The sequence below is a fragment of the Numenius arquata genome, chromosome W (assembly GCF_964106895.1).
Source record: "Numenius arquata chromosome W, bNumArq3.hap1.1, whole genome shotgun sequence".
NCBI lineage: Eukaryota > Metazoa > Chordata > Aves > Charadriiformes > Scolopacidae > Numenius > Numenius arquata.
Window position 1 is genome coordinate 27599934 of NC_133615.1, and position 288358 is coordinate 27888291.

Here is a 288358-nt window from a genome sequence, read left to right on the forward strand (position 1 = left end):
GTGGGTATGTGCACGTTGGCGGTGTGTGAGGGGCGAGGCGCGCGGCGCGGGGATTGTAGGCGAGTACGTGACGTTGCGTCGCGGGGGAGCGGCCGCGCGCCCGTGCGTGGAGGAGGGGGAGGGAGCCAGCCAGCCAGCTAGCTTGCCTGCCTGCCTGCCTGCCTGTCTGTCACGTGACGGTGGTGGGTGCTGCTGTCGCCGCCGCCGCCGCCGCTGCTGCTGCTGCTGCTGCTTTGTGAGCACATTGGGCAGGTACCGGGGGGGAAGGGGAACCGGCGCCGTGGCCGCGGAAGGGGGAAGACGACGACGGATGCGCTTGTTGTCGCCGCTCCCCCCCCCGCCTGCCCCGCGCGCGTCTCCCCCCCCGCCTGCCCCGCGCGCGCGCGGCGGGTGGGGTGGTGAACCCGCGCGCCCGGGGAAGATTCGGTGCCCCTCCCCCGCCTAATGGTCTGGGAGCGGCCGTTGCTCCCTTAGCGGCCTGAGGCCCTATGATGGGGCTCGCTTTCCCGGTGGGAGCTTTTGTCCGGCGGCGGGTGTTTGCCAGAGCTGCCCCTCCCTGTCGGGCCTGTCTCCCCTTCCTAGCCGCAGGGGGAGGTGGCGGCGCGAATGGAGGCGGCTCTGCCCTACTTTTCCTGGCGACTGCCGGGGAGAAGCTTGTCCTGCCGTAGTTTGTGTCGTGTCCCCCCCTTCCCCTCAAGGGCGCGGGTAGGGGCCGCCGAGTAGGCCGCGCTTGTGGGCAGCTTCTGCCCTGCTGCAGCCCTGCTGCAGCCCGAGCTCGTGTGGGGAGGGGGAGCCGACCCGACTCGACCCCCGGTGGGTGCCAGGAGAGGTGGGTTAGCTTTCTGCTCTCTTCTGTTCTGGAGAGGGGGGGTCCTGCACACCATCCCGTCCTACAGAATTCACTGACAATAACATCTCGGCAGTAACAGTAGGTTACTTGAAGACATGATGACGAATGAACCGTTCTCTCTGTTAATCTTCTCTACCTAGTCCTTTCTCACCCCCGATTATGTGTGCTTGCTGCGAATTGGAAGTCAGGGCAGGGCTTTGCTATTGGACTGGCTTATGTTGCATTTAAAAACAAAAAAGAAAGCTCTTCTGTGTTTGCTAGTGTTGCTGAAGAAAATTACAGCAGGAAAGTGAACTGCAGAAGGGTTTCTTTCTGCAAGAAACTGGATGTAGAAAGGGACCTGGTGTACCTTTGAGCCTAACGGCAAGGATCTGAACTCTGTGATGTGAAATAGATTTAAAAATGTGCTGAAACGTCTGCAGTGCTGTTGAACGCTATCTGGGAGTTGCTCAGGGTGAACCTGGCTTGAAGGTTCTTTCTTGTAGGTGTGTTAACATCAGGAACATGGATGTGTAGAGTCCTCTTGGTTATGTTCAAAGGAACACACAGTCTTGTGGAACAGAAACTTTGGGTTTGGTGTGGACCTATGTAAGGGGAAGCTCAGAAGGGCCAGCTTGCTTCATCTCTACCTGCCAAGCAGCAATCAGTCCCTAGTCATCTCAATTTGAGTAAATGCTGAATGCTTATAATACAGCAGCAGTTCAAGGCGGTAGCCTCTGGGAAGGTGGTGGCTGGTGAAATGGAGGGGCTGTCCTGGTGTGAGAGCAGCTGGTTTTTTTCAAGAGAAATTGGAGCTAGATGTGAGTGCAGGGAAGGGACTGGGAGGATGGGCAGGCATGGAGGAGCAGTGCTTGCCATTGAAACAGAGCCCTTCACAACAAATGGCAGCAACTTGGCCTTTTTGAGGCTTTGCTTTTTTAATATTTACTAGGCCCTTTTAGCAATTCCCTTGGTTATATCCTGTTCTCTACCGGAATCTAGGCTTGGATTCCTACCTGACTGATTCAGTATTTATACCTGGGCCCAATCTCTGTGGTGTTTTGACCTAACTTGTTTAAAGAATTTATTTTAAACCTTACACTAGGGAACTTGAAAGCAAGCAAGGCTAAATCACTTAGCAGCATTAATGATGCTTGGGACTCTTGGTTACATGGAGAAACTAGATGAACTGGTGTAAACCAATTTTGATGCATGGTCTGGAAAATGACCCAGCTTTTGCATTTATAACCTCAACAATCTTGGTAACTTAAAGGAGGGAGGAGTGGGAATTGGGCAAGCTCTATTTTGCTTTGTTCTAGTTGCAGTTTTATCAGCATATTGATAAAAAAAGTGTTTATAGTAATAAAAACAAAGGCATGGAAATTCAGAAACTTAGACTGTTTAACTTGCAATTGTTTTGGCCAGTCCTCAAAAAAGCTCCTGGTGCCATGAGTTGCAAAAGGATTTGACCATTTGAGGGGACTTTGGAGTTACAGACTTGCCACTAAAACACAACAAAAAAATCTTGTCTGTTACCAGAAGCGCTTTTTTTAAAGTTCTTCCAATTTTTAAACTACCCTTATAGAACTTAAAAGCAGATTTTTGATTTTTTTTTTTTTATATTTCTTCCATGGACTTTTATGTGATGCTTTCCTCAGAATGCCATTTTTTGGTATGTTTTATATTTGTTGTTAGTATCCCCCTAGTGATACTGATCATAGCAGAATAGTATGCTGATTAATAGTGCTTGAGAAATGTATGTATCATAGAGTATTAATACTCTATTAATAATTAGTATTGATAGTGTCCCAGTTTGAAGTAAAACCGAACCAATTTTCTGTTCTGTAACTTTACATCCTAGCTAGGCCTCCTCTAACTCTCTGAAATTAACGGCATATTGTGGAGAAAACTGCTCGTTCTCAGAATGATAAGACCAATGTTTGTGCTCCATGCCAAGGAATGGTGTGCAGAGAGGCACTTGCTTATACTTATTGCTATAACAACCAAGGTCAGCCCATTTCGTTATTTGCCCCCTTAGAGGGTCCGAAACGGAAAAAACGTAGAGGGGTCACATCAGTGGGGAGGAGTGGACAGGACAGGTGACCCAAACCTGACCAACTGGGGTATTCCATCCCATCTGCCCCATGCTCAGTATAAAGGCTGAGGGATCAAAGGGTCAGCCCCTCTTCCTGCGATGGCTGATGTCCAGAGAGGACCCTGTCTGTTCATCTGCCTTTGATCCCAATCCGTGTGTTCCTGACTCTAGAGCTGGAATCCAATTCCCATCCGTCGCTGAGTCCAGTCTGGGACTTCCCCAGTGCCTGCCGGTGATGTGACTGTCATCCTGGGAGCTTGATACGGTTTTGTATATATTGTATCTATTTCATTATTTTCTTCTTTATTTTAATATTAATTCTTCATTAAAGTAGTTTAGTTCATTCTAAACTTGTAAATCTCCTTTATCTCTTTCTCCTCCTCTCTCCTCTTTTGGGGGGGGAGAAGGGGGGGGAAGGGCCATCTGTTTATTGGTGCCCAACGTGGGGCTTGACGACTGCCTGGCTGGGATTTACCAGCCAAGTTCAATTAGAGGGTTCTACCATCTAATTCCAGGCTACTGGCCCCGTTATCCCAGCATCGGAGCAGCCAGGTGAAAATGTGCTCACCTGCAAGTCAGCTGAAATCTTTTTGCATATCCCGCAGCTCACTCAGGGATAGGGATAGAGTGATTATCTCTGGTTCTGCCTCTTACTCCTGTTCTTGTGAGGGCCCTGGTTCATCATCATCCTTTAGTAAGCGGACTGATTTCTTGGTGTATTTCTTCTGTATAGGGTCATAGAATCATCTAGGTTGGAAAAGACCCTCGGGATCATCGAGTCCAACCATCTACCCTACTCTACAAAGTTCTTCCCTACACCATATCCCCCAACACTACACCTAAGTGACTCTTAAACTCATCCAAGGATGGTGACTCAACCACCTCCCTGGGCAGCCCGTTCCAGTGTCTGATCACTCTCACTGTGAAGAATTTCTTCCTAATGTCCAGTCTAAACCTACCCGTTGCAACTTGAATCCAGTCCCTCTTGTTCTATTGCTATTTGCTTGTGAGAAGAGACCAGCACCAACCTCCCTACAATGTCCTTTCAAGTAGTTGTAGAGAGTGATGAGGGCACCCCTCAGTCCCCTCTTCCTCAAACTAAACAGTACCAGCTCCCTCAATCGTTCTTCGTATGACTTATTCTCCAGGCCCTTCACCAGCTTCGTTGCCCTCCTCTGCACCCGCTCCAGCACCTCGATATCTCTCTTGTATTGAGACGCCCAAAACTGGACACAATACTCCAGGTGTGGCCTCACCAGTGCTGAGTACAGGGGGACAATCACCTCCCTACTTCTGCTGGTCACGCTATTTCTAATACAAGCCAGGATGCCATTGGCTTTCTTGGCCACCTGGGCACACTGCTGGCTCATATTCAGCCGCTTGTCAATTAGAACCGCCAGGTCCTTTTCTGCCAGGCAGCTTTCCAGCCACACTTCCCCAAGCCTGTACTGATGCATGGGGTTGTTGTGGCCCAAGTGCAGGACCTGGCACTTGGCCTTGTTGAAGCTCATACCGTTAACGTTGGCCCATCAATCCAATCTATCCAAGTCTCTCTGTAGAGCCTCCCTGTCCACATGCAGATCATCACTCCCGCTTAACTTGGTGTCATCTGCGAACTTACTGATGATACACTCTATGTCCTTATCAAGATCATCAATAAAGATGTTAAACAGAAATGGTCCCAACACTGAGCCCTGGGGAACACCACTTGTGACCGGCCGCCAGCTGGATTTAACTCCATTGAGCACCACTCTTTGGGACTGTCCAGACAGCCAGTGCTTGATCCAGCAGATCGTATGCTTGCCCAGGCCATGTGCAGCTAGTTTTTCCATGAGAATTCTATGGGGAACAGTGTCAAATGCTTTTCGAAAGTCTAGGTAGACAATATCCACAGCCTTTCCCTCGTCCAATAATCGGGTCATCTTGTCATAGAACGGGTTCGTCAGGCAGGACCTGCCTTTCATAAACCCATGCTGACTAGGCCTGATCCCCTGGTTGTCCATTATATGGTTTGTGATGGCACTCAAGATGATCTGCTCCATGACCTTCCCTGGTACTGAGGTCAGACTGACAGGTCTATAGTTTCCCGGATCCTCCTTTTTGCCTTTCTTGTAGATGGGTGTTACATTTGCCACCCTCCAGTCCATTGGGACCTCCCCAGTTAGCCATGACTTCAGGTAAATAATGGGAAGTGGCTTGGCGAGCATGTCTGCCAACTCTTTTAGCACTCTTGGGTGTAGCCCATCTGGTCCCATAGACTTGTGTGCATCCAAACAGCGTAGCAGGTCACTGATCTCTTCCTCTTTAATCATGATGCTCTCATTCTGCTTCCCCTCCCTGTCCCCTAGCTCATGAGGCTGGGTGTCCAGGGAACAGCTAGTTCCACTGCTAAAGACTGAGGCAAAGTAGGCGTTGAGCACCTCAGCCTTTTCCTCGTCCTTGGTGACTATGTTTCCCTCTGCATCCAATAAAGGAGGGAGATTTTCCCAATCCTCCTTTTGTTGTTAATGAATTTATAGAAACATTTTTTTATTATCCTTAACAGCTGCAGCTAGGTTGAGCTCTAGCTGCACTTTGGCTCTCCTAATTTTCTCCCTGCATAGCTTCACTACATCTTTATAGTGTTCATGAGAGACCTGCCCCCTCTTCCAAAGGTCATAGACTCTCCTTTTGTTCTTGAGATCCAGCCAAAGGTCCCTATTTAGCCAGGCCGGTCTCCTTCCCCGCCTACTTGTTTTTCGGCACACGGGGACAGCCTGCTCCTGTGCCTTCAAGACTTCTCTCTTGAAGTATGTCCAGCCTTCCTGGACTCCTATATCCTTCAGGGCATCCTCCCAAGGGATTTTGTCTAGCAGTCTTCTGAACAGGTCAAAGTTTGCCCTCCGGAAGTCTAAGGTGGCAGTTTTGGTAACCCTTCTCCTTGTTTCTCCAAGGATAGAGAACTCAATCATCTCATGATCACTGTGCCCTAGACGGCCTCCAACCTTTACTTCCCCCACAAGTTCTTCCCTGTTCACAAGGAGCAGGTCCAGGAGGGCACTTCCCCTGGTCGACTCACTTACCAGCTGTGTGAGGAAGAAGTTATCCTCCATACACTCTAGGAACCTCCGGGACTGTTCCCTGTCTGCCGTGTTGTATTCCCAGGAGATATCTGGGAAGTTGAACTCCCCCATGAGAACAAGGGCGGGTGATTGTGAGAGCTCTGCCAGTTGCTGATAGAATATTTCATCAACTTCTACATCCTGGTTTGGGGGGTCTGTAATAAACTCCCACCATGATGTCTGCCTTGTTGGCCTTCCCCTTGATTCTAACCCATAAACACTCAACACTGTCATTCCCATTATTAAGTTCTAGGCATTCAAATCCGTCTCTAACATAGAGGGCCACCCCACCACCTCTCCTTCCTTGTCTATCCCTTCTGAAGAGTTGGTAGCCATCGATTGCAGCACTCCAGTTGTGTAAGTCTTCCCACTACGTTTCTGTGATGGCAACTATATCATAGTTTTCCTGCTGAACAATGGCCTCCAGCTCCTCCTGTTTGTTGCCCAAACTGCATGCATTTGTGTAGATGCACTTTAGCTGGGCTAGTTTTCCTGCCACTTTTATGGGGGGCCAAGCCCCCATACCCCCCTGACCATGCTCAGACCCTTCTGTGGTTGCCAGTTTATCACTACCCCTGATGTCATCACCACATGGGTTACCATCCCCCACCTCTACTGAGACAACAGGCTGCAAGACCTTGCTAGCGCTTTTACCCACCAGCACTGGTAATCTGCTCCCAGGCTCCTCTTTAGTAATCCTGGTTTCATCCCCATCCCCCTTCAAACCTAGTTTAAAGCCCTTTCGATGAGCCCTTCTAATTCTTGCCCCAGTATTCTTCTTCCCCTTTGGGTAAGGCTTGCCCCACCTGTTGCCAGCAGGCCTGGTGTCCTGTAGATCATCCCACGATCAAAGAAACCAAAGGCCTGCGGGTTGTACCAGTCTCGGAGCCAGGAGTTAATCTGCTGGCTCTTCCTGTTTATCCCCTCATCAATTCCTGCAAGTGGTGGGATAGAGGAGAACGCAACTTGTGCTCCTGATCCCTTAACCAGCTGTCCCAGGGCCCTAAAGTCTCTCTTCAGTGCCCTTGGACTACTGGTAGCTACCTCATTGCTGCCTACTTGAAATACTAGTATTGCATAGTAATCATAGAATGGTTAGAGTTGGAAGGGACCTTAAAGGTCATCTGGTTCCAACCCCCCTGCCATGGGCAGGGACACCTCCACTAGAGCAGGTTGCTCAAAGCCCCATCCAGCCTGGTCTTGAACACTTCCAGGGATGGGGCATCCACAACTTCCCTGGGCAACCTGTTCCAGTGCTTCACCACCCTCACAGTAAAGAATTTCCTCCTAATATCTAATCTAAATCTCCCCTCTTCCAATTTAAAACCATTACCCCTTGTCCTGTCACTACATCTCCTGACAAATGTCCCTCTCCGGCTCTCCTGTAGACTCCCTTCAGATATTGGAAGGCTGCTATGAGGTCTCCCCGGAGCCTTCTCTTCTCCAGGCTGAACAACCCCAGCTCTCTCAGCCTGTCTTCATAGGGGAGGTGCTCCATCCCTCTGATCATCTTCGTGGCCCTCCGCTGGACCCATTCCAACAGGTCCATGTCCTTTCTGTGCTGAGGACTCCAGAGCTGGCCACAGTACTCCAGGTGGGGTCTCATGAGCGCAGAGTAGAGGGGTAGAATCACCTCCCTCGACCTGCTGGCCATGCTTCTCTTGATGCAGCCCAGGATGTGGTTGGCTTTCTGGGCTGCCAGTGCGCACTGGACCGAGGGCTGGACCAGGGTAGGGAGATTTTTCTGTATATCCTTAATTCTGAGCCCAGGGAGGCAGCTGTGGGATGCATCCGGTCTGCAAATGGGGCCTTCTGTTCCCTGCAGAAGGGAGTCACCCACCACAATTACCTTCCTTTTTTTTTTTGTTGCGGAAGTCCTAAGGCGTGGGGGTGGGTGGCATGCTCTGGGCAGCTCACTGCACAGATTTCACTGAATTTCACTGAATTTTTTTTAGAGTTGGAAGGGACCATATAGATCATCTAGTCCAACTCCCCTGCTGAAGCAGGATTGCTTAGAGATGTTTGTCTCCATCCTCATATGCCTGGTCCTTGATTTCCAAAGCCCCATACCTATTTTGTAAGTGCAACTGGGAAGGTGAGGGGGGCTGGGAGGGGTTTTGCTTACCCCTCCGAGGAGGGACCTGCCTCCATTCTCCATTGTCCCTTAAGTCCCTCTCTTCTGCCTGGTGACAGGCAGCTTATATGGGCATGGGTTGGATTTTTGGTTCACCTGCAGTGTCTGCTGCAGGGGTTGGAGTAGCCACAGCCTGTTGGTCTGGTTTCCTTCTCTTTCCCCTGAGGATGCTGCATAATATTGAGCAGTGTTTGGTAGATACTGGCCAGGGCCCAGCACAGTGTGGTGAGTTGTGCCTCTCTGGAATAGCCACCGCATTTTCTTTTCAAATATGCTGTCGCTTTATCAGGGTCTTGTGGTTGTTTGGGGGTGAAGTCCCAAACATTGGAGGTGAGAAGCTCTCTAGGTACTTGCCCATGTTCTCCTACATACCATGCCACCCATGGCTATCCAGCCTCAGGGCAGGTCTCTGGGCGGTAGTGTTAAATAGTTGTTTGACCCTAAACAAGACCTGGAACACATTCAGGAGATATAACAATAGGAACATGCTGGTTTGAGCTTCCTAAGGATATTCAAAATTCTTAAAAGCTGCCATACCAGGCCCGAAGGAGGCGAAAGAGCTGGGGAAAATATCCCCTCTGTTTCACCCATAGATTGAGTGTAATTATTAATAAATTCTGAGAGATGGTGCCAAGGTATGGGCAGGACAGCAAAACTACATGAACACTCCAACATAACCATCTGAACAGTGATGTTATCATATCATAAATTGATATTACACAGGACAGCAAAATGATAATCCTGATCTCTCTCTCTCAGACGTGATAAATAGTATCTGGGGGAGTATATAATCCATATAAGAATTTACATAACGCAGCCAGGAGAACAAACAAAGCAAGGTGGTGACCGGTGCCTATTCAACTAATACAAAAAAGGCACACAACAAATTGGTTTTAACAAGCTCTGGGTGGATGTGTCGTTATCTCAACCCTTTGAGACCCACCTTGGGTGCCACAAAGGACTGTTGTGGTTTAGCCTCAGCAAAGAACCATGCAGCAGCTGCTCTCTCCAGGTCCCTGCAGTCGTGGGGGGAGAATCGGAAGAAGGCGGCAAAACTCATGGGTTGGGACAAAGGCAATTTAACAGAACAGCAAAGGGAACAAGAAAACAATAACAGTACAAACATGATTACTGTACCACTGCTCGTTTACCAGACCAGACTGGGCATGGCAGCACGTGGTATGGAATAGTTGTGTCCCTGCCAGATCTTGGGGAGAATTAACCTTATCCTTGCTGGAACCAGGACATCTGTTATGACTGCAATTATAAAACTCCTTGCAACTTTATACCTGTAGTCCTGTTTTCATTGTTTATCATTTTATCTGTTGCTGGATTTCAAGTCCCAGTGACTTTTGTCCTACCTCATGTAATTGAAGATAGACATTTACTTGGGTTTCTTTTTGTGACTGAACAGAAAAGCTACAGCTTAAGAGTTGTCCCTAATGTGGGGCATTTTTGATAACAATTTTTCTGTTGTAGGACTTCATTTTTTACTTCACTTAATCACAGACTAGCTGAGGTTGGCAGGGGCCTCTGGAGGTCATCTTGTCTTCCCCTGTTCAAGCAGGGCCACCTGCAGCAGGTTGCCCAGGACCATGCCTGGACATCTCTTGATTAGCTCTGAGGGTGGAGACCCAACCACCTCACTGGCCAACCTGTGCCAGTGCTCAGTCACCTTCACAGTACAAAAACATTTCCTGATGTTCAAATGGAGCCTCATGTTTTTCTTTTTGTGCCTATTGCCTCTGGTCCTGCTGCTGGGCACCGATGAAAAGAGCATGGTTCTGTCTTTACACCTCCCTTCAGGTCCTTTCCCTAGGAGAGGACAGGGGGGAATGGAAGCAGGTACCTGCTTGGGGCAGCAGTAGAGGCCCCTCCAGACCTCCCCTGCCTTTCCAGGTGCCCATATGGAACAGATATGGGCCTCTGGAGATAGAGAATGAGGGAAATGAGGGTGCTGATAAAGCCCCAGCCAGGGAGTTGCTGAAGCAGCCACCTCCACGCATTTAGACTGCTTCTGTGAAGAGCAAGAGGAGGGCGATAGTTACAGGTGATTCCCTTCTGAGGGGAACTGAGGGTCCCATATGCCAGCTGGACACTTCCCACAGGGAGGTCTGCTGCCTCCCTGGGGCCCGTGTTAGGGATATAACCAGGAAGCTTCCTGGCCTGATATGGCCCTGAGATTATTACCCTCTTTTGATCTTACAGGTCGACAGTGATGAGTTAGAGAGAAGTCTGAGGGCAATGAAGAGAGATTTCAGGGCCTTGGGACGACTTGTCAAGGGTTCGGGAGCACAAATCGTGTTTTCCTCTGTCCCTCCAGTTTTGGGGACTGATGAATGGGTTAACAAGAAGACTACACAGAACAATGTCTGGCTCCAAAACTGGTACTACCAGCAGGGCTTTGGGTTCTCTGATCACAGTTTGATTTACAGGACACCGGGCCTGCTTGCAAAGGATGGGAAAACCCTATCCTGAAAGGGGAAAAGGGTACTAGGCCAGGAGTTAAAGCTCATGGGCAGAGCTTTAAACTGGAGGTGGAGGGGGAAGGTGATAAAACCAGGCCCACTGGTAATGAGCCTGGGGGTAAAGGGCCAAGGATGGGGATGAAATCGGGAGCCCAGCTCAAGTGCATCTATGCTAATGCACGTAGCATGGGCAACAAACAGGATGAGCTGGAAGCCATTGTGCAGCAGGACAGCTATGACGTAGTTGCCATCGCGGAAACGTGGTGGGATGACTGTCACGACTGGAATGCTGTGATGAAAGGCTATAAGCTCCTCAGAAGGGATAGGCAAGGAAGGAGAGGCGGGGGTGTGGCTCTGCACATTAGGGAGTGTTTTGACTGTATAGAGCTTGATTCCAGTGATGATGAAGTTGAGTGTTTATGGGTAAGGATGAAGGGGAAGGCTAACAAGGGGGATTTTGTGCTGGGAGTCTGCTATAGACCACTCAACCAGGACGAGGAGGCAGATGGAGTATTCTATAAGCGGCTGGCTGAAGTCTCGCAATCGCCAGCCCTTGTTCTGGTTGGGGACTTCAACCTACCGGACATCTGCTGGAAATATAACACAGCAGAGAGCAGGCAGGCTAGGAGGTTCCTTGAGTGTGTGGAAGATAACTTCCTGACACAACTGGTAGGTGAACCTACCAGGGGAGGTGCCTCGCTAGACCTACTGTTCACAGAGGACTAGTGGGAGATGTGGAGGTCGGAGGCTGTCTTGGGCTTAGCGATCATGAAATGCTCAAGTTTTCAGTTCTTAGTGAGGTAAGGAAGGGGGTTAGCAAAACCTCCACCTTGGACTTCCGGAGGGCAGACTTTGGCCTGTTCAGAACCCTGGTTGGGAGGGTCCCTTGGGAGATAATCCTGCAGGGCAAAGGGGTCCAGGAAGGCTGGACGCTCTTCAAGAAGGAAATCCTAAAGGCCCAGGAGCAGGCTGTCCCCATGCGTCGCAAGATTAAAGGGAGGGGAAAATGACCAGCCTGGTTGAACAAAGAGCTTTTGATGGGACTTAGGGAAAAAAGGAAGGTTTACCACCTTTGGAAGAGGGGACAGGGAACTCAGGAGGAGTACAGAGATCTCGTTAGGTTATACAGAGAGAAAATTAGGAAGGCAAAAGCCCAGCTGGAGCTCAACCTGGCCATTAATATAAGGGACAACAAAAAAAGTTTTTATAAATACGTCAAGAACAAAAAGAGAGTCAGGGAGAATCTCCATCCCTTACTGGATGCGGGGGGGAACATTGCGACCAAGGATGAGGAGAAGGCTGAGATACTTAATGCCTTCTTTGCCTCCGTCTTCAATAGTCGGACCAGCTACCCCCAGGGTGTACAGCCTCCTGAGCTGGAAGATAAGGATGGAGAGCAGAACAACCCCCCCATAATCCAGGAGGAAGTAGTTAATGATCTGCTTATGCACCTGGACATGCATAAGTCTATGGGGCCGGATGGGATTCACCCAAGGGTACTCGGGGAGCTGGCAGGAGAGCTCACCAAGCCTCTCTCCATCATCTATCAACAATCCTGGTCAACAGGGGAGGTACCAGATGACTGGAGGGTGGCCAATGTGACGCCCATCTACAAGAAGGGCCGGAAGGATGATCCGGGGAACTACAGGCCTGTCAGCCTGACCTTGGTACCGGGAAAGATCATGGAGAGGATCATCTTGAGTGAGCTCTCACGGCAAGTGCAGGGCAGCCAAGGGATCAGGGCCAGCCAGCATGGGTTTATGAAAGGGAGGTCCCACTTAACCAACCTGATCTCTTTCTATGACCATGTGACCCGCCTTCTGGATGCGGTGAAGGCTGTGGACGTTGTCTACCTGGACTTTGGTAAGGCCTTTGACGCCATCCCCCACAGCGTTCTCCTGGAGAAGCTTGAGGGTAGAAAGGCTTTGCAGAGGGATCTGGACAGGTTGGATCGATGGGACAAGGGCAGTGGTATGAGGTTCAACAAGGCCACGTGCCGGGTCCTGCAGTTGTGTCACAACCACCCCATGCATCGCTACAGGCTTGAGGAAGAGTGGCTGGAGAGCTGCCCAGCAGAAAAGGACCTGGGGGTGTTGGTGGACAGCCGGCTTAACATGAGCCAGCAGTGTGCCCAGGTGGCCAAGAAGGCCAACAGCATCCTGGCCTTTATCAGGAACAGCATGGTGAATAGGACTCGGGAGGTGATCGTCCCCCTGTACTCGGCCCTGGTGAGGCCCCACCTCGAGTACTGTGTCCAGTTCAGGGCCACTTGCTTCAAGAAGGACGTTGAAGTGCTGGAGCGTGTCCAGAGGAGAGCCACCAAGCTGGTGAGGGGTGTAGAGAACAAGTCATATGAAGAGAGGCTGAGAGAACTGGGCATGTTTAGTTTGGAGAAGAGGAGGCTGAGGGGAGACCTCATTGCCCTCTACAACTACCTGAAAGGAGGTTGTAGAGAGGTGGGTGTTGGCCTCTTCTCCCAAGGGAATAATGACAGGACCAGAGGAAATGGTCTGAAGTTGGGGCAGGGGAGGATTAGATTGGATATTAGGAAGAATTACTTTACTGAGAGAGTGGTCAGGCACTGGAACAGCCTGCCCAGGGAGGTGGTGGAGTCGCCATCCCTGGAGGTATTTAAGAAACGTGTAGACATGGCACTTCAGGGCATGCTCTAGTGGCCAAGATTGTAGGGGTTTTTTGTGTGTGTATGGTTGGACTCAGTGATCTCAGAGGTCCTTTCCAACCATGATGATTCTGTGATTTATGTGCATTGATGATACACTCTCCCCAAAGCTTTCTTCTTCTCTAGGTTAAACTACTTGACGTAGTCAAATCTGTATGTTCTTACACGTCTTTGAGAAGGAGGTCGATTAAGGATTGAAATTAGTGTAGGGGTGGTGTTAACAGTACTTCATGACTCTTGGTATGTGGAGAGGTGGGTGAGTTTGGGATATGTGTTTAGAGAAAGTTCTGTGAAAATGTAAGAAGATATATGTTTCAAATCCAAATAATTTCTGTGCTTGCAAATAAGGAGTAATTGGTTGTCTTGGCTCTAGCTGAATTGAAGACTATAATTCAGCAGCTCTGTGAGGGAAGAAACAGGTCAAACATTTGATTGTCTGATAGTGACAAAATCCTTTATGTGTTCTGTCTAAGAATTGTGTAGATTTTAAGTGATGGGTTAGTGTACATACAGCATTTAGGAGAGGTTAGGCTGAGTTCTTATTGTACTTCTGCATATTGAGCAGTTTATTTTATGAAGCTATGTGCATCAAAATTATTTTTAAAAGTACTTTTTAATGAGACCAAAGCCAAAACTGCAGAATTACATGATTCCTAGTAAATTGGAAGTGAACCGGAAGTGAACAGGATTTTTCCTGTTCTTGCATATCCGGCCCCCTTCCCCCAAATCCCCAGGACCCCCACAACTGTAGACGAAGGTTAAAATCAAGTTAGATGGTTAAAATTACTTCACAGTTAGGGATATTGAATATGAGAAGTGCTTGGACGACTCTGTTAGTACAGTCCTCTGAAATGAAACATCAGAGAGATTTAGTTTCTGCTAGAACACCTACCTCAAATATTTATATGACTTATCTCCCTTGCTGATTCTGCTGATTGCTAAGGAGTGCTTTTGAGTACTTCAGTCATGGGAGAGAGGGAAGTGAAAATATTTATATTAATTTATGAATTTATAATTTATATTTTAAAATAAATTTATAAAAATAATTATATTAATTTCTATTTCTTCCCAATAAACAAATCCATTAAAATAACTGATTAACAGAAGGCATCCTAAGCACTTCTCTAGTTATGAAATGACCTACCTATTATAAAATATGATAAAACATAGGGCAAGAAACCGCAGAACCATCCCTTTTCAGTTGATTTTAATATCTAAGCAAAAACTGAGCACTAAAACATGTTGAGTGACGCATCTTACCTTGCAGGCTGGAACAAGCAGGTTTTGAACATTGAGTCAGACTGTTAACTAAAACCTTTTCTACCTAGCAAAAAACAAGTAGCTTTTTGGGATTGGAGCCGAATGTAGGAGAGAACAAATGAAAGTTTAGCAACCGGAGTCAGCATCGTTTTCCTCACCAGGACTTGATTAAGGAGTGGTGGGTGGCCAGGAACTGGTTTTATGGTTGTAGGTCCCCTTTATTGACAGACCCTGATTGAAAAGCTGTCATGCAACTCTTCCTCCCCTTCTAATTGCTCCGCGGTATTGGAGAAAAGTTAGGATCAGTATTAGCATGTTCTTTTGATGGTATGTTCTCTTCTTGACTCAACAGACAGGTCTTAATGCAGTATGCAGAGGGAGAGGGACATAATGAGTTGCCTGTGGAGGAGCAGGAGGAGGATGTGGCTTGGGGATAGTTACAAGACAGGTTTGGGGTGGGGGAAAAGGGGGGGAAGAGTTTGGTATTCTTGATCAGTGATATGATGGGTTGCTACTTTGATTTGTTTGTTCGAATTATCTGGAGTCTGGCTCATAGCAGCAGAAATCAAGTCATTAATGCTGGAGAACCTTAGATGTGTCTTCACAAACAAACAAAATTTCTGCTTTGATGAACTGCACTGAAAGTGAGTAATGAAATAACACTGGGAACAATGGGCCCTGGTGGAATACTTGGGCCCTTTTGAGCATGGTGAATTATTTGACCCTGCAACTGTGTTTCAGTCTTTTGAACCAGTGTTGCTCTATTAGTGTGTAGCAGCTGGGGATTCAGTAATGTGTACTGGAAAGTTGCAAGATTGTTTTGCATCTTATTTCTCCTGGTATTTCTACAAATGCATTTTTGTTCTGCATTTATGGGTATGTGTAGTGCAGCATTGATGAGTTGCCTTTTTTCCCAGAAGTTTATATATGAACAGACATGCTGTGAAATACTTTACATTTTTTTTAAGATAAACTTTGTTCTTTTTTTAAGGGAGAAATGTTGAAGGGGAAGGGGATGAGCTATCACTTCTGGCACTCTAATGGTGGGGAAAGTTATCTCTGTTTAGAGATTCACTTCATCCTTCTGTTGAATAAAATGAGACCATTACCGCCTCTTGCATTTCCTGAAAAATCTCAACTTCAAACTTCTCAATTTCTCTGCTAGATGAAGTGACCTCACATAAGCATAGCTTAAACACTGTGCTAAACTTTTCTAAAATGTGTATCTGAACTCATTTTATTATAGTTAAAGCCTAAAAACATTCAGCTGAAGACAACATGTAAGAGACTGAAAATAGAGCCTTTACAGTAGGTTGGTGTCATAGTTTAGGGCCGGATCGGCCACTGAAATGGCACAGATCAGAATCAAAGGCAGATGAACAGAGTCCTCTTCAGATCCTGGCCATTGAAGGAAGAGGGCTGGACCCTTTGATCCCTCAGCTTCTATACTGAGCGTGGGGCAGATGGGATGGAATACCCCTGTTGGTCAGGTTTGGGTCACCTGTCCTGTCCACTCCTCCCCACAGGTGTGACCCCTCTACACTTTTCTGTTTCCAACCCTCTAAGGGGGCAAATAACGAAATGGGCTGCCCTTGGTTGTTATAGCAATAAGTATAAGCAAGGGCCTCCCTGCTCACCATTCCTTGGCATGGAGCACAAACATTGGGCTTATCATTCTGAGAACGAGCAGTTTTCTCCACAATATGCCGTTAATTTCAGAGAGTTAGAAGAGGCCTAGCTAAAAAGTAAAATTATTGAACAGAAAATTGGTTCTGTTCTACCTCAAACTAGGACAGTTGTTTTATCCAAATGTATGTTTGGGTATATTATGATTCTGTTGTATTTTATACTAGTATGATATCTATGGCTCTGTGTGGAGCTCTGCTTTCTTGAAATCTTAAAGACCAGTTTGGAAGAAGTGGTATGCTTAGCTCTTCCAGGACTTGTTGAAATACTGACCTACAGTATTGGTAAGTATTGTTTTTCAAGTTTTAGACATGGGAAAATGGAAGGACCAAAAGGGCAGTACCAACTTTTATGAGGCTTGTATGCTTTCAGAAAAACCCCCACTCCTAAACCCCTGCAGAACTGCAAATTTCAGTGTCCTGAAGATGTGATAGTGAGCAGCCTTTTAGCAGTTTACTTTCTGCTGACTAGAGCTTTGGGTGAATGCTGTCATCTTAACCATGTGTGTGTCTTGGACTTTTTGCTCTTATTGCATTTTTTTCTTTTACGATTTTTATTTTCACCTTATTCTAGTGAATCAGGTGGTTCTTATTAGTTTTCAAAAAGCCATGTTTTAGGCAGTGTACTCATTGAACTTGAAAAACAATCTTTTAAATTTAGAACATGTTTAAGTCGTCATACTGTTCTACATTTTAAACTTGCCTACGGTTGTTTTCTCAGTTTATTTACAGTGTCATCTTGGCTTTTACAGCAAGTGTGTTTAACGGTCCCCTGTTGTGCTAGAATTTTTACATAACATTCTGTAAATGACTGGAAATTATTATTGTGATTAAAAAGCTGTTACTTAAGTTTATAATGCAATTTCAAAAAAATTGTAATATTTTATCTTGGTTATTCCTTGCTCATCCATTACTCGATTTCTGTGTAGATACAGCTTTTTTGTTTGGTAGGAGAAAATTGATGTTTACAACACATCTGCTGAAATGCTTTTAAATGTTGTCATTGCCAAAGCATTTGTTCAGTGAAGTTTTTATAGGTGCAGTATGATCTCTAAAGCTGATACCTGTAATATTTTAATACTGTTGCTAGAATTGAACACTGTAGTTAGCAAAGCATGTATTCCAGACACAATCTCAGAATTCATATGTACTGAGGGTGAGGTGCTGCAATTAATATAAATAAGCTGTTTCAGAAACTAAGATGTGAAGAGTGCAAGTCCCTTTTTTTTTTTTCAAAATGAGTAACTTGATCTTGTAGCAGAGTGCTTGGTCTTTTAGATTGATGGTAAAACAGACAGGTGACTAATATCTTCTTGGGATATTTTAGAAATCAGGCTTTCTGCTTAGGCATTTTAATGTTGTGTTGCACAGTATATAAAGCTGGCATATGTCTCTAGAATTAGAGGCTGTTAGTTTAGTACAGCATAGTAATGAGTGACTGCAGAATATAAAAATATATTTAAAAGGAAATGTAAGCTTTAAGAAAATGAGTGAATAAATTTCTGTGAAAAGGAATTTCTTAATGGTCTATCAATAGGAAGGAAGTTTTGAAGCAAAACTTTATTTGCTAATTCAGATTTTGCACACTTAAAAAAAAATGATTCTTTGCATATTCTTCAATTTTATTTTAAGCTAGTCTGGCTTGGAAAGAAATGGTGGAGGAGAGTGAGAACAGAAAATGCATGGCAGCCAAAAAACATTTAAGTTAGTCCAGACTTGCAGAAAAAGGTAAAGATGGGGAGCTGAAACAGTGACTGTGGGTCTAGACGAAGCCTGAGGGTGGTTCCCCCCCACTTATGTTGGAGAGAAAATAAATACTGAATTAAATGCAATAAAAATTTGGGCAGTTTGACATCATGTGTGAGTAACTTGTCTCTTTGGTATCTTCTTTAAAAAGATTAAGAAACTAACTAGGAAGCGGGAGATAAATTTTGTTTTTTGTTTTTGCCTTTTTAATGTTAAACACACAAGAACAATCTAGATGACTTTGTGATGAATTGTGTGGAGAGCACTTTATTTACCTGCTCTGTTCTAGCGTGTTGTATGTTTGAAGTTGTAAAGATTGTTAATCCTTCATCTCTTTGGATAGTTCGGTATCGTTTTGGTGTAGATCGGATAGACCTGACCTTGTGGAAAATTCTAGGTCAACAGAACAAGAATAAGTGAATTTACACCTGACACCAAGTTGAGAAGTTGTGATCGTGAGAAAAATAACGCTCGAAATAAAGTAGGAAAACCTAGGGTAAAATCAGGTTCTATGACTGAAGCAGGTCAAAATGAGGTTTAGTATCAAAGGAAACTAATAATACCCACTTTGTTTAAAGCTAGAAAAAATGCTAACACTGGTTGTGACCATAGAAGGAGCAATCCAGAGTTGGCAGAGAAATAAAAATGGTCTCTTATGGCTTTCAGTTCTTGGTACTGTTTCTGTGGCTGTCTCTGAGCACCTGACAGAAGTTTGAGAAAGGACTCAGCTTCTCACAAGGTTTTACTTTGGAAAACTAAACTGAACCAAATGGCCGTGAGTTTTCATTGATTTTTTTTTTATACACAGTAAAAGCATAAGATTGTGAAGGAAGGAAACCTTTAATACTGCCTTAGAAACTGTTGTTTCTCCCTCCTGGAACTTCATATTCGGTCGTATATGTCACTGCAAAAAGTTAGGTTTTTATTTTGGTGGATTCTCCTCTTGCCTAAGATGAACCTTGAGAAAATATCTGGGGGAAAATTATAGAAAGACATTCCTAGAATATCTTGTTTTATGTAAGAGTTGTTTTTCTTTCAGCAAGACTCCTGTTTTTCTTTGGTTTTCTGAATACATGAGTGTATCACAAGCAGTGATCTGTACTGGTGGTCTTCCCTCAGTATCTAGTTCAAGGAGTAGGGCTCTCTGTACAGGTGCAGGAATGATACCTGAGCTCTCTTGGTGTTGATACCAAAACTCTGAAGCTAGAATCAAAAACCTGATATCACAAGGTTTTTTAGCACATTTTATAGATATAGCCTTACAGATTATTTAGTGCATTTGCTTTTATATCACTTGTTGCTTGTAATTTAACTGTTGCTTTTTGTTGCGAGTATTGTAATGTGATCCGATGAGTGTCACAAGTCTGAATTAATCCTCCCCTCCAAAACTTTTTTTTTATGGTGGCACTTTCTACTTTGTTCCTTGTTGTCAATTCTAGTGTGAATTAACTTAGATGCCTCTTTTTTTTATTTAATGCAGTTGAGTGTGTTTCTGCCAGTTTGAGGATGTCACAAATGTCTCCTCTCTTGCTCTGCTATTTTTAGTCCTGTTGCTTGTATTTGTTTCTATTCAAAGAATTCCTTTGGAAGCTGTTCCAGGAAAGTGCGATTTGGTGGCGCGGTGTCGCGACGGAGGGAAGACAGAGTCACTCAATATGAGTGATCAGCAAGCTTCGTTCATTGAATAGTACAGCTGTCTTTTATGCTTCATTATAATTAGCTAATACATATTCTGCAATACATCTTTCTGATTGGCCTGTCCTCCAAACTTCAACCCCGCCCTTAGTTCCTTCTTTACAGTTACTTTCATCCTCTTTTCCCATGCCTGAGCAGCTGCAATCTCCCTGTTATCATACAACAGTTACAGTCAAGGACAGGGTGTCCTTGCCAGCTCAGTAGTTACAGGAGCTCAGTCCGATGTTTCTCAAGTTCTTGCTCAGCCAGCTGGATCATGTCTACGTGACCCTTCTCAGCTAGCCAGTCTCCTACAATTCCCCCGTTTTTATTTTGGGCAAGTAATACCTTTTCGGTGACTTGTTCAACTTTCTTAACTACACATCCCAGTATTACACGTGCTGCTATCAAAATCAGTATAATGATACCAACCCAACGAAGACCTTCCTTAATTCCATAATTATTTGCGTGGTTACATTCGATTGCTTAACTGCCCAACAAGCAAGCTTCTTTATGTTAGCTAAAGCATGTGCGGTCCCAACAGCGGGGATGATAGAGGCGACTACGTTAGTTGCTGTCCCCCACAACTCCACATTGTCATTACAATCAGAACCTAGGGTAGAAAGAGATCGTCTATTTCTAGTATGATATCTGAGGGTATGTATATCTGGAGCAAACAGTGTTAGTTGGCCCAGATAGCAGGGGCCTAGCGTAACATTAAGGCTATTAATTATGCATGATGCAGTTTCAGACACCTTGTCTTGGTTAGTACAGTTGCCTGTAAAGAACCCTTTCATTACAGTGGCTAGATGCTCAGGGTCTCCTATAGGCGCGCCAAACAAACAGGTTTGAAAGGGATCAGTAGCCGAGGCGAGGGACAGACAAAAGGAGGTCTGCCCTGTTTGGTTGGCCCACGTGACCCACATGTTTTTAGTTGGTTGAACTTCGTGGAGGCTGACGGCAGTGACGCCGCCCGCGTTGCCGTGGGGTCCGTTGGCGAGGAGGCATAGTAGCAAAACGGCGACACAACTCCCCCCAATCCAGGGGACTGACCATCCACAGGCGGGGGACCTTAATGCCATCCCCGCACACTGTGGTCAAGATTTGTGATTGTTGTTGCCCAAGGATTCTGTTAACCTCCCTGGTGATCTTCCAGCGCACCCTTGCCATGGTCTTTTGCTCCTCGCTTTCATACAATCGTGCTCCTCGGAATTCTGCAAGTACCATTCCAGGTCAATTTGCTTTATTGGCACCCATATTGTGCTTGGCGGGGTGCCATCCACCTGTAGGATACGGCACCGACCCTTCCTGATCAGATCTGCTAGCGTGGCAATTTTTTCCTGTATTGTCTGCCGTGGTTGTAGCGGAGGGGCTATCCATTCCAATACGATAGTGGTGGACCCCTGCTTCTCCCCCGTTTTTTTTTTTTTTATTTTTTTGCTGAGTTAAGGCTGCCATAAGGTACTGCTCACCACATAAAACAGTCAAGTCAATGGGCAGACCTTCAACACGCCGATGCGTGGAACGTGTAGTTACCATAGAAGCTATTTGTTGCAGCGTTTGTCTTTGTTGCTCAGTAAGCTGCACTGGCGTTGCAGGATCCGTTCCGAGGCTTCCGCTTGTGGCTGGCCGGAGAGGAAGGGGTAGTGCGCTGCTGGGTAGGCAGCCGCTTTTTGTGTCGGCGCGGGGCGGCTTTTCCCGCTGGGTCGTCCGTTTCCCGATCCAGCTCGACGACAGGCAGCTTCGTTGTGAGTGTCTGATCGACAGTTCTTGCACCACACGGAGCTGGCATTGCAGTCCCGCCTCACGTGTCCAGCGACGCCGCAACGGAAGCACCGCAAACGAGGTGGGCCGCGGGCATTTGACCGCCCAGCGGAGGTTTGCAAAGGAGCAAGGGCTGCTAAAACCTGACTCTGCATAGCCTGCGCGTGTTCCTTTAAACTATTCCCTAGCTCCTTTACTGCCTCAACTAACATTGCCTGTGGCCCCACCGGTACCTGAGCCATTCTTTCTAGTCCTTCCTCGATGGTCCATGTCCCTGGCAATGTAGCCAAGATGTTACGCGTGGCCGGATTACTATTTTGTATAGCACACTGCTTTAGTATAGTGCCTTTGAGATAATCGGGCACCCCGGCCGCCTGTATGGCGTCTGCTACTCGATCGATAAACAAACCAAATGGCTCCTCTCTTCCTTGCTTAATACCCATATATGAAGGGATTCCTTTCTTTTTTTTCTTTTTTTTTTTTTCAGCTCAGTGTTGCAACAGGGCGTTAGCGACTGCCCGCCACGGCTTTATCAACTTTTTGGCTGATTTATTATCGCATATAACTTCGTCAAACAATTTATCCCCATATTTACGCTATTCCTCGTGTTCAAAAACCGTATCTGGATTATCAAAGCAACCTCTCGCTACTCCATACGCTGATAACCCAGGCAACTCCCTTTTACAATCTATACCCTGAACGCTCCGCTTTTCTAAAAAGCATTTGAGCAAATCATACGCCGCTTGTCTATTCATACCTTCGTTATCTATACCCTGAATGCTCCGCTTTTCTAAAAAGCATTTGAGCAAATCATACGCCGCTTGTCTGTTCATACCTTCGTTATCTATACCCTGAATGCTCCGCTTTTCTAAAAAGCATTTGAGCAAATCATACGCCGCTTGTCTATTCATACCTTCGTCAGCGCTGTTGCAGCCTTTGCAAGACCTCGGCAGCGCGTGGCCGGCGGGACCCTCTATAGGTGCTCCCGGGCGCAGGGATTAATCCCTTAATCCCTTTCGCCTCCTGCGCCGCTTTCAGGACCGGTACCCAGGCTCCGTCGACTCGTGGCTCGCAGGTTCAGCCCTCTCTAGGGTCCCTGTTTCGGGCACCATTTGTCGCGACGGAGGGAAGACAGGGTCACTCAATATGAGTGATCAGCAAGCTTCGTTTATTGAATAGTCAGCCGTCTTTTATGCTTCGTTATAATTAGCTAATACATATTCTGCAATACATCTTTCTGATTGGCCTGTCCTCCAAACTTCAACCCCGCCCTTAGTTCCTTCTTTACAGTTACTTTCATCCTCTTTTCCCATGCCTGAGCAGCTGCAATCTCCCTGTTATCATACAACAGTTACAGTCAAGGACAGGGTGTCCTTGCCAGCTCAGTAGTTACAGGAGCTCAGTCCGAAGTTTCTCAAGTTCTTGCTCAGCCAGCTGGATCATGTCTACGTAACCCTTCTCAGCTAGCCAGTCTCCCACAGCGCGGGAGGGAGACAGAGGGGACAGGGAGAGCACAAGTGCCCAGTGTGTTTGTGATCTGGCAGTGAGATGTCTGATGTTGAGTGTCAATTCCTATGTGCCACCTTGTTTACAAGAACCCTACTCAAAGCCAACTCACCCTTCTGGATATTGCCTTGGCTGTGTGGCTTCAAGCTTGTGTTAGCTATTTCTTTGTCATTTGGAGTACCTGGGTTTTAACTTGAATCTTCTTACTGCGTTTCTTTTTCTCTGTAAATAGCAATTAATTTTAGTGGCTGTTTAGATATGGAGCGTCACATTTCAGCTATTCGCTCTGATGTACATTTTTGTAGTTAAATAGCCAAAGCTGACAGTTCCCAGTACTTGTCTTTTTCCCTGCTCCTGTTACAATTCAGCCTCTTTTTTGTTCTGGTATCGGTTTAATCTGGATTAGTTTTCCTTATAAGTTTTTTTTAAGTGGTGGGTTTTTTTTGTTATTTAACAGCTTTTTTTTTTTTTTTTTTTTTTTTTTTTTTTTGCTGTTGCACTCATCTTGTGGGTACAGCTAGCTGTTGATTGTAATAGTAATGATTGATAGGGGGGTGGTCCACTGAAAGTTGGGTTTTTTGGTTTGGTGTTTTTTTTCTAACTTTTGTGTCTTAAGGTTGGTGCTATTGACAAACCACAAGCCTGAAGTGTCCTTGATGTATGCTAGTAGCTTGTGTTGTATGTACTGACTTAGCCCAAGCTTAAACTGTTTCAAAAGTGTCCTGCTGGCATTGTCACTAGAGGTGTGAGGAATAGTGGTTTTGAGGCAAGTTGGTCACAGTTAACATAGGAAGGTCATATGTCCTTTGCAGCTTCAGTGGTGTACTTCAGTCTTATTTGAGATGCTTTGGCTACTTAAATTTTTTTTTTTTCTTTGTGGTATTGATAGCTTAACCAGTGTGACCTGAGATCATATGTCCTTTCATGTATTCTTTGAACAGAAGATCTATAACTTGTTTAGTTTGTACTCTGCAACTGTTTCCTCACCTACATATGTGTGTGTGCCCTGAGCTCACCCGGGCTTCTAGCTGACCTCCAAGTTCATCTCAGACTGGAAAGCTGTGCAAATTATTACAGTCTGCAGAGGCTTTGTCGTGGTGGTGTGGGTTTTTTTGGTGTGTATTTGTTTGGGGTTTTTTTGTTGTTGTGGTTTTTTTTTTGTTTTTGGTTGTTGGGTTTTTTTTTTTTTTTTTCTGTGGAGGGAGCCATCTGAAGAACTTCCAAGTCACCTAGCCCTGTCTTCCTGGATGAGTCTGTCAGGATTTCCTCCTTTCCCCCTCAGAGGGGCTGCTGTGAGTTTTAATGAGCTGGTAGAGGGAGCAAGCCTTCTCAAGTTGGGGCTTTTGATAGGGAAAGGGTGGATGTGTAAGTGTATTATTCCTGTGAAAGTGAAATTCAAAGATCACCAGCAAAAGCATTGAATATTTAGTTGTGTGTACAAAATCATTAAATATTACTTTTGGTGGCTAAATTGCTTTAGGGTATCTGAGTCTCTAATGTCCAAAACTGTATGTAGACAGATACTTCTGTGGCTGGGGGGAAAGGACTGTATTCTAGATTACCATAAACTCTGTTAGTCAGGCTGTCCTAATGTTGGTTGATTATAGCTTCCTCTTGTTTGCATAGAAGCACCTCCAAATTTTTATTTGTATTCTTCACTGCAAGTTACTGAATGCTAACAGGTATCTAAGAGGCTGGGCATTAAGGAATGTTCCTCAGTAAAGGTGATACAAGTCTCTATTTTCCCACTGGTGATCAAAAGAATATATATGCCATGAGATAGTGATATATTCAAGGTCACACTGCTGACAGTGTCCCTTCCTGGGAGTTTTTTATTTTTTAAAATGCCTAGAAGGCATTTTCAATGTTGGGTTGTTTTGTGGTGTTTTTTTTTTTTTTTTTTTTTTTTTAGTTGCATGCAGAGGGCCTGACCAGGATCAAGTCTTGCTATACTGGATCACAGGAAAACAAAATGTGAAAACTTACATTTTACCTATGTCATAATGGTGCATGACTGCTAAAATGCAAGTTCCTCCTTTCCTCATAAACTTGATCCCCATCCCTTGTGTCAGATTCAGCAGTTGTATAGCCACATAGTTTTCCACTGAATAAGCTTATTCAACTGACTCACTGTTTTGTTTTAGAGGGTTTAGTTTGCTCTTGGGTCAGCTCACTGAATCGACTCCCTGTGCAGCTGTAGGATTGTTAGTCTTATTGAAGAGAAGTAGCAATATTATGTGGTTAAGGAGTAGGGGAGTAGGAATGCCATTTCTGGTGACAGCTTGCAGTTGCGTGGTATTAGATATGAGCTGAAACTTGATTTTAATGGAATAAACTGTTTGGGTTCTGCCTGCACTACGGATTGAACTTTGAATGAATATACAACCAGGTCTCAAATGGGAACTAAAACTCTTGTGGTTTTTGTTTTGTTTTTCTGTGTGTCTCGAACTCTGCTCAGCCATCCTCTACTTGTGTGTGACTTCAGGAAGGCTGTGTTAGTTCTGGCTGCAGAGGGTAATGATTTTCAACCCTGAAAAACCTGCTAGTTCATTTTTTTCCTCAACTGCAATAAAGCTTTCTTTTTGTGACATCCTAGTTAATGTTTTTTACAAGCCTCCTAGTTAATGCAGTGTATAATTCGGTCTGAGTATTTGTTGCAGGGGATGACTAGGCTGTAGTTCTGCTAGCTGCTGCTTTGTTGGAAGTTGTAGACACTGTAGTGCCCTTTCACTGGATGGATGCTCCTCAGGAAATTTAGGAGGGAAAACACCAAGGGATTTACCTTTTCTGTTTTTCTTTGTTGATAGTTCCATTTTTTTGGGGGGGGCAAACCCAGAGAAACAGGTATGAAGAGGGGATTTGCAATACTGATGGTTCTTCACCACTGAATGTAGCAGTGATGGAATAAATGGCGAATATACTGTGTATTGACTTGGCTAGTATTTTCTTTTATCTCCTTAGGCTAGAAAATAAGAGAGCAGAGGACTCAGAAATTGAGGTGTTCCGTTCCTCCCATAGCAAGAGGAAGTAGAATGTCTACATGGCTGTGCAAGCACTAGGAACCACCTCTGAGCCACTGTGGTCTCTGTATGCTTCTTAACCTGAGTTACTGGGTCAGTTGACAGTTCAAGACAGCATATGGTGTGGGCAGTGAAGGGAATAAATTATCTCTTTTACTTTGGTAGCTTTTAGAGAGGGTTCGCACGAGAAAGCCTTTTCTATGACAGAGGACAAGAAATGAGGTCCTTCCATCCAAGATGACAGAAATATGTATTTAATTCTTTCTTCAGGTCTTAGAATATCAGGACAGGCCAGAGCTTTGCTTAAAATATTCCTCAGCAGAGAAACATACTTCAAAAGTGAACTTGCTGTTGCCCCTTCCTCACAGGATCCCTATGATTGCTGCTTCTCAATGAGAATTCCTATTTTCTGTCTATTATATTTGTGTGGACCAGTGTAGCCACCTTTTTTTTTTTTTTTTTTTGGTCTAGTTCATCGCAACAACTGTGGTCTGGTCTGCATTATGGTCTAGTAAGATCCTCTAGTTCTGAGTGGTGCTTAGATAGACTATAACATGATAACATGCAGTTAGTCTAACTGTGTCTCCTGTGTCTCTGTTACTTAAAGTTTCATTACAGTCAATGGTAAGTGCTGGTAACTAGTGCATCTTGCAGGTCCTTGCAAACTGGAGCTTGTAATTACTTAGGACAGGGAGCAGGACTTTATTCTTTTTGCATGTGGAAGTCCAACCGTGTCGCGACGGAGGGAAGACAGGGCCACTCAATATGAGTGATCAGCAAGCTTCGTTTATTGATTCACACAGTGGCCTTTTATGTCCTAACATAATTAGCTCATACATATTACAAAAGTTAAGCTCATGATTGGTTAGTTCTTAGAAAGATCAACTCCGCCCTTGGTTCCTTCTTTACAGTTACTTTCATCCTCTTTTCCCATGCCTGAGCAGCTGCAACCTCCCTGTTATCATACAACAATTACAGTCAAGGACGAGGTGTCCTTACCAGCCCAGCAGTTACGGGGGCTGAATCTGATGTTTCTCAAGCTTTTGCTCGGCCAGCTGGATCATGTCTACGTGACCCTTCTCAGCTAGCCATTCTCCCACAATTCCCCCGTTTTTATTTTGAATGACATAGGCTTGGTTAAACATCCGTAACACAAGGGTTTTCATACAAGACAACATACAACTCACACAAAGCAACGCTATTAGTACAATGATTAAGACTAGCAATCCTGTCTGTAAAAGGTTTCTCAGCCATCCGGACAGACCCAACCAGTCTCCAAGAGCACCCCTATAAGGCACGTAGTAAATGGGGAGCGGGGTGTTGCTAGGCTTGCACAAAAGCTGGTCGTGTTGAGTGACCGAGCTAAAGTTATCCACACATTTTCTCGTGGGTTAAACATCTCGCTATATGGGATGGCTCTTATGCTTACAACTAAGGCAACTACTATAAAGCTTTCTATACCTAAATTAACCATTTTCTCTGTTTCAACTTCTAAGCAAATAGCATGCACATAATACCTAGGGGTTACAGACCCCACAGACTGTACAATTAATTTCTGTCTTTGCGACCTCGTGGTTCACACTCAGGCGCAGCGGTCTCAGTCCGTTGGTTTACGGTGATTAGTCGGGTCACCTTCAGCGGCGACTTCAGGGTGGTCGATGGCAGGCCTTACCCAATGGCTGGGAACCCAGATGGTACCTCATTAGATTTCAATCCCCTAGGGTTAACTCCGCATCCGAGTCCTAATCCCAAATTGTGATGACTGCATATGGGGCAAGCTTTGACAATGGCTCGGGCTTCCTCTATGGAGAGTTTGTAAGTCCGAGCTAGCCCTTTCACATTTTGGTGGAAGACAAAGTGAGCCTCTTGGGCTCGGCAGTGCGGTGCCAATGGAGGCTCTGTGGTGACCGTAACTAGGTGGTCGGCTCGAGCGTTGCCCTCTCCGAGGCCTTCTCCCCACTGGTGACTCCGGATGTGAATCACCGCGTACGGGTCATTTCTTTGCGTGATTGCGAGCTGCAAGCTGACTAGTAATTCTGTTAAGCGTCGATTCTTCAAGTCTCGCAGGCTCGCATCTTCAATGCGATTAACTATGCCTGCAACGTAGAGAGAGTCCGTGACTATATTTAGTGGGATATCTTTCCATCTGATGAATGCCCAGACCACTGCAAAAAGTTCCAGCGTTTGTAGAGAGTCCTGTGGCTGTGCCTGTAGAATTTGATGCTGCCATCCTTGCTCATCCTTCCAGGTTATGGCGGCAGTTCTGGAACGTCGGCCTGCATCGGTAAAGGCCGTGAGAGCCTGTGAGATAGGCTGGCTGGATCGCTTTGGCTTAACTATCCAGCTCATGTTCTCCATCCACGATAGGATGGGCGATGGTAGCGGCTTAATTATTAACGCCGCTCCATCATAGAGTAGTGCTGCTTGCAATTCTTCAGAATTCTGCAAGTACCACTCTAAATCAGTCTGCTTCATTGGCACCCATATCGTGTTTGGAGGGGTACCATCTATCTGTAGAATACGGCACCGGCCCTTCTTGACCAAGTCTGCCAGCGTGGCAATTTTTTCCTGTATTGTCCGCCTTGGTTGTAGTGGAGGGGCTATCCATTCCAATACGATAGTGGTGGACCCCTGCTTCTCCCCCGTTTTTATTTTTTGCTGAGTTAAGGCTGCCATAAGGTACTGCTCACCACATAAAACAGTCAAGTCAATGGGCAGACCTTCAACACGCCGATGCGTGGAACGTGTAGTTACCATAGAAGCTATTTGTTGCAGCGTTTGTCTTTGTTGCTCAGTAAGCTGCACTGGCGTTGCAGGATCCGTTCCTCGCAGTAGGGGGCGCAGTTGATTCAGTAGTTCATTGGGGATGCCTGTAATAGGTCGAAGCCATTGTAGATCACCTAGCAGTCGCTGATCATCATGAAGAGTCCGGATGTCCAGGTGCAGTGATAATTTTTGAGGCTGAATTGTCGTATCAGTGATGCGCCACCCGAGATACTTCCAGGGGCTTGATTCTTGCACCTTTTCGGGTGCTATTACCAGGCCTCTCTGCGTGAGCTGCTCTGCTAGCTCCTGCTTTTGTTGTGGAGAAAAGGGTGTCGGTTGAGCCAGCAAAATATCGTCCATATAATGATAGATTAGAGTACGGGCCCAGTTTTGTCGCAGTGGCTGCAGGGCGGCATCAACGTAGATTTGGCACAATGTGGGCAAATTTCACATTCCTTGCGGAAGGACTGTCCATTCAAAGCGTTGGTCCGGCCCCTCCCGATTAATCGCGGGAAGGGTAAAAGCAAATCTTTGTCTATCATCTTCATGCAAAGCAATAGTGAAAAAACAGTCTTTTAGATCCACAATAAGCAGGTGCCAGCCTTCCGGTATCATAGCTGGGTTGGGCAAACCAGGCTGTAATGCTCCCATGTCATACATTTGTTTATTTACAGCTCTCAAATCATGGAGCAGTCGATATTTCCCTGATTTCTTCTTAATAACAAAAATGGGAGTATTCCAAGGGCTTGTCGATAGCCTTAGGTGCCCTTGTTCGAATTGTTCTCGGACGAGTGTGTGCGCCTGTTCTAGACTTTCCCGTTTTAGTGGCCATTGCTCTACCCACACTGGTTCTGTTGTTCTCCAGCGAAGCGGGATCGGGAAAGTCCAAGCAATGGCCGCTCCTAAAAAGGGGGGTCCGAAGTAAGGACCATTCCCATTTGTGCAAGGATGTCACGCCCTATCAATGCATGTACCCCCTCAGGCAATGGGACAATAGAAACAGTACAATTCACTACCTTGTCCCCTATGGTCCATCGTAGAAGGGGTGATTTGCGAGCAAGGGTCAATCCTCCTACTCCCGCGACCGTGGCGCTGCTCGCGTAGGTCGGCCATTGAGCCGGCCACTTATGCGTGCTGATTATGGAAATGTCAGCGCCAGTGTCTAGAAGAGCAACAAGTGATATAGTTAGGTTGGCGTATTGCACAGCAACCGGGCGTTGTGGCCTTTGGCGCAAGCCGACAGTTAGTAAGGCCATTTGTCCTGTAGATCCAAAGGCTCCTTGCCCTCGTGGCTGCTCTTGCAGCGGTGGAAGGGCTCCCACAAGATGTGGTAGGGGAATTAATTGCGCCACCTTGGTGCCTTTAGCGATGAAGAGCGCTGGAAATAACGTGTGGGCCATGATCTGGATCTCACCGTGGTAATCCTTATCAATCAGTCCCACCAACACATTAAGTCCCAGCATGGTGGCTGATGAACGGCCTATAAGTAGTGCTCCGACAGCTTGTCCATTGATACAGATTGGTCCCTGTGTGCCGGTAGCAATGCTGACAGGCTTTGAGTCCAACAGGGTACAATCTACTGCTGTTGCCAGGTCCAAGCCGAGGCTTCCGCTTGTGGCTGGTCTGAGCTGAAGGGATTGAGTGCTGCCGGATATGCAGCCGCTTTTTGTGTCGGCGCGGGGCGGCTTTTCCCGCTGAATCGTCCGTTTCCCGGTTTAGAAGCGCGACATGCAGTCTCATTGTGGTTGTCCGACCGGCAGTTTCTGCACCATACTGAGCCGGCGTTGCAGTTCCGTCTGATGTGTCCAGCAGCGCCGCAACGGTAGCATCGTGGGCGAGGTGATCCAGTAGCATTTAATCGTTGAACGGAGGCTTGCAAAGGAGCAAGGGCTGCAAGAACTTGACTCTGCGTAGCCTGCGCGTGTTCCTTTAAACTATTCCCTAGTTCCTTTACTGCCTCAACTAACATTGCCTGTGGCCCTACCGGTACCTGAGCCATCCTTTCTAGTCCTTCCTCGATAGTCCATGTCCCTGGCAATGTAGCCAAGATGTTGCGTGTGGCCGGATTACTATTTTGTATAGCACACTGCTTTAGTATAGTGCCTCTGAGATAATCGGGCACCCCGGCCGCCTGTATGGCGTCTGCTACTCGATCTATAAATAGGCCAAATGGTTCCTCTCTTCCTTGCTTAATACCCATATATGAAGGGATTCCTTTTTTTTTTTTTTTTTTTTTTTCAGCTCGGTGTTGCAACAGGGCGTTAGCGACTGCCCGCCACGGCTTTATCAACTTTTTGGCTGATTTATTATCGCATATAACTTCGTCAAACAATTTATCCCCATATTTACGCCATTCCTCGTGTTCAAAAACCGTATCTGGATTATCAAAGCAACCTCTCGCTACTCCATACGCTGATAACCCAGGCAACTCCCTTTTACAATCTATACCCTGAACGCTCCGCTTTTCTAAAAAGCATTTGAGCAAATCATACGCCGCTTGTCTATTCATACCTTCGTTATCTATACCCTGAATGCTCCGCTTTTCTAAAAAGCATTTGAGCAAATCATACGCCGCTTGTCTATTCATACCTTCGTCAGCGCTGTTGCAGCCTTCCAGACTTCGGCGGCGCGTAGCCGGCAGGACACTCTCTATAGGTGCTCCAGGGCGCGGGGAACTTTTCCTTTAATCCCTTTCGCTCTTGGGCGCGGGGACCTTTTCCTTTAATCCCTTTCGCCTCCTGCGCTGCTTACAGGACCAGCACTGAGACTCCGTTGACCGTGGCTCGCAGGTTCAGCCCTCTGTAGGGTCCCTGTTCGGGCGCCATTTGTCGCGACGGAGGGAAGACAGGGACACTCAATATGAGTGATCAGCAAGCTTCGTTTATTGATTCACACAGTGGCCTTTTATGTCCTAACATAATTAGCTCATACATATTACAAAAGTTAAGCTCATGATTGGTTAGTTCTTAGAAAGATCAACTCCGCCCTTGGTTCCTTCTTTACAGTTACTTTCCTCCTCTTTTCCCATGCCTGAGCAGCTGCAACCTCCCTGTTATCATACAACAATTATAGTCAAGGACGAGGTGTCCTTGCCAGCCCAGTAGTTACGGGGGCTGAATCCGATGTTTCTCAAGCTTTTGCTCGGCCAGCTGGATCATGTCTACGTGACCCTTCTCAGCTAGCCATTCTCCCACACAACCGGCTGCTAAAATGGTGATGTTCTTGCAGAAAGGCAGCAAAAGATGAGAATTATGACTTTGTAGATATTGATGTCTGAAACATAAGGCCAAATCATCCAAATCTTCTAGGACATTCACTGCCTTTTGATTGTCCAGAATCACTCAGGAGTGTTGTCTTCTGACAGCAGCAGAGCTGGGTGGGTTTTGCTAACCAGTTTTTTAGCAGTGTGAAGATTGCCTTGGTTTTGTGGAAGATAAAGCCCTAGGTGGAAATCGGTTAGGCTTCTCTGATTTTAGTGCAGTTACCTTTTTTTTTTTTTTATTTAATACCAGTGAAAGTTGAATTTGCGGAAATTTAGATTCCTCCTTCAGAAATTTCTGTATGAATAAGGGCACTTGTTGCCTCTGAAGTTTGAATATTTATGTGAGAAATGCCAACTCACGCTTAGAATTTAAGAGAGAACAAAGTTGCCGAAGCAAAGATTAAAAAGTATAAAAAGGTTTATTAAAAACTGTATGAAACAACACTGAATCGGATGCATCTCAAAGCAGAGGCACACCTCATCTTTCAGTTTTTAGGTACTTATACTCCATCCCGGTCGCCTGGGTTTCTGTCTCTCTTCTCATTGGTTGAGAAGTTGGAGCTCACATTCTTCCCGACCGCCTTAACCTATTACAGGTTTAGTTCACACCTTTTCACCTTGTAAGGCATAAGCACGCCTACTCTAAGAAATCATTATCCTAAACACGCCTTTAATTAGTTGATTATGCTACAAGTTATTTCACAGTCTTTGCTGCCATCTACTGTCCATTGCTAGTAATTACAAGCACTCCTGTGGTCGTTTACTTCATCAGGTGGTCGTATCCTCCTCTTCATCGGTTGTCCTCTAGATGAACCTGGTCTACGTGGCAGTCTTCACAGCCCACTTGGCAGATCTATTGTCCAAGACTGGTTTCTTTAGCCTTAATGATACTCCCCTGTCCTTTGGGTTCCTGTGTTGAAGGTTACCTTCCAATCTGTTTTTCTTCACTTAGATAACGTTCTGCAAAACAAGGATCCCTTGACAGACCAAGGGCACTTCTGAAGATTAATTGGGTAAAATTTATTAGACTCTACTATCGCTAAGCCCCCCTTGTTAGTACATACATACTAACAAAAATATACCAATTAGCTGAAGCAAAATTTATGAGCCCATTTCTCACATTTATAAAGAAATGATGAAGGCAAGTCTGCTGGATGTTTATTGGATGTAGTTGGCAGATTTTGATTAAAGCTAGGATAATCACCAGTATATACAAAAATGTAAAACATATCTTTTAGGCAGAGACACTGGGATAAAGATAGATATTGTGAGATTAGAAGATTTTTTTAAAAAATAATGTTAATGATATTACTTAACTTTCATGATTGAAACTTGTTCTACTAGTGGAAAACATGCGCTGTTTAGTCCCCCTTCCACATCATGCTTTTGAGAGGGGCTCTGGATAGCCTTTGCCTAACTCCAGTCTTTTGAAGATGAGCACTTCTTTCTCTTCCAAAACAATGCTGTCTTTTCTTTTATTTGTAAGACCTATTTGTATATTTCTTTGTCTTCCCTTGTATAACATTTGCTTAGGAATACTAATCCTTGAAATCAACTTTTTTTTTTGCTGGTAGTGAGAAATTATTGATTTCTGTAGATCAGGATGTGTTCTTAGCTAATTATAGATTGACTTGGCAGAATAATAATTTCAACTAACAACTCAGTGGGTTTTAAGAAAGATGGGTAAGAGTATTCACTTGTTTATTCAGTACGCTTTGCTAACACATCTGGAAGTGTATATGTTAGTTTATATGTTTGTGCTGGTACTCTGGCCACTCCCAGCAATCCTCTTTTCTTGGTAAAACATGAAAGCATATAGATAGTATGATTTCTCTCTCCTGTGGTGTTCCACCAGTGTTGCAGGTTTATTCCTGGCCATCAATATTCTTCCTATTTACCATAAAAGACCATAAGATGAGACATTAATCCTCCCAAGATCCATAAGCTCAGGTTCAGTATTGTTGGCTTGGGGCAATACAGACATTGAGTAATCAACACTGCTCCTGAGGAACATCTGACTCTTGCAAACTCTTTTCCCCTTTCAAGCAGAAATCAAGTGCTGTTGTCTAAAGAATCTCACCACCTTTAGGGAAATACTTTGCATCAATGCTTTGCAGGCATGTTTTTTTATCCACTGTTTTTCCTCATGCTTATGTCACGCTACTGCCGTAGCAGTAAAATCTAGATTCATTGTACATGTACAGTAGTCATGCCATCATGAGGCAGTGTCCTGCAGCCTTTTCCCAGCCCTGTCATTGTGAGAAATCCTTGACTGAGTAGCTTTGTGATTAGAGTATAAAACAGCAATCATACTTTTAAGGTGTTCACAGAGATTTCTGCAGTGTTCTTTATCACAGCTCCTTGTCCAGAGAGTCAAGAAAATAACTTTCTTGAGACTGCCTCAGGAAAAGAATTGAAACTGCAAATGTTCTGTTCAGCTGATGGAAGTGAATATTTAACTTCAGAAGGATTCTTGAAAGTCAGGTGGTATTGCAGTGTGTGGTCTGTCCCTAGAAGTTCAGGAATAGATTTACTGCGTCTTGTGGGGCTTGCCACCCTGTCAAGTCAATTTGTATTCTATCTCTAGCTTTTCTGACTGCTTTGAGACTAAAAGGACTAGATTTCTTGCCAAAGGAAAGTTGAACAAAAGATCAAAGAAAGCATTATGATAGCTTTAAAAACCTGCTTTTTGTGTTGATATGCATTCAATTACTCTTTGATTCTTTTCCTTCTAAAATTCAAAGCAAAACCCCGACTAAACACGTTGAATAAGACTTAGGTAGGGTATGGAGGCTTTGGGAGGGAGTGGGATTTGGTCTGTTTAGTAAAGTTGGGTGTTGAGATACCAATACTTAGGTACTGCTTTTGAAAACTAGAATAATTGTTGCCATTCCATCACCAGTCTGATGATGGCTTATTATACAATACTATATCTGCTGTTGTAGTGTAGATCCTTGTGCTAAACTTGCTGTACAGACGGAAACACTAAAACAGACAAAACCTTGAGATTTGTGATGACTTTCTTCTTAAATGCCTCTGTTGCTTTCCATTTTTAAGTCTAGTTATTTGCTTTATGAGGAAGTGCTGAAATTTGAATTCCTTGGTGCTTGAGAAGCTAAAGATACTTGAAGTGAACAATTTTCTTAACTACTGATTAAGGGGTTTTTTTTGTTTGTTTTTAAAGTAGAAGTAAAGACAACCTTCCTCTGGAGGTACTAGATTACATCAGTAAAAAAAAGCTTTACAGCAGTCTTGTGCTGCCTTTTTTTATTGTCACAAAAGAAAGTATGACCACCTTCTTTACACAACAGTTTTGGGAAGTCCAGTCTTTCTTTAATGCTTTCTCCTCCTTTTCTGCTAGTGCTCTGAGGGTCTGTTTTGTTTAACATGTATCTATTTCTTCAATACTGGCTGCTTACTAGAGTTGCAATGTGTCTGCAAGGTCAAATATTAACTGCTGATGAGGGACTTCTGCACAGAGCCAGACTCTGACATGGAAACCAAAACATCTGCTTGTCAGAATTTTTTTTTGATCTTTATTAAACAGATTTTAATTAAGAGTTGTCTTCCAGTCTCAAATCTTCTTTCCTCGTTTGATCTGCAGTTAAAATTAAGTTCATCAGTTTGTGATATCCTACTCAATGCTATGACAGCAGCCTGCCAAGCAGACTTTAATATGAGGAATTAAAGAGAATAAGAAGCTGCTTTGCAAGCAAGGAAATGTTCTTGTTCAGCCCCATCTTGTTAATTAGTAATATCCCACTTAATGATCAAAATTGTAATCACTACGGTAAATCGAAGGCAGTGGCTAACTGCCTCCCTTCTGCCTGCTGCTTCAGTACTCTAAAGAGTAGGTGTGGTAGGGTGTGAAGCTTCAGCCTGGCATGGTGAAGGCATGCCAGTGCCAGGGAGGTGCAATGTTTCCCTTGTCAGTGTACTGTTGACAGTGGAGCAGGACCATTCAGCTGCTCCTTGTGCATGCTGGGGCTGGGCTGGTTGCTGTGTCTGGATGCTGTTTGTAGATAGCAGGAGCCAACTAATAATAAAATAGCTTTATTTTTAAAGCTCCCTTTATATCAAGCTGCCAATTGTGCTTTTAAGAAGACTGAATTGTGTCTGAAACGGATTATTACATGTCTGTGCTGGCTTGATAGGGAATATCAAACTGAGGGTGTGTTTCCATGCTTGTCTGAAGCAAGAGTAAGTCCATATTGCTGCCAGGAAGAGGCTCTCACCTTCACTGGTTTTCTGCTTTGGACCTGTTGCCAAATTGTTCTGTTCCTGGGCTCCACGGTCAGCAAGATGAGGATCTTTAAAGATCCCGTTATACTGTTCAGGTTGTTTGGCTCTGTTCCCACCAGCAGGCTGACCTTGCTGTGCCGCTTCATCCCCCAGGAGTGTTTCAAATGCTTGTGTGCCTGATTTTTTACTTAAAGTATCTTTTCATCCTGAAAAACAAACATGACTTAAGCAGCTGTGACACAGGCACTGTAAAATATTTGTTAGGAGAGGGAGAAAAGACACAATCCTCCTCAGGAACCATAGGTTGCCTGGCTATCCGAGGTGTAGGCTGTAGTTCGGTGTGTGTTTTACAAACAAATGGAAAACTCTTTGTTTTAATATGTGTGTACTGCCCTCATGTCCAAAACATGGATCGCAATATTTTGAGTAGCTTTGGTGAAATTAGAGAAAATACCATTGAAATGTATGTCAGAACTAGGTACCAGAATCTGTGTAAACATGATGCTAATTTAGAAATTATGAAGAAATTGAGACCCAGTGGAGTTATAATTTCTCAACATAACTTAAATCACAGTGGGCTAATTCCAGACAGTCATATTTGAAACTATTAGCTTGTCTTTCAGAGAGATTAGTGCTCTCTGTCATGTTCTCTGTTCAGGGTTTATTTTCATTGCTTATTGTGCTAGGATCAAATCATGATGAGCTGACTGATACTTAAAAAATCCCCAAACAAACCAACCAACCCACCACCAAACTCCCAACCCCACAACAGAAAAACAACCCAAGGTCATTATTAGTGTATATAAACTTAAGTTAGTTTTCCGACATTGGCAGTCCAGTCAGCAAGGCTTATACAGAAGATTTTAACACAAAGAACAAAAGTAATTTCTACTGCAAACTCAACTGAAGACTGTCCATAATGTGTTTAAAATATCAATGGACAACCACGACCAGGTAGTCAGCGATAAGAGTTGAACTTGCTGTTCAGAGCATCTCCATATTTACTTAATATTTTGCTTTCCATAGAACATATTGTCACGAGCTTGAATAACCTCTGTTCTGACTGTATCTGGCTTTTAGGGTGTCAAGCGCAGTGCTCTGAAGGCCTGTGTGTTCTGGGGCTTAGAAGATAACAAAGTTATATTACTTTAAGAGACTGGGAGACAGATTTGCTTTGGTGAATACATTCATAAAGCTGGAGAAACACAGTGTTCCAGTTCAGCTCATACTACAGTCAGTTCCTGGTAAAGGCAAGCCTTAGATTCATAGATTCATAGATTGGTCCAGGCTGGAAGGGACCTCCAAAGGTCATCTAGTCCGACCTCCCCACAGTCAGCAGGGACACCCCCTACTAGACCAGGTTGCCCAGGGCCTCGTCGAGCTTCACCTTGAATATCTCAAGGGAAGGGGCCTCAACCACCTCCCTGGGCAACCTGTTCCAGTGTTCCACCACCCTCATGGTAAAGAATTTTTTCCTAATATCCAATCTAAATCTCCCCTTCTCCAGCTTAAAACCATTGCCCCTCGTCCTGTCGCTGCAGGCCTTTGTAAACAGACCCTCCCCAGCCTTCCTGTAGGCCCCCCTCAGGTACTGGAAGGCTGCTATGAGGTCTCCCCGGAGCCTCCTCTTCTCCAAGCTAAACAACCCCAGCTCCCTCAGTCTGTCCTCATAGCCTTCTCTTGTAAAATGGAAATATACTTTCTTGTTAATGGAAATATACTTTCTCCTCAGACTTTATTGAATACTTTAACTAGCACATAAAGAAGTCCAATGTTGAGGTTCAATTTTGGCTAACAAAAATGTATTTCTGAAGTGAAGAAGAGGTTTAGATGATAATGGGGTTAATTGTCTTTTTTATTCTAGATGAGACTTCTGAGCATCATGAATCAATCAAACTGAAGCATGTCATTGCAACTTCAACTGTTGAGTACCCATTACTTGTGAATGCTAGTGAGAAGTTGGGTATTGAACACATCCTCATCCATGCAATCACAGCAGTTTACTCAGTTTTCATCTGAGCATTATTGTGTACTGAGCTTGGTGATAGCCAGTTTGCACCAAAGCTGCTGCCCGGACAAGTTGCGTGCTGAGGCACGTTCATACATTGGGGCTGCTTATTTGCATATCTCCTTCTGCTCAGGTGCACCACTTGCAGGTTGTCTTTAGTTCTCTAAATTTGCAGAGTTTACTTCCCAGTGCCATGGGGACAGAAATCAGGCTTTTGACTGTGACTGTTCTGACCAGTTGAGAGATCTGTTTCCAGTTATCATAGCTACTATAAACCATACTCATCAATTAATGGTGTTAGATGCTGTACAAACAAGGGGGGGAATAATAAATTTCTTGTTTCAAAGTAATTTTAATGGTAGAGGATGAATGAGAATGAAAGCTGACTGTCACAAACAGGATAGCAGTGATGTGCGTGTGTGTGATTTGAGTGTTCTTTTGGGTTTCTTTGTTGCCATACAGCAAAAGTATGTTTAAAGCAGGGTAATAGGTAGTTTTGTAAATAATTTCTTTAAGTATGAGGGAGAACATAAAACAAAAATATTGGCTATTTAAAGGCAAGGATCGTCATTTCTCTTATACATGAAAGGTGAGAAGCAGAATGGGCGTTGGCCATGACCTCCATATATGTACAGGAAAGCAGTTTAATGATAGGGAAGAAAGGAATGGCCTGGTTTGTGAATGTGATTTTTGTGTTAGCGTTCTGAGTAGGTATACGAGTGGTTAAATTCCAGGTATCAAAACAAGACAGCAGGTATTACAGAAATTTAGGAATGATACAGCTGGAGCTGGAATTTCAGCAGAGTAGCAGATAGAAAAGTTAAATAACTTGAAAAAGCTGTGAGATTTAGATGTCGTCTGGAAGTACAGATCTAGACAGATCCCAGTCAGCTGACAAAAATGCTTTTTATCCACGGCATTTCCCCCTTTATTGTAAAGACTGTGATAAATCCAATAATAGTGTATTAAAGCTGCTTTCTCAGGAGTCTCTGTATAGAGTTCGTGGTAAAGGCGGGAAGAGTTCAAGCTACTGCATTTGTATATTATCTGGATATTGAATCAGTACCCTGCCCTAACTCGTGCTCTTTTCTTCTTTTTTCTTTTTTTTTTTTCTCTTTCAGATTTTCTACTTTGTACATACATTATTTTGTATATACTGTATATGATGACTTCGGTGGGCAGTGAACGTACTCGGGGCACTCGGGACAAAATGCAAATTTCAACCACACAGCCAACACAACCACAGAAACAAGTTGTACAGGTACGTGCTACTATATAATCTTTGAGTTGAAAGTGAGCATGTAATGATATGTGTTTCTTTCCTAAGTCAGTAAAAACTGAGAAAAGACGGGGGGAAAATCATAGTCTATTTTGGAAGAGTATGTATGATATCTCACTTTAATTGCTCAGTAATCCAGCACAGCATTAAGTTGTTCCTGTATTCTTATCTCTGAAGGAGCTTTGTGTTCTTCAGCAACATTTCCCATCAGTGAGGAATTCTTTGCCTATGCCTGTGTCAGGATTTCTGTCCTGTGACCTCAGTGTCCTCAGATCTCAGCTCTTCTATATGCCAACCCTCACGATGCTAGAAGATTTTTGGTTGATAGAGGAATTTGGGTGGGTGGGAAAAGCTTCCTTAGATGCATGCTGCGTTCTACAACATGATTCAGCATATCTGCAAGTCACAAAATCCTAAACTTCTTGTGCAGTGTCTTCACAAAGTGAAATGAAGATGGTCGTCCACCAGCAGACTAAAATTACTTTGAATATCTGTGAGATTGAAATTAAGCTCTTACCCCATTGTCTTGATCCTCAGTAGCAGAGTAGTTAAGTTGTATGCTTGTCTGGATTACAGAGTGCAAAATGTCTCTGCTCCTGTCAACTCATTATTCTCTTGTCAGGTAATTCTCAAAATTGGACTCAATTCAAGAATTGCCTCAGTTCTCTGCTGGCAGAGTGTATCAATCTAGAGGTGCTCCCCTGGGAAATTATGTCTTACTGTTTTCTAGACTGATCTTTGGCATGGAGGGGCTCCTGTTCTGTTTTGTACAGTATTAAGGGCTTGAGCTCATATAATTATCTCCTTGCGTTGAAGCACTTTGCATAGTGGTGATTTGTGCTAATGTGTGTGTTTAGAAAGTGACTTTCAACAGATGAAGTTGGATTTCTTTTTGTTTTATAACAAGTAAGGATGCAGGAGTATAGTGAGCAGGTTGACAGAAGTGGTGGATTTCCCTTTTTTGATATTTGCGAGAGCAGTGGAGTACTCTGCCCAGTTTTCGGTTCCCTGGCACAAGACAGACATTGGCAGATGGGAGCAAGTCCATTGAAGAGCTGCAAAGATGGTTGAGAGGCTGGAGCACAGGATGAGTGGTGGCTGAGGGAGCTGGATTTGTTCAGCCCTAAGAAGGCAAGGCAAGGTCGTATCTTCTATTCAAATACCTCATGAAAGGGTATAGAAAAGGTGAAGCCAGACTTTTCTCAGAGAGACAATGGCACAAGTTGGAACACTGGAAATTCCAGCTGTTAAAAGGAAAAAAATTGTTTACCATGGTCATGGATTAGAGAGGTTGTGGGTTCTCTGTCTGGCCACAAGCAGCTCCTCTGATGGGACATGCTCTCAGTGGGAGGTTGCACTGAGTATCACTGGAGGACCTTTCCACAGATTTATGGGACTTTACTGCATCCATCCTTTTTAGTCTTTCAGCTTTTGGAGAAGTTGCCAGCATGGATTTATTGTCCAGAAACGTTACAGAAGCACCAAATATTTCATCAAGATCCTTTAGCAGTTTTCAGAGACCAGTATTTGCTTATAAAGAAAATAAGTGCAGCTGTTCACGGGCAAAATCTTGAGGCATGACTCTGTCTCTCTTTAAGCACTGATAAAACTAGAGAGTCAGGTTGTTGTTCGGAGAGTTGTGGAAGGTGATGTGAGCAGGAATCATCAGAGATGTGGTTAATTTAGAAATACCGTTGCCAGTTTGTTACAATAAAAGTCTCTCTGGAGTGGTAGATACTCAATAAGTAATAATTTCAAAGTGTAGGTTTCTGTGGTAAATTCTATTTTATTATTTGGTTGTCTTGTCTATGTGGTGACCTTTAATTGTGATTCAAACATGTTGAAATTGCTTCTGTTCCAGCTAAATTTTTAACTATAAAATGGGCATAGATGAGATGTTAATCCCTTCCCTGTAGCACCTCTGTGCTTGTTGTGTATGTTTTCTTTGAGAATCTGGAGAAAAAAATATAGTGATACTAGGAGAAACTTTTAAAAAATATATTGTTACCTTTTGTGGACTTTATTGGATGTTTGTGTTTTCCAGGCAACAGCAGAACAGATTCGCCTTGCTCAGATGATCTACGATAAGAATGATGCAGATTTTGAAGATAAAGTAAAACAAGTATGTTTCTTATAGTACAGAGTTTTTATGCCCTCCAAAGCTGGGTTACATTTTGGAGTTAGAGCATCTGTTTCTGATTTAGATGAAACCTTTTTCAGAAGGATGTAATTTTAACTAGGAAAAGGTGCTCTTATTGCACTGTAAAGTCTGTTTACAAGAAATTGTGTGGTAATATAGCTCTGGCTGTATAGTTACACTGGTGTATTTTCCTTTGTAGACAAGCCTTTAAGCCAAAACTCATCTGTGCTGATGTCTCTTCCAGACTGTATCTCTCTAGTATGGTCCTGATGCTTAATGATCATCAGAATAAGGAGTTCATTCAGCTTGTCCACATGTACATGCACATGGGAAAAATATGTCACCTGTGTAAACTGAGTTTCCTAATATCTTGGCTGTTTTTCAGGAAAAGTAAAAATCTAATCATAGCTTAAAGGTGAATTGAAGTGTTATTTAAAAAAAAAATAATCTGACCTCCCAGATCTGTGTATGCATTAAAATGATAGAATTACACTGTGAAAATGAAATCTTACACCATTTCCTCTACCATGCTGAGTTTCAGGTGTAGATGCTCGAGCTTCCATTACCAAATTATAGCTGAGACCATTAATTCAAGCAGTACTGAGAATCTGAGTCCCTGTTCTGCTCTGGGTATCGGTAATTTTGTCCTAGTGAACACATCACAGCTCACAAAGAACCTAGGAGTAAACCCAGAAGGAGAGAAGAATTAGCGTGAATGCATTCATGCAGCAGAGGAGCAGATTTCTTGATTATTTTTTTTCCCCTTTGTAAAACCTCCTCTGAAGCATTATTAAGTGCTTTTTGTTGTTGTTGTTATAAACTTGTTCTGTTGCTGTGCCAGAAGTAAAGTCTTGTACTTTCTGAAGCCAAAGGACCTTCAACAGTATTAGTGCCTGTAGCTCTGCTGGTGGGAAGGATAAGAATTAAGTTCTGCTAGGAAATCTCCAATATTTTATATTGTGCATGTTTCTAGCTCATGTAGGTTTTTTTCTTTTGGTGAAGTTGCTGGATGTCCTATGACAAACTGATTATTTCCATCCCACGCTCCTCAGGATGTGCACCGCAGCTCCACGGAGCATAATTCAGTACTAGGTCTCCTTAAGCAGCCATTGCTTATGCCTTTTGTGTGGCCTTATGCTGAAGTGGATCAAGGGAGCTGATATGGCTGAAAAATAACCTTTTTCTTAGTCTGGATGTTTTTCCAGATGGATCTGTTCTCTGCCATGGCTTACCTTATGTCTGTTCTCACGCAGTGGGATAAAGAGGGGGATGTTTGGTGGGGAGGGAGAGAAGACAATACCGGAGCTATCCTGGTCTTTTATATCTTTACCCTCTTATACTGCTGTCTCTGGGGTTGACAACATTTGCTGCAAGCGTAAAGTTAAAGGAAAAAAACAAACAAACGTGCAAAAGAGTGCTTTCTTGATTACTGTTTGTGTTTCATCCTGTCTCTTATCTGAATCCCAAGCAGATCTGTAAAATGCAGATACCTTTACTTAGGATTTTAGTTTGCTCTGACACAGTAGCTATGTGCTTTCTTGGAATCTGTGGTGGTACTAATTCTTTTTTTCCTATGATGATAATTTGGATATTTTAATATGTCTGACTCTTACTGCCAGCTTATGGAAGTAACAGGGAAAAACCAGGATGAGTGCATAGTGGCACTACATGATTGTAACGGGGATGTGAACAGATCAATCAACATACTGCTGGAAGGAAGTTCAGACACGGTAAGGTTTTACTTTTGTATTAAACAGCTCTTTGTTTGCTGTGCCTTTCTACTTCTTAGGAGTGATTGGGAAAGTCATATTTCGGAAGCTTTCAATTTCCATGTCTCTATTCAAATTCTTTTGAAGGAAATGTAGACTGGGGCAGCTTCTCTACTGCATGCATACCTTAGAGTAGGCTGAACCTTGAAAATACTGTGGCTGTTCATCTGGTCTCTTGCAGAGTCCTCTGGCTTTCATTTACATGCAGCAATTTTTAACTCTGCAGCAGAACTCAGTGGTCTGTCAGGGACAGGCCTATTTTTTGCTGCAATGTTTGTAGTTACTCTGTAGCACCTCCACAACCCTAAGACCTGAGTCTAAGTGTTTGCCACAAAGGGCAATCTTTGTAAACCTAAAGGGTGGGCAGATATTTTAAGTCATGCAAAGCAATTTTTTATCCCAAGAGATATCAGGAAAATATGTCTTGCTGTGGTTGAAGTTTTTGCTGGAGGGGCTTCTTACAGTTTGTCCGAGGCAGTAAACTAGATTCCATGTCATCTAAATTGGGAAAGAAACCTGGACTTCCTTTCTTAATGCTGAACATTCAGTGTTTCCTGTGATTTGTCAGGATGTGTAGTCTGGCTTATTGTTAATGAGGAAATTTACACCCCCTCCCCCCAAATCTAGGATACATACCATTCTGACTGAGGGGACTTTCTTTTCTATCCCCTTTTCACTTATAAGAGTTGAGATCATCTAAAATACAGAAGTATATAATATGAGCGAGCTGGTAAGTTGGGAGTAGAAGAGAACATCTCACATTGATTAAATCCGTCTTGGTAATGTGCTGGTTTTGTGTTCTCTTGTACTTCTCATATTTGCCATTTTCTAGTTGAAAATAGTTTTCTGGTTGATAGAATGTTAAATGCGTTCTTACTTTAGCAAATTGTTTAAGCAATCATGACATGGAAGCAGCTTTCTGAACTCATTTATCAATTAGAAGCAATATATCCATGTTCTGCTCTTTTGACAAGTCCTTCTGAACCCACTGCTCTCTGTAGATAAAATGCAACTCAAACAAATACAGAGAACTTAAAGGGCTCAAGGAGGATGGGGGTCCTCATCAGTGTGAAGAAATTTATTCTTCTTTATGGAGGCGTGTGGGCCTCAAACTTGAAGGGTTTGCTCAAACGTAGTTTTGTACTTCTAATCTGTGTTGTCTGTGCTTCACTTAAGTTGGTTTATGGCAGTGTAGTCTTCTATACTGGAGATGAAATTGAACAGTGATTTCAACCTTCTTTCTTACCTATACCATATCAAAAATAAGAGAGTAACCATTCTCTTAGTGCTTATTCTCAAAGGAGATACTGAAACATTGAGTTTATACTTGTAAACTGCTTTGTTACCTGCTTTCTCAATAGCATTAGTTTTCTCAATTCTAGGCAGCTTGGACTAGCTGGTCATTGCCTACCTCGTGAGGGCTTTTAAGTTGCTGTTGTCTGAATTGAGAAGAGATAGGACAGGATAAAAGTACTGATAGCAAACCATTTTTGTTTGATGCAGGTGCCTGTCAGAGGTCATGGATTTAGTGCTTCACAGTTGATGGCACCTTATTTGCATATGCAAATTTCCCACTTAAATACCTTACCTAGACTATAAGATCCTAGAGATGGGGATGTATATATAAACCTATCTGTAATCTTAATGGTTTGCAAGTAATACCTTTCTTCTTTGCTTTGCAACTATGGCTCAACAGACTAAACATGCAATTGCATAATATATGAGTTGCTGTGCTATTCTTAGAAAGTATTTTAGTCATTTTATTTTTAACTCCTACAGAGCAGATACGATCCCTGAATTTATTTTAAAGATGGAGTTTAATATTAAAGCTGAAGCCTGATGTTTGGACCTTGGTCCCTTGTCTTGTTTATACATAGTTTTTCCTGTATTTTGCTGTGTGTGATGAGCTGTAGCTGTTAAGAGTGGATGGTCTGGCTTATCATGGCCCCAGTGTTCCCAAGTTGTTGTTCTGTCATTCTGTCTCTTGGTACTTGAATTCTAATACATCTGCATAATGGTTTTTCTCTCCCCCCCACCCCCTTAGGTCATGTACTTATTCTCAGCAGTCTCTTGTTCAATGATGCTTATAAGCGTTTTTTTCATTTCCTTGGGAGAAGAAGATGGCTCTGTATATGCTCCCTTGCTAGATTTATGGAGGTAGTTGAGAGGGAAACTGTTGCTTGCTTTGCAGATTTTCTGCGTTGTGGTCGTATCTAGGCTTCCTTGAACTAATAAAAGTCCACTATAGCCAGAAATATTTGGGATTCTCACATTCCATAAGAAAATCCAACTTCTAAAACTTGTTTCTTTCTCATCTCTTCTCAAAAATACAGCCTGTGTTTCCATTTGTATCTGTGTAGTTTGTAAGGTATTACATATGTGATGTTATGCAATAACCTGTTTTTTTTTCCATGAACTGGAGGGATGTGAGTTTGAAGTATGCATTGAGAGCTGTCTTTTCCTTTTGGACTTTTGTATCTAATTCTGTTCTATCCTAATAGACATCTTGGGAGACTGTAGGGGGAAAGAAGAAAAGCCTTGGAAAGGAAAGTTCAGAAAACAAAGAGAACAGAGAAAAACGAGGGGACAGAGAAGTGAGTCATGGACGGGGAAGTTCCAACAGATGGGGAAGAGGAGGCAGCCGTGGCCGAGAGTGTACGTATAGGGGTTCATTTTTAAAGATTGAGACATTTTTCTTGCAGCTGAAACTGGCTGAGTTGAGAACGAATGTTCAATGGAGTAAAGTCTGTCTGAGCTATAGCTCAGCGCTGAAGGGATTGTAACTTATTTGTGCTACAGGTATGCTTGATCTGTCTACATGACTTGGTTTTGGGATGGTCTGCTTATTCAGAGACACTCAATTTAAATTTCTGCCCTTTTTTGATTAATTGATCTTGTACAAATTGCTGTTCTTTATGTAGGTTTTAGAATTGAGTCTTTGTAAGACTGCTTGAGAGCAAGTATGTTGCTGCACAGCTGATATACTTTTTTGTTTCTTTTAATGAAAAAAATTATTCAGCTTTGACTCCATCTCCTTTTATGAGTGGGAGAACCTGAAGATGTTCTCATCTTCTCATAAGGAGAATGAAAAGACTGGGATCATTATTAATCTCTAGCATATATTACATAAGCCAACCAAAGGTGAGTTTCTACAACAGAGAAAATTCTTTGATAATTGAAACATTTAAAAATTTGCTACAGTTTGTACAGGTACAATAATACATTGTACAAAAGCAAACTGATGTTTCCAAGTTAGGTAGCACCACATTAGATCACCGTTGGATACATGTTGCTTTTTTCTTTATCAGCAGTATCAAAGCTGTATACATTGCCTGTAAGGGCCATACACAACACTGATAGATGAGCAGAGAAACCAGAATAAAAAAAATGTTTAGCTTTTCACTTAAAAGCAGGAAAAATATTTACAATATTACCCAACTCTTCTAATTCATTATTGGAATGTATTCAAATATTGCTAGTGCAGACGTGAATCTTCGTAGAAAAGAGTAACGTCAAGTTAGGGAAAAATACTAATAAAACTTGCAGCTATGCTTAGAACAAATTGAAATTGGATCCATCAAAATTAAAGTGAGAGGCAAATTTTTTGCCAGAGCCAAATGCTGCTTGTCTCTTTTTGTAAAGTTACAAGATTTGTAACTTTAGCCACGGATTTACAAGTTACAAGATTTGTAACTCCATTGCCACGGAGACCAGCTTCAGGGCAGGTAAGACTGCGCTGGGGGAGGGATCTGCAGCAAAAAAGGCCGATGAGAAGCTCTTTTTGGGGCTTTTTGAAGCCGGGACAAGCCCTCTGCTTGTGCTGGGGCTGTCAGCTGGTGGGAGGTGCTGCTGAGGGAGCCTGGGTGGAGCCACCACCACCCCCGGTTGATCCAGCCACCGGGTTATAAGAAGCCTCGGGGAGGCAGGGACTAGTCCCTGCCCACAGAGCGAGCACCTGGTGTTTGTGTGTGTGCCTCAGCCGGCCGTAGTCTGTACGGCAGGGTGCTGGGCCTCTACCAGTGTACAAGGTAAGTTCAATCCCTCTAAGTGGCCGGAGGACTAGGGGGCCCATCCCAACTGACCCTGGAGTCGCAAGGTGTCAGTTGCTTGTAGAGATCCAGCCATGGTTGCTACCCGGTCAAAGGCTGTTGTTAGAAAAGCTGTGGGCACCCAGACAGAGGCCTCACGCAAACATGTGGGCGTCCAGGCCTCTGGGTGCAGAGAGTGCCGGAGCCTGGCACTTGCAATGGAGGGTAGGGGAGACAACACCTGTATCAGATGTGAACAGGTGAATGATCTGCTCAGCCTGGTGGCCGAGCTGAAGGATGAAGTGGAGAGGTTGAGGAGTATCAGGGAGTGTGAGAGAGAGATTGACTGGTGGGCTCACTCCCTGAGAGTAAGGGAACAGGAACAGGTTGAGGCCCTGAATAAACCAGAGAACCCCCTCCCCTCTTGTCACCAAGCAATAGGAGGAGATCTCAGAGAAGGGGGGGAATGGAAACAGGTCCCTGCTCGGGAGAGCAGGTGAATCCCCTCCCGGCCCCTCCCACCTTCCCAGTTACCCTTGCAGAACAGGTAGGGAGTCCTGCAGGAGGAACTGGCTGTTGGAGAGGAGGATGGTGCACCCAGGCTGGAGAAGTCAGATAGAACAAGTCACCATAGACCTGGCATCACTACTAGCTCCAAAAGGAAAAGCAGAGGGGTCATTGTTGTGGGTGACCCTCTACTGAGGGGGGCAGAGGGACCAATATGCTGCCCTGACCCACTTCACAGGGAAGTCTGCTGCCTCCCTGGGGCCACGGGTTAGGGATGTGTTGGACAAACTTCCTGCCCTGGTAAACCCCTCTGATTATTACCCCCTGTTAGTATTTCAGGTGGGAAGTGATGAAGTGGGTAGAAGGAGGCCAAAATCAATTAAAAGAGATTTTAAAGCCTTGGGACAGCTGCTTAAGGGATCAGGAACGCAAGTTGTGTTCTCCTTTATCCCTTCAGTGGCAACCATGAATGAGGAAATTAATAGGGAGAGGCAACAGGTCAACTCGTGGCTCTGGGACTGGTGTTATAGGCAGGGCTTTGGGTTTTTTGAGCATAGGCAGCTATACGAGACACCTGGCCTGCTGGGGGCAGGTGGGATGCACCTGTCCCAGAGGGGGAAAAGAATTTTGGGGCAGGAGTTAGCAGGGCTCATTGGTAGGGCTTTAAACTAGATATGAGGGGGGAAGGGGAACTAACTGGGCCTGTCAGGATTAAACCCAAGGGAAGCATGCCAAGGCTTGAAGGATGCTGGGTTAGTGAGGACCCTCGTTCTACCATTTCATTTGAGAAAAGGGATAGACGTTTAGAAATTTCTGCTTGCGAACAATGGGAAAACCCTATCCCGAAAGGGGAAAAGAGTACTAGGCCAGGAGTTAACAAAGCTCATGGGCAGAGCTTTAAACTGGAGGTGGAGGGGGAAGGTGATAAAACCAGGCCCACTGGTAATGAGCCTGGGGGTAAAGGGCCAAGGATGGGGATGAAATCGGGAGCCCAGCTCAAGTGCATCTATGCTAATGCACGTAGCATGGGCAACAAACAGGATGAGCTGGAAGCCATTGTGCAGCAGGACAGCTATGACGTAGATGCCATCGCGGAAACGTGGTGGGATGACTGTCACGACTGGAATGCTGTGATGAAAGGCTATAAGCTCCTCAGAAGGGATAGGCAAGGAAGGAGAGGCGGGGGTGTGGCTCTGCACATTAGGGAGTGTTTTGACTGTATAGAGCTTGATTCCAGTGATGATGAAGTTGAGTGTTTATGGGTAAGGATGAAGGGGAAGGCTAACAAGGGGGATTTTGTGCTGGGAGTCTGCTATAGACCACTCAACCAGGACGAGGAGGCAGATGGAGTATTCTATAAGCGGCTGGCTGAAGTCTCGCAATCGCCAGCCCTTGTTCTGGTTGGGGACTTCAACCTACCGGACATCTGCTGGAAATATAACACAGCAGAGAGCAGGCAGGCTAGGAGGTTCCTTGAGTGTGTGGAAGATAACTTCCTGACACAACTGGTAGGTGAACCTACCAGGGGAGGTGCCTCGCTAGACCTACTGTTCACAGAGGACTAGTGGGAGATGTGGAGGTCGGAGGCTGTCTTGGGCTTAGCGATCATGAAATGCTCAAGTTTTCAGTTCTTAGTGAGGTAAGGAAGGGGGTTAGCAAAACCTCCACCTTGGACTTCCGGAGGGTGGACTTTGGCCTGTTCAGAACCCTGGTTGGGAGGGTCCCTTGGGAGATAGTCCTGAAGGGCAAAGGGGTCCAGGAAGGCTGGACGTTCTTCAAGAAGGAAATCCTAAAGGCCCAGGAGCAGGCTGTCCCCATGCGTCGCAAGATTAAAGGGAGGGGAAAATGACCAGCCTGGTTGAACAAAGAGCTTTTGATGGGACTTAGGGAAAAAAGGAAGGTTTACCACCTTTGGAAGAGGGGACAGGGAACTCAGGAGGAGTACAGAGATCTCGTTAGGTTATACAGAGAGAAAATTAGGAAGGCAAAAGCCCAGCTGGAGCTCAACCTGGCCATTAATATAAGGGACAACAAAAAAAGTTTTTATAAATACGTCAAGAACAAAAAGAGAGTCAGGGAGAATCTCCATCCCTTACTGGATGCGGGGGGGAACATTGCGACCAAGGATGAGGAGAAGGCTGAGATACTTAATGCCTTCTTTGCCTCCGTCTTCAATAGTCGGACCAGCTACCTGTCAGCCTGGCCTTGGTACCGGGAAAGATCATGGAGAGGATCATCTTGAGTGAGCTCTCACAGCAAGTGCAGGGCAGCCGAGGGATCAGGGCCAGCCAGCATGGGTTTATGAAAGGGAGGTCCTGCTTAACCAACCTGATCTCTTTCTATGACCATGTGACCCGCCTTCTGGATGCAGTGAAGGCTGTGGACGTTGTCTACCTGGACTTTGGTAAGGCCTTTGACGCCATCCCCCACAGCGTTCTCCTGGAGAAGCTGGCGAATCATGGCATAGACAAGTGTACTCTTCACTGGGTAAAAAAACTGGCTGGAATGCCGTGCCCAGAGAGTTGTGATTAATGGGGTGAAATCTTGTTGGCGGCCGGTCACCAGTGGTGTCCCTCAGGGCTCAGTTTTGGGGCCAGTCTTGTTTAATATCTTTATTGATGATCTGGATGATGGGATTGAGTGCACCCTCAGTAAGTTTGCAGATGACACCAAACTAGGTGGGAGTGTTGATCTGCTTGAGGGTAGAAAGGCTTTGCAGAGGGATCTGGACAGGCTGGATCAATGGGCCGAGGGCAATGGTATAAGGTTCAACAAGGCCAAGTGCCGGGTCCTGCATTTCAGTCACAACAACCCCAGGCAACGCTACAGGCTTGGGGAAGAGTGGCTGGAAAGCTGCCCAGCAGAAAAGGACCTGGGGGTGTTGGTGGACAGCCGGCTTAACATGAGCCAGCAGTGTGCCCAGGTGGCCAAGAAGGCCAACGGCATCCTGGCCTGTATCAGGAATAGCGTGGCCAGCAGGAGTAGGGAAGTGATGGTGCCTCTGTACTCGGCGCTGGTGAGGCCTCACCTTGAGTGCTGTGTTCGGTTCTGGGCCCCTCACTACAGGAAGGACATTGAGGTGCTGGAGCGTGTCCAGAGGAGAGCCACCAAGCTGGTGAGGGGTCTAGAGAACAAGTCATATGAGGAGAGGCTGAGGGAACTGGGCATGTTTAGTTTGGAGAAGAGGAGGCTGAAGGGGGACCTCATTGCCCTCTACAACTACCTGAAAGGAGGTTGTAGAGAGGTGGGTGTTGGCCTCTTCTCCCAAGGGAATAATGACAGGACCAGAGGAAATGGTCTGAAGTTGGGGCAGGGGAGGATTAGATTGGATATTAGGAAGAATTACTTTACTGAGAGAGTGGTCAGGCACTGGAACAGCCTGCCCAGGGAGGTGGTGGAGTCACCATCCCTGGAGGTATTTAACGTGTAGACATGGCACTTCAGGGCATGCTCTAGTGCCCGAGATTGTTGGATTGTGTCTGTTTGTGGGTGGGTGTGGTGTGTGGTTGTGGGTGTTTGTTTTGGTGTGTTTTGGTGTTTGTTTTTTTTTTTGTGGTTGGACTCAATGATCTCAAAGGTCCCATCCGACCAAAAATATTCTGTGATTCTGTATACATCTGTAAAAATATTCTGTGATTCTGTATACATCTGTAAAAATATTCTGTGGTTCTGTAAACTGGAATTAAAGATTTTTCAGATGGTTACCAATTCTTGATATTTTCTTCCTAGCTTCCCAGTCTCCAAGCGTTAATAATTTTGCTGTTGCCATTAGGAAAAGTTGTGCAGTACAAAATCTGAGCAGTGTTTTATGTGGCCAGTCTTTTCTTTTTTTTTTTCTTCAAGGAGCCAACCATCTTTCAGAGTACCTCCTCAGGAGTTTTCTGCAAAATAGTTAAGTTGCAGTGTTTTTCTAATTTTTTTCGAATGCCTCACCTTCACCCAGTTGTCATCCCTATGATTTAAATACAGAAGAGAGTTCTAAGTTTTCGTGGTTGTACAGGGATGTGGTATGGGCAGACAGGAGAAGAGTTGTTCTTGGTTATCCCTTATTCTTGCACTGTTGCCACCCAGTGTGTTATCAAGGAAGGTATGAGGCAGCTTTATTTCCTACCTCATTAAAGAGGTGAGGCTATAATTAATTTAGTAGTTAATTTAGTAGTGTAGGCTGCAAAACACCACTTCTTCCCCCCCCCCAAAAAAAAAAACCCAAACCAGAAGTGTCTGCTGAGGGACGTTTTCCTCTTATTAGATATTTTGCTTCCTAATTGTCCAGTGCAAAGTAAACATAACTTGCTTGTAGTTAGGCTGTCAAAGAAGAGGGGTGACTGAGATCTGTTGACCAGCCCACTTAAAAAATCTTGCCTTTTCTTTTGGGATTCAGATTAAGCAGATGTCTATATTGTTGCATGTATGAGTCTCTAAAGCTTCTCTTAAGCTGTCCTCTCTCCACAGTTAGAGCTGAAGAGAATGGAGTGGACAACAATCAAGGAGAGAAGCCTTCAGACCATGGGAAACGTAGCCGTGGGAGAGGTGAGATGGTGGCATTGGTGTGGAACTGGCAGTGATTTCATGTCCTGAAATGGAACTCTCCCATTTCTTTCTTTAAACACTTCTTTTTAAGCATCTGTTGGTTATCCTTTGATTCCATAAGCACTTTGGCCACCTTTAATTTAGGTACATCCCCCTCCCTTACCCATTGTCATATCTTGGTCTCAAAAACTTAAAAGAATTGACACAAATCACCTTTATGGTAATTTCCTGTGTAGCAGGCTGGTGTGCTCTGGCTATGGAGAGCTGTTTTCATAGATCGACTCATGCCAGCCTCCTGTGAGTAGGAGTGCACTGTGCTGCTCAGAATGTACCTTGTCAGCAGGAGAGTACAAGATTCCATCTGTAGGGCTCTCAGGGAGGTATTTGATGTGTACTTGTGCTGTTTCTTTGGGGTGGATCCGGTTGTCAGGCTTGCCTTCTGGTTTTGGTACCCAATCAGAGAAAGTACAAGCCACCTTAGAGGCTTTTTGGTAAGAGAAGGAATTTGGCACGGAAGAGTTGATGAAGAGAACTGTGGAAAAAGAATACTGCAGAGTCTTAGGTATAACTCTGGTCCTATTCTGTAGAAGAGATAGGAAAGATGTTGGAAATGGATTTGATGTAGAATCAAGGGATGTGTAGTTGGTTTGGATTTTCATGGGTTGGAGTACAAAGAGGCTTGTTTTTTCTTAGAGCAGGAGGAATGAAAATGAGTAACCTAGATACAGCGCAGATTGCGTGGGGAGGTGGATAATAAATGAGTTAAATTGATAAAGTGCACAGCAGAGCTAACGTACTTCAGTAATGTCTGACTTGTGAAAAATTCTGCCTTCAAACAATTCTCTTCTCTTTGGAATATCCAGTAATTTGGATTGGAATATCCAGCATTCAAAGACAGGCACATCCAACTTCATTGTCTCAATATCTGCATCTTGAAGGAGTGGAAAGATGCAAAGCACATGTAGCTTCCAGAGGGTTTTGAGAATGTTCAGGTACAGGTTGTGCCTGTGAATCAGCAAAAACCAAATGGTTTGTGCAGAGAGGTAGCTTTGCAGAGGAGGATGTGGTATAGTTCACAGCTACAGTTTTTGGTATGTTAGCACTGTAAGGAATGCAAGTCTTTCAATTTGTTGTTTTATAAAATAATCCTTTATACTCAAATTATAAATACAAAGGTAGGATTTTTTTAAATTGTTGGGTGAAACTTAAAGGTTAATTTCAAATGCAGTCTATTTTTTGCTTTGTAACCTTATGAACAATACACTGCTTTTGTTGTCAACACTGTAGCTCTCTAGATGAATATCATGTCTTAAGTCAAAGCGCTTAATCATCAAATCAAACTGACATATCTGACTGAAGAAATAGGAACAGCTTCAACCAATTTCTGTTCATTGGCTTAGTGTACATAGTATTACTGTATCTCTCTACCAAATATTTTAGACTGTACATTCATGTGAGCAAAGTATCTTAATGAAGTGTTCTCAACTCGTCTGTGATAAACCCGTTGAACAACTTCAGGATAATTGTATTACAAGTGTGTGTATTCTGTGGCAGAAAATACCTAATTTAATTTTATAATGCAAGCCCCTGAAACCTGCAGGGAGTTGTATAAAGCTGTGTAATTCATTTCTCAGTATTTCAGGATGCATGACCTTCTTTCTTTGGATATTAGAAATAAAAAAAAAAAGCTTCCTGCCATTTCATTCAGTAGTCTTTCTGTTACACAAAGTAGTTGAATAAGGGATAAAGTACTTCAGTTGAAAGTAAATAGATTGCTGTTAATCACCACAGAACCCTTTTTTAGAAATGTTTCACGCACTGTATGTGTGTAGGAATCTAGGCATTGGATAAAAAAAAGGGTCAGCTAATATCTAAGAAATGCACTGTCTTGCTATTTTAAGATACCTTCTCAGGTTGGAGTTATCTTACTGGTTGCTTTCTAGGGGAAGATTTGCTGGGCCATTGTATTACTGCTTCGCTGTAGAACAACCTAATTTTAAGAAATGTTATGCACTGAAAATAGCAGAAATGGAATTGTCACTGGGGTGATAATGTGCTGTTTACTGATACTGAGTATTTCAGCCTTGGTGCTGTAGGCACTAGCTTCGTTTTCCAGTAGATCTTCTGTTAATGAATCTGTGACATTCCTTGCAACTTTATAGGGTAGTAGGTTGCTGGTATGCAGGAGATGAGGGATTTGAAGTAGATACATGTTATTGACTGATTAACAGAAAGCAAAAAAAGCATCCACATCCTAGCTGAAATTGCTCTGCCCTTAATATTTGCTTGCTAAACTGAGGGGGTAAACTTTGGAAAGGAGTCAAGGAATTTCCTTTTTTTAAGATGGCCTTCCCATCTGTCTGTCTTCTCAGAACTGAAATTCTTGAATGAGCTTAATTTAGATGTAAAATATACTATAATGGTGATGGATAGTAATTGCATTAAAGTGGTTATATTTGTGTCAGTATTGCAAGGATTTGTAACTGGAATGGAATCTCGTGAAGGAATTATGGAGGAAGATGTTTATGTCTTTAGAATTGTCAGCTCTAGAAATGTTTCCTCATTTGTGTTCTAATCAGCTGCAGTGTTATATACAAATTGACAAACTTTACAGGCACAATTTTTTTTATGCTGCTATTTTGTACTGTTCTCAGATCTTCAATTTTAAGTGCAGGTCTGGTTCTCCCACTGTCATCCACTCTGTGTTGAAAAGGATGTGGGTAGAGCTAGAAAAGGCTTTTGAAGGTACTGGGAAGACTGCATTTACAGGGTGTGAGGAACAAGCAGACTAGGACTTCTCCACCTGCAAAACAGAGGGCTGAGTGGGTGTATGGTAGAAATCTGTAAAATTTCTGTGGGGAAATCAATTGATCACTCCAAGCAATTATGCAAATGAGGGAATAGCAATTATGCAAATGAGGGAATATTAAATGAAATCGAGTGGGCTACAGGTTCAAAATGAACTTATGGAGGTGGTTTTTCATACATGTAGTTAATCTGAGAAACTCCTTTCAATAAGATGATGTGGGTGCTGAAAACATATGCACAGTGAGACTTGACAATTTCATCCTACAAAAAGAACCACAGCAAGAAAAGGAAAAACCATTGAGGGTTTTGATGTATGTAAATTATCTTTGGCTGAAGAAGTCTGAGCCACAAATAGTTGAAAACCAGGAGAGTGTCCAAAGAAACTCCACTGTGGTTTCAGTTCTTGTATTCTTCCCTAGATATCTAATTGACAATAGCTGGTAATAGGATAGCAGGTAGATGAACTTTTGAACTTGATTCAGCATAGAAATTGTTACAGATTCACGTGTAGCAATTCTCCTGATTTGCAAAGTGAAAATGGATTTGTTGCTTTTGCTTCTGTTCCATGATTCCCTTCCTCTTCACAGAATCACAGAATGGTAGGGTTTGGAAGGGTGTCGTTGTTGTTGAGACGGACAAACGACACGGACAGCAGTCTTCAGAAGTTCAAGCAGTAACAGTCTACCTTTATTAGCACACGTATTTTCTTATATATTCTTTCTTAACACATGTGTTCTTTTACTATTGGTTACATATTGTCATAACAATATATCATTGGTTGTCTTTTGCAAAACATCAAAACTACTCCTTATCTTGTCAGTCTCCAGCTGGTACCTAAAAGTTGTTTTACTTCTCAGGATGTTTTCTACTCCCTTCTTTCTCAAGGATATACTTTAATCTCTGCAAGGTCAACTCCTGACTCCATTCCCACAATCAAGGGTTCCACGGACCCGCCGCAGTCCCCCACAATTCCCCCTTTTTGTATTTGTGCCAAAAAGATCGCCCTCATCGTCCACTGCAGGGCCCTTTGCAGCAAGGAGATGACACATGGCAACATTAATAGCACAACTACAACAATCAGTAAAATAACTAATCCCATTCTTACTACTGACAACCATCCCGACAGTCCCCATCCACTAAACAATCTGTTCAACCAATCCCATCCATTGTCAACTTGCAGCTTTTGTACTCCTTCCTTTAACAACTGTATGCTTTTATGAATTGATTCAGACAAGTTCATGCAACACATTCCATCAATATCCTCACATCCATGTCCTTGAGCTAATAACAAAAAATCTATCGCCGCTCTATTTTGTAGCGTAGCATGCCTAACTGACTCTACATCTAATAGTAAGTTGCTTAATGCCGCAGAGGTTGCATTTGTTTGCTTTGCTAGCCAGCATCCTAACTTGTTCAAGGTACTTAACGCTTTGGCAGCAGCTGCTCCTGGTACAAACATGGAGGCTGCCCATATTTCACCCTTATTCCAAAAAGTGACTTGGTCATCACAGTCTTCATTGTAAGCATGGAGGCTCCTCTTAGCTTTTTTATAATAGCGATGTTGGTAAATCATGGACGCATTAGGAGTTAACAATGTTAAGCGTCCCAAACTGCATGGTCCTCCTTTCATGTGAGAAGGTATGGCTCCCCAGGCTCGATCTCCACATATCAGGAATATCCCCGGGGGTAGAGCCAAAGGGACATTTGAGGATCGAGAAATATTTGGGGAGGTAAAGTTACACCATACACTTGAATTTCTGTAAATTGACATACTTGAATTTACCACCCATGCCAAGGATTGATTCTTTCCTGTATAATTGAAATACAGACAATAGTCCATTTTTATAGATCCCAAAAGTTCGAGCTCTTGAGGTTCCAAAGGCACTTTAGGCAAATAAGGCACCCACGCGTCCCATGTATTAACCAACGACTCGTTCTGAAAAGTTGCCCGTGCTTCATGTGGTACCGGCCACTTGTCCACTGGAACACCAACGAGGCATGTAGTAAACGGATTCTCTGGCGATGCAGTGGCCAGACATATGGAATCTTGGCCAGTCATGTTGGCTAGAGTGATCCATACGTTGGTCCTTGTCTGCGTTGGCATCCAAAATGCGTTGACTATGGCACACATCATGAGGAAGATAACACAGGCTTCACATTCTGTGCAGGCATCCATTGCAGCCCGTGATCTGTGGAAACACAAGCATAACCTCTTCCCCAGGTTAATAGATCATACGGACCCATCCATTGACCCGTACGTAGATCCCGCACTAACACCTTTGCCCCTGGACCCACCCCCTCCTGAGTTACCAGGGAATTGAAATGGCGAAGGATGGGTGGTGTTGGGGTCGGAGAATCATCAGAAACCTGTAAAAAATTTAAAACATATGTAGCTTTAGCCAATCGTGCATCAGGTGGTTCACCCAGCATTCCCCCTTTTTGTTTTTGGAGGAAGCGCTTGAGTGTACCGTGGGCTCGTTCTACAATGCTTTGTCCTGTGGGAGAATGGGGAATTCCAGTAACATGGGATATCCCCCAAAACCGCAAAAATAATGTGACTTTCTGAGACACGTAAGCCGGGCCATTGTCTGTCTTAACTTGTTGGGGAACACCTAAAATGGAAAATGCACGTTGCCAATGGCGGATGACATCACGTGCAGATTCCCCAGTATGAGCAGTGGCAACAAGAGCTGATGAAAAAGTATCTATAGAGACATGCACGTATTTCAAACGCCCAAATTCGGGTACGTGCGTAACATCGGTCTGCCAGATCTGCAAGGCACAGAGGCCACGAGGGTTGGTGCCATAGTAAATGGGGACACGATGGCCCTGACAATCAGGGCATGCAGCAACAATGGCACGCGCCTCAGAATTGGAAATATGAAATTGGCGTTTCAGGGCCCGATAGCCCTGATGGTAAAAGCGATGTGAAGCTATTGCCTGTTGTTTAATATCGGGAACAGGTCCTAATGCCACTGCGGACACCAAAGCATCTGCTTTTGCATTTCCTTCCACTATAAAACCCGGTAACGTAGTGTGACTTCTAATATGCATGACATAATATTCATAGTGACGTTTCTGAATTTCTAACCATAATAGCTTCAGAACCCCAAACAGCGTTTCATTAGACACATGCCCTAACACAGCTTTATCCAATCGTTGTACCAGTCCAGCCACATAAGCAGAATCCGTTATGATGTTTACTGGGCCAGGGAAGTTTTGAAACACCATGGCCATCGCCCTAAGTTCAACCACTTGTGGTGAGCCTTCTTGATGTTCGATTTTATGCTGCCATTGTGGTCCGTCTTTCCAAACGATGGCCGCTTTTCCTGTTTTCCCTGATCCATCCGTAAATACCGTGGGTCCCTCTACTGGATCCAATTGACTCAATTGTTTCTGACCAAATCTCACCTGACTTCCTAGTTTGACCAATGGATGTGAGGGCAAATGATAACTCATTTGCCCTGTATAGTTCATCATGGCTGCTTGTAAGGCAGAGCTGTTGGCCAGGCACCATTCAAAATAATCACTCTGCACTGGGAGTATAATTTTTTCCGGGTCTCTCGCCATTAATTCCATACAGCGTGTCCTGATTTTTATAATTACTTGAGCCACCAGCTCAAAAAGGCCAGGGGCTGTCTTTTTTGTTTTATTTGGCAAGAAAACCCACTCCAAAACATGTAGAGAATCATCCCACTTCTCATGCCATTGTGCAATCATGGCAAAGGGTACCAACTGATCAATCAAAATGATTGCCTGGACAGGCACTGTCAGTTCAATTCTCCATACGTGTTTGCTACTAATTGCTCGCTCAATGTCTGCAATTGCTTTTTGTGCACCTACCGTCAAGGTGCGTGGGGCAGAAATATCTGTGTCTCCTTGCAGTAGTTCAAATAACGGTTGCAATTTAGAAGAAGGAATCCCTACGTAGGGTCGAATCCAATTAATCATCCCTGCTAATTTTTGCACGTCATTTAATGTTTTCACTTCCACTTGCAATTGTATGGGTTGTGGCATCACCATTTGAGTTAAGACTTTCATACCTAAATAGAGCCATGGTTGCTGCCGCTGCACCTTTTCAGGCGCAACAATCAGTCCATATTGGCACAGAGATTCCCGTGTTTTGTTCTCCATCTCAATTAACTCCTGTGGAGTTGCTGCAGCTAACAGAATGTCATCCATATAATGATAGCAATAACCTGATGGGAACAAAGCACGTACTGGACTCAATGCCTTTGCCACGAACCACTGGCAAATTGTGGGTGAGTTTTTCATACCTTGTGGTAACACCTTCCAATGATATCTTTTTGCAGGTTCCATATTGTTTACGGATGGTACAGTAAAGGCAAATTTCTCCATATCTTGATCTGCTAAAAGAATCGTAAAGAAACAATCTTTCAAGTCCATTACAACAATTTCCCATTGCATCGGAATCATGGTGGGAGAGGGTAATCCAGGTTGTAAAGCTCTGATGGTTGCCATAACCTCATTAATCTTCCTCAGATCATGTAACAATCTCCATTTTCCAGATTTTTTCTTTATAACAAACACAGGGGTATTCCAAGGGCTGTGTGAGACCTCTATGTGTCCTGCAGCTAGCTGTTCTGCTACAAGAGACTGCAGGGCAGTGAGTTTTTCTTGACTGAGGGGCCACTGATCGACCCACACCGGTCTTTCAGTCCCACACCATCTTAATGCCAGAGTGGGTCGAGAAATGCCCTGCAATACAGTGACCCCTACTGAAAATCCGTTGTTATCCGTACTCCCCATTGTCCTAAACAATCCCTTCCCCACAAATTTAATGGGGCCGAGGTCACATAAGGTCTCACCGTAGCTCTTTGACCTTCAGAATTAACAATCGTAATCGGTTTGGCTGATATTAAGCTATTTGCAACTCCTCCAAGTCCTGCCACCCCCAAGGTGTTTGAGGCCAAAGGCCAAGTATTCGGCCATTCGCGCAGTGAGATGATAGTCACATCCGCCCCTGTATCGAGTAACCCAGTCAGTTTCACCTGATCGGGGGTAACGCTGTTCATCATGAGTGTACAGATCATTTGCGGCCGTTTCTCCGACACTGTCTGAGTCCAGAAAACAAGTGGTTTTCCTGTTGATCCAAATCCGCCGTCACCGCGAACAGCCTGTTCAGTCCTGGGGACACAACTCATAAATGGCACAAGTTGAGCTAAGCGTGTTCCTTTTTCTATTGTTACCGGTGGGGTTGCTGTAGATACCATAGCACAAATTTGTCCTGTAAAATCGGCGTCAATAACTCCCACATGCACCATGAGTCCTTGTAGGGTGGTACTTGATCTTCCTATTAGTAAAGCACTCAGTCCCCTACCAATTGGCCCCCAGGCATCTAAGGGCACTTTGTGCACCCCTTGAGTCGTTATAGTCACTGTGTGGGCGGTGGATACATCCATCCCGGCTGATCCACTGGTTTTCCCTGATAGCTTGTCACAGAGGGTTGCGTCTGCACTGACCCTAGAAATGGGTTGCCAGGATTGTAGGGCATTTGCGAATGGGGCATTTGTGTCTGCATGCGCCCCTTCGCGCTCTTCTTGCTGTTTCCCGGCTGTAATGGTTGGCCATTAAGGTGATATTTAGAGTGACATTGCTTAGCAACATGTCCAACCCTTCCACACCTATAGCAATTCATTTCTGCTGTGTCCCCCGCCGTATTGACTTTTCCCGAGCCAGTTCCTCCCGTTTTTTTCTTGGGGCATTCAGCTTTTACATGACCTGTTTGACCACAGCCATAGCATTTTTGGCCCTGCACTCGCATGGCTGCCATTGCGGCAGCGAGTGCAGTCATTTTATGCTCCACAGATCCAACCTTGGCACAAGCAGTAATCATTGCCTCTAAGGTTGGGTCTCCTGGTAATGCCTCAATTATTTTTTGACAGTCCGCATTGTCGCGAGCCAATTGTTTCACTAACATTTCACGGAGGCGCGCATCAAACACTTGACGTTCAACAGCAGCTTGTAACTTTTCAACAAAGGAGAGAAATGGCTCTCGAGTGCCTTGTTTAATGGTGGTATATTTTTGTTTTGGTTCTGCCAATTCTGCAGTGCGAATTATCGCCTCGATGCCTATATTTTTTACTTGTTCAAGCACCAAGGGGGGCCACTGCGCTTGATGCTGTGGGTTATTGAATTGCCCAGCACCCATTAAAACATCAGCACCATTGCCATAGCGAGGATCACCCTGTGGAAACTGCAGATTCGCTACGGCCTGCGCCTCAGCCCTTTGCTGCCAAATATTTCGAAACACTGCAAGCTGCACAGGTTGAAAAATGATCTGAGCAATATGAGTAATATCATAAGGGGTCATAGCTTCCATTGACAATAATCGTATCAGTTGCATTACTGCAGGGGAGTTGGGGCCATACTGGGCGGTGGCCTTTTGTAAATCCTGAATCACCTTCCAGGAATAAGTAGCATGCTCATGAGGCTCCCCTGCAGCTGGGTCATGATACACCACGGGAAATGCTGCAGGCCCAGCAGTCTCAACATTCAAAGGGTCATCAGTGGTGAGGGGAACGGATATATTCTCTGATAAATCCCAGTCGCCCAACTCCATAGCTTTAGCTTTGACCTTTTTCCAGAATCGCACAGGATTTCGCGGTCTAACCGTAATCGAGGCGGGAGGTAAATCCCAAGTACGAGGGTATTTTGGTCTACACTCTGGCCCCCCTTGTTCGGAACGTTTTACTGGCGCAGGGGTGTGCAAAGGGGGACCCGGATTCTCAGGGACTACCTCCTCAAGCTCATTTTGCCCTGTCATAGGATCATCCTCATCAGCATTAACGTCCGAATCCTCTGGCAGAGGTGGATACAAAAAGGGGTTAAGCGATGGCCGCGCCCTTTGTTCTTCCGCAATCGGCACTGGCGGAGCAGAGGGTTGCACACACTCTCCTGACTTAGATACAGGGAGTCCCTCCTGCGGCCACACATATCCCCAATCTGCCGCTTGTTTATGCGAGTCTCTTGCCGCTTCTATCTGTTCTCGGGGCAGCACATACTTATACTTTTTTCCTTCAGAAAGCCGCGGGCCCCCCCCCCCATCAGCACCCCCCCCCGTCTTCTTTCTTGGTAACAGGGGGTTTTAGGACCGGGGGTTTTGGGACCGCAGATGGCTCCGCCCCTCCTTTTAAGTCCGGCCTGAAAGGATCAGGCGACTCATTTTTTCCCACCGTCTCCGCCTGCTCCCTTTCAAAGTCTCTAGTAGCAAGCGCCACGTTGTTAGTAGTTCAGTAGTTCAGTCGCTTCTTTGGAGCCTCTCGTAGCACCATCAAACAATTTATCACCCAAGTCCTTCCATTGTGATACACTAAACGCTGTGACAGTGGTAACTTCAATGCCTTGTCTTTTGCCCCAGAGCAACATTTTCCGTAAAGTCAACTCGGGGAGGTCCACGCCTCGCCGTTTCAAAAGCAACTGCCACATAGAGAGTATGATACCCTCTTCTTTGGACAAGTTCCCTCCCATGTTCCCAGTAGCTCACCTCTCCAGGCGTCTTATTCACGATCCGGATCAATCAGCAGCTCTCCCCGCCGCTCTCAGCTATACTGGGCTCCGTCTCCACGGCTATCTCCAGCCGTCTTTTTTCCTGTGCAGAATCACGTCGGGGTCACCAGATGTCGTTGTTGTTGAGACGGACAAACGACACGGACAGCAGTCTTCAGAAGTTCAAGCAGTAACAGTCTACCTTTATTAGCACACGTATTTTCTTATATATTCTTTCTTAACACATGTGTTCTTTTACTATTGGTTACATATTGTCATAACAATATATCATTGGTTGTCTTTTGCAAAACATCAAAACTACTCCTTATCTTGTCAGTCTCCAGCTGGTACCTAAAAGTTGTTTTACTTCTCAGGATGTTTTCTACTCCCTTCTTTCTCAAGGATATACTTTAATCTCTGCAAGGTCAACTCCTGACTCCATTCCCACAATCAAGGGTTCCACGGACCCACCGCAGTCCCTCACAGAAGGGACCTTCAGAGATCATCTAGTCCAACCTCCCTGCCAAAGCAGGTTCACCTAGAGCAGGTTGCACAGGAATGCATCCAGACGGATTTTGAATATCTCCAGAGAAGGAGACTCCACAGCCTCTCCTGGAAGCCTGTTCCAGTGCTCTGGCACCCTCAAAGTAAAGAAGTTTTTCCTTATGTTGAGATGGAATTTCCTGTTTTCCAGTTCGCACCTGTTGCCCCTTGTCCTGTTGCCAGGCACCACTGAAAAGAGCCTAACCCCATCCTCTTGACACCTGCCCTTTAGATATTTATAAGCATTGATGAGGTCCCCTCTCAGTCTTCTCCAGGCTAAACAGACCCAGGTCTCTCAGCCTTTCCTCATAGGAGAGGTGCTCCATTCCCTTGATCGTCTTTGTAGCCCTCTGTTGGACTCTCTCCAGCAGTTGCCTGTCCTTCTTGAACTGGGGGGCCCAGAACTGGACAAAGTACTCCAGATGTGGCCCCACCAGGGCAGAGTAGAGAGGCAGGATGACCTCCCTCGACCTGCTGGCCACACTCTTCCTGATGCACCCCAGGATGCCATTGGCCTTCTTGGCCACAAGGGCACATTGCTGGCTCATGGTCAACTTGTTGTCCACCAGGACTCCCAAGTCTCTCTCTGCAGAGCTGCTTTCCAGTAAGTCAACCCCTAACCTGTACTAGTGTGTGGGGTTATTCCTCCCTAGGTGCAGGACCTTACGCTTACCCTTGTTGAACTTCATTAGGTTCCTCACTGCCCAACTCTCTAGTCTGTCCAGGTCTTGCTGAATGGCAGAAAACTTGCTGAGGGTACACTCTGTCCCCTTATCTAGTACTCTTCTTTTTTTCCAGAGCAATGTGAGCATGCCATAAATGTGGATACTGACAGATTTTTTTTCTAGCAAAACAGGAATAAAAATGAAAGTGAAAACCATTATGTTTTAATTTTGAACTTCAACGGCATAAGAAGGAGTCTTTCAAACTTTCGGCTTTTCTGTTGGCTGTATAAGAAAGCAAAGCAGCTTACCCTTTTTGTAAATATTTGACTGCAGTCCAGCTTGTATTTTTGACTTTTTTTTAAATGTTTTTGAGGTAAGTAGTATGCTATCCTTGGGAAAAAAAAAAAAAGAGGTTCTGTAACCAGAATTGCGTGTCTAAACATTTTCTTGTTTTAAAAGCTTAGCATAATTGGCACAGGATATATTTTGGATTTCCTTCAGCAGAACTAGTAAGGAGGTTGGTTTTTCTAAAACATGAATGTAGAGCAGACCTGCTGGACATCAAAATCTGAAGTCCATTTAGTTTTGTTGTAGTTGGTTCTGTATAGTTTAGGAAGCTGTGTGTGTCATGTAATTTTTTTTTCCTTGAGATTAACCAGAATTTATCTTTAACATGTTTTTATTTTTTAAACATAACTTTAGAGTTGAAAGTTTTCTGCATGTGCTTCTAAAAATGGTTACTAGAGTACATGCAGTATATTAAACTGATCCAATGCTTATAGCTTTCTGATGACTAATAAGACAAAAGTGATTTGAATTATTAAATATCACTTCAGTGTTTGTTTTGGTAGTACGGAATACCTACAATACAAACTTTCTATACTAAGCCTCTGTCATCTCGACATTTGCTGAGAAGATGGCTGGCTCTGCATTTCCAGAGCAGAGACCAGGGCTGTTCAGTTACTGCGTAGTCAGGTAAGCACAAATCTAGGATGTTGCCTGCCCTTCCAGTATGCACTTCCTTTTTCTTTCAGCTGTTCTTGGGCCTGTTTATTAACCATAAAGTGTCTTAATCTAATTTAAACCTGTCAGTGTGAAAATATGAGTTTTGAAAAAAAAGCACCTGTGTTGCTCTGGAAGGATTTAGGTCTGCAAGCTCAGCAAACTGTTTTTTCTACGGAATAGGCTATTAAGTTAATGGGCTAGTCCCACCCGAATTTTAGTACTACACACTTTTCTCATGTTTTCACGTAGCGTGCGTTTGTTTTGGGGGAAGAAACATTGGGAATGAGATGAATGATTCTTCCCATGCATGGACAGCACCAGAGTGAAGACTTGATTGTGTGATTATGAGTGTTTTGAACTCCCAGTGGGTCTTAGTGGAAACAGAAAATCTCACCACCTGTCTGGATATGTGTTGACTTCTCTAGAATTCATTCCAAAAAAAAAAAAAAAAGGTAAATTGATGTTGTGGTTTAGGCCAAATTGGCCTAAAGAGATTTATGAGTTCAGAAGGAACTAAACTACTTCAATGTAATATTAATAATAAAATTTCAAAGGAAATAATGAAATAGATACAATATATACAAAAACATATCAAGCTCCCAGGATGGGAACTGGATTCCAGCTCTGGAGTCAGGAACATGCAGATGAACAGACAGGGACCTCCTAGGATGTTGGCTATTGAAGAAAAAGAGCTGACCCTTTGATCCCTCAGCTTTTATACTGAGCACGGGGCAGATGGGATGGAATACCCCTGTTGGTCAGGTTTGGGTCACCTGTCCTGTCCGCTCCTCCCTGCAGGTGGGACCCCTCTACGCTTTTCCAATTCCAACCCTTCAACGGGGCAAATAACAAAATTAGCTGACCTTTGTTGTTATAATTAAAAGTATAAGGAAGAGCCTCTCTGCATACCGTTCCTTGGCATGAAGTACAAACATTGGTCTTATCACTGAGAACAGTTTTCTCCACAGTATGCTGTTAGTTTCAGAGAGTTAGAAGAGGCCTAGCTGAGAAGTAAAATTACTGAACAGAAAGTTCTGTTTTACTTCGAACCAGGACAATTGAATAAGTGATGGCTAATGTGAACCTAGTCAACAGAGGGAGATGTGCTGGAGAGCAGGAAAAGACACCTCAACAATAGACAGTTGAACAGAGTTACAATGTTAAACAAAACCATGTTTTAAATAGTACATCATTTAAAATGATGTTGGATAAGGGGTAGTAGCAGGAATGTTGATCAGAATCAACTTTAAAGATAGTTCTCCAGTCATAGAATCCTAGAATTGTCTGGGTTGGAAGGGACCTTTAAGATCATCTAGTCCAACCATCAACCTAACTCTGATAAAAACCATCACTAAACCATATCTCAAAGCACTATGCCTACCCGTCTTTTAAATACCTCCAGGGATGGTCCCTCAACCACTTCCCTGGGCAGCCCATTCCAATGCTTAATAACCCTTTCAGTGTAAAAATTTTTCCTAATATCCAACCTGAACCTCCCCTGGCACAACTTGAGACCATTTCCTCTTGTCCTATCGCCTGTGACTTGGGAGAAGAGACCGACCCCCACCTTGCTACAACCTCCTTTCAGGTAGTTGTAGAGAGCAATAAGGTCTCCCCTCAGCCTCCTTTTCTCTAGGCTGAACAACCCCAGCTCCCTCAGCCTCTCCTCATAAGACTTATTCTCCAGACCCCTCACCAGCTTCGTTGCCCTTCTCTGGACCCGCTTCAGCACCTCAGTGTCTTTTTTGTGGTAAGGGGCCCAAAGCTAGACACAGTACTCGAGGTGGGGCCTCACCAGTGCCGAGTACAGGGGGACGATCACCTCTCGAGTCCTACTCACCACGCTGTTCCTGATACAGGCCAGGATGCTGTTGGCCTTCTTGGCCACCTGGGCACACTGCTGGCTCACATTCAGTCAACAGTCAACCAATACCCCCAGGTCCTTTTCTGCCAGGCAGCTCCAGCCACTCTGCCCCAAGCCTGTAGCATTGCATGGGGTAAGTGCAGGACCCAGCACTTGGCCTTGTTGAACCTCATCCCATTGGCCTCAGCCCATCGATCCAGCCTGTCCAGATCCCTCTGCAAAGCCTTTCTACCCTCCAGCAGGTCGACACTCCCACCCAACTTGGTGTCATCTGCAAACTTACTGAGGGTGCACTCAATCCCCTTGTCCAGATCATTGATAAAGATATTAAAGAGAACGGGTCCCAGTACCGAGCCCTGGGGGACACCACTCAATGACTGGCCGCCAACTGGATTTAACTCCATTCACCACCACTCCCGGGGCCCGGCCCTCCAGCCAGTTTTTAACCCAGCAGAGAGTACTCCCATCCAAGCCAGTTTCTCCAGGAGGATACTATGGGAGACTGTGTCAAAGGCCTTACTGAAGTCCAAGTAAACAACATCCACAGCCTTTCCCTCATCCACCAAGCAGGTCACTTTGTCATAGGAGGAGATCAAGTCCGTCAAGCAGTACCTGCCTTTCATGAACCTGTGCTGGCTGGGCCTGATCGCCTGGGCGTCCTTCATGCGCTGCATAATGGCACTCAGGATGATCTGTTCCATGACCTTCCCAGGCACCGAGGTCAGACTGACAGGCCTGTAGTTCCCCGGATCATCCTTCCGACCCTTCTTGTGGATGGGCGTCACATTTGCTATCTTCCAGTCAGCTGGGACCTCCCCAGTTTGCCAGGTCTGCTGGTAAATTGTGGGAGACTGGCTAGCTGAGAAGGGTTACGTAGACATGATCCAGCTGGCTGAGCAAGAACTTGAGAAACTTCGGACTGAGCTCCTGTAACTACTGAGCTGGCAAGGACACCCTGTCCTTGACTGTAACTGTTGTATGATAACAGGGAGATTGCAGCTGCTCAGGCATGGGAAAAGAGGATGAAAGTAACTGTAAAGAAGGAACTAAGGGCGGGGTTGAAGTTTGGAGGACAGGCCAATCAGAAAGATGTATTGCAGAATATGTATTAGCTAATTATAACGAAGCATAAAAGACGGCTGACTATTCAATAAACGAAGCTTGCTGATCACTCATATTGAGTGACCCTGTCTTCCCTCCGTCGCGACAAATGGTGCCCGAAACAGGGACCCTAGAGAGGGCTGAACCTGCGAGCCACGAGTCGACGGAGCCTGGGTACCGGTCCTGAAAGCGGCGCAGGAGGCGAAAGGGATTAAGGGATTAATCCCTGCGCCCGGGAGCACCTATAGAGGGTCCCGCCGGCCACGCGCTGCCGAGGTCTTGCAAAGGCTGCAACAGCGCTGACGAAGGTATGAATAGACAAGCGGCGTATGATTTGCTCAAATGCTTTTTAGAAAAGCGGAGCATTCAGGGTATAGATAACGAAGGTATGAACAGACAAGCGGCGTATGATTTGCTCAAATGCTTTTTAGAAAAGCGGAGCATTCAGGGTATAGATAACGAAGGTATGAATAGACAAGCGGCGTATGATTTGCTCAAATGCTTTTTAGAAAAGCGGAGCGTTCAGGGTATAGATTGTAAAAGGGAGTTGCCTGGGTTATCAGCGTATGGAGTAGCGAGAGGTTGCTTTGATAATCCAGATACGGTTTTTGAACACGAGGAATAGCGTAAATATGGGGATAAATTGTTTGACGAAGTTATATGCGATAATAAATCAGCCAAAAAGTTGATAAAGCCGTGGCGGGCAGTCGCTAACGCCCTGTTGCAACACTGAGCTGAAAAAAAAAAAAAGAAAAAAAAGAAAGGAATCCCTTCATATATGGGTATTAAGCAAGGAAGAGAGGAGCCATTTGGTTTGTTTATCGATCGAGTAGCAGACGCCATACAGGCGGCCGGGGTGCCCGATTATCTCAAAGGCACTATACTAAAGCAGTGTGCTATACAAAATAGTAATCCGGCCACGCGTAACATCTTGGCTACATTGCCAGGGACATGGACCATCGAGGAAGGACTAGAAAGGATGGCTCAGGTACCGGTGAGGCCACAGGCAATGTTAGTTGAGGCAGTAAAGGAGCTAGGGAATAGTTTAAAGGAACACGCGCAGGCTATGCAGAGTCAGGTTTTAGCAGCCCTTGCTCCTTTGCAAACCTCTGCTGGGCGGTCAAATGCCCGCGGCCCACCTCGTTTGCGGTGCTTCCGTTGCGGCGTCGCCGGACACGTGAGGCGGGACTGCAATGCCAGCTCCGTGTGGTGCAAGAACTGTCGACCAGACACTCACAACGAAGCTGCCTGTCGTCGAGCTGGATCGGGAAACGGACGACCCAGCGGGAAAAGCCGCCCCGCGCCGACACAAAAAGCGTCTGCCTACCCAGCAGCGCACTACCCCTTCCTCTCCGGCCAGCCACAAGCGGAAGCCTCGGACTGGACCTGGCAACAGCAGTAGATTGCACCCTACTGGACTCAAAACCTGTCAGAATTGCTACCGGCACACAGGGACCAATCTGTATTAATGGACAAGCGGTCGGAGCGCTACTTATAGGGCGTTCATCTGCCACTATGCTGGGACTTAATGTTTTGGTGGGACTGATTGATAAGGACTCTTACGGAGAGATTCAAATTATGGCTCAGACACTGTTCCCACCACTTTTCGTAGCTAAAGGCGCTAAGGTGGCACAGTTGATTCCCCTGCCACATCTTGCAGGGGCCCTTCAACCGCTGCAGGAGCAACCTCGAGGGCAAGGTGGTTTTGGATCTACGGGACAAATGGCCTTGCTAACTATCGGCCTGCGCCAACGGCCACGACGATCGGTTACGGTGCAGTACGGCGACCAAACCATCTCACTTGTCGCACTTTTGGATACTGGTGCCGATGTTTCTATAATCGGTACACGGAAATGGCCGGCTCAATGGCCAACATACCCGACCAATGCCACAGTTGCGGGAGTAGGGGGATTGACTCTTGCTCGCAAGTCACCCCTTTTGCGATGGACTAACAGGACAATGGGTGGGTCCTGCAGAGGTGGTTTACGTAGGACGTGGTTATCACGGATCATCCTTCCGACCCTTCTTGTGGATGGGCGTCACATTTGCTATCTTCCAGTCAGCTGGGACCTCCCCAGTTTGCCAGGTCTGCTGGTAAATGATGGAAAGTGGCTCAATGAGCACTTCCACCAGCTCCCTCAGTACCCTCAGGTGGATCCCATCTGGCCCCATAGACTTGTTTGTATCCAGGTGTTGGAGCAGGTCCCTCACCACCTCCCTTTGGGTTACGGGGGCTTCATTCTGCTCCCCGCCCCTATCTGCTAGCTCAGGGGTCTGGGTACTCGGGGAACAACCATCTCTACTACTAAAGACTGAGGCAATGAAGGCATTAAGTACCTCAGCCTTCTCCTCATCCTTTGTCTCTGTTACCTCTGACATCCAATAAAGGATGGAGTTTCTCCCGAGTCCTCCTCTTGTTACTAATATATTTATAGAAATTCCTTTTATTGTTCTTAACATCCAAGGCCAGGTTAAGTTCTAGTTGGGCTTTGGCCTTTCTAATCTTTTCCCTACGTAGCCTTACAACACCTTTGTAATCTTCCTGAGTGGCCTGCCCCTTTTTCCAAAGGCCATAAACTCTCCTTTTTTCCCTGAGTTGTGACCGTATCTCTTTCTTCAGCCAGGCTGGTCTTTTCCTCCCGACAGCTCGTTTCACAGCACACAGGGACAGCCTGCTCCTGCGCTTTTAAGACTTCCTCTTTGAAAAACGTCCAGCCTTCCTGGACTCCTTTGCCCTTCAGGGCTGCCTCCCAAGGGACTCCGTCAACCAGGCTCTTGAAAAGACCAAAGTCTGCCCTCCGGAAGTCCATGGTGGCAGTCCTGCTGGCTCCCCTCCTTGCCTCCCTGAGAATCGAGAACTCTATCGTTTCATGGTCTCTGTGCCCAAGACAGCCGTCACAGCCCCCACAAGTCCTTCTCTATTTACAAGCAGCAGATCCAGCAGGGCTCCCTCACCAGCTGTCAGGAAGTTATCCCCAACACACTCCAGGAACCTCCTAGACTGTTCCCTCTCAGCTGTATTGTGTGCCCAGCTGATATCTGGTAGGTTGAAGTCTCCCACCAGGACAAGGGCAAGCGATCTTGAGACCTCTCCCAGCTGCTTATAGAACATTTCATCTATCTCTACATTCTGGTTGGGCGGTCTATAACAGACTCCCACCACGATATCAGCCTTGTTGGCCCTCTCCCTGATTCTTACCCATAAGCACTCAACCCTACTCTTACCCTCAAGTCTTGACATTCGTAACTCTCCCTAACATACAGGGCCACCTCTCCTCCTCTCCTTCCTCGCCTGTCCCTTCTGAAGAGTTTGTAGCCATCTAATGCAGCACTCCAGTCGTGCGAGTCATCCCACCACGTTTCTGTGATGGCGACTACATCATAGCTTTCCTGCTGCACAATGGCTTCCAGCTCCTCCTGTTTGTTGCCCATGCTGCGTGCACTAGTGTAAAAGCACTTCACAGCTGGGCTACCGGTCCCACCACCTTTTTGGTGTCGGAAGGCCTAACTTCTACCTGACCGTTCCCAGGCACAGCCATAGTTCCTAATCCATCGATGACCCTTGCGTCTCTGCTGATGGATTCCCCCCCTTCCCCCTTCAAACTTAGTTTAAAGACTGTTTGATGAGCCCTGCCAACTCCTGTGCAAAGACCCTCTTCCCCTTTTGAGACAGGTGTACCCCATCTGTCTCCAGTAGGCCTGGTGTCATGTAAACCTTCCTGTGCTCAAAAAACCCAAAGTTGTGCCTCTGACACCAGGCTCGGAGCCAGGTATTGATCTGCTGGCTCTTCTTGTTACTTTCCTTGTCCTTCCCTGCGACTGGGATGACAGAGGAGAACACTACCTGCGCTCCTGACCCCTTGACCAGTTGTCCCAAGGCCCGGAAGTCTCTTTTGATCACCCTTGGGTTTCTTGTTAACAGCTCGTCTCTGCCTGCCTGAAAAATGAGTAAAGGGTAATAATCCGAGGGGCTTACCAGGGAGGGAAGTTTTCTTTTTATGTCTTTAACCTGGGCCCCAGGGATGCAGCAGACCTCCCTGAGAAGTGGGTCGGGTCTGCATATTGGGCCTCCTGCTCCCTTCTGGATGGAGTCGCCTACAACAACGACCCATCTTTTCTTCTGGACTGAGAATGTTTTGATGCTGGGTTTAGCCCTGGCGACACCTCCGTAGACATTGAATTATGCTCCTTCTTGTGATTGGGTTCCCTTTGCAAAACCTCATATCTGTTTTTTAAGGGTACCTGGGGAGGTGAGGGAGTTACTGGGGAGACACGCCTGCTTCGTTGGGCAGGAACTTGTTCCCACAGCCCCCCTATCCTCTAAGTTACCTTGTTCAGCCAGGCAGAGAGAGGACATGGAGTTCTCTGTAGCAGGGGCTCTGTCTGCCTGCTTGGTTTCTGTTATGGGAGGCAGGGTGCAACTCTGGCAGTCTTTCTCCCTCTCACATTCCCTGATTGTCCTCAACTTACCTCCTCCCTGAGCTCCATCACTAATCAGAGGAACTCTTCTACCTGGGCACATCTCCCACAGGTGTGCCCACCAATGCCATCTGACACCAGCATAAGAGCAGGGCACACCCCGCAGCCCTATGTCTGAGTGGCAGCATGTTCCCACTGGAGCTCCATCTGGGAAGCTGCATCAGAACTGGTGCATGCAGAGCACACAGACACCATGGTCCTCTTCTGTGTGGATACCATCGCTATTCTGTGGCTAAGTTGGCAGTCTTTCGGCACTCTCCTGTGCAGACTCCCTTGTGGTGCTCCCAGGTGACACCCACCTGCTATTTGCTTGCTCCGCATGCAGCGACCGGGCTGAGCTCTGGCACATCGTTTAAATCTGCCAGGGGTGACAGCTCCGCCCCCAGAAGCTGCCAGGTACCGGCCCAGTCTTGCCACTTCTCCCGGCTTCAAAAAGCCTCAAAAAATGAGCCCCTTGCCAGCTCTCCTGGCCGCGATTGCCTTGCCCAGTGCGGACTTACCTGCACTGGAGCTGGACTCTTCAACTTTAGGGAACTCTGTAGCCTGCGCGTTCAACCTCAGTAATTGTTGGGTGTGCAGACAACCACTTGGTCTGGAGAGCTGGCCGTGGACCTCAGTCCCTGTTTCCCCTAAATGGCTAGTGAGCCATTACAGCGAAGTCAAAGACGACACCTATTGGGAAAAGGAAAGCTCACCATCTCCTTGGCTAGTACAATATCCAGTCAAAGGCCAATATTGTCTGAACCGCACTCAACCAGGTGGTACTTTTGTAGGGATCAGCACTTGTAATTTGACCTTCACATATGGGAACCATATGCCTCTTAGTAATCTTGCTGTGGTACACAGAGCACAATATAGCCTTGCTGCCAAAGGCCCTCGATGGACTTGGGTGAATGAATCAGGGCAGGTGAGGCAATTTCCCGACTTCTGGTCTCCAGTACATATGACCGCTCACAGAGGAGAACAAGGGCGAGAAGCAAATATAATTTGTGATTGGAGGAATAACACAGATGCTTGGTATTGCCATGCTATATATAGACCCCACTGTCATAATCCATGGCAGAATTTGACACTCCTCACCCCTTTAGGGATGAGCAATTCAATCTATTTTCAGGTGCCCTACACTCCCACTGGTTTGTTTGAAAACAGCACCAGAGCACTAAAAGGCCACTATTGGATCTGCAGACACCATGCATACAAAATGCTACCAGCAAATCGGACAGGAACATGTTACGTTGGAGTAATTCACCCATTGTTTTTCCTCCTTCCTGAAAGTGGTGGTAAAGATCTAAGTGTTAAACTGTATGATGACCTTACACAGAATAAGCGATCTATTGACACCAGTCTGACATGTGGAAGTGGTCAAAAATGGGGAAAAGATGACTGGTCTCCCCAACAAATCATCGAACATTACGGGCCAGCCACCTGGAACCCTAATGAGTTAATTAGTGGTGCTCGAGAACCCATTTACAACCTAAACCACATAATTCGCCTTCAAGCTGTTTTAGAAATCATTACTAATGAAACTGCTTGCGCCCTAGATCTGTTGGCAGACCAGGCCACAGAAATGCGAACCGCAATTTTGCAACACCGCATGGTTCTCAACTACCTGGTAGCTGAAGAAGGAGGTGTCTCTGGTAAACTGAATGACTCAAATTGTTGCTTAAAAATTGACGATAATGGCCAAGTTGTCAAACAAATAACCTCTGGAATAAGAAAGTTAGCCCACATCCCTGTTCAAACCTGGAAAGACTGGGAAACTGATCCCTTTTCCTGGCTTCCAGGAGGTCCATGAGTCAAACGAATCTTGTTCTACTTGCTGTGTGGAATTGTGATGCTTTTCTTCTTACCATGTATAATTCCACGTTTAATACAATTAATTCAAAGTGCAGTACAAAATATGCAATTTGTATCCACCATCTCCCCTAATGGTGTGAAGTATGTACGGGCCATCCGAGAACCTGTTTCTGTGCCTGTAAATATTGTGTGATTGTGTAAATTGTCCAGACACTGTTTGCTCTGAGTGATAAGACCTATATTTATAATTTATGCCAAGGAATGGTATGTAGAGAGGCTCATGCTTATACTTATTGCTATAGCAACTGAGGTCAGCTAATTTCATTTTTTGCCCCGTTGGAGGGTTGGAAGCGGAAAAGTGTAGAGGGGTCACACCTGTGGGGAGGAGTGGACAGGACAGGTGACCCCAACCTGACCAACAGGGGTATTCCATCCCATCTGCCCCACACTCAGTATAAAAGCTGAGGGATCAAAGGGTCCAGACCTCTTTCTTCAGTGGCCAGCATCCGAGAGGGATTGTCTTTTCATGTGCATTTGATACCAGTGCGTGCATTCCTGAATCCAGCTCCTGTCCAGTTGAGAACTTTCCCAGTGCCTGCTGGTGACGTGATTGTCATTCTGGGAGCTTGATACAGTTTTGTATATATTATATATTTTTCATTATTTTATTTTTATTAAAGTAGTTTATTTTTTCTAAACTCCTAAGCCTCTCTCTCTCTCTCCCTCCTCTCCTTGGAGAGAGAGGTGGCGGAGAGCATCTCTTTTTCATTTTGGTGGCCAGTCTGGCCCAAACCACAACAGATTTATTGGTGCCCATTGTGCAGCTTGGGCGGGGCTCAACCAGGGCTCTGATGGATTGCCTGAATAGTTAGAATTCCAGCTTGCTCAGAAATTAAAACAGACAGCTCGCATCATGTTGTTCTTAAGCAAAATGTTAAGACCTTTTGTTCCGGATCTGGATTCAGGAATGCACGGATTGGGATCAAAGGCAGATGAATAGAGTCCTCTTTGGATGCCAGCCATTGAAGAATGAGGGCTGACCCTTTGGGAGCAAACAGTGTCTGGACAATATGCTGTTAATTTCAGACAGTTCAGTTAGTTAGAAGAGGCTTAGCTGCAAAGTAAAATAACTGAACAGAATACTGGCTCTGTTTTACATCAAACCAGGATAGCTGCGAGCGCACATTGCCGACTCATGTTGAGCTTGGTGTTCTCAGCAAACTTTCTGAAGGTGCACTCAATCCCACTGTCCGTGCCACTGACAAAGATGTTAAATAGCACCAGTCCCAGTACTGATCCCTGAGGAATGCCACTCGTCACTGGTTTCCATTTGGACATTGAGCCGTTGACTGCAACCCTTTGAGTGCAGCCATTCGGCCAGTTCTTTATGCCCTGAGTGGTCCATCCATCAAATCCATCTCTCTCTAAATTAGAGACCAGGATGTCATGCAGTACAGTGTCAAACACTTTGCATAAGTCCAGGTAGATGACGTCTGTTGCTCTCGCCTTATCCACCAATGCTGTAACACTGTCATAGAAGGCCACCATATTTGTCAGGCATGACTTGCCCGTGGTGAAGCTGTGTTGGCTGTCACCAATCACCTCCTTATTTTCCACGTGCCTTAGCATAGTTTCCAGGAGGATCTGCTGCATAATCTTGCCAGGCACAGAGGTAATACTGACCGGCTTGTAGTTCCCCAAGTATTCCTTTTTTCCCCTTTTTGAAAATGGGGGTTATGTTTCCCCTTTTCCAGTCAATTGGAACTTTACCAGACTGACACGACTTCTCAAATATGATGGAAAGCGGCTTGGTAGCTTCATTCGCCAGCTCCCTCAGGACCTGTGGATGGATTTCATCAGTTCCCATGGACTTATGTACCTCCAGGCTCCTCAGATGGTCTTGAACCTTGGCTTCTACAGTGGGTGGTTCCTCATTCTCCTAGCCACTCTTTGCCTTCTGCAACTTGGGCAGTGTGGCTAGATCCCTTGCTGGTGAAGACCGAGGCAAAAAAGTTGTTGAGTGCCTCAGCCTTCTCCATATCCTGGGTGACCAGGTCTCTTCTTTCCTTCTGGAGACGGCCCATATCTTCCTTTGTCTTCCTTTTATCGCTGACATACAACAAGTTTTTCTTGTTGTCCTTGATGTCCCTGTCCATATTTAATTCTGTCTGGGCTTTAGTTCCTAGTTCCTGGCTGCTTGGACAGTTTTTCTGTATTCTTCTAAGGCTACCTGTCCTTGCTTCCACCCTCTGTAGGCCTCCTTTTTGCTTTTGAGCTTGAACAAGGAGCTCCTTGTTCATCCTTGTAGGCCTTTCTGGCCTTTTTCCCTGACTTCCTCTTTGTTGGGATATACTGCTCCTGAACTTGGAGGAGGTGATCCTTGAATACTAACCAGCTTCCTTGGGCCCCTCTCCCCTCCAATGCTTTATCCCATGGAACCCTACCAAGCAGATCCCTGTAGAGTCCAAAGTCTGCTCTCCTGAAGTCCAGGATAGTGAGCTTGCTGCACACCTTCCTCGCTGTCCTAAGAATCTTGAACTTTATGCTAAGGTTATTCTTTCAGGCTTTTGCACTTGGGAGGCTGGGGAGACTTACCTCCTCTTCTGAAAATCTGTTTGTACTTTTATAGTAGCTATTCCAGCTAATTTTTCTGTGCTTAATGTCCACCTCACTCGAAAGTATTTCTGCTTGACTGGTTCTGTGATTTGCAGCTCCCAATTGGTCTTATAGTTGAGCTTGTCAAAAAACTGTTGATCTCTCTTCTGTGCATAATTAGTAAATGGTGTTTAATGCTGTGTTGATAGCTGTAGGAAGTAAATTTATTACCTAGATGGCCCCTACAGTGTCCCCAAGTAAACTTGTTTAGCTGATTCTACTCTTAAAAAAAAAATAAAAATTATTTACTGGGCAGAACGATAATTCAGAGTGCACTGACTTCTGAGCATCTGAGAGCTGCAACCGCGTTATGCCACAAATCAGTTTCCCAGATTGGGCATTTTAGGTGGGTGGAGGAGAGAAGAGCAGTAGAATAGATGGACTGATCAAGGAGGTTCAGAGTCCGAGTTATAATCAATTGGGTACAGCAGGGTCTGGGGCACTGTTGTTTATGGCAGAGCAAAGAGCACAGCTTCACATGTGGGCTCGATGAAGAGAGGTAGGGATTGCTGAGTTGCAGCTGTTTTACCTCTTTCCTAACCTCTGTCTGTCCTCTCTCCAACCGATTGTGAAAAGAGAGCAGAGGGGAAAATGTAGAGATAGTAGGCCTGGCCTAGCATCAGAGTTCAGTGCTTCTGTGTTCCTGGATGGGAATCCTTCCTCTGCAGGTTTCTATGGTTCCTCTGTAGCTAGCAGTTGTCATCTTGTATAGGATATGGGTAAAGTCTTTCATAAAAATGTGGGTAAAGCTATCCTGCTGTTTTGATGTTTCTAAGAAGCCCTTGAAAATGTAGGTAGTAGATATTTTAGAGGTCCAGAAATGTCTTTTAAAACTTGAACAGTGAACTAGGGCAAGGATGAGTGGTGAGGGGAGGAAAAGCAAAGTCATTAAAATGGGAACTTCCTAAAGTGGTTTTACCATGTCCTGGAGCTACTGTTCTTACTCAGTTTAGGTGGTCCCCTGAAAATAAGGGGTAATTTTGATCCAAATTTGAGCAGCCTATCATGGGTAATTTTGATGTTTGGACAACCAGTGTATCGGTGACACAGGATTATAACTTTTGTGCTCTGGTAAACTTGTAGTTGCTTGGTTACTTATAATTACCACATAATTTTGTCGTTAAAATAAACATCACTTTGTTTTCAGTCTGCAGCTCTTGACCTCCTCCTGTTCTTGTGTCGGAGTGGGAGACGGACCCGGAGTAACGATGAGTCTCAATATGAGTATGGTCGTTCTCCCTTTATTCAAGTTCACACAGAGTATATAAAGACAGACAAGCAGAGCACGCGCTAGCGACAGCTATACGATTGGCTTACAGTCTCTGTTCACGCGCCTAGAGCGCTCACACAATTAGTGCAGACCTCTTGCCCACGCGCAGCAGATGTTTCTCTATCTCCTGGAGGCAGTACCACTTATCACTTACTTATCATGTAGCTACTTCTTCATACTTCTGTTTCTCAAGGACAGTTCACAGCCTCCTCCGGGCTCTCATCCCTATCAAAGACTGGGTTGCTCATTGTAATCAAGTCATGCCCTTTTTCACTCAGCCATTCCTCCACAATTCCCCCTTTTTGTTTTTGAGCAATCCAGGCTTGGTTTACTACTTTTAACATAGCTCTCTTAATACAACTAAGCACTAAACATAAGCACAGACCTATAATCACAAGAGTTATTATAATACGCAAGCCTTCAACAAGCAAGCCTACTAACCATTGTGGCATATTCCCAAACAAGTTAGTCAGCCACCCATCTAAAAACCCATGGTTTTGATGAATTTTGTTTGCATGCTCTTTTAACCACTGCAACTGTTTATGAATTGATTCGCTGTGATCGGACAAATTCATACAGCACATGCCTTCAAAATCCTCGCAACCATGACCTTGAGCTAATAGCAAAAAGTCAATTGCCGCTCTATTCTGCAAAATTGCATGGCGTAAGCTATTTTGATCTCCTAACAGAGTTTCTATTACCTCAGTGGTGACTTTAGCTTGTTTTTCAGCCCAACAAGCTAACCGTCCTATCTCCTTCAAAGCTCTGCCTGCTGCTGCCCCAGGTACAAACAGGGATAAAAACACTCTCTCAGTGGGATTGAGTAAGGTAACTTCATCATTGCAATTTGGTGGGAGACCCGTGACCGCCCGTTTCGTACGTGCGGCGTTTTCTCCCTTGGTCACATTTTTCCACCAGTTTTGATTTGGGGCTAACAACGTTAATTTGCCAAGATAACATGGACCACCTATTGCATTTTTCGGAATTCCCTGCCATGCCCTGTCACCACATATCAAAAACATGTTTGGCGGCAAGGCTTTTGGGGTGCCATTGTTCCAAATTTGCTGTTCCCCTTTTGTTCCAACCCCAAGGGCTCCCAGTCCTTGTTTTGATGTGTCATTTGTGCCACAAAATGCACCTTTATATCTATAGTCATAGTAGTTTGCTTTCGGAGTGACGTTTGTCCACCCCGTCCAATTAAATGATCGATAATAATTTACGCCAGTAAAGGCAGGTCCTCCAAAAAATATGCAGGTTTGAGTCCAGTTCTGGGAGGCATTTCCAATTCTCATTGATCCTAACAGTTCTAATTCTTGAGGGTCCCAAGGCAGCGTAACATTCAGGCTATTAAGGAGCGTGGCACTACAATTACTAACACTCTGAGAATTAATACAGTTCTGCTTACTATACTTGCTAAAGTCTTCTACCTTAAAACCAGGTACTCCTATCAAACATGTCCGAAAAGGCTCTGTAGCAGAGGCAAGCGATAGACAAAAGGCTTGTTGTCCTGTCTTATTCACCCAGGTGACCCACATGTTTTCCCTAGGTTCAATCTTGTGGAGGGTCATTACCGCCGGGATCAATATCCCCAGGGTCAGGATCTTGAACATCTTGGTTGTCAGGTGGATCATGTCGAGTCAGAGCAGGTTTTACAGCTCGACTGGGCACCCACACTGGACCGCAATCTGTGGAGACACACATATAACCTCGACCATTAAATATAACAGGAACAGGCCCCATCCAAATTCCAGAGACTGGATCTCTATACATCACTTTGAGTTGCGGGAGTATTGTTGTACTATTGAACTTAAGGTTTTGATGGTGAATCATCACTGGCGGTTCCTCTCGATCACCCATGAGACAGAGAAAGTTCAACGTAAAGAGCACACGATGTAGCCTTTGCTGAGCATCTGTCTCTACTCCCTTTTGTTTACCTAGATAGTCCTTCAATACTTGATGAGTGCGTTCCACTAATCCTTGTCCCGTAGGCGAATGTGGGATCCCTGTCGTGTGATCGACCCCCCATCTTAGCAAGAACTTTCTAACCTTTTGACTAACATAAGCAGGCCCATTATCAGTTTTAATGCATTCAGGCACTCCTAATACAGCAAAGCAAGCAAGCGTTTACATACATGATGTGCCTTTTCTCCGGGCAATGCGGTTGCCCAGATCATTTTTGAAAATGTATCAATGGTCACATGTACATACTTCAAGCGACCAAACTCTGGGATATGTGTGACATCCATCTGCCACAACTCTAACGCTTTTAATCCTTTTGGGTTCACTCCTAACCCTATTCCTGGGCCATGGCTCCCACATTTCGGGCAGGCTTGGATAATGCCTCAAGCCTCATTTTCTGTTAAATTAAATTGTCTTTTTAGCCCTTTTGCATTTTGGTGAAAATTCTCATGACTCTGCCTAGCTTGTTGAAATTTATCCATAGGAGGCACATGACACACTGGAGTAACCAGGCTGTCAGCAAGTTGATTGCCCTGGCCTAGTCCAAGGTCTAGCTGATGACTACGAATATGGATAACACAACAGGCAGCTGTTCTTTGGTCAAGTATAGATCGCAACCGAATAAATAAACTCCCCAGCCTAGGATTAGCTGTCTCTCTAAGTAGAGCGTCTTCCAGGCGTGGCACTATTCCAGCCACATATAATGAGTCTGTTACTACATTCAAGGGAGTGCTTAGCCAATTGTTCAAGGCCCAAACTACTGCGGTTAGTTCCAATGTTTGAAGGGAATCTCGAGGTTGTCCCTCTATGATATGCTGACACCATTGACCCTTTTCCTGCCAAACACAGGCTGCACGCCGCAAGCGTTTGCCTGCATCTGTATACACAGTGATACCATCTGACAATGGGTCTTTCCGTACCTTGGGTCTTTCTAGCCACTGATTTCTTTTTAGAACTTGCCATAATTTCCCTTGTGGCTGTTGTGAATGCACTCTCCCACTGTAGCCTAACAAGGCTTCTTGCATGGCAGCGTCATTACGCAGCCACCATTCTAAATCTACAGCGTTAACAGGTATGCTAATATCCCCTGGTTCTTTACCACTGATTTCTATGATTCGTGATCTTCCTTTTCGTATCAATTCACCTACTGCTTCAGTTCGCGTTTGAATGCTCGTTTTTGGTTGTACACTTAAGAATACCCATTCTAAGACATTGAACACATTCTCTTTTGTTACCTTCCCTTCGCATTTGTCAGTGGCATCACCAAAGAAGGAGAAGGGAGTAGCAAGTTCCCCCTTTTTGTTTTGCCATTGACAAATGACTGCATATGGTGAATCTTTCCCATTACATATTATCAGAGACACTGGCAACATTAAAATGCGTCGAGATGACCACGTCGATTGCAGTTTTTGTGCAATTTGTTGTAGCGCTGCTTGCTGCATTGCCGTCAGAGTAATGCCGTCGGCTGGATGATTGCTTCTCAATAATTCTGTTAAGGGTACAATGTCGGTATTGGAAATGCCAACACAGTTCCGCACCCATTGAATGTCTCCAAGCAGGGTTTGGACATCAGTCAGTGTGCGCAATTGAGTTGCGAGCTCGGTTTTTTGCGGTCGAATCTTGGAGTCTATGATGGACCGTGGTGCTTTGTTTTTGAGCTTCAGTCCTTTCTACTCTCAATAACATTTCTTCAACGCCTGCTCCTTTTGGTAGACTGGCTAGAATTTGTTTGGTGGTCTTATTGGCATTGTCAAAAGCCAATACTTTGAACATCTGTTGTTTGCCGCTGTCATCTAAATCAGGGTGATTCATGATTGCTTCCCACAGTCGGTCAACAAAGTTACTATATTTTTCTGTAGTTCCTTGCATCATGGTACCAAATGACGGAATAGTAGATCCTGGGAGGCCGAGAAACGCCTCTAGGGCAAGTTGCGCCGATCGCTGTAATAGGTTTGCTGGAAACGTCAATTGTACTTCCAAGTCACTAAATTTTCCGTGCCCTGTGAACATCTCTGCCGTGACTCCACGGAGGGGGTCTCCCTCCCCTTGTCTTCGAGCTGCTTCATTCATAGCTCGTTGTTGCCAGGAGGATTCCCACAACAAATATTGAGTTGGAGTAAGCAACAGTCTCATTAGGTTACGACAATCATATGGACACATCAGATCAGCAGAAAAAATCCAGCTGACAATTTGTCGGGTAGCCTCAGATTTTACTCCATAAGTTGAGATGGTGGTGCGAGCTTCTTGTAAAATTTTCCAATCATGTGGTTCCCATTTGCCAGTATTGTTTACATGTACAACGGGACACGCGAGAGGTGGAGTTCTGCCCAAACTAGCGGCTGCTCCCCACTGTCCTTCTAATATAGCGTCTCTAATAATGCCATTCCAGCGTGCAGTTCTCGGAGGTGTTGAGGGATTCACTAGCCATGGAGGCATGTTATCATCCTTCCTCGCCACATGTAAATCTAACTCGTCGAGCCACCTTAAAACTGTCTGTAGCAGTTTGTCTGTGGACAGTTTACGACTCTTGTCCGGGGGTGGAGTTGGCGGACCAGAGGAGTCACTGGAGGGGGGTAGCGGTGGATACAAGAGAGGCGGAGTTGCTGGAGGCGGTGCTGTGGGCGGAGGCCGACACGCTGCTCCTCCCAAATCGATGAGATCAGTAGACGTTTCAGGCCCCTCCCCTATCGGAGTTTTCTGAGGAGGCGCTTCCGCATTTGCATTACTTTTCTGTTTTGGCTTCGCATCACTCACTTCCGCTTTTCCCGAGTTTTGCAAGGGGTTCAGCGGCAAGTCTTTACTTTTCTCAGGAGGGTCAGAGTCCTCATTAGCTCGAATTTCAGCAACAGTTTTACACACAGTCCCGGTCATTCCCTTTACCGCGGGCAGCCCAAAGAACCGCGCAATAGGTCCAGGCTTACTTTCAGGTTTTAAGGCGGCCGCTCCTGGACCTAACATTTGAGCAGCTGCACAGGCTACTTCCCGCTCCGCTTTCATCGCTTTTAAAGTCTCTAGCACAGTATGCCACAACCCACGGACGGCTTTTATCTCTTTCTCCTCTTTTTCATCCCCCTCGATTGTTTTTTGCCACATCCTCCCTCCAAAATCTTGCCATTCCGAAACAGAAAACAGCATAGGTGTGTCAGAAAAATGACCCCATCGCTGTCCTAATTTAATTAACTTTATCAACAGTTTCGCCGGTACTTCATTATCTCTCTTAGAGAGGATTCCAGCGAGTAGCATGGAACTTATCAACAGTTTCGCCGGTATTTCACTCCCTCTCTTAGAGAGGATTCCAGCGAGTAGCGTGGCCGCAGCTTCTACTTGCATCACTGCACCTGGGAGGCGAGAGGCCACCTCGCACCGTTGTCTGCTCCCGTCTTTGCGCCCGAGCAGCACTTCTCCCAGCCGTGGTTTCCCACTCCCCTCCTCTAGCTGCTTACCGCAGACTCGGAGAACTCAGTCCCGCTGAGCTATGGATCTCTGGGCATCCTCTGCTACCAGATGTCGGAGTGGGAGACGGACCCGGAGTAACGATGAGTCTCAATATGAGTATGGTCGTTCTCACTTTATTCAAGTTCTCACAGAGTATATAAAGACAGACAAGCAGAGCACGCGCTAGCGACAGCTATACGATTGGCTTACAGTCTCTGTTCACGCGCCTAGAGCGCTCACACAATTAGTGCAGACCTCTTGTCCACGCGCAGCAGATGTTTCTCTATCTCCCGGAGGCAGTACCACTTATCACTTACTTATCATGTAGCTACTTCTTCATACTTCTGTTTCTCAAGGAGAGTTCACAGCCTCCTCCGGGCTATCATCCCTATCAAAGACTGGGTTGCTCATTGTAATCAAGTCATGCCCTTTTTCACTCAGCCATTCCTCCACATTCTTGTAATACAAAATAATACTAATAGTCTTCCTCAAAAAAAAAAAAACCAAACCAGAAACTGGAAAAGCCTCAGATATTGAGGTCCTAAAAAGGAAAAAAAAAAAAATCTATGTAGAAATATGCCACATGTAAGAAATAGTTTCTAGCAGTTTATGTAGGTGTGTGCTTTATGGATGGTTAAGTCATAAAAAAATTTTCATGCCTGGTTGGTACTATGCAACATGCAAAAATAAAGCCATTCACTATATCAAGAAGCTTATGAACTGAGGCTGGTAACCAAAATTGGAGGCAACAAATATTTATTGTTGTCAAAGTAGAAATGGATGTTCTTGTGGGTGATAACAAGTAAGTTTGAGTAATTTGAATTGGGTAATTTTCATGTCAGTAACTATGAGTAAGGGGGAAGCAGAAGGAATGCATGGTTGCAGGTTGGCACAGGAGGGTAGGGGTGGACAGGTGGGCTGAGTCAGAGAAGAAAACAAATGGAGTATTTAAACTTTCTCCTCACAGACAAGGAGTGACAGGGAATTTCTTGAGAGATCAGGGTACGTGGGGAGGCTGGGATTCTAGAGCATCTTAGGCAAGAGCGAGAGATTAGAGACAAAATTTTGAACAATGTAATGATTTGGCAATAGCAGTCTCATGGGATGGGTCTTTAGGTAAGTCTTTTTCTTGGCATTTGGAGCTACTTCACTAGATATGGAAAAGATAGCAAAGAACTGCAAGTCCTACTGAAACATGTAGTCTTAGATGAACTGTGGCTTACTTTTGTGTGTTAGGGAAACAAATTTTCCTGTGAGGAAATTTGGGAAGTAAATGATATTTAGCTTTCACTACGGTAGTTTTCTTCTTCAACCATAGTATTTTCTAATGTGACAGACTAGCAATTAGCGGCTCCTCTGCTGTTGCTGTTAAATGGTGTTTTCTCTCCTAGGGTTTGGACGTGGCAGAGGGAGAGGAGCAGGGAGGTTTTCAGCCCAAGGCATGGGGTAAGAAACTTGCAGAGCACAGATTTTGGCAAGGATCAAACTCAGTGGCAATATTAATTGACAATATTAATATTGCTGCTGTATGTATTAATATTGCTGTATGTCTGATAAACCATTATGGATGCAAAAATTCACAGATCTGTTAGATGATTAATGGATTATTTTTGTCTTAAACCAGTGTTTCTAACTAGACGCACCTATACAAACCTAATGTAAGTTCACTCAATGTTAATATCTCACACTTAGGTACAAATGGGTTCTCCATCAGTAGCAGCCACATAGTGCCTAGGAGGCTGAAAGTTCTGTGCAGTGCGTATAGTTCTAGGTCAATTTAAAAAAAAGATTTGTTTCAGTGTAATGTAGAATGTCCAAATTCAATATAAAACCAGAAAGACTAGCAATTATAAACTTTCTCCTGTTTTTGAGGTTTCATGTTTTAGCTGTTTGGACATACTTCAACCCTAAAACAGAATCAAAAGAAGTTACTGAGCAGCTCTAAAGTTTGTTCTCAGTTTTCTTGGAATAACTTGCTTCAGAGAAGTGTAGCCTCCACTACTTTAACTCAGTGTTTGCCTTTAATGACATTTCATTGTAATATCAGCGATGTCATGTTGAACAGAAAGCTCATTCTACTTCTCTAGTAATCCTTTTTGTTCATACTTCTAGATGATAAAATGAAAAGAGATTTTTCTTCAATAATCCTTTTTCACCTTTTAGCTGCATCTGTGTGTTTTGGCATTGATGTCAGGAGTGCATGGGTAATCTTGTGCATTAAAGTGCAGTAATCTTACTGATGTTCCGACTCCTGTCCTGTGCAGTTCTGGTGCTCTGAAAGGATATGATACTGGTTTCTCATCAGTCAACCACCTGCTGAGAAACTATCAACTGAGAGGGGCTTATCGTTGTGCATATAAACTAATGCTTTACAAGACTGGGAGGAGTAGGTATGCTGTTAACTGCCTTTCAGGAATTGTTGTTTTGATTCAGTTTCTCTACAGTAATTTATTTTTTTCCAATCTCCTCACTTTTTTCTCTTCTTTCTTCTTGTCTCTTTTCTCCCTTTTTTTTATCTGTATCTGCTCATAGAGGAAACATTTATTTTGAAACCAAATCTATCAAGATAAATTACATGGAAATCAAGATATTAAATCTAATACAACTTCAGCTAAAAATGATGACACTTGCGTTCATTGAATGACCCATGTGTTCTCTTCCATTTCTTAACTTTTAAAACTCTAGGACATTTAACCCTGCAGACTATACGGAGTCTTCTGCCGCTGATGGCTTTGGGACAAAATTAGAGATTTGGGAGACTGGTCAGAATGATGCAGATGATGGAACTGGTAAGATGCTTCAAGAAGTGGAAGGATTGGAATGAAGACCTGTAGCAAATTGCTATTAAAATAACCATTCTGTTAGTGTTCAGTTAACTTCTGAAAATGTGAGTACATCTCACATGACACAGATATTAGTTCATTTTTATAGCTTAACTGCTATGAATGTGCAGAGCACATGCTGTAGCCTGAGTGACTCTGGTTAGAATGAAGGGAAGGCAATTTGCAATTTTTTTGTTTTAGTACTAACAAGCCCTTGAGAGACAAAGGGATTTGAAGAGTTATTGAAAGAACCTTGTATGTGAAAAACTGTTTAAATATCTTAAGTACTGCTTAAGAGCTCACCTAATGTAGTTAAGGAATGTAAGTCCTACTAAAAGTGATTGGTTCACAGACATTGGGCAGTAGGGTGTGAATATCTAAGTAGAAGAAGAAAAAGAAAAGCCGTTTGCTAATATGAATCCACTCAGTGACACTGGGATGGCTTTGGCAGCCCCACCTGTACAATGCAGGAATGTAAAGATGTGAATCTGGGCTCCCCAGTTCAAGAGAGGGATCTACTGGAGAGAGTCCAACGTAGGGCAACTAAGATGATTAAGGGATTGGAGCACCTCCCTTATGAGGAAAGGCTGAGAGAGCTGGGGCTCTTTAGCCTGGAGAAGAGAAGGCTGAGGGGAGACCTTATCTATGTTTACAAGTACCTAAAGGGTGGGTTGAAGGATGATGGAGCTGGACTCTTTTCAGTGGTTCCCAGCGATAGGACGAGGGGCTACGGGCACAAGCTGGAACACAGGAAGTTCCATTCAAATATGAGGAGAAACTTCTTTATGGTGAGGGTGACAGAGCACTGGAACAGGCTGCTCAGGGAGGTTGTGGAGTCCCCTTCTCTGGAGATTTTCAAGACCCGCCTTGATGCAGTCCTGAGTAATGTGCTCTGGGCAACCCTGCTTCAGCAGGGGAGTTGGACTAGATGATCTCTAGAGGTCCCTTCCAACTCTGACAGTTCCGTGATTCTGTGAATCTCTGGGATGGAGGAGAGTTCCAAGATCTGCCACCTTTGAAGAGAAGAATTATTAACTAAAGAACGAGTAGACACTTGAATGGAAGCCAAAAGAGCAGTCTGCCTGTCTGAAGATAGAGGCAGCTGTGTGTTTCTGTGTGAAGTTTCAAGTGTGAAGTACGCACTCCCGGCTAAAGGCAAGAGACCGACAGTTTGGAAAAGAACCCTTAACAGTGGTCTCATGGTGGGGTGTTGTGTGTGAGGTTGTGGGTGTGGGGTTTAGTTGGTGGGTGCTTTTTTCTTTTTTTTTTTTTTGTTTTGTTTGCTTGTTTGTTTGTTTTTGTGTGTTGTGTTTTTGTTTGTTTGTTTTTTTTTAATGTGGTTGGACTTGATGATCTCAAAGGTCCCTTCCAACCACTAAGATTCTGTGATTCTGTGATTCAGAAACGAAGAATGTGACCTGCTTGTCTCTGATTGGGAAAGCAGGATACCTTTCTGCTTCCCATATTCTGTGACAGGAGACAAAGAAAAAGGAAACCCTGTGTCAGGATGGAGAAATTCATGTACGTTATTGTCCACACTTGGGAACCACTGAGTGATCATAGAATCATAGAATAGTTTGGGTTGGAAGGGACCTCTAAATGTCATCTAGTCCAACCCCCCTGCAATGAGCAGGGACATCTTCAACTAGATCAGGTTGCTCAAAGCCCCGTCTAACCTGACCTTGAATGTTTCCAGGGATGGGGCATCCACACCTTCTCTGGGCAACCTGTTCCAGTGTCTCACCACCCTCATTGTAAAAAAATTCTTTCTTATTACCATTACCCCTATTGCTACAGGCCGTGGTAAAAAGTTTGTCCCCATCTTTCTTATAAGCCCCTTTAAGTACTGAAGGGCCACAATACAGTCTCCCCTGGAGCCTTCTTTTCTCCAGACTGAACAACCCCAATTCTCTCAGTCTGTTCTCATAGGAGAGGTGTTCCAACCCTTTGATCATTTTTGTGGCCCTCCTCTGGACCCGTTCCAACAGGTCCATGTCTTTCCTGTGCTGAGGGCTCCAGAGCTGGACACAGTACTCCAGGTAGGGTCTCTGGAGAGTGGAGTAGATGGGCAGAATCACCTCCCTCAACCTGCTGGCCACGCTTCTTTTGATGCAGCCCAGGACATGGTTGGCCGCCTGGGCTGTGAGCGCACATTGCCGGCTCACATCCAGCTTTTCATCCACCAGTATCCCCAAGTCCTTCTCCTCAGGGCTGCTCTCAATCCCTTCATCCCTCAGCCTGTATTGATACTGGGGGTTGCCCCAACCCAGGTGCAGGACCCTGCACTTGGCCTTGTTGAACCTCATGATGTTCACACGGGACCACTTATCAAGCTTGTTCAGGTCCCTCTGGATGGCATCCTATCCCTCAGGTGTGCCAACCGCACCACTCAGCTTGGTGTCATCTGCAAACTTGCTGAGGGTGCACTCGATCTCACTATGTCATTGATGAAGATATTAAATGGTATCGTTCCCAATACGGACCCCTGAGGGACGCCACTTGTCACCAATCTCCATCTGGACATTGAGCGGTTGATGACTACCCTCTGGATGCGACCATCCAACCAATTCCTCATCCACCGAACAGTCCATCCATCAAATCCATATCTCTCCAACTTAGAAGGATGTTGTGGGGGACAGTGTCAAAGGCCTTACAGAAGTCCAGATAGACGACATCCATAGCTCTTCCCTTGTCCACTGATGTAGTCACTCTGTTATAGAAGGCCATGAGATTGGCCAGGCAGGACTTGCCCTTAGTGAAGCCATGCTGGCTGTCTCGAATCCCCTTCCTGTCCTTCCATGGGCCTTAGCATAGCTTCTAGGAGTATCTGTTCCATGATCTTCTCAGGCACAGAGGTGAGGATGACAGATCGATAGTTCCCAGGGTCCTCCTTTCTACCCTTTTTATAAATGGGTGCAATGTTTCCCTTTTTCCAGTCACCAGGAACTTTACCTGACTACCATGACTTTTCAAATATCATGGAGAGTGGCTTGACAACTACATCAGCCAGTTCCCTCAGGACTCTGGAATGCATCTCGTCAGGTCCCAAAGACTTGTGTATGTTCAGGTTCCTCAGGTGGTCGTGAACCTGATCTCTTACAATGGGAGGGACTTTTCTCCCCCAGTCCCTGCCTTGTAGTCCATCCAATCGAGAGGTGTGGGAAGAGAGGTTGCCAGTGAAGACTGAGGCAAAAAAAGTTGTTGAGTACCTCAGCCTTCTCCTCATCCATTGTTACCAGTTTGCCAGTCTTGCTCTTTATGGGGAGCATGCTTTCTTTGACCTTCCTTTTCTGGCTGTCATACCTGTAGAAGCCCTTCTTGTTATTCTTTGTGTCCCTTGCCAAGTTCAGCTCCAGCTGTGCCTTGGCCTTCCTGACCCCATCCCTACACAACCGGGCAGTGTCCCTACACTCTACCCAGGATACCTGTCCCTGCTTCCACTGCCTGTGCATTTCTTTCTTGCCCTTTAGTTTGACCAGCAGGTCTCGACTCATCCATGCTGGTCTCTTGCCTTCCTTGCCTGATTTCTTGCACCTGGAGATCAAGAGCTCTTGCACTCTATGGAAAGCATCCTTAAAGATCTGCCAGCTCTGTTCTGCTCCCTTGTCCCTGAGGGCAGTTTCCCAGGGGGTCCTATTGACTAACTCCTTGAAGAGCTGGAAGTTTGCTTTCCTAAAATTCAGGGTCCTGACTTTACTCTTTGCCTGACCCATATCCCTCAAGACTGCAAGCTCCACCAGTGCATGATCACTGCAGCCCAGGCTGCCTCCAATCTTGGCATCACCAACAGGTCCAGTATCGCATCCCTTCTGGTGGGGCTGTCTATTACCTGGCATAAGACGTTATCCTCGATGCACTCCAGGAGTCTCCTGAATTGCCTACAGCTCACCGTGCTATATTTTTCCAGCAGATGTCGGGGTGGTTCAAGTCCCCCAGCAGGATGAGAACCTGTGAGCACGATGCCTCCTGTAGCTGGAGTAAAAAGACTTTGTCAATAGGCTCCCCTTCATCCGGTGGCCTGTAGTAAACACCAACCACAAGGTTCCCTTTGTTGCCTTGGTCTCCAATTCTTACCCATAAGCTTTCAACCTGATCGTGGCTATTCTTCAGAGACAGCTCTTTGCACTCTATCCATTTCTTGATGTAGAGGGCAACACCTCCACCCCTCCTTCCTCACCTGTCTCTTCTGAACAACCTGCAGCCATCGATAGCAGCACTCTAGTCATGGGGTTTGGCCCACCAAGTTTCAGTAATGGCAACTAGGTTATAGCTTTCTAGCAGCACAGTGACTTCTAACTCCTCCTGTTTGTTGCCCATACTGCGTGGATTGGTGTAGAGGCACTTCAGCTGGGCTGTCAGCTGTGTCACCTTCTTAGAGGAACATCCCTTTATTCCTTTGAGGTATTTCACTGGTTTTTCCCTGTTGGCTCCTATCACCTCAGGAGCCCCTGGCTCATCTCTGTAAGACTTCAAGCATGCTGCAGTGTAGCCAGCACATCTCATAGCAACAGGCTGAGGGTCCTTGCTAGCACTCCAGGTTTATTAGAGGAGGCTGCAGCTGCGGTAGTAGTTTTAAAGCAGGAGAGAGTGTGCTGGGAAGGAAGATGGAAGCAGGGGAAGGAGTGGCAGACAAGGCGTGGGGCTGGAAGCAGGTTATACAAAGTTGAGCTGTTGATTTGGCTTGTTAATCACAAATATTAGTTTTCAATTGTTTTGGTTTTTTTTTTCCCCTTAATTTCCAGTGCTGTTATGTTAGTTACAAATCAACAGTACCGGTAATAAATAAGTTACCAATGTGGAGTTACTAAAGATGTGCATGAGGGTGATGTATTTGTATGGAAATCCATAAAGCCTGCAGTAGGCTAGTGAAGGATGTCAGATAAGAGCATACACAGAGGAAGGGCAGTATGGAAATCCCTCTCTCCATTACTCAGTCCCATTTCTTCTCTCATCTTAAAAAAAACAACAAAAAAACCCCAACAAAATTAGCTCATACTAGCTACTTGGAAAATTAGTATCTTTCATCTGCAGTTATGTTAAAAAGGTGATAACTGGGCAACTACCTGGAGAAACAAAACCAGTTTTGCGTATCAAAATGGTTTCTGAAGACATCATGCATATATAAACTCTCTGTGGAGTTCTGAGTATTTACTAAGTATTTCCTCTTTAAACCAGTGCTGGGAAAGGATCAACATCAACATTTTCAATGAAAAAGAATTACCCTGTTTCCAAAATGTAGTTGCCCCCATACATGCTCTGAAAGCGCTCTAGAAACTCCTGTCCTGAATTGTTGCAGATGCCAGAGGAATCGCAGTAGCCTGAATGAAAGGTGTTTCAAGGTGCACCATTGTGTAATCCTATAGAAAAGCTATCTTGTTCTGTGAAGGTAAAATTTAGTGTTGTTGGTTGAAATAAAAGAGAGTAAAGGGTGAATCTTTAATGGTTCATAACATTTAAGTGTAATTGTATTCCAAATAATTCAGCATTGGTTTTCCTGCATCCTAATTTCTATAGAAGTAACGTACAACTGAAAGGCAAAGAGAAGGGACAGGTGGGAGGAAACAAAATGACCAATCCTCATCCAAAAGGGTATAAACTTGAACAGCATGATTGGCATTTTCTTACAGGCATGCTGAGTGTTCAGTCTCTTAGCTTTTTTGTAATGTGCAAGGCAGTGGGAGATCCTGAACATGAAATCACAGCACTTCTTATAAATAAATTATATTGGAGGTGTTCACTTCTCAAAGTAGGTTATAAAAGTGGTATTGTATTCTGGTAATTTACTGATACCTTTACTTTGATAGTTTAATAAATTTCACAGAAAAACTTCCTTTGTTATTATCTCGGTTATGAGCAGCCTTAAATGAATCTGAAACTGAAGAACGACAAGAAAGAAAATATAAATTATAGTGTAACTAAGGGAGAAGGGAATTGTGTAGTTACAAGGAAATTGTTTAATTTTTAGGACTGCTGTAAAAGTCAGAAGGAACATTTTAAGGGAACCTTCAGGTCATTCTAGAATGTGAATGTAATCCAGAAGAAAAGGATTAGTACATAAGTTTGGGATAGACCAAAATAAAATTATTTTGGGGTTAATATCTATTGCTGATTATTCAAAAAAGAAAAAAAATAATCAAATAGTGTGACAGGAAGTGAGGAATTGAAGAAAAATAGCTGAAGGCTTACAAAAACATTTACTGTGCTTTTTACTGGCTTTATAACTTTCTAAAACTAAACTTGTTACAAAGGGAAACAGGAAAGAGTCACACATAACCATCTAGGTTGAAGTTGCTATGGCAAGGATCCTTGAAAACACAAAGCATAATTTCAGTGGAAAACAGAGAACTCTTAAATTGTGATGCTTTGCAAGGCTTGGGGATAAAGGTTGGGAAGAGGATATATGGAGTTGCAATAATGCCAAGGTGGATTTTGGACTAAAAGGAAATTGATATGCTTGTGGCAAGATCAGACTTAGAATCTCATCAATAGGAGGAAGGCATTAGCAAGCTGGATTTAATGCAGACAAGAGCAGTGAAATAACTGAGGCTGGAAGGATTGAGTTGGGAAGGTAGAGTCTTAATAAGCAACAATAATTTTATCTTGGGTAAACTATAAAAAGGGTGAAGGGCTGTGTTCTGTATTTAAAAAGAGTAAACTCACAGAACCACGGTTGTAAGTAGGAGCAACAGGTAAATGTTTAAATTGAATGTCAGGAAAATGTCCCAAGTATTATTCTAATAGGTTCAGTCTCCCAAATATGATGGGGGATACTCAAGAGTTGGACTTGATTTGTCTGAGCTCTCTTCGTGTTTGCTTTGGCAGACTCTGAGCTCTTGTTCTGACACCAACACAAGGTTTGTCTTCTACAGAGGCAGGCCTTGCTCTGATTGGTGGGAGATAAATATAAGCATTGCAAATACCAGGATATATTTCTTTAAAGAAGAAATAAAAGAGGAATGGATCCTGTGCTGGTCAAGAGAAGGGAAGGAAAATCAACAGTTTCTCTAAAAACTGCTGCTCATTGGGCTTTTCTTCCTTTCCAAAATTTCTGTGGAAATTTGTGGATTAGTCTAGAAATTTGAGGCTTTGTAGTAATTTTGCTGTGCTGGGATATGATTATTAGTTATTTTTCAAGTGCCTCATATTTTGCAGTATGTAGAAACCTCCTGGTTAGGGGCTGTTTGGTAAAATGCGAGCACGAGATGTTTCAGGCAACTCTGTATTGTTCCACAAAGCCAACACAGAGCAGATGTTACCTTGCTCAGGACATGCCAAATAATTTTTGATTCCAAGATATAAACCTCCTGTCTTCTCCTCACTGTGTGTATATCTTTGTGATAGGCCTGTTCGCCTCACTGGATTAGTGCCATTTGACCCTCCTCTGCCCAAGACTCTGCTTTGTAAAGGTGTACAAAAGAATGCACTAATGTAGTGATGGCATTAGTACGAACCAGATTTGATGCTGTCTTCAGGGGGTTTGTTTCTGGATGTATGTGTCTCGGAGGGTTCCTGGTTAAGTAAAAGGAGATGATTAAAGCAGTTCTTTTGCTCTTGTACTTGATCAAAGGTGATGGTAGCAGGAACTTTACTGCTGGTATTTTCTTTGCTCATGGTTATGTAGTTTAAATGAAAGCTCTGGTTGTTGCTGAGATAACCTTCACTATGTTTACACTGGTGGGCAAAGCCTTCAGTCCGTTTATTGCTCTTGCACGTCTGTGCCTGCTGTTTCCTATGGAAGGGATCGGGTTTTTGCATCTGTAGGATTGTTTCTTGTAGTTTTCCCATTGCCGCATGCTGTGGACTGCACACTGTGCTCCAGTGTTCACCAAATAAACTCTGCCACAAGTTACAGGAAAAATTATTTTGCAGCTGCAGTGGAAGCTTATTGACTCTTCTGTTGCCATCATATGAATTATATATGTTTTAAAATAAAATTGCTCTATTAGGGGAAGGCATTGGGGTTGTTCTGCCCTGAGGAGAGAGTTAACAGGTTGGAAAGGAGCTTCCAGAGGCATAGCTTGGGTCTTGAATTTGAGTATGTTGAAAGTAGGATTATGGATGTCAGAGCAGGTGTTGTGGTTGTGTTTTGTTCAGGCTCTGTATGAATTTTTTTGCATGAAACTGGGAGATCCTATGGGAGGGTTGAGTAACCTCTCACTGTCAGTTGGGGACACAGGAGGAAGTTCTTCCAATGTTTGGGATTAATCACTGGTTGCAGACGTGTTCGTGCAAATTATGTCTGATACCATAGTGGGTAAGAAATTCCTGAAATAAAAAATTAAAGGGGGGGGGAACCCTCCCAAAAATTTAAATCTGCAGACCAATTTTCTAGACCTTCCCATGTTTCCAACCACCATCTTCTCTCTTTGTTTTCCACTAATAATGAAAACAGGATTGCTTATATAGCAGAAGGGTTGAAATACAACATTGTGCTTTTAGCGTGTAACTGTTTTCTTTCCTTCCCCAAATTACAATAGGCGCATGGAAAAACTCAATAGAAGAATGGACTGCAGAAGACTGGAATGAAGATGTAAGTGTGCCTTGTTGGATAGACCAATTGATTATTTACCCTTTTCAGAGTTTGTGTTATCTTCAAAAAAATACATTTGAAGTAATACTTTGCTGTATGCATACAATGATATTTCTTACTGTTTCTTGCTGTTAATTCCTGTTTAAAATTTAGATAAGCTTATTTTTAAAATAAAATTGAATTAAGCAATATTAATTTATTTTGCTGGGTGGACAATACATAAATAATGAAATTTTAAGTTTTATCCCAAATTAAGTATTTGTGAATTATAGTTCACTGCTCAGTGCTGATGAGTGTTAACCACATACTTCCACCTACTATTGTGTAGGGATTTAAAGCCATATTATCACAAGACTTTTATGTAATTAAGTGCTGAAGCTTGCTATCAACTTTAGACTCCTCAATTGATGCTTTTTGTTTGAAAATCAAGAGAAGCTGAAGAGGGCTGCATCAAGAGAAGTGTGGCCAGCAGGTCACGGGAGGTGATTCTACCCCTCTACTCTGCGCTCGTGAGACCCCACCTGGAGTACTGCATCCAGCTCTGGAGTCCTCAACACAGGAAGGACATGGACCTGTTGGAACGGGTCCAGCAGAGGGCCACGAAGATGATCAGAGGGATGGAGCACCTCCCCTATGAAGACAGGCTGAGAGAGCTGGGGTTGTTCAGCCTGGAGAAGAGAAGGCTCCGGGGAGACCTCATAGCAGCCTTCCAATATCTGAAGGGAGCCTACAGGAGAGCCGGAGAGGGACTCTTTGTCAAGAGATGTAGTGACAGGACAAGGGGTAATGGTTTTAAATTGGAAGAGGGGAGATTTAGATTAGATATTAGGAGGACATTCTTTACTGTGAGGGTGGTGAAGCACTGGAACAGGTTGCCCAGAGAAGTTATGGATGCCCCATCCCTGGAAGTGTTTAAGGCCATGCTGGATGGGGCTTTGAGCAACCTGCTCTAGTGGAGGTGTCCCTGCCCATGGCAGGGGGGTTGGAACAAGATGATCTTTAAGGTCCCTTCCAACTCTAACCATTCTATGATTCTATGAAATCTGCACAATTGTTCCACTTAGTCCACTTCATGTTCATAATATTAAAAAAGGGAGCTAGTAGTATGCTGAATTTAGCACTTAATTGCTTCATTCCTGTTGTTTCATCATGATGTGTTGTCTAAAGTACTGCAACAATTTTGGTTCTCATTCTTTATCAGGCAAGACATGTCTTCGTGTCTGCAAAAAAATTTGGCATTTGTGATCATCACGTGTGAATCTTGAAAGAGCAGCAGACGAAATCTCTAGCCTGTTGTTAATTTTTATTAATTTTAGAGTGCTGGAAAAGTCCCTGTAACCTAGGAGAAAGCTGTTCATGTGCTGATGTTCAGAAAGAGTGAAGGAAATGGCAAGCTGAAGACAAGTTAGCTGAAAACATCCCTGGGGGAAAAAATAAAGGAAAAATTTATTTATCTGATCTAAAAAAAAAATAAAAAAGTGTAAGAATACAGCTTGTGCCATTCAGTGTATTTTTATGGAAAACAGGTCAACTTCAAATAAACCAGATCTTGGTCTTTAGGTAAAGTAAAAGTTAACTGTGAAGATAGAGAATGTCATTATAAGAGATTTGATCTACATCTTTTGTTCTAGAAATAATTACATGCTATTACAAAACACATTAAGTGGATTAAAATCTGCCTTGCAGATTTCAGCCAATAAATCTTTTCAAGGAGGACTCTTACTGAACATAGGCATTTCTAGGAGGACTATAAAGGAATCCAGTCCCAGGCCAGATGCCACCTAGTGTCTTTATCAATGATTTGGAAGTAAAAATAAAATCACTGCTGAATAAAATGTGTGGGAAATCAAAAAATTACTGGAATGGCAATTAAAAGTAAGCCAGTCATGCAGAGAAATCTGGACCTCTGCTAGACTTAACCTGTTCAAATGACGAATGTTTTAATATAGCCAAGTGACCATTTGTTTTATAGGAATAGAGGCACACCTCCAGAACAAGGGACTGTTTTCTGGAAAGCAGCAACTGAAAAATTTTCAGGATTGTAGTGGATGATGAAAAAAGAACCAACTCCTAAAGGGCTGATGCTGTGGCAAAAAAAAAAAAAAAGCTCTTATAGAATCATAGAATGGTTAGAGTTGGAAGGGACCTTAAAGATCATCTTGTTCCAACCCCCCTGCCATGGGCAGGGACACCTCCACTAGAGCAGGTTGCTCAAAACCCCGTCCAGCCTGGCCTTAAACACTTCCAGGGATGGGGCATCCACAACTTCTCTGGGCAACCTGTTCGTGTGTCTCACCACCCTCACAGTATAGAATTTCTTCCTAATATCTAATCTAAATCTCCCCTCTTCCAATTTAAAACCATTACCCCTTGTCCTGTCACTACATCTCTTGACAAAGAGTCCCTCTCCGGCTCTCCTGTAGGCTCCCTTCAGATATTGGAAGGCTGCTATGAGGTCTCCCCGGAGCCTTCTCTTCTCCAGGCTGAACAACCCCAGCTCTCTCAGCCTGTCTTCATAGGGGAGGTGCTCCATCCCTCTGATCATCTTCGTGGCCCTCCGCTGGACCCGTTCCAACAGGTCCATGTCCTTCCTGTGCTGAGGACTCCAAAGCTGGACACAGTATTCCAGGTGGGGTCTCACGAGCGCAGAGTAGAGGGGTAGAATCACCTCCCTCGACCTGCTGGCCATGCTTCTCTTGATGCAGCCCAGGATGTGGTTGGCTTTCTGGGCTGCCAGCGTGCACTGCTGGCTCATGTTGAGCTTCTCATCCACCAACACCCCCAAGTCTTTCTCCTCAGGGCTGCTCTCCAGCCATTCTCCACCCAACCTGTATTTGTGCCTGGGATTGCCATGTCCCAGGTGCAGGACCCTGCACTTGGCCTGGTTGAACTTCATGCGATTTGCATGAGCCCACCTCTCAAGCCTGTCCAGGTCCCTCTGGATGGCATCCCTTCCCTCCAGCGTGTCAACCGCGCCACCAAGCTTGGTGGCATTGGCAAACTTGCTGAGGGTGCACTCTATCCCACTGTCCATGTCTCCGACAAAGATGTTGAACAGCACTGGTCCCAGTACTGACCCCTGAGGAACTCCACTTGTCACTGGCCGCCAATTGGACATTGAACCATTGACCACAACCCTTTGAGTGCGGCCATTTAGCCAGTTCTTTATCCACCGAGTGGTCCATCCATCGAACCCATGACTTTCCAATTTTGAGACCAGGATGTCGTGCGGGACAGTGTCAAACGCTTTGCATAAGTCCAGGTAGATGACATCTGTTGCTCTGCCCTTGTCCACCAAGCCTGTGGCAGTATCGTAAAAGGCCACCATATTTGTCAGGCACGATTTGCCCTTGGTGAAGCCATGCTGGCTGTCTCCAATCACCTCCTTATTTTCCATGTGCCTTAGCAGAGATTCCAGGAGGATCTGCTCCATGATCTTGCCAGGCACAGAGGTGAGGCTGACTGGCCTATAGTTCCATGACTACTATTGTAGTCTTTTTGCCTGTAGGCACTCTTCCCTGTCTCTTAATCATTCTTGATTTGTATTTCTATATGTGGACACTCTTGAACTTGATTCTGAAGTACTGCATCTAATTATTCATTGCTTTTACAAAACAAAACTTGTGGAAAATAGCTGAGTTGATGCTTGAGAGTGAGATTTTTAGTTTACTGAATTGGAAAAGGTTACTTTGTTAGTATATAATGGGCTCTGGCTTTAATCTAGCAGAAAAAGGCATAATATGAACCTGTGGCTGGAAAATGGAGCCAGGCATTTAAATGTATAATAAACAAACAATTCTAGCAGCATGACTAATGATTAAAACAACCAAGGAAGCGGATGTATTTGCTGTCTGCAGATAAAGACCAGGTGGGTTTTTTTAAGAATATTTTTGTTTAAATGTGTTCTTCTTTAGTCAGATACAAGTTAGGAGCAGGTGAGTGAAATTTAATGTTGTTTGACCTGAGAAGGATTAGATTTTTGTGATCTAATAGTCCTGTTTGGTATTTGTCTTTAGTAGTGAGTATTGAGCAAGTATAGTAGGTTGTCAGCCTGCCCTTAAATAGGGTGGAAACTACTTGCAGTGAAAATAGGAGGTTGTATTTTGTTAAAAGGATATTCAGGGCATGGACAATGAAGGACCAGACAAATGTTGTGGTACTATAGATGGCTCCGGGTTTTCCTCTTAAAATTGTGATCCTATTTTCCTGGCTAAAGAAAATAAAGTTTAACTACAGAAACTATCAGAAGGGGAGAAATATGTACATAGAAATTGCTGAAAAATGGATGAAGGCAAACATCTTCTGTACAGTATTGGTAGTCTTAGTTTTTATTTGAAACAATAGCAACACTTGAAAAAAAAAAGAAAAAAAAAAGGATTATAGTCGGAGCATTTCCTTTACCAGGAAGCAGCATGAGAACTTGTTTTAATTTCTTTAACTCAGTACATCATAGAAAAACAGTAATAAGGTTTTGTTATTTCCAATTTGTTGATGTTGAGTTTTTATGAGAATGCTGGAGTATATTTTCCTGTTCTCCTCCCCTATCAACTGGCTATAGGAGCTGGTACCTAGTTGTTAAATATATTGTCTGTTTGGTGATTGGGAAATTACTTTTATCATGGGAACAGGAGCTGAAAAGCACAGGCATTTCACTGCAGATGGAGGAAATACATTGTGAAGCTGACACTTGCAAATGGTTCACGACTGTTCGGTTCTGGGAAAATGCCAGAGCCTCAGTGAAAGATTTGCGAGTGTAGCGTTAATTAAATTGGTACTTGATTCTGTGGAGAAGACTTTGCTGAAGTTTGACTACGTGGTTTTATCTTTTAAAGCAGAGCATAACTGGTTGTAATGGTAGTTTGACTTTACTTTTATCTGAAAGTACATGACCAAGATGGAATTTCTGCAGATGTTGCAGCACTGAAGTGTGAGCATGTGTATGATTAAAATACCTTCCCCCCCCCCCCCCCTTTCAGCTTTCTGAAACAAAAGTCTTCACTGCTTCCTCTGTTCCAGCTGAGAATCATGTGACTCCTGGGCAAAGGTAAGCTCTTCCATGGTTTCCCTATACCTTAAAAACCTTCTGCTTGGTGAAGCAATGTTAGCATGCACATATAAAATGTTTAATAAAACATAGGGCAGCCCTGATCAGAGATTGGTCAAGCAAATTTCAAAGTTGTGAAAACCTTGCTTGCAAATCGTTGTTTTTCTGGGTTCCTGTGTTACCTATTATTGACTATGGAAGTGGAGCCAAACTTACCAAATCCATGAGCATAATACTGAGAAAACCCTGTTGTCGTTTAAACCCAGCAGACAACTAAGCACCTCACAGCTGTTTGCTCACTTCCCCCCCCCAGTGGGATGGGGGAGAGAATCAGAAGGGTAAAAGTGAGAAAACTTGTGGGTTGAGATAAAGACAGTTTAATAGGTAAAGCAAAAGCTGCACATGCAAGCAAAGCAAAACAAGGGATTCATTCACTGCTGCCCATTGGCAGGCAGGTGTTCAGCCATCTCCAGGAAAGATGGGCTCCACCACATGTAATGGTTACTTGGGAAGACAAACGCTATAACTCTGAACATCCCTCCTTCCTCCTTCTTCCCCCAGCTTTATATGCTGAGCATGATGTCATATGGTATGGAATATCCCTTTGGTCAGTTGGGGGACAGCTGTCCTGGCTGTGTCCACTCCCAGCTTCTTGGATGTCCCCTGTCTTCTTGTTGGCAGGCCAGTGTGAGAAGCTGAAGTCCTTGACTGCTTAGCAACAACTAAAATAGTAGTGTCTTATCAACATTATTCTCATCCTAAATCTAAAACTTAGCACTATACCAGCTGCCAGTAAGAAAATTAACTCTGTCCCAGCTGAAACCAGGACACGCACAAAGATCACTTACAGGCAGGAACAAAAGTAGCTGGGAAGAAAAGTTTGCTGCTGTTGAAAAGGAAGCACTGACTTCGCTGTCCAGAAAATGGAAAGCCTGCCCCTGTAGATGCAGAAAGTGTTCAGAACATAGTGCTTTGACAAATATGTTATCAGAAAAGCTTGTGTTGGCAAGAAGGTGAATTTCCTAGTAAGCATCACAATTACTTGCCTTAACTGATGATATAGAGCTCAGATAGAGAACCAAAAATATGGCAGTTGCTGCCTTCCTTTGCTTGCCTTTGTCTTCACCAAATGCCTGGCTGATGATGATGTGGAATCAGTTTCCTGGATTAGCCTCAGGCCCCAGGAGAGCAGGGTAAAGTTGTGTGATGAAGACTTCGGTAGTTGGATAGCATGAGATCTGAAAACTAGATGGCCTAATGGTCCCAAACATCCTGATACAGCTGTACTGCTGTACTCCAGACTGCAGCAAAATTTTCCTTATAACATGAATGTGACCTGGAGGAGGTATGGTATCAGTTGGTCTACAGTTTATATTCCATTCCTTTCCTTTTTAAAGGTCATATGCTCACATGTTCATTGTTCTAATGCAAATATTCTTCCAGTGGATGTCCCTCAAATTGTGTTAGAAAATATTAGCTCAAATTCTGGTGTTTTGTTTTTTCAGTGTGGTGTGTTGGGTTTTTTTAACTTGCCATAAGAAAGGTTTGGACATTAAGAAATCTATGCTAATGAAAGTGCTGGAAGCAGCTCTTCAGCTCAAGCCTGCAGTATATTTAGGATAAACTTAAGTCAGAATTTTTGGAGTAGATTTATTGTCTGAATGCTTTGCTTTTTCTTGGATAAACCTGCTCTAAACATGTGGTAGGGGTTAGTAAGCCATGCTAAATATAAGAAAATTCATGTTTCTCATACTGCTCAGGTGTGTGTGGTAATTTTGGATGTGTGCCTACTCTCTGAGAAACTTAGCTTTTATTTCTGTTGCTCTTGTGATTTCCATGACATCACACATTCCCTCAATTGCTGTATGTGTGACTTTATTCTTTACTCCTCATACCCACCCTATACAAAGGTAGGACTTTGATCCCTTGCTCTTTTTAAAGGGATAGCGTGATATATAGAGAATGTGGATTATCTATATATATAATGGGCTTGCAGGCAGGATCCATTCAAACATAGTGTATCTTTTATGACTTGTCTTCAGTTACTTGGTTATATTAATCATGTAGGTTATTTATGTGATACACTATATAAATTTGATAATGTTTGAAAGAGAGCAAAGATAACTTATTCTAACTGTAGTGGAAGCTTTCAGCTAGCAGAATTTTACTTTCTGGCAAAAACCTCTATTTACCTCTTTTTGTATGGCAGACAAGCAATATTTGAAAAAACTTAATCAGTAATAATTCTGTTGTAAGTATGGCAGCTTTAGTATTGTTAGTGCTTTCTTTGGTTTCAATACAGCCTAATCATCATGTTTATTCCAGCCAAACTTTGCTTTTTCTTACAGCATTGATTTGGTAACACTACTTCAAAAGCCTGTGACTTCTATCCAAGAGACAGAAGGCAACTCATTTGAGGCTCCTCAGCAGCAGACCTTTGGCCAAGCCCTAGTCTTTACAAATTCTCAGCACAGCACCCAGATGGCATCAGGAACTGGCAGCTCCAGTGCTGTGAACTCTTATTCTCCTCAAAGTCTGGTAAAATTATCTTATGCTTTCTAAATATTCTTCATGAGTAAACATTTCAGATTAAACAACTTTTCCAGTACTGGTCGTTTCATGAGATGTTTCAGTATTTGTAAAATTCAGGTTGCAAATGTTAAAGGAATGGAATTAAGAATTCCTTTCCTTCCATTCACACGCACAAAAAAGGGTTACTTTTTTTTTTTTCCCTGGTTTTGCCTAAGTAGTTGTTTCTCGGTTTACATGAAGTACTTGTATTAATTTTTAGGTAGAGAGCAGATGTGTTTACTGCATGCTGATTTAGGATGAAATCACTTGTTTATAGTGAAGAGTTCTATGCCAGAAAAATATGATGTGTTATTTCAAAGCACGTATCTGACTGCTTTATGTGGAAACCTGATTATTTCTGAGTCAATTGTGAGGGCTTGAAATTGGGGACTTGTATATATTATCTGAAAATCAGTTCAACTATTAGTAAATACATGCTGTTTTGAGATGCATGGATTCAAGTAAATCAGTATTGTTGCAATCAGTGGTGGAAGTTGGTCATATGCTACAACTGCTGAATTTTGTATTGGTCATTTATTAGTAATCTAGGACTGAAGAGGTTTTGGTTGCTGCCAAATAGTAGCTGTAGGCATTGACCCTATGGTTATGTTAAAATTATTTATTAAGTACTTAACTCTACTCCTTCCCCTCTTCTTTTTTTGTCTTTTGGTAGTCTGCAGTTATTTGTTCTGGCTTTGGAGAACTTGGATCCTCTAAATTGGCAAACTCTACTGGATCCCAAATCTTGGACCAATTGAAATCTCCAGGTTTGGGTCAGTTTACTTCTCAACAAAACAATAGTAGCTCTACCACCACTACCACAGCTACCACATCATCCTGGGATCTAAAACTGCCCATTACTCAGCCCTCAGTCCTTAGTCAGTTTGGTAAGTGCTTTGACATAGTTTTCTCTTTCTTTCTCTCTCTGTTAGCCTGTAGGATTTCTTAATGCCAGTGACAGTTTAAAATGGCCTTAAATGAAAAGCTTTCTCTAAAAAATGTAATCCTGATAATATAATTGGTTACAACATTGCAAGTGTTACACTTAATTGCTGGTAATAGACATTATGTTTTGATAGGCTTAAGCCTATCCATAAATGTCATTGCATCTTCAGAAGTTGAGCCTTCATGTAATGACATCTTTGATTTAACGTGCTTGAATATTTAAGTGGAACTTTGATGTGACTTTTGTTTTTCAACAAATCCTGGAAAATACTTATTTTCATTGTGCCCGTGCTGCTTCTAGCTGAGTATAATGTACCATATTTTGTCTTTCCCCCCCCCCCCCCCCCATTTTTTTCTCTTCTATTACATGATTTTTGAATGAGTACTATATAATTTCTTCATAATGTGCATCACATCTCAGTGTTCTTTCCCTAGTGTGAAGTCTATGTGTGCTAAGAATGATGCAGGTTACCTATTTTGTCTAGTCATAATTGTATGGATTTTTCATTTAATTGAGTAAAATTAGTAGAAACAGTGAAAATGATGCAAACTTGCTTTTTGTAGTGTAGCTCCTAGTGGTATTCTCACTGTGAAGAGTGACAGCTCTTGTATCTCTCTCGTGTGTATGTGTATATATTTCCAGATAGATAAGCAGCCAATTTGGTAGCAGTTATGATCTTTTATATACAGCAGTTCTGAAAAAATGTTTACATGGATTTTAAGTTACTTTCTAATGCACTTTACCAACTGAATAAAAAGACCTTCACATTGCAAATGCTGTGGATCTCTTACGTTTGTTGACCAGTGCTCTGAGCCACTGCCTGGCTTTCAGCATCTGAAAAATATGAAAGGGGAAGACTTGGAAAAAAAGTCTGTCAGTGTCCAGTGTCTCTTGACTTTCAACCAGATTGAGACAGTAGACAACTTCCTATTTGTATTGAAAATCTTCTCCTTTGTAGGAGCAGGAAATCCTAACTCATAATACCTCCAGACCCCTTGGAAGTAATCACAATTTATCGGCACAGTTAATTGCAGTGAAACTTGCAGTCTTTGATTAAAATAATCCATTTTTTGAGGCCTAATATGTGGTGATATGTGGCTGTATAGCTAGGTTTGTTTTCATATTTTTGAAGAAAGCTAAATAATGCTTGACCACAGCTGTTTATTTAAGAATATCAAATGTTGGCCTTACTATTGCAGTGGTAATGTTCAATATGAAACTCATGTGAAGTCTGAAAGAGGTTTGCACACTCTATAAAATCATAACTGTTGAGTGTGTCAAGTCACCCAGATTCTTTCATAAAGAGTAGAAGCATGAAGAGCAGAGTTTAATGCTTTAATTTTGATATTTCTTTTTCCCAACACTGACCAGACTTTAAATCCCAGCCTGAACCATCCCCAGTTCTGAGCCAGCTGACCCAGCGACAGCAACAACAAACGCAGGCAGTCCCCGTTCTTCCTCCTGGGCTGGAGTCCTCCTCCTCCCAGGTAAAACTCTGCGAGCCATTGCCAGTAGACACCTCTACAGCTGTTAGCAAAACATTACAGCTCCCCACTGTATTAATGGATAACCAGGCAGTGACTGCCCATCAAACCCAGCAAAAACAGATAAAACTACCAAAACGGAGGATAACTCCAGCATCCAAGGTGGGTAATTGAGTGGTGGCTTGTCTTTAGTAAACATACAAATGCTTGTATCAGAAATAATGTGGTCAGCAGGACTAGGGAAGTGATTGTCCCTTTGTATTTGGCACTGCACGTTGAATACTGTGTTAAGTTTTGGGCCCCTCACTACAAGACAGACATTGAGGTGTTGGAGCATGTCCAAAGAAGACCAACAACAAAGCTGGTGAACGGTCTAGTCTTATGAGGAGTGGCTGAGGGAACTAGGATTGTTTAGCCTGGAGAAAAGGAGTCTGAGGGGAGACCTTATCACTCTCAACAATCTACTTGAAAAGGAGGTTGTAGCGAGGTGGGGGTTGGTTTCTTCTCCCAAGTAACAAGCGATAGGATGAGAGGAAACGGCCTCAAGTTGTGCCAGGGGAGGTTTACATTGGATATTAGGAAAAACTTCTTTGCTGAAAGGGTTGTCAAGCATTGGAACAGGCTTCCCAGGGAAGTGGTTGAGTCACCATTCCTGGAGGTATTTAAAAGGCATGTAGATGTGGCACTTCAGGACATGGTTTAGTGGTGGACTTGGCAGTGTTAGGTTAACGGTTGGACTCAATGATCTTGAGGGTCTTTTCCAACCTAAATGATTCTATGATTCTATTCTATATATAAGCTGCTAAGGAGGAGGAGAGCAAAGACCATGGTCTACTTCTTGTTTATAAAGCAGGAAATTTTAAACTGGATAGCTTTTAGGTCCAAAATACAGTGATGTTGTCTTTTCCGAGCACATATCAGATTGCTCTGTATAGAAAATGACTGTTACTGAGTGATTTTGGATTGACTTAGTAGCCAAAATATGAATGCTGGCTGAAGGGGGATGGACACAGATGACACTTTGTAGAATAGTATGGCTTATTCCTTCAGCTCCAGATCAGGACACAGAATCAATTAATTAATTTCAGGTTACAGTAATGTAGTTAATTTATGTGATTTAATGTCAGGGGTTGTTGCAAATCTAGTTAGCAGCTAAGGCTGAGGCAGTAACTGAAGAAGCCTGTAGTTAATGGAGGAGAGGGTCTCAGTTACTGATATCTTTAATACAGATAGTGCATGCAAAGGAATTATGGCTGCTTTTTCCTCTTTTAAGATTCCTGCCTCTGCAGTGGAGATGCCTGGATCGGCAGATGTGACAGGGCTAAATGTTCAGTTTGGAGCTCTGGAGTTTGGATCAGAGCCTGCACTCCCAGAGTTTGGATCAACTTCAAGCAGTGAGAATACCAGCCAAGCGACCAACAATAGCTTGTACTCAAAATCTGTAAAGTACGTGTGAGCTCCCCTTGTGCATTCTTACATGTCTTCTTTAAGGGGTCAAGTTTGTGCCAAAAACATCAAGGCACAGTTACCATGTAATGGGAGAGGGAAATATGATGACTTGTAAGGCTAAGTGTTTTATGTGGATGGCATCTTAAAGGAGAAATTTATTTTCTAATGACAATCAAAATCTTCCTGGATGGGTTGGTGTGAAGCTGGAGATGACATGAATGTAAATAACCTTATAATAAGCTACCCTTTATAGAATTGCTGTCTCATGTTTAATTGTCCTGATTTTCAAATTTGTTTGAGGGTTTGTTTCTCACAACCCAAATTTTTCTGCTTTTGATCCAGGAGAGATGACCCTTGTATCATATATGTGTGTCAGCAAATAGACACCAGATTACAGATCTGGTGCTCCTATGGGATGAGAAAAGAAGCCAGGCTTACAGTATGCAGAAGCTCTTACTGAAATGCTAAAATAGCCAATGATAAATGCCAACTTACCAGTAACCCATTTTTTTTTTTCCTTATTCATTCAAAAATTTGCTTCAATAAAAAGCTTCCTGAAGTTAATTTGGAAAAACTAGTAAAAAATGAACCTTCACATTCATTTCTAGTTCTGTAAATGATTTAAACTGTTTAGAAAGTAAAACACTCCTGCATGTTTTAAGGTATTTTTTCCTCTTTGCATAGTTCATTCTGTTAGACTGCTACTGTAGCATTCTATTGTAAAAAGAGACTAGGTGTTTCTCATCATATACCAGGCTTTATGGATCTAGTTGTTTAAAAAAAGAGACATTATGATCATCAATTTATCCTTTGAGAAGGTGGAAATAACATGACTGAAAAGTTGCTTGTGTGTAAACTCTTGTTTTGGTTTGGCTGGCAGGAGGAAGGTGAATGGTGCTTAGTCCACCTGATGGTTTTGAAGCAGTGATTACTGGGGACCAAAGCAAAATTATGTATTTTTTTTCATGATTAGATTTTTCTAGTATAAATAATGTAGATTTGACTACATGTTTAAGGTAGTTCTAGATAACTGTATAGGAGCTGATATTTTCATGAAGGTGTTTGAGATGTCATTTATCAAGACGATAAATAATTTTTACTTTTTCCAGCGATCCTTTGAATACCTCTTTGCCAATATCCAATACAGTACAGGAGTCCACCTATACAACCTCTGCCATCACCTCTTCTAGTCTGACCTGCTCATCCCAGAGCACTAGCCCAGTAACAACAACTTCCTCCTATGACCAGACTTCTGTGCATAGTAGGATAGTGTACCAAAGTTCCATGGCTTCATCTGAATCAACCCCTGTTGCAGTTACGGTGAGTGATTTTCAGAAATAAGACCTTGAAAAAGGTGAAATACTCTTATCCCTGTTAGACTTGTATTACTCTGCTATGTTAATATTTTAACCAAGCCAAATGCTGTTTTTCATTCCCAAGTCCACTCACTCTTTTATTTGTTTTTTCTTTTCCTATTGTGTAGCCATTTTTTGTATTTGGGATATAAGAGCCTCTGATTTTGTGAGTTTTGACATCTTAAATTGCTGTTTGACCTTTTTTTCTTAGTAGCACAACATTCTAGTTGAGTTTCCTTCCCTGAAGCTTAGCTTTTAAAAAAGGAACTGTGTGTAAATATTAGTCATGGTATTTTGCCATAACTTGACAGCTTCTATCTAAAGGTATATTATTTGTTAAATTTATATGGCACCTAGCAAATGAATCCCAAACTGTTTGTGGCCCCTTCAGCATTACTCTTGTTGGATTTAAACAGCAGTGGGAATTAGTTTCATGTTTTATTTTAAAAAGCATAAGGAGAGGTCTAATCTAGGACAGAGAGGATCTCTCTCAGGAGATATTCAAAAGCACCTACTCTCTCTGTATATGGAATGTAGGTTTGTTTTAAGAGAACTTAATTTATTAAATGTGTAAGGAACTTGTGAGAATTTGTAAGTTTATTTACTTCTGGCCTTTGTTATGTAATGGCTCAGTCACACTTGTCTTCTGCACTAGCTCGTATGTACTGGTGAGGATCAAGCGTAAACTATCCACTTCTGTACTCCAGCATTATCCAAAAAAACAACTGGTGCTTCTCAAGTCTTATCTTTCAATGGAAAAAAATTGGCGCCTCTGTGTAACTTGGATAGTTAAAATTGTGAGTTGCATTAGATCAAAAGCACAACCATTTCCTATATGTTAATGCAATTCTTTTTCATGTCAGTGTAAACCTGAAGTTTGCTATATACAGTACATGGGAAGGTCTCCTGCTGACAGTTGTAGTATGGGCAGTGTATGGGATTCTGTATGTTCAGGACACCTTGCACTTGAGACAACTTTATTATGTTGTTTTGTTAAAGGCAGTAAAAAGTTATTTTTCTGCATTTTTTGTCTTTCAATTTAGAATGAATATAAAATTTTGCATGAAGCATGTTCAATTTGTGATTCAGTCTGAAGATTTAATATACCTCTAAGATGATTTATTCATTCATTTCTCCTTTGTTTATAGAACGGGCACAGTGGTGTTAGGACACAGGCAACTCTTGACAGTAAGTTTACAAAGCTTGATTGTAAGGACTTTCTGATATTTCCTTACTACTTGCTGTGCGCACAACTAGCAGTGACGTCTGGTTTAAGGTTTTATATTGTTCTCACTGGTTAATTTTTGACTGACCCATTTGAGTTTATTTTATACTTGCGTAGGATATACTGCTTGCTTCTTGACTAAAACCGAAGTATGGAAGCAGCCCTATTAAACCTACAAACCTAAGCAGTCTTGGAATTAGAGAAGCTGCTTTTTCTTTTGAATTTATCTGCCAAAAATTAATATAAAATTAAAATAAAATATAAAATTAAAAAATAATATCAAATTTCTTAGCAATTCTTCCACTTCTCAATTGGGCAGCTGCGAGTAGCATTTAGCTGTAATGAAACAAAGTCACATTCTTTGCATGCACCTCTCACTGGATATAGTGCTACTTATGCCCCGTTACAAGCCTGTGGGGAATAAGGGTGACTAACATGCTCCCTCTGCCGGTTAGCTTGCTGCCTTGCAGTGGAGTAACATTAACACAGTACTGGCTCTGATACAGGCATTACTGTTATCTTCATCTTGGCCTGTTTCTAATGTGGTATTTTACGTGTTGGACACCTGCAGCTCTCTTCCTGGAGTTAAAATAATTATAGTATTCACTCTTCTGACCTTTATGTGCTGCTTTGTGGAAGTTTTCAAGGGTAACAGTGTGAATTAACATCTTTTGGAATTCCAACACTTCAATTTTAGGTCTGTCCTCCTCTTAAATATCTCTTCAGGTAGATCATTAGTGGGGCAGCCTTTTTTTTTTTATACTTCTGAGTAGAAAGAAGCTGAGTATTCAGACCTGTAAACGATGTTTTGTTAGTGACAAGTTCAATTTAAATCACAGAATCATAGAATGGTTAGAATTGGAAGGGACCTTAAAGATCATCGAGTTCCAGCCCCCCTGCCATGGGCAGGGACACCTCCACTAGAGCAGGTTGCTCAAAGCCCCATCCAGCCTGGCCTTGAACACTTCCAGGGATGAGGTAGCCAGAGCTTCTCTCTGGGAAACCTGTTCGTGTGTCTCACCACCCTCACAGGAAAGAGTTTCTTCCTAATATCTAATCTAAATCTCCCCTCTTTCAATTTAAAACCATTACCTCAGTTTAAAATCATTACTAAATGAGCAGAAGGAGTGTATATGCCCAAAGAGTTATCACTTAAAAGATTGTTACATATAAAAACAACTTTTCAAGTGGAAAACTTTCTTACTCTCGTGTACAGAATTAATAAACAATTTATGAAATTCACTACAGGACTTGTCTTCTTGCTATGGAAAACAAAGATCTGAGAACTCCTAATATTTTTGTAATTATTCTATAACAGCTTTATTAGTCTCTTTTTCTATTCCAGTTCTCTTTTGAGAACACTTGTTTTTTCTGTATCTCAAGCACATAAACTGGAATCAGTCTTCTTCCATGTATCTATTTAATGCATCCAAACTATTTTGAAATTCTCTCTTCTTAACATTTGAAAGTACTGATCCTTCTGTATGTGCTGATAATGTTCTTAGCTGCTCATCTCTCATCTTTGTTGCTGTTGACCTTTAATATACAGATATCGTGCTTCCTAAACCCTTAGTTCAAAGTATGGCTGGTGTGTTATAATTCTGACCATCCTACTTGTCTCCTGGTTTTGTCTTGCACATTGTGTTCAAGCATCTTGTAAGGAGTCTTAATGAAGATGGTGATTCTGTCCCTTGTATTGAGGACATCTACTTTTACTTCAAGAAGGGAACCCTGCTCTAAATGTATTGAGTTGTAAATGTTATTTACTTATTTTTATATGTATCTTGCCAGGAGGTATCAGGTGATATAGTTGCCTTCTTCATAACTATGTTTCTGTTTGTCACTTGAATTTCCTTCTCTGTCAGTTACCCTCATACTTATTGCCAAGGCCGAGCCTCTTGATTTCTGTTTGTATAGCACCCAATCCAGCTACCTGACTTGGGTCATTTAGCAAGGAAACCAAACCAATAACATGAACAAACTGTGATGCATAACTTCCAAGCACATATATAACTTTTGTTTGGTGATCATTCCAAGACTGTCTTCACGTGCATTGCAAGTTAGTGATGTTCCACTGGGTAGCAGTCTCTGGTGTGGTATGGAAGCATGGCCCAGCAGAAGTCAGGGCTCAACTCTCTGAGTTTTATTGGTGGGTGAGTGCCTCTAATTCTGTGTATTATCTTTGGAGGACAAGAGATAAATGTAGAAACAGCTGGGTGTTATGTGGGACAGTAGAGTTGTTCAGTGTTTTATTACAGTATAGTGATCCTTTGGAAAGGCACATCTGTGGTAAACAAGTTCTACTCTGTATACCCGAAAAAGTAATATTAATGCTAAATGCTTTTTGTTATCTAGGTCAAATAAAGTAAGACAATATTTGACAACTCTTTAGCTATTAGAAGTGCTTAATGCTGTGCTCAATTGTGGCCTTTTGTTGTAGCTTCTTTTATTCTACTGCATTACACATTTGACTCAGTTCTCCAAACTGGTAAGTTGTATGTGCCCTTGTACTCCAGTGATCCAAGTCTCAAACATCAAAGGTGCTGCATAGGTTGGAATGAAGAAGCAGAGCTGTAGGTAGAAGCAGATTTGTACAGTGCCTTGAAAAGCACAAAGGACTTTTGCGGAACCAAATGCAAGGGATTTTAAAATGAGGATTGACCTGCAAGCAAAAGTTAATAATTCAGATAGTGGGAGGTAAGTGCAGAAGACACTCGTTTACTACATGTGTAGCAGTGAAAATTATAAATCTATTGTAGGTGAAGAGCTTAAAGGGAAAAAATGATAGTTCTGTTGCTGTTTGAATTTTCATTAATAGACAGATCGCTTGATACTGTTACTGGTTCTTAATGGTCAGGTTTTTCTAAACCAAGGGGAGAATACTGTCGTGTTCCTGGAACCAGGCTGGGATGTCAGGTATGCTGAAATTTGTCTTTGAATGCCTCTCTTTAACTCGTTGCAGCTACTTCATCAGTTCCAGTGCCTAAGACAGAGCCTTCTCCTTTGCTACCTTCTGCTGGTTCTCTGCCTAGCGTGGTATCCACCACTGCTTCTCTTCTGCCTTCAGCATCGCAGCACGCGGCAACGTTGCCCAGCTTGCCTGAGTCCAGTGATTTGGCCAGCAGCTCACTTCCCCAGTTAAGCAGGTACAGTAGGAGTTGTGATAAACTGAAAGGGGTTCAATTTTGGGGAAAGAGCAAACATGAGGGTGATTGCGTATGGGGCTGTCAGACACCAGGGTCCCCTTTTCTTACATTAACTAGAATTAGGAGAGAGATTCAGAAGAGACCAGGATGTTTCTGGTTGTAAAATATGAGCTCTGGGCTACCTCTTAATGATAGAGCAGCTGCTGCCCTCAAGTTTTCATGGTATATAAACAACTTTGTGTTTGAAGGGGCTCTTGCTTCAATCATGCCAGCTAAATTAGCTAAATTAATTCCCCCACTTTGTTTTTCCTACTTTGTCCACAGTGCCTGCTGCTTGTTTAGTGTCATATGTTTGAAATCATTCCTTAACAGTTTACTTCCTGGCTAATTTTGAAACATTGTAGTTTCATTTTTATTTGTATTTCTTAAAATGAAAAAACAGAAATAATTCCACAGGGACATCTTGTGGTTTCTCTTTTTCTAAGACATTTCCTTAAGACACTTTGAAATATCAGATTGGTGTTCCTGGAAGTGCATTTAGCACAGCTTAGCTCATTTGCACTATCTGTCTGATTTTTTTCAGTGCCTGTTACTTGAGCTTCGTCCTCAGGCAGGTGACATCTGAGACTATACTGGTTGAGTTATATTTTAATACTCACCTTTGCACTGTATTTGTTAATATAAGAAACTAAATTGATGGGCTATCACAGGGTTTTTTGTGTTTCACAGCTAGGATGTGGTTGATTCTCTTTTAATACACTAGTGTTTTCTGTTGAATAAAATGGTAAATGTGTCAAATAACAAGAATTACTCCATTCACGTTAGAAACATCTCCCCACATTTGTTTCTTGAAAACCTGTGTACATTGGTAGAAATTTTAGTTGGAGGACTGATGCTGTTGGACAGATACTAAGCACCATGAAAACATGATGCCTGAATTCCAAGCATGTCTGACTTGGTTGTGCTGGCGGCTCTTGTCTGTGTCTCTACTGTAGTCAGGTGGTCAATTAAGGCTTATTAGAAGAGCTGGGGAGAGTGGGTGAGGGAGTAGTTTAAAATTGTATATTGGAGTGAACCATTTCTTTCCTTGCTGCCTGAAGTGGTGTCATTGTAATTCCTGCAGACAGGGAACGGTTTTAAAGAGTCAAAGTAAAATTAATCTATGAAACTGCCAAGATTTATTCTGGTCCCACACCTTGAAGAGCTGCCAGAAGTGCTTGCCCTTAAATTAGGGCATATAATTTAGCCTGCAGCTTTGTTATGAAAATTGCTGTATTTTCTTGTGGCTATTTCCATAGAAAACACTAAAATATTTTTCATGGTTAGGACCTCTCTTGCTTCTGATTTCTGATGAGGGTCTTTTTGAGCACCAAACCATACATATTTTTTATGGCTTTGTTTTGTTTGCCTTTGTTCAGTGTTCATATTGTTTATTCCATACTGTATTGTAAATTATGTTCTTGACCTTGAATGTAAGGTATAACTTTTGTCAGCGTAAATGTTTAAGAATCAGTTTCAGTCACCTTTCAGGGAGACATTTAAAGATCTTTGGATTACAGATGAATGTTGGTGCTGCTGTTACTGCCAAAAGTTCACAGGCCTGGTCAGCTAGGGAAAAAAGATGATGCTAAAGCAGAGTTGCTTCCTATAACAAAGGTATCTGCAGATGTTTTTCATCAGGGGATTCTTTATTTTCATATTTTCCAGTGTATGTATAAAACTGAACTGATAGTTCTGATTCATCTTTTCAAAGAGGAAATTACTTTTGGTGGAGTGTAGTGGTATGAACCAGCCTTGATTAAATTGCCAGATTCTGTAGTAGTATGTCTAATTTTTGGGCTTTCACAGATGCTCTTCATTTGGTGGGGTTTGTTTGTTTTTGAGCCCTGTCTTTTGAGAGTGTGTTGGGGCTTTTGGCAGAGTTATGGGGTAAATACCCCACAGTTCTAGTTGGTTAAGATAATGTTATGCAGATTATGTGAGAAATACCATAGTGAGTCAAACCAAAGCACTGCCTCGACTAATTATTACCCATGCCCTGTAGCAGGCAGCAGCAGTTGCTCAGGGAAAGAATGAGAAACAAACCATGTGTTGTGTGAACCTTCTGGTTTTGGACTTTACATGTCTTGGAGTCATTGCTACATAATTCCTGAAGCAACTGTTGTTTTTCTAATAATATAGTAAATTGATAAATACAAATGAATGGTGTTTTAGATGCTTCTTGTTAGTAATAGTTGTTGCTGTACTTCAGTTTTTTTCATTAAACAGTAGTAGGATATTAGTTAAAGGAAAAAAAATTTCTTTAATATTTTTTAATTTTTAATTTTTTTCTTTAATACCCTGTGTATATGTATATACATATACCTACAATTTTTATTCTTTAACTAATATCCTACTACCTACTCTGTGTTTGTATATATGTGTATATATGCATACGTATATATATATTAAAAATGTTCTAGGAAAAAATAATTTTATTAATTCTTTGCAATTTCTTTCTAGCTCCCTTTCCAGTCATCAGAGCAGCCTCTCCCCTGCTTCAGTGTTGTCTTCAAGCACATCACATGTAGTAAGTCCTATTTGCATTTCAACAGATGTTTGGCATATAGCCAGTTTATCTGATGATTAAGACCCTCTCTTAAAGTTCATTGTGTCCCAGTACACTAAGAACTGAAACGAGCCTTATCTCAGGGAAGAGAAGGGCTGGCAGCCGTCTAGTGGTAAAAAAAGTCTTTACCGCTTGTGATTTGTACTAGATAAGGAATAGCTGTTACAGAGACTTCCCAGTCACACAACTGTAGAGGAAATTTTCGTGCCAGCAAGGGGGGATGGAATAAAGAAAAAATTTATTGTAACAAATGTATTAAAAATATTTTAAAAAAAATCATTAGAAGTGGCTGTCAAACTTCTCCAAAATGTGGACTGTTAGTCTCCACTGGAGAGGTTAGCTGGCAAAATGCAGGTGATGGAATGATACATGTCATGACAAATGCCTCATGACAGATGATTTTAGAGTTTACCATGTGACGTCATTGTCACCTGTATATTTAATGTATTTGAGATAACAAGGCAAATGGTATTGAGCACAATGCTCTAGATGAGGTCACACAGATGAAAGTCAGAGAGACGCTGCTTTGTTCTGTGATGGGGTACTTGTGTACAGTCCCAGCTGGGGTGTGCAGATAGGCTACTGCTTTTCTTTATGCCTCTATTTTGATTTGTAATGCTCCGTCCCTACTGAATATGTAGCTTAAAAATTCACACTTATCCACTTCTTTTCTGTTGTGAGAGTTGTTTTGGCTTCTGTGTATTGATGATACCATTTTGCAAGTGTGATCAGCTTACAGCTAAGGCACTGCATTGTGCTGGGTTCAAACCAGGAACTCCTTTATCCTCACATGTTCCTGTAATACATCTGGTCTCCCTTTCAGTTTACCACATTGACTCTGTTGTGGGGCGCTGCAGTTTTAATCTTTTTAATTCCACAAATGCATTGAAGAAATCACGATAGCAGTGTCCTGTATTTTGAAAACAAATACTGTCTTTTGGAAGAATATAGGAGTTTATTTAACATAACAAGTGCTAGCTTAAAGGAGTATATAAGCAAAGGGCAAGAAATAATGCAATGGATTGATGTTTGAGTTATTGTGGTATAATTTTGTGATGATGTAGCGGTTTGAATTTAACTCTCGTGTAATAATTTTCTTTGAATACTTAAAAATCACAAGCATGCAACTTAGTTGCTTGCTTGGTACATAGATAACGCATATCTTTTTCTTTTGCATGTGCTGCTGTTACTTAAAAGATTGTTTTGGTTTTTGGTTGTGTTGTGTGGGGTTTTTTGTGTGTTTGGTTTTTTTTTTCCCCAGCATCTTCCACTGTGATTTATTTGCTCTGTGATCCTCATTCTTTTTGTCTCCTCTCTAGCACACTAGTGTTAAGGACACAACTTCGCTCCAGCCCTCAACAACCTTTTCAACTTTTTCAACCTCATCCACTAGCACCACTTCTTCGGTTGTCAGCATGGCAAGCAGTATGAACACTACAAACAGCCTTGGACTGAGTGTTACCAGTGTGTCTATACCAGCTGCTACCACACGGGCAGCTCCCTTAGTGTCTTCAGGTTTGCAATATTATCAGATCACGTGGATAGAGCATCTCACCAGCCATAACTGCGCTAAGAAATCCACACTTGACTAGCATTTTCAGAATGCTTCATTTGCTGGCTTAAAAAACAAAGTTGCTTGGTTTTATGTATTTGAAATATTTGTTAGGGTGTTATGTGCATTTGTATAGCATATTCCATCCCCAAAGAGCTTTATAAATAGACACCAGAGCAGTTCTGACTTTGGAAGTTTTGAGCTAGGAGATTTGTCCAGTTTGTGATCGGCTCTTGGCTGTGAGTTTGCATTAGCTTTAATTTCAGTCTTCTCTGTGACTTGAATTCATTTGGTAGTATCAAAATATACTGCAGTGTCCTCATTACCATATGCCACATCCCTACTGCCACATCTATGGAAAGGAAAAAAGTGTCTGATGTCTGGGTCATTCTATAGCAAATAGAACTTCAGAAAAAGGGTCCACAAAGAGAGAAGGCGAGGGAGGCTTCTTGCGCTGAAGTGGAAGCAATGCTAAGTTCTCTCTTGCTTCTCTAATCAACCTGAACTGCTAAAAGGAAATCCCGTGGAGGGTAGTGAATGATTTAAATATTATGATCAAACTTACTTAAAGAAGAATTTCTCATTCCAATACCTTGTAAATGAAGCGTTTGATGATTGGCCAAAGTGCTGCTTTTTTTTTTATTATCATTCTGCTTCCTAGACTGCTTCATGGAGGCAACTGAAACTGTTTCAGTTGTCTTCTCTTTGCTATTCCCAGCTGCAGTAAGTCACCCACAAAAAGTATGCTGGCAACATTTTGTGTTTTCCAGTCTATTGCTGGTGATAAGGAGGAATGTGTTGACAGGGCAGAAAATGAAAGGAGAGAATTTACTCTCTTAGATTGAGAACAATACCTGAATTTTGCCTTCAGGAGAGGACTGAGGAAAGGAGAAGTTCCTATAATTCTTGTAATCCTTTTGGACAAAGTAAATGACAAAATCAGACTGTTCTCTGATGGGACTGTTTTCAGTCTTAAGTAGCCTGTGTTTCCCCTTCCTTGAGGCATGGTTAAACTCTTCAGGCTATTTTGAGCATTTTTATCAACCAGCGCAAAATTCTTCTGTGTAGTTCTCCTTACAGGCTATGACGATAGAGCCACCAGGGCTTGTGAGCTATCTTGTCTCAATGTTGAAGCCTTTTTTTTTTTTTTTTTTCTAAAGGCTTGTTAAAGTGTCTGTATTTTGATTCTACAGGCAAAGCTCCCCCAAACCTGCCCCAAGGTGTACCGCCCTTGTTGCATAACCAGTATATTGTGGGACCTGGAGGACTTCTGCCTGCCTACCCAGTAAGCAATTTAATTGTTCCTGCCCTTGATTGCTTAACCCTTGGTGCAAGTGGGCCCTCCAGACCCACTGCTGTCTATGCTAAGGCATTTCTGTTGGCATGTGTTGCACCTGGAATTCTAGTTCCAAATGCTGAAAAATATGTGAAATGTATTCAGCGGGGGTTTACTGTTGATAGTAAACTGCAGAACTATTGGTACAGACCCGATTTGGCTTCCATTGAAGCTAAATGTGCGTGTTGCTATGGTTTTCAGTGGTATCAGGTTTTAGGCCCTTTGAGTAAAATTAGACTCATTCAGGTTTGTGTTACTGGAATAGAAATAGGTTGAAATGTGCCATGTGTCCTGTCTGTCATGCTTTGAAAGGATTGCACATAGCTTTTTGATGTCTGACCAGGATCAACATATTTTTGGTTATCTTTTTTTTTTTATTCAGAAACTTTATTCTAATTATTTTTCTGTATCACACTGAATGTGAGGGGATACCATAGGTTGCTTTATGGTATAGTCATTAAATCTTAAATCCTGCTATTCTCAGAAGTAATGATTGAAGCAAAGGCAGTGGCTGCTCTTACTCCCAAACCTGAATGCCCTGTAGATTTTTCACGAGTTGATGAATGATGCATCTGTGAAAACAGTATTGAAGACGGGACAGTCGTACTCTCCTCAGAGGACTGCTGTCACCAAGAAACAACATCAGATGATAAGCTGTCGCGACGGAGGGAAGACAGGGCCACTCAATATGAGTGATCAGCAAGCTTCGTTTATTGATTCACACAGTAGCCTTTTATGTTCTAACATAATTAGCTCATACATATTACAAAAGTTAAGCTCATGATTGGTTAGTTCTTAGAAAGATCAACTCCGCCCTTGGTTCCTTCTTTACAGTTACTTTCATCCTCTTTTCCCATGCCTGAGCAGCTGCAACCTCCCTGTTATCATACAACAATTATAGTCAAGGACGAGGTGTCCTTGCCAGCCCAGTAGTTACGGGGGCTGAATCCGATGTTTCTCAAGCTTTTGCTCGGCCAGCTGGATCATGTCTACGTGACCCTTCTCAGCTAGCCATTCTCCCACAATTCCCCCGTTTTTATTTTGAATGACACAGGCTTGGTTAAACATCCGTAACACAAGGGTTTTCATACAAGACAACATACAACTCACACAAAGCAACGCTATTAGTACAATGATTAAGACTAGCAATCCTGTCTGTAAAAGGTTTCTCAGCCATCCGGACAGACCCAACCAGTCTCCAAGAGCACCCCTATAAGGCACGTAGTAAATGGGGAGCGGGGTGTTGCTAGGCTTGCACAAAAGCTGGTCGTGTTGAGTGACCGAGCTAAAGTTATCCACACATTTTCTCGTGGGTCAAACATCTCGCTATATGGGATGGCTCTTATGCTTACAACTAAGGCAACTACTATAAAGCTTTCTATACCTAAATTAACCATTTTCTCTGTTTCAACTTCTAAGCAAATAGCATGCACATAATACCTAGGGGTTACAGACCCCACAGACTGTACAATTAATTTCTGTCTTTGCGACCTCGTGGTTCACACTCAGGCGCAGCGGTCTCAGTCCGTTGGTTTACGGTGATTAGTCGGGTCACCTTCAGCGGCGACTTCAGGGTGGTCGATGGCAGGCCTTACCCAACGGCTGGGAACCCAGATGGTACCTTGTCCCCTATGGTCCATCGTAGAAGGGGTGATTTGCGAGCAAGGGTCAATCCTCCTACTCCCGCGACCGTGGCGCTGCTCGCGTAGGTCGGCCATTGAGCCGGCCACTTATGCGTGCTGATTATGGAAATGTCAGCGCCAGTGTCTAGAAGAGCAACAAGTGATATAGTTAGGTTGGCGTATTGCACAGCAACCGGGCGTTGTGGCCTTTGGCGCAAGCCGACAGTTAGTAAGGCCATTTGTCCTGTAGATCCAAAGGCTCCTTGCCCTCGTGGCTGCTCTTGCAGCGGTGGAAGGGCTCCCGCAAGATGTGGTAGGGGAATTAATTGCGCCACCTTGGTGCCTTTAGCGATGAAGAGCGCTGGAAATAACGTGTGGGCCATGATCTGGATCTCACCGTGGTAATCCTTATCAATCAGTCCCACCAACACATTAAGTCCCAGCATGGTGGCTGATGAACGGCCTATAAGTAGTGCTCCGACAGCTTGTCCATTGATACAGATTGGTCCCTGTGTGCCGGTAGCAATGCTGACAGGCTTTGAGTCCAACAGGGTACAATCTACTGCTGTTGCCAGGTCCAAGCCGAGGCTTCCGCTTGTGGCTGGTCTGAGCTGAAGGGATTGAGTGCTGCCGGATATGCAGCCGCTTTTTGTGTCGGCGCGGGGCGGCTTTTCCCGCTGAATCGTCCGTTTCCCGGTTTAGAAGCGCGACATGCAGTCTCATTGTGGTTGTCCGACCGGCAGTTTCTGCACCATACTGAGCCAGCGTCGCAGTTCCGTCTGATGTGTCCAGCAGCGCCGCAACGGTAGCATCGTGGGCGAGATGATCCAGTAGCATTTAATCGTTGAACGGAGGCTTGCAAAGGAGCAAGGGCTGCAAGAACTTGACTCTGCGTAGCCTGCGCGTGTTCCTTTAAACTATTCCCTAGTTCCTTTACTGCCTCAACTAACATTGCCTGTGGCCCTACCGGTACCTGAGCCATCCTTTCTAGTCCTTCCTCGATAGTCCATGTCCCTGGCAATGTAGCCAAGATGTTGCGTGTGGCCGGATTACTATTTTGTATAGCACACTGCTTTAGTATAGTGCCTCTGAGATGATCGGGCACCCCGGCCGCCTGTATGGCGTCTGCTACTCGATCTATAAATAGGCCAAATGGCTCCTCTCTTCCTTGCTTAATACCCATATATGAAGGGATTCCTTTTTTTTTTTTTTTTTTTTTTTTCAGCTCGGTGTTGCAACAGGGCGTTAGCGACTGCCCGCCACGGCTTTATCAACTTTTTGGCTGATTTATTATCGCATATAACTTCGTCAAACAATTTATCCCCATATTTACGCCATTCCTCGTGTTCAAAAACCGTATCTGGATTATCAAAGCAACCTCTCGCTACTCCATACGCTGATAACCCAGGCAACTCCCTTTTACAATCTATACCCTGAACGCTCCGCTTTTCTAAAAAGCATTTGAGCAAATCGTACGCCGCTTGTCTATTCATACCTTCGTTATCTATACCCTGAATGCTCCGCTTTTCTAAAAAGCATTTGAGCAAATCATACGCCGCTTGTCTATTCATACCTTCGTCAGCGCGCTGTTGCAGCCTTCCAGACTTCGGCGGCGCGTAGCCGGCAGGACACTCTCTATAGGTGCTCCAGGGCGCGGGGACCTTTTCCTTTAATCCCTTTCGCTCTCGGGCGCGGGGACCTTTTCCTTTAATCCCTTTCGCCTCCTGCGCTGCTTACAGGACCAGCACTGAGACTCCGTTGACCGTGGCTCGCAGGTTCAGCCCTCTGTAGGGTCCCTGTTCGGGCGCCATTTGTCGCGACGGAGGGAAGACAGGGCCACTCAATATGAGTGATCAGCAAGCTTCGTTTATTGATTCACACAGTAGCCTTTTATGTTCTAACATAATTAGCTCATACATATTACAAAAGTTAAGCTCATGATTGGTTAGTTCTTAGAAAGATCAACTCCGCCCTTGGTTCCTTCTTTACAGTTACTTTCATCCTCTTTTCCCATGCCTGAGCAGCTGCAACCTCCCTGTTATCATACAACAATTATAGTCAAGGACGAGGTGTCCTTACCAGCCCAGTAGTTACGGGGGCTGAATCCGATGTTTCTCAAGCTTTTGCTCGGCCAGCTGGATCATGTCTACGTGACCCTTCTCAGCTAGCCATTCTCCCACAATAAGCCATTTTAAGCTTAGCTCTACTAGCCTTAAAATGCTACAGTACACTATGATGGCACAACGCGATGTATAGCTGTACACCTTTAAAATAGGCTGGGCCTAGGTCAAACTCTGTTTAAAGACCTAAATTGGTCACAGAGAAAAAATGTTATAATGATGTTTTATTTTTCTGTCCTTAAGCAGATTTATGGTTATGATGATCTCCAGATGCTTCAATCCAGGCTGCCAATGGTAAGTAAATGGCTTGGTTTATTTAATTTTAAACAAGTTCTCTTCAGTGTTGATCATTTGTGCAACACAAATTAGTTCATTTGATGGTGATTAAGATCTTACCCTTATGTTCTATATTGTGGTTTTTTTAAATATCCACAAATGGTTTCTCTAGGTGATGTAGAGCAACTGTTGCATCGTGCATTCATCCATCTGCAAATTCTGTAAATAGAAGCAAGTGTGCTCTGTGCTTTTGAGTGGAGAAATTTTTAATTGTTGTAGCAACAGCATGACATCTTATCAAATCTAGTTGAAATCTGAGTGTGAATGTTTTCTTTTACCAAGAGGTAGGGTTGAACATCAAGTGCACAAATTGGCAGCCAGTAGGTGCATCTGATAGATTTTGGAGGCGCTCATAGGTAGAGATCTTTGCTATGCATCACAGCAACAAATGCAGATGAGCTGCAGGAGGGAGAGCGTACAAAGTTTTCTTCCTTACCTGGATCCAGAACGTAAATGGCATGTGAGAGAAGCTGAGAGTTAGATTCACAAAGAGCCTCAGCCTCAATTGCAGAAAGGTAAAGAATTTTGTTTTCAGAAAACTAGGTAAGGAACTTGGAATGAAAGTTTGGTAGTATGTAACTGAGAAAAGTCACAGGATTAAGGGATGCAACGTATCTGTAGAGGCAGAAATGGAGCAATGAGCAGTGATCTGGAAAAGAAGTATCACTGGATGAATGCCATAGTTAAAGGTCCGAGTCAGTAGTACCAGGTCTTCCATGTGGAGTGTGGGGAAAGCTAGAGTCAGATAGTCAAAGGTGAGTACAGGGATGTCCCAGACAAAACCCTGTCCAGCTGCACATCCTGAATTAAAAAAAATAAAGTTGAGCACATCCTTGGAAGAATTGTTGACTGAAATGCATGGGATTATTTTCAGAGCACCAAAATGACAAAATATTTGCAGTTCTGGGGCCAGGAGAGACATGGTTACACTGGTAGGAGACAAAAATCTTTTTTTAGGAGTGCTGTTCAACTTTTATCAGCCTGCGCTTCCCATCTCCAATTTTTTGTTGCTCTATGGGCAGGAGTGCTTTTTCCATGTCCTGTACCACAGGGCTATGCAGGGTGCCTGGAGCAGAGCATGCCTCTTGGTGGGGAGGTTTGGTTCTGAGGGGCCAGGAGCTGAGAATTACTGATGTTATTTACATGTAGTGACAGCAAATGGAGAGAAAAAATGAATTGGGTAATACTTAATCTAAAATAACTACAGTAAAGCACATGGAGAAAAAAAAAATTATTAATCTGACCATTAAGTCCAAGAGTAAGGCTGAACAAAAGAAAATGTGAGGATTCATACCTTGTCTGTGTTGCCCTGGAATAGTTTGTGCTGTAAGGTGTTTTCAAGCAGTGCAATGAGAGAGTTGTTATGAAAAATGCCTGAAGTGGCAAGAGTAGTTGAACTCAGCCTAAACAAAGTGATCTCTGCCATGCCTCTCCTTCATCAGCCGGTCTAAAACAGGATGGAAGTATTTGTTGATGAAGAGCAGCAGGTTGCAGGGCCCTTGGCCTTTGAAGAGTATGCCATTGGCTGGCATGCATTGCTCAATCTGCTGGATGTGGTGCTGGAGCTGGTTGAGGAGGTGGTGCTGTGCCTGGGCATCCCAGTGGTGATTGGTGCTCAGGCTGCTGAGGGTGGCAAGCTGGTAGAACCAGCTGTGTTAGAGCTTTACCGGTTCAGGTACCAGCATCCTCAGCTATACCTGCAGTAGGACTATTTCAAGTGTCAGCTGCTTCTTTAAAGCAGAGACCTAAGAGGAGATGTATGATTTGGAGTAAACTTTAGGTGCAATATTGCCAAGTATCTTTGGCTCCTTCAGCAAGTATTAGACGCTATAGGGAAACTTAAGTTTCACACATTTGGAGTCATTCTTCCTATTTTGTCTAAATAGGGAAGTCAGTGTGTTTGTACAGATATAAATAAGAACAGAGTTATCTATTTCTGCCCAGAAAAAAGACAGACTATCCTATCTGTATAACATGCACCCAGTGAGCCTGATTTCAAGCCGTACAACTTGTCTTGGTTTTTTTTTTTTTCCTCTTAATCAGGCCTGATCCTGGAATGAAGGTTGACTTGGGGGCAGAATCTAGTAATATTTCAGCATAGGAATTCCCAGGAAAGTACAGAAACATCAGTGTGATGTCAATTTTCTCATGTGGGAATCTGAAATTGCTTTAGTGCTTGACTCCCGTGGTCGAAGCTTAACAAGGCTGTTGGGTTGGCAGCTTGCTGTACAGAAGAGGACCAAGTAGTTCTGTTTGGTTTTAGGTCTTATGTAGCTGCTTGTAGCTGCCTTTTCTGTGATGAGGTGGCAGACAAATGCAAAAACTGAGTGAAAATGGACAGGTTATAGAAGAAATACTTGGATGGCTCAGGATGCCACTGTTTCCAACTCAATATTTCTTGCTACATTTCCTACAGCTGTTGCAGTGATGGTGTTTTCTGTAGCATCGTGTGAAGTCAAACTGAAAATAAAAGTAATGGAAGCGAACCTGGTAGTTGTTAGCCTAATGTACATGAGTGTTCCTGTAATCTGCTTTCTTGCCCGAGCTCTGAGGGCACTGACCTGCAGTTTTGGGGCAAAAAATTGTCAAAGTAACACAGCTGTGTTGTAAGGGTTTATACTAAGCAGTTCAGAGGTCTGGCCCCATCTGGAAACTCTCTTGCTTTACCATTATCAGCCTGGGACATAGAGCTGAGGCAGGAAAAACCTCTCTGTCAAACCATGGGCACTGCAGTACTGACCTGTGTGCAGCTGGAGATGGGCACCTGCTTGGCCCTGTGCTGGTGGGGCCCTGCTTAGTTGTGCAACCAGGGAGGGGAACAGCTTCAGGAGTGTGCAGGTGGCCTCTGGCCAAGGGAAACTTCTTATTCAGCTTCCAGCCTGTCCCCAGCTTTCTGTCCCCACGCAAGAGTGTTAACAGCTGCCCTGTCTGAAGCTGGATGCTCCCTGGCTCAAGAGCACGGACAATGAGTGTGACCCACTGACTTCTGCGGTGGTGTGGTGACGAGGCATTCGCTTGCTGCTCCTGGAGCAATGCCATTTGTGTAACTGACCTTAAACTGTGGGCTAGGATTGTTTAAGCAGATCAAATCTTTTGGTTGTGAGCGTGCTGTGGCAAATGACTGAGGTGAGGACTCGATGCTGCTATAACATCCCTACATACAGTCAGTATTATGAGAGGGCACATGCAGAACATAAAGCCACATGAGGTGCTGAATTTGTTTTATAAAGGTGAACAGAAAACCTTCTTTTCCTGGCTACCTGGCACTCTGCCCTCATAAAATTTGGGTTACAAGGCAAAAGCATATGCCAATCTAAGTAAAACTGTAGCCAGGTACTCAGTGGCTCAGTAATCCAATTTGTTTGCCTGCTTATGTTTCTGGGAATAAAACTTCCCATAGCTTGTCCTGTTGAACAAGGTCAGCACCCCACATCCAAGTTGCATGGTGAGATGCTTAAGCGGAAGAGGGTGACCCAGGATTCTGCTCTCTCCATATGTGACCTGCTTTTGGGGTCTCTTCTTGCATTCTTAGTTGCATGTGAGCCCAGCTGTGGTGCAGGTGCCAGGAGATGCTTCTCTGGAGATGCCACACCAGACTGGTGGGACTTTCTTGGCAGGTTGAGCAGTGCCAAGGGAAGGGTCTGTGCTCCACAGTGCAGAAAATAGTATGCAAGCCCCTCTGAAAGAGGGGAGCGTTTTTGATGCTTATCAGTCTAGATTCAGCCTTCTCTCCTACTGGCTGGTGCTTCTGGCTACTGTGAATGACAGGACAGCACAGAGAAGTTAATATTCGGTGCTGGGATCTCTGCAGTCTTCCAACAACTGACTCTGCTCTGAGAATCTTGCCCCACAGCTGGCTGCTGACCTTGGAGGCACTGGAAGGTAATGTTTGCTGTCATCACCCATAAATATTTGGTTCATCAAGCTGCACTGATTTATTAAACAGACACAGATGGTATTCAGACTTGGGAAATGCTTGTGGTGGCAAGAAATGTAGAATTAGGATCACAGATAGATGGACCAGTTTAACTCTTGCACAAGAAAGGCAAAAAAATGAAACCTTTGGATCTCAATTAAGCAAGTACTTAACAAGAATTCCCCCCCCCCCCCCCCCCCCCCCCCCAGAAAGAGTAATTAAAAAAATCTGTTTCCTTTTTCAGTTTTGCTTTCTGTTTACTTTCTCCTGAGGGCTTTGTTGTGCTTGTCAGTGTGAGCAGGAGGTGGCCACAGGGAAGGGGAGCTGGTTCTTTCCCGTGACTGCTGTCAGGGTGCAGGGGGAGCCCAGATCCTGTGCTGTTATGGTTCAATGGGGGATGTGAAAGCGCGGCAGCAGAGGCTTTTGGGGCAGCTCTGCTGGGGATGCGTTTCAGGATTTCCTTTTTGTCTCTTTCTTGCTTGGTTTCTCTGCCTACCAACATCTATTTTTCTTATTTCACGCTCTGATTTTTTTTGTATATATGAGTTAATGCATGTTTTCCTTTATTTCTTATTGACAAATATTTTTAGTTTGTCAGTCTTTCTTCCCCCCCCCCCCCTTTTCTCTATAGCATCTGCAACTTTGCTGGTGGAAGAGTTTTTCCTCTCTCTGCAAATATCTTGCAGAACGTTTTTGGGGTCATCTGTCATTCCCCCTGAGAGTTATTTGTCCTCAGTGTGTTGATATTTATAAATAAATGCATAAATGTTGCAACTATTCATGCAATGATTGTGGTTTCTAGATTTGGGGTTTTTTATTGTGTTTTGAATTTGTCGTAGAAATTAGGCAACATTAGATGTATGGGAGGCAGGAGCTGGTGGGAATATTTGTCTTTTGACATGCTGGTCCGTTTACATCTAGAAAGTGAAAGTGGACAAAGTTGCAAGTGCAATTTGTCACTGCTTCCTGGGAAGCTTCCAGCAGCGAAAGGTACCGATGGCTGCTGATACAGCAAGAATGAGGGTTTCCCCTGAGGGTTTGGGGGGTTCTCTTTTAATTTAACTCAATTTCTTAATGTGTATGTTGATGCTGTAAATTCTTAGTATTAGGTTTTTGTTTGTTTGTGGGTTTTTTTATTTATATTTTTGTGTTTATTACATTGGGATGTGATATCTTTTCTGTTAGTCTGTTGCAGGCTGCTTGTGTAGTGGAGATCTCAAAAATGTCTTTGGTGTGTGTGTCGTGGTTTAACCCCAGCTGTCAACTAGAACCACGCAGCTAATCGCTCACCCCCCCACCCCTCCCCCCAAGGGGGGGGGGGGGAAGAGGGGAAAAAAGGAGGGAAAAGGGAGGGGAAAAAAAAACCTCGTGGGTTGAGATGAAGACAGTTTAATAGAAACAATAACAGAAAAGGAAAAAAAATAATAACAATAATAATGACATGGGTCACTCTCACTGCCCAGTGAATTGGCACCATCCCGAGCAGTGATCGCATATTCCCACCCCCTGGCTAACCCCTATTTATATACTGAGCATGATTTCTATGGTATGGAATATTTAATTGGCTGTTCCATCCTTCTGTCTATGCTTCTATGGGAAGCTGAAAAAAAGTCCTTGAATAGCGTAAGCATCACCCGATTAAGGGATTAGAGCATCTCCCTTACAAGGAAAGGCTCAAAGAGCTGGGGCTCTTTAGCCTGGAGAAGAGAAGGCTGAGGGGAGACCTTATCTATGTTTACAAGTACCTAAAGGGTGGGTTGAAGGATGATGGAGCTGGACTCTTTTCAGTGGTTTCCAGCGATAGGACGAGGGACAACGGGCACAAGCTGGAACACAGGAAGTTCCATTTAAATATGAGGAAAAACTTCTCTGGAGATTTTCAAGACCTGCCTTGATGCAGTCCTGAGTAACGTGCTCTGGGCAATCCTGCTTCAGCAGGGGAGTTGGACTAGATGATCTCTAGAGGTCCCTTCCAACTCTGACGATTCCGTGATCCTTGGACATCCTTCCACTTTCTGGAAATACCAATCGGGAGTTCCTCCAAGAGGTTCAGAAATCTTTCTGCCTTGTGTGGGGAACTGCCCACTGGAAACTGGAGCAGCCATTCTCCAGGAAGAGCCCCTAGTCATAGAATCATAGAATCATTTAGGTTGGAAGAGACCTTTAAGATCATCAAGTCTAACCGTTAACCTAGCACTGCCAAGTTACCACTAAACCATGTCCCTCAGCACTACATCTACATGTCTTTTAAATGCCTCCAGTGATGGCAACTCAACCACTTCCCTGGGCAGCCTGTTCCAATGCTTGACAACCCTTTCAGCAAAGAAACTTTTCATAATATCCATCCTAAACCTTGCCTGGTGCAACTTGAGGCCATTTCCTCTTGTCCTATTGCTTGTTACTTGGGAGAAGAGACTGATCCCCACCTTGCTACAACCTCCTTTCAGGTAGTTGCAGAGAGCAATAAGGTCTCCCCTCAGCCTCCTTTTCTCCAGATTAAACAGCCCCAGTTCCCTCAGCTGATCCTCATGAGACTTGTGCTTTAGACCCTCACCAGCTTAATTGCCCTTCTCTGGACCCGCTCCAGCACCTCAATGTCTTTCTTGTAGTGAGGGGCCCAAAACTGAACACAGTACTCACCAGTGCCGAGTACAGGGGGATGGTCACTTCCCTAGTCCTGCTGGCCACACTAGTTCTAATACATGCCAGGATGCTGTTGGCCTTCTTGGCCTCCAGGGCACACTGCTGGCTCATGTTCAGCCTGCTATCGACCAATACCCCCAGGTCCTTTTCTGCCAGGCAGCTCTCCAGCCACACTTCCCCAAGCCTGTAGCATTGCATGGGGCTGTTGCGACTCAGGTGCAGGACTCAGCACTTGGCCTTGTTGAACCTCATCCCATTGGCCTCGGCCCATCAATCCAGCCTGTCCAGATCCCTCTGTAGAGCCTTCCTACCCTGCAGCAGATCAGCACTCCCACCCAACTAGGTGTCATCTGCAAACTTCCTGAGGGTGCACTTGACCCGCTCACCCTGATCATTGATAAAGATATTAAAGAGAACAGGCCCCAATACTGAGCCCTGGGGAACACCACTTGTGACTGGCTGCCAACTGGATTGAACTCCATTCACCACCGCTCTCTGGGCCCGGCCATCCAGCCAGTTTTTCACCCAGTGAAACGTATGCCTGTCCAAGCCATGAGCAGCCAGTTTCTTCAGGAGAATGCTGTGGGAAATGGTGTCAAAAGCTTTACTAAAGTCCAGGTAAACAACATCCACAGCCTTTCCCTCATCTACTGAGTCATCTTGTCATAGGAGGAGATCAGGTTAGTCAAGCAGAACCTGCCTTTCATAAACCCATGCTGACTGAGCCTGATCACCTGGTTGTCCTGTAGGTGCTGTGTGATGGCACTCAAGACTATCTGCTCCATAACCTTCCCGGGCACTGAGGTCAGACTGACAGGCCTGTAGTTTCCCGGATCCTCCTTCTGGCCCTTCTTGTAGATGGGTGTCACATTTGCTATCTTCCAGTCAACTGGGACCTCCCTGGTTAGCCAGGACTGCTGATAAATGATGGACAGTGGCTTGGTGACCACTTTCACCAGCTCCCTCGGTACCCTTGGGTGGATCCCATCCGGCCCCATAGACTTGTGTGTGTCTAAGCGGTGTAGCAGCTTGCTAACTGTTTCCCCTTGGATTATGGGGGCTTCATTCTGTTCCCTGTCCCTGCCTTTCAGCTCAGGGGGCTGGGTACCCCGAGAACAATTGGTCTTACTATTAAAGACTGAGGCAAAGAAGGCATTAAGTACCTCAGCCTTTTCCTCATCCTTTGTCACTATATTTTCCCCCCACATCCCATAAAGGATGGAGTTTCTTCTTAGTCCTCCTGTTGTTGTTCATGTATTTATAGAAACATTTTCTTATTGTCTTTTACAGCATTTGCCAGATCAAGTTCATCTGGCCCCATAGACTTGTGTGTGATGTAGCAGGTTGTTCCTCTTGGTTGTTTTTCCTTGCAACTCATGTATCTGTAGGTTTGAGGTAGGTTCTCCATCCTACTTACTCATGACGCGCGGAAACAAACCTTACAACTCGCAGAGAGTTATAAAGCAGGTATGTTTATTGCAGCGCTGGGTGCAAGGGGGATCTCTCCACCAAACTTGCACACCGGTTTGTGAAGCAAGCGTCCATTTATGGTGAAAAGCATACATATTCATTAAGGTGGGCAGGTTATTATAATGGACCTTTCCCAGACAGTTAGGTTCCTCCTCAGCACCTCCTTAGCATGCAGCTGCTCCCGCTATCTTATACACAAGGCCATTTCTTTATCTTGGAATGCTGGGGCCCCGAGCTTTTGCTCTTTCCCAGACTGTAATACATCCGCACTAACAACCTGTAACCGTTCGTTTTCTGAATCAAGTCCCCCCTTTTCTTTCAACTTTGTAAATTCTTTTACAATCACCTATAACACGTTCCCCCTCTCCATCTGATTTCTAAAATACTTCCCAGATTCCACTCGTTCACGGAGCTGATGCTTCTTCCATTGAATGTATTCGTCTTTGGCCCCCCCTGGTACAACACATAAGACATCTAGTTAATGCACACACTAAAATTCCTAACACAAGTATTGCTACTAGAAACATAAACAGTTGTTTAAGCCAAGCCAAGTTAGGTAACCACGAGGTTCCCAGGTACAATTGTTACTGCTAATTAATACAACAAGTTCTTCTTTCAACACTTGTAAATCAAATCTGGGTCCTAAGGGGTAAATATTATCATCATACTCACAATACCCATTCGACTCATCCCCCCCTTTTGCCCAAAATTTAGGCCAGGTTCCGTTGGCATTGTTCCAATTGCTTGCTGCCACCCCATATAGAGGTAATTTCATTTCCCCTTTAGGTAGGGTAGTACATACCCAACAATCTGACAGATTAGTAGCATTTACCAATGTTTCCAGACTTCGTATATACGTATTCACATCCCATGTCCCTCCCCCCGAAATACAAAGTCCCGGCATGTTGACGATTATCAGTGTCACTAATGTCCATCTTTTCGTTGGAGGCGAAGCTTCAGGGGTTCGGTCTGTGTTGATGTCCATTGGGGTTCTGGAGCCCTCTTGACGCGAGTCCAATGGATCCAAGCGGCTTGTTCCTTGATCTTTATGGCCGTGTGAGTGGTCAGCAGTACCTGGAAGGGACCTTCCCACTTTGGCTTCAGTGGTGAATCTGTAAAAGACTTAACATATACATAGTCCCCAGGTTCGATCTCGTGTACTGGTCCATCCAGCCCACGAGCTCTTGTTCCCAGAACCAGTTTTTCTACCTCTCGGAGCTGTTTTTGTAAATTTATCAGGTAATCTGTTAGTATTTCATTCCCCAGCTCTGTGGATATTCCGTCTTGTACACTATATGGTCTCCCATACAGTATTTCAAAGGGGCTCAAACCTTCTTTGGTTCTGGGTTTTGTTCTTATCCTGAGAAGGGCTAAGGGTAGTGATTGAGGCCAGGCCAAGTTAGCTTCCTGGCCTAGTTTCACAATTTGCGTTTTGATCAAGTGATTCATCTTTTCTACTTGACCACTCGATCGTGGGTTGTATGGGGTGTGAAGTTGCCAGTCTATACCCAATAATCTGCTTACTTTCGAAACAACCCTTGCAGTGAAATGAGATCCTCGGTCCGAGGAAATTACTGCGGGAACCCCGAACCTTGGTATAATTTCATGCAATAATGCTTTGACCACTTCTCTTGTTTTGTTGGTTTGACAGGGAAATGCCTCTGGCCATCCTGAAAAGGTATCAGTTAACACCAATAGGTATCGAAACCCCCCTTTTCTTGGAAGTTCTGAGAAATCAATTTGCCATTGTTGTCCCGGATAGTTTCCCTTCCCTATCTGGCCAAATTGGACTCTGGAGCCTGTCTTAGGGTTGTTCTGTAAACATACCTCACACTGCTGAGTGACTTGTTTGACAGTGGCATATAGATTCTGAGCACATATTAGCCTATTCAGGTATCTGGAAAGTGCCTCTGTTCCCCAATGGGATTTTCTATGTTCTGCCATGACCACTGCCCATAATAACGAGAAAGGCACTATTATTTTTCCCTGTGGGGTTTTGGCCCATTTCCCTTCAATTTTCCCATTTAAGTCTTTGATCAATTTGTGATCATCCCTAGAATATTTAGGTTCGTCGTCAATTTGTATCTTACCATCTGGGACCAAGGATTGTATTTCTGCATTACCCATTTCCGCTGCCCTTTTGGCTTCTCGGTCCGCCAGTGTGTTACCCAGTTCCACAGCGGTGTTCCCTTTTTGGTGGGCTTTGCAGTGCATGATAGCCACTTTGGTAGGCAGTAATACTGCATCTAAGAGTTTGAGAATTTCTTCAGCATGTTTGATGTGTTTCCCTTGTGTAGATAAGAGTCCTCTTTCTCTCCAGACCGCCCCGTGAGCATGCACCACCCCAAAAGCATATTTAGAGTCTGTCCAGATATTTATCCGTTTTCCTTTGGCCAATTCCAGGGCTCGGGTTAGTGCTATAATCTCAGCCTTTTGAGCTGATGTATTTGGGGCCAGGGCTTTGGATTCTATTCCTAATAGCTGAGATACTGGTCCGTATGGGTGGAGTGTAGGACCTGTCCTCTTTGAATTGCTGGAACTCCCAGAACGGTTTTTCAAACAGGCCTTTGTTTTCCTTGGACAGTCCTTCCACAGCTGAGACGCAGGTCCGTAGGGAAGTAGAAAGACTTCCTTCATATTGTCAGAGTTGGCAAGCTGTTGCATCCACCGTTGGTGCCTCTGCATCTCCTCAGCTTATTGTTGCCAATGCGCTGGCATACGATGATAGTGCGCTCTGTAGAAACTTCTGCCATATGGGTTGGATACATCGTACTGCATCTGGATCTGTGGTTGACTGCGGGTCGTCCAGGTCCATGATAAATCGGCTCCCGCAAAGCTAATTCCCTCGGGTACTGGATACCTCTCTCCATGGTGGTCCACTTGCCTGGGTGACGTATAATATCTTCCTTGAAGGGATACCTTTCCTTTACGGCTAACAGAAGTTGCCTCCAGAGGTTGAGAGTTTATGTTCTTTTTCCAATCGCCTTGTCAATACCCCCTTCCCTAGACAGGGATCCCAGCTGCTTGGCTTCCCTACCCTCTAATTCCAAGCTACTGCCCCCCTTATCCCAGCATCAGAGCAGCCAGGTGACAGATTGCTCACCTGGATGATTACTGAAATCTTTTTGTATATCTTGCAGCTCACTCAGGGATAAGGATCAGGTGCTTACCTCTGTTTCTTCCTAAGCAAACTGATTTTTTTGTGTATCTATTGTTCTGTATAGAGGCAACTGATACCAGCATGGGTTGGTTGAACCAGCTACAGCGCTCGCTTGTTGTGATGGTTGGAGTAGCCGCAGTGCTCATCACGGGGGTTGGAATAGTGTGCCTGCATATGTGCTGATGCTTAACCCTAAGCAAGACCAAGACCTGAAACACATTCAAAAAACCTAGCTGGTTTGAGCATCCAAAGGGTATTCAAAATTCTCAAACACTGTTGTAATTAGCCTGGAGGAGAAGGGTGAGGTCCCCCCCACAGACTGGTTCTCCGAGGGGAAAAGGTAAAAAGTGTAATTGCTAAAAGTTTCTGCTATGCTCATGAAGTACGAAGATGAAACAGTTGCTGCTGTTTTGCCTTGTTCATCATTCTTAATCATTAACAAGTACAGCCACAACACACCCGATTTCATCATATAATAATCCGCACTACAAGGCACAGCAAAATGATAATCTTGAGCCATTTCCCAGGGATGATAAACAGCATAACATAACAGGGAGCAGGTTATGTGTTACAAGACGCAACCCTGAGAGCAACATTGTGAATATTAACCCAATATAATGAGTGCTTATGACAAATTTGTTCTAACGTTCTCTGATCAGGTTTGTTGTTATCTCAACCCATTAAGCCCCATGTTGGGCGCCAAAAAGGACTGTTGTGGTTTAACCCCAGCTGGCAACTAGAACCACGCAGCTGCTTGCTCACCCCCCCTCCTTCCTCCCCCCCCCAAGAAGGGTGGGGGGAAGACAGGAAAGGGAGGAAAAACTCCGACCTTGTGGGTTGAGATAAAGACAGTTTAATAGAAACAATAACAGAAAGGAAAAATAATAATAAGAATGACATGAGTGACTCTCACTGCCCAGTGAATTGGCATTGTCCTGAGCAGTGATTGTGGATTCCTGCCCCCCTGCTAACCCCCATTTATATACTGAGCATGATGTCTATGGTATGGAAAATTTCATTGGCCATTCCATTGTTCTGTCTTTTCTTCTATGGGAAGCTGAAAGAAAGTCCTTGAATAGTATAAATGTCACCTATTGTTTTTAGTTGTTGCTATTATTAACATTCCTTTCACAGCAATCACTAGAAAGAAAATTAACTCTTTCCCAGCTGAAACCAGGACAGCGTGGTACCTAGTGAGTTGCTTGGTAGAGCTTAAATCTATTATGTCAGATCACTTATCATTTTTCAGTCTCACCTTTTGAGTCTATTCCTGATATTTCAGTTTTGACTTTAGGCGCCTTCTACTGCGTGCCTTCTGTAGGTCAGGAAAGACCCATGTTGTTTGAAGAGCAGAGTATCTCTTTGGGGATAGTATCTTTGAGTATATATTTGGGGTGAAATCCAGTTGGCAGCCGGTCACCAGTGGTGTCCCTCAGGGCTCAGTTTTGGGGCCAGTCTTGTTTAATATCTTTATTGATGATCTGGATGAGGGGATTGAGTGCACCCTCAGTAAGTTTGCAGATGATACCATGTTAGGTGGGAGTGTTGATCTGCTTGAGGGTCGGAAGGCTCTACAGAGGGACCTGGACAGGTTGGATCAATGGGCCAAGGCCAATGGGATGAGGTTTAATGAGGCCAAGTGCCGGGTCCTGCATTTCGGTCACAACAACCCCAGGCAGCGCTACAGGCTCGGGGAAGAGAGGCTGGAAAGCTGCCCAGCAGAAAAGGACCTGGGGGTGTTGGTGGACAGCCGGCTTAACATGAGTTGGCAGTGTGCCCAGGTGGCCAAGAAGGCCAACGGCATCCTGGCCTGTATCAGGAATAGTGTGGCCAGCAGGAGTAGGGAAGTGATGGTGCCTCTGTACTCGGCGCTGGTGAGGCCTCACCTTGAGTGCTGTGTTCAGTTCTGGGCCCCTCACTACAGGAAGGACATTGAGGTGCTGGAGCATGTCCAGAGGAGAGCCACCAAGCTGGTGAGGGGTCTAGAGAACAAGTCATATGAGGAGAGGCTGAGGGAACTGGGCATGTTTAGTTTGGAGAAGAGGAGGCTGAAGGGGGACCTCATTGCCCTCTACAACTACCTGAATCATAGAATCATAGAATCATCCAGGTTGGAAGAGACCCTTGGGATCATCGAGTCCAACCATCTACCCTACACTACAAAGTTCTCCCCTATACCATATCCCCCAACACCACATCTAAACGTCTCTTAAACACATCCAGGGATGGTGACTCAACCACCTCCCTGGGCAGCCTATTCCAATGCCCGACCACTCTTTCTGTGAAAAATTCTTTCCTAATGTTCAGTCTAAACCTACCCTGCTGGAGCTTGAAGCCATTCCCTCTCGTTCTGTCATTAATTACCTGTGCGAAGAGACCAGCACCAACCTCTCTACAGTGTCCTTTCAAGTAGTTGTAGAGAGTGATGAGGTTTCCCGTCAGCCTCCTCTTCCTCATACTAAACAGTCCCAGCTCCTTCAACCGCTCTTCATATGACTTGTTTTCCAGGCCCTTCACCAGCTTCGTTGCCCTCCTCTGCACTCGCTCCAGCACCTCGATATCTCTCTTGTGTTGAGGTGCCCAAAACTGGACACAATACTCCAGGTGTGGCCTCACCAGTGCTGAGTACAGGGGCACAATCACCTCCCTACTTCTGCTGGTCACGCTATTTCTAATACAAGCCAGGATGCCGTTGGCTTTCTTGGCCACCTGGGCACACTGCCGGCTCATATTCAGCCGCTTTTCAATTAGAACCCCCAGGTCCTTTTCTTCCAGGCAGCTTTCCAGCCACACTTCCCCAAGCCTGTACTGATGCATGGGGTTGTTGTGGCCCAAGTGCAGAACCTGGCACTTGCCCTTGTTGAAACTCATGCCATTGATTTTGGCCCAATGATCCAATCTATCTAGGTCTCTCTGTAGAGCTTCCCTATCCTCCTGGGAATCAACACTCCCGCTTAGCTTGGTGTCATCTGCGAACTTGCTGATGATACACCCTATGTCCTTGTCAAGATCATCAATAAAGACATTATACAGAAATGGTCCTAACACTGAGCCCTGAGGCACACCACTTGTGACCGGCCGCCAGCTGGATTTAAATCCATTGAGCACCACTCTTTGGGACCTTCCAGTCAGCCATTGCTTGACCCAGCGGATCGTATGCTCATCCAGGCCGTGTGAAGCCAGTTTTTCCACAAGAATTGTATGGGGGACAGTATCGAATGCTTTTCGAAAGTCCAGGTATACAATATCAACAGCCTTTCCCTCGTCCAATAATCTGGTTATCTTGTCATAGAAGGAGATCAGGTTTGTCTGGCAGGACCTGCCTTCTATAAACCCATGCTGACTAGGCCTGATCCCCTGGTTGCCCATTATGTGGGTTTTGATGGCACTCAAGATGACCTGCTCCATGACCTTCCCTGGTATTGAGGTTAGACTGACAGGTCTATAGTTTCCCGGATCCTCCTTTTGGCCTTTCTTGTAGATGGGTGTTACATTTGCCACCCTCCAGTCCATTGGGACCTCCCCAGTTAGCCATGACTTCCTGTAAATGATGGAAAGCGGTTTGGCGAGCACGTCTGCCAACTCTTTCAGCACTCTTGGGTGTAGCCCATCTGGTCCCATAGACTTGTGTGCATCCAAACAGCGTAGCAGGTCACTGATCTCTTCCTCTTTAATCATGATGCTCTCATTCTGCTTCCCCTCCCTGTCCCCTAGCTCATGAGGCTGGGTGTCCAGGGAACAGCTAGTTCCACTGCTAAAGACTGAGGCAAAGTAGGCATTGAGCACCTCAGCCTTTTCCTCGTCCTTGGTGACTATGTTTCCCTCTGCATCCAATAAAGGAGGGAGATTTTCCCTAATCCTTCTTTTGTTGTTAATGAATTTATAGAAACATTTTTTATTATCCTTAACAGCTGCAGCTAGGTTGAGCTCTAGCTGCGCTTTGGCTCTCCTAATTTTCTCCCTGCATAGCTTCACTACATCTTTATAGTTTTCGTGAGAGACCTGCCCCCTCTTCCAAAGGTCATAGACTCTCCTTTTGTTTTTGAGATCCAGCAAGAGATCCCTATTTAGCCAGGCTGGCCTTCTACCCCGCCTACTTGTTTTTCAGCACACGGGGACAGCCTGCTCCTGTGCCTTTAAGACTTCTTTCTTGAAGTATGTCCATCCTTCCTGGACTCCCGTATCCTTAAGGGCATCCTCCCAAGGGATTTTGTCTAGCAGTCTTCTGAACAGGTCAAAGTTTGCCCTCCGGAAGTCTAAGGTGGCAGTTTTGGTAACCCCTCTCCTTGTTTCTCCAAGGATAGAGAACTCGATCATCTCATGATCACTGTGCCCTAGACGGCCTCCAACCTTTACTTCCCCCACAAGTTCTTCCCTGTTCACAAGGAGCAGGTCTAGGAGTGCACCTTCCCTGGTCGGCTCACTTATCAGCTGCGTGAGGAAGTTATCCTCCACACATTCCAGGAACCTCCTGGATTGTTCCCTGTCTGCCGTGTTGTATTCCCAGCAGATATCAGGGAGGTTAAAGTCCCCCACAAGAACAGTGGCAAATGACTGAGATATTTCTCCCAGTTGCTTATAGAAGGCTTCATCCACCTCACTGCTTTGGTTGGGAGGTCTATAGCAGACTCCCACAGCGATATCACCTTTATTTGCCCTTATCCTAATCCAAACACTCTCGACCCTGTTATCACTATACTTAATTTCTGAGCTCTCATAGCATTCACTAACATACACAGCCACTCCGCCACCTCTCCTTTCCTGTCTATCCCTCCTGAAGAGCTTGTAGCCTTCGATTGTGGCACTCCAGTCATGTGAGGCATCCCACCACGTTTCTGTGATAGCCACTATGTCATAGTTTTCCTGGTGCATCATGGCTTCAAGCTCCCCCTGTTTGTTGTTCATACTGCGTGCATTGGTATAGATGCACTTCAGACGAGCTAATGGTTTCAACATCTTTTTGTGAGTGTGGGCCCCATTTCCTACCAGGCCCTTCTCAGGTGTTTCCATAATTTCTAGGTGTCTATCACTTCTCTGAAATGAATTGGTAGAGTAAGAGTCCTTGCTAGTCCACCATCCCTCAAGCCCTGGCATGTTTCCCTTGAGTTTAGTCCTAACAGGCCCAGTTATCCCCCCCTCCCCTCATATCTAGTTTAAAGCCCTGTTAACGAGTCCTGCTAATTCCTGTCCCAAAATTCTTTTCCCCCTCTGGGACAGGCGCATCCCACCAGCCACCAGCATGCCAGGTGTCTCATATGGCAACCTATGATTAAAAAACCCAAAGCCCTGTCGATAACACCAGTCCCGAAGCCACAAATTGACCTGCTGTCTCTTCCTATTAATTTCCTCACTCATGATAGCCACTGATGGGATAGAGGAGAACACAACTTGCGTTCCTGATCCCTTAAGCACCCTTCCCAAGGCTTTAAAATCTCTTTTAATTGATTTTGGGCTCCTTCTTCCCACATCATCACTTCCCACCTGAAATACTAACAGGGGGTAATAATCAGAAGGGTTGACTAGAGTAGGAACTTTGTCCAACACATCCCTGACCCGTGCCCCAGGGAGGCAGCAGACTTCCCCGTGAAGCGGGTCAGGACGGCATATTGGTCCCTCTGCCCCCTTCAATAGAGAGTCACCCACAACGATGACCCTTCTGCTTTTCCTTTTGGAACTAGTTGTGATGCCAGGTCTACGGCGACTTGGTCTTTCTGGCACTTCCTGCCTAAATGTACCACCCTCCTCTCCAACAGCCAGTTCCTCCTGCAAGATTCCGTACCGGTTCTGCAGGGGTAACTGGGGAGGTGGAAGGGGGAGGGAGGGGATTTGCCTACTTCGCCTAGCAGGGACCTGTTTCCATTCCCCCTCTTCTCTGAGATCCCCTTCTACTGCCGGGTGAGAAGTGGAGAGGTTGTAGAGGAGGTGGGTGTTGGCCTCTTCTCCCAAGGGAATAATGACAGGACCAGAGGAAATGGTCTGAAGTTGGGGCAGGGGAGGTTTAGATTAGATATTAGGAAGAATTACTTTACTGAGAGAGTGGTCAGGCACTGGAACAGCCTGCCCAGGGAGGTGGTGGAGTCACCATCCCTGGAGGTATTTAAGGAACGTGTAGACATGGCCCTTCAGGGCATGCTCTAGTGCCCGAGATTGTTGGATTGTGTCTGTTTGTGGGTGGGTGTGGTGTGTGGTTGTGGGTGTTTGTTTTGGTTTGGTTTTGGTGTTTGGTGTTCTGGGATTTTTTTGGGTGTGGTTTTTTTTTTGTTTTGTTGGTTTTTGGTTTTGTTTTTGGTTTTGTTTTTTTTTTGTTGGTTGGACTCGATGATCTCAAAGGTCCCATCCAACCAAAAATATTCTGTGATCTCTTCTGATGTTTTCCTATGGATGGGCATGAAGTGCAAAGATAACTGGCTTGCACTCATATTTTCTAATGATTTTTGCACAGGTGTGTGGGATAGGGATATGCAGTGCTGATGTGGTTTTCCTTCACCTGAGGGGCAATGGGAATAATTGCAATCCTTAGACTCTGTTCTCATGTGGATTTGGTTATATTTTGTCTGGTTTATATAGGGGAAAATGCTAGTGTGTCAGTTCCAGTTCATATCCACCGAGTCCTGTTCAGATCTCTTCTCCAAATCTGCTATTTGTGTCATTTTCCTCAGAAGGAAATGGGAGCACTGCTTTTGAGTAACCTGCTAAGACTTTTAGTAGGAATTTGGTTGTGTTTTGTGAAGTGATTCATGCTGGAGTTGATGAGATGGAATTACCTGAGAAGGAAAGGGTGATTAAATATGGCACCATTTCAATTTACAAAAAGCACCTACAATACTAAATCTTTGCCGGATTGTTTCATGTTCAGTGATGGAGGATTGGGTGTAGGAGACAGAGGGGTGATGCACAGAAATGCAGCAAGGTAGAAGATGCTGTCAACTCTGAGAAAGCATTTGAAATGCTGGGGAACTTGCAGAGGCAGTTATGAAGAAGGATGCTTTTCCAGTGTTGAAGACTGTGTGGAAATGGATACGTTAGTGATTAAAGTGTTAACTCTTGATGGATTGGAGGTGGTGAGGAGTAAACCATGAGAATTAGGAGGAAATCCACTTGGTAGAGTACCAGCCCCACATGTGGAGTTCACCCAGAAGAGGGAAGGGCAAATTTTTCTCTCATTCTCTCAAACTGAAGACAAAATGCTGCTTTGGTTTTGCTGGCATGTCCTGTCATCTCAAAAGTGCGAGCTTTCTAGGGTGAGGACTGTCTTACCTTTCTGTAGAGGACCTAGAAGAATGATCTAAGGCAGTGGTCTCCACCTCTTTTGATTGCACACCCCATCAGTAAAAAAATTGTGAGCACTCCTAATATATTTTTATTTATAAATTATATACATATACTACTGTACTAATCAGTATGTTATAAAACACACAAAAATAAAAATTAAAAAAGAATGAGAGAAAAGTTAAACACTATTTTTAATTTTTTTAAATTTTATTTATTAATGGTACCAAAAGCATTTTCTTCATGTACCCCAATGGATTGTCTTGTGTACCCCACTTTGGAGACTACTGATCTGAGGTCTCCTGTAACGTAGTTTAAATAAATTTTCCAGCCATCAGGTGGTAACTCTTTTTCTTTTTTTTTTAATGTTTGTGCCATTTTCCTAGCTGACATTTTTATTTTTAGAAAACATGGCATGGTACAAGGGTAAATCCTTTAGACTACATCCATGTTGCAATTACAGTCCTGGCCTGACCCCAGGTATGTGGCCTCTGATAGTCTGTTGCTCTTCCAGGCACATTCTTGCTGGAAATATGACAGCTCAGAGCTGAGGGTTGGGAGGGGAAAGTGTTGTTGCCTTTAACTTACCATTAAGAGATTAAGTATTTGTATATGATATTAAAAATGTCTATAAAATAGGTTTATTTTCAAGTTGAGGGTCCAGGTAAATCTTCAGCTCTGCTATAAGTGATAAGGTCAGCTTCTGACCAAGCTTCCTTTAGTTCTTGCTTTTTAAATTTTCTTATGCGTATAATACAGTGTTCATAAGAGCTGTCCAGCTCTGTTACGGTTTCAACTAATAATAAATGATGATGTCTCTTTCTAAGGATTACTATGGAATTACATTCCCTGCTCCTGCAACCTTGACAGGCAGAGATGGGAGCCTTGCTAACAACCTGTACTCAGGTGAGTGCTGTTTAAAGATGAGCATGGTAAGTGAGATGTGCTGGTCATCCTGCCATTGCTGAAAGAGCAGTCATTTTTCCCTTCTGTAAGCAGTTAAACTCATCAGTCCAAACTAGTCAAACAAAAGTGAGCATCTCCCTCTCAACCCTGATATTGATTATTTTTTTTTTTTAATTTCTTCATGGTTTTTGTCAGTAATTCATACGTCACTTCTGGGATTAAGTTGGATAGCTTTTGAAAATAAGTGCAAAATTGTTACAAATGTAAATGGCAGTGACATCTAGTGCCCTTCCCAAGCACATACAGGTGCTTGAAAAATATTCTATAGCTTAATCATTCTTCTCGAAATTCAACTGGCTTGCTTTCCTTTTTTGACAATGGAATTAGACCCCCCTCAGCAGCTCCTTGTACTATGCTACTGCTATTTTAGCACTAGTATGTTCCCAGCAGGAGCTGCATCTAGCAGGCTCTCCCTCACCCTCCCCAAATCTAATGGACTTCATTCCCAAAAGCATGTGTTCTAAGAAGCCTGTCCTCGTTCCTGCTCTTGCTCTTCAGTTATCAGCGTGCAAAGATGACATTAATGCCATCCAGGATTTTCAGCCAGTGGTTTTCTTTCACTGCCATCTGATTACAACTTAAAACTGTAGCCATAGGTGTTATAATTCCTATAATGCTGGTAATTAAGTGTTGTCATACTTTTTTGTAACCAGTGTAAAGGAATACTAGTTGGGAATGAGATAGATGTGATTGATATATGTCATCTCCCTAAAAATACATGAACATGCTGCTCTGTAGGCTGCCAGAAAATGCAAGTGTTGGGGAGTTTTCTGCTGCATAATCACTCCTCTCAGGAGACTGCTTTTGGGTTAATTAACTGAAGTTTCCCTTCCTACTTCTTCAATAAGGTGGCCCGTGATGCAAGCATTGTTTTCCTGGCCTTCAGCTACTGTCTCCAGAACTTTAGTGGTGTGAGGAACTGGATGTCTAACTAGCCATGCCTGACAAATAAAACAGACATTGACAAAAGTATGCCTATCACTGCCTGTAAATCCTAACTTGCTTTCAGCCCATGAACCTTAGATAATCAGTTTAACCTCCAGGAGTGTCACACTTTAACCCAACAACAATTTGCTCTTTGGCTATTTATGATGCTTCTGGTTTTAGCATGTTTTATTGCAATGATCTGATAGTAATGAATCTGCTCAGACCATGTGAGATAAGTATTGGTATCTCCATTTTATCAATGGATTAGCCACGGCGTGGAGTTCTGTGCCATGAACAGGCAATGCCTCTGGCTGTCAGGAACAGAGACCCGGGAAGTTCTTCCCATGAACAACTGCAGCCTTTCAAGTGTAGGATGTTCTCTCTTCTGTAGTTATCTACTTGTATTCAGAGGATTTGAATCCTCTACATTTGGAGTGATTTTGATAGCTTTTCTGATCAGTTCGTTCTTTCACAGGTGATGTGACAAAATTTGGCCGTGGGGATTCTGCCTCTCCTGCTCCTGCTACCACGCTCGCCCAGCCGCAACAGAACCAGACGCAGACTCACCATACAACTCAGCAGCCCTTCCTCAACCCAACCCTGCCCCCGGGGTACAGCTACACTGGGTTACCTTATTATGCTGGTGTGCCCGGTGTACCCAGTGCATTCCAGTATGGACCAACCATGTTTGTAAGTGTGACAGCCTAAACTGTAACCCTTCCTTTGTGCCTCTCTGGTTTTGCTCTCTCCATCCCAAATCTTCTACATCAGGGAGCCTACAGGAGAGCTGGAGAGGGACTCTTTGTCAGGAAGTGTAGTGACAGGACAAGGGGTAATGGTTTTAAATTGGAAGAGGGGAGATTTAGATTAGATATTAGGAGGAAATTCTTTACTGTGAGAGTGGTGAAGCACTGGAACAGGTTGCCCAGGGAAGTTGTGGATGCCCCATCCCTGGAAGTGTTTAAGGCCAGGCTGGATGGGGCTTTGAGCAACCTGGTCTGGTGGGAGGTGTCCCTGCCCATGGCAGGGGGGTTGGAACTCAATGATCTTTAAGGTCCCTTCCAACTCTAACCATTCTATGATTCTATGATCTTGGAAGCACAGGATGGTTTGGGTTGGAAGGGACCTTTAAAGATCATCTAGTCCAACTCCCCCTGTCATGGGCAGGGACATCTTTCACTAGATCAAGTTGCTCAAAGCCTCATCCAACCTGACCTTGAATGTTTACAGGGATGGGGCATCTACAACCTCTCTGGGCAACCTGTTCCAGTGTCTCACCACCCTCATCATAAAAAATTTCTTATGTCCAATCTAAATCTACCCTCTTTCAGTTTAAAACCATTGTCCCTTGTCCTGTCAGTACAGGCCCTGGTAAAAAGTCTGTCCCCATCTTTCTTATAAGCCCCCTTTAAGTATTGAAAGGCTGCAATAAGGTCTCCCTGGAGCCTTCTCTTCTCCAGGCTGAACAACCCCAATTCTCTCAGTCTGTTCTCATAGGAGAGGTGTTCCAACCCTTTGATCATTTTTGTGGCCCTCCTCTGGACTCGCTCTAACAGGTCTATGTCTGTCTTGTGCTGGGGGCCCCAGAACTGGATATGGTACTCTAGGTGGGATCTCATGACAGCAGAGTAGAGTCATCTTCCTTGGTCTGCAAGGGATCTCCAAAAACGTGCAAGCATGAAAAAATAGCTGCAGTCTCTTCCCTGAGAAAACAGGAAATTTAAAAGGCCAGAACTCATGGACTCCTGCGCAGGTTACTGTAAATAGCAGACAGCTACAGCTCATGGGACTCGGTGGTCCTGAATGCCTGTAGCAGCCTCTGGAGAGTCAAAGGGAGACCCAAAGCTGAGTCAGTGAGCCGAGAGTGCCTAGGAAACCCTTTCGAGGATGGAGGAGACTCCAGGGCTGGTAGTCTCAGGAGGGAGAATGTTATTTGGGAAGAGATGATGTTCCAGGCAGAAGGGTAGATGAGTCTATTTTAGGGCCCTGTGTTTTATGAAACAGCCTCAGGCAGGAGTTGGTGTTTCATTTGATTCTGGAGGGAGAACACTGGGGTTGTTCCTTCTTGGGTTTGTGGGTGAGAATTTACTGTTTACAGTCAGTGTATGAAAGAAATAGGCAGCCTGTTCTGAGACAGAGTTTCACTGCAATCAGAGGGACGGCTCTAGCAGAAAACTTGGGACTTGAACAAAGCTACTACAGCAAGTTACTGCTGGAAGTGTTAGTGCCATGTCCCATGCCATCCCAGTGCTCCCAACTCCAGATTAAATTTCCCACGAGGTGGAAGTGCCTTCCCCACTAGATGGCAGAGGGAGCTTGCGTTTTGCGTGCCATTCCCCAGTTAACAAGCCTTTTGTTCCCTTCCTTTGTCCAGGTACCTCCAGCATCTGCTAAACAGCACGGAGTCAACCTTAACAATGCATCGACTCCTTTCCAGCAAGCGAGTGGCTATGGGCAGCATGGCTATGGAGCAGGTATGCTTACCACTGCGCTTTTCACGTGAGCATCTGCAGAGCTGCTTGCACTCTGTAACACCTTGTCTTGTACACACCGGCAGGCTATGACGACTTAACACAGGGAACGGCAGCTGGAGATTACAGCAAAGGAGGCTACAGTGGGTCATCTCAAGCACAAAACAAATCTGCTGGCACTGGACCTGGGAAAGGTAACACCTGAGACTTGAGGTTGCTCGAGTGGGATTCGGTAGGGCAAACTCCCAGTGCTGTGCAGTCAACACAGCAGCCAGCTGTAAACAGGGTCACAATCCAAGCTGTTTCTCCATCTCCCATATACAAAATGCTTTTTTAATAGCCAAAGTGTTCCTTCTAAACTTCACGGCTGAACTTTGCATAAAGGTTTGTGGTTGAGGCGCAGCTTTGTCCACAATTATACATGGGAGATATGGTGAGCTGTTTCCTCTGCCAGAGTTTTCTTTGCTGAAGAATATAGTGGTCCTGCAGCAGTGCTGTGTTTTTTGAAGCCTAAGCAGTTGGATGCTGTTGAGAGTTGGTCCTCTACCAAATGAAGACTAGATTTTGAGTTTCTTGGTAGGCACCCGAGATAGCTGTGTGTTAGGAGCAAGCAGGGCAATTCACACATCTTTGGGTGGCTGTTTCAGCTGCTGTCTGTACACCTTGTAACTCATCGCATTGTTTCCATGTCTGGAAATGTTTCCTTTGTGACTGTAAAGGCTGAAGAATTTATACAGCTTATATGAAAGCTTTATTCTGTACATGCTGGTTAGACCTGAGAAATGTATTTTATTGTTTTCACTACTGAATTGCTTAGCGCTAACTAGTTCATTCTTGGGCTTAAGCAAATACCAAGCATTTGCTGTGCATTTGAAACACCAACTAGACTGTCTTCAGCTAAGAGCTGATCACACTCTCCTCTGTGGAGGAGCAATCCAAAAAAGAGCAATGTCCTAGGAAGGGTACAACCTTAGAGCAGTGCACACCCTCTGAGTCTAGTCCTCTGATTCACTGGCCAAAGGAACTACTGGTTTTATTCTGATCCAAGTGATCCAGAGGAGGGCCATGAAGCTGATCAGAGGGCTGGAGTACCTCTTCTATGAAGACAGCCTGAGAGAGTTGGGGTTGTTCAGCCTGGAGAAGAGGAGGTTCTGGGGAGACCTTATGGCAGCCTTCCAGTACCTAAAGGGGGCCTACAGGAGAGCCGGAGAGGGACTCTTTGTCAGGAGATGTAGTGACAGGACAAGGGGTAATGGTTTTAAACTGAAAGAGGGGAGATTTAGATTAGATATCAGGAAGAAATTCTTTACTGTGGGGGTGGTGAGACACTGGGACAGGTTGCCCAGAGAAATTGTGGATGCCCCATTCCTGGAGGTGTTCAAGGCCAGGCTGGATGGGGCTTTGAGCAACCTGGTCTGGTGGGAGGTGTCCCTGCCTATGGCAGGGGGGTTGGAACTCGATGATCTTTAAGGTCCCTTCCAACCTGAACCCCTATGATTCTGTGATTCTATGAAATGATTAGTGTCAGTTTTTATAAGACTGAATAAGTGGCTGGTTGGAGAGTCACCTTGCTGGTGAGTGTTTCTGAGCCTGTTGTGGCACCAGCTGGTTGCCAGCCTGAATCAGTGATATTAATTCTCTCAGGGCAGAGGAGCATTGCAGACCTTGCTCTTCTGCAGGATGTAAAAGGACAAGGGCTCAAATGTGCAACAGATGCTGAGTCTCATTGTTCAGTGCACTACTGGAAAGCTCTTAAATGCTGCAGTTGAGCCAAATACATCCCTAATCCTAGAGGAAAGCTGGCTTTTTGTGAGCTTAAATGAGTGTTTGGTGTGGCCAGCTCCTGCCTGGTGAAGCACATTTGCATCCAAGTGGTAACTGCTGGGTCATGGATGTGGGTGATTTATCCCAGTGGGTTTTTTTGTTTTCCAGGTGTTTCTGTGACCTCAAGTAACACAGGTGTGCCAGATATCAGTGGCTCAGTCTATAACAAGACTCAGGTGAGCAATACTGGACCCTCCTCCTCTGTGGCATGAGGCCAGGCTGATGGCTCCCCCTGCAGAGCGCTGGGGCCAAAGGCCATTCTCAGCCAGTCAATCTCAGTCAGCGGGCTGTGGCATTTCTTATGCTGGCTCTGTTTGCTGTTAGAGAGGAGTCTCGCCCTCTATCCCACCACTTCTGTCATGTCAGCTCCTGATGGCAGCTTCTGGCATAGGTGCAGTGCTCTATGCTGTTGCATGCTGCCCACAGGTACTATGTTCTGGCTGCAAATGAAGTGTGACGGCACTAATGTTTTTAGTCAAAATAGCCCCCAAAGCAGGTGAGTTGAGAGGCTGGGTTGAGGGTGAGGAAAATCTTATTGCAAGTTTTTGTTGGGCCTCCCTGGGTAGGTCAAGTAATCCCCTGCAATGTGTGAAGGACTGATTTCAGGCAGCTGTTGTCATCCCATGTCCCACTGAGTAAAAAGAGTTTGGGGGAAAAAAGGAACACAGTAGCTGTGGAACTAAAAATAAAATAAAATGTTGGAGGCATTAGTCCAGAAGTATGGGCGAGAACAGGAGCTGAAATTCCTCTGCTGAAGTGCTTGCAGGTGTGACTTGGCTTGCTCATGGTGACAGGTTCAGGTGATGGACTACTCTTATTTTTGTCTGGTTATTGTGGGGCTGCTCACACTGGTCTCTGATGCTGTTCCCCTTGCTTCCTGTGCAGACATTTGACAAGCAGGGATTCCATACTGGCACACCACCTCCTTTCAGCCTGCCCTCTGCTCTTGGGTCAACTGGGCCCCTGAACCCTGGTGCTGCTCCAGGTTATGCTCCAGCCCCGTTTCTCCATATCCTGCCTGCGCATCAGCAGCCTCATTCCCAGATGCTGCATCACCACCTTCAGCAAGATGGGCAGGTGAGTCGGCCCCTTCTGCCTCTACAGCATGCCTGAGGGCAGATTGCTCCCACTCACATCCCACCAGGGTCTTGGAGGTTTTTGCTTCCTTCTGGTTTTTGCTTTGCTCATTGGGAAAGGGCCTTGACAGTGACTGCAGACTGACAGACTTGATGCCATTGACCAGCTTGGGGAGGGAACCTCATGAAGTTCAGCAAGGGGAAGCGCACCTGGGGAGGAACAACCCTGTGCACCAGTATATGCTGGGGGCAGCTTGGCAGAAAAGGCCCTGGACATCCTGATGGGCACCAAGTTGGCCATAAGCCAACAATGTGCCCTTGTTGCAAAGAAGGCCAACTGTATCCTGGGATGCATTAAAAGCAAAGTACTGCCAGCAGGTCAAGGGAGGTGATCCTTCCCCTCTGCTCGGCCCTGGTGAGGCCACACCTGGAGTCCTGTGTCCAGTTCTGGAGGGTGTCAGGGCTGTCCCTGGGGGCAGCAGCTCTTCTGATGATGTACAGACAGGCTTGTCTTCCTGGGAGTGCTGGTGCTATGGCAGCTGATACCCATGTCTCCTTCCTTTCTGATTTCTAGGGTGGATCTGGCCAACGCAACCAACCCAGCACCATGCAGCAAAAGTCTCAGGCTACCAAAACCGCCTATGGCACTTCTCCATACTGGACAAACTAAATCTGAAACCGGGGAGGGGGGAAGAAAATGAAAGGAGAAGAGGGGGGGGAAAAAAAACAACAAAAGAAAAGAGAAAAAGAAAAAAAGCTGAAGCCTATTCCTGGAATTATTAGAAGTGACTGCTCAGCCAAACAGCTGTGTGGGCAGAACTGCAGCCAGCCATCCTCTGTGTGACTTGCCCGCTTCCTCTTTGAGTTGCCGTTGTATGTAATATATTTATGTATGTATTTGTAAATGTAATAGAGCCTAAATGTGGTTTTCTGCATCTTGCAGCCTGTTTAATTTTCTTTGTAGAAAAACTAATTATTCATTTCCCATCTGCACCAGGGCATCCTTCCTTGTTTTTTTTTAAGCTTTATAACTCTGTCAAAGACAAACTGTGCTATTTTTTTGGAGCGGGACCCCATTTATTTAATGCAGTTCTAAATTCAGGCAGATAAGGAGGGTCCCCCCTCTCCCCCCCCCCCAAGAATCAAGATGTGTCCTGTTGGTTTGATTTCTGTCCCCAGCCCCAATATAGCTGTTACTTTAAAGAGAGAAAAAAAAAAAGTTATGTGGGTCTCTTCCTTTCTTTCATCTCTTCCCTCCCTCCTCCTGTGGAAGATGAACTCTTGTGGGCAGTTTGGTCACTGTAGCCCTGAGCTGCAACCTCACCTTTTTATTTTTCAATTTTTGAATAATAAAAAAAAGGCTTTTCTTTTTTTGTTTGCTTGTTGTTTTTTTGGTTTCTCTAGCAAGAGACTTCAGATGGCTCAGTGTGTATAAAGTATAAGCAGTGTCTTATACCTCTTCCTGGGCAACTTCTTCCTCTGGCAGAAAAGCCAGAGCTACTGGATGGAAATGTCACCTGTCCTTCCCCACTTTTTTAAAAACAAGAGCCTGGAGGCAACTGTTCCTTCTTGTCCTGCACCAGTGCAGTGATTGTTTTAGGAGTTTCATTTCTTTTTAGCCCTTCCTCCACCTAATAAAGGTCTAAGCATATCACTGGTGTTTGTCTGCATTTTCAAAGGCCCCAGAAGCAGTTTTGCTTTTACAGCCTATCCCTTTCCACCTGCTCTTGCTGGGAGGGTAAAAGCAGCAGATGGGTCTGCAGGTGAGTGCACCTTGGTGCTGAGAGCTCACAGGCACCTGCAGCAGGAATGGGATCCTGGGCAGCACCCTGACTCCTGCCATAAGCATCAAGTCCCTGCCTTTGGTGTCCTCTGGCATTATGCTCTGAGTCCCTGCAGCACAACTGGGATAAGTAAAGAGGGAACATAGCTGCAGCGCTGTCCTCCCTTCCTTTGCTTGTGGGGTCCATGGCCTCCACCAGGAGGAAGGTCAGGGGTGAGGTGAGGGCACCTTAGGGATTGCTCCTGACCTCTCACAGCAGAGGAGGTAGGTAAATGTGTAGGTAGGTGTTTTGTCCACATAGCTGGTGAGGGGCTTTTTTTTTGCACTTCCCATTTCTGTTTCAAGACCCACAAGAAAAAAAAAATTAAAATCTGTTTCTGCTATGACAACCACTTTTCTTTCTTGGAGTGACAATTTCCCACAGGACCCAAGAGCTGGTGACCCAGTTGGCTTGGAAAAAGACATGTGTCACTGAGCCCTCCCCCTACCTCTGAGCAGCACAATGGGAACTTCACTGGCATTCCTCTGCCCCAGCTCGAGTTTTGATAATAGTCAAACTGCACCAGCTGCTGCAAGCCCTTGGCTTGCCACCAGTTGGCCCACTGCCACCAGCTTCAGGGTTCAAGAATAGCAAAAATGTTTCTGCAGGCTGGGGACTTACTGCCAGCCTGTACAGGGGCTGCACCAGCAGCTGAGTCCACAGGGCTTACAGCAATGATACCTCATTTACCTGTCTGCCTCACAGGAGCTATTATTTGAAAAACAAACTCACCCAAAGCTATCTTAAGACACTTAGTTTCTCATTTATAGAAATCTACTCTTGCCCCACAGGGGTGGGTCAAGTCCTTGCTTGTGTGTCAGGATCCAGAAGCAGTTGGAAGTGGCAAAAGGCAACACAGGAGAGTTGGTGCTAGCAGTCCCCTGAACCTTAGGTTTGTTGTAAGAGCAGCTGCAACAGAGACTTCCTTGTAAGGACTTCAGCCAGTGCTTCTTCACTGCCCTCCAGCACCCTCCTCTTCCCCAGCACAAGACAGCAAAAAACAATTCCAGCACCTTTCCCAGCTGTTCTGGGGTCCTGCCCACAGTCAGCACGGTGCAGTCAGCCACCTACTCTCTAGGTGAGACTAAAGAGGATGGTTTTTTCCCGTTTCCTTACACTGGGGCAGCACAGTGCTGTAGGAGCCAGGCTTGTAGTAAGCCTGATCCCAGTCAGAAGGCCCAGACAGCACCAGCCCTCTCAGTCCTATTCCCCATTACGGAAAGAGAATGCAGCTCTGAAATGCCATCACCGTTCCTCCAGTACAGCTGTGAAGCTCCAACCACATTTGACTCAGCAGTTGTGCTACAAACACCACCAAGCACAGCAATTGCAACTCCTGTACACTTGTCCTGCTAATTTTAGCTTGACTACAGTAGCAAGGCACTGCAAAACCAAACTTCACACTTGAGCTTGCGGGGGGGGGGTGGTTCCTCTATCAGTCTTCTGTATGAGGTCAAAGCCCCCCTGCGTCAGCAAGCAAACTCCCCCCCCCACTGCCTTGTCTGACCGTTTGTGGTGTGCTGCACTCCTGCCCTGCCAGGTAACTGGCCGCCAGCAGCACCCAAGCCCTATAAGGGCAACTTAACTTTACCCTCAGGCCTGCATCTCTGTTGCAGTTCTATGACATCAACCATTCCCCCCACCCCCCCACCCCGGTCTCCCCTTGGCTGACTTAGGAAGACTAACTGTAACAGCAAAGCCCATGGCTTTTTGCCAAAGTACTTCTTTGTCAACCAGCAACTTTATTTTCCAATAATCTTATAGCTACTTATGTATAGGCATTGCTATTGGAGCAGCACTGAATTTGTGAATAGCTGTTATTTAAAGCTTTAACTAAGCCCTGCAAATAAATCAGCTTAATTAACAAGGAAGTAACAATACAGGGACATTTTCATTTCACATTTTTATTAGTAGACAGAGGAGCAGAAAAGACAAAAATAACACTACTGAAGGGAAAGACAAAAATGCATCAGTTAATTATTTCTGGTAAATTATACTGAAGAAAAAAGGAAATCAACTGGGATTTCAGCTAAGGAAACTACTAAGAAATCTAGTGCACCCTGCTGGTTTCAGAGTGGTTGAAAAACTGCATTTGAAGGAGCATGTAGTTGCAAGTGTAAACACTAATATTGGCCGAGACAGGAGAAAAAGGTTAAGAAAAAGCCCAGAACACACAGATCAGATATAAACATTTTTCCACAATTTCTTAAATAGTTTAAAAAAAACAAAACCAAAAAAAAAAAAACAACCCACACAATGCCTCATTTCAGTTTCTGTCTCAAAAAAGGAAACCAGCAAGTCAACAAGCAATGACACTGTACAGGACAGCGGGGAAGAAAAATTAGTCTGGTTAATTTAGGAACTCTCAAAATAGGGTGCTTTTTATCTTTAAAAAAGGATAACAGAATGCATAATAATGCGTCTTACACCACCAAGCTTGAAAATACAAGTCACTGGAAAGTATACAGTGAAGATAGTCAAAGTACAAGGGAAATCCTGAAAGATGCAGTATCATTTCAAACCAAGTCATCAGCACAGCCAGCATTGCCATACTCTGCTCCTTCACTCCCCAACACCACCCTCGAAAGCTGAAGGTTGCTGTCCCAGTGTGGCCCTGAGACTAGTCTGGGGCGGGGGGCACCCTACACCATCACTAGATGCAAAGGAGCCCCGCTGCCAGCTCCAAAAAGCACCAGGGGCTGAGTCAGTCTTTGCTGGAAGGATAAGCTGAAGGAGTCTAGATAGGCTACTTCAAGAAGGGTTGAGCTGCCTCCCCAGGTAACATGCAAAGAAGAAAGGCAGACCACCACAGGGAGCACTGGGGAGGGGGAGGCATCACCACTTGGGCTGCCTTCACCCCTCAGGGGACAGAGGGATGCATCACCAGCACACTCTGGGGCAGAGGAGCAGGGACTGTCCCTGTTGCAGCAAATCCCAGCCAAGCAATATTTTGAAAACACATCTGCCTTGCTCAGTTCAAATAGAGCCCCACCAGCCTTCTCCCCCAGACAGCACACCGAGATTGCTCATGCTCATCCTGCTCCTCACCCCAGGACACAAAGTTTACACCCACCAAAACATCCTTAGAAGCTGGTGACCTACCACTGAAACCCCTGAGATATACAAAGGGGCAGCATAAACAAATGCCTGAGCCTGCAGCTCTTACCAAGGTAACTGCCTCTGTACCTATGAAGAGTCTCACCCAAGCAGGGCCAGCACCTCCTGGAGGTGCCAGGGCTCAGCACAGGAGGGCAGAGCTCTCCTGCTGAGCAAAGGCTCATGCAAAAGGGGAATTCGGGCCACTGCAGCACAGCTGAACAAGAGCACACTGCAAAGGGGTGAAGGTGCTGAGGAACAGCCAGCTTAACATGAGCCAGCAGTGTGCCCAGGTGGCCAAGAAGGCCAACGGCATCCTGGCCTGTATCAGGAATAGCGTGGCCAGCAGGAGTAGGGAAGTGATCGTGCCTCTGTACTCGGCGTTGGTGAGGCCTCACCTCGAGTGCTGTGTTCGGTTCTGGGCCCCTCACTACAGGAAGGACATTGAGGTGCTGGAGCATGTCCAGAGGAGAGCCACCAAGCTGGTGAGGGGTCTGGAGAACAAGTCATATGAGGAGAAGCCGAGGGAACTGGGCATGTTTAGTTTGGAGAAGAGGAGGCTGAGGGGAGACCTCATTGCCCTCTACAACTACCTGAAAGGAAACTGTAGAGAGGCGGGTGTTGGACTCTTCTCCCAAGGGAATAATGACAGGACCAGAGGAAATGGTCTGAAGTTGCGGCAGGGAAGGTTTAGATTAGGTATTAGGAAGAATTACTTTACTGAGAGAGTGGTCAGGCACTGGAACAGCCTGCCCAGGGAGGTGGTGGAGTCGCCATCCCTGGAGGTATTTAAGAAACGTGTAGACATGGCACTTCAGGGCATGCTCTAGTGCCCGAGATTGTTGGGTTGTGTCTGTTTGTGGGTGGGTGTGGGGTGCGGTTGTGGGTGTTTGTTTTGTGTGGGGGTTTTTTTTGTTTGTTTTGTTTTTGGTGTTTGTGTGGTGTTTTGGGTTTTTTTGGTTTTTTTTTTTTGTTGGTTGGACTCAATGATCTCAAAGGTCCCTTCCAACCAAGAAGATTCTGTGGGACTGAGGAAGAGGGTTCTGCAGACACAAGTATGTAGGAGCCCCCCTACCCACGAGAGAGGGCCTTAAGCTCTGCTAAGAGCTCCCAAAAAAACATGCAGGAGGCTGAGCTTGGTGCATCAGCTGAAGCATGCTGCTAAATAGCCTGTCAAACTCTGCCCCATGCCTTTTCTTTCAGCCTGAAAGCACTGCAGCCCCTCACCTGTGGAGGCTGCACACTCACCCATGACCCAACCAACCAGTCAGGGGAGAGCCCAGCACACATCCATTCTTTCTGCCCCATGCCCCAGCAGCCACTGCAGGCAGAGGGACAGCCTGGCCACCCCAGGTAGACACCAAAGGCAGCTTTGATTTCTGCCAACGTCACAGAACTACAGCAGGGCTGCATTTACCAACGTGTGACCTACATGAGGAACAGAAAGAAGGCTCAGGTCAGCACTGGATTTGAGCTGCAGGAAGCAAGGGCTGCTAGCAAGCACTGGGGCAGGAGGCTATTGGTCTCTCCCACTGCCAAAAAACAAGTTCAGGATGAACACTCGCCCACTGGGCAGTAGGATACACACCTGTTTTCCTTCCTCAGGAGAGGGCAGCTGGCAGCAAATCTCAGCAGCATGACTAAAATGAACTTTTTCAACCCCAACCTAGTCTGAAAAAACATAATAGAGCAACCCAGGGTTCAGTTGTACAGACATGAAGTGTTAAGTTTTTATTTTACGGTTCATATCACAAGCCTTTTTCAGAGACAAAGCTGATTATGCCCTCCGGGGCTCCAGGGGCCAGCTATTTCCTAACTTGAGCAGGTTGAAAAGGAATACTGTACCTTTCAGTGACATCCCATCAAGCTCAACACACAGTAGCTTTACACTCTGCCCCATACTTTATGAAGGAAAAGCCACCACCACAAGGCTAAACAAACATATACACGCTATTATTGTAAATGGAGCAGCTAAACCCTTGACAATTTGCTTTGTGTGGATTTTTTTTTCTTCCCAGTAAATGCAGCACTTGAACTCCTGAAAATCCAGCTTCCAATGGGTTTGTTCCAACTTTAAATACATTAAACATCTCAATGCAAGACTGTATTTAATTCAAGAATCTAAACACAAGCAAACCTGTTTTGCTGTGAGCATTTCATAGAGAAGTGAAAAAAGGGAGTTTCTTTTTTAAAAATAAATCATAATACAGTGATGAAAGGGTTAAGAATGCAGGAATTCAGACATTCTGTGGAGGGTCTCTAAGAGGTCCATAAAAAAAGGAGCAAGCAGATCCATACAACAGGAGACAGCAGGAGACAAAGTTTTTTTGATACACACACACCCCCCTTTTTTTTTTTTTTTTTGCAGGACTGCTGCTAGGTTACCGCTGCTCCCTTCTGGCCTGAGTCAGCAGGACAATACAGGGGCATAGAGGGAGCAGGTCACGACTCTTCATTGCCAGAATCATCGTCATCATAACAGTCAGCATCCTCCTCCTCCTCATCTTCATCATCAATGTCGTCATCGTACAAGTCGTCATAAAGCAAATCTGAATTGTTGTCATTGGAAGGCACTTTAGTTTTGATGCAGTACTCTGCCAGCGTAGTGGGGACCTTCACGCCATCCTTCTCTGCCTCAGCTTTGGTAGCCAAAACCTGTTTCCTGCACAGAGGAAGATACAGAAAAGTGAGCAGGGCCAGGTGCTGGCAGCAGCATGGCTCAACTCCCCACCTCCCAGACAGTCCCAGCCCAGCCCTCCTGACAGCTCAGGACAGCTGATGTTTGGCTGAAGCACCACAAGCAGCACAAGAAACAGATTTAGTTCCCACAGCCCTAGGCTTGGGAGCACTCCAAGGGTGTTTGCAGCACACACACTCTCAGCAACGTATGAAATTCTACAGGACTCCACATTAGAGACCTGCCAGAGCTCAGAGCAAATTTCATTACATTTGTTACAGAAAGGATGTTCAGGGATTTCCTAAGATGGGTTCAGAGATGCCATCCACAGCCACCCTCCACCACTGATGACTACCCCAGTGTGCTCAAAGCTGTAATTCCCACAAGTATTTGGCAGCTCTGAGCTCCCACTGGATGGTAAGAGCAGTCTGAGCATGTGGCTGCACCCCGAGATGCAGCTGCAACCCTGGCACTGCCTGGAGATGGCAAGAAACAAGTGTTTTCCATCATCCCAGGACAGGCTCTGTGCTGTTGCCTCTCAGCAGCACTCAGGCTGTGAACTGTTGCTGGCCTGTGTTGCCACCCAGCAGGGAGAGGAGCAGATGGCAGTCTGTCCCTTCATCCCTACCCACCTGCTCGTCAGTCTGCCATACTCTGTTTATGGAGTACATCCAGCTCTGCTGAAGCCAATGGAGCTGGAAGGAACTAAGATAACCTCCCAGCGAGGCTCTTCACATATCTCAGGCCAGCAACTGACTGCCTGACATCATAGCTCCAACCAGGGGTATACCCAGCTAGCAGAGTCAATGCAGATGCGGTCTTGCCCCAGGCAAACATGACAGTGGTCCCGCTGCAGTATGAGCTGCCTATCCACCACTCCACAGCAACCTTGGCTCAAGTTTACATCATCTCCCTACAGTACCTGATGAACCATGAACTTCTCAAAAGGACAGTCAAGACTGAACAATGCTTCCAGCTAATCAAATCCAGCTTTGCAAGCACTTGCCAAATCCTGCTGATATTCCTTCAAATGGGAGGGGCAAGATTATGATTCATGAGTGCATTAAGCACAGAATTAGTAGGATGCAGTTTGAATCACACCTCAAGCAATGCAAGCAGTGCTCAAAGGTAAGCGGGGACTTGGACTGGTATTGCCAGATTACTCTAAAAAAAAAAAGAACAATTCAAAGACAGATCAGCCCAGTCCTCCTGATGCAGAAGTTTGCACCACTTCTGTGTGCTGAAAATCATAGAGGGACCAGAAGCATGGACTTGGAATAAGACTGTAAAATTCATTTCCAAAGGAGGAACCACAGCGAGAAGCTGGTTTCAGCAAATTCTGCAAGCAGCTTGTTTCATAGGATTCAAAGCAGGAGGCCAGTAGCACATCATCACACATGGCAAAGCTTACCTTATGATTTCAGCATACTCCTTGTCTTTTCCTTTACTGTCCCTCCATTTCCTGAACATGACTGATGCATCCACATTGGCAGGAGAGAATGTGTTGGGCTCGTTAAGCAAAGAGATTACACTCAGTAAGATAGTCCTGAAAAAGGTAACCACAGCAGCAGAGTCAGAGCTAACACATTCATGGATTCTGACAACTTCTTTAAGTGATGCATCAGAAACTTGTTTAAAGTCAAAACTTAAGGATAATTAAGGATAGCTAAGGATAATAGTTGAAGTCAGAGCAGGTATTTATGAACTTCAGACCCTGGCCTTTGGCATAGGGAAGATGACACAATACAAACCTCAAAGACCTAATCTGACAACAGACTATCACATCTGTGCACGTGCTTGTGATGGGACAGCAGACAAAGCTAGCATTAGACCAGAATTCAGCTTGTCCACACCAGCCATGGATAGTGCAGGGTTGGAAACCTACTTGGTGAGTCTGTTCCTCATGACATTCAGCCTCCCAGCAGAAAGCCAGGCTCTTTGCCTACCCCATGTAGGAAGGGCCGCTATGATCCAAAGCCACCAAATGAGGCTGCACTGCCTTCCCTGCCCCACAGCATATTAAGAGGTTGGATCTGTGGCCAGGTCTCTCCTCAGCCTGTGCACCACTAAGACACTCAAGCACAGCAAGGGACAGTGCAGATGTTTTTCAATATCCAGGCAAGCTGCCAAGGGCCCAGCAGGATTTGGCTGCTGGTACTCAGCAAAGCCAGCACGAGCCAGTCCCATAACCCCTGGCAGACAGCCTTCCTGAATTTCTAGCAGCAGCACAGAGCTGCTAGCTGCCCCACTATGTTGGCATTTACGGGGGAAAACACCACCTCCCTTGCCCAGACCCTTCTCTTGCATTTCCTACAACCCTTTGCACTTGAGATTCAGCCCTTCACTGCTCACACAGTGCCTCAACCAGCACAAAACTCAACAGCAAGTCCCATCAGGCAGCTCTTCACACCCAGCCACCTGGCTGCAGCTACCACTGCAATAGCTTCGCATGTCCAAGGTGGTCCTGCTGGCAACAGCTTTCAATTTAAACAGAAGGGAAGAACAAGAGACAAGAAATAAGTCTTGAAATATAGCAGTACATAGCAACTGCTTTGCAGAACTTGATTAAAGGAGACTACAGCCCCAGCTGTACTTGCATTGATTTAGGGGCACATTCAGAGCAGCACATGCTGAGCACATCTACCAGATCATATATCTGGGATACAATTTCAGGAAATGCTTAGTCATTTGGATGCAGAGATTCTCAAAATGTTTTGAAACTAAATGTTTGCATCTGGCCAGACTGTTCATCACAGCTATCAGGAGAGTCTTATACAATTTACTTTCCAAATGATATAATTCAGTAGGAAAAAGAACAGCAGCTCTAGAAAAAAAACAACATCTGGTCAGACTGGAATGTTGGGCGGAATCATAGAATTGTCTAGGTTGGAAGGGACCTTTCAGATCATCTAGTCCAACCATCAACCTAACACTGACAAAACCCATCACTAAACCATATTGCTAAGCACTACGTCTACCTGTCTTTTAAATACCTCCAGGGATGACAATTCAACCACTTCCCTGGGCAGCCCATTCCAATGCTCGATAACCTTTTCAGTGCAAAAATTTTTCCTAATATCCAACCTGAACCTCCCCTGGCACAACTTGAGGCCATTTCCTCTTGCCCTATCGCCTGTGACTTGGGAGAAGAGACCGACCCCCACCTCACTACACCCTCCTTTCAGGGAGTTGTAGAGTGATAAGGTCTCCCCTCAGCCTCCTTTTCTCTAGGCTAAACAACCCCAGCTCCCTCAGCTGCTCCTCATAAGACTTGTTCTCCAGGCCCCTCACCAGCTTCGTTGCCCTTCTCTGGACACACTCCAGCTCCTCAATGTCTTTCCTGTAGTGAGGGGCCCAAAACTGGACACAGAACTCAAGTTCCAAGTACAGGGGGACAATTACTTCCCTAGTCCTATTCACAACACTATTCCTGATACAGGCCAGGATGCTATTGGCCTTCTTGGCCACCTGGGCACACTGCTGGCTCGTGTTCATCCAGCTGTCAACCAACACCCCCAGGACCTTTTCTGCCAGGCAGCTCTCCAGCCACTCTTCCCCAAGTCTGTATGTATGGGGTGGGGTTGTTGTGACCCAAGTGCAGGACCCGGCACTTGGCTTTGTTGAACCTGAACAGAAGAAGAGTGACTGCCTTTTACTTAATCTCAAGAATTTATTTAAAGCCTTTAATTCTCAGCAAATAGGCTGTAAAGCCAGCATGTCAGCTCCAGCATCTTTGCAGCAGCAAGGTTGTTCTAGCATGTTGTTTTATACAAGTAGTTTGCATGCAGAGTAGGGATTGAGTTCACCTTCTGCTTTCTTACATCCTCCACCCCATTCTGGACAACAGTGTGCTTGCCAGCTGCCATGCCACTTCATTTTAAGTGTTTACAGTGCTGTTGTCTTCAGAGTGAGTCCCTCTACATCCCTTTATCAGCAGAGGAGAGAAGCCAGTAGAGGCTCAAGGAATCAGACCTGTGAAGTGCCTTTTTCTTTCCACACATCAACAGAAGGCTCAGACATCGGATGAATTTAATCTAAACAAAACCAGACATTACATAGAGTGACTGGGGCTCCCAACCAACACATCCTGTCGTATACCTTGTTGAAAAGGATTTTTTTTTAATTCCAGCTACTATCTACACTGTAGCTTCTCAGAGTCACCTTTAGAGATATGTATAGATTTGTCCAAGCACATTTTTGCTCTCCAGTATAAAAGTAAGAGGTTTTGGCTTAGGCTGTACTGACAGTAATGGTAGATATGGACAGTTTCTGCAACCAGCTCAATGCACTAAAGTAGCCAAAAAAAGCCAACAAAAATGGACATCCTCAGGAAACAAAGCAATAATAGGACAGGGCATCACCTGTCTTCACAAGATAGAGATGTACCAACATCTTGAATACTGTGCTCAGTTCTGGCCTGCGCACCTCAAAGGACAGAGTGAGGCCAGGGGAGATATGGACAACAAAAATGATCAGTCTCAACCCCTGAGCCCTATCACCACTTCCTCAGCTTTATGGAACATGAGAAAAGCAGTATTCTCTGCTACACAGATCACAGCTGCATTCCTTCACATCTTGCTGGATGTTTGCCATATTCACTTATGCCTGCCTCATTAGCTGAGTGATGAGAAAGTCCATATTAACTGTGTTTAAAAAAAAATTAACGAGCATGCTTGACATCAGGTAGAAGCACAGATGCTCTCAAAGTTGAAAAATGACATTTCCCCCTCTCCAGACACTTCAACCACAGTTGTCTGTAGTAAACAGTCAATACTCAGCAGGATTTACAAAATTCAGCAGCGGAAGAGAGGCCCCAGGTTACACATGCAGCTCATTACAACAAGCATGCTCTCCTCACACACCTTCAGCCCTGCTGCCTCCTGTCTGACACTCTAGAGCCTTGCAAAGCCAGATGGGACCCCAGCAGGACACATTTCTATCAGTGCTTAGCCCAACAGGTGATGCTGGCAGCAGGCTAACAGTTAAGGACAAGTTTTATTTCTGCTTGCTGATACAGCTGAGGAATGTTCTCTCTCCAAATGTCACCCAACACATTCCAAGAGAGTAAGCACCAAAAATTGCACCATGGTAAGGAAGAGCAGAAATCTGAGAACTAGCACCGTGAGAAGTTTCGTGTCAATCTTAAGGGTTGTACATAATGAAATACTCAAAATGTGTGCGCAATATAAGTAATTACTGCTCAAAGCTGTTTCCTATCTATGAGTTGAGGCTTGTCACCTAGTACTAACCATATCAGATGTATGAAAAAACAGTTTCATAGCCATGTGAGCAGAGGGACAGGTGAACATAACTTAGCAATATATAGCTTAAAATAGTATTTAAGTTTTTTTTTAAATTTTTTAAAAATCTGAATGCCCTGGTTTGAGGTAGAACAGAACCAACTTCCTGTTCAATAATTTCACATCTTAGCTAGGCCTCTTCTAACTCTCTGAAATTAACAGCATATTGTGGAGAAAACTGTTCGTTCTGAGTGATAAGACCAATGTTTGTATTTCATGCCAAGGAATGGTATGCAGAGAGGCTCTTGCTTATACTTATTGCTATCAACAACCAGAATCACAGAATGATATGGGGTTGGAAGGGACCTCTGGAGATCATCTAGTCCAACCCCCCTGCCAAAGCAGGTCCACCTAGAGCAGGTTGCACAGGAACATGTCCAGGCGGGTTTTGAACATCTCCAGAGAAGGAGACTCCACCACCTCTCTGGGCAGCCTGTTCCAGGGCTCTGCCACCCTCAAAGTAAAGAAGTTCCTCCTCACGTTTAGGTGGAACTTCTTATGTTCAAGTTTGTGCCCATGTCCTCTTGTCCTGTCCCTGGGCACCACTGAAAAAAGACCGGGCCCATCCTCTTGACACCCACCCTTTAAGTATTTATAGGCATTGATCAGATCCCCCCTCAGCCTTCTCTTCTCCAGACTAAAAAGACCCAAGTCCCTTAGCCTTTCCTCATAGTGGAGATGCTCCAGGCCCCTAATCGTCTTTGTGGTCCTCTGCTGTACCCTCTCCAGCAGTTGCCTGTCCTTCTTGAACTGGGGAGCCCAGAACTGGACACAGTACTCCAGATGCAGCCTCACCAGGGCAGAGTAGAGGGGCAGGATGACCTCCCTCGACCTGCTGGTTACGCTCTTCTTGATGCACCCCAGGATGCCATTGGCCTTCTTGGCCACAAGGGCACGTTGCTGGCTCACGGTCATCCTGTTGTCCAACAGGACTCCCAGGTCTTTTTCCTCAGAGGTGCTCTCCAGCAGGTCAGCCCCCAACCTGTACTGGTGCATGGGGTTATTCCTCCCCAGGTACAGCACCCTACACTTGCCCTTGTTGAATTTCATCAGGTTCCTCTCTGCCCAACTCTCCAGCCTGTCCAGGTCTCGCTGTATGGCAGCACAGCCTTCTGGTGTGTCAGCCACCCCTCCCAGTTTTGTATCGTCAGCAAACTTGCTGAGGGTACATTCCATCCCCTCATCCAGGTCATTGATGAAAATACTGAAGAGGACTGGACCCAGTACTGAACCCTAGGGGACCCCACTTATTACGAACCTCCAACTAGATTCTGTGCCACTAATCACAACCCTCTGAGCTCTGTCTTTCAGCCAGTTTTCGATCCCACTCATCTAACCCACACTTCCTAAGCTTACCTATGAGGATGCTGTGGGAGACTGTGTCAAAAGCCTTGCTGAAGTCAAGGTAGACAACATCCACCGCCCTCCCCTCATCTATCCATCCAATCATGCCATTGTAGAAGGCTATCAGGTTAGTCAGACATAATTTCCCCTTGGTGAATCCATGTTGACTACTTCTGATAGCTTTCTTTTCCTCCAGATGCTTTGAGATGATGCCCAGAACGAGCTGTTCCATCATCCTTCCAGGGATGGAGGTGAGGCTGACTGGCCTCTAGTTTCCCAGGTCCTCCTTCTTGCCCTTTTTGAAGACTGGAGTGACATTGGCTTTCCTCCAGTCCTTGGGCACCTCGCCTGTTCTCCAGGACCTTTCAAAGATGATGGAGAGTGGCCGGCCCAGCAATTACTTCTGCCAGCTCCCTCAACACTCGTGGGTACATCCCATCAGGACCCATGGACTTGCGGATATGCGGTTTACTTAACTGTTCCCTAACTTGGTCTTCCTCAACCAAGGGGAAGTCTTCTTTTGTCCAGACTTTCTCTGTTACCTCCAAAGTCTGGGACTCCTGAGGGCTGGCCTGAGCAGTAAAGACTGAAGCAAAGAAAGCATTCAGCAATTCCACCTTCTCTGCATCCTCTGTCACCACGGCACCCGTCTCATTCAACAGCGGGCCCCCATTTTCTCTCATTTTCCTTTTGCCTCCGATATACTTGAAAAAACCCTTCTTGTTGACTTCGACATCCCTTGCCAATTTTAATTCCAAGGAGGCCTTGGCTTTCCTTGTTTTGTCCCTGCATATTCTAACAGCATTCTTGTAATCTTCCCAAGTGGTCAGTCCCTTCTTCCACTCAGTGTAAACTTCCTTCTTCCAATTGAGCTTTTTCAGAAGCTCCCTGCTCAGCCACACAGGTCTCCTGCTTCCCTTGCCTGATTTCTTGCTCTTAGGGATGCACCGATCCTGAGCTTGGAGAAAGAGATATTTGAATACCAACCAGCTCTCTTGAGCCCCCCTACCTTCCAGAGCCCTAACCCATGGGATTTCTCCAAGCATTTTCTTGAAGAGGCTGAAGTTAGCCCTCCTGAAATCGAAGGTTTCAGTCCTACTTGTTGTTTTGCGCATATTACCCACAATCCTGAACTCTGTCTTTTCATCGTTACTGCAGCCAAGGCTGCCCCCAACCTGAATGTCCTTCACCAGTCCCTCTTTGTTTGTCAGTACTAGGTCCAGTAGTACACCTCTTCTTGTTGGCTCCTCCACCATCTGAGTCAAGAAGTTATCATCAATACACTGGAGGAACCTCCTGGACTGTGTGTGCCTGGCTGTGTAGCCTTCCCAGCAGATATCAGGGTGATTGAAGTCCCCCATGAGAACCAATGCCTGCGATTGCGAGGCTACTTTCAGCTGACTGTAAAAGGCCTCATCAGCTTCCCCATCCTGATGAGGTGGTCTGTAATAAACACCCAAAACAGTGTCCGTCATATTGGCCTGCCCCTTAATCCTCACCCACAAGCTCTCAACTCTCCCTTCATCTGACCCCAGGGAGGGCTTTAGGGACATCCAAGGTCAGCTAATTTCGTTATTTGCCCCATTGGAGGGTCGGAAACAGAAAAGCATAGAGGGGTCCCAAACCTGACCAACTGGGGTATTCCATCCCATCTGCCCCACGCTCAGTATAAAAGCTGAGGGATCAAAGGGTCAGCCCTCTTTTCTTCAATGGCTGATGTCCAAAGACGACCCTGTCTGTTCATCTGCCTTTGATCCCGATGTGTGTGTTCCTGACTCCAGAGGTGGAATCTGGTTCCCATCCATTGCTGAGTCCAGTCTGGGACTTCCCCAGTGCCTGCTGGTGATGTCATGCTGGGAGCTTGATACGGTTTTGTATATATTGTATCTATTTCATTATTTCCTTTTTGATTTTAATATTAATATTTCATTATAGTTTAGTTCCTTATAAACTCGTAAATCTCTTTATCTCTTCCCCTTTTTCTCCTGGAGCGAGAAAAGTGGGGGGAGTGCATCTGTTGCCATCATAGGCCAATTTGGGCACCAATAAATCTGTCGTGGTTTAGGCCAACGTGGGGCATGAATGGAGCTTGACCCGAGCTCTGATAGATTGCCTGAATAGTTTGAATTCCAGCTTGCTCAGGGAGAACAGACAGCTCACATCATGTCATTCCTACACAATATGTTATATGGTATTTTTAGAGAGCTTTGTATGAAGTTAATTGATGCAGTGGGGTTTAAATGGTCGAGTATATTGAAGGGTTTATTTATTCTTTGTGTTTGGATGTGGTGGGCCAAGCGTGCTATGTTGGTGTAGATTTGCCTTCAGATGTATAATGTGATTACTTGGATTACAATGATACCTGCATATCTCGTGCATCATGTGATGGATTCTGTTACTAATCACACTTTCAGTTTTACTTGGGGAAAGTTTACTTTGCCCTTTAATGATTATGCCAAAGTGACACCATCGAAACTAGGGGATGGAAAACCTTTGGGCTGTTTAGAGAATGAATGTTACTATCATTCGATTGTGATTTTGTTGACAGTTTTCCTGAATGTGCTGCAGGGGTGGTTTATTGTTAAACATCTGTGCAGGAGTGAGTATTATGTGACGTGATACTGCTACTCAGACCCCACGGGTGAAATCAAAGACAGCGGAAATTCAAACAACTGCCCAAGCCACACCAACCCCCCCCCCCCTCCCCATCCTTGGTCCCAGCCCCAGCGAAAGCCACAGCACAGACACAAACAGAACCAGCTCTGGCTCCGGCCCAAGCCAAGCCACCGGCTCCAGCACCGGCCAGGCCCACACCTCTGCCCGTACCGGCAAAAGCCATGGCACTGGCGAAAGCCGCGCCCCGGCCCATCCCGGCACCAGTCACTCAGCAGCCTGCGGTAAAAGTTACTCTGCCGCCTGCACCCCCCACACCTGTATCGCCAGCCTCTCCCCCGCCCGGAGCGGCACCAGCCCCGACAGCGAGCGCTGTCACTGCTCCAGCTCCCAGAACGAGCACTGCTGCTACTCAAATGCCAGCAGAACCGGCACAAGTTGCCCCGGTGACCAGGAAGCAGAAAAGAAAGTCAGCTCGTTCCCCTGCCCCTTACGACAAAGACCTGCCCAAGCCACACAGCATGGGAGAGGGTTCCTCTGATGAAGATCTAGGAGAGGGTCCTTCTAGAGTAGATAAAGGAAAGCACCCTCTTAAAGCAGATTCAGGAGAGGGTCCTTCTCAGGCAGCGTCAACACAGGATGAGGGCTCAGATGCAGAGATAATTATTAAATCATTCTCTATAAAGGATTTGCAAAATATGAGGAAGGACTTTACTTGTCATGACGGGGAGCCACTTCTCTCCTGGTTGCTCCGATGCTGGGATAATGGAGCTCATTCCATAGACTTAGATAGTAGAGAGGCCAAACAGCTGGGAAACCTGGCCAAAGAGGGAGGTATTGATAAAGCGATTGGGAAAAAGACAAACACTCTCAGTCTCTGGAGGCGACTGCTATCAGCCGTAAAGGGCAAGTATCCCTTTAAGGATGATATCCAATGCCGTCCAAGGCAATGGACCAGCATGGAGAAAGGTATTAAGTACCTCAGAGAACTGGCTGTGTGAGAGGTGATTTATAGCGATTGGCAAGTGACTATAGACCCTGATGAAATGCCATGCCAACGACCTTTGTTGAAAAAGTTTGTGCAGAGCGCACCATCAGTGTATTCCCACACGCTGTCAACAATGGTCTGGGGAGGATCTGATACTGATACACCAACTGTAAATGAGGTTGCTAACAAGGTACGACAGTATGAAGACAGTCTCTCTCATCCCCTCAGTGTAGCAGCCGTAGAAAAACTGACTGAGAAAAATGATAAAATGACTCTAGAAAATAACTGAGCAAATGTCTGAGAATGGCTGAACAAACTAAGACAGTGACTGAGACAATAGAGAAAATGACCAAGACAACAGCTGAGCAAAATGAGACAATTTTACAGAAACTGCTTGAAAAACTCTCTGAGATGGGGAAAGAATCCCACTCTTCCCCTGAACAGACCCAAGTCGCAGCCATTAAGAAAAAACACCCTCCTATGAGACCAACCAAAGGGAAACAGGACTTGCTCCGAGGTTTCCTGTGGCTTTGTCTCTGCAACTACGGAGAGGACATGAGTAAATGGGATAAAAAACCTACTCCGGCCTTACAGGCACGAGTTCTTGAGTTGCAAGGTAAAGCAGATAGAAGAATGGATTGTTGCAGGAACGTGGCTGCTCCAGTCCACAGTAAGTGATGCTCCAGTCCAGATAGGAACTCATCTTGTAATTGTAGATGCTGTCCTCAGCATTAGGGTTGCCCTGCCTCCAGCCAGGAGGAGGAGAGGGACAACCGAGTTAACTGGACTGTGTGGATTCGATGGCCTGGCACATTAGAGCCACGAAAGTATAAAGCCCTGGTGGATACTGGTGCACAGTGTACCCTATTGCCATCAAATCACAGAGGGACAGAATCTGTTACTATTTCTGGAATAACAGCCGGGTCTCAAGAACTTACTGTTTTAGAGGCCTGAATGGGAATAAATGGGAGACATCCCATTGTGACTGGCCCAGATGCTCCGTGCATCCTCGGCATAGACTACCTCAAGAGAGGGTATTTCAAAGACCCGAAAGGGTATCGGGGGGCTTTTGGTATAGCAGCTGTGGAGACTGAGGGTATTACACAGCTGTCTACCTTACCTGGCCTTTCAGATGACCCTTCTGTGGTGGGACTGCTGAGGATTAAAGAACAACAGGTACCAATTGCTACTGCCACAGTGTATCGGTGACAGTATCGCACTAACCAAGACTCCCTGGTTCCCATCCAGAACCTGATTCGTCAGCTGGAGACCCAAGGACTGATCAGCAAGACTCGCTCACCCTTTAACAGCCCGATATGGCCAGTGCGAAAGTCTGATGGAGACTGGTGGCTAAAAGTAGACTATTGTGGCCTGAATGAAGTCACACCCCCAGTGAGTGCTGCTGTGCCAGACATGCTAGAACTGCAATATGAACTGGAGTCGAAGGCAGCCAAGTGGTATGCCACAATTGACATTGCTAATGCCTTTTTCTCTATTCCTTTAGCAGCAGAGTGCAGGCCACAGTTTGCTTTCACCTGGAGGGGTGTCCAGTACACCTGGAATCGACTGCCCCAGGGGTGGAAACACAGCCCCACCATTTGCCATGGACTGATCCAGACTGCACTGGAGAAGGGTGGAGCTCCAGAACACCTGCAGTACATTGACGACATCATTGTGTGGGGTAATACAGCAAAAGTAGTTTTCAAGAAAGGTAAGAAAATAATCAAGATTCTTCTGAAAGCAGGTTTTGCTGTACAAAAAGGTACAGTCAAGGGACCTGCACGAGAGATCCAGTTCTTGGGAATTAAATGGCAAGATGGGCATCGCCAGATCCCAATGGATGTGATGAACAAAATAACAGCTATGTCCCCACCTACTAACAAAAAGGAAACACAAGCCTTCTTAGGCGTTGTGGGATTCTGGAGAATGCATATTCCAGGATATAGTCAGATTGTGAAACCTCTCTATGAAGTGACTTGAAAGAAAAATGAGTTTACGTGGGGTCCTGAGCAACGACAGGCCTTTGAGCAAATTAAACAAGAGATTGTGCATGCAGTAGCCCTTGGACCAGTCTGAACAGGACGGGACATTAAAAATGTGCTCTACACTGCAGCCATGGACAACGGCCCTACCTGGAGCCTATGGTAGAAAGGACCAGGAGAGACTCAAAGTCAAACCCTAGGATTCTGGAGTCATAGAATCACAGAATCATAGAATGGTTAGAGTTGGAAGGGACCTTAAAGATCATCGAGTTCCAACCCCCCTGCCATGGGCAGGGACACCTCCCACTAGAGCAGGTTGCTCAAAGCCCCATCCAGCATGGCCTTGAACGCTTCCAGGGATGGAGCATCCACAATTTCTCTGGGCAAACAGTTCCAGTGTCTCACCACCCTCACAGAAAAGAAGTTCTTCCTAAAATCTAATATAAATCTCCCCTCTTTCAGTTTAAAAACTTTACCCCTCGTCCTATCACTACACTCCCTGATAAAGAGTCCCTCCCCATCTCTCCTGTAGGCCCCCTTCAGGTACTGGAAGGCCATTATAAGGTCTCCCCAGAGCCTTCTCTTCTCCAGGCTGAACAGTCCAAACTCTCTCAGCCTTTCTTCATAGGGGAGGTGCTCCAGCCCTCTGATCATTTTTGTGGCCCTCCACTGGACCCGTTCCAACAGGTCCATGTCCTTCCTGTTTTGAGGACTCCAAAGCTGGACACAGTACTCCAGGTGTGGGGTCTCACGAGAGCAGAGTAGAGGGGTAGAATCACCTCCCGCGACCTGCTGAGCACACTTCTTTTGATGCAGCCCAGGATCCGGTTGGCTTTCTGGGCTGCCAATGCACATTGGCGGCTCATGTTGAGCTTCTCATCCACCAACACTCCCAAGTCCTTCTCCTCAATCCATTCTCTGCCCAACCTGTATTTGTGCCTGGGATTGTCATGCCCCATGTGGAGGATCCTGCACTTGGCTTGGTTGAACTTCATAAGATTTGCATGGGCCCACCTCTCAAGCCTGTCCAGGTCCCTCTGGATGGCATCCCTTCCCTCCAGCATGTCGACCGCGCCACACAGCTTGGTGTCGTTGGCAAACTTGCTGAGAGTACACTCTATCCCACTGTACATGTCTCCAATAAAGATGTTAAACAGCACTGGTCCCAGTACTGACCCCTAAGGAACACCACTTGTCACTGGGTTCCACTTGGACATTGAGCTGTTGACCGCAACCCTTTGAGTAGACTGTTCTGCCAGTTCCTTATCCACCGAGTGGTCCATCCATCAAATCCGTGCCTTTCCAATTTTGAGACCATGTGGACAGTGTCAAACACTTTGCATAAGTCCAGGTAGATGATGTCTGTTGCTCTGCCCTTATCTACCAATGCTGTGGTAATATCGTAAAAGGCCACCATATTTGTCAGGCATGATTTGCCCTTGGTGAGGCCATGTTGGCTGTCACCAATTACCTCCTTATTTTCCACGTGCCTTAGCAGAGATTCCAGGAGGATCTGCTCCATGATCTTGCCAGGCACAGAGGTGAGACCAACTGGCCGGTAGTTCCCTAGGTCTTCCTTTTTTCCCTTTTTGAAAATGGGGGTTACATTTCCCTTTTTCCAGTCAGCAGGAACTTCACCAGACTGCCACGACTTCTCAAATATAATGGAAAGCGGCTTAGCAACTTCATCCGCCAACTCCCTCAGGACCCATGGATGGATTTCATCAGGTCCCATGGACTTATGTACCTTCAGGTTCCTTAGAAGGTCTCGAACCTGATCTTCTCCTAGAGTGGGCGGTTCTTCATTCTCATAGCCTCTCTTTTTGCCTTCTGTGACTTGGGCGGTGTGGTTAGAGCCCTTGCTGGTGAAGACCGAGGCAAAAAAATCATTCAGTAACTCAGCCTTTTCTATATCCTGGGTGATCAGGTCTCCTGTTTCCTTCCGGAGAGGGCCCACATCTTCCCTAGTCTTGCCTTTATCCCTGAAATATCTATTAAAGTTTTTCTTATGATCCTTGATGTCCATGGCCAGATTTAATTCTGTCTGGCCTTTAGCTTGCCTAATCTGGTTCCTGGTCACTCGGACAGTTTCTCTGTATTCCTCCCAGACTACCTGCCCTTGCTTCCACCCTCTGTAGGCCTCCTTTCTGGTTTTGAGCTTATCCAGGAGCTCCTTGTTTATCCATGCAGGCCTCCTGGCTTTTTTGCCTGACTACTTCTTTTTTGGGATGCACCTCTCCTGAGCTTGGAAGAGGTGATCCTTGAATACTAACCAGCTTTCTTGGACCCCTCTCCCCTCCAGTGGTATATCCCATGTTATCCTGCCAATCGGGTCCCTCAAGAGGCCAAAGTCTGCTCTCCTGAAGTCCAGGGTAGTGAGTTTGCTGCGTATCCTCCTCGCTGCCCTAAGGATTTAGAATTCTACCATTTTGTGATCACTGCAGCCAAGGCTACCCTTGATTTTGACATTCCCCACCAGCCCCTCTTTGTTGGTAAGGATAAGGTCCAGCATGGCTCCTTTCCTCATTGGCTCCTCTACTATTTGAAGAAGAATGTTGTCATTGACACATTCCAAGAACTTCCTGGATTTCTTGTGCACTGCTGTGTTGTCCCTCCAAATGGTGCAAAGAAGCACTGGAAGGTTGGAAACCTATGCCGTACCCTATGCTACTGCCTGGAATACCATCCTGGACCTTGAAAAGTAAGTCTTGTGGCAACATGGTACTCCAGAAAGAATTGAGTCAGGCAATGGGACAGTAACTGGGCAAAAGAACATGGCATCGAGTGGGTATATCATATCCCCTATCATGCACCAGCTTCTGGAAAAATTGAACGATACAATGGATTGTTAAAAACTACCCTAAAAGCTATGGGTGGTGGGTCCTTTAAAAATTGGGACAAGCATTTAGCACAAGCTACCTGGTTAGTTAATACCAGGGGATCCATCAATCGAGCTGTTTCTGCTCAATCAGACCTTCTACATACTGTAGAAGGGGATAAAGTCCCTGTGGTGCATGAAAGGAATATGCTAGGGAAAACTGTTTGGGTTTTTCCTGCCTCAGGCAAAGGCAAACCCATTCGTGGGACTGTTTTTGCTCAAGGACCTGGATGTACTTGGTGGGTGATGCTGAAGAATGGAGAAGTTCAATGTGTACCTCAAGGAAATTTGACCCTGGGTGGGAATACTTAATTCTGAACTGTATGATGTTAATTTTCATATAATACTAACAGTGTCCCATAAGTGTTTTTCAGGATAACACAGCAATGATGAAACCTAAGCTGGATTCATCAAGTGGCATCCAGCAAAACTTCTCCAAGATGGACATGCTCCCCATGGGCACGAATCACAATGAATTTCACACCATCTTTCCTACTCTGAAAATCTGATTCACTATGAAATAGACTTAATGAACTTTTGTATATAAAGAAAAATCATAACTGAGTGACCTGCATGTATCTATCTACATATATATATGTGTGTGTGTATAGATTTCATAGATAAAAGTAGTGATCTGAGCATGATGCAAATGGTATGGAATAAGGGGTGGAATGCCCTGGTTTGAGGTAAAACAGAACCAACTTTCTGTTCAGTAATTTTACATCTTGGCTAGGCCTCTTGTAACTCTGAAATTAACAGCATATTGTGGAGAAAACTGTTCATTCTCAGAGCGATAAGACCAATGTTTGTACTTCATGCCAAGGAATGGTATGCAGAGAGGCTCTTGCTTATACTTATTGCTATAACAACCAAGGGCAGCTAATTTCATTATTTTCCCTGTTGGAGGGTCGGAAACGGAAAAGCATAGAGTGGACAGGACAGGTTAGGTTGATGGTTGGACTAGATGATCTTAAATGTCCCTTCCAACCTAGACAATTCTATGATTCTATATTTCATTAGTTTAGTTCATTCTAAACTCATAAATCTCTTTATCTCTCCCCCTTTTTCTCCTGGAGCGAGAAAGTTGGGGGAGAGCATCTGTTGCCGTCATAGGCCAATTCGGCCTAAACCATGGCACTGAACTAGAACTAACTTTGAGAGGTTGCTTCATACTCACTTGTACTTGGTACAGGTGAATTGGATAACGTTTCTTTCAAGGTCTGAAGGTCAGATTCCCAACCCTTCATGACTTCACACGGATAAGATGCACCATTTCTCTTGAGCCTTTTTAACCTTGAAGTAGCATGCTCCAGGAGGAACATCAGTTGTTATGATTCACTGACTTCTACAATTCCTAGTCTCCTGCCACGTTAGCTCTAGTTCAGCACTTTGCAGAGAGCGTGTGTGACAATCCTATTCCAAGGGTCAAGAATCCAATAAATCCCTCTTGATAGATCTTTGCTTTGACAAAGGCTCTTTTCAAATGAATTTAACGAAGCCAAGTTAGATGAAAGCTGAGTCAAACTATCAGATAACCCTTTTCAAATCACTGCACTCCCTCAGGAGTGCTGAGATCCCTAGCTGGATTTACCAATAAATAACAGATTTCAAGTTGGGGAACCAACATCTAATAAATCACTCTGAAAGCAAGCATAATTCTCATATGATATGCTAAAAATCTAGAGGCAATTATTTTAATCTTATTTGCATAATAAATCAGATTTTAAAAGTCAGAACAGGAAGCATCTTACTTCAAGGTTTTTCCACTACATCACTTACTACTCCAGCTGCACAGGTCAGTGAGCTGCTACTTGATATGAGTTTTATCAGTTTTTTTATTGGCAGTGTCTTGTAATGAGAATGAAATTCAGCTGGCATTTCAAAAAAATGGACAGGTTAGCCTTGAATACCTCCGATTGTCCCGGTTTGAAGTAAAACCGAACCAATTTTCTGTTCTGTAACTTTACATCCTAGCTAGGCCTCCTCTAACTCTCTGAAATTAACGGCATGTTGTGGAGAAAACTGCTCGTTCTCAGAATGATAAGCCCAATGTTTGTGCTCCATGCCAAGGAATGGTGTGCAGAGAGGCCCTTGCTTATACTTATTGCTATAACAACCAAGGTCAGCCAATTTCGTTATTTGCTCCCTTAGGGGGTCGGAAACGGAAAAAACGTAGAGGGGTCACATCGGTGGGGAGGAGTGGACAGGACAGGTGACCCAAACCTGACCAACTGGGGTATTCCATCCCATCTGCCCCATGCTCAGTATAAAAGCTGAGGGGTCAAAGGGTCAGCCCCTTCCTGCGATGGCCGACGTCCAGAGAGGACTCTGTCTGTTCATCTGCCTTTGATCCCAATCCGTGTGTTCCTGACTCCAGAGCTGGAATCCAGTTCCCATTCGTCACTGAGTCCAGTCTGGGACTTCCCCAGTGCCTGCCGGTGACGTGACTGTCATCCTGGGAGCTTGATACGGTTTTGTATATATTGTATCTATTTCATTATTTTCTTCTTTATTTTTATTTTAATATTAATTTTTCATTAAAGTAGTTTAGTTCATTCTAAACTTCTGAATCTCCTTATCTCTTTCTCCTCCTCTCTCCTCTTTTAGGGGGTGGAAGGGGGGGGAAGGGCCATCTGCCGGTCCGGTTTTGGTAAATTCAGCCAAAACCACGACAGATTTATTGGCGCCCAACGTGGGGCTCGAGCGACTGTGGTCTGTTAAGATTGCCTGAATAGTTTGAATTCCAGTTTGCTTTCACCATGTTGTACCTACAGGATATGGTATATGATATTTTTAGGGACTTTTTTATGAAGTTGATTGATTTAGCGGTGCTTAACTGGTTGGACATATTGACTTCTTGTATTGAGGTAGGTTTATATTTGTTCTGTGTTTGGATGCGGTGGTATAGGCGTGCTATGTTGGTGTGGTCTGGTGCTCAGGTATATAATCTGAGATTTGCATTTGGTAGGGTATCTTCATGTTTCGGGCATCGCATAATAGATTCTGCCGCTAATTACACTTTTGATTTTGCCTGGGGAAAGTTTACTTTGCCTGTTCATGATTATTTAAAAATGTTACCAATTGAACTAAGGGGTGGAAAACCTACGGGCTGGACAGAGAATGATTGTTATGATTGTCTCTGTCAAGTGGGCCTGATTTTGATACTTATGACACTGAATGTGCTGCAGGCGTTAGATCTTATTAGACTTGAGGAGTATCAAAATGAGCATTGTGTGACAGGCAACCTCGCTACTCAAACAACAGAGACACAAACAGTTGCCCCCCCCAGCCCCAGCGACAGTCACAGCAGGGACGCAAACAGTTACTTCCCCAGCCCCAGCGACAGTCACAGCAGGGACGCAAACAGTTACTTCCCCAGCCCCAGCGACAGTCACAGCAGGGACACAAACAGTTACTTCCCCAGCCCCAGCGACAGTCACAGCAGGGACGCAGACCGTTGCTGCCCCAGCGAGAGTCTCAGTGCAGACACAAACAGAACCAGCCCCAGCCCCAGCCCCGGCCCCGGCCCAAGCCAAGCCAGCGGCACCGGCCAAGGCCACGCCGACACCGGCGCCAACGGCATCGGCTGCTCCCCCACAGCCACCGGCACAAGCCAAGGCTCCGGCACCGGCGAAAGCCACGCCCCTGGCCCCGCCGACACCGGCCCCAGCGGCAGCGGTCGCCCCCCCACCGGCTCCGGCACCGGCTTCGGCACAAGCCGCGCCCCGGCCCGTCCCGGCCCCGGTCACTCAGCAGCCGGCGGTGAAAGTGGCTCCGCCGCCCGCACCCCCCGCATCTCCATCGCCAGCCCCTCCCCCGCCCGCAGCTGCACCGGCTGCTCCGGCCCCGACAGCCAGCGCTGTCACTGCTCCAGCCCCCAACCCGAGCCCTGCCGCTCCCCCAGCGCCAGCAGAACCGGCACAAGTTGCCCCGGTGACCAGGAAGCAGAAAAAGAGGTCGGCTCGGTCCCCTGCTCCTTACGACAAGGACATGCCCAAGCTAGAGAGCTCGGGAGAGGGTTCCTCTGATGAAGATCCAGGACAGGGTCCTTCTGATGGGGATAAAGGAAAGCACCCTCTTACAACACAGTCAACCGGTCGGGCAGCCCCTTCTCAGGTAGATAGGGGAGAGGGTCCTTCTCAGCCAGCCTCGATACAGGATGATGCCTCAGATGTAGATGTAATTATTAACTCTTTGTCCTTAAAGGATTTGCGAAATCTGAGGAAGGATTTTACTCGTCATGATGGGGAGCCACTTCTCTCTTGGTTGCTCCGATGCTGGGACAGTGGAGCTAATTCCATAGACTTAGATGGTAGAGAAGCCAGCCAGCTGGGAAATCTGGCCAAAGAGGGAGGTATTGATAAAGTGATTGGGAATAAGGCAGAGGTTCTCAGTCTCTGGAGGCGACTGTTATCAGCTGTAAAGAGCAGATATCCCTTTAAGGATGATATCCAATGCCGTCCAAGGCAATGGACCAGCATGGAGAAAGGTATTACATACCTGAGAGAACTGGCTATTCGAGAAGTGATTTATGGTGATTGGCAAGTGACTATAAATCCTGATGAAATGCCATGTCAATGACCTTTGTTGAAAAAGTTTGTGCAGAGTGCACCATCAGTGTATTCCCACACTTTGTCAACAATGGTCTGGGGAGCATCTGATACTGACACACCAACTGTAAATGAGGTTGCTGACAGGGTGCGACAGTATGAAGATAGTCTCTCTCGTCCCATTGGTGTTGTAGCAATAGAAAACCTGACTAAGAAAGTGGCTGAACAAAATAAAACACAGACTGAGGCCATAGAGAATATGAATAAGACAAAGAATGAGACAATAGAGAAAATGACCAAGGCAATAGTTGAGCAAAACGAGACAATTTTTCACAAACTGCTTGAAAAACTTGCTGAGATTGGGAGAGAATCTTACTCTTCTCCAGCTCAGGCTCAAGTTGCAGCTCAGGCTCAAGCTCCTGCTCAGATCCAAGTTGCAGCTCAGACTGAGGTGCCTGCTCAGACCCAAGTTGCAGTTAAGACCAGAGTTGCAGCCATTAAGAAAAAACACCCTCCTATGAGACCAACCAAAGGGAAACAGGACTCGCTCCGAGGTTTCCTGTGGCTTTGCCTCTGCAATAATGGAGAGGACATGAGGAGATGGGATAAAAAACCTACTTCAGCCCTGCAGGCACGAGTGCTTGAGTTGCAAGGTAAAGCAAACAGAAGAAAGGATGGTTACATGAATATGGCTGCTCCAGTTCAGAATATGCACTGCCCCTGTCCAGACAGGAACTCACCTTGCAATTGTAGATGCTGTCCTCAGCATTAGGGTTGCCCTGCCTCCAGCCAGGAGGAGGAGAGGGATAACGAGTTTATTGGACTGTGTGGATTCGATGGCCTGGCACATTAGAGCCACGAAAGTATAGAGCCCTGGTGGACACTGGTGCACAGTGTACCCTAATGCCATGGAATCATAGAGGGACAGAATCAGTCACTATTGCAGGAGTGACAGGAGGATCTCAAGAACTGACTGTACTGGAGGCCGAAGTGAGCTTGAACAAGAATAAATGGGAAAAGCATCCTATTGTGACTGGCCCAGATGCTCCGTGCATCCTCGGCATAGACTACCTCAAGAGAGGGTATTTCAAAGACCCGAAAGGGTATCGGTGGGCTTTTGGTATAGCAGCTGTGGAGACTGAGGGTATTACACAGCTGTCTACCTTACCTGGCCTTTCAGATGACCCTTCTGTGGTGGGACTGCTGAAGGTTGAAGAACAGCAGGTACCACTTGCTACTTCCACGGTGCATCGACGACAGTATCGCACTAACCGTGATTCTTTGATTCCCATTCAGAACCTGATTCGTCGGCTGGAGACCCAAGGAGTGATCAGCAAGACTCGCTCACCCTTTAACAGCCCGATATGGCCAGTGCGCAAGTCTGATGGTGACTGGCGTCTAACAGTAGACTATCGTGGCCTGAATGAAGTCACACCCCCAGTGAGTGCTGCTGTGCCAGACATGCTAGAACTCCAATATGAACTGGAGTCGAAGGCAGCCAAGTGGTATGCCACAATTGACATTGCTAATGCCTTTTTCTCTATTCCTTTAGCAGCAGAGTGCAGGCCACAGTTTGCTTTCACCTGGAGGGGTGTCCAGTACACCTGGAATCGACTGCCCCAGGGGTGGAAACACAGCCCCACCATTTGCCATGGACTGATCCAGACTGCACTGGAGAAGGGTGGAGCTCCAGAACACCTGCAATACATTGATGACATCATTGTGTGGGGTAATACAGCAAAAGAAGTTTTCAAGAAAGGTAAGAAAGTAATTGAGATTCTTCTGAAAGCAGGTTTTGCTGTGAAAAGAGGTAAGGTCAAGGGACCTGCACAAAACATCCAGTTCTTGGGAATTAAATGGCAAGATGGTCGTCATCAGATCCCAATGGATGTGATTAACAAAATAACAGCTATGTCCCCACCTACTAACAAAAAGGAAACACAAGCCTTCTTAGGCGTTGTGGGATTCTGGAGAATGCATATTCCAGGATATAGTCAGATTGTGAAACCTCTCTGTGAAGTGACTCGAAAGAAAAATGAGTTTGTGTGGGGTCCTGAGCAACGACAGGCCTTTGAACAAATTAAACAGGAGATTGTGCGTGCAGTAGCACTTGGACCAGTCCGAAGAGGACAGGACATTAAAAATGTGCTGTATACTGCAGCTGGAGATAATGGCCCTACCTGGAGCCTATGGCAGAAAGGACCAGGGGAGACTCGAGGTCGACCCCTGGGATTTTGGAGTCGAGGCTATAAAGGCTCCGAGGCCAACTATACTCCAACTGAGAAAGAAATCTTGGCAGCCTATGAAGGAGTTAGAGCTGCTTCAGAAGTAATTGGTACTGAAGTACAGCTCCTCCTGGCGCCCCGATTGCCACTGTTGGGCTGGATGTTCAAAGGTAAAGTTCCTTCTACTCATCATGCCACTTATGCTACCTGGAGTAAGTGGGTTGCCTTAATCACACAGCGAGCTCGAATAGGAAACCCAAATCGTCCAGGAATTGTAGAAGTGATCACAAACTGGCCCGAAGGCGGAGATTTCACAATGCCACCAGAGGAGGTGGTAACACGTGCTGAGGAAGCCCCGCCATATAATGAACTCTCAGATAATGAGAAACAGTATGTTTTGTTCACTAATGGATCTTGTCGTATTGTAGGAAAGCATCTAAGATGGAAAGCTGCTGTATGGAGTCCTACACGACGAGTTGCAGAAGCTACTGAAGGAGAAGGTGAATCAAGTCAATTTGCAGAGGTAAAAGCTATCCAGCTGGCCCTAGACATTGCTGAGCGAGAAAAGTGGCCAATACTCTATCTTTATACTGACTCATGGATGGTGGCAAATGCTCTGTGGGGATGGTTAAAACAGTGGAAGCAGAGCAACTGGCAGCGCAAGGGTAAACCCATTTGGGCTGCTGAATTATGGCAAGATATTGCTGACCGGCTAGAGAAACTAGTCGTGAAAGTACGCCATGTAGATGCCCACGTACCTATGAGTCGAGCCACTGAGGAACATCGAAACAATCAGCAAGTGGACCGAGCAGCTAAGATTTTCCAGACAGATTTAGATTGGGAACATAAAGGTGAACTGTTCTTAGCTCGATGGGCCCATGACACTTCAGGTCATCAAGGAAGAGATGCAATGTACAGATGGGCTCGTGACCGAGGGGTGGATCTAACCATGGACGCTATTGCGCAGGTTATCCACGACTGTGAAACATGTGCCGAAATCAAGCAAGCTAAAAGGTTAAAACCTTTGTGGCATGGAGGTCGGTGGTTGAAATACAAGTATGGGGAGGCTTGGCAAATCGACTATATCACACTCCCTCAAACCCGCCAGGGTAAGCGTTACGTGCTTACAATGGTGGAAGGAAGCACCGGATGGTTGGAAACCTATGCCGTGCCCCATGCCACTGCCCGGAATACCATCCTGGGCCTTGAAAAGCAAGTCTTGTGGCGACATGGTACTCCAGAAAGAATTGAGTCTGACAATGGAACTCATTTCAAAAACAATCTTATAAGTAGCTGGGCAAAAGAACATGGTATTGAGTGGATTTATCATATTCCCTATCATGCACCAGCTTCTGGAAAAATTGAACGATACAATGGATTGTTAAAAACTACCCTAAAAGCGATGGGTGGTGCATCCTTTAAAAATTGGGACAAGCACTTAGCGCAAGCTACTTGGTTAGTTAATACCAGGGGATCCATCAATCGAGGTGGTCCTGCTCAATCAGACCTTTTACATACTGTAGAAGGGGATAAAGTCCCTGTGGTGCATGAAAGGAATATGCTAGGGAAAACTGTTTGGGTTTTTCCTGCCTCGGGCAAAGGCAAACCCATTCGTGGGACTGTTTTTGCTCAAGGACCTGGATGTACTTGGTGGGTGATGCTGAAGAATGGAGAAGTTCAATGTGTACCTCAAGGGAATTTGACCTTGGGTGAGAATACTTAATTCCGAGTATGATGTTAGTTGTTTACAATACTAACAGTGTTCTATAAGTGTTTTTCAGGATGAAACCTAGCCGGATTGATCAATTGGCGTCTAGTAAAACTTCTCTGATGATGGACATGTTACCCATGGGCACGAACCACAATGAATTTCACACTGTCTTTCCTACCCTGAGAACCTGATCTGCTGTGAAATGGACTTAAGCTTTTGTATATAGAGATAAATTATAACTGAGTGATTTACATATATCTATCTATATATGTATGTATAGATTTTATAGATGATAGTAGTTGTAATCTAAGCATGATGCAAATGGTATGGAATAAGGGGTGGAATGTCCCGGTTTGAAGTAAAACCGAACCAATTTTCTGTTCTGTAACTTTACATCCTAGCTAGGCCTCCTCTAACTCTCTGAAATTAACGGCATGTTGTGGAGAAAACTGCTCATTCTCAGAGTGATAAGCCCAATGTTTGTGCTCCATGCCAAGGAATGGTATGCAGGGAGGCCCTTGCTTATACTTATTGCTATAACAACCAAGGTCAGCCCATTTCGTTATTTGCCCCCTTAGAGGGTCGGAAACGGAAAAAACGTAGAGGGGTCACATCGGTGGGGAGGAGTGGACAGGACAGGTGACCCAAACCTGACCAACTGGGGTATTCCATCCCATCTGCCCCATGCTCAGTATAAAGGCTGAGGGATCAAAGGGTCAGCCCCTTCCTGCGATGGCCGACGTCCAGAGAGGACTCTGTCTGTTCATCTGCCTTTGATCCCAATCCGTGTGTTCCTGACTCCAGAGCTGGAATCCAGTTCCCATTCGTCACTGAGTCCAGTCTGGGACTTCCCCAGTGCCTGCCGGTGATGTAACTGACATCCTGGGAGCTTGATACGGTTTTGTATATATTGTATCTATTTCATTATTTTCTTCTTTATTTTTATTTTAATATTAATTTTTCATTAAAGTAGTTTAGTTCATTCTAAACTTCTGAATCTCCTTATCTCTTTCTCCTCCTCTCTCCTCTTTTAGGGGGTGGAAGGGGGGGGGAAGGGCCATCTGCCGGTCCGGTTTTGGTAAATTCAGCCAAAACCACGACACCGATACTTAGCGATCCTTCAGTGATCTTCTTTTGGCAGGAAGAAAACTACCTAACTGCTCAAGATACCATGCTGCAGGACAGGAGACAAATACCAGAAGGCAAACAGTAGGTAAGATTATGCACGAAGTTACTCCTACTGGGCCTGAATACCCCAAAATGTTCTTTTCCACTAGTGGTATCTTGGAGGAGTTTGAAAAACTTAAGTGTAGGATAATATAGACTGGGAAAGGCTAAAACATTTGAGATTTAAGAGCATGAAACCCTGTGAACAGGGCAGAAGTCTCCACATTGTTAGCCCAGCATCAGGACACACAGCACTTCAGACAGATTGATAAGTCTGGTTCCCACCCAATTCAAGACCTAAAGCTCCCAAAGTCTTAAATTCCTTTCCAAACCTTTCCCAACACAGGCCTTAGTCTTGGAGAGACACGACAGGCCTTTGAGGTCACCGCTGTACATCAGATTCACACTGTTACCTGACGTTTTGAGTAGGGTTCCACCTCTCAGATGGCAGCTCTCCACTTTGTGGGTCATCTACAGGTGGGTGAAGAATTGAAATACATACATCTCCATTCTGCAAGACAGAAACGAAAGTTCAGAATAGCCTGGCTTGAGGCAGAGGTCCGATGACTCAAATCCAACACTATGTTCTGAGCAGTTTAACCTTGTTGATACGGTCACCCCAAAGTACCAGTAAAAATACATGCAAGAACTGGAAACATTTCTCAATTCTTCCTGGGTCTACTGTATTTATATGTTCAAAAGTCTCCCTTGCTAAACAGGATTAGTCTACAAATTGGTACAAAGCAATCTCAAGTCAAGAGGTTTAAAGAATGTACCAAAGCAAGCAAAACCAAAAATGATGTCATATAAACCTACATTGATCTCCAGACAGCAAGTACTGTCACCGTGATAGAAGTGAGCTTTAGTCACAAGAAATCCAAAGTAAGGTTAAAAAAAAAAAACAAACTTTGTTCCCAGTGGTAGCTGAGTTAGCTACAGGAATTTTTTTAATTGAAGGGTTTAGCACTCTACTAGCTCAGGTATCATAACAATGCTTCTCCTGGGACACAAGGAGGTTGAACAGATGTCTCCCCTAGGACACAGCTGTTTGAAACATCAGGTAAAAAAGCAGGAGATGCTTTCTGAAGGTTTCACTGAAAATCCCTTCCCGCATACAAGAGGAAGAATATTTTGACAGCATATGAAAACCATAAAGCCACATAATCCTCAATCTGTGTTCTACTCACCAGTGTTATAGCCTGAATATAGATTTAAAGCTCCATAAGGCCTACCATTTTTAAACACTTGAAGAAGCCTGTAAAACCAATTCTCCATCAGCAACAGCACTCTGACACGATTACTTTGTAGGAGTGCTGTAGCAGTATTCACCACAGATGATATTCTCTGCTGAAGTTAACTCCATGGGCTTGTGGGGTCCTAATGCTTTACTGCAGGATGGGGTGAAGGTGCAGATGGGGCCTGAGGCTGGCCAGCAGATGTTAGCCTCTCTGGCTTGCTGCCTCTTGCAGCCAGCTACCGGGATGTCTTACAAGTTCCCAGAGGCAGCCCCGCACCTTCAGGTGGCACAGCCTTAGCTGATAGGCAGCACTCACACTGTCCCTTGTCACCCTGATCCAAGGTACAGGTTAATGATAGGAACAAGAGAGAAGCTGCCGATTGGTTCTGTTCAAGACCACAAGCTGCCAGTTCCCCACACACCTGGTCTCATCTATGTCCTGAGGACCCTCCAACACTGCTCAACACACAGGAGCCAAAACACAAAGTAGCACTGCTCACAGCGATAGCATCTGTGCCTTTGAGGCTGAGCCAGTGATCACAGCTACAGATAGCAGCAGCTCACCTGAAGGGCCTCCCAAATATTTCAACTTTCCTTGATTAACCATGATTTTTGTTTTATAGCCAAACAAGATCCTGCTTCAACATTGGAGGCTTGTGATCAGTATCCAGATTTCAGCAGCTCACTAACCCTGCCAGATATGCAAATTTAGCAAGCCCTCATCATTTTGAAGCTTTTTTTTCCTCCATAGAACACAACAAAAAGCAGCAATGTAGTACCTGGAGCTGCTGAATACCCACTTATATTGCTGGAACAGTTTGCCATAACAAGGCAGTTTCCTTTTTAGGACTCCAACAGGCTTGTGCAATCTAGGAAACATTTTTTAATATCATTTTAAGGTGAACTTAACCTTACTAATGTTAGATTATGTTCACAGCCTATTCTAGTTTTATTCATGATTTCCATGAGTTTACTCAGTTTCTCCTTTAACTATCTCCTGGGAGAATACTGTGCTGGTGGCCAGGAGAAACCATCGCTGCACTCAGGGGAAGTTCCTCGTGATCAGGTAAGCAGCATGCGGACAAGCAGATATTTGGCAATATAAAGATATAGAGGGAAGCAAGAATCTGAGAAGTTTCCCCTCTTGCAACAATCAACGTTACATGTTTGAGAATTCAAGCAGGGCAGCACTGCATTATAGAGTCCAGAAGGGTAAAGGTGTCATGGGGCCTGATGAGATCAGCACAAGGTTTTAGGGATCACTGTAGTCAATGGGAGAGCCTTTCCCCACACACATTTTTGAAAGACACAAACAAGGGCGGGGTATTCATCTGCCAATAGGAAATAGCCTATACTTCTATTAGGACTGAGAACGTAAGTCATAAAAACAAAACCCATCTTGAATGCAGTTTTACCAAAATTCAACTAGATGACCCAAGTAAAGTGGAGATGGGGAAAAAACACAAGTTACTCAAGTCTCATTGCTCAGAACTGAAACATCAGTTCCAAGCTCTCCATCTGGTCCCACCAGCAGATTCTGTAATCTGTTACTTTCTTTCATCTTCCTTACGCCGTAAGATTTTTTTTTTCCCCCTCTTCCTGGCAAAACCTCAAACCTCAAGCCCTTTGCTGATTGATTCTCAGTTTTGTTTGGAGTTATCCAGTGCCTCATCTTCATTGTTTAAATGTTGTTTCCAGAACAGCCTGCAAGCTGCTTCAGATTCCCTCAGTACCAAGAAATACTGCTATGAACACAAAATACAAAGCTGAGAGCTGGAGTGTTTGAAGAGTAAGCCCAAGATATATCCATCAAGTTTTGGGTTAGTTTCTCCTCCTACCTTCAGTTGTTTCTAGAGCCAATTTTTCATCTTTCCCACCTGTCGTGGTTTCGGCCGAATTTACCAAAACCAGACCGACAGATGGCCCTTCCCCCCCTTCTCCCCCTCCCCCCCCCCAAAAAGAGGAGAGAGGAGGAGAAAGAGATAAGGAGATTCAGAAGTTTAGAATGAACTAAACTACTTTAATGAAGAATTAATATTAAAATAAAACAAAAGAAAGAAGATAATGAAATAGATACAATATATACAAAACTGTATCAAGCTCCCAGGATGACAGTCACGTCACCGGCAGGCACTGGGGAAGTCCCAGACTGGACTCAGTGACGAATGGGAACTGGATTCCAGCTCTGGAGTCAGGAACACACGGGTCGGGATCAAAGGCAGATGAACAGAGTCCTCTCTGGACGTCAGCCATCGCAGGAAGGGGCTGACCCTTTGATCCCTCAGCTTTTATACTGAGCATGGGGCAGATGGGATGGAATACCCCAGTTGGTCAGGTTTGGGTCACCTGTCCTGTCCACTCCTCCCCACCGATGTGACCCCTCTACGTTTTTTCCTTTTCCGACCCTCTAAGGGGGCAAATAACAAAATGGGCTGACCTTGGTTGTTACAGCAATAAGTATAAGCAAGGGCCTCCCTGCACACCATTCCTTGGCATGGAGCACAAATATTGGGCTTATCATTCTGAGAACGAGCAGTTTTCTCCACAATATGCCGTTAATTTCAGAGAGTTAGAGGAGGCCTAGCTAGGATGTAAAGTTACAGAACAGAAAATTGGTTCGGTTTTACTTCAAACCGGGACACCACCAGGACTGGAAGAGGTCCTTTCCAAGACTCATTTTGTACATACCATTTTGGTAACCATTTCCCACTCACCTCCTGCATGAGAATTTCTGGATTCAGAATCAACACCTGCAGCATGGATCTGCAGTAATCTGCAGGTCTCAAAGTTGTCTTTATTTATAGATCAAACTCCCACATAACTGAAATAGAGCCTTAAAGGGAAACATCATCCTTGGCTACACACAAGATTCAGTGCCAAGTCCAAAACTCAAGTCAGAATACTGTCAGATGACCAATTTTAAGATGTCCCTGGGCTTAGGGCAACCCTCCTGAGCATCCAGTAATTAAAGCTGGTTAGTATCTTGTTTTACACTGAATTTTGGAGAGGTTTTTGGCCATTTATTACAAAGCCATCAGTGCTGTTTTCACCATGACATTTGAAGTATGCTCATTCCAGGCTGGACATTCAGTAGCAGCAACTTGTTAGGAAAGGGCCTTCCAAGCCCAAGGCATCAACTGAAGCCATCGTTTGTTCGCAGCAAGGAAGAGAAGTGACATTCCTGTTTTGAAGTGGACCCAAAGGAAGCCTGCAGAATCTCTCATAGGAAGGCCTGTGATAAGGTGACAGAGCTGCACTAACAGGAGCATTTTTGAAAGGCCTTTAGCTCTTCATAAAATATTCAAGCAGTACTAGCAGGCTGACACACTTGGCTAGGATATCCAAGAGTTTAGCAGGGATTTGACTGGCCTCCACTAAAAGCTTAAGTCAAGTTTTGAGCCAAAACAGGACTTCAACTTTCAAATACAACTCTATGAAATTTAGCAATTCTGAACCAATTGTATGAAATGAAATGCTTATTCTCACAGTCTTTGCAGTAGCACTATTAGCAGAGACTAACTCTGTCTCAAGCTGCTGCTCACATGAGTTCTAACATAACAGCTCAACTCAACCAGGCTCTAGGATAAGCTTTAAAGATCACTTGATAGATGAAAGCCCAGCAAGAAACACAACATAGTCCATTCACACTAGATGCAGGGCAACATATGCTATGCCCCAGCAACAGCTGAAGTTAGCCTGAGCACTGCCATATTAACACAGCTGGGCCACCATCATCCCCTGAGCTAGTCCATCAGCAGAGCACTATGCCATGCTGAGATGCACCAGACATCCTCATTGCAGCACTTCCCCCAGTGCTTTACCTTAAATCTCTCCAAACAGCCTGTATTCAGCATCATGAAGACAATGCTTTCAAGCTAGGAGTGCTGCTTTCTAAAAAGTATTTATATAAAATCATTCCCCTTCTGGACCTGCTATATAGTTGTACCATAACCCATACATGCACTGAACTAAGGGCCACTTCAAATTGGCTAGCAGACATTAAGTTCAAAGGTATCTGTTCACTCTGGTCCCAGGGCGTGACTCCTCCTGAAGCTGGACTCCAGCTCCAGTTCTTTCTGCAGTCAGAATACCCCAAGTCTAAACCCCTTCATCATAGGCCGACTGCTGCAGAAAACCATTTCCCACTATTTCTTGTCTCATCACACAATTTTATAGGATATACTCAAATTAAAAATGTACTTCAAAGGTGTACAAACAACAACTAGTTGCCCAAGTATCACAGTAGGGCAAGACCGCACACACCAGCCTTGATCCAAGAATCCCCTAAAATTATCAATGCTCATGGCATAGCACTTCAGCTGGGGCTGCCTGCTGCACTTGCAGGTATGAGAAAGGCTCCATCCCTGCCTACAGGAACAGCACTTCCTACAACATTCAGATTTAACTCTGCAACCGTGAAGCTGACATTTAAACACCAACAGCTAACCACTTTAGTTATGGCTAGAGACATTTAGTACCTTCAATACTTCTAGAAGTCTAAGAATATAGACAACCTTCTCAAATGCCTAAGAAAAAAAATTAATTAGTTTAAAAAATACTTTACCTCATAAATATTGGGGTGCCACATTTTGGTCAGGAATCTGAAGGTAGGTGGTGAATATGGATAGTCAATAGGAAATTTAATGTGAGCCTGGAAAAAAGCAAAATATTTTAGTTAAGAAACAGAAGAGATCAACATGCAACCATTACAGTGAAAACCTGGAAAACACATTTTCTGTTAAGTCCATTAAATAGCTTATTGTTTTTATCAGTGGCCATGTGGACACACAGTATAACTCTACACAGTTTCTTATGAGCAAAACAGTAACTGAACAAGAAAAAAAAAACTAAACACCAGGACTTACCTAGGCTGGTAATGCTCAGAAAACAAGCCAAAAGGCATTTACCAAGTCCTAATTCAATCAGTACTATCCAACAACTGTTGTTCAAGAGGGTAAAAATAGATTTGAAAAGCTAGAACTCAAGGACAAAGGAGTCCAGGAAGGCTGGACATTCTTCAAGAAGGAAATCTTTAAGTCACAGGAGCTAACCGTCCCCATGTGCTGTAAGACAAGCCATCGGGGAAGACCACCAGCCTGGCTAAACCAAAAGCTCTGGCTGGAACTCGGAAGACAAGAAAAGATTGTGGCCGTTGGAAAAAGGGGTAGGCCACTCAGGAAGACTACAAAGATTGCATGAGGCTATGCAGGGAGAAAATTAAAAGGACCAAAGCCCAACTAGAACTTGATCTGGCTAAGGCTGTAAAAAAAAAAAAAAAAAATTGAGAATTTTGAATACCCTTTGGATGCTCAAACCAGCTAGGTTTTTTGAATGTGTTTCAGGTCTTGGTCTTGCTTAGGGTTAAGCATCAGCACATATGCAGGCACACTATTCCAACCCCCGTGATGAGCACTGCGGCTACTCCAACCATCACAACAAGCGAGCGCTGTAGCTGGTTCAACCAACCCATGCTGGTATCAGTTGCCTCTATACAGAACAATAGATACACAAAAAAATCAGTTTGCTTAGGAAGAAACAGAGGTAAGCACCTGATCCTTATCCCTGAGTGAGCTGCAAGATATACAAAAAGATTTCAGTAATCATCCAGGTGAGCAATCTGTCACCTGGCTGCTCTGATGCTGGGATAAGGGGGGCAGTAGCTTGGAATTAGAGGGTAGGGAAGCCAAGCAGCTGGGATCCCTGTCTAGGGAAGGGGGTATTGACAAGGCGATTGGAAAAAGAACATAAACTCTCAACCTCTGGAGGCAACTTCTGTTAGCCGTAAAGGAAAGGTATCCCTTCAAGGAAGATATTATACGTCACCCAGGCAAGTGGACCACCATGGAGAGAGGTATCCAGTACCCGAGGGAATTAGCTTTGCGGGAGCCGATTTATCATGGACCTGGACGACCCGCAGTCAACCACAGATCCAGATGCAGTACGATGTATCCAACCCATATGGCAGAAGTTTCTACAGAGCGCACTATCATCGTATGCCAGCGCATTGGCAACAATAAGCTGAGGAGATGCAGAGGCACCAACGGTGGATGCAACAGCTTGCCAACTCTGACAATATGAAGGAAGTCTTTCTACTTCCCTACGGACCTGCGTCTCAGCTGTGGAAGGACTGTCCAAGGAAAACAAAGGCCTGTTTGAAAAACCGTTCTGGGAGTTCCAGCAATTCAAAGAGGACAGGTCCTACACTCCACCCATACGGACCAGTATCTCAGCTATTAGGAATAAGCGTTTTCCTGCTCAAGAGAGAATAGAGGGTACACACCATGAGGCACCCTGTGGTTTTACCTCCACGACCACAGAGAGGACATGAGTGATTCAGAAAACGAACGGTTACAGGTTGTTAGTGCGGATGTATTACAGTCTGGGAAAGAGCAAAAGCTCGGGGCCCCAGCATTCCAAGATAAAGAAATGGCCTTGTGTATAAGATAGCGGGAGCAGCTGCATGCTAAGGAGGTGCTGAGGAGGAACCTAACTGTCTGGGAAAGGTGTCCATCTGGTCAGGACAGGGGAGGAGATTTTTGATAATGAGTTCTTAGAAATAATTAGAATAGTAACGCCTTTAATTATAATAACCTGCCCACCTTAATGAATATGTATGCTTTTCACCATAAATGGACGCTTGCTTCACAAACCGGTGTGCAAGTTTGGTGGAGAGATCCCCCTTGCACCCAGCGCTGCAATAAACATACCTGCTTTATAACTCTCTGCGAGTTGTAAGGTTTGTTTCCGCGCGTCAGTTTGGCACCCCAGATGGGACCCCCTCTGTCCGGCTGCGGGACCTGCTGAGGACGGGACTCCTCTGGGCGCCCCCGAGATTTCTCAGAAGGACTCCCCAACTCATTCAGATCACCGCGGGGACAGACAAGGACCATCTCCTGCGGACCAGGTATGTTTAGGGTTTCTTAAGGGGGGGACCTGTAAGTCGTGAGGAGACGTCCTACGCGTGGTAAAGAGTCGGTGTACTCGCCCCGGGGTATGCTCAAGCTTGGGCTAACGGTTGGTGTGGGATCCCTCGGTTTCGGGTTTTTGTGTTAGTATGTAGAATTGCAATACTGCTGGTTACTTGTTGTATTTGTCATAAGGTACCGCTATTACCGCTATCGTGTTCTGACATAAGGTGGAAATTGTTGTATGAGTGAAATGAGTGATTGAGACGCGGCACTGCTGCGGAGTGAGTGGAGTTCCGATCCGCAGTTCCGTGTTCTCCACGAGGAGAGCGGCCGGAGATGAACGAAGCGTATGACAGACTGTACAGAAGCATTGTATGAATCTAATATTGAGAATATTAAGTGGCAGTGTCTCGGACATTCAGATAACGTTTGTGATCCTATTTTTGTCTTAAAGTGCTTTGCTTGTAATACGGAGGTTTGGGTAGATCAGGAGGACGATTTTTGGTGTCCACAGTGTGGTAGCTGGACTGAGTGGGAAAAGATCGAGCGGGCGGGAGAGTTGAAACAAGTAATCTGTGGAGACATAGCCTACCCCTGGAGGTAAAGGTAGCGGCAGCGGGGGGGGTAACACCTAAGTGACACACGGAGATCAGGATCACCTCTGAACTAAGGGGGTAAGGGAACATAAAATGGGCAATAATCAAGGAAGTGAGACACTGAAAAGGAGTCCCCTAGGGTGTATTTTAGCACACTGGAAGGAGATCGGGGGCTCACCAGGTGGCAGCGTGAACAAGAAAACCTTAATTAAATATTGTAATCAGTGGTGGCCCCTTTACAAATTAGATGATCAAGAGAAATGGCCCCTTAATGGGACTCTTAATTACAATACTATACTACAATTAATGCTGTTCCTTAGAAGGGAAGGAAAGTGGGATGAAGTCATATATGTGGATATGTTTTTCACCCTTTGGAACCACCCAGAGTACCAACGGGACTGCGGGCTATTACCTCCACAAGACCCGATGGTACTAGCCTTAGAGAAAGAAAGAAGAGGAGAAATGAAAGGTAATATAAAAAGATGTTGTTCAGCCTGTAGCATAGGGCAGAGATGCACAAAGCCTGAAAAGATTCGGGATCTTAAAGAAGACGATTTTCTTGACACTTACTTACCACCGGTTAGGGGAATAGAAGACCGTTGGGAGGGGGGGTAAAGGTTCCTCAAGAAGATAGGGAAACTGAAGCTGATTCCAAAACTGAATCCAAAACCCCACCTGACAGCCCGGTATCGTCCCGTACTCGGAAAAGAACAGAGCAAACAGCGATTCAAGCACCCTTAAGGGAAGCCGTGGGTCCGGACGGACTACCTGTAATGATAAAAGTCCCTTTTTCCTCATTTGATTTAGAAACCTGGAAAAGCGTGGCAAAGAATTATCGGAATGATCCCGTAGGGGTTACTAGACATTTTCAGTTTCTGGTAAAGCAGCATAACCCTGACTGGAGTGATATCCAGTTATTATTAGATCACCTAACAGAAGCTGCAAAAACTGAGAACAACCGACAGCAGGAATCTAGAGACTCTGTTAGATGAGGCATGGAGAGTGTTTAACAACCGGGAGGAGGAGGATAAGAAAAGGGACAGACGGGCACTGGTGGTAGCAATAAATGGGAGGGGGGAAACGAAAGCAGGGAATTTTAGGAAACCATTAGGAAGAGATCAATGTGCATGGTGTAAGCAGAGAGGACACTGGAAGAATGAGTGCCCAAAAAGTCGAAAAGAAAAAATTCAAGCCCATTATAAAGATGATTGACGGGGACCGGGGGAATCTACCCTAGCGGATCCGCTGGTTACCCTAAGGCTAGGGAAAAAGCAACAAGAAATAGAATTTTTGGTGGATACAGGAGCAACGTATTCAGTTTTAAATCAAGCTCTGACCCCTATTGATACTGATTTTATAACAGTAACAGGAGCCACTGGCCGAAGTGAAAAGGCATATTTTCTTAAACCTCTTAAGTTCAAATTGGGAAAACAATTAGGGATACACAAATTTTTATATCTGCCAAATTCACCGAAACCCCTGTTAGGGCGAGATTTATTAGAGCAATTGGGAGCAGAAATTAAATTCAAAAAAGGGAAAATGGAACTCCGGATAAGAGAAGATCAACTAATTGAAATACTAAGTTTGGCCTGAGGAGATTAAAGCCCAAATTTATCTGGGGGTATGGGCCTCGGGAGTGCCAGGGAGAGCAAAAAATGCTTCCCCAATAGTGATAAAGCCTCAACAAGGAGCACGACCGGTGAGAGTTAAACAGTATCCCCTTAGAATAGAGGACAGGGAGGGGATCCGACCAACTATAGATCGGTTTATTGAGTATGGGCTGCTGAAAGAATGTGAATCAGAGTATAACACTCCAATATTGCCTGTTAAGAAGCCGGATGGCAGCTATCGCATAGTGCAGGACCTCAGAGCTATCAACAGAATTGTTGAGGATTTACATCCGGTAGTGGCAAATCCATACACTCTAACTAAACTGGTACCTGAATTGGCATGGTTTACCGTTTTGGACCTAAAGGATGCCTTTTTCTGCGTGCCTTTGAGCCCAGAGAGCCAGCTTTTATTTGCATTCGAATGGGAAAACCCAGAATCTGGGAGGAAAACACAGCTTACATGGACTGTGCTAACACAGGGCTTCAAAAATAGCCCGACACTTTTTGGAAATCAGCTAGCTAAAGACTTGGAACAGTGGAAACGCCCGCTTGGGTCAGGAGTGGTTTTGCAGTATGTGGACGATATATTACTCGCCACTGACACCAGAGAAACATGCCTAGAATGGACTGTGAGCCTGCTAAATTTTCTTGGACTTAATGGCTATAAAGTTTCTCCACAGAAGGCACAGATAGCCCAGCAGCAAGTGACCTATCTGGGATATGAAATAACCGCAGGCCAACGGACACTGGGGAAGGAGAGGAAAGAAGCCATTTGCCAGACACCTCGACCACAGACGCCTAAGGAACTTCGGACCTTTCTAGGAATGACAGGATGGTGTCGTCTCTGGATATATAACTACGGACTCTTGGTAAAGCCGCTATACGAGTTATTAAAATCTAACTCAAAGAATATTATGTGGAATAGGGAAGCAGACAAAGCCTTCCATCAATTAAAAAAGAGGTTAATGGAAGCACCTGCCCTGGGATTACCTGACACTACTAAACCTTTCTGGTTGTTTTCCTATGAGAAACAAGGAATAGTCTTAGGAGTCCTAGCTCAGAATCTGGGACCCTATCTAAGGGCAGTGGCATACTTCTCTAAACAGCTCGACGGAGTAAGTAAAGGGTGGCCTAGCTGTCTCCGAGCAGTGGCAGCAGTGGTAATAAACATCCAAGAGGCCCGTAAGTTCACCCTAGGCCAGAAAATCACAGTTATGGTATCACACACTGTCTCAGCAGTACTAGAAGTAAAAGGTGGGCATTGGCTTTCGCCTCAGAGGTTTCTTAAGTACCAGGCCATCCTGATAGAGCAAGATGATGTAGAAATAACAGTAACTAATATTGTCAACCCAGCCTCTTTCCTCAGCGGAACCGAAGGAGAATCAGTGACCCACGACTGCTTGGAAACAATCGAGGCGGTGTACTCCAGCCGACCAGACCTGAAAGAAGAACCATTAGAGGATGCAGAGGATTCCTGGTTCACCGACGGGAGCAGCTTCATTCAACAGGGGATACGCAAAGCTGGCTATGCGGTAACCACCACAGAGAAGGTAATAGAGTCCAAAGCCCTGGCCCCAAATACATCAGCTCAAAAGGCTGAGATTATAGCACTAACCCGAGCCCTGGAATTGGCCAAAGGAAAACGGATAAATATCTGGACAGACTCTAAATATGCTTTTGGGGTGGTGCATGCTCACGGGGCGGTCTGGAGAGAAAGAGGACTCTTATCTACACAAGGGAAACACATCAAACATGCTGAAGAAATTCTCAAACTCTTAGATGCAGTATTACTGCCTACCAAAGTGGCTATCATGCACTGCAAAGCCCACCAAAAAGGGAACACCGCTGTGGAACTGGGTAACACACTGGCGGACCGAGAAGCCAAAAGGGCAGCGGAAATGGGTAATGCAGAAATACAATCCTTGGTCCCAGATGGTAAGATACAAATTGACGACGAACCTAAATATTCTAGGGATGATCACAAATTGATCAAAGACTTAAATGGGAAAATTGAAGGGAAATGGGCCAAAACCCCACAGGGAAAAATAATAGTGCCTTTCTCGTTATTATGGGCAGTGGTCATGGCAGAACATAGAAAATCCCATTGGGGAACAGAGGCACTTTCCAGATACCTGAATAGGCTAATATGTGCTCAGAATCTATATGCCACTGTCAAACAAGTCACTCAGCAGTGTGAGGTATGTTTACAGAACAACCCTAAGACAGGCTCCAGAGTCCAATTTGGCCAGATAGGGAAGGGAAACTATCCGGGACAACAATGGCAAATTGATTTCTCAGAACTTCCAAGAAAAGGGGGGTTTCGATACCTATTGGTGTTAACTGATACCTTTTCAGGATGGCCAGAGGCATTTCCCTGTCAAACCAACAAAACAAGAGAAGTGGTCAAAGCATTATTGCATGAAATTATACCAAGGTTCGGGGTTCCCGCAGTAATTTCCTCGGACCGAGGATCTCATTTCACTGCAAGGGTTGTTTCGAAAGTAAGCAGATTATTGGGTATAGACTGGCAACTTCACACCCCATACAACCCACGATCGAGTGGTCAAGTAGAAAAGATGAATCACTTGATCAAAACGCAAATTGTGAAACTAGGCCAGGAAGCTAACTTGGCCTGGCCTCAATCACTACCCTTAGCCCTTCTCAGGATAAGAACAAAACCCAGAACCAAAGAAGGTTTGAGCCCCTTTGAAATACTGTATGGGAGACCATATAGTGTACAAGACGGAATATCCACAGAGCTGGGGAATGAAATACTAACAGATTACCTGATAAATTTACAAAAACAGCTCCGAGAGGTAGAAAAACTGGTTCTGGGAACAAGAGCTCGTGGGCTGGATGGACCAGTACACGAGATCGAACCTGGGGACTATGTATATGTTAAGTCTTTTACAGATTCACCACTGAAGCCAAAGTGGGAAGGTCCCTTCCAGGTACTGCTGACCACTCACACGGCCATAAAGATCAAGGAACAAGCCGCTTGGATCCATTGGACTCGCGTCAAGAGGGCTCCAGAACCCCAATGGACATCAACACAGACCGAACCCCTGAAGCTTCGCCTCCAACGAAAAGATGGACATTAGTGACACTGATAATCGTCAACATGCCGGGACTTTGTATTTCGGGGGGAGGGACATGGGATGTGAATACGTATATACGAAGTCTGGAAACATTGGTAAATGCTACTAATCTGTCAGATTGTTGGGTATGTACTACCCTACCTAAAGGGGAAATGAAATTACCTCTATATGGGGTGGCAGCAAGCAATTGGAACAATGCCAACGGAACCTGGCCTAAATTTTGGGCAAAAGGGGGGGATGAGTCGAATGGGTATTGTGAGTATGATGATAATATTTACCCCTTAGGACCCAGATTTGATTTACAAGTGTTGAAAGAAGAACTTGTTGTATTAATTAGCAGTAACAATTGTACCTGGGAACCTCGTGGTTACCTAACTTGGCTTGGCTTAAACAACTGTTTATGTTTCTAGTAGCAATACTTGTGTTAGGAATTTTAGTGTGTGCATTAACTAGATGTCTTATGTGTTGTACCAGGGGGGGCCAAAGACGAATACATTCAATGGAAGAAGCATCAGCTCCGTGAACGAGTGGAATCTGGGAAGTATTTTAGAAATCAGATGGAGAGGGGGAACGTGTTATAGGTGATTGTAAAAGAATTTACAAAGTTGAAAGAAAAGGGGGGACTTGATTCAGAAAACGAACGGTTACAGGTTGTTAGTGCGGATGTATTACAGTCTGGGAAAGAGCAAAAGCTCGGGGCCCCAGCATTCCAAGATAAAGAAATGGCCTTGTGTATAAGATAGCGGGAGCAGCTGCATGCTAAGGAGGTGCTGAGGAGGAACCTAACTGTCTGGGAAAGGTCCATTATAATAACCTGCCCACCTTAATGAATATGTATGCTTTTCACCATAAATGGACGCTTGCTTCACAAACCGGTGTGCAAGTTTGGTGGAGAGATCCCCCTTGCACCCAGCGCTGCAATAAACATACCTGCTTTATAACTCTCTGCGAGTTGTAAGGTTTGTTTCCGCGCGTCATGAGTAAGTAGGATGGAGAACCTACCTCAAACCTACAGATACATGAGTTGCAAGGAAAAACAACCAAGAGGAACAACCTGCTACATCACACACAAGTCTATGGGGCCAGATGAACTTGATCTGGCAAATGCTGTAAAAGACAATAAGAAAATGTTTCTATAAATACATGAACAACAACAGGAGGACTAAGAAGAAACTCCATCCTTTATGGGATGTGGGGGGAAAATATAGTGACAAAGGATGAGGAAAAGGCTGAGGTACTTAATGCCTTCTTTGCCTCAGTCTTTAATAGTAAGACCAATTGTTCTCGGGGTACCCAGCCCCCTGAGCTGAAAGGCAGGGACAGGGAACAGAATGAAGCCCCCATAATCCAAGGGGAAACAGTTAGCAAGCTGCTACACCGCTTAGACACACACAAGTCTATGGGGCCGGATGGGATCCACCCAAGGGTACCGAGGGAGCTGGTGAAAGTGGTCACCAAGCCACTGTCCATCATTTATCAGCAGTCCTGGCTAACCAGGGAGGTCCCAGTTGACTGGAAGATAGCAAATGTGACACCCATCTACAAGAAGGGCCAGAAGGAGGATCCGGGAAACTACAGGCCTGTCAGTCTGACCTCAGTGCCCGGGAAGGTTATGGAGCAGATAGTCTTGAGTGCCATCACACAGCACCTACAGGACAACCAGGTGATCAGGCTCAGTCAGCATGGGTTTATGAAAGGCAGGTTCTGCTTGACTAACCTGATCTCCTCCTATGACAAGATGACTCAGTAGATGAGGGAAAGGCTGTGGATGTTGTTTACCTGGACTTTAGTAAAGCTTTTGACACCATTTCCCACAGCATTCTCCTGAAGAAACTGGCTGCTCATGGCTTGGACAGGCATACGTTTCACTGGGTGAAAAACTGGCTGGATGGCCGGGCCCAGAGAGCGGTGGTGAATGGAGTTCAATCCAGTTGGCAGCCAGTCACAAGTGGTGTTCCCCAGGGCTCAGTATTGGGGCCTGTTCTCTTTAATATCTTTATCAATGATCAGGGTGAGCGGGTCAAGTGCACCCTCAGGAAGTTTGCAGATGACACCTAGTTGGGTGGGAGTGCTGATCTGCTGCAGGGTAGGAAGGCTCTACAGAGGGATCTGGACAGGCTGGATTGATGGGCCGAGGCCAATGGGATGAGGTTCAACAAGGCCAAGTGCTGAGTCCTGCACCTGAGTCGCAACAGCCCCATGCAATGCTACAGGCTTGGGGAAGTGTGGCTGGAGAGCTGCCTGGCAGAAAAGGACCTGGGGGTATTGGTCGATAGCAGGCTGAACATGAGCCAGCAGTGTGCCCTGGAGGCCAAGAAGGCCAACAGCATCCTGGCATGTATTAGAACTAGTGTGGCCAGCAGGACTAGGGAAGTGACCATCCCCCTGTACTCGGCACTGGTGAGTACTGTGTTCAGTTTTGGGCCCCTCACTACAAGAAAGACATTGAGGTGCTGGAGCGGGTCCAGAGAAGGGCAATTAAGCTGGTGAGGGTCTAAAGCACAAGTCTCATGAGGATCAGCTGAGGGAACTGGGGCTGTTTAATCTGGAGAAAAGGAGGCTGAGGGGAGACCTTATTGCTCTCTGCAACTACCTGAAAGGAGGTTGTAGCAAGGTGGGGATCAGTCTCTTCTCCCAAGTAACAAGCAATAGGACAAGAGGAAATGGCCTCAAGTTGCACCAGGCAAGGTTTAGGATGGATATTATGAAAAGTTTCTTTGCTGAAAGGGTTGTCAAGCATTGGAACAGGCTGCCCAGGGAAGTGGTTGAGTTGCCATCACTGGAGGCATTTAAAAGACATGTAGATGTAGTGCTGAGGGACATGGTTTAGTGGTAACTTGGCAGTGCTAGGTTAACGGTTAGACTTGATGATCTTAAAGGTCTCTTCCAACCTAAATGATTCTATGATTCTATGACTAGGGGCTCTTCCTGGAGAATGGCTGCTCCAGTTTCCAGTGGGCAGTTCCCCACACAAGGCAGAAAGATTTCTGAACCTCTTGGAGGAACTCCCGATTGGTATTTCCAGAAAGTGGAAGGATGTCCAAGGATCACGGAATCGTCAGAGTTGGAAGGGACCTCTAGAGATCATCTAGTCCAACTCCCCTGCTGAAGCAGGATTGCCCAGAGCACGTTACTCAGGACTGCATCAAGGCAGGTCTTGAAAATCTCCAGAGAAGTTTTTCCTCATATTTAAATGGAACTTCCTGTGTTCCAGCTTGTGCCCGTTGTCCCTCGTCCTATCGCTGGAAACCACTGAAAAGAGTCCAGCTCCATCATCCTTCAACCCACCCTTTAGGTACTTGTAAACATAGATAAGGTCTCCCCTCAGCCTTCTCTTCTCCAGGCTAAAGAGCCCCAGCTCTTTGAGCCTTTCCTTGTAAGGGAGATGCTCTAATCCCTTAATCGGGTGATGCTTACGCTATTCAAGGACTTTTTTTCAGCTTCCCATAGAAGCATAGACAGAAGGATGGAACAGCCAATTAAATATTCCATACCATAGAAATCATGCTCAGTATATAAATAGGGGTTAGCCAGGGGGTGGGAATATGCGATCACTGCTCGGGATGGTGCCAATTCACTGGGCAGTGAGAGTGACCCATGTCATTATTATTGTTATTATTTTTTTTCCTTTTCTGTTATTGTTTCTATTAAACTGTCTTCATCTCAACCCACGAGGTTTTTTTTTCCCCTCCCTTTTCCCTCCTTTTTTCCCCTCTTCCCCCCCCCCCCCTTGGGGGGAGGGGTGGGGGGGTGAGCGATTAGCTGCGTGGTTCTAGTTGACAGCTGGGGTTAAACCACGACACACACACCAAAGACATTTTTGAGATCTCCACTACACAAGCAGCCTGCAACAGACTAACAGAAAAGATATCACATCCCAATGTAATAAACACAAAAATATAAATAAAAAAACCCACAAACAAACAAAAACCTAATACTAAGAATTTACAGCATCAACATACACATTAAGAAATTGAGTTAAATTAAAAGAGAACCCCCCAAACCCTCAGGGGAAACCCTCATTCTTGCTGTATCAGCAGCCATCGGTACCTTTCGCTGCTGGAAGCTTCCCAGGAAGCAGTGACAAATTGCACTTGCAACTTTGTCCACTTTCACTTTCTAGATGTAAACGGACCAGCATGTCAAAAGACAAATATTCCCACCAGCTCCTGCCTCCCATACATCTAATGTTGCCTAATTTCTACGACAAATTCAAAACACAATAAAAAACCCCAAATCTAGAAACCACAATCATTGCATGAATAGTTGCAACATTTATGCATTTATTTATAAATATCAACACACTGAGGACAAATAACTCTCAGGGGGAATGACAGATGACCCCAAAAACGTTCTGCAAGATATTTGCAGAGAGAGGAAAAACTCTTCCACCAGCAAAGTTGCAGATGCTATAGAGAAAAGGGGGGGGGGGGGAAGAAAGACTGACAAACTAAAAATATTTGTCAATAAGAAATAAAGGAAAACATGCATTAACTCATATATACAAAAAAAATCAGAGCGTGAAATAAGAAAAATAGATGTTGGTAGGCAGAGAAACCAAGCAAGAAAGAGACAAAAAGGAAATCCTGAAACGCATCCCCAGCAGAGCTGCCCCAAAAGCCTCTGCTGCCGCGCTTTCACATCCCCCATTGAACCATAACAGCACAGGATCTGGGCTCCCCCTGCACCCTGACAGCAGTCACGGGAAAGAACCAGCTCCCCTTCCCTGTGGCCACCTCCTGCTCACACTGACAAGCACAACAAAGCCCTCAGGAGAAAGTAAACAGAAAGCAAAACTGAAAAAGGAAACAGATTTTTTTAATTACTCTTTCTGGGGGGGGGGGGGGGGGGGGGGGGGGAATTCTTGTTAAGTACTTGCTTAATTGAGATCCAAAGGTTTCATTTTTTTGCCTTTCTTGTGCAAGAGTTAAACTGGTCCATCTATCTGTGATCCTAATTCTACATTTCTTGCCACCACAAGCATTTCCCAAGTCTGAATACCATCTGTGTCTGTTTAATAAATCAGTGCAGCTTGATGAACCAAATATTTATGGGTGATGACAGCAAACATTACCTTCCAGTGCCTCCAAGGTCAGCAGCCAGCTGTGGGGCAAGATTCTCAGAGCAGAGTCAGTTGTTGGAAGACTGCAGAGATCCCAGCACCGAATATTAACTTCTCTGTGCTGTCCTGTCATTCACAGTAGCCAGAAGCACCAGCCAGTAGGAGAGAAGGCTGAATCTAGACTGATAAGCATCAAAAACGCTCCCCTCTTTCAGAGGGGCTTGCATACTATTTTCTGCACTGTGGAGCACAGACCCTTCCCTTGGCACTGCTCAACCTGCCAAGAAAGTCCCACCAGTCTGGTGTGGCATCTCCAGAGAAGCATCTCCTGGCACCTGCACCACAGCTGGGCTCACATGCAACTAAGAATGCAAGAAGAGACCCCAAAAGCAGGTCACATATGGAGAGAGCAGAATCCTGGGTCACCCTCTTCCGCTTAAGCATCTCACCATGCAACTTGGATGTGGGGTGCTGACCTTGTTCAACAGGACAAGCTATGGGAAGTTTTATTCCCAGAAACATAAGCAGGCAAACAAATTGGATTACTGAGCCACTGAGTACCTGGCTACAGTTTTACTTAGATTGGCATATGCTTTTGCCTTGTAACCCAAATTTTATGAGGGCAGAGTGCCAGGTAGCCAGGAAAAGAAGGTTTTCTGTTCACCTTTATAAAACAAATTCAGCACCTCATGTGGCTTTATGTTCTGCATGTGCCCTCTCATAATACTGACTGTATGTAGGGATGTTATAGCAGCATCGAGTCCTCACCTCAGTCATTTGCCACAGCACGCTCACAACCAAAAGATTTGATCTGCTTAAACAATCCTAGCCCACAGTTTAAGGTCAGTTACACAAATGGCATTGCTCCAGGAGCAGCAAGCGAATGCCTCGTCACCACACCACCGCAGAAGTCAGTGGGTCACACTCATTGTCCGTGCTCTTGAGCCAGGGAGCATCCAGCTTCAGACAGGGCAGCTGTTAACACTCTTGCGTGGGGACAGAAAGCTGGGGACAGGCTGGAAGCTGAATAAGAAGTTTCCCTTGGCCAGAGGCCACCTGCACACTCCTGAAGCTGTTCCCCTCCCTGGTTGCACAACTAAGCAGGGCCCCACCAGCACAGGGCCAAGCAGGTGCCCATCTCCAGCTGCACACAGGTCAGTACTGCAGTGCCCATGGTTTGACAGAGAGGTTTTTCCTGCCTCAGCTCTATGTCCCAGGCTGATAATGGTAAAGCAAGAGAGTTTCCAGATGGGGCCAGACCTCTGAACTGCTTAGTATAAACCCTTACAACACAGCTGTGTTACTTTGACAATTTTTTGCCCCAAAACTGCAGGTCAGTGCCCTCAGAGCTCGGGCAAGAAAGCAGATTACAGGAACACTCATGTACATTAGGCTAACAACTACCAGGTTCGCTTCCATTACTTTTATTTTCAGTTTGACTTCACACGATGCTACAGAAAACACCATCACTGCAACAGCTGTAGGAAATGTAGCAAGAAATATTGAGTTGGAAACAGTGGCATCCTGAGCCATCCAAGTATTTCTTCTATAACCTGTCCATTTTCACTCAGTTTTTGCATTTGTCTGCCACCTCATCACAGAAAAGGCAGCTACAAGCAGCTACATAAGACCTAAAACCAAACAGAACTACTTGGTCCTCTTCTGTACAGCAAGCTGCCAACCCAACAGCCTTGTTAAGCTTCGACCACGGGAGTCAAGCACTAAAGCAATTTCAGATTCCCACATGAGAAAATTGACATCACACTGATGTTTCTGTACTTTCCTGGGAATTCCTATGCTGAAATATTACTAGATTCTGCCCCCAAGTCAACCTTCATTCCAGGATCAGGCCTGATTAAGAGGAAAAAAAAAAAAACCAAGACAAGTTGTACGGCTTGAAATCAGGCTCACTGGGTGCATGTTATACAGATAGGATAGTCTGTCTTTTTTCTGGGCAGAAATAGATAACTCTGTTCTTATTTATATCTGTACAAACACACTGACTTCCCTATTTAGACAAAATAGGAAGAATGACTCCAAATGTGTGAAACTTAAGTTTCCCTATAGCGTCTAATACTTGCTGAAGGAGCCAAAGATACTTGGCAATATTGCACCTAAAGTTTACTCCAAATCATACATCTCCTCTTAGGTCTCTGCTTTAAAGAAGCAGCTGACACTTGAAATAGTCCTACTGCAGGTATAGCTGAGGATGCTGGTACCTGAACCGGTAAAGCTCTAACACAGCTGATTCTAGAAACTGTGTCCACTTCAGAAAAAGCTATTTTCCAGCTCTTTGTTTGCAAAAGTAATAGAGTTTTGCTGGAGCAGTGGCAGGAATATTTGATGCTGCTTATTCAAAGTATCATGCTACATTACTGGCATCTCTGGCAGCATGTGTGGAAGTCCTCCAGTTATCTGTGTATGGGGTTGATATCCTGAGCACCTGCCTTCACTTGCCAGGCTTCAGGGTCCAAAAGATTGTCTCTTATTAAAAGCTGCATTAGCCTATGACATCATCAGCATGCTGTTCAATGTTATATTTTGAACTTTCATGACCTGGGTAAGTAATTTACTTTCTTGAAATAGATTTATATACAGGCATGTCTATGGAATGGTCGAGCACAAGACAGCATGATATACTTCAGACTTATCCTGGTCATTTCTCTAGTTTAGTTTACTCAAATTCAAGTAATCATGAGCAAAGCATATCACAGCATTTTGCATCAGGCTTGACAGAGTGAACTCATCTATTCATTCCTCCATTTGCATACTCAGCAAAACACAGCAGATTGCTTTATTGTTTGGTAAAGCAAGCCATACTGTTTGCCTCTGCTGAGTAAAGACATGTTCAAGCTAGCTCGATATACAAACACCCTTTTCCTTCAGCCTGTTTTAACCATTTTTAGACAATTCTTTAAACAAGCACCATTCACGAGTCAGTGAATGACTAATTGCCTTGATTCTCTTTGTATGCAAGCCAGGCTGCATGCAAGAGGAAAGCTCTCCTCAAGGAACAGCCAGCCATGTGTTCTGTTAAAAACACAGGGCAGGTCTTGATGCAATCACCTCTTTCATAAGCAGCAAGGGGAAAGGAATAGTTATAGCATTGTAAGTGTAATCCATAGCACTGTGCTGCAGTGTTACACAACTTTGCCTTTCTCAGCATGGCAGGCAGCAGTTCTAACGATTTTTCAAGCTGGCATATTCCTTGTTTAAATAAACACTGGTATAGGTTTCTAGAGACTGAATAGCAACACCTAGGGATTGCAGTCGAAAACTTATCTATTCTGTCCGCCACACAAGCCAACTAAACACTTATGCAGCCATGCTACTTATTTTTCAGCTACTGCATTACTGATCCTGAACCTTCCTGTTTGGAACTGGTCATGGGCAGTAAGTCTAGGGAGAGACAGATAACACTTACTGATACAACTGTATTATGCATAGCCCCAGTATGCAACCCATCTGCAAAGTGTCTATAATCCTGTATGAGCCAGCAAGGTCTGATAAACCTATGCAAGCTGCCTTCCTTCCCAGCATCCTCTAGATCACTGCAGGAACCAGTACTGTATCAGAAAGTATTTGCTAATGAGAAGCCTACGTTTGAGACACAAAAGCATATTTTCATGTTACTGCATAATGATGCACCTGTCAGCTCCATTATCATAGGCTGCTTCAAACAGATCAAGTTTAAAGTTTAAGCTAAAATAAGTGCATTAGCTGATACATACCCATCCTTGCTCCTCAGGCTATTGTTTCTATGGTAACAGGTTTTGGGTGGGGTTTTTGCTAGTGAGGAGCCAAATTCAAGAAGCATTCAGCATTCTGTCATTCTCTACCTCTTCTCACCCCTATTTTGTGCTTTAGATGATTTGGAGCTCACAGCATTACAATCAGTGTAGTTTTACTCATGAGCAGCAATGACTTGGTTGCCAGCAAACTGCACTGCAAGGGATAAGAATTAAAGAAAGATGAATTCTGGCTCAGATCTCAGATTTATTTTTTCAAGACAAAATCCCAAATTGCACAATATTTTTGAACTGTCAGAGTCTCAATTAACAGGCCAAAGCTCTAAGGAAAGGGAGTCCATTTCAAATTATATGTTTAATTCATTTAACGACTTCAAAACACAGACACCCACCTTAATTCAAAAACCAAAACGGAGACAGATCACTGAGGCCCACAGAGCATTAAGCTCACAATACAAAGTACTCTTGCCTGGGCTGGGGGGCAAAGGCAGCAGCTGCCAGCCCGAATCTGCCACAGTACCAGCTCCTGCAAATATATGTTTAACAGTTGCATTACACCAAGCAGAAGACTACCTCTTACAATAAACATCTGCTTTTAAAAAAGCAGATCAGACAGCATTGCTGCTGTAGTCACAAGGACAAGATATTCAACTGCTTTGGCCTTCAGCAGCTCCAAAGTACTACTGTTTGAACCACATCTCAGGTTGCCTTGTGTTAGGTACAGTATAGACCTTATGCTCCCAACGTGGACCTAAGGAAACAGCTACTGAAGAACATGTCCCTTCATAGAGTCCTCATCTCCTACAGATCACCAGGAAGTCACCACCCTGCTATAACAACCATGCTCCATTAAAAAAGCTAATTACATGTGGCTAGAAAAGAACCATCTACAAAATGGTTGTTCTTGATCATCATTAGTACACAGATGCTTAAAAAGACATCTTTCAGGTCAGATGGATATACAAGAAAAAGTACAACACTGAAGTGAAATCTAGCATTGATATTTCTACCTATGTTCCAACTAGTTTCCATGTCAATGACTAATGAGACATCTAGATAAAGCCAGAATCCTCAGTTTGCTGAAATCTTCTGAAAGAACCAGCAAAAGGGTACAAAGAAGGTTGATTCATCTATGGTGCAGCACAGATATTTAAGGTACCCTTTATAATTCTGATAAAAGCAGAACCAGTGCAATTGAGCAAAGCTCAGTACATGAACAAACATCCTTGAAATTCAAGCTTTTATCTAATTAATTGTAACCATTTACATTAAGTTTGAAGGCATATGGGGTTAGAGTAGCAGTCAGGAAGAACCACTTCAGACTACCACAGGTCAAGACAGAAATTTAATGAGACAGATGTAGGATGAGAATACGGGCAAGAGATCTGATCATTTGGACAGAGAAAGCTGGATCTTATAGGAAAGTCAGAGGAAACTTGTACAATTGTGCAACTAAATGCAACCCTTAAAGAGCTCTAACACTATGTAGCATTGCCTATCAGTACCAAGAAAGGAACTGGGGGGAAGTTAAAACTCATTTAATTTTTCTTCCTGTATTTAAGCACATTGATAGGGGGCCTAGTGATAATAGAGTCTTACAAATTGTACTTACTTAACTAATCTTAAGAAATGGCCTTATTCTGCTAAGAAATATCCTTGTTCTGCAAAGTGTTATCTAAGTAAGAAACAAACTGTGAAGTAACCTCGTGTATAAGAAACCAGGAATGCAAAAGATAGAGGAGTATAACCACCAAAGCAGAAGAAACCAGTCTCGGCTGGTAAAGGCTGTCAAGTCTTCAAGAATGAGGTACAGGCTGACCTGGGTTCATCTAGAGGACAACTGATGAAGAAGAGAATACAACCACCTGATGAAGTAAACGACCACCAGAGTGCCTGCAATTACTAACAGAGAACAATAGATGGCAGCAAAGACTGTGAAATAACTTGTAACTTAATTATGTAATCAAAGGCGTGTTCGGAATAATGATTTCTTAGAATAGGCGTGCTTCTGTTAATCGTTTCGTGGAAAAACTATGAATATGCAAACTTTTTGCAAATATAAACCCTTTTGAAACTATCACTGGACGGGAGCACTTCGAGGAAAATCCCAGTGCAACCCCAGCGCTGCAATAAAGAATACCTGCTTAATAGTCACATTGGCTATTGAGTCCAGTTTCTTTGTTTCAACATCATAAGTATTCCTGAAGTACCAGATTTTACTTATCTATCACACAAATTTCTTCTAAAGTTAAGTGACCACCCATAAGTGGCATACCAGGGAAAAGAAGACAAGACCTATGACAGAGCAAGTCTGCTTTTAGTGAGAACTGGAGTGTGGATGAAGATACCTCAAGAAAAAAAAAAAAGTAGAGAACTTGAAGACAGAGCAATTTTTCTACTGTGAGACATTGCTTTCTCCTTAGACCCTTCTGGTATCTACCTTCTGGTGAATTTTGGATAACTTATTTTTCAGGTTCATGCTTCCTTTTTAAGGTCTTGAAGTTTAAGAACACTAACTGAATGCTAGAGAAACAGATAATAAAAAAAATAACCTTCCAATAAGTCTTCGTGTGTATGCCAGCAGCCACACAGCATCTTCTTATTTTCAAGCCTCCACAGAAACAAGACATATTGCTTTCCTGCAAAGACTCATCTAAAAGCTCCTCCACTTTCTAAATAATATCATCGCACTAAGTGCCTCTGACTACAGAGATCACTGATGCTTAATCTACAAAAACGCATGCTGTCTCCAATAGCTCCAGTAGGGTGCTCCAGCATTTCACCACACAAAAATTGTAGCATCCACCTGGTCAGTTTGGGAACTGGATTATTCCTTACTCCATTCGGAGAAAAATTATACCCGCACATCTGCAAAAACTTAAGACTGGAGCACAGGACTTGCTTTCATATGGAATAAGCTGAAGCTACCAAAACCCAGGAATGTCAGAGAACAGAAAAGTCATCCTTATTTGTATGCTAGCCATAATCCCATGATATTCGTTCCTGTCTTAAAAGATTAATTCTTGAAAACTTAGTCTTAATATTGTTCGGCTGTTTAATGAGAGCCTGTATCTCAGACACACTGCATCTGATGCAAAATGCCTACACCCTATCAAATTACAATGCAGTAATAATCAGTTTGCAGCAAAAGTTGGCCGTGTTTTGAGAATACAAGCGTAGGTACAGCCCTGTCATGATGTCTCGGTTTATCCCGAGCCGGCAACAAAGAACCACGCGGTCGTCGCTCACACACACCCCCCCCCAGCGGCGGGATGGGGGGAAGAATCGGGAGAAAAAGGCAAAACTCGTGGGTTGAAATAAAGGCAGTTTAACAGAACAGCGAAGGAAAGGGGAGAACGAGAACAACAACAACTGATAGAGGAATGTACAAAACACGATTACTGTACCACCGATCGGACCCGGGAAGCCCCAGCCCGCTCCGAGCAGCGATCCCTGCCCAGCCTATATACTGGGCGTGGCGTCACATGGTATCTAATACCCGTTTGGCTAGTTTGGGTCAGCCGACTCCCCGCTCTGTCTTGTTCCAGCTCCTTGTGAAAGTTAACCCTATCCCCGCCGGAACCAGGACATTATGAGAAACCTATCTCAGACATACATGGAAGTGTCCGAATAATTTGTGTTGGTAATTATAGCCTTAACTATGCTGGGATAAAAATGTGTTGATATTAAGATTATTTACCCACACTCACCATTACAAATATTTTCATGCTTGTTTTTTCCAGTTACTAGCAAGAAGCACTACAAGCTTCCACTCAACATTGTTTTAAAGTTCATCAGTAGTTAACAATCAATAACTATTTCAAATTTATGATTCAGGTTCAACCATACCATCAAGAGGATGACTGATTATTTTGATTTTAAAAAAATTCATTGCTTGTAAAGAGGCATTACACTGACAGATTCAGGCATCTGCGTGCTACTTCAAGCATGAGCTGCTTCCTGACACAGAAACATATCCAAAGCATGACTTGGAGGAGCCTCTAGTGGTGATAAAGTACATGTGATTATGAATTAACATGCTCAAGTATAAGCTAACAGCCTTGCTAGTATTCACACTAGCCTACAGATGCGTTACTCCTAGTCAGGTTACCAGCAATCAGCATCTGAAAGCCACACACACGAACACAGCCGTTTGTGTGAACAATTACTTTCAGTATCTCATCTGCATGTGCTGCTAATGCCTGTCCCCCAGAGATGGACACTGGAGGCTCACCTGGGGTCTCTGCAGAGCGTTTTAATTGAGAACAGCACAGTGCAACTTAGTACTCATTATCTTTCATGTTAGCAGGAAGATAATTCACTGAATTTCCAGTTAAGCTTTTAAATCTTAATTTCCCCCACAGCCTTTTTTATTTTACATTATAACAGTTTGGCAAGTACCACTTGAACTGTGTAGCACTTTGAAAAATAATATTGGACTAAATATGACTTTCTGAAAGCATCCTCTTGTTACCAAAGGCAGGCCTCTGCTTTGTTTATAACCGTGCGCTAACTAAAATGTTGTTTGCTTCCTACCAATGTACTTACTGTGTGAGAAAATAGTTAATTACTGAGCTTCTTACTGTGTGAGAAAATAGTTGGTCACTGAGCTGATAGTGATAAGGATAGGATAACAAGTAGTAGTTAATCAATTCAAGGTTCTCTCATATGTCAAAACGTGTACTCTTATACCAGTTTCCTATAAGATCCAGCTTTCTCTGTCCAAATGATCAGATCTCTTGCCCGTATTCTCATCCTACATGTCTCATTAAATTTCTGTCTTGACCTTGAAATCCTCTTGACCTGTGGTAGTCTGAAGTAGTTCTTCCTGACTGCTACTCTAACAGGCATTAGCAGCACATGCAGATGAGATAGTGAAAGTAATTGTTCACACAAATGGCTGTAATCATTTACAAGGGGTGACCAAATCATATTTAAAGCCTTTATTTTGTTCCTCCCCACCAAAATAAGGCAGCTGAACTTGCACTGTGTAAGTTTTTTATTAAAACATACCAGGTAGTATCAAGGATAAAACAGTGGACTGAGCAGACATAAGCAATTGTGATTTAGTATATAAGTCCTTTTTGGGGAAGGACAACAAATTAAAATATGACAGTTTGATTCAAATATCAACTGTTTGCAAGCAACTGCATATTAGTGCCAAAACCAGATTTGGAGATTCTTTCAAGCTGATTTTCCATGCAGTCAGCTTCACTTTGCTGTAGCACAAAGAGCCTGTCAACAGCAAGGAGACATTTTAAAATAACAGAAAACGTTACAGTGAACAAGAAGCTCAAGGAGTACTAGATGGTGAACGGTGAGAAATGAGTTTTAAAAGGAGATTAAAGATGTTGCTTGAACTTTTCAGTTGAAGAGAGATTTCAATTTCAAGAAGGTATTGCAAAGAAAAAGCAGCACCCCTGTAAACTTTGTTATAGTTGTCCAGAAGAAATGATGGTAGAGTCTCCACACTACCATCTGATAAATTTCTACTGAACTAAGTTCAAAATATCTCTAGAAACCTGAACTAGTATCTATATTTTCCCCATAAATGAAGATGCCCTCCTTTCCCAGCTATCTTTCAAGAACATCATGTATCTTCTCAGTATTGAGCTTGTTCACTACTGATACGCCTTCTCTCCACCACTACAAGTGTTTTAAGTAACACCTATTACAATGCTCACACACACAGTTCTGCTTGCGCACAAACCACTGCAGCATACAAACCGCAAAGGGAAACAGCAAAGCACTGGAAGCTCAATGCCAAAACAGTCCCAGAGCTTGTTTAGATTCATAGCCTTTAAAGAAGTGAGGACTAACATGTACCTTAAGAGCAACTAACCAGCTGGATACTGAGCAGGACAGCTCAGGGTCCCAAATCCAGCAACCAAGCACCACAGTGTGTTGTCACATTAGGACACAAGCAGCAATCAGAATTGCTACGCCAAACAGACGAACCAAATGAATGACAGTGTGGGCAGCATTAATTGTAATTGACATTTGAACCCCACAAAACTAGAAGTGCATAAACTGTTTCCTACTTCTTACATACAGCTATAGGTCTGATAAATCCTCAGTATTATAGCTTAAGAAACAACTTAGCATCCAAATACTATAAGCCCTAAGCAAGAAGTAAAGAACAAACCAGCACAAGTCACAGCAAAGGTTCCTCCTCCTACCCCTACTGGCACCGCTGTTTGTGCAGCCAGGTAACAAACTAGCCAGAAAGTCCCTCATTTTTAAATTGTTTATTTTGTAAGAAGTGACCACTTAGACCTTTATTTCTGGAGTTAAGTGTCAACACAGGACACACTTCGACCAAGCAGCCACTTGGTTCTTGCAATAGTGTGGGTGTGGGAAAGTAACGGAAGATTGGCAAGGAGGACTGTAAACACGCTCAAGTGACTCACACATGGGGTGCTGGAAAACACATATATCACACTAATTGTTGCTTAGTTTTGTGTGCTCAACAAGTAGAACATCTGCACTTAGATAACACAGGCCTGGGATGGACTCAGGGGCACCTTATCGAACACGCCTGAGATTCCTGCCCTGCTGTTGAAGAGATCAAAGCACAGCGGAAAACTCTGCCTGCCGGAATCCTTGAAATACAGGCCCAAACAGCAAGTGGGAGCTCTCTCACTCTCTCACTCCCTTGCTAACAAGGACTCTCTCTCTTGCTCCGCGGTGCCTGCGTCCCCTGCTTGCATGCCTCTGCCCGGGTGCTGCTTTGGAGATTCCCCGATCCATGAGGTATTGAGATTAAATTTGTTCTTTGCCCTTAATCCATGGTTTTGGGGTTGTTCCTGCGTCCTGCCTGCATCAGCTCACACAGTGGGATTGCATACACAGGAAAAAATCCCAGCCAGAAAGCCTTTGGCTACTACACACAAATGCCTGTTACCTTTCCTAGTAGAAAACTCATAACAAGACAATTTTGTATACTGTCAATTGTAGTTTTAAGTGTTAATAATCTGAAAACTGCATACATGCATGCACGCACTCTATCAGTACTTTTCTACTCCAGGAAGGAAAAAAAACATAGCCAGGGTTTTCCTTCCTTTTCCATCCTAATACCAGAGCAATATCTTGGCAGCTGTAGTGCAGGGGGATGGCAGCAGGGAAAAATAATCTAAATTACATTAATGACCTATTTGCTTGTTTAACAATAAAGATGCCAAACCAGCAATTTTTGACCAGTCTTAGCGGTCATCTGACTTGCAACATAGATTTTTAAATTATGGCTTCAGCAGCACATGTACCTTTACAGAGCATGTAATTAACATCCCACATTTAACTTTTTGGGAGAGTGGAAGAAGCAAGCACTCACCAGAAGCAGCTCACAACCAGCTCACACACACCCCCCAAAAACAACCAACCAAAAACCTTTGAGTCAATTTGAGTTTCATAGGAAAAAATACTTTCTTCTGCTGGCAAGATGGCTCTTGTGCTAAAAGCAAATATACTGGATCTGCAGCAAAGCTTTTATCTCAAAACAAATATCCAGAAGACATCTACATAATTAACTACTGTTTAGTGTTGCTCAGCAAAGTCATGTCATCTTTTCAAGATAAAAAGCCTGCAAAGATACAGAAGTTGAACACAGTGGCTGTTTACAGCCCATATTAGTAGTAAGTGGGACTGCATTTCAGGTTCAACAGTTCCAATCTTCCTCAACAGGAAAAAAAATAATCCAGGAGTCAGATGCTGGGCAAGTGACCTCAGGAATATCCAAGCAATGACATATGCAGCACAAGCTCCTTCATGTTTGCTGCAATGCTGTCCAACCTTTCAGGGTAGTATGTCTGTGAACACCAGACTTCATATTTCATGTAGGGTCATTTTATTGGCTGCAGTCATCAGGATTAAAATGCTGTCATTCTCCTATCAGCAGAGGAAAAACAATAAAATTTTCCTCAGCAAATCCAAAGCAGGGTAACCCATGCTGTGCACTAAGACATATGTGCTATAGAGCTCACATCCATTGTACAATCAATTCTGCACTGGGCTTTGCAGTCTATATCATAGGGTTTTTTTATGCTTCTGCTCTAATCTCCAAAATAAACATACAAGGCAGCATATCTAATTATACCTAAGGTAACATAACTCATTTGCTTTTTTACTGTGAACAGTTAGCTTTAAACAAAGCTAGTGCAATATCAGATTAACAGTCATGGAAGCCTGCATCACTAGTTCATTATCCTTAGAGTTCAGTAGTTTAAATACAAGAAGCCACAACAGGAAGATTTTTAACTTGCAAATTAAACACTGACTGATCCAACATTCTTGTACATGTTAACATATAACATTAAAGTTGCTTCCAATGTGAAATGATGTCCTTAAAATCACAGCTTCATCCAAGAGGCAACTGACTACAGCAAGCTAATGAGAAAATTTCACCAGAAAAACCTAAAAATACGTTTAAAAAGTCAGTCAATAACAAAGTGTTTATAAGGATGGATTTTAAAGTCATCATCCTTTTACACTGAAAGATTTCTCTACATAAATATATGGCACAGAACAGGGACTGGTTGAGGCTACCTCCTTATCACATATGTAACAGAAGTATCCTCCAAAAAGATAAGCACAGAAGTTTAACCAGGTAAAGGGGATCCTGCGTTCTCCAGAAAGAAACTTAATTAATAGCTATCTACAAATAGCTCATCCTTAGATTTTCTGGACACTGCTAGAACAGGAGTGACACAATACGCACTGATTACATGGGTGAACACTACAAGTCTGGTGCTTGTGAAGTGCATCTCAGGAGCTAGTGCTGACCTAGGGACCCACCCTAGGAAACTCCAGGTCTAAACCCAGAATTCTCCATATATCCCTTTTCAGTAAAACTTAGTGAGCTGCCCAAAAGAAGTGACAAGGAAGAAAATGCCTTAACATGTACTGAACACTGAACTTCATAAAATGGTTTAGGTTGGAAGGGACCTTAAAAATCATCAAGTTCCAACCCCCCTGCCATAGGCAGGGACACCTCCCACCAGACCAGGTTGCTCAAAGCCCCATCCAGCCTGGCCTTGAACACTTCCAGGGATGGGGCATCCACAACTTCCCTGGGCAACCTGTTCCAGTGCCTCACCACCCTCACAGGAAAGAATTTCTTCCTGATATCTAATCTAAATCTCCTCTCTTTCAGTTTAAAACCATTACCCCTTGTAGTATCACTACATGCCCTTGTAAAAAGTCCCTCTCCAGCTTTCTTGTAGGCCCCCTTAAGGTACTAGAAGGCTGCTATAAGGTCTCCCCAGAGCCTTCTCTTCTCCAGGCTGAACAACCCCAACTCTCCTAGCCTGTCTTCATAGGGGAGGTGCTCCAGCCCTATGATCATCTTCATGGCCCTCCTCTGGACCTGTTCCAACAGGTCCATGTCCTTCTTGTGCTGAGGACTCCAAAGCTGGACACAGTACTCCAGGTGGGGTCTCCCCAGAGTAAAGGGGGAGAATCGCCGCCCTTGACCTGCTGGCCACACTTCTTTTGATGCAGCCCAAGACACAGTTGGCTTTCCGAGCTGTGAGCACACATTGCCAGCTCATGTTGAGCTTCTCATCCACCAACACCCCCCAAGTCCTTCTCCTCAGGGCTGCTCTCCAGCCATTCTCCACCCAACTTGTATTTGTGCCTGGGATTGCCGTGACCCAGGTGCAGGACCTTGCTCTTGGCCTGGTTGAGCTTCCTAAGGTTTGCACAGGCCCACCTCTCAAGCCTGTCCAGGTTCCTCTGGATGGTATCCCTTCCCTCCAGAGTGTTGACCACTCTACACTGCTTGGTGTCATCAACAAATTTGCTGAGGGTGCACTCCATTCAATTTTATACTGAACTCAAGGTTACAAGCAAGTATCCGAATGAGGCTGACTCAGAGCATGAAATCCTGTACGTGACCACCTTTACCATACATTTGATTCAGATGACTGATTGTCCTATTTTCCTCAAAAAAAAAAAGCTAAAATTGGGACACCTTATTCAGTCAGCAGGTACTGAGGCATTTGGCCCAAAGGCACTTTAATTTGCATCCTCCACTTTCTGGGTGGATGCCCTACCCTAAAGGGCATTAAGCACAGCTCTCTTCAGCTTTCCCCTTGGCATCAGGCCATTGCCCAGACAGAAGTGCAAAAGCCCAAGCCAGAAGACAAAGTGAGCCTGACTGCTCAGAGCACAGAGCTTGGAAAAAGCTGTCAGAATTGTAAGTATTTCACACTGCAAAGTGAGCTGAAACAGGAGAAATTCCTCCTTCCAGCTGGGCGCCTTAGGCTACCAGAGGTACATTCCCTCACTGCTGGCTGGGTTTTGGCCCTACCCCACTATGCAGCCAAGAACCCAGGAGGCAACAGTTTCAACAAGGGGAAGGAAGGATTCCCCAGTATAAACTCACAGCCTGATAACTATGTTACCCCCCCCCCCCAAAAAAAAAAAACCAGAAGGTATGGGCTTAGTCTCTTCAAGATGAAGAGGGAACTGAACCCATCTCCAAGCAATAAACCAAGGTTGGCCAGTACTTTTGGCTGAGCACCCCATACTAAGTTCCTTGCACAAGCCAAAGCCCTGAAGAGGGCACAGTTGTCCCCAGACAAGAGATGACAGAACCCCTCCAAATTACAAGAAACCCCTCCACTTATTTTACATGGGGTGGCCCTTAACATCACTCTTCTGTACTGAAGTTGTTGATACTTCAAGCACCTCTGCATAATTTTAGTTCTTTACCCTACTTACCACAGATTGCCCTAAAACTGCGATACGAATTACAAGACAAGATCATAGACAAGCATAGCAGAGATCATTTAAGAAGTCTGTATTATTCCTTAACTTTAAGTAGAACTTTGACCTTGAACAACCAAACTTGCCTAGAACAAACACACTTGAGAAGGTGACTTTGGTTCCTTGTTTGTCCTAAGTGAAGGCCCCTCCATTATTTTAGCAAAGCTAAACAACCTCCATATTAAACATCCAAAATGTCTGAACACCAACAACATCCTAGCTGTGTTTAAGAGCATGGTTAAACTGAAAGTAGCAGAATGGGATCCAGCAATGCAGCTCACAAATTTGCATAAAAAGGGACACAGATGCTTTGTTTTCTTTGCAAATGCTCCATACTTTAGGAAGGAGGTTATAAACTACTCTTAAAAGCCTGCCATGTCAAATAGGAACACAACACAAGAGCTTTGAAGACAAGCTTAAGAAAGGATCTGAGCTCAGGGCTGGCAATCAGGCTGATACAAGCATCAACCTGAACAGGTTCCTGTTCACCATTCAGCAGTGGAAGTATTACCAACATAAAAGCATAACAGGTCAGTGCAAACAAAATTCCAAAGGTTTGATCAAGAGTTAAACAATACACAAACCACCTGTATTTTGTTAGTTATTGCTAAGCAACATTAAGGCCAACAGTTTAGCAGAATTCAAAAAGGATTAGGCATGGGTAATAAGAACATCCACAACTACATTAGCTAGGTTAAAACAGTTTATAAAAGGATTAAAGGAATACCTAGCCTTATGGCATGAGTCAGCTGCTATATCATAGATAAATCATTCTGATTGTTTTGCTTATCAGAGCAGTAGAAACTATGCCCATTGTTCTAGCAACTGTTAACTAAATTGCACCAAGGATCAGCCTACAAAAACCAAAATCAAACTAGATCTCGCTTACTCAGGTTCAAGCTTCTCTAATGAGCTTGTTCAACTGTATATTACATTTATCTTGGAATAAAAGCAACTCGGGCCAAACTTTATCTGATTTGTGTTCATGAATGCTTGCAACATTAAACTAGAATTGAGATTCTCAAGTCACAGAAGTTGATGTGACTCACTCTCAAAGCCAGATCATCACAAACACCCAGACTATCACAATGAAACACTTAAGTATGCAATTCTCTGCTGATTTTGGTAACCAGCTACTATCTGAAGCTAGAGGGGAAAAAAAAACACCATAAAGTAACAGCAGGTTTGCCTTGTCCTGTCTTAAAACAGATCAGCCAGAGAATCGAGATCCTTCTCCATTCAGAAGGTTTGTCACTAGTGGTAGGACTACTCATTTTAGAGGAGTTTAACCACTTTGACCTCATCCCTTGGACTCCAAGATTTCAGCCCAGCGCGAGTCAGAGTAATTAAAGATGTGCAGAAACCAAATATTTTTAGCAGCCTGCCCTCCTTGCATCTACAAAGAGCAGCTTAATTTGCCATTAGCCCCGTGAAATGGCAGAGAAATTCAAAGGAGCTATAATTACCAAGTCATCTCCAGCTGAAGGGTCAGCTACCATATGCTCTCTTCAGAGAATCCAGACTACTCATGTACCTAGTTTATAAAGCTCCCTATATCAAGCTTAATTTTGACAAGAGGGTGGTTTTGATTGTACCAGGCCATTTTAAAACTTCTAGCTGTTAAAACAGTCAAGGTAGACAGTAAAAAAAGAATAGCAGATCCAAACAGCAGAGCAGCCCACTATTAGTACAGAATTCAAAGAGTTCACATCAAGTGATGCAGGTTTCATCCCATACTCCCTCACTTTATTAAATATTCTTTGCCCATGATAGGAAATATTTCGAAAATGTACCACTATTTTCAGAGGCAATTTGTGAACCTTAATCTGTTGATCAATGTCAGATGAGGTTTCATAAGCCTTAAGAAGTCTGAAGTCCTGTATCTGAGATTAGCACTTTCAGTGCAAGAACACCTTGAAGGGTCAGAAGGAGATGTGAGACAGGTTAAAAACTTATAAACCAGAAAGGAAGGAAGTTCATATTTTTGCCATTGCTCCTTCAGCAAAAGCTACTCACAAATAAAAAAAAAACAACCCTACCATCGGTATCTGCATTACACCAGGGACTGCAATTTTTTACTTTAACATTTCAGTATTGCAGAAGCTGATGTCACTCGCCAAGGGAAATTTCCCTCTAATTTGGCAATGCTTCAGAAGTCCAATCAACTATTAATTGTAACGCTGGTTTACATTGCTAGTAGAGAAAGTTAGAAGAGATATAGCCACATTTTTTAGCACAGGCAAAGTAGAAATAGCTGGTCAAATGGTGGAAGCTTTGAATGAATTAACCACAGCACCAACTGGATCTGCATCACAGGAACATCAAACCTGCCATCTTGACCATGACCAGTAGAGCCAGGTAGCTTTTAAACATGCAGGTAAAAAAAAAAAAAAATTAAAAAAAATGTACTGTTCCTATTTCTAGATTTTTCCTAGAAAAAGGGTGATAGGAAATTGAGCCTACCCTCAGTTTTGTCCACTTCTGCCCTTTGCAGCAAGTAGTAGCTTATGAGTTTTCCACTTCCATTTGAACGAACCTTTTGACCATGACACTACATAAAGAGAAACCAATTATTAGATGAGAGGCAGAAAGTGTACACTTAGTCTTCTGTAACTTCTCCGAGCAACTGTTCTGCTTAAGATTCAGTGCTTGTAGAAGTACCTGTCATAGCTCACAGTTACAAATACGCTTATGGCAGCAGGAAACAATTGGCTCAAAACTCTGCTTGCTTTATTCAGCCAAGCTTTCTCTGGGGTTTGCTTTTTATGCCAATATGAAAGAATTAAGTGCTCCATAAGGAAAGGAAAGAATTAAAACTTACTAGTTTTACCTACAGAACCACAAAATAGCATATGCAATCATGATTAGCAAGACACACATGGTCTCAATTTCTTACCACAATAAGCACTACAAGGACCTAAAACAATCCCTAACACAGTTGCAGTTTCTGCAATTTAGCTATATAGAATACAATTCTCATACATGTATCTTCTTGCATGCAGGGTTTATTCTGCACTGGTTTTTGATGCAATATTTGTATTACTATATTGAACAGCAGGGCTGCAAAGGGAAGCACTCCAATAGTACCAGAATTCTCACCACATTTATCTGCCACTTTTTGGGGAATGAATATACCCTGAGAGGTCAGTGTTTCTCCCCAAGGATCTTGCTTCATGCAAGAAGAGGACAGCCAGACACACTATCATTACAAGAGAAGAATGATCAAGGTTGCATCACTCAATCCCAACACTGAGAACGGCAACTTCCTACTGTAGTCAAATGAATTCCTTGTATAAATGTCAATCTGCTCATTGCTCCAGGTTCTTCTGTCAACCCATCACTATTTCTCAATCTTATGATCTGTTATTTATTTTCCTAGAAATATTTAAGTGACTTCAGTTCACCATAGCTTCTAGGAAATCAGCTGCCAGAAACCATCATTTTGAAATCTGGCTTTTTCTTTTTTAAAAACTTTTAGTAGCCTCTGAGATCTTCTGTCCTAAGAATCTCAAGTTCCTTTCATAGAAACAGATTTGTTTTAATTACGCTCTCAGAAATGAGGTTTCCTGTAAAGCTGGAAGAAGTCTGATAGCTCAAATTCCAAGGCACTGATGCAATGAAGGAGAAGATGCAATCACAGAGGTATACATCCAAATCAGGTTTATACACACCTACACTGTCACTTTCAATAACTCACTAAAGACCCCTTCTATTTTGTTTTCTGTTATCAAGAGAAGCAGAGTGACTCGGTATTTATTGTAATACTTATCAAACTCAGCTAGGCCTTGAAACGCACATCCATAAAGGTGTCTTTTTAAAAAAGATCATAGGACTTCCACAAAGAAATTAATAAGTGGATAATCCCCATAACTATATGCATGTGTTAACTAAGCAACACTTAAGCTATCAGACTCTCCTGCCTTGGCAGCCATGAAACCTGGTGGCCAATTCAGCAGAGTTCTGCAAGCAGCTAAGTTCTCAGAAAATACAATGCAGTTTTTCTAGGAGACCCAAAACAGTAAAAGTAGGGAAATAAGACCGTATATAGCACTTCCCTTCTTCAATGTTAGGAAAAAAAAAAAAAAAAGCAGCATCACAAGTACCATCAGCATTTGAAGCCACTCACAGAATGATATGGAGTTGGAAGGGACCTCTGGAGATCATCTAGTCCAACCCCCCTGCCAGAGCAGGTCCGCCTAGAGCAGGTTGCACAGGAACGTGTCCAGGCGGGTTTTCAATGTCTCCAGAGAAGGAGACTCCACCACCTCTCTGGGCAGCCTGTTCCAGTGCTCTGCCACCCTCAAAGTAAAGAAGTTTTTCCTCATGTTTAGGTGGAACTTCTTATATTCAAGTTTGTGCCCATTACCTCTTGCCCTGTCCCTGGGCACCACCAAAAAAAGACTGGCCCCATCCTCTTGACACCCACCCTTTAAGTATTTATAGGCATTGATCAGATCCCCCCTCAGCCTTCTCTTCTCCAGGCTAAACAAAGCCAGGTCTCTCAGCCTTTCCTCATAAAAGCAGTGCTCCATTCCCTTAATCATCTTTGTAGCCCTCTGCTGGACTCTCTCCAGCAGTTCCCTGTCCTTCTTGAACTGGGGAGCCCAGAAGTGGACAAAATCCCTCCATCCCTTACTGGATGTGGGGGGAAACATTGCAACCAAGGACGAGGAGAAGGCTGAGATATTTCATGCCTTCTTTGCCTCCATCTTCAAAAGTCGGACCAGCTACCCCCAGGGTGTACAGCAGAACAACCCCCCCATAATCCAGGAGGAAGTAGTTAATGATCTGCTTATGCACCTGGACATGCATAAGTCTATGGGGCCGGATGGGATTCACCCAAGAGTACTCAGGGAGCTGGCGGGAGAGCTCACCAAGCCTCTCTCCATTATCTGTCAACAATCCTGGTCAACAGGAGAGGTACCAGATGACTGGAGGGTGGCCAATGTGATGCCCATCTACAAGAAGGGCTGGAAGGAGGATCCGGGGAACTACAGGCCTGTCAGCCTGACCTCGGTACCGGGAAAGATCATGGAGAGGATCATCTTGAGTGAGCTCTCACGGCAAGTGCAGGGCAGCCAAGGGATCAGGGCCAGCCAGCATGGGTTTATGAAAGGGAGGTCCTGCTTAACCAACCTGATCTGTTTCTATGACCATGTGACCCACCTTCTGGATGGGGGGAAGGCTGTGGACATTGTCTACCTGGACTTTGGTAAGGCCTTTGACACCATCCCCCACAGCGTTCTCCTGGAGAAGCTGGCGAATCATGGCATAGACAAGTGTACTCTTCACTGGGTAAAAAAACTGGCTGGAATGCCGTGCCCAGAGAGTTGTGATTAATGGGGTGAAATCCAGTTGGCGGCCGGTCACCAGTGGTGTCCCTCAGGGCTCAGTTTTGGGGCCAGTCTTGTTTAATATCTTTATCGATGATCTGGATAAGGGGATTGAGTGCACCCTCAGTAAGTTTGCAGATGACACCAAACTAGGTGGGAGTGTTGATCTGCTTGAGGGTCGGAAGGCTCTACAGAGGGACCTGGACAGGCTGGATCAATGGGCCAAGGCCAATGGGATGAGGTTTAATAAGGCCGAGTGCCAGGTCCTGCATTTCAGTCTCAACAACCCAAGGCAACGCTACAGGATTGGGGAAGAGTGGCTGGAAAGCTGCACAGCAGAAAAGGATCTGGGGGTGTTGGTGGACAGCCGGCTTAACATGAGCCAGCAGTGTGCCCAGGTGGCCAAGAAGGCCAACGGCATCCTGGCCTGTATCAGGAATAGCATGTAGTTGCAAGTGTAAACACTAATATTGGCCGAGACAGGAGAAAAAGGTTAAGAAAAAGCCCAGAACACACAGATCAGATATAAACATTTTTCCACAATTTCTTAAATAGTTTAAAAAAAACAAAACCAAAAAAAAAAAACAACCCACACAATGCCTCATTTCAGTTTCTGTCTCAAAAAAGGAAACCAGCAAGTCAACAAGCAATGACACTGTACAGGACAGCGGGGAAGAAAAATTAGTCTGGTTAATTTAGGAACTCTCAAAATAGGGTGCTTTTTATCTTTAAAAAAGGATAACAGAATGCATAATAATGCGTCTTACACCACCAAGCTTGAAAATACAAGTCACTGGAAAGTATACAGTGAAGATAGTCAAAGTACAAGGGAAATCCTGAAAGATGCAGTATCATTTCAAACCAAGTCATCAGCACAGCCAGCATTGCCATACTCTGCTCCTTCACTCCCCAACACCACCCTCGAAAGCTGAAGGTTGCTGTCCCAGTGTGGCCCTGAGACTAGTCTGGGGCGGGGGGCACCCTACACCATCACTAGATGCAAAGGAGCCCCGCTGCCAGCTCCAAAAAGCACCAGGGGCTGAGTCAGTCTTTGCTGGAAGGATAAGCTGAAGGAGTCTAGATAGGCTACTTCAAGAAGGGTTGAGCTGCCTCCCCAGGTAACATGCAAAGAAGAAAGGCAGACCACCACAGGGAGCACTGGGGAGGGGGAGGCATCACCACTTGGGCTGCCTTCACCCCTCAGGGGACAGAGGGATGCATCACCAGCACACTCTGGGGCAGAGGAGCAGGGACTGTCCCTGTTGCAGCAAATCCCAGCCAAGCAATATTTTGAAAACACATCTGCCTTGCTCAGTTCAAATAGAGCCCCACCAGCCTTCTCCCCCAGACAGCACACCGAGATTGCTCATGCTCATCCTGCTCCTCACCCCAGGACACAAAGTTTACACCCACCAAAACATCCTTAGAAGCTGGTGACCTACCACTGAAACCCCTGAGATATACAAAGGGGCAGCATAAACAAATGCCTGAGCCTGCAGCTCTTACCAAGGTAACTGCCTCTGTACCTATGAAGAGTCTCACCCAAGCAGGGCCAGCACCTCCTGGAGGTGCCAGGGCTCAGCACAGGAGGGCAGAGCTCTCCTGCTGAGCAAAGGCTCATGCAAAAGGGGAATTCGGGCCACTGCAGCACAGCTGAACAAGAGCACACTGCAAAGGGGTGAAGGTGCTGAGGAACAGCCAGCTTAACATGAGCCAGCAGTGTGCCCAGGTGGCCAAGAAGGCCAACGGCATCCTGGCCTGTATCAGGAATAGCGTGGCCAGCAGGAGTAGGGAAGTGATGGTGCCTCTGTACTCGGCGTTGGTGAGGCCTCACCTCGAGTGCTGTGTTCGGTTCTGGGCCCCTCACTACAGGAAGGACATTGAGGTGCTGGAGCGTGTCCAGAGGAGAGCCACCAAGCTGGTGAGGGGTCTGGAGAACAAGTCATATGAGGAGAAGCCGAGGGAACTGGGCATGTTTAGTTTGGAGAAGAGGAGGCTGAGGGGAGACCTCATTGCCCTCTACAACTACCTGAAAGGAGGGTGTAGAGAGGCGGGTGTTGGACTCTTCTCCCAAGGGAATAATGACAGGACCAGAGGAAATGGTCTGAAGTTGCGGCAGGGAAGGTTTAGATTAGGTATTAGGAAGAATTACTTTACTGAGAGAGTGGTCAGGCACTGGAACAGCCTGCCCAGGGAGGTGGTGGAGTCGCCATCCCTGGAGGTATTTAAGAAACGTGTAGACATGGCACTTCAGGGCATGCTCTAGTGCCCGAGATTGTGTTGTGGGTTTGTGTCTGTGGGTGGGTGGGTGTGGTGCATGGGGGTTTTTTTTTCCCCCCCTTCTTCCTCGGTTGGACTCAATCTCAAAGGTCCCTTCCAACCATGAAGATTCTGTGAAAATACTCCAGATGGGGCCTCACCAGGAGAGAGTAGAGGGGCATGATAACTTCCCTCGACTTGCTGGCCACACTTTCCCCCACACCTTTGCCTCCCTTTTCTCCTTTGGGCCAGGTACAACAGCTTTTGAGAATTTTGAATATCCTTGGGATGCTCAAACCAGCATGTGGGAGAATACGGGCAGGTATCTATAGAACTTCTCACCTCAGATGGTTTGGGACTTCACCCCCAAACAACTACAGGACCATGATAAAGCGAGAGTATTTGAAAGGAAGATGCTGTAGCTATTCCAGAGATGTACAATTCACCACACTGTGCTGGGCCCTGGCCAGTATCTACCAAACGGAATCACGGAATTGTCAGAGTGGGAAGGGACCTCTAGAGATCATCTAGTCCAACTCCCCTGCTGAAGCAGGATTGCCTAGAGCACATTACTCAGGACTGCATCAAGGCGGGTCTTGAAAAATCTCCAGAGTAGGGGACTCCACGACCTCCCTGGGCAGCCTGTTCCAGTGCTCTGTCACCCTCACCATAAAGAAGTTTCTCCTCATATTTGAATGGAACTTCCTGTGTTCCAGCTTGTGCCCGTAGCCCCTCGTCCTATCGCTGGGAACCACTGAAAAGAGTCCAGCTCCATCATCCTTCAACCCACCCTTTAGGTACTTGTAAACATAGATAAGGTCTCCTCTCAGCCTTCTCTTCTCCAGACTAAAGAGCCCCAGCTCTTTGAGCCTTTCCTTGTAAGGGAGGTGCTCCAATCCCTTAATCATCTTAGTTGCCCTATGTTGGGCTCTCTCCAGTAGTTCACTGTCTCTCTTGAACTGGGGAGCCCAGAACTGGATGCAGTATTCCAGTTGTGGCCTCACCAGTGCAGAGTAGAGGGGGAGAATGACCTCCCTCGACCTACTGGCCACACTCTTCCCTATGCAGCCCAGGATCCCATTGGCCCTCTTGGCAACAAGGGCACATTGCTGGCTCATGGAAAGTTTGCTATCCACCAGGACTTCCAGATCCTTCTCCTCAGTAGTGCTTTCCAGAAGATCCACCCCTAATCTATATTGGTACCTGGGGTTCTTCCTCCCCAGGTGCAGGACCCTACACTTGCCCTTGTTGCACCTCATTAGGTTCTTCTCTGCCCAGCTCTCCAGCCTGTCCAGGTCACGCTGGATGGTGGCACAGCCCTCTGGAGTGTCAGCCAGCCCTCCCACTTTGGTATCATCAGCAAACTTGCTGAGGATACACTCTGTCCCCTCGTCCAGGTCATCAATGACTGTTGAACAGGACTGGACCAAGTATTGACCCCTGGGGTACACCACTGGTTACAGGCCTCCAACTTGACCCTGCTCCATTAATTACAACCCTCTGAGTTCTGTCACACAGCCAGCTCTCAATCCACCTCACTGCCCCCTCATCTAGTCCACACTTCCTTAATCTCCTAATGAGGATGTTATGGGAGACAGTGTCAAAAGCCTTGCTGAAGTCAAGGCAGATGACATCTGCTGCTCTCCCCTCATCCAGCCATCCAGTTATGACATCATAGAAGGCTATCAGATTGGTCAAGCATGATTTACCCTTGGTAAATCCGTGTTGACCACTCCCAATAACTTCTTGATCTTCAGTATGTTTGGAGATGACATCCAGAACAAGCCGCTCCATTATTTTCCCAGGGATGGAGGTGAGACTAACCGGCCTGTAGTTCCCTGGGTCCTCCTTCTTGCCCTTTTTGTAGACTGGAGTGATATTTGCCTTCCTCCAGTCCTCAGGCACTTCTCCTGTTCTCCAAGACCTCTCAAAAATGATGGAGAGTGGCCCAGCAATAACATCTGCCAGTTCTCTCAGCACTCGTGGGTGCATCCCATCAGGGCCCATGGACTTATGGATGTCTAGTTTGGCCAAGTGGTCTCTAACCCAGTCCTCCACAACAGAGAGAAAGTCTTCCTCTCTCCAGACCTTCCCCCTTGCCTCCAGGGTCTGGGATTCATGAGGGGCAGCTTTGGCAGTGAAGACCGAAGCAAAGAAGGCATTCAGCAACTCCGCCTTCTCTGTGTCTTCCACCACCAAGGCACCCACCTCATTCATCAGTGGGCCTACATTTTCCCTAGCCTTCCTTTTTTTATTGATATACTGAAAAAAACTCTTCTTGTTATCTTTAACTGTGGTAGCCAAGTTAAGTTCTGCTTGGGCTTTTGCCCTTCTAATTTTTCCCTTGCATATCTTCACTACACCTTGATATTGCTCATAAGTAACCAACCCCCTTTTCCAGAGATCGTAGACTTTCCTTTTCTCCCCGAGGTCCAGCCAAAGCCCTCTATTTAGCCAGGCCAGTCTTCTTCCCCGTTAGCTCATTTTATGGGACCTGGGGATGGCCTTCTCCTGTGCTTTTGAGAGTTCCTCCTTGAAGTATGACCAGCCTTCCTGGGCACCTATGCCCTTCAGGACTGTCTCCCAAGGGACACTCTCAACCATGCTCCTAAACAGGCCAAAGTCTGCCTTTTAGAAGTCCAAGGTGGCAGTTCTGCTGGCTCCCTGTCTTGCTTCTGCAAAAATTGAAAAGTCTATGATTTCATGATCACTCTGCCCAAGACGACCTCCAACCTTTACATCCCCCACAAGACCTTCTCTGCTAACAAGCAGCAGGTCCAGTAGGGCGCTTTCCCTGGTTGGCTTGCTCACCAGCTGTGTCAGGAAGTTGTCTTCTGCACACTCTAGGAACCTCCGGGACTGTTCCCTCTCTGCTGTGTTATATTTCCAGCAGACACCTGGGAAGTTGAAGTCCCCCACGAGAACAAGGGCGGGTGATTGTGAGAGCTCTGCCAGTTGCTGATAGAATATTTCATCAACTTCTACATCCTGGTTTAGGGGGTCTGTAATAAACTCCCACCATGATGTCTGCCTTGTTGGCCTTCCCCTTGATTCTAACCCATAAACACTCAACACTGTCATTCCCATTATTAAGTTCTAGGCATTCAAATCCGTCTCTAACATAGAGGGCCACCCCACCACCTCTCCTTCCTTGTCTATCCCTTCTGAAGAGTTGGTAGCCATCGACTGCAGCACTCCAGTTGTGTAAGTCTTCCCACCACGTTTCTGTGATGGCAACTATATCATAGTTTTCCTGCCGAACAATGGCCTCCAGCTCCTCCTGTTTGTTGCCCAAACTGCATGCATTTGTGTAGATGCACTTTAGCTGGGCTAGTTTTCCTGCCACTTTTATGGGGGGCCAAGCCCCCATACCCCCCTGACCATGCTCAGACCCTTCTGTGGTTGCCAGTTTATCACTACCCCTGATGTCATCACCACATGGGTTACCATCCCCCACCTCTACTGAGACAACAGGCTGCAAGACCTTGCTAGCGCTTTTACCCACCAGCACTGGTAATCTGCTCCCAGGCTCCTCTTTAGTAATCCTGGTTTCATCCCCATCCCCCTTCAAACCTAGTTTAAAGCCCTTTCGATGAGCCCTTCTAATTCTTGCCCCAGTATTCTTCTTCCCCTTTGGGTAAGGCTTGCCCCACCTGTTGCCAGTAGGCCTGGTGTCCTGTAGATCATCCCACGATCAAAGAAACCAAAGGCCTGCGGGTTGTACCAGTCTCGGAGCCAGGAGTTAATCTGCTGGCTCTTCCTGTTTATCCCCTCATCAATTCCTGCAAGTGGTGGGATAGAGGAGAACGCAACTTGTGCTCCTGATCCCTTAACCAGCCATCCCAGGGCCCTAAAGTCTCTCTTCAGTGCCCTTGGACTACTGGTAGCTACCTCATTGCTGCCTACTTGAAATACTAGTACCGGATAGTAATCCAAGGGCTGGACCAGGGTAGGGAGATTTTTCCATATATCCTTAATCCTGGCCCCATGGAGGCAGCTGACTTCTCTGTGGGATGGATCCGGTCTGCAAATGGGGCCTTCTGTTCCCTGCAGAAGGGAGTCACCCACCACAATTACCTTCCTTTTATTCTTTGTTGAGGAAGTTGTAAGGCATGGGTGGCAGGCTCTGGGCAACTCACTGCATGGGTCTTCATCTCCATCCTCGTTTACCTGCCCCTCGATTTCCAAAGCCCCATACCTATTTTGCAAGTGCAACTGGGAAGGTGAGGGGGGCCAGGAGGGGTTTTGCTTGCCCCTCCAAGGAGGGACCTGCCTCCATTCTCCATTGTCCCTTAAGTCCCTCTCTTCTGCCTGGTGACAGGCGGAAGGGAGATCATCCACTTCCTGTAGAGCCTCTACCCGATGCCTATGCCTCAGGGTATGGCTCCACCAATTTATTTCACTGTCTCTGATGCTTCTAAGTCTTTCTACCTCTTCCTTCAGTTCCACCACCTGCCTGAGCAGGTAGTTTATTTGATCACAGCGCACACAGGCAGTGTCTCTGGCTCCCTCGGGAACAAGTGCCAGGCTTAGGCATTCGCTGCAGCCAGAGACCTGCACAGCCATGTGTTTTTGCAGGAGCTCAGTCTGAGTTCCCACATTCCTCCTTGTGGTGCATTTTGCACGTGTCGGGGCCATGTTCTTGTCTAGCGCCGGGAGGGGACCAACCACTGTTGGCTGCTTCCCTCACGCTCTGCGCACATGCGCCTGCGCGGTGATATTCCTGCCCTTGCACTAATGCACACACGCCCGGCACGTGCTCTTCCTCTGCTGCGGCTATAGCCGCTTTTAAATTTGCCGCGGCTCACCCCCAGCCACGTCAGCCTCTCGGCTCCCTCACGAGATTCCCGACTCGTTTCGGGCCTCTCCGCTCTCCCTCGGCTTATCCGTCTCCGGGAAGCCCCCTCTCTGTCTCAATCTAGTCCAAATTTAAAGCCGCAGCACTCACCGCTGCCGCTGTCGCTCTCCGCGTGGTCTGAGGGAAGCTTGCGGACAAACACTGCTTATTATATAATAATATTATACAGTAATATTTTTTATTATGTGCAGTCAGGGGAAAGAGGGGGAAACCAGACAGACAGGCACCACAGCTATTCCAATCCCAGTAACAGACACCATTAACGAACCAGAAAACCAACCTGTGCTGGCATAGGTTGCCCCCATACAGAAGAAATACACCAAGAAATCAGTCTGTTTACTAAGGGATAACAATGAACCAGGGTCATCATGAGAACAGAAGGAAGAGGCAGAACCAGAGATAATCACTCGATCCCTAACCCTGAGCGAGCTGTGGGACATGCAAAAAGATTTCAGCCGACTTCCAGGCGAGCACATTGTCACCTGGCTGCTCCAGTGCTGGGATAACAGAGCCAGTAGCCTGGAATTAGAGGGTAGGGAAGCCAGGCAGCTGGGATCCCTGTCTAGGAAAGGGGGCATTGACAAGACAATTGGGAAAAAGACACAAGCCCTCAGCCTCTGGAGGCAACTCCTGTCAGGTGTGAGGGAAAGGTATCCCTTCAGTGAAGATGTTGTATGTCATCCGAGGAAGTGGACCACCATGGAGAGAGGTATCCAGTACCTGAGAGAATTAGCCATGCGGGAGATAATTTATTATGACCTGGACAATGCACAGGTACCCACAGATCCTGATGAGATCCAATGCACAAGGCCCATGTGGCAGAAGTTGGTACAGAGCACACAATCGTCATATGTCAACTCACTGGCAGTGATGGAATGGCAAAGAGGGACCAACGGTGGATGAGGTGGCTGGCCAACTCTGGCAATACAAAGAGTCTCTCTTCCCTCCTCATCTCAGCTGTGGAGAAACTGTTCCAGAAGGTCCAGCAACTTGAAGAGAATATGTCCTGCTCCCCACATGTACGGGGCAGTATCTCAGCCATTAGGAGCAGGAGTTTCTCCACTCAAGAGAGAGAATACAGGGGGTACACACCACAAGGCACCCTGTGGTTCTACCTGCGTGACCACAGGAAGGACATGAGGAAGTGGGACAGACAACCTACTTGGATCCTATGGGCACGGGTACAGGAGTTGCAAGGCAGAACAACCACAAAAGGGGATCCCTCCAGGAAAAGTGCCGCCCCAGTTTCCAGCAGGCAGTTCCCCAGACAGAGTAGAAGGCCTGATCTTACTTCTGATCCTCTTGAGGGAACTTCCAAGTCTTTTCTGCAAGAAGTGAGCAATGGATACTATGACCAGGATTAGAGGGGCCCTGCCTCCAGCCAGTTTGGGGGAAAGGGACAACTGGGTTTATTGGATTGTGTGGATTCGATGGCCTGGCCCATCAGAGACACAGGAGTATAAGGCTCTAGTGGACACCAGTGCACAGTGTACACTAATACCATCAAGCTATAGAGGGGCAGAACCCATTTGTATTTCTGGAGTGACAGGGGGATCTCAAGAGTTGACTGTACTGGAAGCTGAAGGGAGCCTAACCAAGAGCGAGCGGCAAAAGCAATCTATTGCGACCAGCCCAGAGGCTCCATGGCATACCCTCAGGAGAGGGGATTTCAAGGACCCAAAAGGGTACCGGTGGGCTTTCGGCATAGCTGCCTTGGAGATGGAGTAAACTCAACAGCTGTCTACCTTGCCTGGTCTCTCAGAGGACCCTTCTGTTGTGAGGTTGTTGAGGGTCAAAGAACAACAGGTACCAATCACTACCACAAGGGTGCATTGGTGGCAATATCACACTAACCAAGACTCTCCAATTCCCATCCATAAGCTGATTCATCAACTAGAGTCTCAAGGAGTGATCAGCAAGACTCGCTCACCCTTTAATAGTCCCATATGACCGGTGCAAAAAACTAATGCAGAATGGAGGCTAATAGTCATCAACACAGCTGAAGTTTTTGACCAAGGTAAGAAAATAATCCAAGTACTTCTGAAAGCTGGTTTTGCTTAAAGTAAGTCCTGAGCAGTGACAAGCCTTTTTAACAAATTAAAGAGTAAATAGTTCATTCAGTAGCCCTGGGGTCAGTCTGAGTAGGACAAGATGTTAAAAATATGTTCTAAAGCACAGCTGGGAAGAACATCCCTACCTGGAGCCTCTGACAGAAAGCACAAGGGGAGACTCGAGGTTGACCCCTAGAGTTTTAGAATTGGGGATACAGAGGATCTGAGGCCTGCTATACTCCAACTGAAGAAAAAAAAAAAAAAAAAAGATATTGGCAGCATATGAAGGGGTTTGAGCTGCTTCAGAAGTGGTTAGTATTGAAGCACAGCTCCTCTTAGCACCTCAACTGCCAGTGGTAGGCTGGATGCTCTAAGAAAGGATCCCTACCACACATTTCTTGTAGTGTCAGTTGCATGAAGTGTGGGTCACACTGATCACACAGTAAATTCCAATAGGAAACCCCACTCACCCAGGAATTCTAGAAGTGATCATGGACTGGCCAGAAGGCAAGGATTTCTGAATATCACCAGAGGACAACATGAAGACAGTAGCATTGCCTGGGGTTGTTGTGACTGAAATGCAGGACCTGACACTTGGCCTTATTAAACCTCATAAAATTGGCCTCAGCCCATTGATCCAACCTGTCCAGATCCCTCTGTAGAGCCTTCCGACCCTCAAGCAGATCAACACTCCCACCTAGTTTGGTGTCATTTGCAAACTTACTGAGGGTGCACTCAATCCCCTCATCCAGATCATTGATAAAGATATTAAACAAGACTGGCCCCAAAACTGAGCCCTGAGGGACACCACTGGTGACCGGCCGCCAACTGGATTTCACCCCATTAATCACAACTCTCTGGGCAGGGCATTCCAGCCAGTTTTTTACCAGGTGAAGAATACACTTGTCTATGCCATGATTTGCCAGCTTCTCCAGGAGAACACTGTGGGGGATGATGTCAAAGGCCTTACCAAAGTCCAGGTAGACAACGTCCACAGCCTTCCCCCCATCCAGAAGGTGGGTCACATGGTCATAGAAACAGATCAGATTGGTTAAGCAGGACCTCCCTTTCATAAACCCGTGCTGGCTGGCCCTGATCCCTCGGCTGCCCTGCACTTGCCGTGAGAGCTCACTCAAGATGATCCTCTCCATGATCTTTCCCGGTACCGAGGTCAGGCTGACAGGCCTGTAGTTCCCCGGATCCTCCTTCCAGCCCTTCTTGTAGATGGGCATCACATTAGCCACCCTCCAGTCATCTGGTACCTCCCCTGTTGACCAGGATTGTTGATAGATGATGGAGAGAGGCTTGGTGAGCTCTCCCGCCAGCTCCCCGAGTACCCTTGGGTGAATCCCATCCAGCCCCATAGACTTATGCATGTCCAGGTGCATAAGCAGATCATTAACTACCTCCTCCTGGACTATGGGGGGGTTGTTCTGCTGTACACCCTGGGGGTAGCTGGTCTGACTATTAAAGACGGAGGCAAAGAAGGCATTAAGTATCTCAGCCTTCTCCTCATCCTTGGTCGCAATGTTCCCCCCCCGCATCCAGTAAGGGATGGAGATTCTCCCTGACTCTCTTTTTATTGTTGATGTATTTATAAAAACTTTTTTTGTTGTCCCTTATATTAATGGCCAGGTTGAGCTCCAGCTGGGCTTTTACCTTCCTAATTTTCTCTCTGTATAACCTAATGAGATCTCTGTACTCCTCCTGAGTTTCCTGTCCCTTCTTCCAAAGGTGGTAAACCCTCTTTTTTTTTCCCTTAAGTCCCATCAAAAGCTCCTTGTTCAACCAGGCTGGTCATTTTCCCCACCCTTTAGTCTTGCGACCCATGGGGACAGCCTGCTCCTGGGCCTTTAGGATTTCCTTCTTGAAGAGCATCCAGCCTTCCTGGACCCCTTTGCCCTTCAGGACTATCTCCCAAGGGACCCTCCCAACCAGGGTTCTGAACAGGCCAAAGTCCACCCTCTGGAAGTCCAAGGTGGAGGTTTTGCTAACCCCCTTCCTTACCTCACTAAGAACTGAAAACTTGAGCATTTCATGATCGCTAAGCCCAAGACAGCCTCCGACCTCCACATCTCCCACTAGTCCTCTGTGAACAGTAGGTCTAGCGAGGCACCTCCCCTGGTAGGTTCACCTACCAGTTGTGTCAGGAAGTTATCTTCCACACACTCAAGGAACCTCCTAGCCTGCCTGCTCTCTGCTGTGTTATATTTCCAGCAGATGTCTGGTAGGTTGAAGTCCCCAACCAGAACAAGGGCTGGCGATTGCGAGACTTCAGCCAGCCGCTTATAGAATACTCCATCTGCCTCCTCATCCTGGTTGAGTGGTCTATAGCAGACTCCCAGCACAAAATCCCCCTTGTTGCCTTCCCCTTCATCCTTACCCATAAACACTCAACTTCATCATCACTGGAATCAAGCTCTATACAGTCAAAACACTCCCTAATGTGCAGAGCCACACCCCCGCCTCTCCTTCCTTGCCTATCCCTTCTGAGGAGCTTATAGCCTTTCATCACAGCATTCCAGTCGTGACAGTCATCCCACCACGTTTCCGCGATGGCATCTACGTCATAGCTGTCCTGCTGCACAATGGCTTCCAGCTCATCCTGTTTGTTGCCCATGCTACGTGCATTAGCATAGATGCACTTGAGCTGGGCTCCCGATTTCATCCCCATCCTTGGCCCTTTACCCCCAGGCTCATTACCAGTGGGCCTGGTTTTATCCCTTTCCCCCTGTTGCAAGGCCTACACAACAAGTTAGAGAAGCCACTGAAGGACAAGGTGAATCAAGCCAGTTTGCAGAGGTAAGCCATCCAGCTGGCTTTAGACATTGCTGAACTAGAAAAAAGGCCAGTGCTTTATCTCTATACTAATTCATGGGTGGTGGCAAATGCTCTGTGGGGGGTGGCTACAGCAGTGGAAGCAGAGCTACTAGCAGCACAGAGGCAAACCCATCTGGATTGCTAAACTGTGGCACGATATTGCTGCCCAGATAGAGAATCTAGTTGCAGAAGCACATCATGTAGGTGCTCACATAACCAGGGGTGGGCAGGAATTGCTGCTTGGGAGCAGGCCAGGGCTTTTCCAGGTGGCAATAGGTGAGCAGTTGTACATTAGTCATGTTTGTATATTCCTTCATCAGTATTTTTTTATCATTTTTATTAGAGAGCTTTAAACTAGATTTGAAGGGGGATGGGGTTGGAACCAGGGTTACTAAAGTGGTGCCCAGGAGTAGCGTGCCAGTGCTAGTAGGTAAAGGTGCCAGCAAGGCCTTGCAACCTGTTGCAGCAGTTTAAGTGGGAGAGAAAGACGTACGTGTCAGTGAAGACATGAGGAGTAGTGATAAGATGGTAACTGCAGAAATGTCTGCACATGGACAGGTGGGAATTAGTGCTTGCCCTCCCAGAAAAATAGTGGGACGATTAGCCCAGCTGAAGTGCATCTACATGAATACATGCAGCATGGGCAACAAACAGGAGGAGCTGGAGGCCATTGTACAGCAAGAAAACTATGATCTGGTTGCCATCACAGAAACATGGTGGGAGGACTCGCATAACTGGAGTGCTGTGATTGATGGCTACCAACTTTTCAGAAGGGACAGGCAAGGAAAGAGAGGTGGTGGGGTGGCCCTTTATGTTAAGAGCAGTATTGTATGCCTCGAACTTAGCAATATGCATGATGACAGTGTTGAGTGTCTATGGATAAGAATCAAGGGGAAGACCAATAAGGCAGACATCGTGGTGGGAATTTGTTATAGACCCCCAAACCAGGATATAAAGGCTGATGAAATATTCTATAAGCAGCTGGCAGAGGCCTCACGATCACTCCCCCTTGTACTCATGGGGGACTTCAACTTCCCAGATATCTGCTGGAAATACAACACAGCAGAGAGGCAACAGTCCTGGAGATTCTTGGAGTGCATGGAAGACAACTTCCTAACACAGCTGGTGAGGGAACCGACTAGGGAAAGTGCCCTACTGGACCTGCTGATAGTTAATTCAGAAGGTCTTGTGGGGGATGTAAACATTGGAGGTCGTCTTGGACAGGATGATCGCGAAATGATACAATTTTCAATTCTTGCTGAAGCAAGGCGGGGGGCCAGCAAAACTGCCACCTTGGACTTCCGAAGGGCAGACTTTGGCCTCTTCAGGAGCATGGTTGAAAGTGTCCCTTGGGAGACAGTCCTGAAGGGCAAAGGTGCCCAGGAAGGCTGGTCGCACTTCAAGGAGGCACTCTTAAAAGCGCAGGAAAGAGCCATACCCAAGTCCCAAAAATCAAGCAGGAAGGGAAGAAGACCAGCCTGGCTAAATAGAGAGCTTTGGCTGGAGCTCAGGAACAAAAAGGTGGTTTATGATCTTTGGAAAAGGGGCCTGGCAGGCAAGGAGAAATACCAGGAAGCAGTGAAGATATGCAGGGGGAAAATTAGAAGGGCCAAGGCTCAAGCTGAACTCATCTTGGCCACTACAGTTAAGAACAACAAAAAGGGTTTTTTCCAGTATGTAAACAGAAAAGGGAGGATTAGGGATAATGTGGGCCCACTGAGGAATGAGATGGGCACCCTAGTGGTGGAAGACACGGAGAAGGCAGAGTTGCTGAATGCCTTCTTTTCTTCAGTCTTCACTGCTAAGGCTGCCCCTCATGAATCCCTGGCCTTGGAGGCAAGGGGGAGGGTATGGAGAGAGGAAGTTTTTCCTCCAGTAGAGGAGGACCAGGTTCGGGACCACTTGGCCAAACTGGACATTCATAAGTCCATGGGCCCTGATGGGATGCACCCACGAGTGCTGAGAGAGCTGGCAGATGTTATCGCTGGGCCACTCTCTATCATCTTTGGAAGGTCATGGAGAACAGGAGAGGTGCCAGAAGACTGGAGGAAGGCGAACATCACTCCAGTCTTCAAAAAGGGCAAGAAGGAGGACCCTGGGAACTACAGACCAGTTAGTCTCACCTCCGTTCCTGGGAAGGTAATGGAGAGACTCATTCTAGATGTCATCTCCAAACAAGTTGAAGAGCAGGGGGTTATTGGAAGTGGGCAACATGGGTTTACCAAGGGTAAATCATGTTTGACCAATCTGATAGCTTTCTACGATGCCATAACTGGTTGGTTGGATGAGGGGAGGGCAGCAGATGTCATCTACCTTGACTTCAGCAAGGCTTTTGACACTGTCTCCCATAGCATCCTCATCGGGAAACTAAGGAAGTGTGGGCTGGATGAGGGGACAGTGAGGTGGATTGAGAACTGGCTATGTGACAGGACCCAAAGGGTAATGGTTAATGGAGCAGGTACAAGCTGGAAGCCTGTAACCAGTGGTGCCCCCCAGGGGTCAATACTTGGTCCAGTCCTGTTCAACATATTCATCAGTGACCTGGACGAGGGGACCGAGTGTATCCTCAGCAAGTTTGCTGATGACACCAAACTGGGAGGGGTGGCTGACACCCCGGAGGTCCGTGCTGCCATCCAGAGAGACCTGGACAGGCTAGAGAGCTGGGCAAGGAAGAACCTCATGAGGTTCAACAGGGAAAAGTGTAGGGTCCTGCACCTGGGGAAGAAGAATGTTAGGCACCAATACAGGTTAGGTGTGGACCTGCTGGAGTCAAGTTCTGAAGAGAAAGATCTGGGGGTCCTGGTAGACAGAAAAATGACAATGAGCAAGCAGTGTGCTCTTGTGGCCAGGAAGGCCAACGGAATCCTGGGCTGCATAGGGAAGAGTATGGCTAGTAGGTCGAGGGAAGTCATTCTCCCCCTCTACTCTGCACTGGTGAGGCCACAGCTGGAATACTGCATCCAGTTCTGGGCTCCCCAATTCAAGAGGGATAGTGAACTACTGGAAAGAGTCCAGCAAAGGGCAACGAGGATGATTCAAGGATTGGAGCATCTCCCTTATGAAGAAAGGCTGAGAGAGCTGGGACTCTTTAGCCTGGAGAAGAGAAGGCTGAGGGGAGACCTTATCAATGCTTATAAGTATCTGAAGGGCAGGTTGAAGGAGGAGGGAGCCAGACTCTTTTCGGTGGTTGCCAGTGAGAGGACGAGGGGCAACGGGCACAAGTTGGAACATAGGAGGTTCCACTCAAATATGAGAAGAAAACTTCTTCACAGTGAGGGTGACAGAGCCCTGGAACAGGCTGCCCAGGGAGGTTGTGGAGTCCCCTTCTTTGGAGATTTTCAAGACCCGCCTGGATGCAGTCCTGAGTAACATGCTCTGGGCAATCCTGCTTCGGCAGGGGAGTTGGACTAGATGATCTCTATGGTCCCTTCCAACTCTAAAAAAATTCAGTGAAATTATGGTTGGTTTCCTGTTCCCTTGGCTTTTTTGTTAAACTGCCTTTATCTAAACCCACAAGTTCTGCCTCTCATCTAATTCTCCCCCCCATCCCACCTTGGGGGGGGTGGTGGGGGTGGTGGTGTGCAGGCAAGCAACCACGTGGTTCTTTGTTGCCAGCTGGAACTAAACCACAACATTACAATCACATTAAGCTGTGACCAAACATTTTGGCAATTAAGTATTATACAACAGCATTTATCAATGCCTCTGGCAGCTATAAACGTCAGCTTTCCTGATAAAAGAAAGGTACCTGCAGGTCAGTTATGCTGCAGTTTTCTATTTAAAGTGCTTGCTAAGCATAGCATTTGGCTTTCTGCCCATGTGTTTTAAGCTCCATGTTGTGGCATAGTCTGGGTAATTGCATTTCAGGTGACAAGCACAACAGAACTCAGAAGCATGTCAATAGTATACTTTAACCCTTGTCTTACCTTACTACAGAATCCCAGAATCACCTAGGTTGGAAGGGACCTTTAAGATCATCTAGTCCAACCTTAAAAAAAAACCAACCACAAACAAAAAAAACAAACCACCATCACTAAACCATGTTCTCAAGCACCATGTCAACTCCTCTCTTGACTATCTCCAGGGATGGTGCCTCAACCACTTCCCTGGGCAGCCCATTCCAATGCTTAATAACCCTTTCAGTAAAGAAATTTTTCCTAATATCCAACCTGAACCTCCCCTGGCACAACTTGAGGCCATTTCCTCTTGCCCTATCGCCTGTGACTTGGGAGAAGAGACCGACCCCCACCTTGCTACAACCTCCTTTCAGGTAGTTGTAGAGAGCAATAAGGTCTCCCCTCAGCCTCCTTTTCTCTAGGCTGAACAACCCCAGCTCCCTCAGCCTCTCAAGACTTGTTCTCCAGACCCCTCACCAGCTGCATTGCCCTTCTCTGGACCCACTCCAGCACCTCAATGTCTTTTTTGTGGTATGGGGCCCAAAACTGGACACAGTACTCAAGGTGGGGCCTCACCAGTGCCGAGTACAGGGGGACGATCACCTCCAGAGTCCTACTCACCACACTGTTTCTGATACAGACCAATATACTGTTGGCCTTCTTGGCCACCTGGGCACACTGCTGGCTCACATTCAGTCAACAGTCAACCAGCACCCCCAGGTCCTTTTCTGCCAGGCAGCTCCATCCACTCTTCCTCAAGCCTGTAGCACTGCATGGGGTTGTTGTGACCCAAGTGCAGGACCTGGCACTTGGCCTTGTTGAATCTCATCCCACTGGTCTCAGCCCACCAATCCAGCCTGTCCAGATCCCTCTGCAAGACCTTTCTACCCTCCAGCAGGTCGACACTCCCACCTAGTTTGGTGTCGTCTGCAAACTTACTGAGGGTGCACTCAATCCCCTCGTCCAGATCATTGATAAAGATATTAAAGAGAACCGGCCCCAGTACCGAGCCCTGTGGGACACCACTCGTGACCGGCCACCAACTGGATCTAACTCCATTCACCACTACTCTCTGGGCCCGGCCCTCCAGCCAGTTTTTAACCCAGTGGTTAAAACCAGATCTTGCCCTGTGCAGGCACTGGCTCCAGGAAACACCATGCCAGGCTATGGGGCTGCAAGCCATTTCACACTTCCACACTTGACATCAAATCCTGCATGCTGGTTTCACTATGTTGAGAGGCTTTATTTTGAACCTAATCTTCAAAGCACAGAAGACCCAGGGTGGCTGTAGTAGAACAACACAGGAGCTGTAGCAATTAAGACAGTACAAGAAAGAAATCCCAGAGATGGGAGGTAAAAAAAGCCAGGTAGCTCTGGAATCAGTGCAGATCCCTCTGACACTTCAAACAAGGCAGCCTAGGCATTACCTCCTCCAACAAGAAGTTTACCCAGATTCTCCCCAATACTGAGAATTGTTTGTGAAGCCTGCATAGCATACTTCTCCCCTAGCAAGCCTACATACCCAGGCCTTGATGGTTTTCTCTTCAACACGAGGAATGTCCCCCTCCTCCCCCAGGTTAAGTTACACAACCTCAGCTTTATTTTTTGCTCTTAGAGAATTGCTGCAGCTGCCTCATGGAGGAAGTCTGTGCAGAGGAGCATGACTTGTCAGTACATCAGGATCTGTGCTGGGGTGCTTCAGGAAGCTGCTCAGGTTTTTAATTATAAAAAAAAAAAATAAGTCAGGAATAAGCAGGAGTCCTTATTCCAAAAATATCTTTGCTTTTGTGCTTAAGCAGCCTGAAAGCTAGTCACTTGATGATTTCTTCAGCTATTCCAAATTTAAATATTGTACTTGTAAACATACAAGTTGAATTTGTTTTGAAAGAAAGCTTTCCCATATGTTCATTATAAAAAGCAAACCACTTTTTACCCACAGATTTAGTTAACTATGCTATTATAAGATATATCCATTTTACATAAAAACGGAAGTTTATCCAGGGTCACATATACAAGTCCATTACAGATAGAAGACTTTTAGTCCCTATATTGTTCACTAAATTATACTGCCTCTTACTGTTGTCAAAAAACATTTCAGCCCTACCTTAAACCTAAAGGTGTACAAACCCCCCATAATTCTACATGATTCTTCTAATCCTAGCCCTGTGTCCTTCAGATGAGCACCTCTTACAGTCACCAACAGATCTAGAACAATGCATTGCATTGGCTCTTTCATCCTGTTTGTGTAGCATCTGTAGACTATTCTCAACAAGTGTCACACTTCACCCACACAAAGGGTATAACAGATGAACTCTGGATTGTGCATTCCTTTCACCCAGTCTAACATCAGATTGTAGCAATTCACTTTCAGAGTTAAGTGTGACACAGCAATATTCAACAGCCTTACCAAACAAAGCTCAGTCATTTTCATCTACCCAGTCTAGATCAAAGAAGCTTTTAATATTGACTCATGCTCTACATTAAACATACTTCTTAACACAGCATAGTTGGTCAAACTGTGCTTCTGGGCAGCAAAGTTTCTATTTGTATAAATTTCTCACTTGCACCTTCCCTGAAATATTGGCTCCCAGCACAAGAATACCACTTGACTATAAAATGAGAACAATTTCCTTTTAAAACAATCAGAAGCTGTAACACTAAGGTGCAATTGTGCCAGACATGCTGAGCTTAGGTGCCTCCTGATGGCTTCTTCAAATAGTACTGCCAGTATCCTGAAAACATTGCTTGATCAAAGCACTGAGCAAAGGTTTATCAACCTCCAGGCTCTGAAGGCTCAAGTATCAAAGAAAGGCACTAGACTAGATGTGGTGATAGGACAAGGGGTAATGGCTTCAAACTGGAAGAGGGTAGATTTAGATTAGATATCAGAAAGAAGTTTTTCACTATGGGGGTGGTGAGGCAATGAAACAGGTTGCCCAGAGAAGTTGTGGAGGCCCCATCCCTGGAAGTGTTCAAGGCCAGGTTGGATAAGGCTTTGAGCAACCTGGTCTAGTGGGAGGAGTCCCTGTCCAGGGCAGGGGGGGTTGGAACTCTATGATCTTTAAGGTCCCTTCCAACCCAAACCATTCTATGATTTTAAGGCAGACAGAGACCAATCAACAGAGATGGCGAGAGTTTCACCATGCACAACCCTCAGCCAATGAAATCTATCCCAACTAGCACCTATCATCACCAGATTACAGCTTAATAACCTTTGTTGTGGTGATCTCCATTCACTGCTGCCAACATTAAAGGTGAAGAAGTTCTCCCGCCATATAGCACAGAACCCTCTCAGCTGAATGGATGATCCCTATGGCATAAAGGTAGCATCAATTAACTACTCACACATAGTTTGTCAGACTACAGCACAATTTAGTTCTCTACTGCTCAGGCACTGCTTGTAAAACCAGAAAAAACACATTCCCATCATTTCCAGAGCAATTCAGAACTACTACATAGCCCAGTGGAGTCTGATCTAAAGACCTGTCTTATCATGCCATGCCCTTCCCAGCTGACCTAAGGAAGGAGCAACTGGCACTATGACCTGGACATGAAGTATTTCATTCTGAAAGGAGTCTTCCCTTTATCACTCAAAAAACCTCAATAACTGAATCAGCTGTGAGCAAATCAACATCTTAGACACATAAGGTCTACCCACCTTTCACCCTTAAACTCTGAAAGAGCCAGGGACCAAAAATTAAGTTCACATATTGCAATCAAAATACCTGTAGCCCAACACAACTGATTCTGCCAGAAATTTTAGTCAAACTGGAAATTTCTTGCTGACAGCAGCTGAGGGACAGACATTTGCTCTTATCACTGGACCTCTTTGGAGTACTTATCACTGACCCTGAGCTACTTTTGCCCTGCCAGCACAGAATGAGAGGTAACCAGTGCATGAAATAGCTCAACTCCTTCTTTGAGGGTGGTAATCTGGAACTTAATCAAAGGGTTACCCAAAATATTATTCCCAGTCATACTTAATAGCTACATGAAGTCACTAGATAAGGCAAAGATTGACAGGGATAGGGACAGCTGTGCAGGAACACCTGAACTCATGACAGCCTCCACTGCAGATGTGCACCTTCAGCTGATCGCATGGAGGGAGTCTGTGGTTCAGGACTGCTCCTATTCCTCATTGATGCAAGCTGCTCTTCACAGTGATTGCTTCTGAAGGCTGCTGCCCTTTCCATCTAGCTGGGAGGTCCTAAACTATGAAGTACTACAGCAGATCTGAGCATGCTATATTAGTTGATAAAATATGCTGAAATGCTGTGCTTGAATTTAAGAGGTCCCTGACTTTATTATAGCCAACACTAAGGTACTGATAACCTGCCATTTAAAAAACATTCAGGGGGACATGTTTTCTGCTTCAATTTATCAAATGCTAGTTACAGGATTAGCAACTGAAATCAGAGTCTGTTGAAGTGTTGAACCAGCTTTTAACAGCAGTAGCTCCTGTCAAGGAGGCGCAAAGAGTGCTTTCCTCATTTCAGTTATTCAGCTAGTTCAACAACCCAGAGAATAGTCATTTCTCCAAGAATAAACAAGGTGCCAAAAGCTGATATTACCAGCTCCAAGAGCTCTATGAGCACAAATCAAGCATTTGTATTCCCAATCAACTAATCACTAACACCTTCTTTATTAACATCACATTAAACACAGGTCTTCCTCAAAATATTTATACTTGAGCTTAACTAGAAGTCTTTGCACTTTCCCCTCCAGTTCCTACCCCCAAAACCACACCTCAAGTGGAAGAAAATTCCCAAACTCTCATTGCTGCAAAATTTAAAAAGTTACATCCTGTAATTGTGTATTTCTAATCCTGCTTACCTAGTCTTAGGAAACTAAGACGACAAAACAAGATGAAGCTAGATATTTCATCAAGCTAAGAAACCTGAAAAATAAGTGAGATTGTGATCTGAACTGACCTCACATATACTATGAATATATCCTAGAAGTCACCCCACCAAATAAAGTTAAGGGTATTAACCTTATCCCTAAACAATTCAGTAAGCCAAGTCTAACACATCTAAAGGTTTGCCTGAAGGCCTAATACAAAGCAAACCAAGAACATCACTTCTCAGGACAACAGGACTCCTTCTCCCTAGGAAGAGAATGAGGGTCTAAGACCACTTTTTCAGTGGCTCAGAACTTAGGACACATAACCAAAGACCAAACACTACCAAAACAAAACCAACCAACCACCATGCATGGCTCCTCACAGAGAAGAGATGAGGCAGAAGCAACATATGACAGACTCCAGCCATGCTGCTTGAAGGGAATCCCTCTGCTGTGGAAGAGTGAAGGCATCATGAGACCTTAGTCTCCCACTCTCAAAATAAGTATCACAGGATCGGTCAGAAGAATTTAGAAGAAAGGCACAACAGTTCAAGGACATAAAATACCGAAAAAGGTATCACATTCATAATACTGAGGTAAAGCAACTAGCAGCCTTGCCTAAATCTACACTTGTTAATACACATCCCCAGATCATTCCTGGAAAGAGGCTAAAGCAGCACATGAAATAATTACAAACATACAGTCCAGAGAGCTCCCCAACCAAACAAAAATATTTTGACCCATTGTGATTTCTTTGAAAAAAAATGGATGAGTAATATAAGTGCAGGAAGAGGTTGTCAAACCATTCAGATGTAGAAGTGACCCACTTACCAACCCAAGACTAGAGTAACTTCCTGAATAAGTAATAATGGAGGCAAGTCTAAGAATATACCTATCACCTACATGAGTAAGCCATCCAACTCATTACAAAAGGCAAGCCTTGTGCCAAAGCATTCCCTTCTTTCAAAACAATGAGGCCAAACTGAACATGACTCAAATATATTATTACCCAAGCTACAGGCTATTTTGGGTTTGTGGAACAAGGCTCTTAAACCTTGACCCAGAGAGGCCAAGACACATGTTAACCAAGTAAAGTGATCATCCAAAAATTTTTCAGTTTGACAGAAGTCAAAGGGCATGAAATGGGAAAAGCAGGAGCCACTAATGTTAACTCTCGGGAGAAGCAAACTGAAGGGGACAATATTTTGCTAGAGACAAAGCAGATATCAAGTGCAAAGGGGTATGCCCAATGCAACACATCTTCTGCAGGCACCAAAGGGTTTTAATTGCTTCTAAGAAGTACACGCCATTCCTCCTCCAATTGTTTTGGAAATCTAAGTCTTTTGCTGTCCCTTTCTGGAACAGCAATGCCAGATTTCTTGCTTACTGTATTTACAAGAGGGAAAATAACCACAAAAGTTGTTGGGTCTTTTTTGATTAACAGGAAGATTGAAAGCATTTATCTACCTTCATCAATTATGCATTGCCATAGCCCTTTGAAGGCTGCCCTCTAAAAGTTTGGAGAGGAAAAAGAGGAAAACAATAGGAAAAATAGTCACAAAGGAGTCCTGAAGCCCATGAAGTTTTGAGGAAAACACAGCCTTTACTCTGAATTAGTCATCCTACACAGGATGCTCCCACATAACAAGCAAAGTGATTGAGGGAGGGTTGGGAAGCCCTTTTGAAATATACACAAACCAGAGCCAAGAGGACAACTTGGGGGTAGAAGAGAAAAATTTGCACCCTGCCGTGAGGCACTTGCCTTTCTTTGGGGTTAAAATAGGGAAATAACAGAATAGAGACAGCTGTGACACCGCCCCCTCTCCCCAGAGGGCATCCTGAGGGAGAGGGGAGGAGAGGTCCTGCAGGCCCCAGCCAGCCTGTCCTGCAGACCGCCCCCATCCCCCAACCGCCGGCAGCGGGAGGGGAAGGACAGCTCGCGGGGCACCACTTACGGGAGCCGAGCCTCCTTACCCTCCCTCTTCCCACAGGCCCCAACGTCCTTCCGCGAGGGGCGGAGGGAATGACAGCTGCCGCAGGCCCACCGCCCCACCAAAGCCACAGTCATCCCTCCGAGCCCGATAGAGAGGCCCGGCAAGCGACAAGGAGGACGGTGCAGGCCTCAACAGCGGCTCCCCAGGACCGCCTCAGCAGTGGGAGGCCTAGTCCACCGACGGGGGGGGGGGGGGGGGGGAAGGCCATACCTTGAAGTAGCCACCTTCGTAGAGGGTGTTGGGGGGCCCGAAGATCGCTACCTCCCAATTGTAGAGGTCGGACTCGTCGACCAGGGTGATGCGGAAACCCTCCACCGGCTCCTCCTGCAGCGACTTCAACTCCAGCATAAGCGCCTTCTGCGAGCTGCTCATCTGCTGCTGAGCCATGGCGTGGCGTGGCGTGGCACCCGCCACCCCACGCTCCCACTGCTGCCGCGCGGGCCCCAACCCTCGCCCCTCCCCACACTGACAGCCGTTACCGCCGCCACTTCCTTTTGTGACGGCGCCCGCTCGCCGCTGACCTCAGCGCGCCGCGCCACGCCCCTCTGCACGACAAGCCCCTACCGGCGCGCTTAAAGGGACAGCGCTCCCCACCACAGCGCCTGTAAGGGTGTATGGGCGAGTGGTTCCTGGTACTGTATCAGCCCCTACGGGCTAGGCCCGTATCTCCTCTCCGGCGAGGCCCGGCCCCACAGTGCCTGGCGTGGGGGCAGCGGGGCAGGGGAGAAGCTACGTGCTGGACTGCGAGTGGGAGTGGGACAGAGGGGGCGGTGCTGCGCGGGGGTCACGGGTGTGTAAGGCGGAGCACGGCCGGCCCACGCTGCTGTACTGACAGACACTCAAGGATCAAAATGAGCAGGTTTTGTACAAAGGATGGCTTTTGAGGAGCGACCTTGCATGACCCAGCATCCCCTAAAAATCCTGCAGCAACCCCCAAGCAGCAGTAGGAAAGGAACAGGCAGTTATCCCCTCCCACGGATGTGTGAGGTGCTACAGGCAGAAAATGCAGTTTCGATCCTTCCTCCCATTCCCCGACACGGTTAAGGGAGAAAAATGTTTGCAGAGGTGGCGAGGTATATCGACCTGTGAACATGAGCAAGTGCCTCAGATGCTCCTTATCCAGCCCTTAAAGAATAATATAAATATTATTCATTGTAAAAATAAATAAATGAAAATAACAAAGCAATTATCCAGGAGGAGGACAAACAGCAGAGCACAACCCCAGTGGTGCTAATCTGGGTTTCACTTCTGGAAACGTTAATGCACTCACCTGCCTGTCAGCACACAGGACCACCCAGTTGCATGAGAAATATCTAGCATGGGGACGTAGTTGCAAGCTGGACATTTTATCTCAGCCAGGAGAAGTAATAAGTAATCTCAGCCAGAAGTAATAAGGACATAACAGCCCTGACAGAGAAAAGCTGATGCCTATTTCTTGATAAAGAATTAATGTGGTTCTAGCAGGAATAATTTAAATAACTAATAGGTTGTGATGAGTTCTAAATTAATTGTAATGTCTCCCAAACTGTCAGAGTTATTTGAAGGAAATCTCTGTTGTCTGTGGACTTGCGGTCAAATAAAAATCGGGGATGAATAAAAGTGAAAATCGCATAATTCCTTAATATAAATCTGTGGCATTGAATTACATGGAGTCCAGGGATGTAATGGTAAAAGACCCTGAGATGCTGCTGTACAGAGAGGGATTGAGGAGTGTTTACTTTAGAGATTAATTAAATGAACAAAGTAATCGAAGACAGCAAGAACAAGGGGAAAGTGTCGTGGTTTTGGCCAGTTTAACACCACTGCGTCAATGAACTTCATACAAAGCTCTCTAAAAATACTATATACAATATTCTGTAGGTACGACATGATGTAAGCTGTCAGTTCTCCCTGAGCAAGCTGGAATTCAAACTATTCAGGCAATCTTATCAGACCACAGTCGTCGAGCCCCACGTTGGGCGCTAATAAATCTGTCGTGGTTTGGGCCGACTTTACCAAAACCGGACCGGCAGATGGCCCTTCCCCCCCCTTCTCCCCCCCCCCAAAAAGAGGAGAGAGGAGAGAAAGAGATAAGGAGATTCAGAAGTTTAGAATGAACTAAACTACTTTAATGAAGAATTAATATTAAAATAAAAATAAAGAAGAAAATAATGAAATAGATACAATATATACAAAACCGTATCAAGCTCCCAGGATGACAGTCACGTCACCGGCAGGCACTGGGGAAGTCCCAGACTGGACTCAGTGACGAATGGGAACTGGATTCCAGCTCTGGAGTCAGGAACACACGGATCGGGATCAAAGGCAGATGAACAGACAGAGTCCTCTCTGGACGTCAGCCATCGCAGGAAAGGGTTGACCCTTTGATCCCTCAGCCTTTATACTGAGCATGGGGCAGATGGGATGGAATACTTCAGTTGGTCAGGTTTGGGTCACCTGTCCTGTCCACTCCTCCCCACTGATGTGACTCCTCTACGTTTTTTCCGTTTCCGACCCTCTAAGGGGGCAAATAACGAAATGGGCTGACCTTGGTTGTTATAGCAATAAGTATAAGCAAGGGCCTCCCTGCATACCATTCCTTGGCATGGAGCACAAACATTGGGCTTATCATTCTGAGAATGAGCAGTTTTCTCCACAATATGCCGTTAATTTCAGAGAGTTAGAGGAGGCCTAGCTAGGATGTAAAGTTACAGAACAGAAAATTGGTTCGGTTTTACTTCAAACCGGGACAGAAAGTCAAGAGGAACTGTCCAGAAAGTAGGAACCAATAACAGGGAATACTTATTTCATTAGACTGTGAGACTCACTGCTGCAGGATTTTACTCCATCCAACAACTCAGCGATGTTCAGAGGGGCAGGACATTTATTTAGACAAAAAAAGACTACCACGGTTACCACATAGAAAGGAATGGGATTCATCAGACACCCAGTGTTTGAGATATCTTAAACCATTTCTGCTTGGCATTTCTTTCATCCTTCTGCACGTGGCAGGGCTTATTTCACCTCACAGAGGCCCCTACTTCTTGGACAAATGGGTTGGATTATGTGTCACATCATCCCTACATCCTTATGTAGCTTTGACTCTCTCCCTTGCCTCCATCACCTCTCACTGCTTTCCCATCCTGAGGACAGCCCTGTCGGAATGGGTGACCATTAGACCCACCTTCTGCCTTTTCCAGAGCCACAGACTTTCCTGAAGTCACAGGACTGGCAGCAAGGACTCCCTGCACTGATGGGGGATCATGCGGCTGGGGCAGCCTGCACTGCAGATGGACCTTGAAGTCTCCATCTGGCACTTGGCAGCCACTGCTCCTTCTCCAAACCTTCGCCCAGGGAGGAGAGCAGGAGGCAGATGGTTTTCCCCATGCACCAGCTGTTACCAGGACAAATTTGCTGTCAGCCCAGTGGTGAGCATGGCATCCTCCCGCTCGTCCCTGTGACTGCTCTGCTTGCCCTCCTCCTGCCTCTTGGGCTCTCCACAAGGAGACCCCCATCACCTCCTCCAAAGATGCTCCAGAAATGGCAGTGGTACCCAGTCCAGGGCTTGCAACTGCCTCCAGGCTGTAAAATACTCCAGCTTGATGTGTCAAGGGCACAGGCCCTTGCAAAATCCCACCTCACCCTGGAAAATGTCCCTGTGGGGACTGGCATGAGTTTATTTTGGGAATGTGAAGGTCGGGGGTAGCCTTGGCTGCAGTGACCATGAGATGGTGGTGTTCAGGATCCTGCGTGGAAGAAGCAGGGAAAAAAGTAGAATTAGAACCCTGGACTTCAGGAGAGCTGACTTTGGCCTCTTCAAAGACCTACTTGGAGGAATCCCATGGGCTAAGGCTCTAGAAGGAAGAGGAGTCCAAGAGAGCTGGTTAATATTTAAGCACCACTTCCTCCAAGCTCAAGATCAGTGCATCCCTAGGAGCAAGGTATCAGGCAAAGATGGCAGGAAACCTGCATGGATGAGCAAGGAGCTTCCGGAAAAACTCAGATGGAAGAAGGAAGGTTATATAATGTGAAAAAAGGGACTGGCCACTTGGGAGAAGTATAGGAGCACTGTCAGAGTATGCAGAAATGCAGTGAGGAAGGCTAGGGCCCACTTGGAATTAAACCTGGCAAGGGATGTCAAGGACAATAAGAAGGGCTTCTTCAAGTACATCAGCAGTAAAAGGAAGACTAGGGAAAATGTGGGCCCGCTGCTGAATGGGGTGGGTGCCCTGGTGATGGAGGATGCAGAGACAGTGGAGTTAGTGAATGCCTTCTTTGCTTCAGTCTTTACTGCTAAGGTTGACCCTCAGGAACCTCAGAACCCGGAGGTAGGAGAGAGAGCCTGGAGTAAGGATGACTCTCCCTCGATTGCAGAGGATTGGGTTAGAGATCGTTTAAGCAAACTTGACACCCACAAATCCACAGGCCCTGATGGGATGCACCAGCGAGCGCTGAGGGAACTGGCAGATGTTATTGCAAAGCCACTCTCCATCATCTTTGAAAGGTCGTGGAGAACAGGAGGGGTGCCTGAGGACTGGAGGAGAGCCAGTGTCATGCCAGTCTTCAAAAAGGGCAAGGTGGAGGTCCCGGGAAACTACAGGCCGGTCAGCCTCCCCTCCATCCCCGGAAAGGTGATGGAACAGCTCACCCTGGATAGCATCTCTAAGCATGTAGAAATAAAAAAGGTCATTGGGAGTGATCAGCATGGATTCACCAAGGGGAAATCATGCTTGGCCAATCTGATAGCCTTCTACGATTGGATGACTGGCTGGGTGGATGAGGGGAGAGCAGTGCATATTGTCTACCTCTACTTCAGCAAGGCTTTTGACACTGTCTCCCATAACATCCTCATAGGAAAGCTTAGGAAGTGTGGGTTAGATGAGTGGACAGTGAGGTGGATTGAGAACTGGCTGAATGGCAGAGCTCAGAGGGTTGCGATCAGCAGCACAGAGTCTAGTTGGAGGCCTGTAACTAGCGGTGTTCCCCAGGGGTCAGTACTGGGTCCAGTCTTGTTCAACATATTCATCAACGACCTGGATGAGGGGACAGAGTGTACCCTCAGCAAGTTTGCTGATGATACAAAACTGGGAGGAGAGGCCGACACACCAGAAGGCTGTGCTGCCATTCAGTGAGACCTGGACAGGCTGGAGAGTTGGGTGGAGAGGAACCTGATGAAGTTCAACAAGGGCAAGTGTAGGGTCCTGCACCTAGGGAAGAATAACCCCATGCACCAGTACAGGTTAGGGGTTGACCTACTGGAAAGCAGCTCTGCAGAGAGAGACCTGGGAGTCCTGGTGGACAACAGGATGACCATGAGCCAGCAATATGCCCTTGTGGCCAAGAAGGCCAATGGCATCCTGGGGCGCATTAAAAAGAGCGTGACCAGCAGGTCGAGGGAGGTTATCCTGCCCCTCTACTCTGCCCTGGTGAGGCTGCATCTGGAGTACTGTGTCCAGTTCTGGGCCCCCCAGTTCAAGAAGGACAGGGAACTACTGGAGAGAGTCTAGCAGAGGGCTACAAAGATGATCAGGGGAATGGAGCACCTCTCATGAGGAAAGGCTGAGACCTGGGGCTGTTTAGCCTGGAGAAGAGAAGACTGAGAGGGGATTTCATCAATGCTTATAAATATCTAAAGGGTGGGTGTCAAGAGGATGGGGTCAGGCTCTTCTCAGTGGTGCCCAGTGACAGGACAAGGGGCAACAGACACAAGCTGGAACACAGGAAGTTCTGTCTGAACATGTGGAAAAACTTCTTTACGTTGAGGGTGACAGAGCACTGGAACAGGCTGCCCAGAGAGGTTGTGGAATCTCCTTCTCTGGAGATATTCAAAACTCGCCTGGATGCATTCCTGTGCAACCTGCTCTAGGTGGACCTGCTTTGGCAGGGGAGTTGGACTAGATGATCTCCGAAGGTCCCTTCCAACCCCTAGAATTCTGTGTTTCTGTGATTCTTGTGAGCAGGGATGAGCTCTCATTCACTGCTGTGGGGGTAATCTGGAGGAAAATACCTTTTCCATGCCTGGCTTGCCCAGCTGCACTGTGAAAAAGCGCATGTTCACATACGTATGCTTCTCCACAGGCACAGGTCAGCTGCCATTGCTCGCTCCTTACCACTCTGGAGTGAGCTCAGATTTACAGAAAGCTGCTTAATTCTGCTCTCATATCCTCAGCCTGGGGCCTAGCAGGCTGGATCATAAACACATGCATTGGCGAAAAGCTGTTTGTTGGAGGAGCTCCTCGGCGGCCGGGCTGTACCATGCTGAGTGTGATTTCTGGTAGGAGCTCAGACTCGTGTTCTTATTTATGTCTTAGAATAGAATAGAATAGGAATAGAATATTTCAGTTGGAAGAGACCTATAATGATCATCTAATCCAACTGCCTGACCACTTCAGGGCTGACCAAAAGTTAAAGCATTTTATTAAGGGCATTGTCCAAATGCCTCTTAAACACTGACAAGCATGGGGCATCAACCACCTCTCTAGGAAGCCTGTTCCAATGTCTGTCCACCCTCTCTGCAAAGAAATGCTTCCTAAGTCTAAATCTCCCCGATGCAACTTTGAATCATTCCCACGTGTTCTGTCGCTGGGTACCAGGGAGATCAGCACCTCCCTCCCCACTTCCCCTCCTCAGGAAGCTGTAGAGAGCCATGAGGTCACCCCTCAGCCTCCTTTTCTCCAAACTAGACAAACCCAGAGTCCTCAGCTGCTCCTCAGAGGACATGCCTTCCAGCCCTTTCACCAGCTTTGCTGCCCTCCCCTGGATGCATTCAAGGACCTTAACATCCTTCTTAAAGTTTCTTGGATCAATGGACATAATGTTTTGTCAATATTCAATCAGGTTGACTGGCAGGACACGTGGGCTAGGAGCTGCGCTCTCGCTTTGGTGCCAGGCTTCCTGTGTAGCAGGTACTTCCATCACCGTTGGGTTTGGCCAACCATCTCATCTGGGCCACATCTGGGAGGGCTGCAGACATGATGCTGTCAGCAGTGCTCTCTCCAGGAGAGAAAAAGTGTTTCACCTCTGCCCACCACATCTCACCTGGCCCCACAACAGGGGCCAGCAATGAGTCTTTGTTTTCATCCCTGTTCTTCCCAATCCCAACAGCTCGGTCCCAGCTGCCCATGCTTCATTACTTCTCCCTGCTCCCCAAACCCTATCAGCCCCATTCACACCTCCATCCCCACCTCCCAAATGCTCAAGTTTAACATCACAGCCACCATCATTCCCAAATGCCCCAACCCCAGCACCCACTTACAGCTGCCCCTCCACATGCCCCATTTCCATTGCTAATGAGTCTAATAATGCATCCAACTCAGAGAGCCATGCTGTGACCCAATTGACGCCAGCCAGCAAGAACCTGCTTCATTAACGCAGCATGCCAGCTCACCTGTTGAATGTGGCTTTGCTCAGGCTTAGAGGAAAATGTTGGGTTGATTCAATGGGTGGGAGCTGAGCCCTTTTGGGATTGAGCTGCCCCTATTTCTATAGTAATCGAAACACCTTTCCTTACAGCCAGCCTCCAGCACAGGCTTTGTCTGAACCAGCTTAATGCTGAGAGAGATGGGAGAAGCAAAGTTTGAAGCTATTCAGGACTTATCTCCACCTGATGCCTGCCTCAAATGTTAATGAAAGAGATAGTCAGGCAAGGCAGAAAGTAAAGAAAGCTCTGGTGTATTCAATAGGTCAGACTGAAAATTTTCCATCAGGCCTGCTTTTAGAGAGAATATTGGTCGTTTTCCCCCAAACTTTTTTTTTTCCCCTCTCCTACAAAAACATCCACTGCTCACAGAAAATAGAAACCCTTGAAGCAACAGAGCATTTCTGCTGGTCATTGCCACGGAGACCAGCTTCAGGGCAGGTAAGACTGCGCTGGGGGAGGGATCTGCAGCAAAAAAGGCCGATGAGAAGCTCTTTTTGGGGCTTTTTGAAGCCGGGACAAGCCCTCTGCTTGTGCTGGGGCTGTCAGCTGGTGGGAGGTGCTGCTGAGGGAGCCTGGGTGGAGCCACCACCACCCCCGGTTGATCCAGCCACCGGGTTATAAGAAGCCTCGGGGAGGCAGGGACTAGTCCCTGCCCACAGAGCGAGCACCTGGTGTTTGTGTGTGTGCCTCAGCCGGCCGTAGTCTGTACGGCAGGGTGCTGGGCCTCTACCAGTGTACAAGGTAAGTTCAATCCCTCTAAGTGGCCGGAGGACTAGGGGGCCCATCCCAACTGACCCTGGAGTCGCAAGGTGTCAGTTGCTTGTAGAGATCCAGCCATGGTTGCTACCCGGTCAAAGGCTGTTGTTAGAAAAGCTGTGGGCACCCAGACAGAGGCCTCACGCAAACATGTGGGCGTCCAGGCCTCTGGGTGCAGAGAGTGCCGGAGCCTGGCACTTGCAATGGAGGGTAGGGGAGACAACACCTGTATCAGATGTGAACAGGTGAATGATCTGCTCAGCCTGGTGGCCGAGCTGAAGGATGAAGTGGAGAGGTTGAGGAGTATCAGGGAGTGTGAGAGAGAGATTGACTGGTGGGCTCACTCCCTGAGAGTAAGGGAACAGGAACAGGTTGAGGCCCTGAATAAACCAGAGAACCCCCTCCCCTCTTGTCACCAAGCAATAGGAGGAGATCTCAGAGAAGGGGGGGAATGGAAACAGGTCCCTGCTCGGGAGAGCAGGTGAATCCCCTCCCGGCCCCTCCCACCTTCCCAGTTACCCTTGCAGAACAGGTAGGGAGTCCTGCAGGAGGAACTGGCTGTTGGAGAGGAGGATGGTGCACCCAGGCTGGAGAAGTCAGATAGAACAAGTCACCATAGACCTGGCATCACTACTAGCTCCAAAAGGAAAAGCAGAGGGGTCATTGTTGTGGGTGACCCTCTACTGAGGGGGGCAGAGGGACCAATATGCTGCCCTGACCCACTTCACAGGGAAGTCTGCTGCCTCCCTGGGGCCACGGGTTAGGGATGTGTTGGACAAACTTCCTGCCCTGGTAAACCCCTCTGATTATTACCCCCTGTTAGTATTTCAGGTGGGAAGTGATGAAGTGGGTAGAAGGAGGCCAAAATCAATTAAAAGAGATTTTAAAGCCTTGGGACAGCTGCTTAAGGGATCAGGAACGCAAGTTGTGTTCTCCTTTATCCCTTCAGTGGCAACCATGAATGAGGAAATTAATAGGGAGAGGCAACAGGTCAACTCGTGGCTCTGGGACTGGTGTTATAGGCAGGGCTTTGGGTTTTTTGAGCATAGGCAGCTATACGAGACACCTGGCCTGCTGGGGGCAGGTGGGATGCACCTGTCCCAGAGGGGGAAAAGAATTTTGGGGCAGGAGTTAGCAGGGCTCATTGGTAGGGCTTTAAACTAGATATGAGGGGGGAAGGGGAACTAACTGGGCCTGTCAGGATTAAACCCAAGGGAAGCATGCCAAGGCTTGAAGGATGCTGGGTTAGTGAGGACCCTCGTTCTACCATTTCATTTGAGAAAAGGGATAGACGTTTAGAAATTTCTGCTTGCGAACAATGGGAAAACCCTATCCCGAAAGGGGAAAAGAGTACTAGGCCAGGAGTTAACAAAGCTCATGGGCAGAGCTTTAAACTGGAGGTGGAGGGGGAAGGTGATAAAACCAGGCCCACTGGTAATGAGCCTGGGGGTAAAGGGCCAAGGATGGGGATGAAATCGGGAGCCCAGCTCAAGTGCATCTATGCTAATGCACGTAGCATGGGCAACAAACAGGATGAGCTGGAAGCCATTGTGCAGCAGGACAGCTATGACGTAGATGCCATCGCGGAAACGTGGTGGGATGACTGTCACGACTGGAATGCTGTGATGAAAGGCTATAAGCTCCTCAGAAGGGATAGGCAAGGAAGGAGAGGCGGGGGTGTGGCTCTGCACATTAGGGAGTGTTTTGACTGTATAGAGCTTGATTCCAGTGATGATGAAGTTGAGTGTTTATGGGTAAGGATGAAGGGGAAGGCTAACAAGGGGGATTTTGTGCTGGGAGTCTGCTATAGACCACTCAACCAGGACGAGGAGGCAGATGGAGTATTCTATAAGCGGCTGGCTGAAGTCTCGCAATCGCCAGCCCTTGTTCTGGTTGGGGACTTCAACCTACCGGACATCTGCTGGAAATATAACACAGCAGAGAGCAGGCAGGCTAGGAGGTTCCTTGAGTGTGTGGAAGATAACTTCCTGACACAACTGGTAGGTGAACCTACCAGGGGAGGTGCCTCGCTAGACCTACTGTTCACAGAGGACTAGTGGGAGATGTGGAGGTCGGAGGCTGTCTTGGGCTTAGCGATCATGAAATGCTCAAGTTTTCAGTTCTTAGTGAGGTAAGGAAGGGGGTTAGCAAAACCTCCACCTTGGACCTTCCGGAGGGTGGACTTTGGCCTGTTCAGAACCCTGGTTGGGAGGGTCCCTTGGGAGATAGTCCTGAAGGGCAAAGGGGTCCAGGAAGGCTGGACGTTCTTCAAGAAGGAAATCCTAAAGGCCCAGGAGCAGGCTGTCCCCATGCGTCGCAAGATTAAAGGGAGGGGAAAATGACCAGCCTGGTTGAACAAAGAGCTTTTGATGGGACTTAGGGAAAAAAGGAAGGTTTACCACCTTTGGAAGAAGGGACAGGGAACTCAGGAGGAGTACAGAGATCTCGTTAGGTTATACAGAGAGAAAATTAGGAAGGCAAAAGCCCAGCTGGAGCTCAACCTGGCCATTAATATAAGGGACAACAAAAAAAGTTTTTATAAATACGTCAAGAACAAAAAGAGAGTCAGGGAGAATCTCCATCCCTTACTGGATGCGGGGGGGAACATTGCGACCAAGGATGAGGAGAAGGCTGAGATACTTAATGCCTTCTTTGCCTCCGTCTTCAATAGTCGGACCAGCTACCCCCAGGGTGTACAGCCTCCTGAGCTGGAAGATAAGGATGGGGAGCAGAACAACCCCCCCATAGTCCAGGAGGAAGTAGTTAATGATCTGCTTATGCACCTGGACATGCATAAGTCTATGGGGCCGGATGGGATTCACCCAAGGGTACTCGGGGAGCTGGCAGGAGAGCTCACCAAGCCTCTCCCCATCATCTATCAACAATCCTGGTCAACAGGAGAGGTACCAGATGACTGGAGGGTGGCCAATGTGACGCCCATCTACAAGAAGGGCCGGAAGGAGGATCCGGGGAACTACAGGCCTGTCAGCCTGACCTTGGTACCGGGAAAGATCATGGAGAGGATCATCTTGAGTGAGCTCTCACGGCAAGTGCAGGGCAGCCGAGGGATCAGGGCCAGCCAGCATGGGTTTATGAAAGGGAGGTCCTGCTTAACCAACCTGATCTCTTTCTATGACCATGTGACCCACCTTCTGGATGCAGTGAAGGCTGTGGACGTTGTCTACCTGGACTTTGGTAAGGCCTTTGACATCATCCCCCACAGCGTTCTCCTGGAGAAGCTGGCAAATCATGGCATAGACAAGTGTACTCTTCACTGGGTAAAAAAACTGGCTGGAATGCCGTGCCCAGAGAGTTGTGATTAATGGGGTGAAATCCAGTTGGCGGCCGGTCACCAGTGGTGTCCCTCAGGGCTCAGTTTTGGGGCCAGTCTTGTTTAATATCTTTATTGATGATCTGGATAAGGGGATTGAGTGCACCCTCAGTAAGTTTGCAGATGACACCATGTTAGGTGGGAGTGTTGATCTGCTTTGAGGGTCGGAAGGCTCTACAGAGGGACCTGGACAGGCTGGATCAATGGGCCAAGGCCAATGGGATGAGGTTTAATAAGGCCGAGTGCCAGGTCCTGCATTTCAGTCACAACAACCCCAGGCAACGCTACAGGCTTGGGGAAGAGTGGCTGGAAAGCTGCCCAGCAGAAAAGGACCTGGGGGTGTTGGTGGACAGCCGGCTTAACATGAGCCAGCAGTGTGCCCAGGTGGCCAAGAAGGCCAACGGCATCCTGGCCTGTATCAGGAATAGCATGGCCAGCAGGAGTAGGGAAGTGATGGTGCCTCTGTACTTGGCACTGGTGAGGCCTCACCTCGAGTGCTGTGTTCGGTTCTGGGTCCCCCACTACAGGAAGGACATTGAGGTGCTGGAGCGTGTCCAGAGGAGAGCCACCAAGCTGGTGAGGGGTCTAGAGAACAAGTCATATGAGGAGAGGCTGAGGGAACTGGGCATGTTTAGTTTGGAGAAGAGGAGGCTGAAGGGGGACCTCATTGTCCTCTACAACTACCTGAAAGGAGGTTGTAGAGAGGCGGGTGTTGGCCTCTTCTCCCAAGGGAATAATGACAGGACCAGAGGAAATGGTCTGAAGTTGGGGCAGGGGAGGATTAGATTGGATATTAGGAAGAATTACTTTACTGAGAGAGTGGTCAGGCACTGGAACAGCCTGCCCAGGGAGGTGGTTGAGTCGCCATCCCTGGAGGTATTTAAGAAACGTGTAGACATGGCACTTCAGGGCATGCTCTAGTGCCCGAGATGGTGGGTGGGTGTATGTCTGTGGGTGGGTGTGGCAATTAGCAACATGGACTCTGCCGGAGAGTGAAGCGAAGACCTTTATTAGCATCACAAAGCTCTTCATATATCTTTCAACACACAGCTGGTATTATTCCATTCCTTAGTCTCACAAAACACATCGGTACTTTCCCACTGCTATTACCTTATCATAGTTTTCACAACATGTTCCATGTATGGTATACACAAAGACAGCACGCAGACGTCGCCTGCTCATCGTCCTCAGGAGCTGTGTACTGGCTGCTCCGTTTACTCTTCCCATGGTTTTCTGTCCACCAGTGCGAGGATGTCATCAGTGCTGTTCCCCAGGTCCACATCCATAGCTGCTTCTTCCTCCACAACTCCCCCTTCTTTATTTACAATAAAAGCAGCAGCTAGTGTGTTGTTAATCAAATGTTGTACACATTGCAAGAAACAAGGAATACAAATCATAATACACAAAAAGATTATGATACAGAAAAGCACAATTTGTAAGGCTGATTGCATCCAACCCATTAGACCCCAATCATTGAAAAGATCATTTAACCATCCCCACCCTTCAGATACTCTTAAACGCTGCACGTTTGACATGATCTGCTGTTTGCTCTTATGTATTGTTTCAGAATGGTCAGATTCATACAACACATACCATTGAAATGTTTACACTCGTGACCATGCGTGAGAAGCAAAAAATCTATGGCAGCTCTATTTTGTAGAGTTGCATGCCATACCGAGTCTACGTCTAACAATAGCCCAGAAAGCGCTACCGAAGTAGCATTGCTCTGCTTTGTGAGCCAACACCCCAGCTTTCGCAAGGGTGTTAATGCACGAGCAGATAACCTGAACCAGGAGAGCAGGCTCATTCAATCCTTCTGATTCAAATGTTGTCGGTATGGACGAACACACCTTTCTGGAACCCACCGTGGTCCGTTATCTGTGGAAACACAAGCATACCCTCTCCCCCAGGTTATCAATGGAAATGGACCTTCTATAGCCCCAGACTCAAGATTACGAATTAACACCTGCGCTTTGCCTTCTACAGGGTCCCTGTCTGCCCCTAAGGACGCGTAATGGTGACTGATTGCAGATTCCATATTAACAGATAAATTTAAAAAATTAAATACATATAGGGCTTTAGCCAGGCGTTCTTGTGGAGACATTACCATGTCCGCAATTCCCCCTTTTTGTTTAGTTAGCAAGCATTTCAAGGTGCCATGAAATCGTTCGACAATGGCTTGACTGGTCAGGGAGCGAGGAATACCAGTGGTATGTTTGATGCCCCAGTCTTGGAAAAATAATTTCAGTCTTTGAGATATATATGCAGGGCCATTATCCATCTTTACTGCATGCGGGACACCAAGGGCTGCAAAGGCAAGCAAAAAGTGTTTAATAACGTCTTGGACCTTTTCCCCAGTATGACAAGTGGCATGTATGGCCCCAGAAAACGTATCCACAGAGACATGGATATATTTCAGATGACCGAACTCAGGGAAATGAGTCACATCTGTCTGCCACAGCTCCAGGGTGGTAAGACCCCTCGGGTTAACGCCCGCAGCTGGCGGAGAGGGGTGGAAGCACTGACAATCCGGGCAAGCAGTAACAATGTTTTTTGCCTGTGACGAGGTGAAGGAGAATGTCTTCTGTAGCGCCCTTGCGTTTTGATGGAAGAAGGCATGCAAAAGACGCGCCTGTTCGTCTGCTTGTGGTGTTACTTGCGCCGCAAGAGTCAAAGCGTCCGCACGGTGATTTCCTTCTATCAACGGTCCTGGAAGTGTGGTATGCGCGTGGATGTGCATAATAAAATAGGGATGTTTTCTATCATTTAGTAAGCATAACAATTGCCATAACAGTGAATACAACAATGGGTTAGAAGTTTCTTTCAAGCAAGCATTTTCTAAGCGAAATTTGCAATTTCAATTTGCATTTGCAAATTGCGCTTGCAAGCATTTGCAAGTGAAATCATCAGGGATGTCAAAGTTGAAGGCAGCCTGGGCTGCAGTGATCATGCCCTAGTGCAGTTCACTGTCCTAAGAAATTTGAAGCCCACGAGAAGCACAGTTAGGACTCTAAATTTTAAGAAAGCAAACTTCCAGCTCTTCAAGGAGTTAGTAAATAGGACCCCGTGGGAAATGGCCCTCAAGGACAAGGGAGCAGAACAAAGCTGGCAGATCTTTAAGGACGTTCTCTATAGAGCACAAAAGATCTCAATCATGTAGGAAATTGGGCAAGGAGGGCAAGAGACCACCATGGTTGAGCTGGGACTTGCTGGTCAAACTAAAGGGCAAGATGGAGCTACACAGGAAATGGAAGAAGGGACAGGCATCCTGGGAAGAGTATAGGGACGTTGCCCAGCTGTGTAGGAATGAGGTCAGGAAGGCCAAGGCACAGCTAGAACTGAATTTGGCAAGGGATGTAAAGAAAAACAAGAAAGGTTTCTACAGGTACATTAACCAGAAAAGGAGGGTCAAAGAAAACGTACCCCCCCTGATGAACAGCAGTGGGGAACTTGTATCAACGGAGGAGGAGAAGGCGGAAGTTCTCAACAACTTTTTTGCCTCAGTCTTTACTGGCAACCCCTTTCCTCCTAGCTCCCATGTTGATGGCCCACAAGTCAGTGACCAAGGTGACAAAGTCCCTCCCACTGTAAGTGAAGACATAGTACGTGATCAAATGAGGAACCTGAAGATATACAAGTCCATGGGACCTGATGAAATACACCCCAGAGTCCTGAAGGAACTGGCTGATGTAGTTGCCAAGCCACTTCCCATGCTATTTGAAAAGTCATGGCAGTCAGGTGAAGTCCCTGCAGACTGGAAGAAAGGAAACATCACACCCATTTTTAAAAAGGGTAGAAAGGAGGACCCTGGGAACTACCGACCTGTCAGCCTCACCTCCGTGCCTGGGAAGATCATGGAGCAGATCCTTCTGGACGCCATGCTTGGGCACATGGAGGACAGGGGGATGATTCAGGACAGCCAGCATGGCTTTACTAGGGGCAGGTCCTGCCTGACTAACTTAGTGGCCTTCTATGATAGAGTGACTAGGTCAGTAGATAAGGGACGACCTATGGATGTGATCTATCTGGACTTCAGTAAGGCCTTTGACACGGTCCCCCACAACATCCTGCTTGCCAAATTGGAGGGATACGGATTTAATGGGTGGACTGTTCAGTGGATAAGGAATTGGCTGGATGGTCGCACCCAGAGGGTGGTACTCAATGGCTTGAAGTCCAGATGGAGAGCAGTGACAAGTGGTGTCCCTCAAGGGTCCGTCCTGGGACCAGTAGTGTTTAACATTTTTATCAACGACATAGACAGAGGGATTGAGAGCACCATCAGCAAGTTTGCAGATGACACCAAGCTGTGTGGTGTTGTCGATACACCAGAGGGACGGGATGTCATCCAGAGGGACCTGGACAGGCTGGAGAGGTGGGCCCAGATGAACCTCATGAGGTTCAACAAAAGCAAGTGTAGGGTTCTGCACCTGGGAAGAAACAATCCTCGCTATCAATACAGACTGGGGGATGAGGTATTAGAAAGCAGCCCTGAGGAAAGGGACTTGGGGGTGTTGATGGACAAGAAGCTGGACATGAGCAGGCAGTGTGCACTTGAAGCCCAGAAGGCCAATCACATCCTGGGCTGCATCAAAAGAAGTGTTGCCAGCAGATCCAGAGAGGTGATTCTGCCACTTTACACTGCTTTGGTGAGACCTCACCTGGAGTACTGTGTGCAGGTCTGGAGCCCTCAATATAGAAAGGACATGGACCTGATGGAGCGGGTCCAGAGGAGGGCCACTAAAATGATCAGGGGGTTGGAGCACCTCTGCTATGAGGACAGGCTGAGGGAGCTGGGGTTGTTCAGCCTGGAGAAGAGGAGGCTCCGGGGAGACCTCATAGCGGCCTTCCAGTACCTGAGGGGGGCCTACAGGAAGGCTGGGGAGAGTTTGTTTACAAAGGCCTGCAGTGACAGGACGAGGGGCAATGGTTTTAAGTTGGAGAAGGGGAGATTTAGATTGGATATTAGGAACAAGTTCTTTACTCTGAGTGTGGTGGAACACTGGAACAGGTTGCCCAGGGAGGTGGTTGAGGCCCCTTCCCTTGAGATATTCAAGGTGAAGCTCGACGAGGCCCTGGGCAACCTCGTCTAGTTGGGGGTGTCCCTGCTGACTGTGGGGAGGTCGGACTAGATGACCTTTGGAGGTCCCTTCTGGCCTAGACCAATCTATGAGTCTATGAATCGAAGCGTGGCACTAGCCCAGCCACATAGGCAGAGTCAGTAATTATATTTACAGGTGTTTTCCATTTTTGAAAAACTTTAACTACAGCGGCAAGCTCAACGATCTGCAGAGAGCCCTCAACCCGACAGACATCTGAAACCCAAGTTTTCGTCTCAGGGTTTTGCCATACTATAACAGATAGGCCAGTTTTGCCAGAGCCATCTGTAAAGACGTTTATAGCCTGCAGAGGCACATGACTATCTTTCGGGTGTTCGTATAGCGTAAAGTCTTGTTTAGCAGTTTATGGCTTGGGCTATGTATGCTTAATTCCCCTGGAAATTCCATTGTTGCTGTCTGGAAAAGAACTGAAGTTTGAAGAAGCCATTGCAGTACCTGAGTATCCGTTGACAAAATAATGTGAGAGACCTCTTGTCCCACTAGAGCCAACAGACGCTGTCTGGCCTTTATTATTAGCATGGCAAAACACTCCGGTCGGATTACAACTGTTTTCTGCAGTTGGTGTGGGAGGAAAACCCATTCAATAATGGCCAGAGGGTCCGGTCGATTCTCATCCCATTGAAAAATTAAGGCATATGGCTGTGAAGTGGGATTTTTTATGAGCAGTTGAAAGGACACCTCTGGGTATATTCTATTTGCCTGGCGATTCTCTATAGCCCGGGAGACCTTTTCTAAGGCGGCTTGAGCCTCCAAAGTCAGGCTTCTTGGTGACAAAAGCGCCGGGTCTCCCTTAAGAAGGGAGAACAGGGGGCTCAGTTCGTGATTGGGTATACCTAACAGTGGACGGATCCAATTTATTGCCCCCAGGAGCTTCTGCAGATCATTTAAGGTTTTCACAGTTACTTGCAACTTTACCTGTTGCGGAACAATCTTTTGTTCCATAATTTGCCACCCTAAGTAATTCCAAGGTGCTGTTTGTTGTATTTTTTCGGGGGCTATCTGTAACCCTGCAGTTTGTACTTGCTGATATAACATCTTAAGCACGTCCTGCATAGTCTGTTGAGCTTGCGCTGCAACAAGAATATCATCCATATAATGATAAAGTACAACATCAGGAAAGGCTTTCCTAACAGGAGACAGGGCTTTAGCTACAAACCATTGGCATATGGTGGGACTATTTTTCATTCCTTGAGGGAGGACTGTCCAATGATAGCACCTGTAAGGTTCACTTACGTTAAGTGACGGCACCGAGAATGCGAATTTTGATGCATCGTCTGGGTGTAGGGGAATAGTAAAAAAACAATCTTTCAAATCGATAATGGTGAGGCATCAATTTTGGGGGATCATGGTGGGTGATGGCATACCGGGTTGTAACGTGCCCATGTCTTCCATTGCATCATTTATTCTGCGCAGATCATGCAATAAACGCCATTTCCCACTCTTTTTCTGAACAACAAAAACAGGTGAATTCCATGGACTAGTAGTTGGGACAATATGTCCCTCCTTTAATTGTTCTTCCACTAATTCATTAAGGTGGCGCAACTTTTCACTAGCCAGGGGCCACTGCTCCACCCAGACCGGATTGTTGGTTTTCCATGTAAGTTTTAAGGTGGGTTGCGCTGCAGTGGCCCCCAAGAAAAATTTGACCCAATATTTACTCCCCACTGACTCATACAATTGTGACCCCATAAGGTAATAGGTGTGGCGAGCACAAAGGGGCGAACTGAGGCCACACGGCCTTCAAGACCTTCAATTTGAATTAAATGTTTACTCTGAAAGGGTATGGCATGTCTACCTATGCCCATTAACGTTTTACCCATTTGAGTTAATGGCCAGTCTGTAGGGCGTCGATCCCTTGAAATGACTGTGACATCAGCCCCAGTATCTAAAATCCCATCTAAACAGATGTAGCCTTTTTGCTGCAACAACAGCTTGCATTTCATCACCGGCTGACCGGTAGTAACAGGTTGTGTCCACAAAATCTGTGGATGCCCGGTGGAACCAAACCCCGAGTCCCCCCTTTCTGTCTGGCTAGTTTTAGGGGGACAAGCAGTAAAGTAAACAAGTTGCGCAATGCGGGCAGCCCGGGGAACGGTGCATGGTGGTGTCAGAGTCCAGGCCATGATTTTTATTTCCCCTGTGTAGTCCGAGTGGATGACACCAGGGAGAACAAACAGACCCTGTAATGTGGTGGAAGATCAGCCTAAAAGAAGGGCACTTTTACCCCCACCTAATGGCCCATGGACACCAGTAGGTATCAGGGAGATGGAGGAATCTGTAAGAATTACTGATTTGGTGGCTGCCGGGTCCACTCCAGCACTGCCGCGGGTGCTTGCACACAGGCTGGAAGGGTTTGAAGAGGCGATGATCCTGGAGCCTGGCGCGGTCCCAGGCAGGCGCGCTCCGCTGGCGGTTTCCCGATAACAGCTTGCCATCCTTATCACATTTCACTGAATTTCACTGAATTTCACTGAATTTTAGAGTTGGAAGGGACCATAAAGATCATCTAGTCCAACTCCCCTGCCGAAGCAGGATTGCCCAGAGCATGTCAGAGCATGTTACTCAGGACTGCATCCAGGCGGGTCTTGAAAATCTCCAAAGAAGGGGACTCCACAACCTCCCTGGGCAGCCTGTTCCAGGGCTCTGTCACCCTCACCGTAAAGAAGTTTTTTCTCATATTTGAGTGGAACCTCCTATGTTCCAACTTGTGCCCGTTGCCCCTCGTCCTCTCACTGGCAACCACCGAAGAGAGTCTGGCTCCCTCCTCCTTCAACCCACCCTTCAGATACTTATAAGCATTGATAAGGTCTCCCCTCAGCCTTCTCTTCTCCAGGCTAAAGAGTCCCAGCTCTCTCAGCCTTTCTTCATAAGGGAGATGCTCCAATCCTTGAATCATCCTCGTTGCCCTTTGCTGGACTCTTTCCAGTAGTTCACTATCCCTCTTGAATTGGGGAGCCCAGAACTGGATGCAGTATTCCAGCTGTGGCCTCACCAGTGCAGAGTAGAGGGGGAGAATGACTTCCCTCGACCTACTAGCCATACTCTTCCCTATGCAGCCCAGGATTCCGTTGGCCTTCCTGGCCACAAGAGCACACTGCTTGCTTATTGTCATTTTTCTGTCTACCAGGACCCCCAGATCTTTCTCTTCAGAACTTGACTCCAGCAGGTCCACACCTAACCTGTATTGGTGCCTAACATTCTTCTTCCCCAGGTGCAGGACCCTACACTTTTCCCTGTTGAACCTCATGAGGTTCTTCCTTGCCCAGCTCTCTAGCCTGTCCAGGTCTCTCTGGATGGCAGCACGGACCTCCGGGGTGTCAGCCACCCCTCCCAGTTTGGTGTCATCAGCAAACTTGCTGAGGATACACTCTGTCCCCTCGTCCAGGTCACTGATGAATATGTTGAATAGGACTGGACCAAGTATTGACCCCTGGGGGGCACCACTGGTTACAGGCTTCCAGCTTGTACCTGCTCCATTAACCATTACCCTTTGGGTCCTGTCATACAGCCAGTTCTCAATCCACCTCACTGTCCCCTCATCCAGCCCACACTTCCTTAGTTTCCCGATGAGGATGCTATGGGAGACAGTGTCAAAAGCCTTGCTGAAGTCAAGGTAGATGACATCTGCTGCCCTCCCCTCATCCAACCAACCAGTTATAGCATCGTAGAAAGCTATCAGATTGGTCAAACATGATTTACCCTTGGTAAACCCATGTTGCCCACTTCCAATAACCCCCCGCTCTTCAACTTGTTTGGAGATGACATCTAGAATGAGTCTCTCCATTACCTTCCCAGGGACGGAGGTGAGACTAACTGGTCTGTAGTTCCCAGGGCCCTCCTTCTTGCCCTTTTTGAAGACTGGAGTGATGTTCGCCTTCCTCCAGTCTTCTGGCACCTCTCCTGTTCTCCATGACCTTTCAAAGATGATAGAGAGTGGCCCAGCGATAACATCTGCCAGCTCTCTCAGCACTCGTGGGTGCATCCCATCAGGGCCCATGGACTTATGAATGTCCAGTTTGGCCAAGTGGTCCCGAACCTGGTCCTCCTCTACTGGAGGAAAAACTTCCTCTCTCCATACCCTCCCCCTTGCCTCCAAGGCCAGAGATTCATGAGGGGCAGCCTTAGCAGTGAAGACTGAAGAAAAGAAGGCATTCAGCAACTCTGCTTTCTCCGTGTCTTCCACCACTAGGGTGCCCATCTCATTCCTCAGTGGGCCCACATTATCCCTAATCTTCCTTTTACTGTTTACATACCGAAAAAACCCCTTTTTGTTGTTCTTAACTGTAGCGGCCAAGATGAGCTTGGCTTGAGCCTTGGCCCTTCTAATTTTCCCCCTGCATATCTTCACTGCTTCCTGGTATTTCTCCTTGCCTGCCAGGCCCCTTTTCCAAAGATCATAAACCACCTTTTTGTTCCTGAGCTCCAGCCAAAGCTCTCTATTTAGCCAGGCTGGTCTTCTTCCCTTCCTGCTTGATTTTTGGGACTTGGGTATGGCTCTTTCCTGCGCTTTTAAGAGTGCCTCCTTGAAGTGCGACCAGCCTTCCTGGGCACCTTTGCCCTTCAGGACTGTCTCCCAAGGGACACTTTCAACCATGCTCCTGAAGAGGCCAAAGTCTGCCCTTCGGAAGTCCAAGGTGGCAGTTTTGCTGGCCCCCCGCCTTGCTTCAGCAAGAATTGAAAATTGTATCATTTCGCGATCATCCTGTCCAAGACGACCTCCAATGTTTACATCCCCCACAAGACCTTCTGAATTAACTATCAGCAGGTCCAGTAGGGCACTTTCCCTAGTCGGTTCCCTCACCAGCTGTGTTAGGAAGTTGTCTTCCATGCACTCCAAGAATCTCCAGGACTGTTGCCTCTCTGCTGTGTTGTATTTCCAGCAGATATCTGGGAAGTTGAAGTCCCCCATGAGTACAAGGGGGAGTGATCGTGAGGCCTCTGCCAGCTGCTTATAGAATATTTCATCAGCCTTTATATCCTGGTTTGGGGGTCTATAACAAATTCCCACCACGATGTCTGCCTTATTGGTCTTCCCCTTGATTCTTATCCATAGACACTCAACACTGTCATCATGCATATTGCTAAGTTCGAGGCATACAATACTGCTCTTAACATAAAGGGCCACCCCACCACCTCTCTTTCCTTGCCTGTCCCTTCTGAAAAGTTGGTAGCCATCAATCACAGCACTCCAGTTATGCGAGTCCTCCCACCATGTTTCTGTGATGGCAACCAGATCATAGTTTTCTTGCTGTACAATGGCCTCCAGCTCCTCCTGTTTGTTGCCCATGCTGCATGTATTCATGTAGATGCACTTCAGCTGGGCTAATCGTCCCACTATTTTTCTGGGAGGGCAAGCACTAATTCCCACCTGTCCATGTGCAGACATTTCTGCAGTTACCATCTTATCACTACTCATGTCTTCACGGCCACGTGTCCTTTTCTCCCTCATCAACTGCCACAACAGGCTGCAAGGCCTTGCTGGCACCTTTACCTACTAGCACTGGCACGCTACTCCTGGGCACCACTTTAGTAACCCTGGTTCCAACCCCGTCCCCCTTCAAATCTAGTTTAAAGCTCTCTCAATGAGCCCTGCTAATTCTTGTCCCAATATCCTTTTTTCCCTTTGGGTTAGGCTTCCCCCACCTGCTGCCAGCATGCCTGGTGACCTGTAGATCAGCCCGTGATCAAAGAATCCAAAGTCCTGTCGTTTACACTAGTCTTTTAGCCATGAGTTGATCTGTTGATTCTTCCTATTTATCCCTTCATCCATCCCTGTGACTGGTGGGATAGAAGAGAACACCACTTGTGCTCCTGATCCCCTGACCAGTCGTCCCAGCACTCTGAAGTCCCTTTTCATTGCCTTTAGGCTTCTGGTGGCTACCTCATCATTGCCCACTTGAAATATCAGTAGTGGGTAATAATCTGAGGGCTGAACCAGGGAGTGAATTTTCCTCTGTATATCCTTAATCCTGGCCCCAGGGAGGCAGGTGACTTCCCTGTGGGACGGGTCTGGTCTACAGATTGGGCCCTCTGTTCCACTCAGAAGGGAGTCACCTATTACAATCACCTTTCTTTTTTTCTTAGTTGATGAGGTCCTGAGGCATGGGGGTGGGTGACTATTCCTGGGTGCCTCACTGGGTAGATCATCCTCTTCATTCTCATTTACCTCCTTCCCAAAATCCAGAACTCTGAACCTATTATGCAAATGCAACTGGGAAGGTGAGGGAGGCTGTTGGGGGTTCCGCTTGCCTCTCCAAGGAAGGACCAGCCTCCATTCCCCCCTTTCTATTAAGTCCCCTCTCTCTGCCTGGTGACAGGATGGGAGGGGATCATCTACTTTTATTAGAGCCTCTTCTTGCTGCCTTTGCCTCAGGGTACGGCTCCACCAGTCTATTTCACTTTCACATTCTCTAATGCTTCTTAACCTTTCCACCTCTTCTCTCAGTTCCACCACCTGCCTGAGCAGGTCGTTTATCTGCTCGCATCGCACACAATGGGTGTCTCTGGGTCCCTGTGGTACCACAGCCAGGCTCAGGCATTCGGTGCAGCCAGGGCCCTGCACAGATGCATCTTTGCGTGGGAGCTCGGTCTGAGTTCCCACATTCTTCTTCACAGGGGCTTTGGGGCATTTCGTTGCCATTTCCTCTCCTGAGCCTGAACGGACCATTCGCCCTCAGACTCTCCCTCTTTGTCCTGTGCACGAGCCCCACACGCTCTGTGCACGTGCGCCTGCACGCTAATGTACCCGCCCTTGCGCTCACGTGCTCTGAACCGGTTTTAAATTTGCCGCGGCTCGCCCGGCCCGCCCCCAGCCACGTCAGCCTCTCGGCTCCCTCGCGAGATTCCTGACTTGTTTCGGGTCTCTCTGCTCTCCTCCGGCTTCTCCGTCTCCGGGAAGCCCCCTCTCCGTCTCGATCTAAATCAAATTTAAAGCCCCAGCACTCACCGCTGCCGCTGTCACTCTCCGCGTGGTCTGAGGGAAGCTCGCGATATGGCCGCTTTTAAATTTCAAGCGGCATTGGTTTGCATAGTGCCTACCCTTCTTACATCGCGGACAGATATTTGAAAGTTTAGGCTTTTGTGCATTATGGCAATGTTTCTTAATGTGCCCTGGCTGCCCGCAGCCAAAGCATGTTTGATTGCCAACTTTCATTGTAGCAAAGGCTGCTGCCATAGCCTCAAACTTATGCTCCAGTGATCCTATCCGGTTACATGCTTCTATCATTTGAATGAGGTTAGGGTTTTCTAAAGGACGCAATGCACGCTGGCAGTCTGTATTAGCATTTTCTACCACCAATTTTAGCAAAATAATATTTTGGGCTTGCTCATTGGGTACTTGTTTATCTAAGCTTTCTCGCAGCTGATCTATAAAACTCATGTAGGATTCTTTCGCGCCTTGTTTGATTTCCGTAAAGGACTTCTGCGGTTTTCCCACATTGGGGACTTCTAAGAATGCTCGATAGGCCAGATTTTTAACATCATCGAGCACGCCTCGTGGTATTTCTCGAGCTTGGCGATGGGGTGGTTGGAAGTTACCCGTCCCTGTTAGATGTTCCATCGTCATGGCAAAAGCAGGGTCGCGTGGACCCTGGTCCACATACTCTGGGTGCCGCATTTCTAAGAGACACCTCCACGCAGCCTCCCATAAAGTATACTGTGTACCAGTGAGGATAAGCTGCGCAAGGGTTTTACAATCATGGGGGGTCAGAGTATATGATTTCATAATGGAACCCAACATGGAGGTAGAGTACGGCGATGACAAACCATAATCAAGCACTCCCCTTCGGAGTTCCTTAATAATACTAAAATTCAGACCTTCCCATTTCGGGACCTGATTCTCTTCATAAATTACTGGTGCAACAATTTTTCCTGCTACAGCTAATTCCCCAGCTGCTAATGCTTCCTGCCGAACCTTTCTCCAATTATCGTGTGGGTCGGGGGGGAACAGATTGGGTTCTTTATTGGGATCAACTCCCGGGTCAAAAGGGTCCCCAGGCTGATCTTCCGGGTCTTGGCACAGCAAAGCAGCCGCGGGAGCAGGCGACTCCGTTTTTGGACCGCAGTGCTCACCTCTGTCTGTGTGCCTAGCGTCTTCCTGTTTTTTAAGCATTTCTAGGATCTTTCTCCAAGGAGTTAAAAGCTCCCCCGCCAACTTGTCTGAACGTGTGGCTCTATCCCAAAGTTTCACACCAGCTTCATCCCATACCTTTGTGGTGAAAATGGAAGCAGCGTCTACCCCGGGCACATCACAGATACCCATTTCAAGAGTCGTTTTAACGAATGTGGGTTGACTGCAACATCATGTTTTTGTAAAAGATCCTCCATCAATTTAAGCACCGATTTTTCTTCACTAGATGCATTATTCCCCATAGTCCCCCACGGCTCACCTCTCTCTCCCAGAAGAGATGATTTAAGCCGGCTCCTGCTTCCTTTCAGCAGCACTTCAGTTCCGTGGGGCTTGCCACCGGCCAGTCTCTTTTGACTCGGTTATTCGCGCCTCACACGGGGCACCATTTGTGGCAATTAGCGACACGGACTCCGCCGGAGAGTGAAGCGAAGACCTTTATTAGCATCACAAAGCTCTTCATATATCTTTCAACACACAGCTAGTATTATTCCATTCCCTAGTCTCACAAAACACATCGGTACTTTCCCACTGCTATTACCTTATCATAGTTTTCACAACATGTTCCATGTATGGTATACACAAAGACAGCACGCGGACGTCACCCGCTCGTCCTCCTCAGGAGCTGTGTACTGGCTACTCCGTTTACTCTTCCCATGGTTTTCTGTCCACCAGTGCGAGGATGTCATCAGTGCTGTTCCCCAGGTCCACATCCACAGCTTCTTCTTCCTCCACAGGTGGGTTTGTGTCTGTGGGTGGGTTTGTGTCTGTCAAAGGTCCCTTCCAACCATGAAGATTCTGCGATTCTGTGTTTTTGAAGCCAGGGCAGCCCCCTTCAAGGCTCCTGCATGCATTTCTGTGTGCGGTCCTGGGGAGGCTCATCTGTTCTGCCTGGTGTCCCCTTCCCCTAGCCCAGGCTGCCCTGCGCCTGACATAACTTTTTGACTCATCATATGGCATTTCCCCCTTCTAATCAGCTCTGATACATGTCAATGAAAGGATGAAGCCTTCTCCTCCTCCTTTATCTGCTCTCCCACAGATGGTCACTGCCTGCCTGCAAGCAGGGCTCTACATGGGGTGTGCTCTGCCACAAACCTTAGAGTTGTTCTCTCTTCATCTCTTCTTTTTTTCACCTGAAGGAATCAGTTTATTCTTTGGGCTCAGAGAACAAGAAATAGGGTCTGGTGTAGGAACACGTGGCTCCAGGAAGGAGAAGTCTCACCAGGAGAGGAGAAGGCTACAAATGCCATTAATCCAGCCCCTGACAGCAGCACTTGTCACTGTAAACTGGACCTCAAGATGCCACTGGTGCCTTATGTAAATCTGAGATGAAAACTTCTCTTCAAGTTCTTTCTACTTTGTTCTCATCATCTATTTTTAATCTCTCTCTTCCTCTTCTCTTTCTTCCTTCCTGTGAGCCACGTTCATGAAGGATGACAGAGTTAACTCCTCTGCTTAGCAACAGCAGAAGCTTTGAAAATGCAAATGCTGTCTCAATGTCACATTAGAGGGTTACTGCCCCATGAGCTGGAAGAGAGAGGACAAGAGGTGGGAAGATGCAGCAGGTCCTGCCTATTCAACTCCATTCTTGGGGCAGGATCATTTCATGCAATATTCTTCAGTGCTTTATCCAATTTCTTTCCTGAGTGGCTCAGACATCTGCTCCTTCCTCTAGGAAACCAGATTTGCCTGGGCTAAAAGGCGACACAATCTCCTCTTCTGCTGCCTTCTCCCTGCTCCTTTGCTCTGTTGAGGCATCAGCAGGGATCCTGGTGACTCTGGGCTGGACTTTAATGCTGTCTCACCCCCAGCATGTGAGATGGATGCTCCTGTGATGGAAAAGATCAGGCAGGGGGTAGGAGCTCTGGTCATCTCCCCTATGAACTGTTTACAGTCTCCCCCAGAGCCCCTTGTAACTCAAACCATCAACAGCTATTCCTTGGGCTGTACTGAAGCAGAGCAGGACATCTGGAGGTCCACCTCATCACCCTCTTGCCCCAAGGCAGTATCAGCTTGTACTAAGCAGCCCAAGACATATTTGCCCAGCCAGTTCTTTAATATTTGTTCTTCAAACTGCCCAAAGTGGAGATTTGCTTGCTCCTAGGTCAATGTGTCTCTGGGCTCAGCTCATCTCCCTGTTAGAGAGCTGTTAGGTCCGTCCGTGTCCCCCCCCCCCCCCCCAAATCTCATCCCATTTCTGTTTGTCTAGACCACTATGGGGATATAGAAGATAGACAGAGGGGCCAGGATTATTTCCTTCATCTCCTTCCTGGAGTGCCGTTCCCCAGACTGGATGCAAATCTCCAGCCAAGGTCAAACTGGTGTTGGCAGCGCATCATTCCCATCACAGCAGCACACTCTGCCCATGGGCTGAGGGGAAACACCACTTGGGGCTTTGCAGGCTGTTTTATCAGCCCCAGAGGAACTGGTGACAGAGGAATCTGGGGTTGCTTCTTTTATTTACGCTAGATGACTTAGTCCCAGACTGGAAGGCAGACAAGCACCATGGTGGTGGATCTCAAACCAGGCACTAATGCCCTGTTGCCAAGGAAATATTTCCCCCAAAAATCTCCCTGATCATTTAACAAGGGAAATCGAAGTGCAATTATCTGCTCTGCTGCCCAAGTGAGCAATGCAGCTTTACTGCATGGGCTGATCCTCACCTCCTGAAAAAGAGAATGGGAGTGCAAGAGTCCTTGCCTTCACATTGGCACCTATATAGGTTCCTATGTTTGGGGAGCAGAGCATCCGAGTACTTAAGGGAAGCAAATGAGAATGGGAGTGCAAGAGTCCTTGCCTTCACATTGGCACCTATATAGGTTCCTATGTTTGGGGAGCAGAGCATCCGAGTACTTAAGGGAAGCAAATGAGAATCTTTGAGAATAAAGGTCTGTCTGAAATTCATCTTTTGGCTCTCTTTCACCTAAAAATGGGGCAAGCCAATCCTCAGGCAGAACTCATCACAGGGATGAAAAGATGCTTTTGAGCATCAGTCGGCAGCATCTGGGTTAACTGGAGCCTCCTGTATCAAAGTAACCACCAGCAGAGAAACGCAAAGTTTGGAAGATGCAGAAGAAAGCAGAAGAAAAACACTTTAGTGTTTTTTTTTAACCTTATTTTGATTTGCCCTTTTTCCTGCTTGTTTAAATTTGAATGGAATAAAGTTGTCTTTTTTTTTTTCTTTCTACTCTAGTTTGCTTCTTTAAAATGGATGAAATCCATCACAGGAGTTTGATAAAAGAGTGCCATCAAAATGCCTGTTGCTGCTCTCATTCAGCTGATGAATAAATTATAAGTGCATTATAATGCTATTTCAGCTGTGATTCCAGGACCTGGGGAGGGTGACGGGCTGTGACCTTAGGCCTGTCAGACAGCGGTTTGCATTTCCAAAGAGTTCATGTAACCGACTGTTCAGGTCATCTTACACCTCCAGTTCTGGGCTCAGTGTGCAGAAATATCTGAGCCTGTTCAACCTGCCAGCTACAAGGTTGCACACAGTGGTGGTGCACACTGTGGTCCTCAGAGGCTTCTGATCTGATTTCTGTTGAAGCCTGAAGTGACCATTGTCACCCTCCAAAGCAGCAATCTGGGGGACATCTTGCTTTATTGATGGGGATGTAACTGAGATATCCATAGGGTTCAGTCCCAGCAATAGTTTCTGTGTTGGGGACTGGCATTTTAGGTTATTCTTTCTGCATGAGACATCCCTGTATCAAGCACTACGGTGTGGCTGAGACGGCACAGCCATCAGTATCACTGGCACAAGCTGGCCTTGGACCCTGGGTGCACTCTGGGAGAAGCACCAGCCTAAGCCAACATCCCTGGTGCTTCATCTTCACCTCTGCTGCAGTGTCAGTGCTGCAGGTCCTTCCCTTGAGAGTGGGTGACCATCAAGCAGGGACTCCCAGCTGTCCCCATTCCTGGGGATGAGCCATCTGGGTTAGGCAGGCACTGGCAGAGGGGTGAAGGAGCCGTAGCCCACAGAGCAGCTGCTTGGTGGACTCCTGAGTGAGTCCATCAGACCCCGGTTTTACCTTCAGAACAGCCAGCTCCTTGTAATTGGGGAGAAGCCATGGTGTGAAGGGACAGCATTTTGCAGAAAGTGAGCAAGGGGGAGAAGGAAGCTCTTCTGGGTCTCACATCACTCCTGGTTCAGGGGCTGGGTGCACATCAATACCATGATCTGTGCTGGGCTGAGACCTTTCACTTCCAGCACATTATCGGCCACTATCAGCTGAGCTTATGAGCGATCTTGCTGCCATACTTCCAGGGGGCTGGTTTCCAGCAGCAATGTAGTCATCTTCTGCTAGTAGCTCCATTAAAATGCATGGCCAGCTAGGCTTAGCTGAAGATGCTGTCCTGGGTTGAGCAACACAGGACTAACTTCTCTTCTAATGCTGGGGAAAACTGCACTTTTAGAAGACTCTAGTGTCTGAATTCATGAAAATATTTACTTTATAGCCAGCCAGGCTATGGGGGATTCAAGGTCTCAGTGGTTTTGAGCCTTGTCAGGTGCGGGGACAAGGAGGAGCGAGGCCTGGGCATTTGACCCAGGCTGGCCAACAGGATTATTTCATACCATGAACGTCACATTCAATATAAATTAGAAAAGTTTGCTGTGTAGCTCTCTCTCCCTTGATGGTAGCAGTCCAGAGAACTCCTTGCCCTGGTGCTGGACCCCTGAGGCCTTCCCTTCCTCCCAAAGCTGTTATGCTTGCAGTGTCTGACATTTGCTGCCCCTGCTGGGAGTGCACAGCTTCCTACTGATATAATTGGTTGAGTATAATTCTTGTATATCTTATATCAGTATCAGGATTAATATTGGTTCTTTAGTGTTATTGTTAATTATTTAGTCTTATTTCTTATTTAGTCTTAAATCTATTTATATTTCAACCCTTGTGTTTCTTTGTGTTCCCCGATTCCCCTTTCCAGGTGGGGAGGGGTCATCAGGTGATAGAATAATTGTCTAAATGACAATAAATTGTTATGGGTTTTCTCAAACCATAACAGATGCACAGCTCAGGTCCTGCCCAGGGCCTTGAAAACTGACCACAAAGAAGAGTTTCCATTAGGAAACAGAGGGAGGGCCAAGTGAGTTGAGCTGAGCCTTGTTTTGCTGAGGCTGAATTTGGCCTTTTCATGACCCTTCCCACAGGAAATATGAACTGATTTAGAGGAAGGAAACCAAACTGAAGTGTAAGCGCCAAGCCCCAGACACAGGCAACATGCTTGGGTGGCTGAATGGTAGAAAGACTCCCTTGGGCAAGAAGGCCCAGATAGGGGTTGGGGCAGGAGATATTCCCTTAGAGCCTCCAGCTTCCTATAAAAATAAGATGTTCCTTTGCAAAAATGCTTGCAGGGCTCATGTGGCAGATGCAGTGTCTCACTTCTCTGTATGCACAGGTAGGCTATGAGCTCTGGAAAGCACACTGTGGTGTGTGAGAAACACCGGCTCACACTTAAAATTTTAAAGAGGACGAAGTCACTGGAGCAAAGGTTTATTGTACGAAGCAGCGCTGAATCGGGTGCATCTCAAAGTAGAGGCACACACATCTTTAGTTTTTTAGATATTTTATACCTTTCTTTCCCGGCCGCCTGAATACCTGTCTCTCTTCTCATTGGCTGAGAAGTTGGAGCTCACATTCTTCCCGACCGTCTAAAGACACAAACCTTTAATTAACAATACATTGTTTCACAGTCTCTGCTAATATCTACTGTCTAATGTTAGTAGTTACAAACATCCTGGTGGTCATCTTCTTGATCTAGTGTCCATATCCTTCTTTTCTTCAGTCACCCCCCAGGTGGCCTTTATCCACTTATCACCTTCCACCGTCCTTTGTTCGCTTATCAGTCTACCATCAATTCGGTTCTCCTTACCTAAATGGCTTCTTGTAAACCAGAGTCTCTGGGCCATTCCAGGGTACTTGTAAGGATTAGTTAGATGCTATAACCGAGCACACAAATAGAAATATACCAAGTAGCTGAAGCAAAATTCAGCTCATTTCTCACAATCCACCCCCTTTTTATTTATTACATTTTTGCTGAAGCTTATTATCTTCTTCCCATTTATTCAACAATAACTGTAATCTTTCATTTTGTTCTTCTTTTCGGTGATCTCTTTTTCTTAAGACCATTATCCTCTGCGATGTAGCACCTTGATTCACAGCATCCACATTCGATAGACTGGTCACTTGCATTCCTTCTACCACTCTAGAAATTAATCCCACTGCACAAGGAATAAAACAAGGTATGAACAGCAGTCCAGCAAGAGCACATAATAGAATGAAGCCTACCTTCTTCCACCAAGATATTCCAAAAAAATCATTCCACCAGTTGACATTCATCATAGATTTCCACCTTTGCACTGGGACGTGTGCTAGTTTTCTGATGTTTGCTGCTATATCTCTTACAGCTTGTCCGTTGTCATCAATATGAAGACAACACTCTGATGTGTTAAATTTGCCACATACCCCCCTTCTTCTGCTAATAGGTAGTCTAGTGCCAGTCTATTTTGGTATATGGCAGTTCGCATCTGTGTTTGTTGGACTGCTATTAAGTCTAAGGCTGAGGCTGTCTCATTGGTAATTATTTCAAGCACTGCTTGCAACCTAATTATTCTATTGAGCATATAAACAGGTGTTCGATATCCCCAGCTACCATCTTGTGCCCATGTTGCTGGTCCATATGTTTCTATTATGCGTTGTGGGGGCCATTCATCCTGCCCCCAATTCTGAGTTCCTCCCATTTCGATCGTTGTTCGTTTCTTTCTCCTCAATTCATCATATAGCCGGACCCCCAGCCCAGCTGCCTGTGTATTAGACAGCAAGAAAAAGAAAGGCATTACATATCCAACATAACAGACTCCTGACCAGTTTGGAGGTAATCTTCGGCAAGCATGTTTCCCACAAATCCAATAATGGCCCTCTAAGGCCCAAGCCCCGTTGGCAAAGGGACCGTCCCATGTTTCATCATCTTGTGGTGTTTCATAGTATAGCGGATCTTCTGTGCCCCATGGTCCTCCTGAGGCGTTTAAATCCCCATTGGAGTCACAATAGTCACATTCAAAGGCCTCTGCATCCGGATGCCATTTACAGTTACATCCTCCCTCTCTTATCGTTCGGTTTGTAGCTGACCAGAACTTTGTGAAATATGTTCTGGTCCCATTTGAATTTTGCCAAGCCCATTGATAGACTCTTATTACATGGTTTTTGCTGGTAGTATTGTCCCGCTGACAAGCCAGGAACAGAGAATCTTTAAAACCCCCCTTTTTGCCAATCTCTCTTGCCGCTGCCCTGCAACCAGCATGCCAAGGTTCATGGAAGGAACATCTTACCCAGGTGCCATCTCTAAGCTTAATGTGTGTTTGGTTCCATCTTCCTTGGTACCTCCGGCAATTATAAGGAGTACACAGTGAGTCATAACAATCCATTCCTGGTGATAATGTCCACTCACATTCACTTTTCCCTAAATATTTCCCTCCCGATCTGGTTCTGTTCAGGCAATAATTCCCTTTTCCTGGGTACAATATTTTCCATGCAGCTCCCTCTTCTGCCCAGACCTTTGTTCCATGGCGTACTGTACTTAAGCTACTCACCAGCCACTTAGGCTGCACAGGCCGGGCTACCCATGGCCATTCTTCAGATCCCCTCGGGCTTCCACATACCCAACAATTACTCAAATTAAAGCTTTTTGCTATTTCATTCCCTAATGTTACAAATTGGTTATCTTCCATTTGACTGTAACACAGAGGGATGGTCACAAGGTTCATTAGTATGGTAGCATAAAACCTGCCAAGGTCTGGCACAGCCTTCCCTCCCATCTCTCAACGCCTACTGGATTGCAGCCAGCAGCAGAGACCGCTCACAGAAGAGGAGTGAAGAGACTGACCCAGTCTTGCCCTTGGCTTTAGTTTTTAGAACCTTTGCTGGTAACCTCCCCAGGTATTACACTTTTATTTCATTAATCTCGATTTTACCAATTCTGTCTTTTAAGAGTCAATTTCAGTGGATCACTTCCCTGGGTTACTGTCCACTCTCCAGGAGGTGGGGCTATTGGTCCTTTTACCCGTGTAGCATGTGTCCACCCCTTTTCCTTAGTTCGCACAGCTGCTTCTGTTGTCAGGAGTACCAGGAAAGGTCCTTCCCACGCTGGAGTCAGAGTATCCTCTTGCCAGGACTTCACTAGTACCCAGTCTCCAGGCTGTATCTGGTGTAGTTTGAAATCCAGTGGAGCCGTCTGAGGCAGCAATCCACGCTGTCTCAAATCTGTAAGAGATTGGGCTAACCCCCACAGGTAATTTTTAAGAACGACATCATTAGTTTCAGGAATTGGCACACCTTCTTCCCTTCCCAGATATGGAAGTCTGAATAGCATTTCATAGCGAGATACTCCTAAATCCTTCCTTGGAGCAGTCCTAATTCTCAACAGGGCTAGGGGCAGGCATTTGGTCCAGGGCAACTTAGTCTCTATTACCAGCTTGGTGATATGTGTTTTGAGAGTTGCATTCATCCTCTCAACTCTACCAGAGCTTTGAGGATGCCAGGGAGTGTGGAAGTCCCATTGAATTCCCAGAGCTGTGCATACCAGCTGCAATACCCTAGCAGTGAAATGGGTTCCCCTATCAGAATCTACCCTTTCTATTATTCCTCCCGTCCGGGAGAACCCATTTCCCTTCCTGGGTTTTTACACCAGTATCCAAGGAGGCCCAAAAACTTTCTTATTTCTTTCTTACTCCTTGGAATTGGAGTTGTTACAATACCAGAAATTCGTTCTGGGTTTATTCTCCTTTTCCCTTCGCTGATCATGTGCCCGAGGTACCTCACCTCCTTTTTTTTTTTTTTACAAACTGCAACTTAGTTTCTGAGACTCAGAGCCCTTTTTCTCCCAAGTAGTTAAGTAATTTGATGGTTGCAGATCGAACCTCCATCTCCTCTTCCCCCGATATTAGTAAATCATCTACATACTGAAGCAGCTTGATCCCTGGGGAAAACGAAATTTCCTCAAGTATTTGTTCCAACACTTGCCCAAAAAGGTTGGGTGATTCCGTAAACCCCTGTGGTAACGTGGTCCAGCGGAATTGCTGCCTCCTCCCTGTTACCGGGTCCTCCCATTCAAAGGCAAACATGTCCCGACTTTCCACCGCCAAGGGACAGGTCCAAAAAGCATCTTTAAGGTCTACTACACTGAACCACTTGTGTTCATGAGGTATTTTGCTTAGCAATGTATAAGGATTGGGTATTACCGGGTGACGTGTTTGAACAATTTTATTCAGCTCCCTTAAATCTTGCACTAATCTCCAACTCCCATCCGACTTTCTGACGGGTAAAATAGGTGTATTATAAGGAGACATGCAGGGCTCTAAGAGACCATCTTTCAACAATCCCTCAATTACAGGTTGGAGCCCCTTCCTCCCTTCTAGAGATATAGGATATTGTTTTACACGCACAGGCTGACTTTCTTTCTTTAATTCCACTTTGGGGGGGGGGGTATGTCCAGTCCTCCCCGGTTTCCCTCCGCCACCCAGACTATTGGATTAATCACTTTTTCATCCTCTGTGGTCAACTTATAAAGCTGCACCATCATCCTATCATCTTTTGGAACTATTCTGATCCCTAACAATATCTGTAAATCCCTCCCCAATAAGTTCGCTCCTACTTCAGGTATCACTACTAAGTCCATTTTTACTTCTCGGTTATTCCCTTGTATAGTTACTTGCTCTACAATAGGGACTGAAAACCCTTCCCCTTTTATCCCAACCACGTTCGTCATAAGTTCCCCAATTTCATATCCCTGTGGGATTTTGGTTATACTTGTTCTTTCTGCTCCTGTGTCCACTAGGAATACATATTCCTCCTTCTGGGGTCTTAATTTTAAATTTATCAAGGGCTCAATGTGATGGTTCGACCCCAGAAGGTAGAGCCCCTGACACCCCTATTCTAAAGAATAATCATCCCGCTCCATTACTCGAAACACTCCGTTTTCCTTCTGCCTCATCGGACAATCCCTCTTAAAGTGCCCCTCTCTCCCACAATGAAAACACCTTCTAGGACCTACTTGCCACCCATGAGGGTTCCCCCTCCCAGCCGGTTGAACCTTATATTCTCTGCGCTCACGCTGTGGCCCGCGGCTGGGACCTCTGCCACGTTCACACCACCTCTCTCTCTCTCTCTCTCTCTCCCTCTCTCAGGCTGCCGCCCCGTTACTTGTTCCACTGCTGCCACCATCAACTTAGCTTTAGCTTTCTGCTTCTCATCATCTCTCCTGACATACACTTTCTGAGCCTCTCGCAACAATTCATTCAAGCTCCGATCATGCCAGTCTTCCAGTTTCTCTAACTTCTTCTTTATATCAGGCCACGCCTTAGCGACAAAATTAACCTTCAACAACTCTCGCCCCACATCATTCTCGGGATCTATTCTTGAGTATTGTTGTATATTTCTCCTTAACCTTTCCAGCCAATCTGTAGGAGATTCATCTTTTTGTTGTGTGCTTTCAAAGGCTTTATCAAAATTCTGTCCTTTGGGACTGCCTCTTTTATTCCCCTGATTACTAATCTTCTGTAATCAGACATATTATTCCTCCCCTCCGCATTATTCTGATCCCAGGCAGGCCTGGTCACAGGGAATTTCTGTTCCCCTAGGACTCCCCCAGGGATATCGGGAGGATTTTCTCGCTCCCAAATTCTAATACCCGCAGCCCGGATCGTTTGTCTTTCTTCTGGTGTGAACAGGGCTCCTAAAATGAACTGCATTTCATCCCAAGTGTAAAGATTAGGGCCCAGAAACTGGTCGAGCTGCTCTGACAACCCTAAAGGGTCCTCTAATAACTTTTTCATCTCTTTCTTAAATTCCCGCACCTCGGTGCTAGTCGGAGGTACATTCACAAAGCCTACCCCCCCCCGGGGCTCCCGGCATGGGTACCTCTCTCAAAGGGAACATACCCTCCTTATGTTCCCCTTTACAAGACAGCAAAGGAAAATTCCGAACATCCCTTACTATCTGATCTAATTCAGTGACCCGGGTTCTCCGAGTCTCCCCGAGCAGAGGGGCACCCGGTCTCACAGAGTCCCCCCCTTCCCGTTCATTATCCTCCTCCTCCCCCCCCCCAATCTTCTTCTGTTTCGTCGAATTCAGGGTTGTATGGGGGTGGCAAATGATCCGGAGGTTCCCAACTTTCTTCTCTCTTCTTAATCTTCTTTCCCCCAAGGTCTTTTGTCATGAATAAGGAGTGAGACCTCCTCCAACATGAAGCGTATTCAATTTCTTCTTGGTTTACTGGAGTCTTACTACATACGTAGAGATTCAAAGCCTGGCACAACCAATTCTCCATTGACCCGAACTGCGGCCAGTACAGTGGGTCAGATCTAATAGGTTCTTTCACCCACTCAAACATACAGTACTGTATCATTGTTTTTTTTTTTTTATCTTTTCCCCGGGTGCAACCCTGCCCCCACTTCCCGAGCATCACCCCTAAAGGACTGTCGGGTGGAATGCTCGCACCAGGACTTTCAAGTCCTTGATTCTTTATAGCCTTCTCTCTGCTAGGCCTATTTCCCATTTTACTTTCCCGTGGGACTTTTTCACCTGGAACCGTTTCGCTTCGCCCCTTCACTGGCCGGTCTCCTCGCGGAGAAACGGAACCGCAGTTAGAAGGGCTCCACACTCGCTCCGCAGACAATTCTGCGTCTCACACACACAGTCCCAATCCCACTATCCCAGCCGCCCGAGTAGTACTTAACAGTCAATTTTCTTACCCGGGTCCCGTGCACAGAAATTATCGGCTGCCGCGCGTAACTCAACCCCGTTAACTCAATTCTTCCTTTCCCCTCCTTTGCTCCGGGAGTCCTCTGTCCGGATAGGACCCGCTGCCCCTCACGGGATGAGACAGTGGGTTGGAGACCACTGAAATCAGCGGGGCGCGCCATCCCCTCTTCGCTGTCTCACCTCGCAGGAACAGGAGTGCTGGATCCCGGACGAGCCCCCAAATTGTGAGAAACACCGGCTCACACTTAAAATTTTAAAGAGGACGAAGTCACTGGAGCAAAGGTTTATTGTACGAAGCAGCGCTGAATCGGGTGCATCTCAAAGTAGAGGCACACACATCTTTAGTTTTTTAGATATTTTATACCTTTCTTTCCCAGCCGCCTGAATACCTGTCTCTCTTCTCATTGGCTGAGAAGTTGGAGCTCACATTCTTCCCGACCGTCTAAAGACACAAACCTTTAATTAACAATACATTGTTTCACAGTCTCTGCTAATATCTACTGTCTAATGTTAGTAGTTACAAACATCCTGGTGGTCATCTTCTTGATCTAGTGTCCATATCCTTCTTTTCTTCAGTCACCCCCCAGGTGGCCTTTATCCACTTATCACCTTCCACCGTCCTTTGTTCGCTTATCAGTCTACCATCAATTCGGTTCTCCTTACCTAAATGGCTTCTTGTAAACCAGAGTCTCTGGGCCATTCCAGGGTACTTGTAAGGATTAGTTAGATGCTATAACCGAGCACACAAATAGAAATATACCAAGTAGCTGAAGCAAAATTCAGCTCATTTCTCACAGGTGGGTGTGAAGCCCTGCTCGGCAGCACTGGGAAGGGGAAGCTGGCCCTGCAAACTGCTCTGTGCGCCTGTGCGTGGTGAGGAGGAGGCTGAACTTTCCTGCTGGAGCCTGAATCACCAGGAGGGTAATTAATGCAAATTTCCCAGACAGGCAAAACAAGGCAAACAAGTCTGGAGAAGCCACACTGCCTGGCAGCACAGTCATCTCCACCCTGAGGCTTGCCATCCTGTGGAAATTTGGGAAGAGCTTCTAAAGGGTCTGGGAAAAAACAACCAGAAAACCACTAGTCTGGTCTCACAAGGCCAAAACCCTCCAGCACTGTCTGTGTGGGAGAATGGTGCTCACATGTAATCCTGGAGAAGGGAGGCCCGTGGAGGGATCAGAGCCTCAGTGCCACCTTGCAGGGACAAGGGCTCAGGAGGCAATAGCTGGGGGTTGAACGTCTGCCCCCTAGCCCCCACCAGCTCCCTTGCACCCTTGCACTCCAGATAAGAGCAGCCTCGAGTTCACAAGCCCTGGTCCTCATGGGGGACTTCAACTACCCTGATATCTGTTGGAGGGACAACACAGCAAGGCATAAGCAATCCAGGAGGTTCCTGCAATGGATCAATAACTTCCTTCTCCAAGTGACAGAAGAGCCAACAAGGAGAGGTGCCATGCTGGACCTTGTTCTCACCAACAAGGAGGGACTGGTGGGGAATGTGAAGCTCAAGGGCAGCCTTGGCTGCAGTGATCACGAGACAGTGGAGTTCAAGATCCTTAGGGCGGCGAGGAGGGTGCACAGTAAGCTTGCTACCCTGGATTTCAGGAAAACAGACTTTGGCCTCTTCAAGGATCTGCTAGTGGGATAAAGCCCTGGAGAGAAGAGGGGCCCAAGAAAGCTGATTAATATTCAAGGATCACCTCCTCAAAGCTCAGGAGTGATGCATCCCATCAAAGAGGAAGTTGGGCAAAAAATGCCAGGAGGCCTGCATGGATGAACAAGGAGCTCCTGGAGAAACTCAAACTCAAAAAGGAAGCCTACGGAGAGTGGAAGCAAGGACAGGTAGTCTGGGCGGAATACAGAGAAATTGTCTGAGCAGCCAGGGATCAGACTAAAGCCCTGATAGAATTAAATCTGACCAGGGACATCAAGGGCAACAAGAAAAGCTTCTATAGGTATGTCGGTGACAAAAGGAAGACTAGGGAAAATGTGGGCCCTCTCCGGAGGGAAACAGAAGACCTGGTCACCCAGGATATGGAGAAGGCTGAGGTACTCAATTACTTTTTTGCCTCGATCTTCACCAGCAAGTGTTCTAGCCACATCGCCCAAGTTGCAGAAGGCAAAGGCAGGGAATGTGAGAATGAGGAACTGCCCACTGTAGGAGATCAGGTTCGAGACCATCTAAGGAACGTGAATGTGCACAGTTCCATGGGAACTGATGAGATATATCTGTGGGTCCTGAGAGAACTGGCGGATGAAGTTGCTAAGCCACTATACATCATATTTGAGAAGTCATGGCAGTCTGGTGAAGTTCCCACTGACTGGAAATGGGGAAACATAGCCCCCATTTTCAAAAAGGGAAAAAAGGAAGACCCAGGGAACTACAGGCCGGTCAGTCTCACCTCTGTGCCTGGCAAGATCATGGAGCAGATCCTCCTGAAATCTCTGCTAAGGCACATGGAAAATAAGGAGGTGACTGGTGACAGCCAGCATGGCTTCACCAAGGGCAAGTCATGCCTGACAAATCTGGTGGCCTTCTATGCTGGCTTTACAGCATTAGTAGATAAGGGCAGAGAAACAGGCATCATCTACTTGGACTTATGCAAAGTGTTGGACGCCATCCAGCGTGATATCCTTGTCTCTAAGTTGGAGAGGCATGGATTTGATGGATGGACCATTCGGTGGATAAGGAATTGGCTGGATGGCCACACTCAAAAAGTTGCAGTCAATGGCTTGATGTCCAAGTGGCGACCAGTGACGAGTGGCATTCCTCAGGGGTTGGTACTGGGACTGGCGCTGCTTAACATCTTTGGTGGAGGCGTGGACAGTGGGATTGAGTGCACCCTCATCAAGTTTAATGATGACACCAAGCGTTGTGGTGTGGTCAACATGCTGGAGGGAAGGGATGCCATCCAGAGGGACCTGGACAGGCTTGAGAGGTGGGCCCAGGCAAACCTCATGAAGTTCAACAAGGCCAAGTGCAAGGCCCTGCACCTGGGTCATGGCAGTCCCAAGCACAAATACAGGCTGGATGGAGAACGGACTGAGAGCAGCCCTGAGGAGAAGGACTTGGGGTTTTGGTTGATGAGAAGCTCAACATGAGCTGGCAATGTGCACTCGCAGCCTAGAAAGCCAACAGCTTTCTTGGCTGCATCAAAAGAAGTGTGGTCAGCAGGTCGAGGGAGGTGATTCTGCCCCTCTACTCTGTTCTTGTGAGACCCTACCTGGAGTACTGCATCCAGCTCAGTCCTCAGTACAAGAAAGACGTGGACCTGTTGGAGTGGGTCCAGAGGAGGGTCACAAAAATGATCAGAGGGTTGGAACACCTCTCCTATGAAGACAGGCTGAGAGAGTTAGGGTTGTTCAGCCTGGAGAAGAGAAGGCTCCAAGGAGACTGTATTGCAGCCTTTCAATACTTAAAGGTGGCTTATAAGAAAGATGGGTACTGACTTTTTAATAGGGCCTGTAGCGATAGGACAAGGGGTAATGGTTTTAAACTAAATGAGGGTAGATTCAGACTAGAGACAAGGAAGAAATTTTTTACAATGAGGGTGGTGAAACATTGGAACAGGTTGCCCAGAGAGGTTGTAGATGCCCCATCCCTGGAAACATTCAAGGTAAGGTTGGATGGGGCTCTGAGCAACCTCATCTAGTGAAAGATGTCCCTGCTCATTGCAGGGGGGTTGGACTAGATGACCTTTAAAGGTCCCTTCCAACCCAAACCATTCTATGATTCTATGATTCAATAAGTGAGAAGCCTCTTGTCTTCTGCTTTGCCAAGCCTTTGGAAATACCCCCAAGGATGAGAACAGCTGGGAGCCTCACAGGTTATATATATTCCCATGTCCTGTGTTCTGAGAGCCCCAGAAAAAATATTACTTGAATGTTTTTTATTATTTATTGATAATCAGAATATTAAGAGTAACAGCAGTGTATTTTCATTGTGCTCTTTTATCAGATCCTTTGACAGGATCCTTTCACGAATCACCTCCCTCGACCTGCTGGCAACACTTCTTTTGATGCAGTCCAGGATATGGTTGACTTTCTGGGCTGCAAGCGCACATTGCCGGCTCACATGCAGTTTTTCATCCACCAGTATCCCCAAGTCCTCTGCAGGGCTGCTCTCAAGCCTTCATCCCCCAGCCTGTACTGATACTGGGGGTTGCCCTGAATCCAGGTGCAAGGCCTTGCACTTAGCCTTGTTGAACCTCATGAGGTTCACATGAGCCCACTTCTTGAGCTTGTCCAGGTCCCTCTGAATGGCATCCTGTCCCAGACTGTGTTTCTTGGGCATCAGGTTGGCAATGTGGCCAGCAACATTTTATTGACATTGGAGGTGGCTGCAGACTGAGACTCAAGACTTCGAGACTCTCTGCTGGTGCCGACACTAGCTTCACAAGAGATACTTTGCACACAGAGAGAGGGATGGTAACACTTTGCAAAGCCCTTGGTGTGAAGATGGTATTCTTTCTATTCAGTGGTTGTACACTAACATGGGGGTAATGGAGGGCTTGAAGACTTGGAGGCTGTTTTGGGGGCAATGGACTTGTCTCTTTTATAGACACAGATATGAGAGCAGCCCAAAGGATGGAAAGATGCTACCATCCACTGGGATGACTCTGAATCCAGTTCCTACTGGTGCTTTCACCATCCAATTCTCAGGGCATCTTGGTCATGAAGATCATGAAGATATTGCACGTGCCATGCCCTGCTCACCCCTTCGGAGCCCGACCCTGCAGCTGGGTCTCGGGTAGCTGGGCTGGGCTGGGCCTGCTCAGGGTATGTATTAATTGCTCTGAACATTTTCCTGTTTGATCTTGTTTTCCTGCATCACAGTAACGAAAAAGAAGATTTGGAAACTCTCACCACCAGGTTACGGGCCAGTTTCCTTCTGCCCTCGCCTTATCTCATGGCCTTCAGGCTTGGTTTCTCAGCTCTAGAGCCAGCAGCTGGTGCTCTATCAAATCGCTGCACCAAGTGATTCCTGCAACGTCACCCTATCTCCAGGGTCCTGTCTACACGGATCCTGCTGGGCGCTATCTCCTTTCTCCACCTGCTGGGTGCCATGTGACTCCCCCTGGACCTCATGCCTCCAAGAGATGCTTTGTGCAGCACAGCAGCAAGATCTTGGGGCAGATTCATGCAGGTGGATAACAAACTTATCATGACCGACGCCATGTTTCAGCCCTGGGCACTTCTATATTCTTAAATATAGAAATGGCCCCCAATGGCCCGTCTAGTCCAGCACCTCTCTTTGTGGAAGTCTACCCTTGGAAGGGCATAAGGACAAATGATACTTCCCCAGAATATTTCCTTGACCTCTGACATTTTTTTGACTCAGACTCCCTCTGTCAGAGGTGTTCTTGTATTTAATAGTCTTCAGTAGCTTTTTCTTCCATTAATTTGTTTAGTTATTTTTTAAGCTGGGTAGATTTTAAGTGTTTGCAACATCCTGTGGCAAACAGCTGCCCAATCTAATGACCTGTTTGGGTGCAGAATAATTTCCTTTGGTTTGTTTTGATCCTGCCAACTGCTTGATTTTTTGATGCCTTCATCCTCACAGTGAAGACGATGAGTGGTCCTTTTCTATCACACTCTGTCCCTTGTAATTTTACAGGCTCTACCATAACCTTTCCTGCGGATGTCTTTTGGGGACAAAAGAGTCCCAGTTTGCGCAGCTGTTCCTCTTATGGACACAGAGACCTTATGGCGTTATGATCACCTGAAGATGGTTTCTATCCCTTTCATAATAAGCACCATGAGTCTTGGGTACACCCCACCAGATTATTTAAAAGACAAATCAAAGGAAAATGCCCCAAAGCAAGATGTCCACCATCTCCCAGGTGACTTCAAATTGTCCTGTGCCCATATTTTCTCCCCTGGGTGCGGCTGCCGTCCTCACCCAGACTGCAAGACCTGCTGCCTGGGGGATCTGTCTCTTTGTGTTTCCTCCTACACCAGGCACAGGGGAGGCAAAGGAAACCCCAAATGACAGCAGAGTCATTCCTCTCCAGCATAAAACTTGGGTGCAGTAACCAGCCTGTTTCAGGACATAGGCTCATCACCCAGGGGGGCAAGGAAGCCTTCTGCTCATGGCTTGGTAACCCACAGCAGGGCAGAATGAGGTATCCAAGTGAGAGCATCCAGCTGAGAGTTTAATGCGTGCCTGTCACCCCTGGGTGGGAGCATTTGGGATTTTCAGCTCCACCTGGAGGTTAGACAGCACTAAGCCCTCAGTTCCCTCTGCAGCCTTCAGCGCCTTCAGGCAGCAGCTGGCCTCACCCCCTGTTCCCCGACTCATCTTGGGGCATGCCTCTCCCAGGTGTCTAAGCAAGGGCAGGTAACCCATACCCTTTGAGTTCAAACCAGGCTAAATGGCAGCAAAGCAGATTATCCTGATTTGAGGTAAAACAGAACCAAATTTCTTTTCAGTAATTTTACTTTTAAGCTAGGCCTCTTCTAACTAACTGAACTCTCTGAAATTAACAGAGTATTTGTCAGACATCAGTCCACTTTCAGAGTGATAAGACCTGATTGTTTATAATTTATGCCAAGGAATGGTATGCAGAGAGGCTCTTGCTTATACTTATTGCTATAACAACCAAGGTCAGCTAATTTTGTTATTTGCCCCCTTGGAGGGTCAGAAGCAGAAAAAGCGTAGAGGGGTTGCACCTGTGGGGAGAAGCAGACAGGACAGGTGACCCAAACCTGACCAACAGGGGTATTCCATCCCATCTGCCCCATGCTCAGTATAAAAGCTGAGGGATCAAAGGGTCAGCTCTCTTTCTTCGATGGTCGAAGTCTGAAGAGGACTCTGTCTGTTCATCTGCCTTTGATCCCGATCCGTGTGTTCCTGACTCCAGAGCTGGAATCTGGTTCCCATCCATTGCTGAGTCTGGTCTGGGACTTCCCCAGTGCCTGCTAGTGATGTCATCCTGGGAGCCTGATACGGTTTTGTATGTTGTATCTATTTCATTATCTTCTTATCATTATAACCACCCCTCCCAGTTTTGTATCGTCGGCAAACTTGCTGAGGGTACATTCCATCCCTTCATCCAGGTCACTGATGAATATATTGAAGAGGACTGGACCCCTGGGGAACACCACTTGTTACAGACCTCCAACTAGATTCTGTGCCACTAATCATGAATCTCTGAGCTCTGTCTTTCAGCCAGTTTTCAATCCACCTCACTGTCCATTTTTCTAATCCACACTTCCGAAGCATTCCTATGAGGCTGCTGTGGGAGACTATGTCAAAAGCCTTGCTGGAGTCAAGGTAGACAACATCCACCGCCCTCCCCTCATCTATCCAACCAGCCATGCCATCATAGAAGGCTATCAGGTTAGTCAGACATGACTTCCCCTTGGTGAATCCGTGTTGACTACTTCTGATAGCTTTCTTTTCCTCCATATGCTTTGAGATGACACCCAGAATGAGCTGTTCTGTGGCGTATGAAGAAATCACGGACTCGTAGGTCATGCAGTAAGCGAATCCAAATCCGACCTCCTGACGCGCGGAAACAAACCCTACAACTCGAATAGAGTTATAAAGCAGGTATGTTTATTGCGGCGCCGGGTGCAAGGGGGATCGCTCCTCCAAACTTGCACACCCTTAGGCTAAACCCGTAGTTATTTATAAGGTAAATCATACATATGCAAACTATGGGATGGGCTAATACAATTAGTTCTAACAATAGGTGTGACTATGTTAATTATTTCCGGAGCCTCATTATAATAAGTCTCATCCTTCAGGCATGTGCGTATCTTCTCCTGATGTTTTTCTTTGGGGGGGCGTCTTAGGGAGTAAGTTCCACGATCACTGAACCGATTCGATTGTTTTGCTGATAGAGGCCGTAAAAGTCTCTTGCTATCTTCCTGTAATCGATCAGGATGTTCCGCTTGTCTTCTGCGTGGTCTGGCAGGGGTCGTAGAGTCTCTGGTTATCTTCTCCTGTTATCAGTCAGGATGTTCCCATTTGCTTGCGAAGTGTTCCTTCAAGGCTGAGGCCCGCCTCCGCTAATTGGGAAATTCTTTGTTTTCTTTCCTCCCCTCCAAGGTTGAGATATATGTCCCTGTCATGGTTAATCCCTCTGTTTTCTGTTTCAATCCCCCCTTTTCTTTGTTCATTTGTAAATTCTTTTACAATTGCCTATAACACACTTTCCTTCTCCATCTGATTTCTAAAATACATCCCTGATTCCACTCGTTCCCGGAGCTGATGCTTTTTCCATTGAATGTATTCGTCTCTTGCCCCCATGGTACAACACATAAGACATCTAGCTATTACACACACTAAAATTCCTAACATAAGCACTGCTACTAGAAGGATAAACAGTTGTCTAAGCCATGCCAGACTAGGTAACCATGAGGTTAACTTTTCCCAAAGGTCTGAGAACCCAAATGTGGTATCATCCTGCGCAGTCTGATGCAAGATCTGAGTTTTAGCTATGAGATTTTGTAAGTCTTTTTCTATCCTTCCGCTTTCGTTTACATATGAGCAACAGCTCTGATTAATCACTGCACATAAGCCTCCCTCTTTCCAAGTTAGTAAATCTAATGCCATTCTATTTTGTCCAACTACATTTGCTAATGACTGGACTTCTTGTTGAAGTGCCTGTATAGCATCTATTGTAGATTTCTCAAGCGCTTCTATAGTAGCTGATATGTTTACAATTGCTTTCTCCAATTCACTAACGCCTAGGGATGGTATAAGCCATCTTACAAAGCTATGAAATCTTGTTCCCCTTGTCACTAGAGGGTTTTCTACTTCTCGAATTCTCCTCCAAGGTGTTCTCAACATACCTGAGGGGATTTTGGACTGATTAAACACCGTATCTTGGCTAGTCAGATAGCCTATCGTGCAGGTTCCCTTCCAGCCTGCAGGTAGCTGTTTTCTGCTGTATCCATCTCCACACAGCCACCAATACCCTTTAGGTAACTTACAGGGTCCCATAGTTGCTGTCAGGTTCGCACCTAGAAACTTTCCTGCCTGATACCATCCATACTCCCAAGAGTATTCTTCTCCTTGAGAAATGCCACTACTTTTGTATGCAGCTAATTGAGTCTTATTGCAAAAGTCCACATACGTGACATTTATCCCTGTTAGATCCCAATTTCCTACATTAACAGTTGTCTTGTTAATCCAGAAGTTGCTCCATCCCCAGGCTAGTGTTCTATTCACCGGTCCCTCGTGTCTATATTCTCCGTGTTCCCAGGTACAATTATTACTGCTAATTAACACAACAAGCTCTTCTCTCAACACTCGTAAATCAAATCTGGGTCCTAGGGGGTAGATATTGTCATCATACTCACAATACCCGTTCAACTCATTTCCTATTTAAGTCTTTGATCAATTTGTGATCATCCCTAGAATATTTAGGTTCGTCATCAATTTGTATTTTACCATCTGGGACCAAGGATTGTATTTCTGCATTACCCATTTCCGCTGCCCTTTTGGCTTCTCGGTCCGCCAGTGCGTTACCCAGTTCCACAGCGGTGTTCCCTTTTTGGTGAGCTTTGCAGTGCATGATAGCCACTTTGTTAGGCAGTAATACTGCATCTAAGAGCTTGAGAATTTCTTCAGCATGTTTGATGTGTTTCCCTTGTGTAGATAAGAGTCCTCTTTCTCTCCAGACTGCCCCGTGAGCATGCACCACCCCGAAAGCATATTTAGAGTCTGTCCAGATATTTATCCGTTTTCCTTTGGCTAGTTCCAGCGCTCGGGTTAGTGCTATTATCTCAGCCTTTTGGGCTGATGTATTTGGGGCCAGGGCTTTGGACTCTATTACCTTCTCTGTGGTGGTTACCGCATAGCCAGCTTTGCGTATCCCCTGCTGAATGAAGCTGCTCCCGTCAGTGAACCAGGAATCCTCTGCATCTTCCAATGGTTCCTCTTTCAGGTCTGGTCGGCTGGAGTACACCGCCTCAATTGTTTCCAAGCAGTCATGGGTCACTGATTCTCCTGCTGTTCCGCTGAGGAAAGAGGCTGGATTGACAATATTAGTTACTGTTATTTCTACATCATCTTGCTCTATCAGGATAGCCTGGTACTTGAGAAACCTCTGAGGCGAAAGCCAATGCCCTCCTTTTACTTCCAGTACTGCTGAGACTGTGTGTGAAACCAGAACTGTGATTTTCTGGCCTAGGGTGAACTTATGGGCCTCTTGGATGTTTATTATTACTGCTGCCACTGCTCGGAGACAGCTAGGCCACCCTTTACTTACTCCGTCGAGCTGTTTAGAGAAGTAGGCCACCGCCCTCCGATAGGGTCCCAGATTCTGAGCCAGGACTCCTAAGGCCATTCCTTGCTTTTCATAGGAAAACAACCAGAAAGGTTTAGCAGTATCGGGTAACCCCAGGGCAGGCGCTTCCATTAACCTCTTTTTTAACTGATGGAAGGCTCTGTCCGCTTCCTTATTCCACACAATATTCTTTGAGTTAGATTTTAATAACTCGTATAGCGGCTTTACCAAGAGTCCATAGTTATATATCCAGAGACGACACCATCCTGTCATCCCTAGAAAGGTCCGAAGTTCCTTAGGCGTCTGTGGTCGAGGTGTCTGGCAGATGGCTTCTTTCCTCTCCTTCCCCAGTGTCCGTTGGCCTGCGGTTATTTCATATCCCAGATAGGTCACTTGCTGCTGGGCTATCTGCGCCTTCTGTGGAGAAACTTTATAGCCATTAAGTCCAAGGAAATTTAGCAGGCTCACAGTCCATTCTAGGCATGTTTCTCTGGTGTCAGTGGCAAGTAACATATCGTCCACATACTGCAATACCACTCCTGTCCCAGGCGGGCGTTTCCACTGTTCTAAGTCTTTGGCTAGCTGATTTCCAAAACGTGTTGGGCTATTTTTAAAGCCCTGTGGTAGCACAGTCCATGTAAGCTGTGTTTTCCTTCCAGATTCTGGGTTTTCCCACTCGAATGCGAACAAAAGTTGGCTCTCTGGGCTCAGAGGCAAGCAGAAAAAGGCATCCTTTAGGTCCAGG

The 288358-nt window shown here is 45.5% G+C and overlaps 2 protein-coding genes and 2 non-coding genes across 7 annotated transcripts; 3 read left to right on the forward strand and 1 right to left on the reverse strand.

The window, feature by feature from the left end:
• The first annotated feature begins 39366 nt into the window (after positions 1 to 39366).
• LOC141476620 (ubiquitin-associated protein 2-like) lies at positions 39367 to 149621 on the forward strand. Of its 4 annotated transcripts, none has more exons than XM_074165390.1 (27): positions 39368 to 39501; positions 41564 to 41641; positions 43279 to 43389; positions 45930 to 46083; positions 52416 to 52493; positions 84975 to 85029; positions 86269 to 86372; positions 94883 to 94935; positions 99912 to 99979; positions 102328 to 102517; positions 103224 to 103437; positions 104868 to 105142; positions 106254 to 106426; positions 107539 to 107749; positions 108933 to 108972; positions 111972 to 112155; positions 114658 to 114724; positions 116083 to 116278; positions 117509 to 117600; positions 121637 to 121687; positions 141015 to 141093; positions 142556 to 142770; positions 144455 to 144554; positions 144638 to 144745; positions 146484 to 146551; positions 147261 to 147452; positions 148026 to 149621. In XM_074165390.1, exons 1-27 carry the CDS (start codon positions 39403 to 39405, stop codon positions 148119 to 148121), a joined length of 3351 nt encoding a protein of 1116 aa, XP_074021491.1. In that variant the 5' UTR covers positions 39368 to 39402; the 3' UTR covers positions 148122 to 149621. The 4 variants fall into 4 exon arrangements, with proteins under 4 accessions (XP_074021495.1, XP_074021491.1, XP_074021492.1 ...); XM_074165391.1 differs by having other exon boundaries at positions 121640 to 121687; positions 148026 to 149095; XM_074165393.1 differs by having other exon boundaries at positions 111990 to 112155; positions 121640 to 121687; positions 148026 to 149095.
• On the forward strand, positions 102841 to 102914 carry LOC141476836 (small nucleolar RNA SNORD121A). The gene has a single exon (XR_012463694.1). It is a non-coding gene; the product is annotated as a small nucleolar RNA SNORD121A (small nucleolar RNA).
• LOC141476835 (small nucleolar RNA SNORD121A) lies at positions 105860 to 105944 on the forward strand. The gene has a single exon (XR_012463693.1). It is a non-coding gene; the product is annotated as a small nucleolar RNA SNORD121A (small nucleolar RNA).
• A 1545-nt stretch (positions 149622 to 151166) lies between the features above and the next one.
• On the reverse strand, positions 151167 to 241377 carry LOC141476622 (ubiquitin-conjugating enzyme E2 R2-like). The gene is made up of 5 exons (XM_074165396.1): positions 241093 to 241377; positions 185607 to 185693; positions 180219 to 180316; positions 156459 to 156593; positions 151167 to 155032 (listed from the first exon to the last, which is right to left on the reverse strand). The coding sequence occupies exons 1-5, from the start codon at positions 241267 to 241269 to the stop codon at positions 154813 to 154815; spliced, it is 717 nt and encodes a 238-aa protein (XP_074021497.1). The 5' UTR covers positions 241270 to 241377; the 3' UTR covers positions 151167 to 154812.
• Positions 241378 to 288358: the final 46981 nt, after the last annotated feature.

Excerpts from the sequence above, each read along its gene's own strand:
- LOC141476620 (XM_074165390.1), top strand. The coding sequence starts at position 39,403 with ATGATGACTTCGGTGGGCAGTGAACGTACTCGGGGCACTCGGGACAAA. Across the intron at positions 86,373-94,882 it reads TGATGCAGATGATGGAACTG|GCGCATGGAAAAACTCAATA; the intron begins GTAAGATGCTTC and ends AAATTACAATAG. Across the intron at positions 99,980-102,327 it reads CATGTGACTCCTGGGCAAAG|CATTGATTTGGTAACACTAC; the intron begins GTAAGCTCTTCC and ends TTTTTCTTACAG.
- LOC141476622 (XM_074165396.1), bottom strand. The coding sequence starts at position 241,269 with ATGGCTCAGCAGCAGATGAGCAGCTCGCAGAAGGCGCTTATGCTGGAG. Across the intron at positions 156,594-180,218 it reads AACCCTACTCAAAACGTCAG|GACTATCTTACTGAGTGTAA; the intron begins GTAACAGTGTGA and ends TACCTTTTTCAG. Across the intron at positions 155,033-156,458 it reads GAGTATGCTGAAATCATAAG|GAAACAGGTTTTGGCTACCA; the intron begins GTAAGCTTTGCC and ends TCCTCTGTGCAG.